Below are 209,326 nucleotides of genomic sequence, written 5' to 3' on the forward strand. Positions count from 1 at the left end.
ATGGTTGAAGATTACTGGAGTTAACGACAGTTACTGTAATGCAATAAAACCTTTGTGAGTAAAAAGCAAATACTTTATCAATATACCTGTTATTTTAATCTGCTCTGTCTCACAGCCTCGATGTTGAAGCACAGCATGCTAGGTCGGCTAATAACAAATTTGTTGAGGATTTAATGTTCTAACTGGAGCCACAATCCACCAGGAAACAAGGCTACAATCACTTGTGCTGATTATTTAACCAGGAAGTTATTTAAAGTTGATTGCTGATGATTGCCACGGTTCTAAACAAAGAAAGAAAGAGATTACAACATCTTGCTCAAATCATAAAGTAGGCCTTTAAATCATGCCACATTAAAGTAACATAAATATGGTCTATGAATATAATTATTACCTTAACTTAACTACTACTTCATCATATATTACAAAACAAATTAGATGAAAGATGATACGTTAATCATCTGAAATACGTATAAACCTAATAAATAAATTGCTGATTACATTGAAAGTAATTCAAAAGACACAAGAGAAACGGCAACAAAAACTCCAGGTGAAGATGTTTGGAGACAAAAAGGAGGAAGTCCTCATCTAGGCCTCTATTTATAAGTTGGGAGGTAGTACCAGTGTCGTAAAACACCACTTAGTGCCTCTAGCGGAAAAGTGTAGGGCAGAAAGCCTTCAGTTTCTAACAAAATTGTTACAAAAAAAAGAAGCTAAACTAAAGCTGTCTGCATGTAGTCAAACTGTTTATCTTAGTTTAACATGTATTTTCAAATTAGGTAAGTTGTTGTCTTTGTTCTACATTTTTTATAAACTGCATTCAGGAATATTATGTTTTTAACAACATTTTAGATTTGTCTTCAGTGAGATATAATTTAATTTATAGTGACTTTGCGGTTGTCAACATTAGGCTTCTGTTGATGCCCTAAAAACATTTAGTTGTATCTAAAATATAGATGAATTCCTGATCTGAATTGATTCATGTTTTAAATAAGTCGAAATAAAAAAAGCAATTATTCAATTATGAAAAAAGATCAGATAAGAGTATCGATAAAGAACCACACAGGAGTATCAATAAGAGCAGTAATGCTAAAAATAAAAAAAAATAAAACATTTCTATTCTACTGTGAATTAAATACATTATGATGTTATTTTGTTATTGCCAATCGTTCCGCACCTCTGATGAATAAAAACCTTTGAGTAATAGGTTTGAGAACCCCTCCTGTAATGCATGAACAGCTCAAAATTAAATTAAAGCTTTGAAATATGATTAAGGTATTCTTTTTTCCTCACTGTTAATTTGAGCCTATATTTCAATATATTTAAAGTACAATAAAAGACTGGTGCCACCACTAGGTCCCCATCTTTCTTCACTCAAGGTACTGAAATACACACTGTACCGGCTGACAGTGAAAGAAGACACTTGCTCCAGTTGATGATTAACAAGTCACATGCAATTAATGTCCGCTGTGATATCTCGTTTAATCCGTTCTGATAGCTGACCAACACTTCAGATGATATGATTATTCTCTAATTGTCTGAGCTTCATGGGTGTTGACCCTTATTGGTGGTGATGAGGGTGCAGGCATTGGTGGTTAAGTTAGGTAAAACCTTATTTATTGGGAGTACCGGTTTGCTCATATTTGTGATTTTGAGTGAAACTCCTCGACAACTATTGTATGGATTGCCGTAAAATGTGATGCACACATTCATGCCCCCGTGATGAATTGTAGTAACTTTGCTGACCCCCTGACTTTTCAACTGGTGCCATCATCAAGTCAAAATTGTAATTTGTCCAAAACTTTGATATTATTTATCTTCAACTACTAGCTAAATGAATGACTTTCCTCTCAGCCTCAGCTGCACTTTGTGTTAATTTTACCATGCTAACATGCTAAAGTGGTGAGCATGGTAAACATACCTGCTAAACATGTTTACCATGTCATCATGAGAGTGTTGGCAAACTCCATTTGGCTGAAAGCTTTCATGAGCTATATGCTTAAGTAGGCTACAGCCTCACAGAGCTGCTAGCATTGCTGCAGACTATTTAGTCTTGTTTATAATTATGTATTCCGATGAAGCCATTTATTAAAGTTAATTGAATTAAATTATTTGTCAAAATAAAATTCCAAATACAGTAGTAAAAATACAAGTGTATCAGAAATTGGCGGGGATAACACAACACAGTCCAAGACTTATTTCCATCGTGGTCTCCTGCAATAGTATCATCGATCAAATTCATTTTTGTGGTACAATATATACAAATTATTCTGTTTTAGGTGTGAATTCATTGATTCAATTAGTAAGATTTATTTTGTTTGTTGAATTCTTGCATCCAGAAATAGCCCAGCAAAACTATAGCAGATGGAGATGAATGCTGTATTCAACAAACAGTGTAAAAAGAAAAAGGCAGAGCTCCGGATCTAAAGAAAAAGTTTTGATAAATCCTGACACACCATGACCTTATGTGCTTGTGCTCCTGACAGGGAGCGGTGGGGTGGAGGGGTCTTTTTTGACTTTGGCTTTACCAGACACTCAACAGACAGCAGGAGGAAAGGTAGAGATGCGGTATCTCAGGAGAGAAAGCCATCACAGCGTGCTATAGTCACTGATGCCAATTACCGCTGTCACCCATCTGCTTTGGGCATGCACTGAAACGTGGGATAAGTGACCTACTTTGTGACAGTAGTGTGACTGCAGTGCTTCTTCTCTCACAAACAAACCAAGTGCTCCTTCCCTGAGGAAAGGCAGAGAGGGATTGTATCCTATATAGGGAAATATACACTGGTCAGTTTTAAAGATTTTTCTATTTGTCCTTTGAGTTTGAGCAGAGTGCACCGTTATTACAAAGCTCATTCACCCAAACCCCAGTTCTTACATCAATACAAAGATCCCCACAATTGGAAAAAGGTACATTTTCTCACTTATTTCTACTGGTAGCCATGCAGGTAGTTTTGATTCTGTCATGCTCAGGTTTTAGTAAAGCCTTCTCTATATTTTCTTCTGCCATCCCAGTACAACGGGGGTGGATGGAGTTTTGATTGTGGTGCCCACAGCATTCAAATTTACTCTAATCCATACAACATACTGTCAATAATTCTCATTGGGACGATTTCCTCAGTTGAAAGTAATTTCAGTGACAGTGAGGTTTGTGGATTATTAAGACATTAACAAGTGGGACATTCAATCAGCAAAGGGATGTTGCTGTTCATTTTTTATGTCAACAAACACAAGTTTACTCACCTAAATTGAGTTGGGATGGGAGCAGAAATTTCTGAATAGGATATCTCAAAACCTGAGCTCATACAACCCAAACTGCATGGCTTACAGTATACTGCTACAGCAGTGGTTTCCAACCTGGGACACGCATCCAAAACGGACACGGAGCACCACTAACATGTATTCAGAGTCGTATTTCTGGCTACAGTTGTGTTCTCATGTTTTAACAATTTCTCGGCTGATAGCTCAATGTTCAATGCACTGCATGTCTAGCTTGGTTCCTGAATTCTGAGCCTAATAACTGATAATAATTACAGAAACATATAGTTTTGTTACAAAACCTGCAAGTTGTATTCTACACAAATGTTCTGCAGATTATGTACTTTCAAGTACAACAAAGTTGCAGAAATAGCCTATTAAGTGTCGTTGAAATATAGCCAGTGATGCATGATGTCTAGTGAATATATGATTAAACGTCATTTTCTCTCAACATAAAATAAATTCTTGAAAATTTTAACAACTGTTTTATTCCTTAGTTGTTAGTTGATGTTACAAGTTGATTGTATGTACCTGCAAGAGTCTCCTACTATAGGACTATAAAATCAAGGACGTCACCAACGACATAAAACATTCACCTTTGATCCCAGCTTGGTTCTCTATGTGACGGAGGTGTGGGAGGTCTCGGTGAAGCTTCAGCATGCTGCAGGCTACAGCTGTGAGCATATCTATCTCAGCTGTGTGCTAACTGATCCAAAGCAGGAGCTCTGCCAATGCTCCCACGATCTATTGAAGGATTTCATGCTTAAGAACAAACAGCATTCATCTTCATGACAAGGAAAGCAGACATACATGATACTTTTATTTGGTCCATAAATACAGATGTTGTGTGCCTCTCCTCTTTCTCTTTGTCCTCTCACTTGCATTTTTAGTTTTTCTAAAATATACACCTGCACGCAGGCACATCAACACACACACAGACAAATCCTAAGAGATACGCAGGGAATTGATCCGGGCTCTTAGCTCTCTGCTTGTTATTGGGTTTTTTCCTCAGCCAGTGTGCCTCATGGAGGAACATAGTGTACGTGTGTGTGTGTGTGTGTGTGTTCAGCAGCGCCATGGTCTGCTCAAGGGGAGAGATGTGGAGAGTGAGTGACTCAGCATAGTGATTCATTTATAATTGGCGGCAGCGTTTCAAGAGCACACACACACACACACACACACACACACACATTTCTTAAGGGTGGGTGCCCCTATCAGAGATGACGGGATTGATTGAGTGAGCCAGAATGCTGTCTGCTAAGGAGGCAGAGATGGAAACAGAGAAAGAAGGGGACAGAGGAGAAGATATCACACCATGTGGACTGAGAAAGATCAATTGAACTAAACAGAGGCAGGCCAAACGAGGAGCCGTCGCACTTAAGGTTCAACATTATGTTCGAGGTGGTGCTTTATTAGGGGAAGGGGTATGAAAGAAAGGGCTTCCAGTTGGTATAACACAATCATGTTTTTCCCTAAATAATGAATATGAATCTGCACCTGGTGCCATATGGGGCAGCAGGTCGCCGACTGATGACATGGTGTGAAATCAGTGCATGAATCAACTGCTCTGCTTGTGACAGCTGGAGGCTGCAGTTTATTGGGCAGGAGGAGCTTTGTGAGTCAAACCCCTGGGGAATTACATTTAGATAGATTGGCAGATTTATGAGCTCTGATGCACTATATAGCCTTATACATCGATTGTGGATCCATGAGGGAAAAAAACTGAATAGGATGAATATAATTAGTTCTGTGACTGCTTTTTGTAATGCCTGAAAATAGACGTTTTGGGTTGAACTTGTCTCCAAACATAACATGCAGCCAATGTTTTCTAAACTGGTGGTTAACATAAATGCTCTCTGCACTCATATCAGTGACACAGGGGGTTATATTGGCCATGTTTCTGTGGGAGGCAAGCCAGCAGGCTTTGCTTTGACTCTGTAGTCGCCACACATCTTATCCCCCGTAGGAGATCCAAGAGCCTTTCCAACAACACTGATCTCAAAGAGTGTCAGCTGGTCACTTTCACCGGTCCGCGATGCAGACTGGCTGCTAAAACAGAGGAACACGCTGCTTCGATGGAAAGGTTATAACATGTTTATAGATGGGTCAGCTGGCCCGAGTTGTTAAACAGGTTTGCTCCAGAAATAGGCGTTCTGTCAGCTCATTATTTTAGTTTGTATGAGACACCATATGCTACAAGGACGGATGTTGTAACACAGACTGCAACAAAAAGAAGGCAAGGAAGAATGACGTAATTTCAAATGCAGCTACTGTATAAATCACACTGGCTCTGTCCATGGTGCTGAATAGAGCTGTTCACATATTGGCTGCTGACACCCAGGATCATATTATATAATTCTGTCTTTCTTTTTAAATTTTTGATTGTGTCCATTTATAGTAGAAAGTCTATAATGTATAAAATGTCATGTTTATTTGTCATGCTTCTTTTTATATACAACAGATCATAATGTATAGATCTATCTTATGTTAGAGTCTGTTGTTTGTACTTTATTTTGCTGCTCTGGCCCTTAAAGGGGCACACCAGTGATTTAGTATTTCAATGGGTGAAGCTCCAAAAACCTTGGATTTCCATGAATGAAACAATTTGTATAAAATATTTTTTGTAAGAATCATTCTGCCTGGTAAATGCCTATAAGGCTCCATGCTTCATTTTACAGTCTTGTATCCCAAAGATGACATCATCTGGGTTATTTTACTCCAGAACGCTCATCCAGACACTAACTGTATACTCAACACGAGTAAACTGGCTTTTACAGTATGTGCATAATCAGAGTGCCCTTTGCATGTCTTTGTCCCAGTCTCTGTTATAGCTCACCAGCATGCTGCACTATTAACAATGGTGGAAGAAACACAAAGTCCCACATTAAACATTTTACTTAATGCTGTGAAAACACAAGTATCGAGGAATACAAACACTTCTCAAAGCATTATATTGTTTACAGTATTTTCAATATTTAGTATAAATCTACAGCTGTCAGATAAGTGGGTAAAAAGTGAAATATTCAGAAATGTAGAAGTATAAAGTGACATAAAATAAAGAAATGCTGAGGTAAGTACTTGATAATTGTTATAACTCATGCTCTAAGAAGCACAGAGAAGGAAGTAATCATCCATTATTAAGTTCCCTTTAAACCTTAATACACTTTTATTATATTGTGGAGTGAAATATACCCTTTAATGGGGCTATTATATGCTACATATAATGCTAATGTGTCTATTCATTTGAACAGACACACAATACGTGTCTATGTGATGATGAATCTTCCTCAGATATCCTAAAGTGAGGGTCCTTCACTTGTGTAATTGCATCTCTCGCCTGCTGATGTCCCTCTTGCTCCTCCACCGCTCGGGGTCCCCTGGCGTACACACGCGCGCACCAGCGCGCACAATAATGCACACACACAACACGCGCGCGCTTCAAACCCGGATGGATGACTTCACCGTTCTGCCTGGGTTTCCTTTATGATCCCGGGATCTCCCACTTCCCTCACCAGACATCAGCCAGCAACACAGCGGAACACAGCTCTCCCTCTCTCACTCGCGCGCCGTCTCTCCCTGCAGCTGCAACACATCCAGAGACCACAAAGAGACCACAACAACAACCGAACCTCAAACCGTCCAAACCGAGTTACACTCAGAAAGGATCCGAGCAGGAGAAAAAAACAACAGCTGCAGCTTGCACGAAAGAGGGGAATCTACGGCTTTATTGATAACGTCGCTGAGGAAAGACTTTTGTCTACTTCTGTATTTACGCTGGTGATCCTTCTCCGTCGTGCCACAATGTCCGAGGTGCTGCCATACAACGAGGGGAAAATGAACGGCTATGGGGCAGATAGCGAGGTCAGCCAGATGTCCTACAGCTGCGGACTGCAGGACACAAGCGCCTTTTTCTCTGCGTCGCAGGCGAAAAGACCCCCAAAGCTTGGACAGATCGGCAGAGCCAAGCGAGGTAAAGGATGGTTAAATAAAGGATTGAGGCATGTTGTCTTTAACTGATACATGGACATAATTATTTATGTGATAGAAAAATTGGCACGGTATTTTGGGACTTACCGTGAGTTATTTGTGATATTGCAATTAACATACTCTATTTAAATTCATAATGTTGTATAATAAACACAGTGTCGATGTTTGAAAATTCACTACAGGATAAATAATTACGCATGTTTATGGTTGTCGACCGCATTCAAACTGTTTACATATGCACGAGACGTGATCGTCAAGTAAGGACACACCCCATATGTGCTCAAAACAATAGGGTTAAACCGTAAGGATAAAACGCCTGGCTCGTCGCCGTTATCGGGAATGACTTGTTTTGACCAAAAACGCGTACTCGCGCGTACTCGAGGTCGGGGATTTGCAATGGTGCTTTAGTTAATGAATTAATTTATTCACCTGCAATCACGTTCTCTCTACTTGCTTTGGTTATTTAGTGCGCCATGTCCCCTCCACTATAGGCCCTACATAAGAATCCACCGACCTTACAATGAACACACAATGAACTCACGATTGAATGGAATATTATAGAAATGTAAATATGTATATTTCCCTCCATGCTCTCAATAACCGTCCTCTCCTCTTTTCTCTCAACAGTGGTCATCGAGGACGACCGAATAGACGAGGTCCTGCAGGGGATGACAGACAAGTCTTCACCCGGCGTTTAAACGTGAGCGATGCCTTGCAGACTTTTTAATTTTGATCACCGATTTGAAGCACTTGTCGGCTGTGCATGTTCGAGGATTGCAGGAGAAAAAACGACGGCACGAAGCAAGGATGGTGTGACTGACGAAAGGCAATGGAGAGAGAGAGAAAAAGGCAAAGACGGGGGGCAGATGGAGAAGGCTTGAGGAAGAGAAATGTTGAAGAAAGCTGTGAAGAAAGAGAAAGCGATAGGGAGAGAGACTCTGGAAAAGACCAAGATGTATCATGGGATTGCTGGCAATTCTCCAAGCGAATCCCGAATTGAACTACTGCTGCGCAGCAAGATGTTGAGATGGCGGACACCGCTCAACCTCTGCTGACTTTAATGATGGATGAACTTGTCATTACTTCACGACCATCTCTTTTTCCTTTTCAACAGCGCTGTAAGCAACAACATACTGCAACTGGAGGCTGATGCTAAATCCCAGCCCTATTTCAATAAGTTGTACAGTACAGTAGGTAGGCTAAGCTCTCAGACGCCCCCCCCCCCCTCCTTTAGGCTTTGCTTTGTTGATTCGGTCAGCGGCGGTGCATTCAAGGGAGCTGTCCTTTCAGCACTGGTCCAATGCATTCCTGTTGCTGCTATCGCTTTTCAAAAGCAGAACTCTCAGCCTGCTAAATAGAGGAGACCCATTGTATGTAAAAACATATATTCGAGGATGGTGCAATGTTAATATTTTCTGTAGTAGAAGCCCTGTTTGCTCTTGGCCTTTAAAAGAGCATTAGGCCACAGAATAAACCTGAACCACAGGCAACATTCTTCTTCTTCTTCTTCTTCTTGCATTACCCATCGGTGGTTAAAGGTGCGGCTTGGCACCTTCATGTAGCTGATTTACACCTGCACATATCTTTTTTTCCTCTATTTCTTTTTTTTTTTTGTATTTTCAACTGCTCCGATATCTACAGAGGCCAGCACAGATGTGGAGAATATAGTAAATGTTTGAAACAAAAGTCATGAAATTGATGGGAAAAAAAATTACGCTTTCCATAATTTGGGTATTTTAAGTTTGCAAATATTCGTCTTTCGTCTTCTATACGTATTTTCTCCATCTATTTGCATGCACTTTCACTCCGGTGCCAATGTAGGTGCCACTACTCTTACCCTGGCACGCTTCTTTTTAACAAAAGTCATATTTGTATTTTTATATCTAAATATTTGTTATTTAAATTATATGCTAGTCTATCGTCTTACAATTCATCAACAAAAATATTTCTACTTCAGAGAGGATATACAGAATGAGACGAAGCGAAGATGTTGGTGGACTGGTCTCATTCTATATCACAGGTCGGGCGTTTTTTAAAGACTAACTGAATGTGTCTGGGGTTTTTGCACACATCAATGTTAAACTATTATTAAGAAATCGTATACTGTGACTTGAGCTTCGTTGATGAATTTGTTAGAAAATGGCAGTTGTAGAGTATATTGCACTGTTTACGAGTATCCTCAAATAACGTTGTTATTTGACAGATTTTGGACATTACAGTTTTTGTTTTTTAATTTTGATTATTTTGTACCATTATTTTAAAGAAACTGGATATGGTTTGTCGTGCATGAAACCTTAATATTTTCAATAATGAAACATTGTTTTATGAAGCAAAAAAGCAACACAAATGTCATGACATTCTAAGAATGAGTCATTGTATATTATGATGCCATTTTCACTGTATTTGGTGAACTAATAAATGGTGAAAGAATATGTAAATGTGATTCTTTGGTTTGGCTTTTGTCCCAAAACATTTTACTATGCCATTCAACGGAAGCTGATACCCAAATAGGGCCAACATCAGAGTGGTCTGGGCTTGTTCTGTGAATAAAAGTCAAGGGGAGAAAACAACGCAGAACATATCCCCTCAGCACAGCACACTGACAATTAAAAAAATAAAGATAAATAAACTCTTGTTAACAAACATACATGTAGTTTCAGCTTCAAAAAGCATCATCTCTTTTTTCTGTAGCCTTTGGGGTCAGTAGCCATGACTTCAGTAGCATAAAATACTGGTGCTTATTTAAAGAGCAGGGAAGGAACAGTGATCCATCTGTTAAGCTGTTAAACAGCTCTGTGCCGGCCTACACTAGTGAATTCATTAAACCACAGACCCCTGGGGGTCCACAACTGCCCACATGATCATCTTTTAAAGTCGAGATGTGCAGTGTCCTCATCCAGGAGCTCTCACACAGAGGCTATAACAGGGCTGTAAACACTGGCTTTGGTTGGTACACCAAGAACAAACAAGCACGCACACGTTCTGTGGTTTATTACAGTGTTAACATCTATTGTCAACCGACCCACACACAATGGCAGAAACTGGAAATTTCAAACATTTATTGCTTTTTGGTTTCTTAGTTTCCACATACTGTCAATTGCAAAACAAATGGTATGAAGGTATAAACTGATTCAGGTCGGTGGAAAACCCACTAACTATGCAGCACATACTGTACTTATTGGTCTCTGTGACAATATATAAAGATCAACATCACAGTCATTTGTTATCCTATTTTCTCTGAAACACACATGTGGATGTATCTTTTTATGTTTTTGTTTTGTCAAATCTCAATTTTTTCTTTCACATATTAGCTGAGTGACTTCACAATCTTTCCAAGAACCCCCTGGAATCTGCAAAAAGCAGCCCCTGAGGTACAAGTACCACGGGCAGGGAATAACTAATTCATTACACCAACAGATCTCAGGTGGAAGAAAAGGTGTACTCTCGAATACCGTACGACACTGTTTGGCAACAGTGTCAGCCAGGAAATTGTGTCCGTTGATATTCCCCCTTTTCCACCTGCAGTACACAAACCTGCACAGCACCGATAAGTCAATAGAAATTATTTTCCTGGTAATCTCACAATTTAATTTACCTGAAAATCATGCTGCAGATATGAAAGAATTTCAGTCTCTGAAGCAAAATGTATAGTATCAGGACGGATCTATAAAAAGCTACATGTTCTGACAACAATGCTTCAATACTAATCCTTCAGGACACTGAATTGCACTTCACTCTAACAACAGAACATCAACAAAGCGTCACCAATGTAGCAAACCAAATTCCCATCAGAGAGATTATTGACTGTCCTGATGACACGAGCGCTGCACTGAATGAACACATAGTGCTATTGATCAGGTTGTTGTTGTGGATGTCGTGTTTGTGTGAGTGTATGTGTGTGTGTGTGTGTGTCTGTCTACGGTCATGGACAATTACACTTTTCACAGTAATGGGCGGCCCTGGAAGGCCGGAACCGGACTGACACATTTGGGCAGATATTGAATTGTATCAGCTCTGCTCCATGCCTCTCTCCTATCATGAGTGTGACTGTGAACATGTGACTTTAAAAGTCAATCAATTAAGTCCTTCTATCAATATGCTGCAGCATTGCTCTCCCTTCAGTGTTATGCGTTATTCTTAATGTAAAATATGTCCAGACAATAGGCTTAAAGGATAACACTGGTGTTGTTTTATCTTCTAAGTATACAACCATCCCACGGTTGTATGCCTCCACTAACCAGTCAAGTTGCAAAATTTCATCACTTCAGAATTTTATCCTATTAGTCATTTGAGTGAAACTGTCATAATTAGCATATACATTCTTATTATTATGAGTTGTGGCCAAAAACATGTTTTGTGAGGTCACAGACACCTTGACCATTGCCCACCAAAATCGAATCAAATCATTCAAGTTTGTGCCAAATTTCAACAAATTCCCTCCAAGCATTCCTGAAATATTGTGTTCACGAGAATGGAACGGACGGACAACATGAAAATGTATCTGGCCACGACTTTGAGAGGCATAACAATGCCCGAAAGAGATCAAAACCAGCAATTAATTAATCTTACAAACAAGTATTGTGTGCCATCAAGCTCCATCGTTGTCCCAAGAATGCTCAAGAATGCAGTTTTGCGTTCACACTGCTATGCTAGTTTACTGTAATTAAGAGCAAGGAAACCTATTCAGCTTTGGTTACAGACCTTTTATTCAAACCAATTTGTTGACAATAATTCAAAGACAAAATGCTCCAGAATTATCCTTTAAATTAATTTGTAGGATGTCTGACTTGAACATCCCAGGCAACAACTAATGAGCTACTGCCCTCTGTTGACACGTAAATGAAGTCATTATTTTGCAACTCTCAGGGTCAGAGGTCAGTTGACTGTGAGCTGGAGCTATAGATGTAACCCGAGGTCTTTGAGACCTGTGTCCTGACCTGGCAGACGGGGCTGGGAGTGCAGGCCATACTGGGGTCAACACAGATATGCTGTAGATGCCTCCCCAGTGGACAGTCACTGTGTAGCCACATATACACTGGATAGAAATACAAGCATGACGGAGGTTTGTGTGCAAAACGCAGAAAAAGCTATGGCAGACAGCAGTAAATGTTAAGTGCCGTCGCACTGTTATCTCTGACATACATGAACACACACAGCTCAAAGCAACTCTCAGCTCTGGGGTCAAGCTGAGCGTGTGCAGTGAGAACAAAGAGCTTTGATCCGATTCCACTTCCGCCCCATCCTGAGCGGACTTCCATTAATATTCCTCCTCCAGTTACATAAGCCTGCCATACAATATATTATGCTATTATGCTGCCCCAAGAGAGATGGGCAGATATACAGTGCTGTTTAAAGCAGTGGCAGTTCTTTCTCCAAGTCCACAACGCAGACTGGTTTCCACTGACAAGGATAGCTGGTGATTCTCTCCATCTTATCTATGCTGGTCTGTAGCAGCCTGCTTCATAGGCAGTAAGTTACAGCGTGGTCTTATTTTCATGGATTTAAACTGCAATAAAGGAATTACAAAATATTTTTTGATGGAAAAGATCCCTAAAAGGTGCTAAGATTGGGAGCATTTGTATTGCCTCTGAAGGGTGCCGGCATGCAGTGTTTACCTGAGGGCCAACAGGAGGGTGGGTGCTGCGCTTCGAGACGCTGTTATTGTCTGTAACTGCTGGAAGAGCTGTGGCCTTGAGCTCGTCATTGGGGCACTCACATGCACTCACATGCACTCAGAGAATAAGTTTGACTAACTTTGGGTTTGTTTTAAACCTGTACGTGCCCCATTAGACATGTTTTTTTTAATATTGCCGCATTCCCAGATATCAATAAATAACTTTGTTAGTACAATCGAACTAAACCACACAATTAGGACCATGGTTGTAGGAAACAAGAATTTCCCTTCAAGAATCACAGAGGATGCTTTGAGTGTAGCTGCAGTAAGCACGGACGTGAATGGGGTAAAAAAAAAAGGCAGTAGTGCTGTGTCGTGATACAGTTTAACACCGTCACATACCGTGGGGCAGATAAAACCCACAGATGTTTGGTTAAAGCATGCAGTAGACCTGTCGAGTTGCATGAGACCTCACATAACACCCACACGCACCAAAGCACTCAGGGCCAATCGATGCAGACTGAGAGGGCAGGCTGGTGGTGGTGGTCGTGGTGAGATAAGTGACTGAGAGTAAGAGAGAGACAGAAAGACGGAGAGAGAAAGGCATTGAGCATGCAGTAGATTAGTGTTGTTGTTGCCCTTGGGCAACAGAGCATGGAGGACAATCAGCAGCAGGAGAGAAAATTCTGGCTCTACGATCTCTCACACGTAAATACGCCGTGCTCTAATAAATCACAGCCTAAGACACCTGGGTGACTCAGGTGATCAGCTACAGAAACAAAATAATCTGCAAATAAGACGAAAAGCTTTGTGCTAAACAGAAAATGATGACTAAGCCTCTCCTGCGCGAGGCCTGCCCCATGCTCTGTGGTTATATAACTTAAGTCCAGTCAAGTTAAATCTCAATGTCTGTGCCATTGCAGATCAGTCAGTCTGACTTCGGGAGCCAAAAAACTAATTTGCAACAAAAAACTATTTTCTACATACAGGATTATACCACTATATTCATATATTGGCGGAACTGAAATTGAAGTGAGACTAAACTAAGTCCAACGGAGGAAAAAGTGTGGAGAACTCGTACTTTAAGGGAAAATCCAGCAGAACTCTCTACATTTGCAGGGACATAGCCAACCTCCATCCAACCACACGGAGAGTTGAATCCATCATTATGTGTTTTATGTGCCAGTGCTGCAGTGGAGCTGAGCTGCACCCCTACGTCTCTATTGTCATTACGTATAAAACCTGCTGGCACTTACAGGAACTCTCCTGTTCAGGTAGTCAGGGCATTGGACCCAAATGTCACCATGGAAAACAGATAACAAATCATGCGAGGGTCGATACAGAGCGGGGGACATTGAGACCACCACTGTCTGACAGAGATGCATTACAATGTGTGAAACAGTGCGTGTACAGCGAGTGTGGATAACAAGAGAATATTTACGATCGCAATAGTCAGCTAAGCTACAGCAACAGTCAAAGGAAATGAGAATGCAGTAATGTCACATCATTGTTTACTTCGTTTGAAATCTTATAATATAAAAGACACAAAGATGAAAACATTTGAAAAACATTAATATTCATGTTATTGCAGAGCACAACAGATTGAGATTAAAATTCATTCTTGACTTTGAAAACAGTACTTCATAAAACAATCTCACCATAAAACTTCATAAGTGCCATGTGAGAACACACACCGTACAAGCGTAGCAACGGTAAATAAGGGGGGGGGGGGGGGGGGTTAGCCAACAGTTACTTACATGGTAACTGATTAAACTCTGTCTGCTGAGGAAGATCATGGGATATGATCAAAAGCTCCAGAACAGCTTACCTTACCGTACCTTTTCAACAGCAAAGTTGAAACTACAGTTACACCATCAGAAAGTCATGGAACGAAAGAAGAGCCATCTGAAAAATCATGCACCTTTTTTTTTTTTCTTCCCCCAAGTCTTAAAAATAGGCAGTAATTAGATCTCAGTGGTGAATTAAAAATAAATGATTTCTACTTTATCAATGTGTTCCCCCCCCCATCCAGTCACCAGCCTTCCTGCCTGTCTGCATGCCTTGCTCTCTCTTTCAGGTCTAAATTTAAGCAGCAGAGAGCACAGGACCCGAGACTCATCTCATGTTTCCTCAACAGATAACACGCAGAGTGGGCTGTTACTTGTTTGCGCTGGCTGGTTTCAAACTCTGCATGTCTCCATCAGCAGCTTTTGTTTGGAGTCTAAAGCAGATGCAGACAACCCAGAAGGGGAGAAATCGACTGACATATAAACGGACTTTAACAGTGACTGAACATGCAGGTCAGCGCTGCTGTTGTGTACCGTGTCTCGACGTGCCAGTTTGTCTTGCACATTTTGCAACATGGGCAGACTCGTGTTGCACCATAGAAGCAGAGACAGAACAATTAAGAACACCGGGATGTAAAATTGTTTTTTCAAAGATAAAATGTTCTATTATGAACTGCACGACAAAAGACGCTGATGGTAGCAGCTTCTGAGAATCATGACAGACAGAAACACGATGAGTCATCGTTAAACATGAGTACAAATGACTCCACAGTGATCACAAACTGAATGAATTACCAATACACTTGTGTAAGTGTTGTAAATAGTCAAAATAAATACCACACGGTTTCTTTTGATTTGTCTCAAACATGATTATTATGCTGCTGTTTCCCATTCTTCTTTGGAAATATAACTACTGCAAATGATGGTGAATTCACCGCATTGATTTGAATGTATATTTGGTCACTATTCGCTGTCGTATTTTTTATTTGTATCGAGTGTGGCTGGTGGTGCATAGTCTAATCCTGTATAAAACAATCCATCCTCACAGATGTGAACATCTGTGCTCAACCTAAACCGCAACTAAAAATACACAACAGTTCATTCTTATAAAATGACACAACTGAAAGGCATTTGTGGTCACGAAGGCCGTTTCTGTTGTATTTGTGACCGTGGAGAAGTTTGAGTTTCTTTGGTCATTGTCACATTATAGAGCTTACTTATGAATCTCAGAGTTAATCTATTCCTAGAAGTCAATATTAAACAGGAAGTCTTCCTCGTCGTCAGTTTGCATTGTGACAATCGTGGTAGGCGGGGATTTGGTGTCCTCCAGTAGCTTTTTCTCCAGAGCTGCATCTTCTGGGCTTAGCTCCTCTCCTTTGGTCATGACGTACACAAAATATTCAAAGCCTTCTCCATAACTGTGCGTCTTAATCGACCAGTTGTACTCTGTGCGAGCATAGAGGCGTTTCCTGAAGAGGGGCGATGCGAAGGTTATAGAGACGAATCGTCCTCCAGGCTTCAAGCAGCGTCTAACCTGGAAGAACAATGAAGAAAGAGGAGAGGAAGAGTATTAGAAGCCCTACTAACAAGACCCACACACTCATTTGAGGTATTTTATCTGAAATTGGTATCCCTCCAATCAGGCACATGGCACTGCGTCACTGTAAGCCAAAGCAAATGTTGAGCATGGAGATTTTCAGTCCGCAGTGCTGGCTGTTTAGCCATGCGATCTGATAACACGGCGTGACAGTAGGGACACTGTGAGGGTCCCTCTATATGAATAATTCTTGTTCTGGGTCCATCAACACAGCAGTGAGTTGATCCTTCGTCTGAGATACACGTGTGCATCAGGACACGGTTAGCTTGAGAGAACTGCAGAGCTCAGGCAAATACCAGTACACACACACACACACACACACACAGAATGTGGGAATTGACACAAACGCATTTGGTTTGGTTCAGGCAGGGAGTTTCTCCAGAGACAAAAGGTGTGAGCGGGAGAGAGGGGAACAGAGTCTGCAGAGCAGTGAGCAGCAAACCTTTTGTGTTTCATTCATCAGACATGTAGACTGGGTCAACACATGGTCACATATTCTCTCCATGCATTGCTGGAGAATGACTGAACATTAGCAGACAGACAAAAGGCGACACCTTGGATTGTTGAAGTCGGATAAAATGACCACGCGGTGGTCGACAAAAAAACGACAAAAAAAACAAAACATGTGACAACATTCAAAACATGCGGCCGGAGAGATGCAATGACTTTCAACATTTAAAGAGAGGCGAAGAAGGCCAACAATGTTCTCTGACCAGTTATGGATTAAGCTTCTATTCGCTAGCATTGAGCGGCACCATTTGAAATTGTGAAATAAATGAGCCGATTAGCATGGCAATACAATTGTTGTATTCAAGATTTGGTCGCCTAAAAGGTTTATCTTTTAAAATCAACAATCAGCTGTTTCTAATGTTAGCTCCCTAACGTTGGAAGCCAGCAGTAAAGTAGACTTAGACTTCACATGGGACTAGGTGGTCTTGGGACTTGAGAATTGCAAGACTTTCTTTAGGGCGTCTCTGTTGTTAATTTGAAATATTATATAAGGAATCACCACTACATGGACATTTATTGTTCCAAGGGATTAAATATAAACATGTTGTCTAGAGACACCGTTTATGAGCTAATTCATGAGGCCCTAATGCCATAGACTGTAGATGAAGTATGTGTGACTTCAATGAATGCTGGGACGGTAATGTCCTGTAGGACGGGGTAGTTGTGGTCTATAAAGCTGTGGAGGAGCACAGTGCCCCCCCCCATGCTGTCCTGGGGTCCTTGGAGAGAGGACGAGCACGTGTGTTCCTGCTCTTCTCACATGATTCATCTCCACCAGCAAGCAGCCCGAACATGAATTATTCACTCTCCACTGTGTGAAACGGAGGAAAACCTAGAGGAAGGGTGGAGGGGTCGTTAAATATGGGATGAAGTGAGTAATGCAATGCACAGCAATGGGAGGGTAAAGCGTAGAGCGATCTACATTAAGAAGTGCCTGATAAAAACATGGCAGAGAGTTGACAGAATTCAGAATTGAAGCCATGACAATCACAATAAAAAAATAAAAAATTGTATTGCTTTTGACAGGGCTAGGCTAACTGTTAACCCACCTCAAATGTTTGGGCTGAAGTCGCCTCAACGAGTCCTCGTACAGTACAGTACATATGTGTGCCATAAAACAAAAGCTATTGAGCTAAAAGAGGTACAAACGCTCAGTAGAACTGATCTTTTTTTACCCTTTTGATGAGCACATCTTTTCCCTTAAAAATACACCATGAGAGTTTCCTCGGAAGGCCATGTCAGATTCGTGGAACAACACAAAAGTCAAAGTGCAGTACAGGTGGAGCCCTCCGGAGGCTTTGGCGAGTGACGAGACCGAAGTGGGAGTTAAAGTGCATCATCCTGACCTCACCCTTCAGCCATTATGCATGACACTGAGATGTATGGGTGCACACTTTGTACCTGTGCAGTGTAACTCCACACCCTTGTGTCACCGCTGATTAGAGGACTGACGTGACTGCAACCCAAGACGAGTCACTGAACTATAGAAAACACCTCGGCCATAACCGTCACGGCTCGTAAGCCAGGCTGGCAAGCTGGAGGACGGCTTGAACACTAAACTCCGTTATTTCAGGACATTTTAAACAAGCTGACACAGACATTACCCCCCCCCCCCAACCCCACATCATGGGTTTCTCAGGATACATTACTGACCGAGATTCTCACGCTCAAGTGTGTGGTGAGTCATATACATACATATTCTGGATGTATATCAGCACGCGTACTACGACAACAGCTCTGGCACTATGCAAATCATCCACCCACAGATCAGAGTGGTGGCATTACTACGATAAAGGATCGACAGTGGCAGGTTTGTTCGGATGTAATGTTGTGCTTTGAATGCTGCAGACAAACAAGTGTTGATCTTAAATGTGCCTCATGTAGAGTCTCTAACAGAGTCAACAGGTGGAGGAAGGCTCACTGGCTGCTACGCCCAAGTGAAGAAGTCGGTTTTCAAAATCCCCTCTCAGTCCGACATCTGTAAGCGGATCCTAAGTGGGCCACAGGGCTTCTCCAAGAGCACAGAGGAAACCACTCCGTTAGCGCCATCTTCACACACTCACACTCCACTGAAACCATTCCTCAAAATACACACTCCACACACACACGACATGATTTACTCAAACACACACACACACATTGCATCATGGCCTCTCCTGAATTATTCAGTGTGGTGGAAGGAGCTTGTGTCTGCGTGACCTGACCCGCCTTGAGTGCACTGCAACAAAGAGGAAACATGAGATCCGGGGTTCAGATCCCCCATGAGGAATTCCAGGTAATCCCACTGCCATTCTGAGATGATCAACAATATTGGAATATCAATCATTCTACTATATTTCTTCATGTGGCGAACAACTGTTTAGCGTTATATTATCAGAACATTGTCTCGTCTTTCTGTGATCACCCCATTAAGAATTAAGAAGGGACAGTCTTTGTACTGGGAGAAACAAATGAACTTGTCTAAAACTTTGAAATATGAACTTTGTATCGGTCAGTAAGAATGACATTTCTCTGTGTCCTCAAGTCCTCCTGTTCATCACTTTGTCTTCCTGCTCACACTGGACTACAACAATAATATTCATCCTATTTATCTCCTCTTTGAGCCTAAAGATACTTTACATGAGATAACTGGTACGATGGTCAGACGAGGAGATACTTACTCTGTCTTACTCTTTCAAATTCTCCTGCATCAACATAACTCAATGTCCATTTACCGGCTGTAAACCACGGCCTGCATCTCTTTTCTTCAACTCGATTTGCTTTTAAAGACCATGAGATGAGGTTAAAAACCACCAAACTAGAAGGTGGACCATGAGTTAAGACTTTTCTGGTCAAATTATCAGAGGATACCTATTTTTGGTGTTTCGCCACTTTGTTTGAAATGAGTTCAACCTGTCTGAGATGACTCTAGAACAGTCTTATGAGCACAAATGCACACATGGCAAAGTGAAAGAGGAATGATGTTATTGGTGGTGGTTAAAGTGTGTCAGTCATTTTGGTCCATTTCACTTCCTTGCCGATCGCCAAGTCATGAAGGACGGCAAGCTAGAACCGGTCAGGGTCCAATGTGTAGTCTGCTCTGCTTCTCGATCAACGCACAATAACAGTTTATAACTCTATGATCCCTTAAATGACACAATGACCATCTCAAAAGACAAAAAAACATCTTTCAGTCCTTCCTTGCATTGAATGGGTTTCATCCAAAAATGTGGAAGAATCAGAAAACATTGTGGTTTGCCCACTAATAAGTTATTATTGTTTTGTTATTTAGTTTGCCCATTCTGGACCAGTGATGGAGGCTTTAGTGTGGGGGATGATTATTGAGAGGCAAGCAGAGGTACATTTGTGTGTGTGCGCACTCACCTCCCTGTGGGTGAGGCAGAGCTGATCAGTGGGTAGAGACAACAACAGAGTGCTATCGCCGGTCAGCAGACTCGTATGGGCCCCTATGCTGTCTCCTTTAGAGACACTGTACACACACACACACACACACGGCTATGCAGCCTGTGCATTCCTTAAACATGCACGTAAGAACAAATACTTGAACTTGGGCAGAGAGCACAGGGATGAGGAGGTGCACTTTTTATTTAGGTCATATTTTCATCGTTCATAGAATCCCTCCCATCTTCTCTGTGGTTGTTCGCTGGTCTCGTGTAGCTCCGCAGACCCCTCACTGCAGCCCCTCCCTGAAGTAATGTCCATGTGAAATCAACCGCTTCTCTTCCTTTCAATTTCACCTTACACAGACACCGCAGTCAGACATGTGGATGGAAAAAACGTGTAAATGTCTTGAGGAAACAGAGGAACAACGAGGGAGTGGGTGAGAGAAAGGAGGAGGAAAAGAAGGAAGGTGGTAAGAGAGTAAAGACGGGAGGGAGGAGGGGTGCGAGAATGAGGTCTCAATGACGGTCTACCAACAAAGCAGATCTGCTCTTCTGCTCTTCCCTCCAGGGGTGCAACAGCCTACTTTGCTTCCTTCATCCTTCCATCCCTATTTTATCCCTCATTGTCTCTTCTTCCTCCTCCAAGCTCCTGCCTTCAAGAGCCAAAATGTGCAAACGCTATAAAGCACCATCTGCACTGGAGAAGCGAGTATAAATTTGCCTGAGCGAGTGGGCTGTTGCTGCACAAAGCGGCTTCCTCTGCAACATGTTTTAAAAATAAAAATAAATGAGAAAATAACACCTTTTAAAAAGGCAGTTTTTGTAAGTCTAGGCGCTCCATATGCACAAGAGCAAACCAGAATAATAAACATGCATACTTGTGATCACACGTATTCTTTAATGCACACATTATCCCACTGGAAGACTTACAGTACTTGGCACAGTATATATTCTGCCCTCCCACCTTTTCCCCCCTAAATTTCCTCTCTGCTACCCTCCTGTCCTCCCCTCTCCTCACCCACCTCACACCCCAGCACCTCCGCCCACCCACTGCATAGATAAATTATACATCAAAGACCTTTTCTCTTCTCTCCCTCAACATCTATCCACCCTAAAAAAAATGGCTTGCCTGTGCGCGAGTTAACATTACAGGAAAAAAGCTGACGCCGATTCAAAATGCAGATTTCTCGGCTTGATACCTTCTTGGATATTTGCTCTGGTATAAATCAGTTTGTGTGGGCGTGCGGCGGCTCGGGCTATCGTAGGAAGACGACAACATCCCGGCTTTCAAGTAGGCGCGTCCCTCCCTCTCACGCCTCACGTTGTCATGGAGACAAAAGTTTAGCGCCGGTCACGGTAACGTATGTAGGTCAGAACGAGACACCTCTCACAACAAAAACACCAGGCAGCAGAACAGAGGAACCTCACGCCTGCGTTAGACGAGGAGATTGCCAGGAAGTTTGGATAACGAGCGGCGCTGATGTGAGAACACAAGCTCGAACAACACAAAACTACACGGAATGTTTACGGTGGAGATGAACATCAACATTTCACTGGTTTGAGGCTCTCTCGGTCTGCAGACAAGCACGGAAAAGTCTTTCTCAGTAGCCGAATTAGCGGGTTGACTTTAGGTGAATGCCGGAGTTCAATAAAAACAAGGAACTATTTTTTTTTTTACAATAAATGTAGCTGTGAGCTGGTTCACTGCTGATCTGTTCACGAAGCGCTTCTTCAACGTGAATAAAACTGAAAGCTGTGCGTTGGTCATTTCCTTTCAAATGAGGGGAAACTCTCGTCTTCGGGCACATTTTCAACCACGAGACGCAACGTTAGTGTCAGTGTGTGTGCGTTGTGTCCGTGCCCGTGCGTGGACCCCTGTCTAACCGATCAGCATCTTTGCATTCAGCCGCCACGTTCTCCCCTCATGGCAATCTGGCATGCCAAGCTAAAAACCTCCCTTTCTTCCCTTTTCATCAAAAATAACTGTCTCTGGCTTTTATCTCTCCTTTCTTCTTTATCTCTCCCACTCCCTCTCACAGCCTCCTCACCCTTTCTGCCTTCCCTTCCCATCGGGGACCAGAGAGAGGTTGGCTTTAATTACTGAACTACTTTTCACACCGGCGGAGAAAGACAGAGACACACTTCAGACACCCACATCCGCCCACTGTCATGCTCGCAGCATCCTCGCACTGCTTTTAAATGCCTGTGCTCACAAACCTGTGTGTGTTTGAGCAGTTGCGTTTGAGTAAAAACTTTCCTCATCCACGGACACTACTTGATGGCAGCCACAGATAGAAAAGCAGCATTTCACTGCAAATAAATATTCAATTCAATTAAGCGATGTTTGCTGTTCGTGGTGCAGTATGACGATAAAATGACGCAGACTGTGTTCGCAAATGTGTAATCAATAAATTCATCTGCCTTTTGGAACAGTTTTTTCAAGAATCGTGAAAGCGCAGAGAAACTGGAGCAAAAGGTGAGCAGCTGGTACAGTGACACGTTTGGCTGCGACGCAGGGAGAGGGAAAGGAGAGAGGGTGTTCCCTCTCTTTGGCTGGCTCCCTTTCGCTCCCTCTGCACCGCCGTTTCCTCCGTCTCTAAATCAAACGCTACCTTTTAAAGCCCAGGACACTTATTACACTTATCAAGCCCTTGCTTGCACTTATATGTAATTATCCATTAAGTTCTTGTGGGTAGACTAGCATCAGCAGCGGTTGGGTAATTAGTTTATTGCAGCCATTCCCTATTTAACAACACTTGCCGCCAACAACTTACACCGCAGCTAATGTTGTGCTACTTTATATGATTTGTTTTTAGCCATAAACTGACAATGCATATTGAACAGCTTGGACAGAAATGAAAAAGTCAATCATAGACACTATGGATAAATACAAGAACCAAAACATAAACAACTGCTTCAATAAAGTCTAAGCTTGGCAGCAGCCGGAGACGCAGGGCGAGACACAAGAAGGCTTGACTAATCAATAACAACAACAATCTAGCACCCTATCATCAGCAGAGAAGCAGAGAAGCAAGGAGGCAGAAAGGGAAGGGAACTGGGCCAGTGTGTCTGGCTGCTGAAGGGGTCTCCTGTGGGATGGGGCAGCTGGGTGGAAGTTCCAGAAGCACACTAACACAGTTCTGTCCGTTCAATGGGCCAGCAGCCACTAAGACTGAAACCAACTAAATGTTACACGACACAAAATTGACACCTGAAGGACTTTGATACTTCCGAGGTAGCTCTGAGGAAGATAACTGAGATGTTGTCTCTGTTACTCTCACTTTATTTCCCTCTGTTTAAAGTAGGGTACAGAACTTGTCAATACAAATTACGAGAAACATCTGAGCTTCATCTCAGCACTGACTACAATGGCACCCAGCATTGCCTATTGGGCCGTCACAAATTCAAACTGTTACCCAAAAGTGGGGTAATATACAGGTTGAAAACTGTTCTTTCTAAACCCTTTACTGTCATTACCTTCCATTTTCTTCTGGCACTCACTGCCTCTGTGACTCTTCCCCCACTGGAGACCTCTCAGTGACTCATGCTAGGACAAAGCAAAAGTTCTACTTTGCTTTTCCTCGCTGGCTTGACTAATCAATAACAACAACAATCTAGCACCCTATCATCATGGAGAGGCACATTCACTCCTGAGTACAGCAAGTAAGTTGTCTTTACTTTATTCAGTCTCCCCCTGAAGAGGTGAGAGAGGGGGAGCAAAGCTTCACTCTGGCCCGCTGAGGGAAACCGATTCATTTGAAATGGTGCTTGTCGGACAGAATAAGAGTAACAGGTCAATGTATCGTGATTGGATTAGAGGACACTGGTACATTTACTGTGTCCTTCACTGGTTCACATACAGTACCGGCTACACACAGTGGTGCCACCCTGACAGTGGCGGCTGGTCAATAGAGGGCCATGGGGCATGGCCCCACCATGAGCCACACGAAAAAAAAAGAAGAAAAAAAGAAAAAAAATATATAATTATCATAAATTATATAAATTGTCAATATTTGTGTTTTTGAACGATGGAATGTACCCAGTAGAGTGTGTAAAGTATGATATCTGCGCAAAATATATGCTTTTCCTGCTCGTGCTCTCTGTCTGTGTGCACGACACTCTGAGAACGCGCAGCTTGGGGGGCCTGATCGTTTTGGCCCAAAAGAGACTGAGACTATAAAGCAGTTTAGCCAATTGCTGATTCAAGATATAAATGAGTGACATACAATTGAGCCAATCAGCGCCCTCAAATAGATTCAGCTTGGGGCCAGAACGATCAGGCCCACAGCTGCACGTTCTCGTCAGAAGTCTCTACAGAAGTCCAGCGCGAGCACTCCTCCTCCAAGACCCGTTTGAGAGGAGAACTTTGAGGAGATTCTGCAGCCAAAGAGCTGATATCAGATCAGCCTGACCTCATAATCAGACAGCAGACTCGCGGGAAAGGGAAGCAGTACATGCGAAGCTTCACTACTAGCTATACACCAGACAGGTTTGGCTAGCTGGATGACGTCATGTTAATAACGTATTTAGCTTTTTAAAACAACGGGGACGGATCCAGCACGGACAGTTACGGGAGTGAGGGATGAGGAGGTAAGGAAACATGAGAACACCAGGGTAGGGAGTGAGGGATGAGGAGGTAAGGAAACATGGGAACACTAGGACACACATGGAGAACTCTGTCAAGCTACATATTCGGCAAAGTGAACATCTTTTCTTCTACATAGCTGTCCTCAGTCTCATCTGCTTAACTTGGTCATGGAGGCATCAACATGTAATAGAGATGTTAAATTAACAGTGAAAACTCATGATAGCTTAATTTAACATCAGTATTCATAATTACACTTCATGTTTACTTCTCCTGATCTTTACCTCCTATAACAAGGTCCATAGGGGCATCTCAATAAATAAACATGTTATATTATGTTATATAAGTGTTATTTACTGATTGTTTTCGTGTTGGAATACATGTTAAATATTTAACTGCCAAGTAATAATGCGTGTTTGATACTTACATTTTTTAATGCATTAAATCATACTGGGATGTTTGCTGAAATTGATAGGATGGCCCTACCTAGAACATGTTCCACCAGCCGCCACTGCACCCTGATACAACCGCTTTGTTCTTGGTGTGCAACCAAGATTTGCAGTGGCCCCATCAGACGACTCCTATGACGAACCTCCGGAGGCTCCAAAGAGCACAACATGGATCGCCAAGATGGTTTTCTAGTGTCGGTTTGTTTGCCGTGTGCAAGTTGTGCTGAATAATAACGGTAAAACTATTTACTGAGTGACTGTGGAGAGAATTAAGAGGTAGAAAACACTTTTGTACAGCACAGCACTGCTGCAGACGTGGGCGGGCCAGTTTCCATAACAACCTGGCAAAAAAAAAAAAAAAAGAAAGATATAAAAAAATAAACAACTTCGGCAAATTTATTCTTGAAGTTTGGGTGCAAAAAAAAGCAAGGCGGCTCATCTATTTGTGATTTTGATATACATAACGTATAACTGCAGCCTCGGTTGATTGTTCCTCAACTACATTTGTTACATTTTAAAGCCATGTTAGGAACTCTATTTGTCAAGGCGGGCAGCTGTGTGCGAAGGCGCCACAACACAGAACGAGCCAATTAGTGTCAAAAGCTGCACGCTTTCCATTGGCCAGCATGGAGTCCCTTCTGGACTTACTGAAGGCAGAATCAATTCACGGAAAGATTGACGACAGTTTGTATTTTGTTCTCGGTCAAACATTAATATTTCAACAGTGTTTGATGACAGACTGTATATCCTCAACTACACCGGCGTCGATCGTGTTTGCAAGATGACTGTTTTTGTTTGAAAGCTTCTGCTGGGTCACGGGAACGATGATAAATAGTTTTTTCACAAACACTGCAGACTTGATGGATGGTTTTCACAAGTCAAGCAAGTTTCAAGAGCGTGAATTGATTTTAACGCTGCACGCAAATGAAAGGAAAGCACTGATTGTCTGGAGGGGGGGGGGAGGAAATAGACTCAAAACCTTAACGCACAACAGTGGCAGCAATGTGAAGTACACATGGGTTGAATCAATTGGGCTCAGACAACCAGTCACAGGTTTGATCCGTTAAAAGGTGAGCACATGACAGAATATGTCCCGATATCTCCCGGCCTGTACAAGAGCCGATATAACGGGGCGTTCAAATCTTAGAATTGCCTCCTTATCCGGGCAACACTTCAATTAACTCCCAACTCTGTGCCGATGCGCAGTAAGACAGCACTCTTGTCCTTTCCAGTTATACTGCCAAAAATGATAAAGCAGCTCTTGCTCGTCACACAAAACCAGGCCGAGACTCATTAAACACTAGATCATCAAACTGCTCTTTAACTGTGCTTCTACTGTCTCATTATACAGCAAGTGTTAGAGCCTTCGCAGTCAGAGCTGCAGACTCAGGGGAACAAGTGATGGGCTCGAGCCCAGTGTAGTGTGACTGTGAGGGAGGGAGGGGGAGGAGGAACTGGATCCACACTAAAGCAGTGGGGACGACTACAGAGCACGAGAGGGGCAGAGAATGCTCGTTGGAAGTGCAGACTACAAGCTATAAAAAGAGATGTATTCTTTACTGGGCTTACTGGACACCTCAATTGCCTGTTAGGGCAGGACAACTTATTTCATTATCATTTATATTGGCGCATAGAGTGACGTGGTAATTCTCAACAGAGCTCCTCCCACTCTGAGTCGTCAAAGACATCTGTGTGGGTGTGCAGGTGCATATTAGTTTTACTCACGCTAAACTGATTAATATCTAAATCTGCCCAATGTCAGACCACAACACACTTACCTACAGGCCATAGAAAGTAGCAGCAAATGAACACTCCCAATGCAACAGCCAGCAACTCTATTTCATGAATGAAACAATAAAAAGGTACTCTCTGTCAACAAAGCTGTTGAAGCTAAATGTACTTTCCTGGCATCTGGTCAATGAGGGAGTCTGAACAGAGTCTGCCCCGAGGTACGCAACATTTACTGGACGTTGGAAGGCTCCAAAAGAGACTTGGCTCCACTCTGACGCCTCTGATGACTCTCCTGGAAACACGAAACCAACAGTACAGTAGTCTGGACGGCTGCCGCTCAACCACACCTTGTTGGGGTCATTAAATACATCAGCAATGATATTGATCTCATGTGATCAAGATGGATGAAATCGAGCTGAGAGGCATTGAGCAGGGCAGGCTGGGATGCCCCACGCTGACTTGACGGTGTTTTTCTACTTGCACCTGGTTGGACGGGGCTCCCGCAGTGAGCGTAAAGCAGCAGTGACCGTACGAGTTGATGTTGAAGTGACTGGAGTGGGACTGAGTCACCGCCAATGAGGCTTTTATACATATTTAACAACCAGAGGAATTCCCTGAGTCTGTTGTACTGCAGCATCAGCACCTATAGTACACAACCAAAAGTAACTGATAATGACCGAACACAGAGCACAATGCTTAAATGGCTTCCACAGTACTCTGCAAAGTATACGGAGCTGCTGCTGAATGCAGTCTCATGTCCTCACATGCTAAAACAACAACAACCGACACTTAAACAGAATGTGGGCTGTGCAGATTAATACGCAGCTGGTTTGGTTCGCCTTCAAGCCTCCGCAGCAGATCCCTATGCAGTTAGCTACAATAGCTGATCCATGGGGCTAATTTCTATGATTGTTTTGGTCAGGAAATATGGCTCACGCCGCTTTCTCCAATACATATTGTTTTCCCAATGGATGTGTGGCCCATATGTTTTGTTTCTTGAATTTCTGCGACACAAGTGGCGAAGTTAGAATGACCCATTAGTCAAAACGGACACGCTTAAACACACTGAAAACTCTCATCAAGGGCAACAACCACTGAATGTATGGATGTGTGTATGTATGATGAGTGTCAAAACCACTGAATCAATAACGAGAAAACATTTTAATGAACTGCTGGGTGCTCTGTGTTACTAATCCCAAAGGGGACTGAACAAATCCCTTTGCATCTTGCCACCGGCATCAAAGCTGGAGAGTAACACTGCACATCAAAGCTCGAAACAACTCAACCAAAAAAAATTAAAATAAATCACCAACAGCCTACAAACTGAGCACCTGAAAATGCCTCGAAAAATTGAATCCACCTCATTCCTTGTGACTGTTTCTGGCCCATCCAGCGAGTAACCACAACAAAGAATCCAACGCTCACTGAGCTGCTTTGTCCAACCTTAAAATGTCACATTCAATTCAACAGCGCCCTCAATAGTGCCGAGTACTGCTGAACTGTTGCTATTATTTTTGGAGCTATTTTTGTGGCAGCAGTGGATCCTGTAGGCAGAACGTGCAGTTTGTAGACTGCTACAGCAGCGTCTCTCCACGTGCCTCAAACGGCTGTCGAGCAGTAGAGGGGCGGGCTGAAGCTCGCCCACTCAGGTCCCTCACACCCACCACCCTCTGATATAAAGCACTGCTTCGACTGGGGAACAGATTATTAAACTTCCCGTGCTTTAATTTGCAGTTGTGCTGCAGCCAACTCGTTTACGCACATCGGTGCAGCTCATTTTTGCGTGATTGCGCAAGAAAAGAGTTTGGTAGTAGCAGGAGCTGATGCCACCTCAGCAGCAGGCGTAACACGGCCTCTCCATCACACTGTCGCACCTTCTGTTTGTTTGTGCTCTGCTTATCCGTCACTCTTTTTTTCTTTCTGTCCAGCCCCTCTGTCTGTCTCTTCATCGCTCTCCGTCTGATCGAGGACTGGATGAAGCAACTTGGATTCAAGAGGCTGTGAAAGGCTGTGTGTTTTGTGAAAATCCAACGCGCCCCCAGGCTGTTGTTTTTCATAATTAAATATTGGAGCAATAATCTGGCTACAAACAAAACCCACAGCAGACAGGGACGCTCACACGGCCGGGCTGTAATTCTAATATCCATACTGTACATGTCAGAGCAAAATGACCACATACAGTGGTTCCAAAGTGGAGGCACTGTGGAGCATTAGAACGGTTCTGAACATGTAAGACAGGAAAACAAACCCCCCTGCCCCCCCCCCCCCCTTTACACGTGAGTAGCTTTGTCTACCAAAACGCCCTGCTGTTATCTCTTTCCTCCCGTCTATTTCTAAATCTAAAGCGACATAAAAGCCAAGTCCAATTTTTAGCTTTTTCTGTATAATTGCATCGTTTGGCAAGTGGTACAGTTATTTCAAGCCCTTGGATGTCGCTCTGTACGTTACGCAGAGGCTCAGAGAGACATGCAGTTGAAGATTTTATAGGATAGAAGAGAGAAAGAGAGTCGAGAAAAGGGAAATATCACAGATGATGGATGGACACACATTGTAATTCTGCAAGTGGGTCAGCATTTGATTTGATGTATTGGACAAATGTCAGGTGAACTCAACGGACATGGATTTAATTGTTTCAAACACTGTATTAATGGAGATTCAGGAATCTTCAAAGTACCCTGATTGACTGATAAAAACCTCCACATCTCAAGATTTACTCTTCCTTTGAATATCGGTTGGATGATAAGATTTGGATGTTTAAAAATTTCTCAAATATTCTATCAAAGTTTATTCAAATTGCACGAATGTAAACATCACTTATCAACATAATAACACTTTCTCTGGAGGTTTAATTAAAATGCACGTTAAAAGTGTAACATCAAACCCCGCAGTTTCATCTCGATGTTCGGGAAACAGAAGGCGGACAAACTTTCCCTTTTCCGAAACACCTCTCGCTCGGCGATGGCACGATGGAAAGCACTGCACTGTCACCTAGTTTCCATGGTAACCTGTTGCTATGGAAACAGGCCCCGGAACAGACTCGGGAGTCGGGCGGCGGAGATTTTGTTGCCGGAGAGGCAGAGGGAGGTGAGGGGAGAGAGGCAGAGGGAGGTGAGGGGAGAGGCAGAGGGAGGTGAGGAGAGAGGCAGAGGGAGGTGAGGGGAGAGAGGCAGAGGGAGGTGAGGGGAGAGGCAGAGGGAGGTGAGGGGAGAGAGGCAGAGGGAGGTGAGGGAGGTGAGGGGAGCGAGGCAGAGGGAGGTGAGGGGAGAGGCAGAGGGAGGTGAGGGGAGAGGCAGAGGGAGGTGAGGAGAGAGGCAGAGGGAGGTGAGAGTGGCAGAGGGAGGTGAGGAGAGAGGCAGAGGGAGGTGAGGGGAGAGAGGCAGAGGGAGGTGAGGGGAGAGAGGCAGAGGGAGGTGAGGGGAGAGAGGCAGAGGGAGGTGAGGGAGGTGAGGGGAGAGAGGCAGAGGGAGGTGAGGGGAGAGAGGCAGAGGGAGGTGAGGGGAGAGAGGCAGAGGGAGGTGAGGGAGGTGAGGGGAGAGAGGCAGAGGGAGGTGAGGAGAGAGAGGCAGAGGGAGGTGAGGGGAGAGAGGCAGAGGGAGGTGAGGGGAGAGAGGCAGAGGGAGGTGAGGGAGGTGAGGGGAGAGAGGCAGAGGGAGGTGAGGAGAGAGAGGCAGAGGGAGGTGAGGGGAGAGAGGCAGAGGGAGGTGAGGGGAGAGAGGCAGAGGGAGGTGAGGGAGGTGAGGGGAGAGAGGCAGAGGGAGGTGAGGGGAGAGAGGCAGAGGGAGGTGAGGGGAGAGAGGCAGAGGGAGGTGAGGGGAGAGAGGCAGAGGGAGGTGAGGGGAGAGGCAGAGGGAGGTGAGGGGAGAGGCAGAGGGAGGTGAGGAGAGAGGCAGAGGGAGGTGAGGGGAGAGGCAGAGGGAGGTGAGGGGAGAGAGGCAGAGGGAGGTGAGGGGAGCGAGGCAGAGGGAGGTGAGGGGAGAGGCAGAGGGAGGTGAGGGGAGAGGCAGAGGGAGGTGAGGAGAGAGGCAGAGGGAGGTGAGAGTGGCAGAGGGAGGTGAGGAGAGAGGCAGAGGGAGGTGAGGGGAGAGAGGCAGAGGGAGGTGAGGGAGGTGAGGGAAGAGAGGCAGAGGGAGGTGAGGGGAGAGAGGCAGAGGGAGGTGAGGGGAGAGAGGCAGAGGGAGGTGAGGGAGGTGAGGGGAGAGAGGCAGAGGGAGGTGAGGGGAGAGAGGCAGAGGGAGGTGAGGGGAGAGAGGCAGAGGGAGGTGAGGGAGGTGAGGGGAGAGAGGCAGAGGGAGGTGAGGGGAGAGAGGCAGAGGGAGGTGAGGGGAGAGAGGCAGAGGGAAACATTACATAACCACTGTGATGGCTGATGGCTGCGACTACAGCCAAGCACAGAGTTACGCTCTCTCTCTCTCTCTGTTCTACTCCTCATCTTTTGAGGAACAATCTTCATCTTTGAGATTCAGAACAAGGATATTTTGAACCCTCCTCATTGTTTACATAAGATATACCAGTGTAGGTGAGACGCTAAGCGTTCCTGTCATGCATGTAGTGCTGATGATGATTTATGGTTAACAGAGGGAATAAAAAAAGAAAGAAGAGTGTGTGACTGCATGTGTGTCAATTCACTGTAGGTTATATGAATCACCTTCTCAAGATAACAGCAATTGACCATGTAGCAAACACACAAACAGACTTCATCACAAATAATATGTGTAAAGAGAGGGAAGTGGCAAACAGCTTAATTTGTTTGTTACGAAGAAAATAACAAGTAGGCAGCGCTCGCTGGCGGCAAGCCGAACACAAACATTTGCAGATGTCCGGATAAAAGGCAGTTTCCCAGAAATGACAGACCGACCAACCTTTGGACTACATTTGATTTCCCGTAACGTCTTCCTGCGCACGCACCCCCCCCCCCCCCCCCCATCTCCATCTCGCTCTCTAATCTCTCCCTGGCTGAAGGTGGACTGCAGCCCGCTGAGTTAGTCTCTTTAACTGCTGTCACATAGAGAGCCTTGGAGCATGTTGTGTACCACAGCCAGTGACAGACAATAAGGGCAGCAACTGGCAGGGAGGACAGATGGACACACTCACACACGCACACACACACACACACACACGCACACACACACACACACACTCTTACAAACTGCAGCGGGGAGTTCAGTCGGACCTTTTACATTATGGCTGTGACACAAACACAAAGTGTGTGGAATGTAAATAAAGCTGAAAGCAAACATGTGTACACAGGAAGTGATTGATTAACTTCATATGCAAAGAGAATTTTAATAAGTGTTCTTAGTACATACGTGTGTGTTTTCCCAATGAGCGTTGGTCCACATGCAGGGTTGGGGTTTAATGGCATTTTAGCAAATCTGAATCCAGTATTGAATCTGAATTCATTTCAATATCTTGTCGAAGACCACAGTATTTAGTGGTAGCCTAATTAATGTTACAACCTGGAGATACAACTTTAAAAAATAGACGACATTTTGATATTTATTTACAGGGGGTTTTGTGCAGGACTATATCTTGTTTGGGATCAGTCAATTTAACTGGCAAAAGCAGTGATTTGAAATGAGAAGCCTGCTAGCTGAACGTTTTCTATACCGCTCTCTGCTAATCACAAAGAACAATCAAATAAACGAAGGATCGACGAAGGATGTTTAGTATCAGAAATTAGCAAATCAGAGTATTTTACCGACTGGGGATCAGATCTATAGCTTTAGAACAAAAGTACAAAAATATCCCACAGACAAAACATTTACAGTTTGGTTCTGTTCATCTGTTTTTATACTTTACGATGACATGTTTCAGTCCCACCTTACAATTAAGATGCACATTTCACTATACTGGAAATATACACGTTTTACATCACAACATCCCTTCAGAACACTGACGGGGGGAAAGGAACAGAGTTAAGCAGGTAGCAATGAGGAGAGATGAGCAAAACATCTGATGGTCAAACCAAGAGAGGAAGAGCGATGAGGCAAACTGTGCTCTGCTGTTGCCTCCGGCGTCACGGTTTCTTTGGACGACTGGATAAAAGGTTTGCAATGACTTCAGTCTGACGAAACTGAAGGAGGCGATTTAATTAACTCCAATGAGACATAAAACTACCCCCCTAAAAAAAACAGCACGCAAAAGCTTGATTGACACTGAAAGTCTCTGTTTGTAGCAAACTGACATCTTTCCACCTGCCTGTTTGGTCATATGTGAGCTAATGTTGACGATCTAGGTTTGTGATGTGATGGCAGTGTGATTTCAAATTTGTATCTGTGGCAAATCATTTTGAAGAAAAAGTGTTTTCTTCATGAACTTGTGACGAGGCCGTGAAGCCGATGTTATTGTACGAGGTTCAAACGTAAGTCAGCCATCTGCAAAAGGAGACAAATAACTTTGAGAGTTAATGAGACCTTGCAATACAATGAAGTCATTTAAAATGTGCAATTTAACGCTTAATATACAAATACATTAAATGGCAAATACATGTTTTGTTCCTTCGATTTTCTACAGCTTTTTACACCAGAGTAATGGCCGACATTAGGACATTTCTTGGACTTGATTTACAAATGTAAATACACAATATTGCGTCTGCCAAAAAGCCTGAAGACAGCTGCTGGCAGCCACTGTGTTGCGGATGCATAAGTCACTGTCAGCTTCTTCCAGCATGGGAGGTGCCGGATAAATAAATGTATAATTATCTGGAGAGGTTGTCAAAAAGCAGTTTAGTGTGACACCGCGCAGCCCAACGCAAAGACATTTATATCTATATCTATAATAAATCTATTTACAAATCTGGATCTGTGACACTGGAGGCCACAGAGTTACATCTGTGTCTGTATGCCGAAACATGCATGATGTTTCTATGCGCGTCCAACATGCATGTAGGTGTGTGCATGTCTGTGCGTGTCTTTAGCACTACCGGCCAGCTGGTTAGCAGTGGGAGCCCTGCACATCTGGCAGCACACACTGGCCTGAAGTGGAGAGGGTGTCTAGCACACAGCAATGATGAGAGGGATGGGGAAAAAGAGAGGGAAGAGGAGGAGATTGGAAGATTTGATTTGTGAATAAATAATTCTAAAAGTGTTTACAGGAACTCAGCCATCAGGTCCTGGTGATGTTGAGCCTGAGTGCATTGTGGAATGCTGTTACTGTAAATGGATTCTCAAGTGCATTGGCTTGGTCTCCATTAAGTTGAGGTAAATCAACATTGCTTAGAAATGTGTCGATGTCTTCTTGGATTGGTTTATGTTTTGATGAGTATAAATTGGTGTCAAAATCTTGGAAGGTCTTATTTATTTCATCAGGTTTCTGCACGATCTTCCCTGCCGAGTTCACGATCGTTGAAATTGTTGGTTTTGCTTTGTTTCACTTGATTTGGTTGGCCAGGTATTTACCAGATGTATTACTGTATTCAAAATGTTCGTGTCTTAGTCTGTGTATCAGGAATTGAGTTTTTTTGTTTGTGTGTTCATTCAGTTGTAATTTGTATTTCCGTAATTCATTTGGACTTTGTGTTGTGGGATTATTTGCGTTGATGTTCTGTAGTTCTTTACTCTTTTGTTCTTAGTATGTTTCCTGTTCGTTGTCCTTTTTCTTGTATGTGGAATATGACAGCGCTAACTATGGCAAAAATGCTGACTGAGCTGACTGTGTTGACTGTGTTTACTTAAAGGGGTACCGGGGGGGTGGGTGCTAAGCTTCCACGGCGCCGCCATCGGTTGGGACGACGTTATCGGCTGTAACCGCCATATGAGAGCAGTGCAGTTGCCTGCCAGTGGGGGGGGGATGCTCACATGCATGAACACGCACTAAAAGCATGCACGGCCATGTCAACAAAGCAAGGAGAAGCTCTGATAAGACACACAGAGCGACTTCATTCTCGGCTCAGTTAGACATGACTCCACTGTATCTTCACAAAGCAAATTGTTGTTTGCTGCTATATTAATGCTCTGAATCCAGTATCTTGCACCTTTAATATAGCACCCACCCTCCGGATCCCCCTCAGATAAACAGTGTTAGCTCTGTCAACTTTGTCAGCACCGATAGCCGGCTCAGCCGTCGCCATGCTGAGAGCCATATGGACGCAGTAGGTGCGCTCTGAATTTGAAATTTAGCACCTTTAACCAAGTTGAGAAAAACAACACACCTGTTATAACTGGATATATGTAATACTAGGAACACTACAACCTAATTTCTAATTTTTACAAAGTGATCAGAGCTTGCAGAAGCTTTCTCCAAAGCGGTGCCTAAAAGGACTCCAGAGCTGACAATTGGTGAGTTACATGATCTGTTTGTACCTGCAGGAAACAAGTCTATTTCTGGCTAGAGGGTAAAACCTCAGGAGTCCAAATAAACGATCTTTCCCCCGCTTCAACGACTCCTTTAAGCAGCAAATAGCTGTTACATTTAGTTGTCTGCTCTGTTCAATTAGTTAAAAAATGAGGAGGTCGTTTTGGTCACTTGAGATGGAACCAGCATCATCTTGTGTGGATCTCTGCCAGCAAAGAATAAATCTGTTTCTTACAAGTCTTCTGTGTGTGTCCGCCGTGGGACTGGAGGACGGGCAGATAGAAGATCACGAGGATGAGCCATCGACCCGAGCGTTCAGTGGACATTGAAAGGTTCGGGGAGAGGAGAGAGAAGAAAAACAGAAGGCAGCAGAGGAAAGAAAATGACCCAACTGCAGACTTGATTGACTTGCTGTGTGGAGAAAGGCTGTTTTCACAGTTGGCTGGGTCCTGTCTATGAAATGCACATGTCAGTACAGTTTCTTTCTGATACATGCACAATGATGCCTCTCGTATATCGGATTCCCCAGATATCCAAACACACGTGCAATGTAAAGAAAAAGCAGGTCTGTTGGTCGACCCCGTTACGTTAGACTGATGTTTTCCTCCCCATTGCCGACACCAGCAACTCTGGAGAAATAGCTCTCTCGTGAACATAAGCCTGTATGTTTGCATGATTCCTTCATCTTTTCATGTGCAACAGAAAGACAGAATCCGTTCTCCATAATGTGAAACTGGAGACAAACACGATCATGACGGCGAATTGAATCAATGCAAAACAAACCCAGCCTCCTAAACTCTCCTCAATCGGAATATTAACTTTCGACAGGAGGACGAAACAGCGAACACAAAGCATTGCAGTCGAGCCTCCTCTTCCTCCCTCCCTCCTCTCTGCCTATGAAAGGCCTTAATGAGAGAAAAGTGTCCGTATCGATTCCCCTGCATTCTAACACTCTGTGATCGAAGAACAAAAGAGGAAAGATACGGACGGAGGCAGAGAGGGAGAGGAAGAGTGCATCCTATCGGAGAAGATCCAGACACTGCAGCCAACTGAGGAATGAAACACTCTGTATACAAAATACAAAGGTTGTGTTTGGCTGCCTTAGCTGTAAAATAGAAACAGAGATGTAAGTGGAAATGCGTATGGCTCTCTGTGATTGCACACAGTTGTGCATGTCTACAGCATGTGTGCCACTCTTGTGAATACTTCTTAAACTCAGGAATAATAATAAAGGAATACTATAGAAGGCCGGGTCACGCAAACAACAGAGATGCACGACTGTCCTGCAGGGAACAGCTTAAGATGTAGAACAACAGCGCTACAATAGTTAGCACCTTTAGGAAGCATATACTGTTAACTGTCACATTTGCCAGCAGCCAGTTTGCTCAGCTTTGCACAAAGACTGGAAACATGAGGATACAGATAGCCTGGCTAGAGTATCAGCACCTCTAATAAACACATTCTCCTGTTCATTTTATCAGTACAAAAACATGAAGTGTAAAAAACAACAGGATGCCAGTAAAGACACCAGGAAGATGCTGGTCACTGCCTCGTATTTTGATCAGAGAAATGGAAAAAGATAGCTGATGGATGAATATAGCAGATGTAAGAATGCAAACTTAAACAAAAAGAGATTCAGCTTCAACAACATTGACTGTGTCTCGTATGACAAAATAGGTTGTAACAATATCCACATTTACATAATTAATAGTATCAAAAAATATTCAGCTTACAATCAGTTCAAAAGAACACACTCAGGAAATAGCGTGTGGTGTTGATGAAGGGGTACTTGAACTCATGCGACAGGAACACAGAGGTACGGACTTCACTATACGGACTGGCTAACAATGATATGGTATAATAAGCTCAGGAATATAAAAACATCCCAGCATGTGCAGTCACACACACACACACGCACACACACACGCACACACACTCTCTCTCTCTCTCTCTCTCCTGGGAGATTTGCTTGATCTACTAACCTTCTTTAAGGAGTGTACTCCACTTCACTACACGGTGAAACACAAGGATTTTCCACACATTTACTAAGATGTGGATTCCCCCTCTCTACCAGGTTGTGCTTACCGTGTGTCACCTGGATGAACAAACGAATGCACAGTAAATCATCAGAAAGATGACGTGAAAAGGATGAACTGACAGTAGAATCACTATATTACTCTCTGGTAAGGATGAACTGACAGTAGAATCACTATATTACTCTCTGGTAAGGATGAACTGACAGTAGAATCACTATATTACTCTCTGGTAAGGATGAACTGACAGTAGAATCACTATATTACTCTCTGGTAAGGATGAACTGACAGTAGAATCACTATACTACTCTCTGGTAATAATCTATTTTCAGGTGTTAAGTGTCCACAGCTCTGCTGAGCGACACCTTCTCCCTCATTATCCTCCCTCTACCTCTGTTCCTGTCCCTTGTCTCCAGTCTCTGATCTCCATCATCCCTCTCTCCTATATTCTCTTATTCCAATTAACGATCTTCCTCCTTTAGGCATCTATTGTTTCCATAGGAACAGTGCTCTGTAGTCTGTACCAGTCGTCTAGGCAACGGTGAGCTGGGAAGGACATTCTGTGTGTGTGTGTGTGAATGTGTGTGTGCGTGCACATGTCACATGTTTACTCTGACTGGCTCCTTGCAGTGGTGAGGTATGTTCTGTCTTATGCATTTCTTTACTTGTGTGTTAAAAATGTAGTTAATTTCTTATTGTAGCAAAATAATACCTTTATTTTCAAGTAAATATATATTCAACCAGCCTGCTCTGCCTCATTCCTCAGTTTTTTTCTCCAATTCTACTACGTTGTGTTCTCTTTAAACATTCTCCCGTAGTATTGTGCACATACGTACCACCATTTTCTAAAGGGCAGTTCTTATCGATTATAATCTCTGAGCACAGATTATATTGTACAGTATGTTTTGTGAAAAGAGGGAAAATAATCTGGCCACACCATGTTTCCCAAAGCAATACTGCAATCAGCAACATAATAGATTACAACCAATACTGTGTGTGTGGGTGTCTCAATGCATCAAGTAAGTATTAATGCATGAGATCTGTGCGTTCAAGCATGCAGTCACATTTATGAGATTTAGTAATGACTCATGTACAGTTGCATCTGCCAACCCATGTCAGCACATTACAGGAGACGTTATATCCGAGCAGACAGTACACTTGAAACTGTCTTTGTGTGCGAGTTTGAGAGAGTGAGGGGGGGGGGGGGGGGGGGGGGGGTTGTGTGTGTGTAAAAGGGAACAGAGGGATTGCGTCTAGCTCCGGGGGGCTTCCCTAGTCACAGCTGGGACGAACCGTAACGCTGGATTAACAAAAGTATCCACAGATATAAAGAGCGAGCGCGAGGTGAAAAGTACAAAGGAGGCATTGGATTAAACTGGGACAGAAGAGAGGGAATATGTAGAAAATCTGTACAAAGGGAGGGCAGTAAATCATTGAATGTGACGAATATACACATATATCAAATACCACAAGCGCATCTGTGTTTGTCTCTCAAATCCATTTCACACAGTGAAATATCATAATGGCGAATAAAAAAATGGCTGAACACTTAAATTTTCAGGTTCTACTTGAACAACTGTGATATTAATATACACTTACTATAGCATATTCTAAATCTGTATATCATATAGCGACTGTATGTGTTGTTTTGATGGTTGTGTCGGTGTGTATTTGTACGTGTGGGGCAGACCATCTGCCAATGTGAGTGGCGAGCCTCACCACCATGATTGGTAGGTGGGTACACAGAGTTTTCCAATACATGACATTACATTAGACCATTGGAGGTGGGGAGGTGGGGATAACAGCTGTGGCCCGTGCTCAAGTAGGAGCGGTATTGGAAGCCCTGGACAATGTAGACACTTGGGCGAGGACGACCTCATGGCCAGGCCTTTCTGAACCGAAAGACCGAAGCCCAATCTGTTGCAAACTGCCAGGTCCTGGGAGATGGGGGTCTACGTGGGAAGGAGGCTGCAGTTTCTACAGGTTCGTGTACAGAACCCTCCATTGCATCGTGGTCAACCAAAGAGCAGTGGGTCATTCTGGTTGAGCTGACGGTGCCGTGGGAGGAGGGATGCGAAGAGGCCAACGACAGATTTTGATTTCAAGAAATCCTGACTTGAGTCTGAATTAATCTAACAGAGCTATGATTTGTAATGTGGTGGATTCAAATTTCTTGCCACCAAACTAACACTTTTGGGCTTAACAAAACAACTCTCTTCACAACATTTTTAATTTCTCAGTTTTAAAGTTTTTCCCTCATCTGTGGCACACGACGACGACTTGGCTGTAATTCAAAATCTCTCACTAATATACTGACACTATGCAGAATTACCAAACTTGTAAATGTAGCTAAAAATTCTAGACCTTGCATTATCAGCAATATTCACTTCAGTGCCCTGAAGCAAAAAAAGAATCAACAGACACCAGGGACACTCACTGCTCTACAGCTGACACTGGACCTTGATTGAAGGTGGAAAAAAAGAGATAATCTTCACGTACATCAAAAAACGTATCGCGTTAAACCTCCGATTCATATGTACTTCTTAAAACAGAACTAAGATAACTAGCCCCTACCTCTTTGAACAAGGCGCAGGGCTCATCTTTACCCCTTTGAACGAGGCTAAAGGTTAGCAATTAAAAGTGTTATTCTGAAATGATATCCAATAAAAGAGTCTCCATAGCAACAGTAAAAGTGATTCACAGAGCATGTCAGGCTGTGAAATAAATTTCGCACCTGAGTGCACCTCGGCCTCTACTGTGAGATATTGTGTGTGTGTGTGTGTGTGTGTGTGCAACAAAAATAAAACTGCATTTGTTGCTACACCTTTTGTTCCATGTTTCTATATACAGTAGCCAGCGATGACTGCGTGAGGACATCTTTGTAGTTCTGCATATTCTGGTGCATTTGATGTTTCTTCTGTGACTTTGTCCCGTGTGTTATCTACATATATTTATTTCTTTTAATGCTGATGTAAAATAAGATTTTTTCATTTTAAGTGGTTTAGATTGTTGATTGTCACTTGTATATTTCCTTGCTTTTTACTTCATCACCATTTATTTCGTTAGGAATCACTCACAGGGCATATTTTAGACTATAGTGGGCTCCACTCTTTACCCTCCCCTCCCTATTCCTCTTTTCTACCTCTCCTTTGCTTCCTTCTTCCCATCGGTCTCACAGCTCTCATTAGCTTTCTGTCAGTCTCTTTTTGCCGCCCTTTCTTTTTCTCTTTCTCCTGTGCTGTCATGCAGATTCACCCTTTCCTCAATCTCCTCCTTTCAATCCCTCATTTCTTGTGTGTGAATTCAGCAAAAGATTCTCCAGAGGAGATTTTCCTGCTTCCTCGGTTTCTTTCATTCCTTCTCACCTTTCTCCCTCTTCCTCGTCTCCCTTCATCTGTCCCCTTTCTTTTTTTCATGAAGTAAGAATGTTGTTTATTTTGCAAGAAATGAAAGTCGGCTTTGAAGCCGCCTCCTACATTTCTGCATAACGCACAGATATGGTCGTGACTGCTGTGACTATATATGCTATAGTGAGAGAGCGAAAATACACCAGCGGAGAAATCTATCGACTTCTCTGTGATTACACACTCGCAGTGCAGCAGAAACAGAACATGGCACAAGCACACATTACCATCTCCACACAGCCCTGAGCTCAGAGCAGGTGAGAGAAACACAAGTGGGAATGAGGGGAAAACAGAGTGAGAGTCATACGTGAGAAGAAGAGATGGTGTGAGGGGGAAGCAGGTGATGATGACTGAGAAGGAACTCGACTCTGTAATGGCTTTCAAACAGGGCTGCTTCTTTTTAAGGGATGTCAAATCCTCCCATCTGTGCCCCAAACACACTCACGATCCTTCTTTAATACTTCCTTCTGTTAGAGGAAAACACCCAGGACACTGTGTGTGTGTGTGTGTGTGTCTGTCAGACTTGATCCTTCAAATCTTGGCCCATATACAGCACAGTGTATGCCTTTGTTTACTCCTTGAGAGTCAGGCCTGTCCCTGGTTAAGCTCACTACATTACGTCCTGAGTTGAATTGAGGTGATTAAAACTCAGACCGTTTTCCGTTCATTCCCGGGGCCTCTGCTGCCTCACTGGAACGCCAAGCTAGCTTTATACTTGTGTCTTACATGGTCAGTAAAGAGACGTCCATTGCATTTAAGGAGTTGGCATCCACTGCAGCACAAGGATCAGCCTCTTGTACCTATACGCGTGAATTTAAACAGATTTTTCTCACACCTTCAAATATGTCCGGAATTAAAACAAACAATCAATTACATTACACTACAAAGCTGCAACTAACTAACTTCACATTACTTAATAATCTGTGAATTACGTTTCGATTAAAGGAGCCCCTCTGAGTTACGTTTAGATTCAGTGTTTGTTGTGGAATATTTCTTAAACTATTCGGGAGAAAAGTGTAAAGTGTTTTCAAATCAATGTCAAATGAAACAGAGTCTTGATGAAGGATCAAAGTTGTAATAGTCAATTTATTTGCTTGCAAGCAAATGAGAGAGCAGTTCTCAACAGACACGTATCGCAGAGTCTTGTGAGGAGTACCCCAAAATCATCTTCATGCATGCTACCTTTATACCCACAGACAAGAGAAACCAGCTGAAACAGGCAATGTCTGGTGTATTCCCTGCCACAATAAAAGTAGGCCTGGTTCTATGTCGAGGTTATATATGGCCTGCAATTGTCTTCTCCTGTGCTCTTTGATCTATGTGGATGTTTAGGTTCAGCTAGAGGTTTATGATACAGCAGACACTGTCAGTCTAAGGAGAACTAAGCAGAGAGCAGAATATAAACATTTGTTCCAATTACATGTTTCTCCCTAAAACTCACTGTATCCTTGAGGCCAGGCTATGTACATGAACTGTATGCTGGCAGCCTAATGACTGCAACAATTTCAGTGGAATATTCGACTGAAAAGCACCTTAATATTTTCATTTATGTATATTTTAAAAATACCAGGTAATAAGGCCTGTATTTTGTCTTTCGTTTACATGTGCATTAACACTGGTTGCACTTTGTCCTCTCTCCCTGCCTCCATTAAAATGATTCACACACTCTGACCTTTCCCACTGATGCATTTACTGTAATTATATATTCGGTCTGTGTACGGAGCCTATAGTACACCTGCAATTACAAACTAAACTTTGAATTACATCTCATTAAACAGTGCTCCAAACGTGGCAGTGAGTACATCATGAGTAATCCTTCCACAGTCAGAGCTCGGGAGTCACCTACTTCAGTTGATAGCAGTGCTCTCTTGTCTTAGTGTGTCACGGTCAAGCATGGCTAATGGCCAAAACATTGTCACACTGAACAGTGGTGGTTAGTGCTGCAGCCAGCAGCTGAAAGGCCTCGGACGTCATGTGAGTCAACTGATGGGCTGTGGAGATGGAGTGGAAATGTAAAGTGCCACTATTACCGATTTCACTGTCAGGGAGAAGTCATTTACAGATAAACTCCTCCTGCAGCGGAGCGTTTCAATCATCATCGGCATGTAAAGACGCTGGTAGTTTGTACAATACTAATTGGTAGAGGACAATCAAATATACAGAATATATTCCAAGTAGGCGCTTTCCTCAAGAAAATAAAAGCCTTTCAAAAGAAAAACATCCTCCAACTCTTGTAGCATTAAACAGACTATGGGAGTTGCTGGACCTGACTTGATAGGAGCCAAGCATTTGGTTTTTAACCAGATTATCCTGTTTAGAAGAACTACTGTATGTCTATACCGTCCCATCCATCCCAACCCAATCACAGGCCTGAATATGGGAGAGGCATGACGGCCTATATGTTCAATATGTTTTGTTGGTTTCTTCTAATTGATTAAGAATAAAACAAATGTATAAAACTGTAGGATTTTATCAAAGTGCGGCTCAATTCTCCAACACAGCTGAACTGTAAGGTGCAACTTGTAGCATTGATGCTATTTGAAGTTTGGTATCTTTGCTTCACAATGACATAGAACCCAACAGAAACATTGAGAGCGCTTTTGCTAAATTAACTAAATATTGGCAAGGAGTTCCAATAAACCTTGCGAACTCAATATTCAACCCTTTCATTCACAGATTTTTAACAATACCTCTGTGAGTGCTTGGTGAATGAAAACGGCAGCTTGAGGGGACACCTCCCAAGGCGTCTTCTCTCCCACCATGATGGCATCCAGCGTGGCCTTCTCTACGACGACGTCAAAGGACGCATCGGGAAAGGAGAGCTGGCGCACGTCCATCTGATGCCAGGTCATACCCAGGCAGCCGCTGTACCTGGCACTCATCGTACTCACGCACACAGAGGAGTAGTCTATGTTGGTGACGGAGTGGTAGCCGGCACTGTACATGTCACCGCTCATGCTGCTGTTTCCGCAACCTGGAGGAAAAGAAATAGAGATGTTGGGAGAGGAAAGAGACGAGGAAACAGCAGAGGAAGGACAGAGAGAGGGAGGCTGGCTGACACGTCTCTGATGACTCAAATCCACAATATGTTTTCAGTAAATGATGGTGAGATCAATATTGCAACAACATATGATTAAACAGCAAGTTCCCATCACGGCGGCAAAGACTGTTGTGACTGGGACCACCTCCTGTGATTGATGACACACAAGCGCTGATCAAGCTGCCGTTCAATCGTGAGCAGCAAGCAGAGATGGAAACTTTCCACTCCAGAGGAACATATGGGCGCTCAAATAAAGTGCATTCAGGGGGGGGGGGGGCCCTCAGACTGCACGAAATCTCCCACAAGCAACAAGGTTTCAACTTGTAGCTCGTCACCGGGTGACGGTTGGAGGGAGTGGGTGGAGAAGACAGACAAAAAGGGGACGGACTAAGTAGGAGGAGGACATGAAGAAGACATTCACTCGATCTTGATCATGTTTGTTGGCCTTGGAAACGCTCATGTTATCTTGTACTTATGAAAGTCTGTGTGCGTGTACGTCTGTGTTTAGCGGTATCCACCTGGGAAGAGTGCAGAGTGTGATGGGGGGGGGGCACCGGCACCTCTGTTGGAAAACGTGTGGCTGGCGCTTGTTATCACCTAACTGCTTCGACTAATTACCAGCCTTTAAAAAGCTGTGCGTGAGTGTGTGTACGTGTTTGTGTGTGTGTGAGACCGATACCGTTAGTAGCCTCACACACTCTAAACGACACATTTAAGTCCGTGTGTGCAGTATGCAGAAACCTTACATGCATGTTGTACTCTCGTAACAATAACTGAAAGGCAGCAGATAGGAACTATGAAAACAGAACTAATAAAGATAAATCAAAACATTGTACAGCAAGACGAGCCTGTGCCAAATACACTCGACAAGTGATAGAGTGTGTTAGCTGCTCATGCAGGCACATTTGTATGTGTATGTGTGTGTTCCAGACATCAGAGTGCTGAAGGTCCCGTGACGGCTATCCCTGGACGTTGGCTTCAAAACAAGGCAGAAAATATTTCAGCGCTGCTTGCCACACTCAAATCCGGCTTTCTTTATGGATGGCTGGAAGATGAGAGAATGCCTCCGGGTTGAATTACACGGACTCAAGAGGTTATTTCAGGTAACCTTAATCTTACTTTACACATGCCAAAAGCAAGCAACAGCTTTGGAAAACACGTTTTGCGTCGAGGAGAGGCAGGCTGACAAACAGGACGTGATTTATAGGCACACGGAAGATTATTTTCCTCTCACAAAGGGTCAGAAACACCATAAAAAGTGGTGACATCATCCTCATTAGAAACAAGGACAATCAGTTCATAAATTCAGAGGAGTGAGGTGATGAGGGTCTGTGGCCCTGTTTCAGGCCCGGGGTTGTTGCTCTCCAGAATGGGTTAAATCCCTCCTGCACTCCTCTCTCAAATCCCCAAGCATGCCAGACATTGTTTCAGAAGGGTCCCCCCCCCCCCCCCCCCCCCCCCGTGTGTGTGTGTGAGTGTGTGTTTTCTTTTTCCATTGCCCTCGGTTCTGAGGAAGAAGTGACACATGAAAGCTCATTCCTCGGGGTTGTCACGACAAGTATAGTTGCCAGGCTGTCATCAAGGACACTCCTCGCATTTTGGGTCAGTGACATCAGCTGGTGCCCCCCCCCCCCCCCCCCCCGCAACCTCGGACCTTCCCACACACAAACACAAACACACACTCAACAACTAACCTACAAACACAAACATACCAATAATGAGGTTTGACAGGATGTGCTGCATTCATGTCTATGGCTGTGTATGGGGAGATCCTACAGCGCAAGTATAACGCGCACTTATCTGACGAAGGTTTATTCTGGATAATAGGCCGGTCCAGGCCAGACTGGAGCCAGGAGTCTGTTTTTCTGGAAGCAAGGCAGCTCAAACCTCCTGATAGTGCATCCTAACTGGATTAGAGCGGCACAGAAGGAGACTAAAGTTAGACGTGTCATATCATCTCGTTCTGCTGGCTGTGTGAGTGTGCATGTGTGATGGAAAATCTGAGTCCTGGTCTCATAAAGTATCATACCGCTCATAACAAATTGGCAAAAACAAATTGTGGTGAACATCCATCACCTGCTGTGACGTGTAAACTGTTTGCTAGTTGATGTGTTTGTACGTGAAGTCTCTGTGTCCATTCATACAGGAAATTCTGCACACACAAGGTTTCTTTTAAAATAGGAGAAGACGAAAACCAGCTGCTAGTGCAGAGAGGAATGTTGGCCAAACATGGACGTGGCTCCTTCCCACAGACTCCCGAGATGCTCGGTCCAACAATGGTATCGGGTTTGCAAGACTGACCTGACAAACCTTTGATCGTCAAGAGAAAGGCTTGACACCAGTCGCTCACAGGAAAGGAAGCCTCAGAGGTGAGCCACTGGAATAGCGCAGCATTCCTCTGCTGCTCGTAAACAGTTGGCTTACCAAGCACCAGGAAAAAGGGCCACGTAACAGGAGAAAGTATTTTCCTAAATTGTACTGGTAAAATGTATTTCTCCAACATAGGGGAGGGTTAATCTAGTGCATCATTCAATCTATAAAGTCCATGTCATAGGAATTGAAAATGGACATGATTTTAAAGCAAACACCTGAACTCCTACGATAAAAACGTTTTAAAATTGGAACCGACACCTGCTGATATTTCCGAAATTTTCCAAGTGGAATAACCCCATTCAACACCACAGTCAATCATCAAGCTGGTTGTCTCTGTGGGTGCTCACCTCATTTATAGCACAAGCGTATCGGATAGTGTTACAGCAGACTATCCACTCGTAAATATGTACTTTAAGAAGTGTACTTTACTGACTAAATAGAATGCTTTACGTCTATAAAGTGCTGCTCCAGCATACTATCAACTTTTACATTGATACTTTGTTCAAAAATGGGGCCAAAATTGCGCTATCACATCCTTATTTGGAATATAGCAGCAGCCCGTCCCTGACACCGAAAATGTCAGCTAAGATTTAAGGTTCGTGTAAAGTAATTTCATGAGTTAGACAGTCGCGCTCCTTGGCTTCTACACAACATGAACTGTTGGAGGTATGACCTTTGGGCTGTCAGATGACCCCTGTGCACATAAACAGCGACTCTCCAGAGTCCATCTACGGTCAGGAGGGGTGGTGGGTGGGGGAACCCCTGCGAGTGAGCATGCGGTGTGAAATATCAAAGCTGCTATCTCTGATATGAGTTGAGTGCAGCAGTGGAAACTCCATGATGTCAGAGGCACGCAGGGCACTCAGTCACATCCCAGCTAGGTTTAGACACATTAGGGACCGGGACTGTGGCCATTGCTGGTGAAAGGTGATGTTCCCCACCACCACCCCCGCACACCATGCAGGCCCTGGGCTAGCCCGAGGTAAACCGATGCCACGGTGACGCTATGACAAGCACTTGTTGACAATCACAGACAAACAAACGCATGCGTCTTTCATTTATTTGATCTATATGGACTCTTGAGGCTGAGGTATTCTTATTTAAGTTGGTCGAACGACATGTCAACCGACCACCAGGCCAAAGTATATAAAGTTAAAAAATAATAAAAAGTATATAGGTGCTCCGAACGGCCACACTCGAGGGCAGGGTTTTTAAGGGGGAGTGACATATGATGAATGGCAGAAATAGAGACCTTCTGACAGTCTCACCTTGTGCTGTAGCACTTCAGCTGACTTCCCGATTAAAAATGGACAATTTCCCAAAAGTTGTGCTGACTGAAACAGCCTCACAGCTTGTTCGGCCTCACACTGAGACAGAGCAGTGCGAGTGGACAGGGTTTTGGAAGGAAGGAGGGAAGGAGGGGAGGTAAAGGTGGAAAAGAATGAAGGGAAGATTAAGACACCAGAGGAGAGAGGGGACACAAAGAGCTATACAAACCAAGGAACAGTGGGTGTGAGAGAGAAGTCGTCATAGAAGGGCAGAGGGAAAGCAGAGGGTCGAAATGAATTGAAGAGAAAAAGGAGGCGAGTGAAAAGAGATGCGTACATCACCAGCTAGCATTCATTCACAGTGATGAAGGGATATTTAAATAGAGACAGACGTGGCTGTGTTTTGGTATCTACAAGTGGATCTGAACTGAGCCTCAGCTAAAACTAGATGTAGATATTCTGTATTTCCATTTCTTTCCAGCAGTTTCAGACGCTCCGGAGAAGTTGCATCAGCAGATGAAATCCTCTCAACAGCTCGGCTCTTCCGGCAAGTTCTCCTTACAAGTCTCCTCTTCCCTCCGCTCACAAAAGCAACCTCGGTTACGTAACCGGGTACACGAGATAATTAGTGACTGAATAATTAAATGCGTGCCCGTGACAGAGGGACGGTTTGATGGAGTGTGAGCCTGCGTGTGTGAGTACCGGTATACGAGTGATGGAGGACTTTTGGAAGGACTCGATTGTATGAATATGCCTCTCGGCTGTGGCACGAAGCCGAAAGCGTCTCTCAGATCCAAAAACACCAACGGGCACACATGGAACGGGGGCTTGGTAAATGGCAACGAGAGGAGAGGAGAGGCATCTTTTCTCTTGTTTTCGCCAGAACTAACAGTTGTTGAAAGCTAACCACCTCCTTCTGTATATTACTCCCTCAGCCTCGTTACAGTCCCTGCAACAATTCATACAACGCCACGAGTCAAGGACTTGCTGCACGTAACACACACACTTTTGAACGTCGGCAGCCGCAGTGCTTTAAACTTCACCGTCTCCTCAAGGAAAAACACTCAACACGGAAGCTGCAACACTACTGTCTGCATTTTAAACACTCTCTGTCGTCAGCAGTGGTCAAACAACAGACTGCGCTGCGGTGAACGTCGGACCGATGGATAGAGCACGAACATGGCGGCTGGGCAGCGGTCAGACACAGTGGGAGAGATGAGAGCAACAGGGGTGACTAAGAAAGACAGAGAGACAGATGGACAGAGAGAGTGTGTGGTAGAGAGCCCTAATGATGCAATTCGATCTTGCTGTGTAACTGAAGAACTAGTGGGGGCACACACACACACAAACACACACACACACACACACACAGCAAGAGTCAGTTGCGTCACGTCAGGTCCTTGTAAAAGAATGATGTTGTGACCTGTTCTACTTACAGAAACAACAACAAATGATCCCCCCCCCCCTTCTCATAACAAATAAAGCTTATAATAGCTATTGAGTCCATCTGTCTCTCGCTCAGTTTCCATCACACTGCAGTGGCTCCACGATACTCTCATGCGATCCTATTAACGCCCACAAAGTAACTGTATCGAAGCACAATCCCCATCACATCGCGACATCCTTTGTCACAAATACAGATGGATGACAAATTAGAGATGATAAGGCTTAAGGATGAACACCATTCTTCCAAGAGATATTCTCTCATTTGCTGTTTAGATGGTGGGGGTGGGTGATGGTCGCTCCGAAATATATATATTCAATACAGTTGTGGTCGGGGGACGGCATTCGCCACATCATATGATTCAGATACTTTTCAAAGTCATCATACATCACAGTCACCACTGTAGGTTTAAAGGAGCTGCATGCATTATATTTTGCACAGACAGTTGTGGTCGCCTTAGGATGAATTAGAATAACATGGCTGTAGACTTTTAGCCGTGGTCTTTAAATACCTTCAATGTTCCTCATCATGGAGACACGAGGCTTACATCATGGTCCTTAGTTTGGATTATTTTGGTTCCGTTTCTGAGAAATTGTGTTTTGCAGATTAGTTTGGCTCGGAAGATGGCAAACGGCACCCAGGTGTAATTCAAAATGCTTTCAGTCTGGAACAAAACCAGTTGCCAAATTGCTTCCAAAATGGACAGAGGAAGTGATGATATAATCAGTCTTTTAAAAAGTGTTATCTTTAGGCTTGTGACTTCGGCTTTTCATTGAAGAACCAGCTATTTTTGTACTGATGATTCAACCAGGAGCCTTGAAAGTGCTCCAGCTACCAGTCACCTATCATTGTCGTTACGGAAATTGAATGGTACACTTTGTACAAGACTCTGCATTCAATATCCTTTTCTATGTATTTATTCATGTTTTTCCTGTTTGTCAGAATCAGAATCAGCTTTTTTGGCCATGTATGCTGCTTACGCATACATCTTTTGTGCAGTATAATCAATTAAAAATAAATAAACGCGAGTTGAGTTTTTTTGATTTATTTTACAAAAATTGAAAAACAATGGAATCTATTGACTGAACCCTCATGTACGTATTAATGGGACAGCATAAAACAGTTATGTACAACTCTGGAGTTTTATTTTATGTTTCTATACCCTCGATTTGAACATCTTCCAGGCTCTCGCCTTACAAGACGAGAGGTAATTGTCCAATTATCTATGATCTTTGTTTACCATTTTTTAGGCTTCAGGGCTTCCCCTGGTAAAACCAGCTGAGCTCCAGATCCCATACTTTTTCCTTTTTACCTTCAGTACAAAGTACGTACTGTTGCATGCAGTACGTATTCAATCGGGACAAACTACTTTGTCATAACATTGCACAACAATTTTGACCCTCTTGCTTATACATCGGCTGCACAGAGGATTGTGGATGAGAATAGCCAGAAAAGAATGCTGGCTTGAACACTGCAAAACGCTACCGGATGCTGTGGGACATCCTGGTATTTTTGGCATACTGCATTTGACATACTATCTATGGAGACATACCAACTCTTTTTCTCACATACTAAATAGTATTGTGGTATGGGTATTGGAATGCTCAGCCCGCGGTTGAAGTCACGCTATGAACAGTGGGCAATTCCCTCAGGCAAAGTCGGCAGAAATGCGGACTTACGGTGCATAAAAGGGCTCAAAAAGGTCTGCAAGAGAGACCTCAGGCCCTGACGGACTTTGCGGGAACGAGCCTCAAAGACTGTTAGTCTGTGAGTGTGGACACTGGGATTGGGCCAATACCAATTCTCTCAATGTGTTTTAATATCCAGAGTGTGCAATGTTATCACTGTAGTGGAAATAATCCTATCGTCACAGCCTTTGTCAGGTCATGCTACCCACATGAGTTGCACAGTTGTGTTTAGCAGCTGTGTCTGGCAACAGCTTTCACCTCTCGCTCCCCTTGATATTCATTATAGCCCCGCTGAGTCCGTTGCAGAGGTACCAATATTTATTTTTCCGTCGGGCTATTCAAGCAAGGAAGTATGTGCTTGTGTGCGTGTCTTTCTGTAACCACAAACTGTACCGTTTGTTCTCTTTGACTGGCAGTGTTTTAATCTAATGTCGGTCAGTGGTGTTGCAGCAGAGAGGGAGGTCATGATTCAGCAAGACAATGTGTGTAAGAGTGTGTGTGTGCGCAATCAGGTTCACAGGAATCATTTCTCTGCTCCCTTTAATCTGCCATGAATCCACTTCACCTGCACTGTGACCTGAACACACAATCGGACAGAAACAAGTACAGCAGAGACAGACTCACAAACAGTATGCAGAGTAAGTTAGAAAAAGCAGCTCTAGTTGTTTCTCCAAACGTCCCCCGCTAGCATACTGTATGAAACTAATATATGCAAGAGGCACAGAGACATCACTGTCAGGTACTTCCTGGTAACTACATGCAAAGAGGATTCAGTGCAGACTCTTTCAGCAGGAAAACACAGCACAGTATAACAGTACAGATTAGGCAAAGTCAGGGAGATACACACACACACATTATTGTGTGGAGGGGGAGAGAGGGTAACAGCAGTACAGGCATTTTCAATTAGCCACCTACCAAGACCACGTCTGTGATAAAATAAAATGGCCGAAAAAGCACAGGTATTCTCAAGTTTTTAAACACACACACTCACTGTGAGCACTCCTCTCCCTGCCTGCCTGCCTGCACACACACACACACACACACACACAGAGTTAATTTTCTGCCTGGTTGGCAGGCGAGTTTGTCAGTTCAAGGTGCCTGCGTCTATATGTAAATGGCTCTGTGGCCTGACCTTGGAGTGATTATGCATATGGCTCAGGTTTTGCAGATGAGAGCCAGCCCAGAGTGGGAGTTTTATGGCTGACCAAGCATATTGATCCCTGCAGGAGGAAATAGCACGTCTCTCTGCAGTGTCATTGTGTCACAGTCTAATCTAAATCGGAAGTCAGAATTTAGGCTTGCTCAGAGAAATCCAGCGCTCCAAAGACAGCTGCTCACTCTGGGTCCTGAAACACTTTGTGCTCCCTAAATCTACGAAAAATGAGCCATTAGTCCAAATCCAAACTTCAAAATGTCCTTTCAGACATGGCTCACACAGCGTTCATGCATTGGCACGTTATGAAGGTGTTTGCCCTTTTGTTCATATAGCAGTACTTTTCAAATATAAGAGACAATACACTTTTGAATTAATTATTGAACTTTGCGCATAACAATGCGATTAATCGCAATTAAAAATGTTAATCGTTGCCCAGCACTTGTTAAAATGTACACTGATGACTCCATGAAACGGCATCTTTCTTTTTTTCATTTTATATATTTTGCGACAGCGCATAAACCAAATGACATTCATTGACAGCCCATTTACACCTGTTCACGCAAGCTAAATGGCCAAACCTGCCATTTGCCTCCGTATTAAAACGGTGCAGGTGTTGACAATTTAATGATTCACATCATGCACCTAATATCTACCAGGCGGAACACTTCAAAACACAATGGTAGCTGTGGGCAAACTCTGCATTGTCCTACATTTGATCTAAAACAATGTACAGAGTGGTCCTTTCATGATCGTAGACGTTCTGGCCGTGCTTCCAACAGGTGCTCCAAAGTAGTTACTGCAGTTTGTACCGACATGATAGTGCAATTTGCAGTCTGCTTTTGGGCCACCAGTGAGCAACTGACAGCAGTGAAGTCGCTAATGAAGAGTGAGTCAGCCTCTGAGACAGGCTGGTGGATGGAGATGGTGATTAATGCTGCATGCTTCGTCCCCTCCTCTGGTGTGCTGATACATGCAATATGCCAATGCTTCATCTCCATCGCTCTCTGACAGACACTTTGATGTTCCAGCTGCTTGTCTAATACTTATTAGCTCCGTCTTCATTCATGTCAGTCATCTGCATCAGCGTACAAGAGCGCAGGTAAAGGAAGGTCACGCTGCAGCCATCTGCTGCCCGAGTGACTGAGAACTGGACCGGACCGAACAACATGAGACACACGACGGAATGCCATGGTCTGTTCTCACCGAGTCACAGCCACTTCCTGTTTGGCAGGAACTGGGTGTACTCCTGTCATGAGAAAAGCAAGAAACAAGTACTGGAAGAGGTGAGAAGAAGGACGTGAGGAGACTGTGAGAGAGAGTGTGTGTGTGTGTGTGTGTGTGTGTGTGTGTGTGTGAGTGAGAGAGAGAGTGATACAGAAGTTATGTGGTCAGTATCTCCCAACAGGCTCCCTTTAAACACCATCCAATTCCACCTGTCTGTGACCTTTTACTTGCGCTTCCTGCAACTGCTCAAGTCAGACCAACACCGTGATGTCGCTCACTCAGCCAAGAGGAAGTGCTTATATGGTCATGGGAACAGGAACCTCAAGAGGAGCCGTGACGTGTCACTGTAGTGATATCTGCGGTGCTGTGAGGCTACCTGCGGTGTGAAGAGGGCTGCTGAAACTCTCAACAGCTCTTTCTAGGCTGCAAGGGATTGAGAGAGAGCGAGAGAAGAGTATGAATGACACTCAATTTGGTGGAAACGGGAGGGCGAGGGATGTGAATGGCCGGGGCTATGAATGAGGATAAGAGAGGAATCTAGTGGGTGGGGTAGGGAGTGAAAGGGAAGAGATGCGGAAGAAGAGCAGGCTGAGATAGAAGAGTGTGAAAAGGAGTAATTGGCAAGTGCGACGATAAAGAGGAGAGAGGAGAGGCTGGAAATGAGCGGGTGGCATGACGTATTCAGAGTCTTTCTCTGACTCTCTCTTCTCTCTCCGGCTCTCTCGATGAGGCATCTCTGCTGCAGCGTCGACTCCAACTGCATACTTGATGAGAGAGCCAGTACAGCTCCAAAATCTCAACACGCACTCCCATTGCCACCACTGCCTGCCGCTCACTCTCACACAAACTCTTCTCACACAAACACACACACACACACACACACACACACACACGGGTTCCAGTTTTCAACATTTTTTTCCAGAAATGAAATATGTTTCCTGAAGGTGCATTGAAACGTACCACACCAACCTCTCTTGTGTGAGCATATATAATCAGTTGCAAAGCCAGAGTGCCGGCAGTTTCAGACCTGCAGTAGCAGGTGTGGCATCCTATAAGTCACAGTAGAAGCAGTTTTATAGTTCTCAGATGTCTATATAGACTATATAGCTATTTATATCGCTATAGCTGCTCATTAATCATCTCATTTCAAACAAATTCACACACAGTGTTGAAATTGTTTAAATTTTTTACGCTGATGGAGGCTACGTCATAGTTTGGAGAAGATCTCTGCTTCTGCATTCTAACATTTTCAATTATTGGCAGAGTTGCATGAAGAAAATGCTCTGGGCTTTAACGTCTGGGCTTTAACAACTTCTCTCTCACACGCGGCTCATGTGTCAGTTATATTTGCTGGCTCACAATAATTTTTACTTTGGCACTGAGTGATTGATAAATGTAGTAGCAAGTAATAACAGTTATTTATATTACATTACACAACCTCACCTTACATTGTTTAAACAGTGGCTTAGAGTGGTTAATGTAACATTTTTTGTGATATTTGTTGAAATGATCAAATAAATCAAATGCTCAAACAAAAAATTAAATAAAATCTGGTATCTGTGGCAGGACTATAATAAACCCTTTAATTCAGGCTGATTGAAATGAACTGCCGCCTACCTGCCTGTCTACCTACCTGCTGCTGCTACCAGCGGAACAGCTGTGAATAGACTAACAATAGCCATGTTCGTTGGTTACGTTCATAATTCAGATTTACCGGAACAGTGTTGGTCCGTAATTTCATTGTCTTCAGTCTCGATCACAAGTAGATGAGCTGCTTCACTTTTACAATGTGATCTGCAGGCTTTAACTCTAATCTGAACCTGTTTTTGCTGCTGAATCAGTTTGACATCCTGGATATATCTTACAAATGCATATTGTGGACCCTTCTGCTTCTCTCTGAAATCCATTTTTCGTTTTCCTAAAAATTTGGGACACACAACGCTCAAGTAGGATTTCTCTGTAGATTAAACAGCTTTACTTTATGAAAACCAGTCCGCTTCAAAACAGAGCACAGCAGAAGCCCCTGCCCTCCTGACCCACCCTGCCCTCAACAAACATACTTACATGTGCATAAGAACACACACACACACACACACACACAATACTAGAAGCAGATTAAAGTCGGTATTAATAGATGAACAGCTGAAATGACATACAATTTCCCCTCGGCATGAATAGGAGTGCAAAGATTATGACATGCAGACAAGGCCTGTCCAGCAGTTAATGAAAACCAGATCCAAATGGTAAACTGCATGTGTGATCAGACAATGATGTCATGCTGCTGCTGTTATCAATGACAGGGAACGTATACCGTCTCTGATGCGACGTAATCTACCAATCGATGTTCTTCACTGTCTGTCAATAGCACTGGACTAAAAACTAAACTCAAAATATTTCCAACCAAATACACATAAATGATCATCTAATATTTGGTGGACGACTGCTTACACTTCAGAGGATATTTAGACACAAAAGGGTTTTGAGAAAGTCACTATTGTAGATATATTTACTGCATCACTTTATTATAGGACAGCCAATGAAACGCATTGAAGAAAACACAGAACTGAAACACTTGAAAAGTAGTTGGCATACATTGTAGCCTCATAGTTTAGCTATAGTTTCTCCAGCAGATAGCAAGTGATCCATCGGCCCTGCCAACTTTCAATCTCAACAGAAGCTGCATTAGCAGTTAAGATTTGTCACATTGATCACAGAATAATGATGATATTTAGTCAAAAACTGTACAGCTGTGTTGATCTCATCCACGCTAGTCTTTGTTTTTCTGTCATTTATGAATGCAGCTAGTTAGCGGTCTAGTATCTAGGAAAATGATGTCCCCGTTATTAATCCCGCTTACTGAGCCCCGATTGGTCAGTTGCTTCTCTCACAGGGATTAACAATCACCGCAGCGCAATTTGAAATAGTGAGCCAATGCAGCCAGCAGACTGAAAAGTGCTCCTAAATATAATTTAGAAGATGACGCCTGGAGAAAAGACAATGTTTGACGCTCAAAGTGGCCAAAGCTAGAGGCTGCCAAGTGCCATTAACCGTCATCCTTTACTCATTACTTAAGAGAAGAAACATCCATACAGAACATCTCCCAATCTCGCTTTTGTCCTTACAACCGGAGCATCAAATCATCTGACATTCCCAAATGGTCTCTCCTCAGCAATCTCATTCACCCCACCCATCACCCTCATTGAGCTATTGCAGGGAAATGCATTATGAACAAGATGAAGACCTTGTAAAAATGGGAAGAGTGTGAGGCAGAGACCGAGAGGGGGTGGTTATCAGAAAGATGGGCGGATATAGTGCTTGGCGGGGGTTAAGTCTGCTGCCAAAAACTAGTTACATCATCGCAGGTCAGCGAGGCAAAAAGTGTAATCATGATAGAGATGAGATGAGCGAGGGGATGAGCGAGGGAGGAGGAAAGAGGAGGAGAGGACGGGCAGACCAGATGTCAGCTCCTGAAGATGAAAATGAGCTAGACCGGCTGCAGAGGGTACATGCTTACAAAAACAAGCCCTATGGGGGCAGGGGGGAGGAAGTAATTTGAACACATATGAAAGCAAATGAAACAAATTAAGCAAATGCAGTGCACATACCCAAAAAATATGTAATAACACAAAAACAACATCATGTTGTGCCAATAAAGACTCTGCCGTGTCAAGCATCAATTGCTCAGTGTGTTAGCATGATAGCATGTATGTAGCTTTGACATATTTAGGACCCCCTCTACAAGATTTAAAATGTGTCAGCTGGAAACATAAAAAGGGCAGATGGACACAAGAGTCTTCAAGCAACTCATAAAGCTAACGCTTTATTAATTAGCTAGCTAGCTATAGCGGATAAAATCCACCAGCAGCTGTTGTCATTTCAGCCTGCAAAATGTAGGTCGCCGGCTAGAAGTCTGCTTTTGTCGACCTCAAAAAGAAACGTATTTTCTCAAATATTACCACTAATTGTGAGTGGTTAATCTGCCCCTCGTATCTTTGTAAAGTGCATACGTGTCATGCCAAAAGGAAAAAGTTTGACGGTAGCAGACGGTAACTAAGGCGGGCAGGGCTCAGTCGATGCTTTTTATAAAGTCCTTCATCTCCCAGTGGTACCAGCACAATGCAGCATATGACACACAGCATATGATACAGCCAGAGTCCATGAAGGCTCTCCCACTCATTAAGCTCACACACAGGAACAACACCACCACCTTCTTATTGTTATTGTTACAGAACAACAGTAATTAATGCATTACAATGCGTTTTTAATTACATATTGTCTTGGGGAGTAGGTAGCCATGGCAACAGGAAGAAGACCTGATTCTGCAATGGTGGTTTGGGTTTCTTCTCAGTCCTCTCACAAACTCCAACATGACTTCATACTGTCGGGATGGGAGGGATTGTTTTCGAATACTGCGGTGCATTAAAGAAAAACTGTCTCACGCTCTTCCTTTCGTTCTCTTTCTTTCGCGCGTGTGTGTGTGTGCTTTGGGATGGCATGAGGTATGTGAGGCCCCTTGTTCTCAGGTTAAGCGAACATAACATTACAAACCATGGCAGACCATCTGCTCCCCGATCCCCTGTATACAGGCTAATATAGGCCATGCGAACACACAGTTTGTTATGCTCTAACGGCGCTCGCTAATCCTAGCACCGCTGGACGAGATAATCCTCCATCCAAACGCGAGACTTCTGCTCTAAAATACCTTTTCACTCACCCCTGCATCACTGTCCGTTAGTATTATCCTGCTTAAATTCAGCCAGAGTAAACCATGTAACTTTAAGAGATCGACATGTAGCAAAAGGTATTCAGAAAGGTATTCAGTTAACAATCTAAGAAGACAACCAGCAAATATTTGCATTAAAAAGGCTGGAACTAGTGAGTCTAATTTTCTATTTCATCGTCAAAAATGTTGCAGCTTTATTTCTGTGTACTATTGGACTATTTATTTAAATTCGAATCTCTCAATTAGCATATTATGGTATAGAACCTTTTCTGGAAAATTAACTGAGAGATAAATAAACTTACCAAATAGGAATTAGCAATGGGTGATATTGTCCAGTTCATATATTGTGATATTCTAAAACAAATACGTCAATATCACGTTGAAAAAAAAAAGACAATATTTTTGGTTTTGTTCTTAAAAATAATGGCATGGTAACGGCACCCTGCAAGCCCAGCAGCACGGAGAGCAGAGGCGGTTGAGGCCAGTCGAAGCCAGTGATGTGCAGTGATGGAGCCGAGGGGACAGGTGGCTTTCTGCGAGCTGCAGGGTCAGTTTCCACCATTAATCAATTCAATCTCGCTCGCACACGTACAGTACCTCGTCTCGCCCTCGCTGTACTCCTTAACTTGTCTCACTTGAACACCCTCATTTGCTTTCTGGTCAGTTCATCCAAGCACCAATACCCACAGTAATACATACAGACAATGCGGAGAGCAAGTGTCCTGAAGAGAGGAATCTATATTAGTTTAATCACGACTTGTTCATGCATTCTTATCCAGCATGGTGCGGGTCACAGGTCAGTGCATAGCTGCATTTACATGCATTATTATTCAGCTAATAATAACAGCTCCATCTTTACAAAATTACTAATGGGAAATCATGAACTGGGTCATTCTGAAGGGAATGTATTCATTTATATTAGGTAAAAATCATTTCAATCATTTCCACTAAACGCTACTTACCTTGATTTTTGTTCTATCTCAACTTTTTTTGTGCATGCTGACCAATAAGTTATGGGTCCAACCTCTGTTTTTAAACAACTACAGGAGACATTTTCATCATTAAAGATCACAGCAGGATACCAATAAAAATGCCAAGCAGCTGAAGCAGCATAAACTTGGTGATAAACTGACAGTGGAAAATGCAATAGGACACTATCATCATCATCATCATCAGTCAGGTTTCAGACAAACAAAACAAAAACCTGCTTATGTAACCACAACCAGGCCTGGTGCATGATGTCCGTTTGACCTTTGTCATGTCGGACACTTGTTTGTGAAACTGAATATGTTCATTCGATTATGTCCACCCATTAGACGCTGCCAGGCATGCGTCACCACCGACGCAATACACACAACACTGCACACAACACGGCCTCGTCATACTGAATTTGATCAAAGCTTGGATGTGTTTGATTCAGCAGGTCTGGCGTTTCTCGGGCACTCCTTACATCACTAAGGTGATTCATAGGATGAACGTTGAGATGACTCTCTGCTGTATTTACATTTTGATACGAGTTATCATGCAGCCAGGCAATCATATGATTGCCACTTTAATGTCATCCTGCCATATCTCAATCAGCAGGGACATCTGTTCAAAGTGGTGTAACCACCCCGAGTTCCATCAACAAATTACAACACCGTGTGACACGGTGTGATGAACTGTGCACGGGCAGAGGCGGCAGAAATGAAAACTAATAAAACAGGAGAGTAACCCGGTGAGGAAAGCCTCAGAGGATCAACAGAATCAGGAGCACGATGACAGCCCTGCCATTGATGGTGAGAAATTGTTGCTGCACTGCACAGCAACACCACCGTTTCTTTCTTTTTTTCCAACCACCTGAGAGACGCCACAAAACAACATGCAGAGCTGTGAAGCCAACGTAGAAAATAGCGAGAAAATCTCAGCTGCCAATTCACACTAACAGAACAGAGAAAGAGGAACCTTAAACTGTGCATCAAAATATCTGACAAGACAAGCTCTCCTAGACACACAGAGATTACAGAATCTTTGTGTGTGTGTGTGTGTGTGTGTGTGTGTGTGTGTGTGTGTGTGTGTGTGTGTGTGTGTGTGTGTGTGTGTGAGAGAGAGAGAGAGAGAGAGAGAGAGACAGGGGAGAGGGCAAAGGCAAATTGAGTGTTACATAAGAATATCACGACCGAGCCGAACTAACTCTGTTATGTATGCCATATAAGAAGTGAGAGATGGAGAGAAAAGATGTACAAGCAGCCAGAAAATAAAGCAAAGATTGAAGACCGGCACTGAGTTATGCACACACACACACACACACACACACACACACACACACACACACACACAGAGAGAGAATTAGCAACAGACAAACAGTGGCTCAGGGAGTAAATCTGTCAGCTTAGAAGGCACAACGAGAGAAGGGCCAAAACGTTCGTAGTTAGCGTAGCTACGTTGATGGATGGCTGTGCTCTTCACACAGTCCAGGAGGTAGAGTGACAAACGGGCAGACAGATCCACGTACACAGACTGGGGGGGGGGGGGGGGAAGAGGCGGACATGAAGACGCAGAGGTGCGAGCCTGTTAGCCTGCAGCGTTACAAGCAGTATTATGTAAGAGTGCTGGGGACTGTGTCGCACAAAGCCAGAGCTCTCCTGAAAGTGTGATTGGACAAACACGCACAGAAAAAGAAAAAGGTGTATTTAATGACTCAGCTGCAGGATGACGGGGGGATTTGGAGACATATGTGGAAGATACTGCAATTCAAGGTTCTGGTGTAAATACAGCGCTAATTGTGAGGGGGTTGGAGTATGCAATGGGCTTCACGCTGTTATTAACTATAAATGTCATTGACGACATCCTCGGCTTTCCTGCTTTGTGGTGTAAAAATGCTGGGAACGCCATTAACATTAACATACTGTTAATTCAGAGACATAAGTAACGCCAGCTTGCTGCTGTAGATCCTTCCTCTCATGAAGAGGTGGCAAAATGTACACGGCAACGCACCTCTTCACAAGTGACTAAAGTGTATAACTCTACATTACCTCAGCAAGGGTGGCAGCAACAGTGCGTCACTGCAGAGGTTGAAATGCACTGGTACATCAATGACGCACACCCACTGCTGCTATTAGGTCGTTGACGGGGCTTTCCCTGCTCAGAGCCATGTGCTGATCGGGTAATGACGCCATTGAGACTCAGAACACAGCGCCTAGCTGTCTCCCTGATGAGCGCCTATGTCAAGCGCTCTGAAACGATGTTTCTTTCACAAGCAGGCACCGAAAGCCTGGAGGTAACGGTGCTGTATCTGTAGAGTGTTACAACCTTTTAGCAAACAGTGAAATAATAATGCGTGTGAGAGTCCAGCTCCACACGGTCCAGCTACCTGCACCATAGGAAGATATGCTGACACTGCAGAGGCTGTTAGGTGCCCCGCCTGGAGTACACACTTCAAAGCCTTGTCAGAGTTGTTAGATATTCAGCTGCAGAGCACTGTCTTGCCGCGTGCACATGCTTCCAAGCACCACTCATTTTGTCATCCGTAAAGCCCAATATGAGCACAATCAGTATCTCAAAGCTTCATCTGTTTTTAAGCAGAGTACTAGCCGTTGTCTTAATGCCTCGTGTGTGGATTTTGTGGGACAGAGCTTGTAATCACAGATGTAAGTGTACAAGGCCACAAGGAAGTGACTTTTTGTCACTCGTCTCTTTCATCGTGACAGAAGAGAAGGGCGCCTCTGAATACACTCAGATGACCCTTCTTTTGAGGTCGACATAATGCCTTTGTGAGAAATGCACAACGAGCTCCAGGACAACACTTCAGCTCTTGAGGCGGCTCTTGTGGCTCCAGATGCACCTCTCGGCAGCCACTCTTCCTTCCTCCCCCCCCTCCTCTCTGCAACGAGGGGACAGGGAGGAAGGGAAGAGGAAGTCAGCAAGGGTAATGTGCTGCAGCAGTGAGCGGCGCAGACGGAGGAGGCAGTTTGAATGCCAATCACCAATATATTCCCAGCCTCAACAGACAGGTTTTGTTAGAACATTGTGCTTGTAACATAAAACCCTTGGGTTTCTAAGAGACTGCTTCCTTACAGTTTCATGAACGCTTTAATTGAGATAATGCATTCACAAATACTGTACAGATGCAATTTAATAATGGGCCAGTTTTAGAAGTGTGTTATATGTAGCTGCTGATGTGAGAGGGTGGATTGCGTCTTTCAGGTCACACACAAACACGCACACACTCTGAAACTTTAACAAAGACATGTGCAGGCACGCTAGCTGGGCTGCAATTAAAATGCAACCATTGTATGTGGACTCCGATTGGGCAGAAAGGATGTCAAACTGTAACCAATTACAAAAAGGTTCAGTTCCACGTAATTCCAACATAAAAAAAACATATCTTTTAACTCAGCTCTCGTGGTACGTACCATGACGACATCCATCTCAGAGACATCTACCTCCAAAACCAATACAAAGGAGGTAACTGGAGTTTTGTTGCCCTCAGTATTGAACATTACATTTTAAAAACTGGAATTACTGTCCACCGCTTAAAAAGGTCCCTATGAAGATGGGTTTGGTGGATATTCCAGCTTATTGGGGACATTGTTTTTTGGGAGAGATGTTGCCGTTTTGAAATGTGATGATTCAATGCTGCATGCACCACAATCTAAATTCCACTCACCACCGTAAAAACCAAAACCGTTTCAATACCCTCACACCTTTTACATCTCTGTTCTCTACGCTCACCAAAAACCCAATTTGATTGTTTCCAACACGCTAGCTTACCCTCACAACAGCACAAAACGTAATTGCATGCAGCACGCATTTAATCAAATCAAGTAGCCAGTCCAGAGCATTGGCTAGCTATATCATTTGCACTCAGTGGGGGATTGGGGGAGTAAAAGGCCTCTCCCCTTCCAAAGGCCACACTATTACCGTAAGTGTCAGCAGAGTGTGGTCACCCATACAGTCCGCCTGCACAAGCCCTCTCACCAAGGGCGTTCAGTGTTACTGAGAACAGAGTCGTTCACTGACAAAAATAAACCTCCACGTCGACACACAAACCTCTACAAAAAGCCTCTACTGCCGCTAACGAATACACACAGCCTGTGTCCCTGTGTGCAGATAATAAGATATCTTATAATCATCCCAGAACAAAGAAACTCCCACTGCGACATCAGAAACTCTGTGTGTGACACACACACACACTCTGTGCTCTGTTTATCAGGGCCAGGCCCATCGATCATCCTAGCCTGGTTGCCCGGGTAACCCCGTTATTATTCAAAGCACGGTGCACCAGCTTGCAGAGAAAGCTGTTCATACGTGTGTATGCAAGTGTGCATGTGCGCGTGCGTGCATGCTTGTTAGGTAGTGGAGGTTACTATTGGCTCATAGGCAAAGCAGCCACCGGTCCAAGCATCCTACCTGATCTGCATACCAGTTAGAGAGGACATATACCGCACGCACACGCACACACACAGGATAATAGCTTGAAAAGGACTCCCATTTTCCTAATATCACCCACCACACCACCTCCCCCGCTACACCCCCTCCCACCCTTGTGATTTTCATTCAGCATCTTTCCTCCAATTTTTCTTCCCTGCTTTGCTGCATTTCATTCAGCCTGCACCCCAATCTGCTCACTCCCTCTCTTATTTTTCATTCACATTCTGCGGCTCTGAGGCTCATTCATAAACAGTACCACTCCTTACAGCGGCAAAAAGTAGGGAGGTGGGGAGGGGAGAGGAGAGGAGGCGCGAGCGGGATAGAGGGAGGGTTGCCCTCACTGACTTACTGCTGCATCGTGAGGGCTCCCTGAAAACTGAAAACAGCCAATCCGGAAGCTGAGAGGAGAGAGAGAGAGAGCGCGAGAGAGAGAGAGGATGGGGTAAGAATCCCTCCGTTTCAAACTACACCCTCCTCCACCTCCTCTGTTCCTCTTTCTGTCATTCATTCAACAACCCACCCTCCATTCACACACACCTCACACACCTCCTCTGCTGCAGTTTGGTATCTGCTCTGCTGCAGATATTTCAGCACCTCCAGGTAAAAACTGACGGGGTGGCGATGCAGAGAATTTTGTGTCCATGGACAGCAAGTGTGTGTGTGTGTGTGTGTGTGTGTGTGTGTGTGTGTGTGTGTGTGTGTGTGTGTGTGTGTGTGTGTGTGTGTGTGTGTGTGTGTGTGTGTGTGTCTTTCCTACTGGTTGGGGCCAGAGGACACTGCAGACTAAACAACCTCGACTGCCTTTGTACGTGAGCAGCTCCATTTATCTCTGCATTACCTTGTTCCTGACCAACTGCTCATTATTAATTCACCCAACAAGACATGCAAATCCTTCCGTACCATCGATGCAAGACCACGACATAAGCCCGATTAACATATTCACTCATCAGCGACTGCCTGTGCCCCTGAGACCACAATTGCCTCAGAATTAGGCCACTGTTAAACACATAAAAGCAATATATTCCTTGAACGCCACCGTGTATCAGCTGGATGGCAACTGCCATCTGAAACTGGGGCGGTGACGGGGGAGGACGGCGCTGATACAAGTCTATCTGATCCGACGTGGGCACCGCCTCCAGCCGCCACAGGAAGGAAGGGCTGCAATCAATAAAAGGAAGGACGAGCGTGGAAACGGCCGAGGCCCGTCTCCTGGTTCTATTATTCCTCTGAAAGCTGCCCGTTCCTCACGGCCTCGCTGCTGTTGTTATTCCAAGTGCGAGGAGGTGGTGTGTGCATGCATGTGCTTGCCTGTGGCGAGAGTGAGAGACATGAGAGAATGGAAGAGACAATAGGAGAAAATAAGAGTAGAGGAGAAATAAAAAATGGATGGAGGAGTAAGAGAAGAGGGAGGATAGGGGTGAGGGAAATAAAATACTAATGTGCAGCATAAAATATGTACATTACACACACAAACACACACACACACACACAAAAGGCTACCAAAGCAGCAAAACAAATCCAGCAGGCTAACATAGGCAGCCAACCCTACAGATGAGGCCATCAGGTGTACAAATATAAAAATACACAGACTGCACAGAGTAGTGTGTGTGTGTGTGTGTGTGTGTGTGTGTGTGTGTGTGTGTGCGTCTTGTTCTGCGAAAGCTTGAGCAGTTCTTCCCCTGAATAACCTATTATATGCATTTCAGACAAAGATATTGTGACGCTAAAACACACTTCTGTTGAGTAGCCCTGTGGTCATGAAAGGAAGGTGTTCTTGGTCTGACTGGAGACTCGGCGTCAGGCCCTCTGGACCAGATGCCATGAACATGGTAGGCAGACAAGACACTCCCAGGGTAACAACTCGCACACATCTCAGCCCCATTCGCTGCTGGAGAACAGAGCCATTACATCACCACCCCTCTCCTCGGAGAACGAGGCATGAGCGGTCATTACATCACTGGCAGCAGCCAGGGGCAAAGCCGTAAAAGAAGGAGCAGTGGCTGTGCGGCAGGCGGGAACTGGACCGTGTGTGAGCCGATCATCGCTAACGCTCGTTAACGTGGCTAAAAGACACGCAGGTCAGGTGGAGGTTCGGGAACTGCTTGACGCAATGCTGTGACACACACCACCCGAGGCCTTCAGCCGGCCCAGTAATAAACACTGTTATGTCACATTACGAGGCCGTATGAGACACACACATAAGAACATCCCATTAATATCAATGTTGGCGTTCACACTGATTCTCTGCATCATTATTCCAAGATATGATACAGCACTCTAAATAAGCAACTTTCTGCATCTTTTTGAAGCAGAAACAACACTGATCTAATGTCTTTGTGGTTAAAGTGGGTGTCTGAGGGGGCAGTGGAGCTTCTAAACAGGATATGCTGTTATAGATGGTTTTACCACCTTTTTAATCACAAAGGACTCGAAGATCAATACTAAGAAAAGCACTGTTAGCAAGTATATATATATATATATATATATATACACATATATTTAAAAAATGGAAACATACCTCAAACAGAACATTTATTAGTGAGTAAGCGGAAGTATGATGTATGTGGGATTGGCTAAAAAATAACTAAAATGCAGAAGTTCATCAACATAGTACCACGTGCAACTGCATGGCAGTGTTTTTGGACAAGCAGGAATACACTATATCAGGCCCTGGATACACAAACAAATCTTGGTTTTGGACTTTTCATGGGATCTGTTGATAATAAGAAAAACATAGAAAGTCACGAAGAAGAAAAGGGGGCAATGTCCTGGATATAGAATATCCTCAGACTTATCTTGTTGAATGTCACCATCAAAATAGATTCAGTAGAATCACCCATCTCTGTTGATCAAAACATAACATAGAAGAGATTACACTCGTGTTTGAGCATGCAGGCTTCCATCATGTAGTTTCAATTCAGATTATTGCAAACATGTTGACATGCAGAGACGGGATGGAACGTGGTTATAGTCTAGACCCCAGGACTGCTGAGAAGGAGCTCACGACAAAGAAAGAAGAATAGAGAAAGGCAGACCTGGGTTACTGCTGCTAATAAGAGCAGCGTGATGGTGAAGCCAGTATCTCCAGAGGTCAAGGTAGTCAGGCTGAGACAGTGCCAGCTACATAAATGTATGAAACTGAGGAAGACATTAAAACGGTCATCAACCTGTCAGATACACAGAGGACAAAAAATGAAATATACACAGTATATTTTAAATACATGAGTAAACTCAGGAAGAGAATAAAACTGCCAAAGTGCTCAAGCTCTCCTCATCTACGCACCGCTCCCTCACTTGTATCTTTCTCTCTGCGATGTACAGATTATCTGAATGGAAATGACCTCCATCTGACACAGTGGAGTGGCTCAGACCTGATTAGTTATTGACCTACCTTCCATCTCTCTCCTCCCTTTATCCACTCATCACACACACAAACAAGTGTGTGTGATGCCTGCCAAGTTATGCCCAGGGTCCCCCTATAGCGATGATCATTTATTGTGCCGTTTTATACGAGACAATCGTCCCTCTGGATTTACAGGCTCGACGTGAGCGGATGAGCAGGGAGATGTGCGCAACCGCGGCAGGCCAAGCGTTGTGGTACCCAAGTGCTATTAAAGAGCTCTTCATGTCAGTACAACACATGAGGGTTCAAACGTCTTTTCAGGAGGCTTCCCTATAGAGCTGCTTATCTGTGCAGCAAAGGCGCTGAAGACGTCTGGTGACAGACATGTGTGATTCCATGATTTGGTGAGGAGAGAGAGAGAGAGAGAGAGAGAGAGAGAGAGAGAGATGCCCTTCAAGACGAGAGTGCTCAAGCAATATAATGGCTCATCTTTGGGTTTAAATCAGCGTGCAGAAAGTGCTCTGACCTGGTGTTGGCTGCTGCAATGTAATGCAGGAGAGAGGCAAGAGAAGATATATATATATATATATATATATATATATATATATATATATATATCCCTGAGCCCTTTGCTGTAGGTGTGCTTACTATGACGCACATTGAAAAAGTGAGGCTGCATACTATTTGTGTCTGTCAGTCAATGTTTTCAACTAGAAATGTGTTTCACAATGAAGATTTTAAACAAACAGATCTCCAGGTATGATAAACCTGTGTACTGGCACTGTAGTCTTGCAGGAATTAGACAGCAGCGAAACACAGGGAGGGTTTTTGTCGAGCAAAGAACATCTGACAATCTCGTCAGTCCCACTCCTCTTTGCACACACACACACACACACACACACACACACACACACACACACACACACACACACACACACACACACACACACACACACACACACACACACACACACACACACACACACACACACACACACACACAGGAAAAAGCTAGACCACCATAGCCCTCTATGCTTCTGTGGAGGTATAACAGTTACAACAAAAGACTTCAAATCTGGCATTTCAGCATACACACATCTGTGTAGAAGTCATCGTATGATAAACCAACAAAAACGCATTATTAATGTGAAACACTTTGCCTGCCATCAGAAGTGACTACATCGAAGTGTAAAACTTGTGTTGATTACGATTAAGTAGAGAAAACAACCAAATGAAGAACCTCTGTAATACACAGGTCCACACCAGCTGTGCACTCTTGAACAGCATTCGTAGGCAAATAGCAATTTAACATGCAAATGATGAACAGATGAAGTCTTTCTCTGGCTTGAACGAAATATCAAAATCAAGAGGCAGAATGTGTACTAATAGTGAGAATGTTTCCACTAGATTTTGTCTCGAAAGCTAATTGCTCCATATTTTGCACATCTCCAATTCACATGCAGGTCTGCTCCATGTTCAGCAGCGACAACAACACTGTTCATGTTGTTGCATGTTTCACAGAGCAGCAGGGCCATTGAAAACCAGGTACTGCATAGAGCTGGATGCAAGAGAAAAGGACATATCTTTAAGGGAACAGTGACATCTTGTGGACAAATTTGGACATGTCTCTCCAAAGCCCAGGGGATTCAACTTTTTTTTGTCTCTCAAAAGTGATGTCAAACGCAATTGCTCCATGTCCTTCTCAGAGAATACAGTGTGCTATGTATGAAATAAAATCATTTTTCTTCAAGGCATCTTCTACTTCAGTAAAGCCACCAGAATCCAGTCTAAAATGTCTTAAGAGATAAAACGTTACCATACGTATTTGTGACGCTAATGACAGCATTGACAACCATGATGACCATCATGACCAGATGAGTGTCAGATACCAGATCTGACACTTGTGACCAATGGTGACAGGCATAGAGGGTTGACTTGCAACAAGACTCTTCGGTTTGAGTCGACCTGGGGGACCTCTACTTTACCAGGAAGCCCCCCCAAATGGTGACAATACGCTCAGAGAGAACCTTTGTGTCTCGTACAATCAGAATAAGATTAAACTGCTCACCGAGTATCAGAATAGAGTCTTCTTTGCGGATGTGTTTTTCCAGAAGATGCTGGAATTTGGAGAAGCTGCCCAGCCAGTCAAAACACTGCTCCGTCTTGTACCTTTCATCCCAATAGTCAACGTCTTTGTATCGGGAGTTGTCATCCGGCAGGTAGTCCATGTTCTCTGTGACGTGAAAATGTAACAAAAAACATCAATCTTTTGTCCATTTCACAAAGGACAGTGCAGTGCTTATGTTTTGGCTGTAGATATATTGTAATAGCTTTGATGCAGGAACATATGTATTCATAATAAGATCTAGTGCTGCAGCCAAAACCCATTCCAGATGTTCTGAGCTCATTAAGTTTGTCACAATACAAACTCATCAGTGAGAAGTAATAGTTTTAGTGTCAATGTCAGGTAAAAACAATATACTGCAATGGAGTATTAAAGGGTTAAAGATGGAAAAAAAACCACATGAAATGAGAAGATATAAATTAATTTATTCATCAAATATTTAATTTTGAAGAGAAAACAAACTGTTTACTGTAAGTTTTATGTGCTTTATCGTGTTTCTTGTATCTTGTGTTTAAGTCTGTGTGTTTTCTCCCGTTTTTAACCATGGATGTATAAATCAACTGGCTTCTACACAAATTAATTTTCTTTCTTTCCCAAAAAGTGTTATGATGTCCTCTGGATTGTATCCGTCGCTCATTGACTGCACAGCTTTCAGTGCTGCCACTAACTGTCAGAAGCTTTAATGCCACAACTGTAACCGTCTATTCCTCCGACCACCCTTAACTTTACACCATCGGCTTAGCATTAAACAATATTTGTGTTTATTTCCAACAGCCTGACGCTTGTTTTCGTCTGAAGTATCACCTCTCTCCGGTGACTTAGTATTGCTTTACATCCTCCTGTTAGAGAACCAACTGGTTACTAAACAACTGGTTAACCTTCAGTTAGCCAAATGTCTAAAACGGGGGCCTTGGGTCCTCGTGCCATGGAGGAAGCTGCCACTCTTGATCTTCAGCGATATAGTTTGTGTGTGTGGTTTATTTTCTCTGCCTGCCACGAGCAAATCAAAACCCACTGATAATCTACAATATACAATTATATATTAAGCATGATATAAATTATCTGATCAGAGACGTATGGTGGATTTTACAGTCAAATTAGGCATTTAGGATATTGTATTGGGGCTGGTTCTCGCCATGCCCCCCCCCCCCACCACCACCACCACCACACGGGCCCCAGTCCAACCGCACTATTTACGCCCCTGGATCTGAACCGAACAGCCTCGTGTCGCTGCTGCTTATCACTGTGTTATTATCACTGTGTTATTATCACTGTGTTATTACATGTCCCTACTTGTTCCACATAGACCTACGTGGCAGCTGTGTCTAAACCGAGAGTGGTTCGCGACAAACAAGACGGTCGAGCTTAAGTAAAGGGCAGAGGAGCAGGCGGACCGGAGAAATGCGCCTCTGGCGTGAACCACAGACTGTGGCGTGGACGTAGAGGTGAATATATCTAACGCGCACATCTACGTTAACTCTTACTTACGATTTCCTGGCCGCGTTTAGCGCCGACGGCGGTGTGCAGATGGGGCTGGCTCCGTCCTGCAACCAGTAAAAACGCCGGTTCGCAAACAGTGAGCAGACCCACGTGTTGTAGTTTTACAGCGCTGCCGCTGTGGTGCCCCAGCCACGTGGGTACGCTTCAGTACTGCACGCGCAGCGTTTACAACAAAACAAATCTTGATGAGAAACTACAGTGAGTCAGAGTCCTTTTAGTTATTTTCAGTTCGAAGAGAGACTTGTTTCCTTGTTGTTCGTGAATGATTCAGAGGAGGCGGGGCGTTCTGAAGTAACACTTTAGTGCCCGGGTTTAAATTCATCAGGGATAAAAACATCTCCGTTCTGCTAAAGCATACTTTTCTTCTTGGCTGATGTGCCCAAGTAGCCTCATCACTCCAAGTGTTACTCCCTCACCAAACATGACTCTAGCAGATTACATGGTGAACCATTATCTCACACACCTTTGAGTTAATGCTATGACATAAAAAGAATACATCATGTTTCTACAATTTCACTTTTAAAATCATGCTTTTAAATATATTTACAAAAGAAAAGAAAGAGAGCCTAAACAAAGGCTGGCCTCAGGTGTGTCTGAGTTCAGGAGGGAAGGCTCAGGTGAACCTCCCACCCCTTTTATAGACTCTGCCCCCTGTAGCCTGGGTCCTAGGCTGCCTGTTACCTGCCTGCACATACATTTGATGTATTAAAATGGACAAACATGCGCGACAGGATTTATGTGAGACAGAAATACAGTCCAGAGTCAGATGAATTCACTTGTTTGAGTTTGAGGAAAACAATAGAGATGTTTTGATCTCATTTCAAATTTTCCATTTCTAAATCCATAAGAGAAAATAACAGGCTGTCACATTTCCTTCAAATAAACTCTGAAATAAGTGAATAGTTTCAATCCTGGTGGGTTAAATTCACCAACACATATACACTTATAAATTCTCCACTCATCATCTAACTCTCACTATAAACCCTCCGTCATCATTGACCTCATGGCTCCTCCTCCATCAACCATCAATCAAGACAAACTTTAACAGAAAGAGAAAATGTGTTGTAATCATCGAGCATTTTGCCAATTTTGCATGAATAGACAATATTTATGATCTGCTGGCAGTATAAATAACAAGTGTTTACGCTGTGTGACTAAATACAAGGGGAGCAAAATTATAATCACAACATTGTATGATAACAGTCTATTTCATTTTCCACCAAGTTTGTCTCTCTGTGTTCAATAGACCTGTCCTACTATAAAACACATGGACCCATGTGAGAAGTGCATGCTCGTTTATGTCATATGTTTTGCAAAGTTGCAAAAAATATGTTTACAACTCAGCTGAATGCAACAAAAAAAATCACTGAAAAATAACACAGATAATACTAGAATGAATTTAAATATATATATTCGATAAATACGAAAAAATAATTAACATTTCCCTCTTTCTGTCTTGCTCACTCACACTCACGAAAGGCCATGGAAACTATCGTGGACAATGGAAGAGCCTGCTGAGGGGAGTGGGCTGTGGATTGGACGATAACCGTGCAGGTAAGACAACTTTCACATTTATTTTAGCATTTTTCTGTTTGAAAAGTGTTTGTTTGTGACTGTTCACCTCTCATTTAAGTTGATTGAATGTCCTAAAGAACGCCCCGTTAGTTTGCTGTATCTGTGGCGCTGCACTGACTGCTGTGATTGATGCTCAATGCTCCTCTCCTCCAGGTGGAGGCGCTGTAGGACAAACAAACACACCTGGTTTCTGAATGTTTGCATGGGAACTAGAATATATAGAAGCAGTGAAAGATGTAAAGACATTGTTGTCCCAGCTGTTTGTTGAATAGTAGAAAAAGAGTGTGTCCAGCTGTGTTACTCAGGCTGCACTACAGCGTCTATTCACAGACGCGATCCCACTACTGAGCGGCACAGGGGCTTTGACCTGCTCCGTCCTGGGCCGGTGCAGGTGCACCTTAGACCTGGTGGTCCCGGGCTCCCCCAGGAGCACCATATCGATACCGAACGGAGTGCGGACACCCTTCATAGTCCGCTGCAGCTCAGATCTCCTGAGCTCAAACGATCCTCCAGCCTCAGCCTCCCGGTAACCTGGATTACAGGCGCGCGCCACCGCACCCGGCGAGAGCTATTCATTCAGAAAGGTTTGGGCTTTTACAAACATGACGTCATCATCAGGGTGATCAAGCGGAATCTCGTGACGGAAACAAAACCTGCAGCTGCAACAATGAAGGCCGATCAGCATTTGTACAATTTACCTAAAACCTTATTTCAATAAAGATCAACACTGTATGTCGCATCTTTAAACATGTGTGTGCTCAGTATGAATTTACTATCATCCACAGTCATGCACAGTTGATGCTTTTCATGTCAGCAGATTGCATGATACAATAACTTATATTCACAATCTGTGATTCAAATAAAAAGAAGTTAGGCTTGTTCTGACACTGAATAACAAAACAGGATATTGAGCTGAGTAGCTATTTAAACCACATATTTACTTATATTTACTTTAACTATCTAGGCAATTGATACAGAACTGTATTGAATGCTGATTATTTCATCTGGTATTTGATGTTCATGGTTAATTTGCTACATGCATCATGTATTTATTTGTTATGTTTATGGGTTAACCCTAACACTATCCCTGCACTACATGAAAAGAAAATGTGCATTAGGCAAGATAAGTTAGTGCTGGAGCAATACGCCTATTAATTGAGTTGATGGAGAACATTTTTTATTGACAATAGTTTTTGAGAATTTATTTGATGTATTTAAGTTTTTTTTTTTTAAGTAAAAATTCAACATCTTCTCGGTTACCAGCTCCTTTATCTATAGCTTGCATGACATGGAAACCAAAACATACCATACATGTAGCATATGCTGTTCCATTCATTACAAATCATAAAGACAATATAGACTTAACAAATCAAACTCAAACCACATGTCATTTCAATCAATACGATGGAGATTATATATATATATATACACTTAATTTACTGCAGTTACTTTTTAAGTTGTAATTATGGAAACATGTAATTTATTTAACTGTTAATTGTGACTGTAGAGGGTAGAATAAAACAGCGAGTATGTGTACAAGGTAACTTGCACTGGTGGTTTTGCAGATTTGGGTGTAATTACTCCAAATTGTTCTTACTTTACAAAACTGGCTGCAAACCACTTACAAAGTATAACTCGCTGAGAGTACGCCTCATGACAAGAAAACTAAAATCAATGGAGTTTTGCTTTGAGAAATTTAGTTTAGATGCACTTGAAACTTCTCAGTGATGTATCCTACTCCTACTAAATTTGAGTCGAAAAAATTCTAATTACATTCCATTTCTGGCTTTTTGGACATAATATGTAAGAAAAATAAATACATGTACTCACAGTTCATCTACATCAAAATACAAAATGCCATCAGAGTAATGCCATATATTCCCCTGCAGATGGAAGTACAACACTGCTATTTTTCTTTTTTTACTGTTTACTAGATAATATTCATAAGCGCTATAAAAAATGAACTCATAACCTAACCATCCTATTTTATTATCTTCACTGTCCAATATTTTGGCTCACTTTGGCAATCACTCTACAAAACCGATCTTTGTTGATTCCATCTTCAGTGGTGTGAAGATGGAGTTCCCGTTCATCTCCATCAACAAGTGGCGAGAGGCTCATCTCGTTCCTTCTAACGGCTCACAGAGGGAAGTTATCAGGCCTTCAGTGCATCAAGAGCCATTCTGTCAACTTAATGCATATCCATCCATTTCACACTCACTGAGCTGTAATGGAATAATTCTCGACATAAACTTGGCCAGTGAGCGCTTTCTCGTCTGCAGTCTTTTTAGGGCTTCTGTCTTTTATTGCCAAACCTCCACTATGGGGAAATGATCAGTTATCTCACAAGAATCAGAGCACTTCTGAGCCTCTTCATCAATTTCTAATACTATGTGAAAGGCAGACTACACTTGCTTTTTTTAAAGAAAGGCATATTGTTGAGTTTTTTTCTTCTTTTTTTTAATACTTTTCTAAAAATCCCTGATACCTAAACATCCAAAGAGGTAATTTCTTCATTTCGTCTCTGTAAACAATCCTTGTGAGCGAGTATGACCTGCCACCCCGTGGTTACAGTATATTTACTTCCAGGCAACTCTCTGGTGCCAAAGACGACACACACGAAGGTTAAAGTATTCATCCTTCAATACTAATAGTAAACATGGCTTCAGTCCTTTTCAACAAAGGACCAACAAAGCCTTTTTTCTAGAGAGGACAGAATTAAAAACAAAAAAGAAAACAAGTCTGTTGGCCTATAAAGTATAATCCGTCCTAAAATGAGCAGCAACCCGCATGAGGAAACTGTGAGCCCCAGCATCCAGCATGGGGGCTGGTGTAATAATGCTCTGAGCCCCACATGAGCTAACCTGCAATGGCTAATGGGGGAATGTCACGCTGGGCCCTTAACCCACCCAGAGCCCCACATGGGATGAATGTAAGCTTGTTACAGACATTTTGACTTGTAAGAAAAGCTTACAACCAACGTCAACAATGTATTTTTGTTCAATTCAAGTGTTCCAGTAAGCCGTGACGGTGCGAGAGTGTTTTCTGCGACATGTCAAAATGTCTTCTTTTGGGTCTATTGTTGTTCTCCTTCATAACTTACGGTTCATTCTAATAAGTGAACATTGCACCGCTGTTTGACTCACATCGAGTCCCATTTTTTTAAGCAAGCAATTACATGGGCTACTTTGTTGGATGAAAATAAAATAAATATATACTAGAAGCATTGAAGCTGTTTTTATTTATTTATTGAACCTCATGACCTCAATGGAGATGAAGCAGGTTGATCATGAAAGACATGACAAAGAGTGACCTGAGGAATACAAATATTCCCCACACACTCTCCACAATGGGGTCATCAGGTTTGATGAGTCAGTTGAATCTTACCCGCTCTACCTCAACAATAGGTCTGATGCTGCATCATAATTATGTAACTCTCAAGCCATAAGAAGATGTATATTGCACAAGTGTAAATTTAATAAATATTAAGGTTTCTTTGATGTTGAATCGGATGCAGACCCCCTGGGTCCGCCTGGAGATGCGGAGAATAATTTGCTACAGATTCCTCTGCATAGTGGAGGCACTACAGACCACGTGATAGGAATATTCAACGACGGTCCCCGACAGACCGGCTCATCTCTGCTGGCACTCCTCTGCTGCTGACATGGACTCTTGGGCTCTGTATTTCCTCAGCTTACCACAAACGGACGCGGCGGGAGGGCGACACTGTCTGAATGTAACCTTTTGATCTGTTGACGTTTTCTCTTCTTTTTGTTCTGTTAGATTTTTTCTTCTTCCCTTCTCCACAAGTTAAACCAGTTACGAGGCTATGGCTTGGCCGTGCATCAGCAGAGTGTGCTGCCTGGCTCGGTTCTGGAACCAGTTCGACAAATCGGACCTCTCCGTCCCGCTCACCATCCAGAACTACTCGGACATCGCCGAGCATGAGGTGCGATCCGTCACCAAACAGGTCTCCGCCTCGGAGCGCGCACCCGGGAATAACTACTCGACCCCGGACCAGCGTGCCGCCGGCACCCCTAGCGCACCCAAAGACGGCCCGGGGACCCGAGGATCTTTCAGGGCGCGAAAGGAGTCCAGCTACAAGCCCCGGGAGGACTACCAGCCGCCCGGAGTGCCTTTCCCCAGTGTCACCCAGTACAAACAGGATTTCAAACCCTGGCCCATTCCCAGGAAGGATAACTTCCCTTGGATTAGTAACAGTGTTTCGGACAGCCCGGTGAACAGTTACCACAACCAGGCACAAGCGGGGGACAGAGAGGAGCGGGGCAGGGGGCAGAGGTCGGGGGATCAGCAAGTGACGGGGGAGAGCGAGACCTCATACAGGTAGGGCATGTCATCCTAATGCTTGTTTCAGCACCTGTCGCTGTCCTCCGCGGGCTGGTGATAGAATGCTGATTCATGCTTTGATGCTTAATTTGATGTGTTTTAATTATGCATCGACTTCCAGGGTCGGCTCAGCAAGCCGGCATGGAAATGGGGATCATCAATAATTCACTTACAGATTTGATATTCATAAAAGGCTGGGCTAAAGTAAAGCATATTTTAGGTTGCAGGAAGTTTTCAAGCAGTGACTGCCAACCGATTTTGGCATGACCCCTTAGAAATAAGCAAATGCGAGTCTTCTTGCAATCCTCTGTCATACTGTTAATACTGTTGCGAGCCCTAAGATTTGTCTTATGATTCCTTGGTTGGTCCAGACCCCCCACATTTCAGAGACAAGATAAGACAACTGTTTTCACAAGCTAAGCACACCCCATGACAAGTAAATTGATCTTCTCGTGTGAAATCAGTAGAATGCCCTTATAAGTCCCACTTAAAGGCTCAGTATGGGCAAACGTTTGTCTGTCAGCCACCTGATGCATTGCTCTTCCTCCAGGCAAGAGTACCGACCATGGACGGGGGTGAGACCAGCCAAAAGTGCGAAGAAAAATCCTACAGCTCAATATTCCAGCCCAGGGACCGAGGCCACCCACGTCCCGCGCGAGACCAGCTATCAGGCTGCCTACAGCGGGGAGGGCCACAGGTCCATTGGTCTGCATCAGGGGGAGAACGATATCGCATCAGCCGGCTCCAACACACAACACGCTGCTGTCCCCCAGCCCATCCCCACTGCCATGCAAGCTGGCAGGTCACCCATCCCCTCCAGCCTCCAGCAGAGCGTCCCGCCTGAGAGGGCCGAGTTCAGTAGAACAATCAAGGGAGAGGTAGGCAAAGACAGAAGTGTTGTTCAGATTGTGTATTTTCTGCGATTAGAGCAAAAGCCGATGTCAATCCTTCTGCTGGAGCGGCGTAAAGTGCATTACTAAAACAACTGTATAGGTTCAAAGAGCTCATTTCAGGAGCTACAGGTTTAAATTGCAGCATGCTCCTCCAGAAAGTCATCTTGCTGTTGAGGCGTTTCCGAAAAGTGATACAGCATTCTGTCCCTAAGCAGCTCAAAGTGACCCAGCTGTTTAAAACAGGCCATACTGTGTTAGGTAACACTCTGCTGGTGCTACACTCTTTACTTTGACCTGAATAGAGCCGGCTTGATGAGAACCAAAACGTAAACGGGTAATTCTTCCAACTGTGGTCCAATGGTCAGAAAACAAAACAAACCTGCTGACACATGTATTGATATCTGTCTGAAAAATAAACCATCCTTGGTACTTTATTCTAACAGACATAAATCTAATTAATAACATATTTCATTAATTATACAATCTTAATCCGTATTTGGAGTCTACATTTTGAAGGATCTGTTTTTTTTTCAGCCTAGAGACAATAACATAACACAATGCAATGCAAAGTCACCTAAAATCGAATTAAAAATACATTATTTTAAAGAAGATGATACAGGGGGAAAATGAAAACATTTGAAAAATCACCCAAATATTCACCCAATTGTACATTATGTCCCAGATTTGTGCTCTCAGATATAATGAGACAGAGAGATGGACATACAAAGAACCAGATGTCGGATTGAAGCATAACTCCAACAAAACAAGAGGATTTGCTCAGGAAGCTGAAAACGCATCAGTTCAGTCAGGTTGTTCCAGATTATCGTAGGATTAACTGGGTGAAGGGAAACATGCCCCTTTCTTCCTCCCATTGGTGCTGTTTGTTGCGCAGGTCAGCTGTTTTGCGTGGCAGTTAGTGAGACAGATTTCGGGAATCTCCAGAGGTTTAGTGGCAACCCTCTTTCCCCGCCCACACTCCTCAGTGCCATCTGCCAGTGGATAGCCGGGGCTGGTCTGGGTCAGACCCGTTCGTCTGTTTGCACACTGTGTAGCAATAAATCTCACACTGAAAGCTACATGGAAAGGTTAAAAAAAAAAATTGTTTTTGTGGGAAAAAGTACACTGAGGTCCTCAATATTTGTGCTCTGTAATCTGGGAGACTTTACACTCTACTTTAGAGGATATTTAACAGGCAGTTTCCAGTATTTTGTAGACTCCGTATTTTTTAAATTTGACTACTTTAAGTTATAATAAATGAATAAATGTTTCATTATTTTCCCACCAGAATTACAACAAGTTGACTTTTTAAGACTGGTTTTCATAGGATAGAGACAATCATGCTGACAACACTTGACAGACATTATCACTGAATAAGTGAAATTAAAATAAATAAATAAAATGTGAAAATTCAAACAATAAAAAAAAGGAGTTTAATTTTGGTGTGTCAAGTTTTTCTTTGGGAAGGGAGACTTCGACTCATTACCTCAGCATCACTAAAATCCTCCTTGTGTTTGTCTACGGTCCTGCACCTTCAGAAGTTTACTTGATTTATGCTCGAGAGAAACATATTCAATTTGATTAACTCTTAGAAACATTACTGCTCAATTAAGCCGCTATGTCAACAGCCTCAATATCCTGTGCGGTGGTGATGGAGGTCGAAGTGAGAGATGTCAACGGCGGGACACAGGCTATTAATAACCCATGGCCCAGTTGGAGTGAGAGTTCACGGCACATTAAGAAGGGACGTGCCACTGGCAGTATGTTTGGCTGTGGTATCTCTCTCTCTCGCTCACTCACACACACACACACACATTTCATCAGCTCCACCACAATCTGCCAGTGCGACACAAACCGACCTGGCAGCAGTTTAACTTGATCTTAGATAATCCACCCCGGTCACCGACAGCCCACTCACTGCCGACTCATTATTGACTCAGCAGCCCCCAGCAGAGGTGTCTGACCGAGCATAACACATCCCACTCCAGTATGCATTGCACCGGGTCATGGCGCTCTGGTATTCGTCTTCTAGGGCACTCTCGGTTTGTGAGGCCATCCTGTAATATACAGCGAGCGAGGCTTCCTCGTTTAGCATCGAACACAACATGCCGACTGTTTCCATTCATTGAAATCCATTCATATAAATCCTGAATACGCTGCTGAAATCAGAATTAATCTGCTCTCGACGATAAAGGAATTGAGCCGCCATTAAAGTCTCATTATTGCTCAAATCAATCTTTCAAATTGAGTGCTCCCCCACAGCTTTTAATCAACGGATAAAAGCTGCCTCTAATTCCGTGACACGCGGCAGACAAGTGAACGATTCGGACACGCTGACGCTTTTAATGGTGAGGGACGTGTTTTCTTGAACTCGCTGAACTTGCAAACCTAAATTTTAAAACATGTCAGCGAGAGGTTGTTGTGAGCTGTCAGACGAGAGAATGAAGAGAGTGATGCACCCACATGCATGTGTTAAGAATCAAGCCTGGCAACTGCACACACATGCAAACAGATTTGCAAGGACGGACTGTATAATCAGGTGTTTGTGTGTCAGGGATGAGCAACACAAAACACATTCAGCATGCAGAGCGGAAACTTCAGCAGGAAACTCTTGTTATGACAAACTCTTGGTTTTTGTATCGTCAGCTAAAGAGCCAGCAGCCCCCCCCCCCCCCCCCGAGATGTAAGATTGTACTCTCAGAGCACACAGGCAACCCTGCTTAACTTCTTAATATAATGTATAACAGTGCTGTGTTTTCATATGGCAGCAACATAGGTGCACAATAAAGGGTGGAAATGCTGCTCACAGTGGCCTTAAACTGCATACAGAGAATAGAAAGCCTGCAGGGACAATGCAGCCCACAATTCACATTCCTGTTACCTCCCTTTACTCTCTTCTCTCTTTCTCCATTTAACCAGGGGCGATAGGTAGTTTGGCTGGCAGGAATCATGGATGGATTACTGAACAGGCCTACCTTCCTTCATCTATTTATACTTTCTCTTTCCTTCCCCCTTTTTCTACATCCCCCCCAAGCTAGGCTTTCTCCTTGTTTTTCTCTCCGCCCATCTTTCACTTGGACCTCTTCCCTTTTCCCACGCTGCCCAAGACTACAGAGGATGAGCCCTGCATGTGCCAAGTTGGCAGAAGTCTGGGCCGGGAGGAGAGGATTGTATGAAGAGGGGAAAAGCAAAAGAAGGTTGAGGGAAAAGTGACAAAGCTCGGGGAAAAAGATGAGGAGAGAGGAAGCTTGTGATCGATAGGTGTGTGTGTGTGTGTGTGTGTGTGTGAGTGAGTGAGTGAGTGAGTGAGTGAGTGAGTGAGTGAGTGAGTGAGTGAGTGAGAGAGGGATTGATTAGTGGGGGAGGTGTTAGTGAGCACTATTTGATGGATTTTCTGTTTCAAGTGCGATGTTGCACCGGGTAGCAGTCTTCTTTGACACCAATCTAATTTAGGAGCGAGGCAGACCTGGCTGCTACACAGAGCAGAAAAGCCAGAGTGAGTCAGTGGTTTTTTTGTGTGTGTTGGGGGGGGGGAGGTGGATTCACTCACAGACTAACATGAACTGCCATCCCTGCCCACCCACTGCCCTGCATAGTCCCAATCAAAGTGTTGCTGGGACAGCAAGTGGTCAATCTGTCCAAAGTCCAGCGCTCCAGCAGTCTGAGGAAAGCCGCCCCGCTCCACAGCCATGTGGGTAAATTGAAGGAGCCTGGCCTGTTGTGCATTAGCCGATCCAATAAACTGCTAGAATGAATAGAATCTGGGCGACTTAAAAAAAAAAAAAATCTGCCACAGCCACAGATTCTGGTCAGGCTTTGGGAACAGCAGCCATCAGCAGAACCGAGCAGCGCTAAGCAGGAAAACAGCAACACAGTCCAGGCTGCTGGCTCTCTGACAGCAGAACTGATGCTTGTTGACGGCACAGCCAAAACAGTCTCCTCTCATTTAATGGGTCCAGTGTGAGCGCCACAGCTGCTGCCCTCTCTGGTTTAATCTCTCTGATCACCTTGAAAGCTGCTGACCTCTCTCTCTCTCTCTCTCTCTCTCAGGAACATCTGGTGCAGACCAAATTCCCTCCGAACTCTTCTGCCGTCTTTCAAAGCGGGCCGAGGGTCTTCAACATCTGACATCTGACAGCTGCTCCGACTTCCAACCATTCCACTTTGATCGGTCATAAGGAACTAACAGGGGAATGATTTGAGTCCATTCCACAACACAATAATCTATGCAAGGGAATGTACATTGTTGTGGGGCCTGTGGAGCTGCAGCATCACTATCCCCAGTGGAGACAGATAGATAGACGCCCCCCTCCCCTTTAACACTGTCCTGCCCCCGTTGCTATGAAAATGAATATGCATGTCACTAAAAACAAGCTACTTTCTGTTTTTGCAGTTATAGATGCACAAAAAACGGGCTGCTTTTTGAGTCTATATGTGTGTGTGTGTGTCTGCTGATTTGTCCTTTATTGTACAAAATGTTGAGTATGCTCGAATAATGAACGACATGGTTGGTCAACTGTGTAAACTTAAGACTGCTATTTTGCCCTTTGGTGTTCTGCTTGATATCTGCTAGAAAATAAGTTATTTATTTCCTCGGTATTCAACTAGTTTTTGAGAAAGTATTGTTCAGTCTGTTATTTTGTAAATCTATCGTTAAAGACAATACATCAAATATATAATGCAAACAAAAATGACAATAAAAGAATATGATGTTAACTCTTTCTACGAGAAGTCACTTTCATGGTATCTCACTGTTCTGGGTGTCAGTCATTAGAGGATTGTATTAATAGAGTTCTGATTGCAATTAACCGGTATTTTGCCAAAGGTGAGATAATGTGGACGTAGATGTTACATTTGAAGTAAAAAAGTAACAAATAATTGTTTTAGTTAAAAGTAAAGTAATAGGGAGAATAACATGGTACTTAGATTCTCTTTATATTCAGTGCTCAGCACATTCAAACGTGCCTTCACCAACCAATCACGTTGCAGTTTGCATCCTATTAGTCATTTGTGTTGAACTGTCATAATAAGCATGGGAATTATTTTGCAAAAAAACATGGTTTGTGAGATCATAGTGACTTTTAAACCACCAAAAATCGAGTCAGTTCCTCCTCGAGTCCAAGTGGGTATTTGTTCCAGATGTAATGAGATTCCCACGAGGCGTTCCTGAGATACAAAGGGCTACGAACAGACAACCTACCAGAAACAAAAAGCACGTCGTCACTTCCTGCTAGTGGTAGTGGCGTCTCGCTACGCGGATGGTTTTGGTTTAAGATTTCTGCCTGAAGTGAATGGAATATTATTCAGCTTTGCAATTTGATTTAGAGAAGTAGTTTAAGTTATTCTATGTTAGATATGCTTATTTGTATTCTGTGATAGAATTAGATGAGAAGATACACCAGCGTCAGAGAGTCGCCTCAATTGTTTCTGAGTGGCTGCAGAAATATTCAGAAACAGATAGTGGTGTCACGGATCACGGATCGACCCTCACGGTTCGGACCACTTGTGAACCGCGGATCAATGGAGTATTTTTTTTTTCTTTTTTTACAGCTTAATCATCATAGTGTGTAATAAAGTTCTACTGCTGCTGTTCCTTTTCAAGTAACAAGTCCCCGAATATCAATGCAGAGTGTCAGTGAACAGATATAAAGCAGTAGTGTGTTCACGTGACCGGAGCAGCTTAGAAGCATTTAACGGTGAAGTCATGGCGAGCGGAGGAACGTCAGATGCCGCGGCGTCATTTCAGTCGCAAGTTTGGGAACATTTTGTCTTCCCTGTAACGTATAATGACGGATGAGGGTGGTGGACAAACCGTTACGGTATGTAGGCGTTATTTAAAGAGAAAGACACGACAACGGCAAAACATCGGCATGTCCACACATATGAAGAGACACCATCCCGTCTGTCAGCGACGGGGACACTCCGGTGTAGAAAACAAAGGATTTCTAAATCTGGTTAAAATGCTTCAGCCACGCTACGAAATCCACTCACGCACCCACTTCAGTGTGAAGCTGTTCCAGACGTCTATGAGAAGGAAAATAATGCAGAGACTGCTTTCACCACGGCGGAGTGATTCTTAGTCCGGCGCTGTAGACACGCCCCCTCTGTGAGAGTCACGCGCACACACACACACACCTGGTTCAGGTGCTGACAGAAGCATCAGAGTGAAGCTAGACAGGCCCAATAATATTCCAGTCACCACAGAAAGGTCGACCCTCTCCCCAGACAATGGAGATATTCTCATCTTTTTGAAAATAATGTCACAGTAATGGTAAACATTGTTGTGTATTTGAATGACCTGACAGGAAGTAAACATAAACCCAAGTTGTTGCTGAGCAGTTCAGTTCAGTGTAAACAGTGGAAGCTAGCTGACTGGCTGTTTCTTTCTTTCAATGATGAAAGGACGAGGATATCAGAATTGAGTATTCTTGAATGTTTTATTTTTATTTATTTATTTCATTTTGTTTCAAATTGGACATATTCAATATTTTTGCTTTCATGCAAGACTATAGGCCAAAGTTCTTTGCTTTAAGTGTTCTTGAAGTTCTTTAATTAATAAATGGAAAGCAAAGTTATATTTGTCTCCTCCCATTCTTTGTTGATCCGAACCGTGAGGTTTCTCTTTGTTTATTACAAGAATATTGATTATATTTTTGGTTTGCACTGAAACATGAAAATACAATGCTTGGGTAACCGTCTACACTAATTTGGTTGAACAGGCATCACAACCACTCGGGCCAAAACACTTCCACTCGTCCAATCATCCACACATTCCCACAATGCAAAGCGCCACATGAAACAGGATTACACTACATACGCCGACGAAACACAAACACACACACGCACACACAAGCACTCACTTACCATCAAATTAATTCACTTCTGTGACGACTACATCCACTATCCACAGTTCCACACACACACACACTCACTACTGTTAGGGCATCACTGTTCGCAGTTATTGTTATTAGATAAAAAAAATACAACAGGATTGGAAAACACCATCTATTTCATATTGGTCATATACACTGTGCACGTCACATGATTGATACGTCATGGTTGTTAACCAGAACACTTAAAAGCACTTTCAACTGGCTATCAGACCGGATTCACGAAGGAGAGGAGATAAATATTGAGAGACGTCTTGAATTCATGGAGACAGTACGATGTGTTCATCAGACGATCGGCTGTTAAGAGTCAAACACGGGATGTTTCATCACCTTCAGAATCTGTCTGCGACTTAGAAAATAACAGACATGAATCAGTCGCCTCTTCTGAAGAGCCTTTAAAAAAAACAAACAGCGGTATTGTAAGAACCATAATTACCTCTGCCAGGTAACACATCAAAGGATACATTGGTTGCCATAGCAATGGCACTTTTGGAAGAATCTCTCTTTCCTTTGCCCAAAGCGCCAGCCTGACGCTGCTGTCAATGTGACTGATAGAGAACTCCAACACTCAGATGTTCATTCGCGGTTCAGACTTGTTGTAAATCTGCGGTTCACCTCTGTTGGTAAACTGAATCTGCGACCGCGGGGGTGAAGCATGAAGGAGCGAACAGCTGTCCTGTTGGCCCCGTGAGTCACTCGGGCTTCATTTCCCCGGTGACTCGCAGGCTGTCGAGCAGGAAACCCTTCATCATTAAAATAATCCTGTTATGAGGTAAGCGAGAGCGCAACAGCCTCTCAAAATCAAATGTCCCGCGATGCCGCTTCTCGATACGCTGGGACTAAAATGTCACAATATACCATGGGTATTAGAAACAGTTTGTACGGCTGCTGTGAGAAGCAAGCTGAGCCCTTCTACGATTAAGTTAATGAATACAGTACATTAGTTATAACTGCGCAACCTGAGGCAACAGGACTACATCCAGGACTACATCCAGGACTACATCCAGGACTACATCCAGGACTATATCCAGGACTACATCCAGGTGTGAGTAGTCACACAGTCAGCTCACAGAGTCTCTTCATGGTATTCAGGAGTGTAACCAGTGCGGTCCTCACATCTTGTTATGCGTCGGTTACCAGTCAATGTCATTCGTGTTATGCCTCAATTGTCCTTCGACAGGTAGCCCATGTGTGTGTTGGTGATGAAGTCACAGGTGGGGACGCTGCTGACAGCCTGGTGGATGTTCATAGCTGTGATCTCTCTTGGAGCTCTGCAAAAACCCAACCGTACAAAGTTAGGACTTTGAGCGCGGCACAACACACAGGAAATAGGTTTCAGTCGGCTGGCTTCTGAATGTTTATGTATTTTAATATAGATAGAGCAAAACTGAAAAGGTGCAACTCCCTGGTTCCAGCAGGTGAGGTATTTAAGGTCATTAAGCAGATGTTACCAGTATTAACAGATTCATGGCAGAGCACCAAACACACTGCTGTGTTTGAAAAAGCTTTGAGCAGCACCACTGATAAGAAATATAGAAATCATAATTGAATTAAAAAACAAAATAATCACAATTACTGCAGCCACCAGATCTCTGTACATTACATGTACATAATTGAATTTAAGATGCTGTAACTTCTTCATTTCGATATTGTTCTGAAACAATTATGATTATTTATCGACCTTTCTTGTTGTGAACGAGTTAAGAATAATCCGAGTAGCAACCTGCCGGCTCGGATATAATGAATGAAGTGAAAACTGGAGCATTCAGCAGGTTGCATGTTGAAGAGAGCGACAGAGTGAGAAGAGAGGCTGACCTGTTCTGAGGGGATTTGGCGTAGGCCCCGGCCAGAGCTTCTCTCAGGACATCGCTGGCAAACTGTTCAGTAGCCTGCAGAGCGCGCACACACACATGCACACGTACACACACACACCCCATTAGTCACAAAGAAACCTATCTTGTACAGCACAAGCTGAAACACGCGATACGACGTGCAGGTGCAGACATGCTGTATATTCATCGTTCGAGTCGAGGGTATTGTATATATGCTGAGGTACTGATGAGCCTGCAGAGTGACCGACCTTCAGAATCATGGCTTCCACTACTGGAGCGAAGACATTTTTCTCCACCTCGACTGGCTGGAAGGTTACCCCGATCTGAAAGAGAACATAAAATATGATTTAAAAGCGGAGAACGTGGTAAAACTTCTAGTTCAACATTCAGTTACTAGAAGCAACACAATACCATGATGTTATTGGTTAAATTCATAAACTCCCCCTGCACTTTCACTTTGAAAACCCGAGAGAGAGTTCCTTACTTGCTGCGCTGTGTCACTGACAAACTGAGCGGACACGCAGGGGCCCAGGAAGAACTTGGGATCCGAATCGGCCTCTGGCTCCTCTTCTTTGACCTTTAGCTTGTGGCAGGGAGGGGTGACGGTGACGATGTCGACGATTTTGTCGTCGGCCTCCTCCGGTTCAGTCTTCAGCAGAGCTTGCATCTGCTCCAGCCGCAGCACCAGCTCCTCGCAGCTATTCAGGGTCGTCGGGCACTCTGCGGACCGACGCACACGCACATTTAACACACCGCTTCACCAGCAGCAACAGCAGCTGCTTCACTCAGCGGCGCGTTGTGTGGCTGTGTGTGTTTAACAGAAGAATGATCGGGGAGCTTTTTGGAGAATATTGGCTCATTTTACCGGTTTAACAATTAAAATGTTATTTGTGCAAGAAGGAAGGGACGAGGACAACACAAACGCAGAACATCATAATGTCCGGCTCAGGCAAGTGTGTGACTCAGTGAGCGACTCAGTGAGCTGAGCAGCCTCGTCTCTCACCCTTTACAGACGAAAGACAGAATTAATGAGAACTCTCTGTGAATACAACGCAGCTGAACAACAACAACACCGACGCTGCAAACACATTACTGGTAACCGCAGAAGCACTACACACACACACGCAACACTGAAGGGAGAATATTGATCCACTTTGAGCAGAGTGGACAAAGGAAAGCACATAATCCCTGTGAAGAAGCTACGCACCAGCAACACACACACACACACACACACACACCGGGCTCGTTATCTATCTGAGTGAGGATGTCCTCGATGGACTCGTCGTCATTCTTGCGTTGGGGTTCGAGGTCAGGTGGTGTGTAGCCCCTCTGCCGGCACCACTGCGCCACCTCTCTGGTCTTTGGGGGGGTGAGGGCCTGCAGGCGGGGCGAGCGGTCCAACACATCCTGGACGACCCGCTTTACTGCCACCGCTCGCTGAAGCTACACAGAGACACATGTATTATGTAAAACAGCACATCAAGCCTGAAACCCCTTAAATCCACAGCTTTGCACAGTTTGACATCTTGTGTCTGCAAAGACTTGAGGCGCTCACAACCGCTCCGGTCCGGTGCCGGCTTCCTTGCAGCCGATCCTTTAGTGACCTGTAGATATAAATATCCACGCCCGAGAGCCTTTTTATAGTCGTAGAGAAAGAGGACCGACATGAGCTGGTCTGTATGAGCTATTGGTGAAGCCATTAGGAAGAGATGAGAGGAGACAACCAGGCTGATAACACATCCGACCAGATAAATAGGACGACATGAGGTAAGCAGAAAGCTCGCTGAGTCAGAGGGCCCAGCACAAAGCACCGAGACAGATTACACAGACAACAAAACTGCGAAGATAGACGCCCTCACCCGGGAACCTGGAAAGCAACTGCTAGTAAGCGGCCGCTGGAGCTCTGAGATATGAATGAGTCGATAAAATGAGAGAAAATAAATATAAAATCACAAAAAAAGCCAAACATGACAACTATTGCAGCTGTAACTTGTGTGATTTGATGAAGTATGGCAAGATATTTCTTTACATTGACTCCACTGAGGCTTTATGATCACTCAAAGGCACCTACAATGTACAGCCTTCATTTTGGTCATATCACACACACACACACACACACACACACACACACACACACACACACACACACACAAAACATCAAAGAGTCACCTCTGATGCTCTGCGCTTGCCAATAGTCCAGGAATAGTACTGCTCTGTTGAAGAGGCACAGAATGGATGCGAGTCCTCAGCTAAACAAACAAACAGAAGAATTAATCAGCTTGTCGTAAACACAGCGCGGTCGCTTTCAACGGTTTTAATATACGGAGTTGGTTTTTGAAGCATACCAAGTGGAAGGCAATCACTTACTCTTATCTGGAACAATAAGAGGGAACTTCTTTATCACCGCTGTCAGCAGCTGCATCATGGTCTCTATGTGTTCAGTGCTGAGAAGGAATCACAGGTGTACCATCGTAAAACCTTACATTCATATGCTGGTTGCCATTTGATAGCTTTAAATCACAGACGACACATGATCTCTCCTTTTAAGAATAAGTTAATGTGCATCCTGATTTGTTTGTGCACTTACTTGACGAGGTCGTGGGCGGTGTTATCGGCCCCTTGCTCCTGCTTGACTGTGGTAGCGGCGGAGGCGACGTTGACAGAAGTGGCGACGGGAGCAGTCACCGGGGGAGACGGACCAGCTGTGACAGCTGTGCTGGCGCCGGGCTCCGTCTTCACTGTGGCAGCAAGAGAGCGACGGCAGAACAGCGAGAGTGAGGGATTCATTTCAACAATCCCACACAATTAGTTTGAGGCTGAAATTGATCTTTTTGCTTATATTAAACATTTGAGAAGAGTTTTTTTGGAGAAAAATGTGTTCAGTACCAAAACTCAGTAATGTATTGCTACTAGTATCAAAAAAAGTATGACAAGAATGGAAGAAAATTGAGGGAGAATGGAGGTTGGGAGTAAAAGAGTGAGAAGAATGAGAGAGGAGTGGGTGGAGCGGGTGGAGCGGGGTGTGGACCCCTCTCACCTTGAGCCAGAGGCAGGGCAAGGGAGGGGGACGCCTGTCTGGCAGGACTTGGGGAGGCTCCAGCTCCAGCTGCTCCAGGAGTGGTGGGAGAGGAGGAGGAAGGAGTACTGGAGAGCGGGCCTTTAGACACCACTACACACAGAAGAAAACACACACACAGGCTGGATCAATGGCCCATTAGGTAAACAGGATGAAGATGATGTACTGCAGAGAGGAGAATCTACAGTTGATGTTTCAGAGTCTGTCTCCAATAAATCACACCCTGTAGTCAAATGTATTGACAAAATGAACTCAGTCGTGCACTACAAAATGTTACATTTCAACATTTGCTCTTCAGAAACTTGTAAAAGATGTGGCACACCAACAAAGCAATCAATATCAATGCTGCGCTTCATGTTTTATTCAAATGGCAGCTGCCTTTAATCTACTTTGAGAAGTGATTCAGAGAGTACACAGGTCTGGAATGCACTCTTTGACTCGATGTAAACTAGTGATAAGGCAGACTGCTGACTCACCTTTCCCAACAGGTATGAGTATGGTCTGCACTCCCCCAGACCCGGGGCCTACCCCCAGCTGCTTGAGCTGGTTGGCAGGGATGGTTAAGACCGTTTGTTGTTGGGAGCTGGAACCTCCAGAATGGATCTTCAGCATACCTGCACCGAACAACACATTCAAGTTGTTCGTGGCTGGGCCTGTACCATGTTTGTTCAAGCAATTGAACTTGCACATACTGCATACCTGAGAGAGTGGCGGCCGTCTTCCCTCCTCCCGCAGCCATTCCGCTGACTAACGAGGCCGCGGTGACCAATGACGTGCCGCTGCTTTTGGGCACGCCCACCACCGTCCCCACCCCTGCCCCCTTGGACATGCTGACGACGGGCATGTTGGCGATGCCTTTGGCTGCCGTTACCACAGCTCCCGTCGAACCTGCGGCACTCTTCGTCATCGTGGCGGAGTTTCCAGCACCCTTGACCAAGGCGGCCACCGCCGTCTTCGACAGGCTGCCTCCAGCAGCGGCACTGGCGCTCTTCGCCGCGCTGATTACCGCCGCTTGGTTGGCCGCCACCAGGAGCGAGTGGTGCGGAGAGGCAGACTTCCCGCCATCGGCAGCCTGCGGAGAACACACAGGAGACACTGCTGTCAGCCAGGAAGTAAACAGAAACACTGTTTTGTTTCATTCACAAAACATACTTCATAAGACAAAGAGGAGACAACAATCTGTTCTGCAGCTACATGACAGATAATGTGCACATGATGTGACAATTATTGGTGTGACTAACCATTTTAAAAATACACATTGGTGTTTAAAAAGGGAGGGAGTGCTGGGAAATTGAATTCACTGTGGCTTCAAAGGTCGTGTTAATGGTCGTTTCTTTGCTCTGGTCACATCTTGTTTTCCAGTGCTGTGCGACTCCCAGAGTGAGACGTGCCGATCGGGTCACTGGTTTTATGGAATCCTCAAAGACAAAAGAGTCAATTCCTCTCCCGGAGAGTCCTCATGATTAAATTAACGGTCCTGAAAGGGCAGTTTTTTCCAAAACAGGAACAGCAGTGATGTATTCCTCCTTTGTTTCTGTGTCAACATCTCATTTCTCTGTTACATGCCGTTTACATATTTGTTTTTGCCTGATGGAGCCTCTAGGAAGTCTTTTAGTGTGTTTCCATGTCTCAAGTTCATGAGGCCTGGCCACTGACTTTGAAGCTGTAATCACCCAAACACAGACCACGGCTGATGGACTGCTTAGGGCTCCTCGCACACCATCCAAACTCTCTGCTCTCTCTGACGAACACAGCGCTGTCCGTGCTGCTGCACTCACTGGGTCACTCCTGCTTTCTGTGTCTGTGGGGAATCACGAGAACATTGGTCTCTCACTTGCACAAAAGTTGAAACTAGAATTACCGCCTCACGGTTGTATGCCTCTGCCCACCAGTCAAGTTGCAGTTTATATTCATGTCGGTCCAAAATCTCATCACTTCATCATTTTATCCTTTTGGACAATTGTGAGAAATTGTCATTATTAGCCGATGAAATCTTGAGTTATGGCCATAAACGTGTTTTATGAGGTCACAGTGAAATTTGACCACCAAATAAAATCAGTTTATCCTTGAGTGCAAATGGACATTTGTACTAAATATGAACAAATTGCCTACAGGCGCTCCTCAGATATTGTGTGGACGAGAATGGACGGACAGACAACCAAAATATAAAAACAGCAAAAACGTATCAATTTGGATTATTCCTTCTGTAAAAGCATCCAACTTCACCGTGAAAATAATCCTTAAATCACAAAAAAAACATTCAAACTAATTATTTTTGTAATGTAGAAAACATGAAATTAAATATTTCATATCAAATCCATTGTTAATGTAATGGCTGTATGGTTGGAAAGTACTTTTAAAAATGAACAGCTGTCAGGCAGAATAAAACAGAAGAATGTGAGGACTGTGAAACTAGCCTGTTGTTGACCGGCTGCCGCTGCCGCTGCACTGACGGAGCCGGGGGTGGAACTAGCGGCAGTGATGACTCCGCCTGTCATCCTCAATGTGGTCGTCCCCGGCTTGGACAAGTGGCCTGCTGCAGACGCCGTGACCGTCTTAACGGAGCCGTCAGACAACTTCATCTGTGCGCCCTGGGAGCCGCCCACCAACTGTCAATCGTAAAAAAAACACAATGAATCTGAAACTAAGAGACACACGTCATGCAAATCAAAACTTTTCTGTAATTGATGACGTTGATGAGTCGTCCCAGTCTATATCAACATACTTATGTAAAGGGAGCAAGTGATAACATTGGTATGTAAAGTCAAACAGTAAAATGCTCAAACATACATAAGTTACAGGTCATACATGTCTGTGAAAGAGTTTAAAGGTAATCCTTTAAAAGGCCATGGACTTGGGACAGTACAAAGGACAGCCAGGGGGGCTCAGGGAGAGCTAAAGTGCTGACAAATACCAAAGGAGGTCTTCAAGAGGGATGCACCGATCACTTTTTCAGTACCGATACCTGGGCTTTGGGTATCGATATCGGACTAAGTGCATCCCTAGTCTGTACTGGTCATTGTCCGTGGAGAACCCAAGTGATGAATACCCGAAAGACCAGCCAGTTAATCTGGGACAGTGCTTGTAGCTCTTCACTGTAAAAAACGGGGCTTTTTGGAGATCGTGAAGCAGAAAAGGGGCACGAACACAACAGTAGTATTCAAAGCAGCTTCCATCGGTATCAGACATTGCAGAGGATCGGTCCTGCTCTCAGTCTCGTTACCTGAGCCAGGATAGCCGCCTTCTGTCCAGCTGTCACCCGGATGGCCTGCTGGGTAACAGCTGCTGGAGACGATGCTGCGTGACCTGCCGAACTCGAACCTCCCTGCTTCCCCGAACCCTGCGCTGGCTGGCCCACCAGAAACGTGCCCTGAGGACAAGAAGGGTTCGGGATAGGGCAGAGATCCAACAACATGTCACTCTGACTGAACCCAAAGTCAAGGGAATGGTCTCACTTCAGCTTTGTAAACCACGCAGCATGCTGTGCAGTGTATTTGGAGGTACAAAATGCATCTATTACATCATGTGCTTCATCTTTTATATAATAGAATAGCTTACAGAAAATAAAATTAGCCTTCTACAAAAACGACGCATTATCCTGTAAGCTCGGAACTGGTGTGTGTGCGTGTGTGTGTGCGCACTAGCTCTTTAGCTGTTTATGGGGATTTGGACATTTGTAGAGAACACCTTGAAGACTGATCATTATTAGGATACACAGCCCAGATTCCTCACTTTAAATGTAGGTGGAAGCCTCTGCAGACCACTTCATTAAATGGCGTTGGCTAAATGCACGGAAAGCATTGTTCTAAAGCCGACTGCATGATCAATGCTGCTGTAATGAACGTGTCTAATTAAGAACGCACCGGAGCTCAACCGCTGCACTAGAATGGAGGGAAAAGAAGCCTCGTTTGCAGACCGTGCATGAGAGTCCTGTCACGCCATAAGGGAATAAACCTTCCGTTTCCAGTTTCCATACTTTGATGAAGCACATGAGAGTCCACAACAACACAAAAGACATCAATAAGAGTTTCTTTATGAGTATGCATGTCATGTATAATAGTCTAAATGCATTTCTACCCACCTGTGGGGTCTGTTTGAGGATGTATGACGTGTAGGAGAGGTTAGAAGGCAGACTGCTGGATGAGGAAGAGGAGGAGGAGGAGGTCTGAGAAGCACCAGCACCTGCCGATGAGCTGCTCTGGGACTGCTGACCTGAATTACAGACAGTCACATCATCACATCAGTCTCACATCTGATAAACAATCCTGTTATTCCTTATCCCAAATTACAGCTCATCTTCTATTTGCGTAATTTTGATGTGAAATTTGTATTTTAGATAAAATAGAGGATACTGCTTCATCTCTTTAATCTCATTGTGATTTCACAGGAGAGTGTGAGGGATTATAGCTCGCGGTACACATTAAATAAAATGCAGAAAGAAATCGATGACTACGACTGACTCACTGTCCAGACGGTAGCGGAGCAGCCAAAATCTGTATCTGCCACCAGCATGCCTCAAATTGCAGAGTCACTTCAGAAGTGGGTTTCTTCCTTTTGCCAAACTTTATAACGAGCCGCGAGCAACAACATTGTTAACACAGCTGGCTACAGTTTGAGGAGACACTGACCCCGACCTACAGATCCATGAATTAGTTTCAGTTATTGCCCAAACAGTCATGTAAGAGACACACAGCGGGCACAGTTGTGCAGAGCGAGATGCTGAAATATTCTCAAGCTTTCTGCACACACTTAAATAATCATCACGGCCCAAATCAAAGACAACTGTTTTTTTTCCTGCAGGAAACACTTTTTTAAACGGGATGTTGTTTTACATTAGAGGGCTTGATATTGTGTCAGTGTGTCTGCTGGAGTATCTGTGAAATCACTTGAAATGTCAAGAAAATTCAACTCAAAAGTTCAGTGTAGCAGAGTCTGATGTAAGAAGGTGGCAAGTCTAACAAGATATTGTTAAAATGGTTAAGAGTCAAAGACCACCAAGAGCTTGACAGGAGTATATTAAGTATGTGACTTACAACCAGTATGAAGAAGGGAACAACTATTAACCGAAAACGATGCCAATGCCTGTATTCAAAAGGATTGATGTCGGATGCAGCATGTCTCACTTGCACTGGAGGCTCGGAGGATGGCTCCCTGTGGGATGAGAAGCAGCTTGCCCTTCCCCGAGGGGTTCTTGCTGTTGGTGGTCAGGTAGAGCTTGGTGCCTGGAGGTAAATTGGCCAGATTGGCCAAGTTGTTGGCTGGCAGCTGAAGAGTGGCCATCACTGAGGACATACGCAGAAGAAACTAAAATATTATTTACTCACCTCTGTTTTTGCACTGCAAATACATGAAGCTTCGCGGAAGTTTCTGCCGGGAAGACATCTTTACACTCATCGTTCACAAATCTCAGACGTAAACTCGAAGTTAAAACAACCAGATTTCTAAGTCAATCATATCATTGCTGTCAGCACTACCCGCTTTAATAATCTACGTCATGATGGGGTCTAATCACCAATATTCACCTTATTGTGCACCATGTCATCAATCATTGTTTACTCTAAATGAAGTCTCCTGATTGAAGTAACAATATGAACACATTTTCCTGGGCTAAAGCTGAATAAAACTGCTGGCTCTCTGACTTAATATACAAAAACATAAAATGTGCATCTCCAATTTAAAATGTTTGGTGGGATTCAAAATTGTTGTTCTAATAATGCTTGTGCTGCCTTAGTGTCACATCGTGTGTGTGTGTGAGAACTCTGACCTCCACTCTTGCCACTTGAACCACCAGCCGCCTTGGCAGCGGCCTGCTGACCAGAGATGCCACTGGCTCCACTGACGATGGCTTTAGCGACTCCCTGAGCCAAAACCTGCTTCCCCCCCATCACCTTGGACACAGAAGGGCTGCCCTTCGCCACCAGAATCTGTCCACTGCTGATAGCCACCTGTTTGACCGCAGACTGCAGCGTCGAGCTCACAGGAATGCCTAACATCTAGAAATGAAAGAGTTTTTGAATGACAGCATACACACATCACTGTTAACATGTAAATAATTGAAGTGCTTCTGTGTGGGTGGATGCAAGAGGCATGCCAGACTGACCTTGCTGGTGGTGGCCCCCGTGGCCCCTCCTGCCTGTTTCTGGGCCGACATGGAGATCATGTGACCTCCCTTCACTGCGACAAACTGGTGTGCTGCTGTAGCGGCAGGTTGCTGCTGCTGGCTGGTTACTGTGGAAACCATCTGCTGCTGATGTGTCGAAACTTCCCCCGGCTCCTGCTTGATGATAACCTGCAAAAACAAGTGAGTGCACATGGAGAGAAGGACTGTAACAGGAAGGCCACCGTACCTCGACAACAACAACAGTGTAGCTGTTATCATGGTGTACATTTAATGACACATTTTCGCTGCTAAATTAAGACTGCAGAGCTTAGAGAGGAGTTTTGAAAATCAGCGTCATCATTAATTCATCAAAGAGATGTTTCTACATTCCCCATCGGCCCTGGCCTTTGGTACCACTGTAGGTGCTGCTGAGCGACCTACAACAGAAACAACTGTAGAATCGGAGCCAACGAGAGTACCGCTGTGATGAGACAGAAGTTAGAAAGTGAAATGGTATTTCAGTCTTTGTCGATGGCGACAGGCTGATTAGCATATGGTAGTGGGAGGATTTTGCAGCGGGGTATTGACACTGAGTGAAACAGAACCATGCAATTGTGCTTTTGGAAAGCTCACAGCAGCCCCCCCTCCTATCTTTAGAGGGATGTGCCATTTAAATAGCTTGCCAAGGCATTCACATCTGCTGAAGATAGCACCCTGGCCTGCTATTAATACCGCCTTGGTTTGTTAAAGATACAGATGCTATAAGGACAGACAAAGACAAAGTGGTGGGAAGATAGATAGATAGATAGACTTTATTTCAGACTCGGGATCCATACAGACAGATACGTAAAAAGACAGACACAAATAATAAAGGAAGAGATCAGTAAAAAGAGAGGTTTCAGTTTATAACAACTCTGGTAAAGACTCTACCAACTCACCTTCATCCCTGATGAGAGGAAGGTGCCAGTGTGAACTTTGGGGGCTGGAGAGCGAGCGCCTTGAGCAACAGACTGTTTGGCTGAGGGGCTTCCTGTGGAGTAATTTGCACACAGAAAACACACACAGAATAAATAATGGAGGAGATGACTGTGTGACTTGGTGAGGGTTCACTGCAGCTCTTGCCTTCCTTTCAAAGGACATCACGGCCATTGTGTTGCGAGGTGACAGCTCCCCCGCCAGGGTTACTCAGCGCGGGCGTTGAAGCCGAGCAACAAAGTTCCGTGCCTTACCTACAGAATTTAACATTTGTTTTATCCCAGGATTGGTGAATCAGCCACTACGCCCACATCACCCAGCTTGATAAAAACATCCCTTACTGACACTCGAGCCCTGCTGCCAGATCTGGTTGAGCTGCGGAGGAAGAGTGGGAGCGGCTGAGTGGGCGAGAAAGAGCGAGCGATCTCAGGGAAAGAGCTTCTAAGTGGAATATGAACCTGCTGATGTGAGGAAGTAAATGCTCCCTGGTGATGTTAGATGACTCTGCTCCACGATAGGGTGACGCATACATAAAGCACACAATCGCTTCATCTTTGGAGATAATTGCACAGCTTGTTCATATACACACACAAACCCATACTCAATTGTGAGCGTGGGGGGGGGGTCTCCTAATCTGGCCATAAAACGGAGCGGCTCAGTCACCATAGTAACCTGCTGGCTCACCACACTTCATACTTTATAATCGCAAAACAGGAACAAAAGAGAAACGCAGGAACAGATAGAGACATAGGAAAACAACAGCAGGGAAGAAGTACAACGAGCTGGATGAGAAAGTACAAAGTAAAAAAATAAATGCCTATATTCTATGTGGGCGGCTCAGACTCCGCTTTGATACGGAGTGGGAGATGCGTACCTGTGGCGGCAGCGGATGAGGAAGCCATGCCGATCACCTGGCCAGGCTTGTCAACAATGATGTAAGGGTTATTGAGGACCGATGAGGAGCTCTGCTTGCTGTGGACCGGGGTCGAGGTGGTCGGTGTGCGAGGCAGCGGCGAGTGGCTCGGGGTGGAGATGGGAGACCCTGTGGGGAAGAAAGTATGCAGGCTCTTAGAGGAATAACTGGGATGTTAATAAGGAATAGATGTCTATGATGTCTTTTCCTTTGTGCAACCTGCTCGTCAAGCAATTTGGCCCAACTTAAACTGTCCATGATGCAGATTTAAAGAAGTCAGATGAGGCAGAAACATGTTTTTTTCTGCAGAGATCATTTCTATAATTTTTGCCTAGAACAGCAAAAGGAGGACATGAGGATTCTTGTTCCTACCCTTGTTCTTGTGATGGCTGCATTTTAAATAATTAGACCAAGTGAAGAATGAAGACCAATGCCGGGGAACAGAATGTGCAAAATACATGGAAACAGAACAATAGTGGAACTCTGACAGGGTTTAATACAGACAGAAAAGTGTATGTGGTCAGCGTTTCTTAGTGGTGTTCATATTTGATATCAGTGTAAAATCTGAAATAAACGAGTCTTCTAAAAACATTTGACAGTAGGCCGTTAGGCGACACGCCACGAATGGCAAGCGGCCACTGGGTGGAGACATTTACCTGAAACTATTTTACAGCTCATGGTGATCGGTTGGAAGGATTTACTGGGAGACTCCGCGGGGCTGGGCGGCTGGTGTCCGAGGGGGACAATCTTACAGCTCGCTGTGATAGGCTGGAAGGCAGAGTTGCCATGGGAACCCAGAGTGATCCTGTCGGCGACTTTGGGTCGGGTCGGAGTGCGTTCACCGGCGGCGAGGCCGGCGCCGTGGCCGCCTGCAGACCTCCCCGGCTCCACTTTGATGAAACCTCGAACAGGGAAATGAAAGAGTAGATTTCTTTTAACCTCCCTTTCAACCTCATCTGGAGTTAAGTTTCGCATCTCGTGACAGCTTTACAGATGTAAAGAAATCTTGCATTGTTTACATCCAGGTTTACTAGCCAGCAGTTGTCTTCTTCACTGCTTTTATTGGTGCCATGTTATGTTACAACAAAGCAGCATGAAACCATTTCATCTGCATGCTTGCGTGTGCAATGTGGATCTTCAACCACTACGCGTTTGTACAATACTAAACAACAACGGGGAACTAGTGGTCAAAAACCTGAATTACTACAGGTGTAAATATACTTTTTCACAATCAATGTTTCTGTGTGCATACCTTTGTCTACACTGGCATCGTGTGAGATGGGAGAACTGGAGCGTCCATAACTCTGGGCCAGGGAGGTGGCCGACGTGGGGCTGGCTGCTCTGTGAGTCACCTTGGAGGAAGAGGGCTGAGGGATGTAGTCCTCCCCAAGAGAGTTCCTATAGAGCTCCACATCAACCACCTGCAACAGATATAGCTCACTGTCAGAGGGAAGCTCTGAGGGGGGGGGGAAGTCAACAGAGGGAACATTAATAACTTACAGTTTCTGCCCCGAGCGTCTGCAGCCCAGTGTATGTTCTGTCCAGCTGCAGGAGAAGAACAGATCGATACAAATGAAGACTTTAATTCATGGTAATGTGCCCAAATCAATTAAGTAGGTCCAAGTATACTTTAGGGAACAATAAATGATCATCAGTACCTAATTTGTAATTTACCAGTGGCAGTACAGAAGTCATCACAAACACAAAGGACTTCTTAGACACACCAACAAGAGGCTCAGTTAACAACTGCATGTGGAAAAACACCGTGTCTCAGTCTGAAGAGGACAACAAGCCGACTGGCGGTGTGGTCTGACCTTTAACTGGTGGATGATGTCAATGCGTTTGTTGCGGGGGTCTTTGAAGTGGATCTGGATCCTCACAGGAAACTCCCCCCAACCGCGACGTGTTAAATGAAAGGGTGGCTCACTGAGGACAAACACATTCAAAAAGCCTGATGTCAAAAAAAATGAAGGACGCAGCACAAAAACAAACAACAGGAAGCTACAAAACAAGCCAATGAATCCATCGGTACCAACCATGTCATGCTTGTCGGGAAGAGGGCTGAATAAAGCTAAACATGTAGGCAACATGTAGGCGAGGGAAAAGTGACATTGAATCTTTGGAGGAGTCCCTTGACCTCTCACCCTAAAATATGTGAATGGAAATGGGTTCTATGGGTACCCACAAGTCACTCTACAATTACAAACTACAGACCTGGGCATGCACAGTGTATGACTTTAATAGGTCTGTTCAATAATTCATGATTTATGAGCAGTTTCCAGAGCAGAAGTGTTTCGCCATCCAATCGTGGTTTTAGGTAATACAATCACAGCATGGATCTTCTGCGGTGTTCCTTAAGCTCCAGGTGTCTCAATGTGGTATTTTGGAAGGATTTTTGATCTTGTATTGAAATAAATGACTTTGATGGTCTCTCATCTTCTCCCCCTTTGAAGCTTGAGGTTTTCACCCCCTCACAACAGAAACTGTTCCAACTGCCAGCACTTACAAGGACATGTCGATGTGCATGCATATCCTGTATGTCTATTCAAGAGTAGACTATGAGTGATGCATTATTGTTTTTTTATCTTACTTATGTTCATCCCCTCAGCTACATGCCGGCTGTGTCGAGACGGAGCACAGAGCAGCGAGGCCGTGCGGGGTTCACTTGGCATGAAGACTCGAGTCAGTCAGAGGGAGCTTATGAGAGGCTGTTCCTGCAACGTGAGTGCCGTGTCAGCGGAAAGAGCCAGGAGGCTACAGCTCAGGATAGCTGGCTGATTAAAGATATAATTTATTCAAAAGCCATGGGAAAACATTTTTTTTATCCATTGCCACTTTTTAGAAGATAAAAACTAAAATGAGACATCTTAACCACAGAGCCTGAGGCAATAAGCTCTCTTCCTTCTAGACACCTAAATTAAGTGTGCGACACAAATCGACACACCTTTGGGCTCAGCCACACACCTAAACACGCATGTTTTTCTGAGTGACTCCACTGTGAAGGTGTGACCACTATTAGTCATGTTCATGTTGACGTCTAGTCTGACTCATCGTGTGCTAAACGACGTCACCGGTGCCAGTATTCAAATAGTTTCCTTGCTTCCTTCAAAATGGTGCGTGGAAAGAGGCGGGACCAACTACTGACCTAGAATAATTGTGTCAGTTTGGAAGTAAACATTGTGTCTACGGGCAACACACCACGTGACGGAAAATGTTATTGGAGTTGTCATTTGTCCCGATCTCTCTGACTTCTGTTAAATCAGCACCCAAGTGCTAAGTTGTGCAACAAGAGGGGGGAGCTCTGCCTGTGTGCATGGCTGAAGAGTGCAAACACACTCAAACAAACTCAAACAGACACACACAAACCTGACTTCCACCAGGTCGTTGGGTTTGTAGCTGGGATGCAAGAAGAACCAGACTTTCTTCACAAAGTGGTCGATACTGGGCTCCCTCCTGGAGCCCCTGACGTACACCATCCACTTGTGGGTGGACTGGTCGTTTTCTTCACGCTTATCCGGGGGAATGTACCTGAGGGCGAGAGATAAAGAGCAAAGACAACCAGAGGGCCTTCTTAATACGCACACCTATGATGTAGCGCGCGAAAAATGACATTCCAGCTTCGCCCTTCAGGACATTTAGAGTGCACAACAAATATGGGCCTCGTCATTCATGTGCTTCCTAGAAATAGCATGTGCTTCGTATTACACTGAAACAAGCGGTCTTGAGGAACCGCAACGTATCTGGATCAACCCGTGCCCAGGGGAAAATAAATGAAATTAAGTAAAAAGAGGCATTTTTCTTGATGCAACTGCATCAAGACCGGGCTTGTAACGAAACCAAATTGTGTCTCAGCTCTTCAGTCCACAGTCACGCAATAACTGTTGAGGGAGAGACATACCTGAAGAGTCGCACTAACTTACATCAAAACAACAACCACTCAAGTGCACAGTTCATCAACATTCTGCACTGAACACATTTTATGAAAAATAACGTTTTATCATATTTGCTCAAACTATCACTATACCCTGACTGTATCGCATGAGAAAGATACGTTCTACCACGCTCAAAGGAAAACAACATATCAGAGCCGACGAGTCTCTAACACAGCTGACAATCACCGCTTGTGAACTCTGATCAAACTGTCTATTTCTCAATTTTCAGAAACATATCTTAATGTTTCAATTAGCTGTAAAATGACAAAGTCCATGACCTGGCTGCAATGTTGAAAACAGTCGAGCCAAAACCGAGCATGGCCCACCGGCCGGAGCAAACTTAAAGTTTTAAGGCTAAACAGTAGAGGTGATGAATAGGCAATGCAGTAACAGAATCTCGTTTCATTTGATCAGCGCTGCCTCGTTTTTTACATTTGGATCGGAATTCACCAGCAGTAATTGACAGCTGCGTTCATTGGCTCTTGTTGGTTGTTTTCCTTTGGGAGCGGTGGAAACTTGCAAATGCCTTTAGGAGCAATAAGAGGAGACAGAGGAACCTGATGTTCTCACATATTATATCTGTCTCACGCACTACTGTGAGGATATAGGTACAGGTTGAGCAAATATGATAGAAAATGATTTTCAAAAAAGGTTTCCAACAGAACCGTTCATTGATATTTGTATCTTTGACGAACAGCGCCTCGTTGTTATGACATGTCATCGTTTTTAACAAGAGAAATTAGAAACATCGACATATTTGTCTAAGGTTTTCAAAGAGATTGATGAAAATCCAAACTTTGATGTCGTGGTTTTTACAACATTCTGACTTATTGTGACCCATCAAAATAAAGGAGGAGAGGCCTTTTTGTGATCCGAAATATATTTAACAGTTCATATAAAAGAAGCAAAAAAAATAGACAAATGTGATTATTTCCCTCCATCATGTTAACAGTCTCATGACTTCCTAAGATAGTCCTAAGCTACAAAGGCCTGCTCTACTAAGTCAGAATGATGACAAAGTGAATACAACTTTTGCTTCGTTTGGTTAAATACCTGGACACGTTCCCCACTACAATGGTCTTCTTTGCATAGAGTCTAGAGGCTTCATTTCCAGCAGTGTGATAAGTCACCCTCTGCTCTGCTCCTAAGGACAACGGCACTCCAAACGTGTCCTACGACAAATAATGGAGAACATGACAAGCTCGATGAAAGAAAAGAAAAAAAACCTGCAGGATTAATGCGGGTACCACTTTGCATTCATCGAATAAACCCTGTCATCTTTGTCACTTGAACTCACTTTGCCTGTATTGCGCCCCGGTCTGCGCTCCTGCCTGCTGCCGTCCTCTCTCCAGGCCCCCTCTCCGTCCCTCTCAGCTCCCTCTCCTTGCTGCGAGAGGGACTCGGACTCTGAGTGGGCCAGAGAAGGAGTCTCGGAGCCCTGGTTGAGAGGGGAAGAGGACCGGGATGGGGACTCCAGGAACCGTCGGATGGCCGGATGGTTCAGCACGGCAGGGTCACTCTTAGAAACATGCTAGGACACAGAAGAAATGAGGGCTGCTGCTTCTGTACTATTCCACCACTGTAGAGCAGCTGACAATATGAATATACGGGAATCTACCTCTGGGAGCTTTGTTATTCCAGCGTTGGCATAATAATTAGCTACTATGCATGCCCTGAGCTTGTCCATCATCCTCCTGGCTTCATTGAGTCTCTGCAAAATAATGGAAACAAAACAATTAACCAAAATGTTCTGATTTATACTGTAAACACACAAAAAGTATGTAAGTCACTTTTTGTATCTCTGCATTACTGATACAAGTGAACGAGTGAAATATCGTATAATGAAATGAAGGAAAGACCGGAGATAACGTTACCTGACTTATCACATCTATCTCATGCTCTTTGTTCTTCATCTCCAAAGAAAACTGCTCTCTGATGATGGTTTCAATCTTCTGCACCGCTGCTTCTCGTGCTGAAGAGGCAGGAGGTACACATATTAAAAGAAACCACCTGTCATGTGTCACAACATGCAACTAAAGCACATACACTGTCTCAGGGTTTGGGTCATACACGTACCATTATGTTCAACCGCTTTGTTTCTCTTACTGTTTTGAAACAGCGAAATGTCATCATAGTCGGGGTCGTTGCCTTCTATTTTCCTTTTAACTCCTGACATGACCGCCTGCGAAGAAGAACATGTTAAGAAAAATGCATCTGAAAACAGCTAAAGTTAGCTAACGTTACTCACATCCATGCTCCCATGGCCAGTTGTTATGGTAGCACACTTAGCATCGAATTAGCCGGCTAGCAGAGGATCTGATTCCCACAGCTAACTTTAGCACGGACTGGATAGCCAGTGATGCTAATATAGGAGAAACCAGAGCCTCCAATGAAGCCAATTGTAAACAAAATGATTCAACGTTACGCTCCCAGATAGCGTCTAACGTTCGTGTAGCCGGCAGTGGTACCGTTAGCCAACTGCTAGCCTTGTTTGTTAATTTAGCTAACGTTAGCACACAGTTGTATACACCGATTCAATCCGTTTGAAATGTAAACTTACTGGAGTGCCCTGTGCTGGGGAGCAACGTTTCTTTGTGAGGCGTGTGTTTTAATTCAGTGATAGCATATCCTTTGCGTTATGCTATATTCATCTCACACACTTGTGTGTTGTAAATTGCTAAATCTCGAGGTGGACAAGTAAGCTAAGAGGTGGATAGTTAGCCTTGCAACTCACCAGAATAGCCACCAGGCACCACTGTTTTACAAAGACAACAATACACAAGAACTCAGGAATTTCACTCTCTCATCATTTCTTTATGACTGATTCAATGGGAATCCTTAATGTCATCATATGAGTGTGGCAGGATTGACTACAATCAGGCAATGATTGCTTAGAACAGCAATGCACATATGCTTGCTTTTAAGCCAGGCCAGTAGCTATAGCTGTAGACCTTTAGGTATTGCTGCTATTAATCTTACATGTTTAATGTTCACATGCCATGAACTAGAAGATGTGACAGGAAGTGAAACACGTTTCGAATGAGCACATGAAGTCCACAATATAGATTAAAAAAAATCCTCTCCTCCAGCAGTGTGGAGTTTGGCCAAATTTATTTAAAAAAGCTAATTTTCCAAGAGATACTTAACACGCACCACATAGTTTCCTCGTCTGATGACTGTGAATGTACATCACTATACATGGTAGCACTAAGAACTTCTACACTATTCAAAAGTAGGTCAGTTTGTCATGTTTAGTTGAATCTACCCTTTTTATTGAGACCAGAACAATGCCGTCCTCTACTGTACCCCACTTATTAGTTTGTGCATGTTTGTGGCCTTCACCAGGATGTGTGTGGGTGTGAGTATGCAGCCAATGCCAATTATCTTATCAACAAGATTAATTCGCTGACACAAACTTAGAGACGCTGTGCCCATAAGAATCTGTGAGAAGAATGTTTGTGGGTTTTCATAAACTAATCCATAAGATGGAGTATATAATCACCACATTCGACAAAACAAAAAGGCCTCATGAATGTTTATTGCAGAACGAGTTGCTCAATACCAGCTTGAAAGAGTGTGGCTGCTCTTACAGTATATGCTGTTTTCTTGTTCAACACAATGGCTCATTCAAACATCACCAACAACAGTGATTCGTCCCCTGATCAGATAAAAGATTCACCAGCCATACGGAGCAGATAGCAGACATTTTGAGAAGACTTCCTATTGTATTTATTGTAGTTGGTTCACAAGAAATCTGCGATGTCTTCATCAAAATCTTTAGCGTGGTTGGTGGTGCTACGGGTTCAATCATTTAGTATAATCACTTATTTTCTATCTCCCACATTTGTATGGTGTGAAGATCAATGTGCTGATACTGATTTAAAGGAGAACACCCAATAATGGTTGGGTCAGCTTCATCCAGTACAAGAGCTGCTTTTCTTGTCATAGTTTAAAAAATACATATATTATCAGGAAATCTCTTAGTTTAACTTAAAGGCTGGCATGTATATATACATATAGTGTGTAGAACTTGTGTCAAAATAAAGAATGTATGTGCAATGTTCAAATTCTAAACTATGTTTAACCCAATACCCTGTAATATTTTTCATATTGCTTTGTTCTTTAACTGACAGGTTACACGTGTAAGGATGGAAAGAAAACTTTATTGATGTTTCGCTTACAAAAGTCAATCACATTTCCACATCCTGCAGTTTACAAAAATCCGAAGCTTTATCGCAGTTAGACAAAGAGCGTCCGAGAAAGTAGTGTTAAAATATCACATCATACATACGATAAGAAAGGTTTATATAAAAATGGTACGATTTAATTCCCCACTCGTCATTCTAATTATTAAGGCACATCGGGCAGCATTCTGCAACTAACACATGAGCTAATGTCATGGGGTATTTTGCATGCAAGTGCACAATACCCAATGACATTTAACAAAGTCCCCTTTGGGATTGAATCAAATCCACTTTGGCTTTTATCTGCATTCACATCGAAATCCATCAATCAACTTTTAATGCTCAGCTCTTCAGGGTTTAATTCAGATCATGTCAGGTGAAATTGCAAAGGCTCCCACAACTCACCACACCAGTCAAAAGCAAAGAAAACAAATCAACAGCAAAAACAATAATCTTATCAAAGCAAACAATGTATGAATGCTTCTACATCACGACTAATGAAAATCTTAACATCAACATAAGGTGTTATGTGTAAATACTCAGTGAAATCACAGACGCACACACACACTCAAATTCTCTCTCTCACTATATATCTAACTCCCTCTAACTCTTCTGCTTTACCACATCTTGCCCCTCAGTCTCCTCTTTTTGGCCTCCTGAGTTCACTCTGCGTGGGCCTTAGGATGTTTTCTTTACAGCCTGTAGTCCTGTTGAAGTCCTGACCAAGAACTCATCCTTCAGAGAAAACGCTTGGGGGATGATGTAAGCCGAAATACCCCCGCCTGCTTTTGTCATTGTGACAGACAGACGGAAGGAAGCACGACATCTGATGTTCTTAAACTGTGTGTTATGAAGGTACCCATTGTTAGACAGTAACAAATGTACAAATGCACCGATCCCCAGCTTCTTCTTTTTTTAAACGGAAAGCCAAAACTCTCTTACTCACTTTTGACATTGTTCTCTTCCTGCAGTTTTAGTTGTTTTTGTTAGAATATCAAAGCCATAGCAGGTAATGGCCAAAAGGAGGAGCTGACAGGCCCTTTTACTGTCTCTTCCATATGTCACATGAAAGCAAAGAACATTTACTGATACAGTAAAAAAAAAAAAAAGCAACAACAAAAAAAAAAAGTTCTCGTAATATAATTTAAAATTTAACAGGATTCTTTCAAAGTGCACAATTGGGGCTCTCTGTTCCAGAAAAACTCAATATGCAACCAATAAAGAGATACATTTAAATAGAAGTTAAACAAAGAAAACATATTGAAAGTTATATTCACAGCAATGTCTCGAGTCTATCAGCGCCTACTGTAGTAAAATGTGACTTTTACTGACCATGAGCCACATCATCCAAAATCCTTGTCATTCAGAACTCTTTACTCTCTTTGTCAGAGGTGTAGAAGTGCTACACACACCACCTGAGCTGACCAGTAAACACACACACGCACATCTGGAGGTATCTATGGTTACCCCGAGATACATCTTGTAAGTGCACAGGTGAGCGGTGCCACCATCAGAGTGAAAACTTGGGAAAACAAAAGTTATCAGTCATGCAATGCTCACCCTAGCACTCCTTGATAAACCTCCTTGGCGCTGACACATCCAGACCGAGTCGTGAAAGTCACACACACACACACACACATACCATAACATGCACACCACTTATTCAGAGCAGTCTTTGAGTTTGACCTACAAAGGCTTCTCACGTCTGCAAAACCGCCCACAAGCCCAGTACACCAATGATCCAACATCGAAATGAAAGACACACTAAAGCTACTTATAATACAATAAACATCTAATTGTAAAAAAAGGACAAACAAGTATAACTTAAAAACAAAATGACAGTAATGAAAAATGAGCGTAATAATAATAATAATAATAATAATAATTAAGTGGAGCCAAAATAAAGCTTAAAAGGAGATATGGAAATGTGAGGTGATGACACAGCTGGAGGATGGAAAAGGGAAACAAATACAGGAAGTGGAACTAGGTGATGTGAGGAGGAAACGAGGGCAAAGCAAAAAGTGGCTATATTCCAATATTTTGGTACGGCCTCCGCTCTTAATCTCTTCTCGTAACCCTGCTCAACGTCGACGGGTGAGAGCAACGTAGAACCACTGACACTGTGGGAGAACAGCTGGCTGACTGTTTACCACATTTTCATCAGGTCATTTTTAGTGTTCAGGAAAAGAGTTAAAAAAACGGAGGACAGTACTTTTTCAATGTTCTCTACAAGTGCTGTATGTAAATATTGGCATGGAGTGCGTTGGGTTTAAGGTTAGATATCTCACCTGGCCACTCATCTGTCAGTGAAAAATAGAGTCATACCATTTTTCTTCTGTTGGCAGTTCATTCTTGGCTCATGTGTTTTGTGTTTACATTTTTTTTGTCTTATGGCATTGTTCTTGTTCATATTTCAGCTCATCAGCAGCCTAGATCTCAGGGTGAGGTCACTTTGCACAGTAATAAAAGCACAAGTACACTTAAACCAATGACCTGCTTGTAATCACTATCATAATAAAATTAATTATTACAACTCAATAATGTTATTAAGAGTTTTAGCCCTGCCAGGTAGTATTACATCCATCTAATATGCAGTTAGGGAAACAAACAATTAACTGTCGTTTAGAAACTTTTGTGTTTTTTCATTCGTTAACGAAATTAGCTTTTCATAAACCATTTACCATGGTTTCTTTCAGTAAGCTTAATGGGATGGGTTGAAAGCTCTGTGAAAAGCTAAGGAAGTGAACCATGAGTTCAATGTTAATCCAATCTCCCATAACAAGTAAATATTTATTATATTTCTATCATTCATTTATTTTCCCATTATCATAATCAGTTTCTTTACTTCTGTCATATATGATCCATAATTTCCCAACCTTGTGCAGTTACTGCTAATGCAAAGCCACATCTGCCACTTCGATCCGACTTCACCTGAGCTCAGGTTACAGACAAGCCATTAGCGTCATCAACCACATTTCCACGGAGGGGCAATAACTACGGGACACAACAGCAAATGATTCACAGCACCACAATGAGTATTGCTCCACGATGCTGTGAGAAAATAAATCAGCTCAGCTACTGTGGACTGAGCAACATTATGTGCCTGTTATAGAGACGTGTGTAGTCGTGTTTGTGTTGTGCATGGGTGAAGAGCTTAAGTTTCAAAGAAAGTTAAAGTTCTTCAGTGTGTGTGTGTGCGTGTGTGTGTGTGTGTGTTTGTTTATGGTCAGGTCTTGTGGTATTTGTCATTGTAGCGGTGGATGGTTACACAGCCATGGTAGGAGATCGGCCGCGGCATGGCCGCCACTCCGGTGATGATGCCTGATGACGGGTCGTAGCACAGGATGGTGTCTGTTGCGTCGCCAGTTTCCCCTCTGCCGCCAAGAATGAAGATCTTGCCGTTGCACACCGACATGCCACAGCTCTCCTGCAGGGAGAGGGACAGAAATCAGAGATTGCGGCTGCAGAGGATTCTTGCAGGCGTATTCAAACAGCCTAATCCTCAATTGATTCTGCATTTAATCTATTACCTGTTTGCTAAAGGTGTGAACCACATGTATCCAGTAGTCCTCTGCGGGGTCGTAGCAGAATATGGACTTGGTGAGACCACCGCACACATAGACCAGGTTGTTGAGGGACACTGCTGTGATACAGCGCTTGGCGATGGGGATGTTGGCCCGCAGCAACCAAGTGTTCGTCTCCGGGTCATAGCACTGAACCTGACATAGAGTTACATGGAGTTAGTTCGTTGTGTTATTGTGGTAGAAGAAAGAAGACAATAGACTCCATGTGGTGGGAAAATAGTTGTTGAATAGAAATAAATATGTAGCTCTTTTTACTGGCTGTTCTGTGGGCTGACTTAAGCTTCACTGTGTGGCTTTGCATACAATCCAAGCATTCTCTCACCCACATCTATTTAAAATAGCCTCCTTCCAAACAGTGTCGTCTCTTGACTGCAGCTGACATGAACAACACACTTCAACAGACAAGGACCTTTAGAATCAATGCGGATGCTTTCTTTAGGAGACTCCAGAGATAATAGCGCAGGTATAAATAGTCAGCCATGCTGGGTTAACTCTTATCAGAATGCCTCTCTTCCTGTAGTACGTGTTTTCTAGCCTGCATGGATATTAACAAAGCATGCCAGCTATTCCATGGCGGAAAAAAGCTTCTACTGAAGTTTGTTTGGTTTCCAGCGAATGACAATGTCTTTGTTGACTATGGCTGTCAGTCAAAACATGATTTACAGGGTAGCCTGTCGAGTCCTGATCTAACATGTTTACTCCTCTATTCTTGGTGAATCAGGAAGCACTTTACTATTTTATAAAGGACAATTGCTTCTTTCAAGCATAGGCCATAACAGTAGGTTTTACTTTGTTTCTTCTGTTGGCAGTAGAAAGGAGCATAAGTATGCTCTATTAATGTCCATTTATCATTCATCTAAAATATATAATCATGCAAAGACTGTGAACTAGCACATACTATACACGCACAATAAATGTTTCCAATATATTTTGCTGAGAAGGTTTGACCAGAAACATATCCTACATTTTACGCAGCGCTTTTTCTTTTCTATGCTTTTTTATTATTAATGCAAACAAGCAATTTATGAGCCTATCTAAGGACAGACTAATTTAAATGAATACCTCTGTTGAAACCGACAAGTCGAGTTATTGTTCAGACAACCCACTGAAAAGTCTGCTTCGAAAAAAATGTTTAGCACGTCCCTTGCATTTTCAAAGGCATCATCACTGAAATCTAGTTATCTGAGACAACGCTTTCATCACCATGTGCTAAGTGTGTGGTTCGGGGTGCACCCATCTGTTTCCCACCTTGTCTGAACAGGTGTCGTCATCAGGCCCTCCTCCTATGACAAAGAGCTTGCCAGCACAGCTGGCCACGGCCGGAGAGCTGACCGCCTCTTTCATGGGAGCCACCTCTTTCCAGCGGTTGGAGAAGGAGTCATAGCACTCCACACTGCTCAGGCGGCTCTGCCCATCATAGCCACCAACCACGTAGACCTTAGGGAAAGACACACACACACGTATTTGGATTGGAGGAGGAGTTGAGATGAGCACCTTGGAACAACTGTGATGTGCGCCACACACGTCTTACACAGAGCATGTACACAGAAACACATACACATAAGATGTTTGTATTCAAGCTGACTCGTTCACGAGTATGAACACTACGTCAGTACTTAGAGAACCAGTCTATCAGCAGCAGGTGAAAGATGACGAACTGATATGAACAAGCAACATTATCTCTGTCAACTGGTGTCATAATACACTTGGCAGGAGGTTAAACTGGAAAAATAACCCTGTTTTTGTATTCAAGAAAGCTCAGTCAAGACTATTTGCCTTGAGGAAGCTTGGATCCTTTGATATCAGCAACAAGCTTCTTCATGATTTTTTTTAAATCAGGGAATCTTAAGTGGTGTCCTCTATTATGCTGTGCTCTGCTGGGGGGCAGCATCACTTCACAGGCTTAAAAACAGGATCAATGAGATGATCAGAGAGGCTGGCTCAGTGATTGGCCTTACCCCAGACTCACTTAAGGTCGCTGTAGGAAAGAGAACAAGCGCCAAATTAAAATCAGTCCTCAGTGTCCCACTGAAAGTCTCAGAGGGTCTTTTGTTCCAGCAGCGGTCATATTTTTTAATGAACACTTTTAGATTTGGTCTTTAGATGTCGCATCTTTCAGCTGCTAATCATGCCTTAAGTGGCTCTTCATGGAGTTATTTCATTGTTATGTACTGTGAATGTATCCGTTAATTCCCATTATAATTTACAATTGAAAATACGATCATCAGGCAACAGATTTTATGTCCAACATTAAATTCTGTCCCACGCCATTTTCTTGATAATTAAATGACTCACTAACAACAACAACAAACACATAAACCTGACTGGAAGCGAAAGCATTACTGACTGGAGAATTTTGTTGACATAAGATATGCACTCTGGTTACACATACTACCCTGATGGAGCGCAATGATTGGCAAAATAAGAACAAATAATTGGGAACATGAGGAGTGTTGGTGGAAGGTACAGATTTATGATAAATTTCTATTTCCTCAATAACTGAAAGGAGATCATGTGTCAAGAACACATAACCGGTTATAGGAACAGATTCATGGTAAATTTCTATTTCCTCAATGACTGGAAGGATATCGTGTGTCAAGAACACATTGCTGGTTATAGGAACACAGCATTACCGGTACTCATCAAAAGAAAACCCTCGGGCTGTTCCTGCAAAATCTGAAGCGTAAACAAGGAACAGAGGAGAGAGGGAGGGGGGGAGAGAGAGACATAGAGAGAGAGAGGTAGAGAGAAATGAGAGAAACAAAGACAAAGAAAGATGGAGCTAAAATAGGGAACATAAAGATGGAAGTGGATGCAAGTATTTGCATGAAACACCTGGGCTAATTGATAGTACTACCACCTTGTTAACTGACAAGTTGAAACAGAGAAAAATAACTTGCTCACTCTTGCTCGAACAACTCAGGTGGTGGTTTCAAAATATTGTTGTCTCTGTGTTTTTCATGACAACAACAGGTAAATGTCGCCTATTTTGGTGGGGGCAGTTTATTCTGCGAGTTCAAACTCACAGAATAAAACTATGGGCACGTAGACCAACTGAAATTTGTATATTTTCATACTATAATGTTGAAGCAGCTGATAATCGTCACTACACACCTCTAAAGTTTCGGGACTGCATCCTGCACAGTTGTGACACTATCACGGTGACAGACAGACACAGTCGGTGTCTCCAGGAGAACATTTTGTCGTGATGCAGCCCTCTTTTCTTTTCGCCCTCACCACTCTGCAGACTCTCAATAAAACCCCCGCGTGGTTTGGATACACCGTGAAGGTGCGGTCCGTGATGGTAGCACATACATTATACTGACTCAGGGTATGTGGCAGTCACATAAACACCAAGTCAAACATGACTCATGACTATCTGAGGACACGCTCGCTAACAACCGAACAAGCACATTCGCGACTTATTTTACGACCGCTGGCAACAAACACTGGCGACGGCTGCACGAATAACTGTCTTTAACATGCAGATTGGTGAGGAGTAGTGACCATGACAGAAACAGAGGACTTCAAGGGGGAAATATAATTTATAAGCACAGAACAATAGAGACAAAGAAAGAGAGAAACGGACCGTGAGAGAGACAAAGAGAGAGATAGAGGGCAAAACATTAGGATAGATGAGAACAGCCGTCACCAAGTGCAGCCACAACAGGGACAGGAAAACAAATGGTGACCTATTTTTGCTTCTAGTCTTAAGGAAACACAACCAGTCCAACAGGACATCACACAATATAGCGTGCTCTTGTATTTCTATCCGTGCATGATCCACTTGTGTGTGTGTGTGTGTGTGTGTGTGTAGTAAATGGAAGGTCTGCACAAGTACAGGTATTACTGGGCGCGCGTATACGCATGCCAGTGAAAAGATATCTGGTTTGTCAACTGAACATGCAAATTGTTTGAGTAGTGAGTTAGTGCAAGTCATGTGTTGGGATATTTGCATGGGCGTGCATACATGCTCATTACACAGGCTTGCTTACTAAACTCAGTCTTGCTGCTCATCAAAGGGGGGAAATTACCGGCAGAACTAGGACATGACTGAGGAGGGGGAACTGAATTCTGAGGAAAATTGAAAAAAAACCAACAACAACACGGATATCGATCTTAAAAGAGACAGAAGATATAAAAAGATATGAGGAAATGAGACGTGATAAAGACCTGAAGTTCTGAAGGAAAATGATAAGACAAAGAAGATAAGGCACAAAATAAAGATAAGCCACAGCAAAACGAAATTCTCTGTAAAACAGACAACGACAGAGAGAAGAGAAGGGGAAGACAAACCCACATGTGTGGGACAGAAAGGGGAAGTGGTTGCAGACAATAGCCTCTTCTGGGATTTAATATCTCAGAGGAATGCGTTTTTAAAGAAAGGACGAACCCTGTGTTTGTGCTCATACCATGAAGCACTACATGTGTATTACTGCTCATATGTTGTGTGGGATGCCTGACCAGTTCAAGCTCTAAGATAGCGGGCCTTGGACGCAAGTATAGTCTTATTGTTCGATAACTTTTAGAGTCAAGTTGAATGACCTATTTCGGTCCATCTTGTTCTCACTATAACTGGATACATGACTCACTTTGGATTCAATTACTGACCGTTACAGCCAGAGTGAGAGCCTGCAGCTGATTACATCACTGTTGTGGAGGACCCCTGCGTAGTTTCAATGCATGCATGCATGTGTGTTTGTTTGTTTCTGTGGCAAGACAACTAAGCATTTTGATTGTTGTTTGAAAGTCATAGAAAATCCAATACAGATTTGCCACAAGCAGAGCTTTAAAACCATGTAATGTTTTTCAGAAATGCTGCAGATGAGTCAGGCCCTTGAGTTTGTGAGTGGTGTGTTAGGGGAGTCCTCTCTGTTTATGCTTCAACCAAGACAATCCACGGACGTTCTTCTTTCCACAACTCTCATAACAGACAACAGATAATTACAGTTGAAACCAGTTACAACCACAAATGCGGGAAAAAAAGTAAGTTGCTGTGCAATGAAGACAGACGAGACTATCTAGTTTAAGAACATTTCCAAACAAACCATGTGGGAAAAAAACATTTCACAAATTAGACTATAGCTATTCAATGTAAGGATAGTTTATCTTTACGTACTGTATATATTTACAGCGCTAAATTTGCAACGTATGCGAACCAAGTGTGTGTTTACACGCCTATTAGGGATTCTCACAGCTATGTATGGCCATTCCAGGCTAATGTGAGACATGATATTGGCAGGTGGACTAAGCAGGTGGACTAAGCTGGTACTTAACTTGGTAAGTGTGAGGTGCTGGCACATGTCCATTTAACTCCTACCGCCCTCGAACAAGAAGGTGCACCTGGCCTTCCCAGTTCAAGAGTAGAGGCAGTGATCGAGGAGTGAAACATTTTCCATGTGTTGGGTATTTAATGAGTCAATCAGCTGCACTGTTCCAGTAGCTGATGGAACTTGTTTATCTGCCACTTTTAAATAAAGGCAAACTTCCTTCTCTCTGTTGAATCTGCGCGTATGTTTCCAGGATGTGTGAGACGAGCTGGCACCAGTCGTCTACAAACGCTGGGGCAACAAAAGGATGTCACACACACACATTAAATGATATTGCTCCTTGTCCCAGGGTGGCCTCATAGACCAACATGGAGGATCACCGATAAGCAGATTTTCCTGGGGCAACGAACTGGTGCTTCGTTGAAAGTGTATGTGCTGGATTTGTACTTGTGGAGTAGCAGCAGAGCCACGCGTGTAGCCTCAGTAGCTGAACTGTAGGAAATTGATCTTGGAAAACCGAATTTACTGCTCGTAGCGATTATAGCTCCATAGTCGCTCTCTCATAGAGTAATGGAAAAACGTTTACATGGTTACTTTGGGGTGAGAGGGCTCGATAACGTACGACACAGATCGTGAGTTGTCATCAATGAAGGGTGCCATCTGGCCATCTGGCACTGAACATAAATCAACTCCTACATCAGATGCATCTACGGTGCATGCATCCCAATGCTGATAATGCATAAATCTGGCTTGATGCTCCCTCCTTACCTTGCCCAGAAGGACGCCCATCTTGTGTCTCCAGCGGCCTTTGTTAAGAGAAGCCACTCTGATCCACAGGTTGAGCTGGGAGTTATACATCCACACGTCCCTGCTGTTGATACGGCCACCTAAAAGCACCAAGGGACAAACATGCCGGACAACAGTTCATATTCAAAACAATAGTTAAGACAATTTTGGGCAGAATATATTTGGCGCCGGACAACTCATTTAGTTATTGCTGTTGTTTGTCATTGAGCTGATCTGTTGTAAATGAAAAGATTAAAAATAAACCAGAGCTGCTCTCAGTGTCCAGCCACACACACACACACACACACACACACACACACACACACACACACACACACACACACACACACACACACACACGCACACACACACGCGCGCGCACACACACACACACACACACACACACACACACACACACACACACACACACACACACAGTATCATGTTTCATTGTGAGTGAACAGGTGTTGACCATCCTTTATTTGAATTATTTATACAGCAAACACACCATGATCGAGTATCTTTTGCAGCTGATCGAGGTACAGCATGACTAATCCTGGTGTCTAATCTGTCGTCTCTGAGCAAACATGGAATTTTAAAAAGTTGTAGGGAATAATAACAGGTTACAGTGTGATCCTGGCATATTTTAACAAGCCCCAACATATGCCCTCCCTCTCTCTCTCTCTCTCTCTCTCTCAATAACCCCCCAACCAATAAACACACACAAAAAATCCAAAGTAATCTTTTAAGAATACAATGGCTGGCATACGCTAACTTTTTAGCATGGAGGCTAGAAAAAGATCTGATGAAATGTAGGTCAACCAATCAATACTCATGACAAATGATTTTGGTTAAAAAGGGAAAATGTAACATTATCTAAAAGATAGTAGCCACTGCATCATTAGATTCGGTGGCAGTTATCTGCTGGCTTTTATCCATCAATGGGTTCAGAAGAAGTACTGGCTATCAGGCTCATGTTTCATCCTCATAAAAAAAGTACTCCCCTCCTTGAAAAGGCCATATATTTTAATACACCGGTTATACATGGGTAATATAATGTAATTAATGTTCAGACGTCTGTGTTTAGGAAGTTAGTCATAGTATGTGTCTGCTCGCTAATCAGCTGGATAGTGAACGAGCCAGAGAGTCTGCTGCCCCTGAGGCATGTAGGAAACACGTTGATGGAGGACGAACCACTGGAAAGAGAGCCTTGCAAACCTAAAAAAAGATATCTAGGAGGTGTTCTTTTCTCACCAAAACAGCCCGACTGTCTCAGATGGGGAGGACCACTGCTGCAAATAATTGCTCTTAAAGAACGAAAGGAGGAGACTTTGGGATGTCCAGATATGACAGCTTTATGAGAGTTATGCATTGCTTAAAGTAATATGCAAATTGGTTGAGTGTGTTATAACATTCCTGTTGTCTGAAAAGGCAAATGAGAGAAGTCAGGCTACTTGTGACTATGACGTTGCACCCCTCCCTAATGTGTGAGGCAAGCTCATGTGTTTTCTGCTCATTAGGTGACAAGATATTGTCCAAATGTGTAACAAATCGTGTTGTCAAAAACAACATCCTATTCAAGACCACAGCTAACTGCAACTGTGCTGTGAGACTGGAGGACCTCCAAGGTATCTGCACCAGTCCCCAGTGTGAGGCGAGGGGCCGACAGACGGACAGAATGAGGTATGTGTGGGAATGTAATTGAGAGAGTAGCCGATTAAAAAACGGGGATTAAATGTATCAAGTCAGAAGACCAAGTGAGGCAATGAAGACCACAACATGCTATGAAGCGGTAGTGTGTGTGAATGTGGGTGAGACAGAAAGACGAGGGGGAGGGGCATGTTCACATTTTCGGGCAGCGCTTGAGGGGAGAATGATAGCCAACACGTGAGGACTTGGCACAGTGAGAGCGTTTAAAAAAAGAAGAAGCAAAACACTGCAACACTCTTTGCTGAAGCGGGGGAACGTTTCCCTAAATCTCCTTCTTCCTTTTTTTCTCTCTTTTCTATATCTTGTTTTGAACTGCCGCGTTGTCCGGTAATGTTTTGCAGCTCATCAACATGTTTGAGCATTCACAGTCCCCACAGGCACATTTGGACTTCTGACAATTCATATTCTTGGAAACAATTCCCCCCCCCCAAAAAGCATGAAAACTCTCCAGCTCCATGCCCTCCACCTAACAACCATATAAGAACTGTAGCACACATGTTGATATCAATGTTTGGCTTTACCCTGACCTCATCAGTTCAGATGAAAGATGTATTACTGATGTTTTGTTTTATCCAGATCTGTTTTTACACTAAACAAGGCTTACGCCACACTTGGCCCAAGAGTCAAAAATACAACAGCATTGCCAAGAGGCAAGGAGAGTAATGATATCTCAGATTTAGTTTGATTACAAGCTAATCGCATCACAACATGTTGGTGGAGTCTAAAATCTAAAAGGGATGTCAGATTGTTGCATACACAATATCCTAGAAGGCTGCTGAACCGTTGCAAAAGGTGGTGACCCCGATGGCGAGAGAGAGAGAGAGAGAGAGAGAGAGAGAGAGAGAGAGAGAGAGAGAGAGAAGAGAGAGAGAGAGAGAGAGAGAGAGAGAGAGAGAGCGAGAGAGAGAGAGCGAGAGAGAGAGAGAGGGGCTGAGCCGGCCAATGAAGGCCTTTCTCAGCACTGAGCGTGCGTCCAGATGTTGCTCTCATATTTTCCTTCAACTCAAACAGGCTGTCGCTGTAAAAATAACAGTGGGCGAGTAGCCATCGTGGCCTTTTCCTGCCATTCCACTCGGGGATTAGACGGCAAGCCGAGCCAAGAAAGACACTGACCATGTCCCTGAGTGGACTTGTGAATGTATATTTTGGGGGTATGGGGTTGCTGTTATTCAGAGAAACGGAATGTCGTGATCACATTGCGTATAACTACATAAAAAGTTGTTGTAATAGAATTTGATAAAAGACAACATGTGAGGAAAATAATATTTTGCGGGGGTCTTACCTGACACCAGAATGTCATTGCGGAGGGCGCAGACAGCATACTCTGACTTGGTGAACTCGGGTAGTTTGGCCAGTGACTTCCACTCTCCTGTGACGGGTTCATAGCATTCAGTGTAGGGCAGGTTGAAGCCCCCCACCCTCTCGCAACCCCCCACCACCACGATCACCTCAGAGTAGCCAGTCGAACTGTAGAAAAAGGGGGGAGCAGACAAGATAAGGCAGAGGGAGGGAAACATTTAGAGATGGAGTGGAAATAACAACAACAAGCTGAGGCTATTGTGAAAACACAAAACACAACGCCAGCATGTGAGGATTAAAAGGCTCCGTACAAGAATGTGGAAATTACAGGCATGGTATCTAATTAAAACACATCACGTCTGTAGGCCCATACAAAAGGATATGAAGACATGCAAACATACACATGTCAGCACTTTGAGGGATTTCTAATCACACACGGCAGAAATTTGTGCCAGGGCAGGAACAGAGACGCGGTTCCCACAGGAATGGCTTCACTTATCTCGAAGGCAAAGTTCAGTTTACAATGAAAGTATCAATCAATACAAGAAAAACACACTTGGGGATAGACCGAGGCTGAATTTCCATGATCACAACGCTTTCCTATTTGGCTGTTCAATGCATGATCACATTTCGTGGGGGGAGCTCATCAACTACAGCTTCTCTTCTTATTGTGCCATTCTAAAATACTGATGCAGGACAAACACTAAGAGTGGTTGATCTATAATAAAATAAAATCCAGTACATTCTGGATACCAATGTCAACATGTCTCTGTCTGTTTACTCAGCATGTGATATAGGTCCGATGCAGGTGGGACATTCAAGCTGTTTCATGTGCTTGTATACACGAGACAGTCAAGCCCAGAAGCATTATAGCTTTATACGTGTGTGTGTGTGTGCGTGTGTGTGCGTGTGTGTGTGCAATTAATTATATATATATATATATATATATAGAGGCTTATCAAGAGACAAAAGGGGCAGGTGTAGACACAAGAAGGGGAGAACCAGGCATCTGTCTCGAGCATTCGGCCCTCAGGGCACAACAAAGCTGACTGCGCAGACACTAACTGTCTGATTGGCTTGCCGATCTGGACAGACCTGCCTGGATACTGACACAATACACCTGAAATACACGCCACACAGCCTTAATAACCGACAACTGGCACCGTTGAAAGTTGTTCCGACACACAAAGGCAGCTGCACTGCTGTTTGTTGTGCGGCAGGCTGCCATATGGGCCCGTTTTGTATCTCATTTATACGCTTTCAGCCAGTGCCAGCTTTTGTCCTTAGTCAAACACCACATTGTCCCATCCAAGTTGGCACTCTTCAAACTAAAACACGGAAATAAAGGAACATTTGGAAGACAGGTTTAAAAAAAAAAGTGAACAGGTGCTCATACTGATAACAAGACTCAATATTTCATGATTGCCATTTCTTGCATCACATCATTTCCAGCCAACCGGTCTGTGTAGGAACATGCCCTGCCTCCCTCATTATCATTTCCATTTCCAAATAAGTCATTACACCGCTCACTCAATGACACACACTTGTCAGTTCGGTACAATAACACTCCCTATCTCTCTCACGCACACGCACAGACACAACAACAACACTGCAGGGGTCACAAAGGTCATGCGTGAGTTGTAACCTTTAGCGACACAAAGTGGGGTTCAAGATCAATGAACTGCTTTAAAAAGACATGTGTTGCTGTTTTTTTGTTATCTCACCCTCATCTATGTCATCACAGTGTAAGAGGTGTTTTTAAGCCAACAAGACAAATCGACTGTCAGAAAAAAAAGAAGAAAAATCTGACTAATAAGTCGTACTTCCCACAAAAATATGTTGTCTAATAATCAGTGTCTGTGTTCCTTTTGCAGATAATATATATTATTTCCTGCCGCCGTCCCTCATAACGAGTCGGTCAACATTTCAGTTACCTGCGTGGACGAGTTCTGGGTGACATCATTTCATTTCCGAGCACGTGGTAGCGCCTCGCCTCGTGGAGCAGCTGGTAGCACTCTGGAGCATTCTGGATGAGCTGGTCCCCCTCCACCGTCTGGACAAAGTAGTTGGGGTGCAAAAGCGGCAGGCGCACATTGTGCAGCAGGGCCTTCAGCATGGGCTTCCTTTGCTCCACACTGTGGTACACCCATCTCATCACCGCCTCGAACACCACCTCCTCCTTGCCGATGGACAGCTCATCGCTGCCGGTGTACTCTTCCAGCTCCTCTTTGCGTAGAGCGAGGAACTCTTCGTGCTGAGCCACCTCGGAGAAGTTGGCCAGGGCGTAAGTGCGGCAGCGGCTGGCCAGTTGCTTCAGGGTGTGGGCGTCTGCGAAGTGCTGGATGCCCAGGCAGTTGCAAGGGTCCAGCTGGTCCTCCAGGAACTTGGCGCAGGCATCGCGCAGCGTGTAGATCTGGAAGAGGCTGGAGGTCTCGAAGAGGAACTGGACGTTGTCTGTGGTGATCTTGGCGCGGCCGGTGTAGACGTAGGAGAGGAAGGACTCCATCGCCTCGGCCAGGATGCCGTTGATCTCGACGAGCATCTCGCGGCTCTCGCGGTGATCGTTGCAGAACATGGCTCTGAAGTAGGAGGAGCAGGCCGAAAGCACGGCGCGATGGCAGGGGAACTCACGGCCCTGCACACTGATGACCACATCGGTGAACAGGCGGCAGTCGCGGAACTCGTTGAAGACCTGCAGGATGCCGTCTGAGTGGGATGAGCCGGAACAGAAGTCCAAGATGTCCTGGCTGGCTAACGTTTTGGAGTCAACCTCAAACACCTGAGGAGACAACAGACATGTATTAAGGTTGTTGTTTTTGACAATTTGGAACTCAAGTCAGTTGAGACAAAAGCTGCAAGATGGAAAGCGTTTGCGAGCACCTTGCGTTTGACAGCCGGCGAGTCTCTGGTCCCAGACTCCTCCCTGATCATCCTTCTGCCCAGAATCAACACCATGGCTGCCACCGTCAATGTAGACCTCTAAACTTCAAGAGGACCTGAGGGTGGAGAGCAGGCAGTTCAGAATCATTACAAAAAAAAAACATTTCCATTGATATTATTATTATCATGGCGTCCTATCAGATAGCCAGCAACCTAATTGGATCACTGTAAGCACAAATTGAGAACATTCACCACGGACCAACAATACACTCGCAGAGCAAAGCCACACAGCATGTGTGCAGAAGTGGGAGAAAGCGCGCGAGTTCTCGCAAATAGTTTTCTCACACACGGGGTAGTGGTAAGATGTCTTGTATCACTGATTCATTAAAGTAGCTTGAAGGAATGAAACCTGCTCATCATCACTGCTGCCAAACGGTTGTGCCCTGCAGCACATTGAAATGCGAGATGGAAGACGATAAAGAGACACAGGCGGGAGAGATGTTGACGCCAACCGTACACATCTGTAGTCAGGTTGTTTTGAAACAGAGCGAGGAAAGGAATTCTATCAGACAGCAGATAATCTGTGTTTGAACAACGAGTGCAAAGTCAGTGACCTTGAGTCATATTCTTTGTTTTATTTAAAGCCGCAGTCTGACTACATTTGTGTATTTAAGGCAAACAAGTTCCCCGTGAGGTATACTTTGTTCAACAAAGACTGTGTGTGTATTAAGACACATTAAAACATGACGATATCATATTAAACATAGAACTGCTTTATCTATGGTCATACTGTCTGTGTTAAAAATGTCAGGTCTGGCCTTTCCTCCTGTGAGGTCATTTATCTCAGACTCAAACCTATTCACGTGCGTTATTTGCCTGCAGCAGCGCCTCCTTGAAGTCATGTAAGGTTAGACCAGAGGACAGGTTTAGCCAGAGGTGTCTGACGCAGAGGGATTTCCATTGTGACTAATACCCACTGAGGAGGAGTGCAATTAAATATAAAAACAATAACAATAACACAAAAAAAGCAGATTTGATTGTGTTGTGTTTTAATTGTCTTACTTTTTACTGTTGTGTGAAAATAAGGGAAGTTAAAATTGCCAGAGGTTTATTTTTGTTGTTATTTAACGTTAGTTAAAATGGAAAAAAAAAATATGAAATGGCATAACATCCCAGTATTTAAGTATTAATTACAGACAATCATGTAAGATATATGTGTGCTATGTGGTGCCAGGTCACTAAAAGGAGAAAAAACACTGTAGTTTCAGTTCATTAGACAAAGGAGACTTCCTCGTGCCGACGGTTAGCCCTTGACAACATACCAACATAAACACCAGCTTAGCAGTTGCTTAACTCAACATATTGTGACAAAATTCAACAGGAAAGCAATAAATAATGACAAACTCAGATCTCATAAACTCACTAACAACATCCTTTGTTTTCGACAGAACGTGTTACTTACGCAGACGTTTCCAGACAAAGCTTCCTCTTCTCTTGACAGTGGACACAAAAACAAGTATGGACGAAAATAGATCGAATCCTGAAATAGTTATATCGATATATTTTACGATGTCTGCCCTCGTATAGTTATGGAAAGCAAAGAAGGCTGTTACGTAGCCGGGACATTTTGACTTTTAGGAGATGGCAAAAACAGAGAACTCCAACTAGCGAACAGTAAACACAGAACCCATATATACTTGTCAGCCGAAAAAAACAAAAACATCCCACTGCCCCCACCCAGCTGGTGCTGCTAGTGCATCATGGGAAATTGAGTTCAAGTGGTTGTTGTCGCATACGTTTTGCCCCAATGAGAAACAACACTTCCCGAGCGCCACTGGTGCTCCACGTGGCCGTCCTTTGTTTGCAAACAAACTTTCGGTGGAGAAAAAAAGTTCACAACAAGAAGTAACAGCGGTTGAGCAACACACGCGAAGCAGTCAGCGTTATGGCGTAACTCATATTAACACGTAGCGGACAGTTAGTGCGATGGTATTAACCATACATTGTATGGACACACGTCATTAAATACACATTATTACTATTATATGTAACGTTACAAATATGTATACACCTAAATGTTACATCGATACAACGGTAAAAACAAAACGCAAAGTTCTTTTCAGGTGAGCGGGGGAGGGAGGGAGGGAGGGAATTTGGTTGGAACAAAGGATGTCACAACTTCTTTACCCTGTTGCAAAATATTTCTGAGAGCTCCCATCTGGGTTTCCTGGAAGTGTCCACGATGTTGTGAGCGTGTAAGTAGTACTGGGGGGGGGGGATTGAACCACACATCATACGTCAGTTAAAGTTACTGTCTGTGCATACTTTGAAATGTACACACAGTTGTTTTACTCACTTGGCGACCACCATTGTACAGGCATACCACCATTAACGTGGAGCAGTGACCTCTGAGGTCATACAAGTAGGCTACACCATCAGCAAATCACACTCACTGGAACATCCAGAAGTTGAGACACCAGCTACTCAGCGACCATCTTCAGGAAACAGATGGACACAGCAGAGCTTAGGAGAGAATACTGCAAAAGGCAGGTTGTTGACTCTTTTTTTGATGGCTAGTCAAATTAAAAATAAATGCAAATATATTTTGACTCCTCCCTTGCAGTTACATATTTGTCTTTTTAGAGGGCAACTGAGAAAACTGAAAATATGTACATCACAATCAATTCCATGAAAGAAATTTGAATAACGGACAGTTTGCAGGTGTCTTCATCAAACTGTGGTCTGGCTGAGTCTCCTGTGCTGGTGCAGCCACTGCATCAGAGTGTCAGAGATCTCCCTGTACCTCAGCCCATACAGGTATGGAGCGAACGCCCTGGGCAGCAACATGAAGACACACATATTGACTGTGCTGACCCACACGCGTAGATCCTGACTTATGCTTTTCCTCTGGAACAGGTAGAGCTCCATGATGAAAACAAAGCCGGGGGCAAAGTAGAGCAGGAGAAGGACCCCGTGAGCCAGCAGTGTGACCCGGGCCCTGGAGAAGCGGCTCTGCCAGATGCCCTGGGTCCTTGTTACCATGTAGAGCCGAATGTAGCAGACACAAATGAGTACGGCACAGATGACCATGACTAGGGAGAAGTAGACGTAGAACCACCCCTTCTTGTCCTTAATAAAGCCAAGGGAGAAGAGGACCAGACACACAGGCACCCTTTCGTGCGAGCTTTCCCTCTCCACCTCCATCATGATAAACAGGCTGAGAGGGTACAGGGCCGCCAGCACCCACACCCCCAGCAGTATGCGGTGGGTGCGGGCAGGTGGAAGGAGGTCATGGTAACGGAGGGGCCAGCGAACCGCAGCGTAGGTGTCGACCACCATGAGGGTGATGGTGAGGATGGCACAGCTGTTGGTGGTGACGGTGACGGCTGTGATCAACTGACAGACCAGCCAGGACATCTGAGCTCTCGTGGCGTTACAGATCACCATGGCCAGGTTGAGGACGAGGAAGAGCATGTCCGCCGTCAGGGTGTTGGCCATCAGCAGGTAACGCGTCTCCTGACGCAGGGCACGGGACAGGAAAATGCATGTCAGGAGAACGGGGTCGGCCAGCAAGGTGGCCAGAGTGATGACTGTGGCTGGGATGGAAAACAAATCCAGGTGCCACCTCAGCACGCTCTCCACCCATTCCTGTGTGAGGTTTGAAATGAGCGCCGATGATGGCATTTTGTGTTTTCAGCTATGGAGTCACAAATGCTCCGACTGAGGTGTGTTTTACGATGTGTTGACTACTTCCTCCAGCAACTTCCTGTTAATGAAAATATCATGAATTTAAGTCAACAGAGTGGACCACCTTCAAAATGCAAACATGTAAATGCATCCAAATAAGCAGTAAGGTGTATAGAGACTATTTCATACACATATTTTAGATTCAGGATCTCAGGATTGCAGGCTGGGCAAACCTGTAATGTATACATTTGTTAACTCATTTGTCACTTTGTTGACTCAGACGTTGATCAAACTTTTGTAGTGCTCCTCTTGGTTATTTCTAGTCAAAAGGACTAGGGAAATGAGAGGCCAAAAATTCAAATATATATACAGTGATGGTCTGTACCCTTCGAGAGTTATGTTCCAAATGAAGAAAAATGCAAATGAAGATGAAGAAGAAGTTGTAAATAATGAACTCAATGTAACATGAAACATTACAAGATGCACATTTAACTTTTGTTTAGAATTCCAATTGACTTCAGTTGGACTGCAGTTTGGATGAAACAATCTTTTAGGGAATTTTATTAGACATCATTTCCTTACACTTTCAGAAGGGGCATCAGAATTAAATATCGTTTTTTTTGTATACAAACCTGATAGTTATGCTCCTTTCCACCCCACTAAATGCTTTCAAATATTATTCACACTCGAGACAAAAACAGAAAATCAGTTGGTTCTGTTCAAACTTTGCGTAGACGCACTTATTGACAAATTATTGATTGGCCAAAGGTCAGTTTTCTTACCTTGTGTCCAGAACAGAAAAAAACTGTGTTACACGTCCATTAGGCTTTGCGCTTCTAAAAATCAATGAATGTCTTGTTTGACCTGTCTCACCCGCTGACCTTATCTGATGTCCTCTTTGTTGACTCATACAGATAATATAGGGATGGAGAAAGCTCCAGCCACTTGGCAGTCACATAGTAACAGGGAGGGGCTATCATCCTACCAGCTATTCCTCATGTTGTCACTTTATCAGTGTTTCCTACCCACTAGTTGTATTTTTTGTTTTAACTCATTGAAAGCCATCAAGATTAAATTGATAACATTCACATTTTCTGTGAAATTGCTTTAACTTGTGGGGTCACTTAAGCAAAGCCACAAACTTATTTTGACCGTGGAAAGATTATATGGGAGACAATGTTCACGCCTCACAGGCACTGATGGCCAACACCGCCACTGAGAGACGTCAGTCAGCAGCAGTCCACGAGCAGGCGTTTGCTGCGTTAGCCGCTCAGGTCCAACAGCTAACAGCAGGCAGTTTCAGCTCCTCCTCCTGCCCCTCTGACGCCTGCTCCAGCACATGAGCCCCGTGTGGGCACCCCAGAGTGCTACGCTAGAGAACCTGAGGGCTGCAACCCATTCATCACAAACTGCTCCATCCTGTTTTCCCTGCAGCCCTACACGTTTGCCTCAGAGGAGGCTAAGGTAGCCTTTACTATCAACCACCTGACAGGCAGGGCACGACTGTGGAGCAATGCCGAATGGGAGAGGCAAACACTAGCCTGCTCTTCCTTCCTGGCTTTTTCTGCTGAGCTACGCAAAGTGTTCGGGGCAGCCTCCAAGGGCCCTGATTCTACCGAGGGACTTATGGATCTGCGCCAGGGAGACCGGACAGTTGCTGATTATGCCATTGAGTTTCGCACTAGAGCACGCTTTAGTGACTGGAACTCTGCAGCTCAGTGTGACGCCTTTCTGGCTGGACTAGCAGAATATATTAAAGATGAACTGGTCTCTTTTGATTTGTCTTCCGTCCTGGATGGCTTCGTTGAACTGACTTCCCAAGTGGATAGATGCATCCAGGCAAGGCGACAGGAGCGACGCAAGGAGGAGACAGATCGCTGCTCTTCCACCCAGTCTCGAGATCCTCCAGCAGCTACCAGCATCACCCCAGGGTCTCAACCTGGGGGCGCTGAACCCATGCAGGTTGGGCCCACCAGCCTCACTCCAGAGGAGCGTGAACGCTGCCGCCGAGGGAATCTCTGCCTGTACTGTGGCCAGGCTGGTGACTTTATATCCCGGTGCCCAGCAAAGGGCACGTCTCATCAGTGGTGGGGGATGTACTGGTGAGCCGAACCAAAAGACTCTCCTCCAACCAAAGACCCCTGTGCCACGTTCAGCTCCTGCTCAATAATGGATCCCACACCCTCGCTACTTTCATTGACTCTGGTGCTGACAACAGCATCATTGATGAGGATCTGGCCCTTCAGCTGGGTATCGACCGGGTACCTCTGCCATGCCCTGTTCCTGCCAGCGCCCTGGATGGTCACCTACTGGGGACAGTGACTCACCAGACCATGCCAGTCTGTATGCTCCTGTCTGGTAACCACCATGAGACATACAGGTTCTTATACTGCGGGCACCCCAGCATCCACTAATCCTGGGGTACCCCTGGCTCCGCTGCCATAACCCCCAGACTGGGCAACAGGAGTTATCCTGGGGTGGAGCTCATCCTGTCACCCGATTTGCCTGAAACAAGCTGCTGCACCCCAGCAATCAGACTGTTCCAGCTCTGCTTCAGACTTGTCAGGGGGGCCTACTGAACACCATGACTATCAGAAGGTATTCAATAAGGCCAAGGCCTCATCTCTGCCTCCACATTGCCCCTACGATTATGCCATTGACCTGCAACCAGGCACCACTCCACCCAGGGGTCGCCTGTATTCCTTGTCTGCACCTGAAAGAGAGGCCATGGAGGCGTACATAAATTCCTCTCTAGCTGCTGGGATCATCCGCCCCTCTTCTTTACCTGCTGGTGCTGGGTTTTTCTTCGTGGGGAAGAAGGACAAGTCACTGAGGCCTTGCATTGACTACAGGGGACTCAACAACATCACCATTAAAAAACGCGACCCACTCCCACTCATCTCCTCTACCTTTGAGTTGCTACGGGGAGCCACCATCTTCACCAAGCTAGACTTGCGCAACGCCGACCACTTGCTCCGGATCCGGGAGGGTGACGAGTGGAAGACAGCTTTCAACACTGCCACTGGACATTACGAGTACCTGGTGATGCCCTTCGGTCTCACCAATGCCCCAGCCGTCTTCCAGGCCCTAGTTAATGACGTGCTGAGAGACATGTTAAACAGGCATGTGTTCGTCTACCCGGACGACATTCAGATTTTCTCCAGGTCCCGGGAGGAGCACATTCACCATGTCCAAGCAGTCCTTCAATGCCTCCTTGAGAATTCTCTGTTCGTTAAGGTGGAGAAGTGGGAATTCCACTCTTCATCTGTCTCCTTCCTAGGGTACAACTCTCAGGTATCAACTCACCTTCGACGAAACCTAATTTCCGCATGTTGCCCATGCGCTGCTGGAGCTGTGATTCATTGACTGTGTAAAGTTCAGGACATTTCTCCAGCAGTTTCAGCACACTGGAAGGATTGAGGCCCAAGACAAACAGAGCCGTGAGGGTTGACAGAGCATGTTGGGCAGCACTTCCTCCTCTGAGTTTGGATGTGGCTTCGTGTATCTGCTCTGCCTGGGAGTCTGTGAATCCCATATCAACCAGAGAGCGGAGGGACAGCTCTGGGACTGGCTCCCTGGGTTGAGGACCGAGTTCGTGGTTGTGTTGCGTTGACCGCAGAGCGTTGTGGCTGCTGGAGGAACAGAACAATCTGCACCCGGTGCATAGACGCTGGAGGAGACATCTTCCAAACTGAAGTGGACTGAATACAGAGGAGGTGGCATGTATCATACATAAAATCATTCAGCCATTTGTTAATGGACAACCAGTTTTAGACAAACACGGCTTTGAGGGCAAATGGAGTTGAGTGCTTTGTTACCACAGTATGGTCATAAAATTGAGGCTGAGTGGCTTTTATATGATATAATAATGCTGATGATGAAATACATATTTTGGTTGTACTATTTACTTCAACAATAAAAAAAGGTGATTCAAATTGTCTCAACACAGACATACACTTGGAAAGCAAGGAAGTTCAGCATATTCTCATTTGGATCCACACAGTAGTAAAATAGTTCTTCTTCTTCTTCTTCTTCTTCTCCTACTTCTTCTTATTCTTCTTCTTCTCCTTCGTATTATTATTATTATCACAAGACTACAGTTGGCAGGGATGTTGAATAACCAATTTACATTTTACTGGGCAGCGACCAGGGCTGTAGCTGCCATTGAGAACACAGAGGACATTGGAATTTGAGTTGAGGAGGAGTTTTGTTCTAAATTTAGACACAAATTACGCATGGTGTTTTACAATCAGTGTTGTTAAATATGATAGCTGTAGGCCAAATTTGGAATTTGGGGAGAGTTTTGAAACAGCATTTAGACAATATACACCAACAAACATTATATTGTAAAAATAGACTCTTTTTTTGATGGCTAGTCAAATTAAAAATAAATGCACAGGAGGGCATTTTGATTCTTGCAGTTACATATTTGTCTTTTTGGAGGGCAACTGAGAAAACTGAAAATATGTACATCACAATCAATTCCATGAAAGAAATTTGAATAACGGACAGTTTGCAGGTGTCTTCATCAAACTGTGGTCTGGCTGAGTCTCCTGTGCTGGTGCAGCCACTGCATCAGAGTGTCAGAGATCTCCCTGTACCTCAGCCCATACAGGTATGGAGCGAACGCCCTGGGCAGCAACATGAAGACACACATATTGACTGTGCTGACCCACACGCGTAGATCCTGACTTATGCCTTTCCTCTGGAACAGGTAGAGCTCCATGATGAAAGCAAAGCCGGGGGCAAAGTAGAGCAGGAGAAGGACCCCGTGAGCCAGCAGTGTGACCCGGGCCCTGGAGAAGCGGCTCTGCCAGATGCCCTGGGTCCTTGTTACCATGTAGAGCCGAATGTAGCAGACACAAATGAGTACGGCACAGATGACCGCAGTTACGAGGAAGTAGACGTGGATCCCCCCTATGTTCTTGTCCTGAATAAAGCCAAGGGAGATGAGGACCAGACACACAGGCACCCTTTCGTGCGAGCTTTCCCTCTCCACCTCCATCATGATCACCAGGCTGAGAGGGTACAGGGCCGCCAGCACCCACACCCCCAGCAGTATGCGGTGGGTGCGGGCAGGTGGAAGGAGGTCATGGTAACGGAGGGGCCAGCGAACCGCAGCGTAGGTGTCGACCACCATGAGGGTGATGGTGAGGATGGCACAGCTGTAGGTGGTGACGGTGACGGCTGTGATCAACTGACAGACCAGCCAGGACATCTGAGCTCTCGTGGCGTTACAGATCACCATGGCCAGGTTGAGGACGAGGAATAGCATGTCCGCCGTCAGGGTGTTGGCCATCAGCAGGTAACGCGTCTCCTGACGCAGGGTACGGGACAGGAAAATGCATGTCAGGAGAACGGGGTCGGCCAGCAAGGTGGCCAGAGTGATGACTGTGGCTGGGATGGAAAACAAATCCAGGTGCCACCTCAGCACGCTCTCCACCCATTTCTGTGTGAGGTTTGAAATGAGCGTCGATGACGTCATTTTGTCTTTTCAGCTACGGAGTCACAAATGCTCCCACTGAGGTGTGTTTTACGATGTGTTGACTACTTCCTCCAGCAACTTCCTGTTAATGAAAATATCATGAATTTAAGTCAACAGAGTGGACCACCTTCAAAATGCAAGCATGTAAATGCATCCAAATAAGCAGTAAGGTGTATAGAGACTATTTCATATACATATTTTGGTAACACTTTATAATAACTACACACCATGAAGCATTAGTTAAATATGAGTAAACACTTAATTCATCATTTATAAAGCGTTGTTCCTACAATAATAATTAATTCGTATGCAGTTCATAACAACAGTTATAAATGTTTTATTCTTGATTCATAAGCTCGTCTATTATCTGTTTCATTATTGTGTTTTCATACTTTATAAATGATGGATTCCCCATTTGTAAATGAAGTATTATATATTTTACGAACCAATTATTCAGGAGTAGATGATTAATAAGATTATTGCAAACAATGAGCAGATTCGGCCGGCTGCCATCGGGACATGCAGCTGAAGAAAAGTACGGACAGTGGAGATCGATATGCTTGGCATGAAATGAATATGAATAATTAAATCAATAAATATAAACTAATATGCAAAGCTCCTGGTTAGCGCTAATCGTATATTTACAAATGTTTTGTGTCCAGCCATGTTCTCCTGAAGGAGAATGTCTTTCTCTGTGTGTTTCTTACATGAATTAATGGCTGAGAGGTTTGTATTTAACAGTGGTATATTGTTTGCATCTTGCAATGAATATTAATATGTTCTTGATCACTTTGTGTTGTGTCTATGTGTTTTGAGGCACTGCTGGCCTTTCAATGTCATTTATAAATGCTTTGTAAGGCATAAATAGTCCTCACTTTAGATGAGGTCACACAAAATACTTTACTAACGAGTAGTAACTACCTTAATAAATCATGAATTAATCATGAATTGCAGTATTAATATGCGTTTATAAAGCATATATTAACATAGTCCCTAACCATTAGTGCATATCTAAATCATTATATATATATATATATAAATGCATGAATAATGTACATCTAAATAAGTTATTCATCATTTATTAACACTTTACAAATTATTAATCATCTACAACTCCTGAATAATTGGTTTGTAAAATATATAATACTTCATTTACAAATGGGGAATCCATCATTTATAAAGTATGAAAACACAATAATGAAACACATAATAGACAGGCTTATTAATCAAGAATAAAACATTTACAACTGTTTTGAGCTGCATACTAATGACTTATTATTGTAGGAACAATGCTTTATGAATGATGAATTAAGTGTTTACTCATAATTAACTAATGCTTCATGGTGTGTAGTTGTTATAAAGTGTTACCCATATTTTAGATTCAGGATCTCAGGATTGCAGGCTGGGCAAACCTGTAATGTATACATTTGTTAACTCATTTGTCACTTGGCTGACTCAGACGTTGATACATCTTTTGTGGTGCACCTCTTGGTTATTTATCGTCCGAAGGACTAGGGAAATGAGGCCAAAAATTCAAATATATATAGTGATGGTCTGTACCCCTCAAACGGTATGTTGCAAATGAAAGAAAATGCAAATTAAGTTGTAAATAATTAACTCAATGTAACATGAAACATTACAAGATGTACATTTCACATTTATTTTAAAGTTACAATTGACTTCAGTTGGACTGCAGTTTGGATGAAACAATATTTTAGGGAATTGTATTACATACATTTCCTTACACTTTCAGACGGGCATCAGAATTAAATCGTTTTTTTTTGTATACAAACCTGATAGTTATGCTCCTGCCACCCCACTAAATGCTTACAAATACTCTTAACACTCGAGACAAAAACAGAAAATCAGTTGGTTCTGTTCAAACTTTGCATAGATGCACTTATTGACAAATTATTGACTGGCCAAAGGTCAGTTTTCTTACCTTATGTCCAGAACATTAAAGACCTCTGTGTTACACGTCCATTAGGCTTTGCGCTTCTAAAAATCAATGGAGGTCTTGTTCGACCCATCTCACCCGCTGACCTTATCTGATGTCCTCTTTGTTGACTCATACAGATAATATAGGGATGGAGAAAGCTCCAGCCACTTGCCAGTCACATAGTAACAGGGAGGGGCTATCATCCTACCAGCTATTCCTCATGTTGCCACCTTATCAGTGTTTCCTACCCACTAGTTATATTTTCAGTTTTTTGACTCATTGAAAGCTATCGAGATTAAATTGATAAGATTCACATTTTCTGTGAAATTGCTTTAACTTCTGGGGTAACTTAAGCAAAGCCACAAACTTATTTTGACCGTGGAAAGATTATATGGGAGACAATGTCCACGCCTCACAGCTGTAACTCATCCATACAAAGTCGTCATCCATCAACCTCACACCGACATCATTACATCTTGATCAACTTCAAACCGGAGGGTTCTCACAGTCCAATCTGTCAGTAGTACGGTACAAAAAAGAACAAGCGCTGGGTAACAGTGACAGAGACATTGTTTCCATGTGTGTTTTAGATAAGCATTTTCTACAGCACTGACAAACTTGAGTTCAACAAACAGATAAAAGGAAACATTTTATTGGTTAATTTATCACCATCGGGTATGCAATTTTCTCTTATCGTGCAACTTCCTCTTTAAACAAGTTCTCTCAGTCCTCCCACAGGGCTCTGTCATTTTTTTCTCCTTTTACTGTATCCACCTTTCCCTCCAGTCTCCTCATCCTCCTCCTCATCATCATCATCATCATCACCACCACTATCAGCTTCAATGCTGCCATAATGCCGCTCTTCTTCCTGCCATTCTCTTGCCAGCAGTCTCCGAAATACTTCATACTCCTCTGCTGGCGCATTGGCAACATGTGCGAGGAAGGCGTCCTGGTCAACGCTGAGGATGCCGTCCAGTTTGGGGTTGAGGATGACCGTCTGGCCTTTCTTGTCTGGGGTTTGATACAGGCCCCTGCGCTCCAGAAAACAGTGTCGACAGCGCACCTCGTCCAGAGTGAAACGAAACAGCCTGGACTTCACTATCTCCGCCTGTTTGACACCCATCCGGAAGTAGACGTACTGTGGCGAGAAGAGTCAGCGCATGCTGTCACAAACAACAATCGCTTTGGAACGACAAAAAAAAGCAACAAAAGATAACCTCAAATAATAATTTATAATACTAGTCGTACAGATACGATGTATTTAGTAAGTAGAATAGCAAGTAACCCAACAGACATATGGCTACATGGCATATGTCAGATTACTAGTGGCTTAATGTTCTGTTCCCACTTCATGTATGGCCACCAGAGGGAGTACTATACCAGCATCCAAATTCCAATCTACTAAGCAGGTTTAGAGAATGAAGTGTTCACTGACTAAAAAAAGTCAGTATGGATACTAAAGATGCTTGGTTTCGAGTGTGCTGTTGATTGACACCATCGTCTCACATTGAAAGGAAATGGATGTGCTGCTCACATCTGAGGGAAAAAAGGGTAATCAAATTGTGGCTGGCAATGAAACAGGAACAGGTCTTGTATCATTGCCTGTTAGAGCGAAACAATAAAGTATGTTGATTTCTTGTACGCCAAGTGGAAAAGTAAATAGTGCGTATTGCATTGTACTGTAGAAACAAAGGCTATGTGTAGAGCAAGAGGGTTGTCTTTTACTACTGTGACCCCTGATGTGATGTTTGGTTAAGCTTTGAGGAAGTCAATAAATACGCCATCTACCATAAGAACAGCACAATTGTTAGGCCTACAACTCATGACTGTTTCGGATTTTGATTCAGCATAGCATCATTTATTCAATAAAATGTCGGAATAAAAAAAATAAAATCAGGCCCATCTGTCGATGCAAAGTCTTAAAATTTCCTGGTGTATCCAGTACAAAACCCAATGATCTAGAACAGAGGAGCTGGAATCTGTGAATGACCAAAAATGCCAACCTGAAACTTGTACTCCAGCTGACCCACGTTTTCCAAGACTACGGCCGGACAATCTCTGAGGATGTCTGTGACCTGCTGGACGGTAAACTGGCACTTCTCTCTGAGGAGCACCACCACACTTTTGACTGTCTTCACAGGCACGGTCAGGATCTGGGGGTAATGGGACACCACTCTCTGGAGACTGCCTAACAGGGGAGGGGGATAGAAGGAAAAATACTGGTTTGATAATCATACAAAGCACCCATTAATATCAAGCATGAAGTAAATACACCAAAGATCATCAACTCACCTTCGACTAAACCTAATTTCCGCATGTTGCCCATGCGCTGCTGGAGCTGTGATTCTTTGACTGTGTAAAGTTCAGGACATTTCTCCAGCAGTTTCAGCACACTGGAAGGATTGAGGCCCAAGACAAACAGAGCCGTGAGGGTTGACAGAGCATGTTGGGCAGCACTTCCTCCTCTGAGTTTGGATGTGGCTTCGTGTATCTGCTCTGCCTGGGAGTCTGTGAATCCCATATCAACCAGAGAGCGGAGGGACAGCTCTGGGACTGGCTCCCTGGGTTGAGGACCGAGTTCGTGGTTGTGTTGCGTTGACCGCAGAGCGTTGTGGCTGCTGGAGGAACAGAACAATCTGCACCCGGTGCATAGACGCTGGAGGAGACATCTTCCAAACTGAAGTGGACTGAATACAGAGGTGGTGGCATTTAACCTGGTCCACCGAAGAACCTGTGGAAAATCAATAAATAAATATATATATAGCTCAAACGTTATTTGTTCCCTGCATTATGGTTTAACAGTCAGGACAGGACAACGGTCGCTGTTATGGCCGTGGGGCAATCACACAAGTGGCGTTTAGTAACGTTAACGTTAGATGAGCGAAGATGTTGTTAGCATAAGTTAGCATACATGAAGGTTACAGCGGAAGTATGAGGGCTGTCAGTAGTTTCTTCGACATGTTTTAAGAATGCGAGTCATGCGTTTTACGATGTAATAACGTTTTAAGTTGGCGAAATATTAATAGTGTAATGTTTTCAAGAATTTAGATTCACCTGACGTGCAGCAAATCGGGTAACCATGCTTGTCCGTCGGACATATACTTCCGTCGTTCAGCCTCGTCAGAGGATAAAGGTTCCGCTATGTTCCGCTTGAATGATGAGAAGAGCACACACTGCGATGGTGCACAGCAAAAATCTGACTTTTGAATGATTTTTCTTTAGACGGACACGAACAATTACTGATGGGTTTTACGAAAGAGACGAGATTTATACACAAGCAAGGTGGACTATTACTGATTAAGTATTTTAACCTCAACTCAAGTTGACTTACAATATTTGCAATACTAGGTTTTTCAGCAGATTTCTGAAAAATTTAATCCAATTTAGAGCTTTTCTTTTGGATATCTGCAGTTGGCATCAGTCACACCAAGCAGCTGCGGCCAAAAGTATCCGATACGTCACCATGTTAGAATCTGCAATTTGAATTTTTTTATTGAGCTTACATTCAATGATTTACTGTGTGAATATAAAATTCAAATACATTTACAATGTTTGCGTGACAAACTTTCTACAGTTCTGATCAACATGCAATTCCTCAACAAAGAAACAAACACGTGTCGTCAAATATGTATTTATGTATAAAAATAAATTGATAAAATATTGTAAATATACTTACAATTTTTAATTAAAAACACTCTAGATTAAAATCATGAACCCAAAATAGAAAAGCCAGATTGATAAAACTGTTCCCTTCAACTTCAATAAAACTAAATTCTCTGAGGTAAACACAAACCTGTAAGGTAAAGGTTGTAGTCACTTCTGGGTTTTGGTGGCAAAGTTGGATCCCTGTTACAATTACAATGAGTAAGTCCAAAGAATAAATAAAATACATAATCTAAAAAGGAAATCATGATGAAGCTTTTGCTTTGTGTTGCACTTGGCAATTACAAATATGTCAAAAAATGCTATCCATCTCTATTGGTGGCAAGCCGCGTAAACTCCATGAAGGCAAAAGTCCATTTGTCTGTGAGACTACTGGTTAGACGGTAGTGTTTGATTATGGCCTTGGGCTAAGACGAGCTCCCCTTTCCTTACTTTGCACTTCATGTCCCTTTTGTTCTGCTGCACACTAAATGTTGGACGGGTGGCTGGGCCCAAATTCACTCTTTAATCCTCATGGAGGTACTTCTGAAGCTCTGTTTCCAGGGCCACCATTGACAACCTGTCATCTTCATCCTCCTCATCATCATCAGGAAGAGTCTCGTCATGTTCATCTGGGAACAAGCCATGCGTGATGAACACTTTAGGAATGGGCTCCAGGTGCTGTGGTGAGTCTGTGGAAAGAAGAGAGAGCCCTATAATACCTGAAGTGAACAACATGGCTGGCCATTGTCAGTCTAGCTCTGGTGTGAAACAGTACTCACAGTAGCTCTGAGTGGCAGGCACCACCTCTGTCCAGCTGTACTCTGCCAGTGAAATGGGCTGGCTGATCCAGGGCTGCAGCAGCAGCTGGTCCAGAGTCATCCTCTGAGCGGGATCAGGGTGCAGCAGCTCACGTAACACACCGTGCAGGTCTGAGAGGGTGCATGGGGACATTACAGCACAGAAGAAAAATGTTTGTAGAAACTGAAAGGCGCATTTATGATGACGTATTCGGGCCATCGTAGTTGTGCAAAACACTGCTAACATAGTTTTGTTTTTTTCTTTTAAGGAACCATATTGTTTAACTTTGCGAGGTCCTATCGACCTCATCACACCACAGATGCCTCCGTTAAACACTGCGGTGAGGTGAGCCACCGAGCGCAAAATATATTATATTGTAGCAGACTCTTTATTCTCAGCCACTCATCTTATTCTAGACGTTCCTCTGCCCAGCAAACTCTAAGGACAGAATTCACCATAATCTGTGGTTCAACACAAGCAGTGTGTATTTTCTGTGTTGTTTTCCCTTCACACCGACAGTGTGACAGTTACACACGGCCCTTTAAAAGGGTCCTTGTGTAAGTGTATTTGTAGTATAAAAGACCCCTTTGTGTAGTGAAATATAGAAGTTGTTCTCTACTTTCCTGTGACTTCTACAATATCTCATAAATTGCTGTTTTTTTCCTTTAAATTTGTTTAGTACTTTTTTATTCACGGCTCCGTAATTATTGTAATTTTTTTACAGTGGCCCTAATACGCTGTTGTAAAGTTTTGTATGTGACCGTCAAAGAACAGCAGTATACCCGGAGAGAGGGGGAACGGGGGCTTCAGGTTGGCATTCAGGATCTCCTCGACGCCACAGAAAGGGTTCTCACTGAACAGCAGCGTGTAGAGCAACACACCAAGAGACCACATCTCCAGCTCTGGACCCTCATAGCTACAACCAAACAAACAAGGACACAAAAAAAACAAGCTTGTAATTGGCAATATGTAAAACATGGCAGCATTGTATTCCCCAGTAAATGTAGTGTGTGTGTAAGGCTTTGTTACTTTACAATTGATATATCCTTAAAGCATGTAGTTTAATTGTACATCGTAAAGGTTAATGAGCCATTAAAGTCATACAGGACTAGAAAACAGTGCTCTGACCTAGATTCTGTTTTAATGCGTTCAGAGAACTGTGTAATCAAAAGGACACTTCCCCTTTTAAACTAAACCATCTGCAAAAAAAAAAAAAAAGAAGAAAAAAAAGAAGGAGGAACCGATATGAAATTTCCCATTTGTTGGAACAAATATCACTTGTCGATCTCAGGCATTGTGTACATACGGATTTCCCTGAAGCACCTCCGGGGAGCAGAACTCCAGTGTGCCACAGAAAGTGTAAAAGAGCTTCCTGGGAGCCATCATGGCAGCAGAGCCAAAGTCTATCAGTCGCATGTGGAAACATTTGTCAATGATGATGTTCTCATCTTTTATGTCCCTGTGAAGGATGTTTTTAGTCCTCAAATAGAAGACAGCGGCCACCAGCTGGGGAAGGGACAGAACCTGCAGTTTAGACCAATGAATGTTTCACATTTCAGAGCCGATGCTCCTGTCTTACGTACTTTCTTGCCCATGGACGTACCTGTCTAAAGATGTAGCTGGCCAGGGGCTCATCCAGCCTCGGCTCCATGTTTATGAACTCAAAAAGGTCTAAGCCATCTCCATGTTTCTCCATCACCATCTGGAAGTAACTGCCATTCTCAAACACCTCCAGCACCTAGTCTCACACACACACACACACACACACACACACACACACACACACACACACACACACACACACACACACACACACACACACACACACACACACACACACACACACACACACACACACACACACACACACACACACACACACACACACAATAATTTAGCATAGCAAATAAAGGTTTGCTTTACAACCTTGTGTGTTAAAGGCTTAAAGCTCAGTTACCTTGACTATGTTGTGGTGCTGTACTCGTGTCAGTATGGCAATCTCCTGGCTGACTGGTCCCAGCATGGGATCATCTACCCAGCAGTCGCTTATAATCCTGGCCTTGCTAATGAACTTCACTATCACCTGCGAATTAGAAAAACCAAAATATTTTGCTCTATCTTGGTTTACTATAAAATCGATATCAATATTTCTACACACTGCTGCATGTTGTATAAAGATGAAAATAGGATATGTTCAGTCATCAACGGAAATATTTTCTTACATCTGTTCCATCAGAGCGCCTTACTGCTTTCCAGACAAAACCAAAGGCTCCTTTACCGACAGCTTTAAGAGGCTGGTACTCCTCTTCAAACTGCCCGTCACAGGCTCGAGACTGCTCCAGATCCATGGTGGAGCGCAACACCTCCCCATGACTGGCCTCAGCAATCCTCTGAAAGGACGCGCAGAGGACAGAACCACGGCTTGAAAGCAAAACACATTTCGCATTTTGATAGACGAGATAGTTTGTGTACTAACTCGGCATGAAAGACATTTACTGACCTCTCCTAGACTGGCTCCTGACTGGTCGTGCAGCGGTCGATCTGTATGCAATAGTGCCCCCTGCTGGCCAGGCCTACTTATCCACACACAGAACATGGAGCTTCCATCAGGGAGGTTAGTCCTGCACACATCACACTGCACATCTGGAGAGAAAACAAGGTACTGGACTGGTTAAAGCCTTTTTTTGTAACACCAGGTGTAGAATGTTTGAGGGAAGAATAACGGTAGCAGTGGTACCAACCGACTCTCGTGCCGTCTCTGTGGTACGCGATTCCTTCGTATCGCCCCTCCTGCATCTGTGTAGCGTCTGAGGACGAGGTGTGTCCTTTCACCTTCTGTTTCTTAGGAGTAGATGTTGCAGGAATGTCCGCCATTGACTGAATCCCGCCGTTCACCGGCGTGCCGAACTCTCGACTCTTTTCTTTGTGAATTGTAGAAAGTGCCGCCCACTGATCCTGCTCGCCGTGGCTGTTTTCTACTCGCTCTTCACTTCTGGCCTCGACACCAGCGTTCCCCGTCTCAGCTTCCTGGTCGGACCCGACCACGCACGGGGAGGGGGTACGCAGCAGCTCGTCTGTATCGCAGGACGCCATGGAGCGTTGGTTATCATCAATGTACCCTCCGCCACTGAGAAGCTCCATACTACTGCTCAGATCGAGGTCGGCTAGGGCCCGGGTCACCAGCTCACCATCGCTGTTGACGTCGAGGTAACAGCTGGCCGAGTCTACTATGTGTGCTGAACGAGAATCCTCCGCCGGGCCTGGATCAGAACCACCATGGCCAGCGAACTTTTCACAGAAGCCAGAGGACGACCTGGGAAATTGAGTTTGACTAAACTGATGACGAAGAACAACAACTGATGGCAATAGAACAACAAATCCTGATGCTATTATTTTATCAAAAGAACATTCTGAAGAATGTTGACAGTTTTCTTTCACATCTCAAGCCGGCATGTCAGTGACAAGAAGGGCTGCACCACATTTGCATCACTGAAAACTCTGACCTATTTCAGTGGCTACTAGCTACTCATCTGTAAAAGAAAAGTTATTCAGTGAAAAAGATATTTAAATTCTCCAGTGATGTCTGTAAATCACTGTTAATTTATCCATGTCAATGAGCCCCGGTAACGTACATAACTATTGGGCTATCTAACAATTACATGTGAGGTTTTGTGATTACATGTAAATAAACTTTATTTAATAAAGTTAAAGCCAATTACATATTTTGGTGCTCACATTTTGATGAATAGTCTCTTGAGACACAGAACTGCCACTTGTAACTACCCCCACCTGCTCTCCAGTGAGATGACCTCAAAGCTGGTGTGTTGGAGGACCGAGCCACATGTGCGGTGGGCTTTGTCTCCGTCAGGAGAGGTGCCGACAACAGCTGGTCCATTCCGACTGGGAGTGTCTGAAGAAGTGAAAAACAAAACAACAAAAAAACCCACTGAAAAATGCTCAAAGACGGACTATTTTAATGCCTCTGCACACTGTAAATATGAAATCACTCTAAATGACATCCTGGCATCCTACCTGAGATAATCCTGATGGCAGGTTGATTATTTCTATGAACTCCATCACCGAGCTGCTGCTGGTCTCGGTTCTGGTGTGGTGGTCCAGAGGGGACCAGGCAGTAGGTCTCGTTTTCTGGAGGTTCCACCAAGGCGAACGTCTTGAGGAGTGCCTCAGTGGAATCAGCGCAGTCTAGCCGGCTGGTGCAGAGCGCGAGCCGGGCTGCTGCCTCCCCCATCAGCTCCGCAGTGTCATCAGCCCTGAGGAAAGAAAGAGGAAGTATTGGAATGCCAATCAGGATCAAATACCAACGTAATGATCATACTATAAAAAGGCATCTAGTACTAGATTTATTTTGAAAGTAATTTAGTGATCAGACGTGCACACAGAACGATTTAAACCTCGACTGGATGTTGCTTAGAATCAGTGCATTCAGAGATTTCTGACTCATGTGACGTTTAATGATCACTTCTTCTTCACAAGGAATTCAATCTCATTGAATATTTGACTTCGGGAATCATAACTGTAAACAAGCTATTATGGAGGAGTATTTTCTCCAGGCACTCAGGTTGATGCACCTTCTTGTCTGGAAGCTGTCGATTTGACATGTTTAGCTGTAATTAAAGCTCAAGACTATTACAACTTTGTAGTGTAGTCAATCGTATGATAAAGAAGGTTGTCAAGCAATACCGTAATTAATGTATGTACGACTGTTTGAGGCCTTAATTGTGTATCATTCAAATACAAGGGCGGCTTTATCCACACCATGGGACATTAAAATATATATTATAACACTACAATACCATAGTAATATGGCTGTCACAGGTCTGGTACGTTTCTTTCAGACTTTGGCAGTATGAAGGAGTTTTGGACTAAACACATTCAGGTAGTTTATGACAGGGACATGGGGATTAATACTTACATAACCACTCTTGTGGAGGTGACAGCCGGAGGAGAAAGAGTCGACAAACCGCTGCACGGTTTCTCTAGCCGGGCAGCGGTTCCAGTGAAGATTTTGCCTCTCCCTGTGGAGGTTATTCCCAGAACAGCCTGTTGCACCATGGCCATATCACCCGCCACCAGTGAGGACGGGTCTGAGGATTGAGAGAAAATATTATACAACACACTGTATGATCAGAGTAGCAGCACTGACACTGAGGGACACATGTGTGAGGTGCATATGGGAAAAATGCCTGTTTAGACAGATATGACACATGTTTTTACACCACAGAAGCCCGTGCATGTTGTTTGACCCAAACAAACGCTCACCATATTTCCCTGACATTTTGGAGAAGGCTGTACTTTTATTAACCTCCGCTTGAGACTCAGAGAAGGGGCTGCTGGCCTTTCCGTCCGTGTCAGACATCCATCCATAGAAACCGGGCATCAGAAAAGTGACACTCTGTTGAGGACCAAGCAGCAGAGACAGAAGTGAGAGATGGCAGAGCAGTCAATCCAGACAACCTGGCTCAGCCGGTCGCGTCGGCTGACCTTGCTCAGCAGCTCGTCCTCGTCGTAGCCGAACAGGCTGAGAGCCAGGTGGTTGTGGATGTGGCAGATTGAGCCATCAGGGTGGAGCAGGAGGAGACCGCTCAGAGGCGCAAACACCCAAACTGTTCCGGAGTACTCCAGCGCAGGGCTGGGGGAGAGGACAACGCTGTCTGCTTTCACGTCTGTAAGAGTCCAGACACATTGAAAAGGCACAACTCGTTACTACATTACAGTACGAGATGAGTAACATATATTGGGGGGCACAGCTTTATCCTATGGTGACTATTTTGCATATTTGATTGGTTAAACATTGTCGCTAATATCTGATCCAGCTAATTTAGTCAGTATCAGCCCGATATCAGTGCATCCCTAGTGAAAACCTCCAAAAATCGCACAACTGTCAATGTTTCATGAGCTAAAGAACAGCCCGAACTTTTGCTTTGTGGCATAAAGTTAAAAATTATTTATTTAGCTTGAGAAGTAGAGGAACGATCTCAACCCCTTAAAGGAACTGTGTGTAGGATTATGGGGGATTTATTTGCAGAATTATAATATGATATTTAGAACTAGATTTTCATTAGTGTCTAATTAACTGAACTTCAGAATCGTTGGGATTTCATTACCTTAAAACGAACCGTTTCTATCTACAAAGGAAACGGCGTTTTCATTACTTTTCCATCAGGGGTTGTGTAGCTTGTGTGTATTTGTCTTACTATAAAAGGCTGAGGAGTATTAACTGCAGGATGTTCAGTGCTTGGGCAGCATAACAGACTGTGGATAAGGCACCAATTTCTCCAAAATAATATTGAGTGTTGTTAATCCCTCTTCGATCTAGCATCCCTAAAAAACACCTTACCAGAGGACGGCTCTTCAGGGTTTAAGCCGTTTGACTTGCACACAGAGGAGGTGAGCGGACGGCTTTCCTGTGCATCGGATCTTTCACCACTCTCTGTTGGACCGGTGGGACCGGTCCCCTTGTTGTGATGTCGGGGCCTCCCACACACCACTGCCCCCTGAAGCGTGACACACAGTGGGACGGATGCACCCGCTTTGCTTTTACCACAAACTCTCTGAATCCTCAGCGTCTGAAAGAAATGCAAAGTCAAAGATGGCAGACTTACAGAATTACCTGAGCGTAAAACATTGTGGGATAATATTTATTCTCTCTGTGTTCCTGGAACCGTCTAAAAAAAGCATATTGGTAAAGAGAAACTTGAAGCGAAGCTTAAGAAAGGGAGCTTTCCTCAGCTGAGTGGCGCCGTTTCGGCTGTAAAGTGTGCTTACTTTGGGCAACGCATTACTGTGCAGGGGGATTTGTAAAGAGGGGATTAGCTCCTTCACAGACGCCCCTTTTAACTCGTCGGGATGTTGGTATCCATGAAGAAGGGCAAACGCCAAGTCACAGGTTCGGATACTACCCTAGAAAGAAAGATGAAGAAAGCAGGAATTCTCATGAAAAATGCAAAAAGAAAAATCACACTTCCATGGCTGCTAAATAATGACTTACATCTTGTGTAAAGGAGAGAAAGGCGGAGACTCTTTCCACACTTTCCATCATGACAAGCAGGTGCTCTTCATTTTGTGACCACCTGTGGGTACACACTGACACTGGCATCTCTCCAGATAATGTCACAACATCCACCTACAGAAAGAGCGGCACGTTAAACACACAAAACACACTCTTTGATTTTAAAGTTTGGTCCAAGATCAGCCAGCATTTTTCACACCACTTTTCCAGACACAGCCGCAACAGTTCCATCCATGAGGGGAAAATCTTCTTCCAATGCTTCTTCCAGGACCTGACTGGTTTTCTTCAAGATGGAGAGCAGCTTTTTTCCAATCAGCTCACCGGTGGTGCACTCGAGCAGTTTGCAGGCCTGTTCATTTGCTGACAAAATCTGAAAAATGAAGACAAGAAACACATTTACAGCACACGCTCTAGTTGCAATATTGTTTGACCAATTCCACTCAGTCACCACTGCTCTCATTAAAAGGGAAACTTTGGTATTTTTCAACATGGATATTAAACCCATTTTCCATGTTTTTGTGTCGAACTGACTAATACGGACAACAATTTCTGAAATTGGTCCAGCAATGAGCGAGAGCGCTGCAGACGGCAGCTGCTCACAGGCTGCAATATAATCATATCCGGGCAATTTGGCACCGGCAATTCACGTCCAGTGAAAGTCCTTGTTTTTGCCACTGAGAGTGTCTGACATTACGTCTGACATAAAAGAGTTTCGCTCCAGGAGTGCTGGGGGGACCCAGCTGCTGCAAGGCCGCAAAGCTCGGGAGACTGGTGGTGTTCCTGTGGGTGCTGTGACCCAAAACCCACAAAGGAAGAAAGCTGTAAAAAGTGGGAGCTCTTGCTGCCCGATATTAAGATTTTAGAACTAGACTTCTCCTTGAGCAGGTCTCTGACACCATGACAAAGGGACCAGATCTGTAGGGTCCTTTCCATAATGTTGTAAGACACATGTAAAAGAATCAGAGCCTGTCAGTAGCAAAACAACCACTTTTAGTGCCCTTTCATCTCGTTTTGCAGCTGCCGGTTACAACGTTATGCCTCAATACTGGACCAGTTACAAAAGTTGTTGTCTTCATTTGTCACTTAAGACTCAAAACCACAGAAAACCCTGAAGTGGACACACGGTACCTCTTTGGTTTTATGGTCGACCGCAAGAACAGCTTTATTTGGGTTGAGGGTAGACGGAGATCCAGACAGGCCAGAGTCTTCAGAGATGAGCTGACTGAACAAGCGTTCCTCTCTCTCTGACATAGTGGGCAGGTGAGGCAGGGGAACAGCTGAGACTTTGGAGCCACGATGTAAGCTTGAGATCTGAAGGTTTCTTGTTGCGACAGAAGTGCAAATACCCAAACTTTCACCTGTAAGAAAAAAAAGGGGGAAAAAAGTATAACAAACTCGGTGTGTTGACTGTTTAGTAGTGTCAGCTCTACTCTCAATTACGACCAAAGTAGTTACTCACCGCTCGAGGAACCAGGATAATAACGACGCTGCTGAGTCCTCTTCTTGTACAGCGGCCTCTGAGTACACGGGTAGGACTTATTCAGGGCGAAGTCATCCTCACAGGTGAGGCCGGGCACCACACAAATAGTGTCTCCTTTAACTCTATCGTAGCTTTGGCTCCCCCCAAAACGAGCCTCGGTCGACAGCGACATTGCTGTTGTTTATCCAGCTGGTATTGACAATGATTGACCCAAACAGAGATAATTAATGGATTGCAGCATTGTAACAATATTGTATGTTTAGTTGCTCGGTTGTCTGCGTCTGATGTGGAGATTAAGAGCGAAACAACACTCACCCCGTAGAAAGAAACGGTGCGGCCTGTTTCCTACAAGGGAGCAGCAGCTTCAGTTGACGCTTTGTTGACAAGGTAACGTTACCGTCACCGCGCTATGTGGCTAACTAGCCATCAGCTAACGTAAACGTTACTGCCGCTACAAACAAAACCAAAGTCGAGCGGTGTTTGGTTCGTAAATTGCAGTGTTTCCGGTGCAATTTCAACGACTTTAGTCCGAGGGTACGTTACCGTGGCGTTATCACAACTTTGACACCACTCCAGCAGGTTGGCGAAGGTTAAAAAAGAAGATTTTATGTGTAAACTGTTTCACTTCGTCCAGCAGTAGCTTTTGTAAACCGCGGGCTTCTAGCGGCAGCCGGATTAGATTCACGGAAGTCCCCTAGAGCCAATCAGATATCACGTCTCTGAACAACGGCACCTCATTGGAGGATTCACCGGAAACGCCCACCCTTGTTTCCATGGGAACCAAAAAAGCAACCAATAAAAAATAATAATAATAAAAAAATATATATATATATATATATATATATATATATATATATATATATTTACTTATTTATTGGTTGCTTTTTGGTTATAAAAGAGGAAAATGTCTCAAAGGCGTAAATATTTTTCACAAGTCAAATAAATAATTCACATATTATTTATTATAAAACAGGTGGACACAGAAAAACCCTCACAGCAAACAGCAGTAACTACAACAGGTTGTTGTTTTTTATTTACTGCGGTTTAGCAAACAACACGTCTATACGCAAAAAATAGAAGGCATCCATAACATTAATAGAAAATGACTATAGATTCTAAAACATATTCTAAAACATACATGATAATTATAAGCTCTTTATTTGTATGTACAAATCTGATGGACACCAAAGTACATGTTTGAACAGACATAACAAAGATGATCCTATCATGTAGGCTTAAACTGGCATCTGAGAGAAGTTGGGTAAGAGTTCCAGGTGCAATGACTGCAGGGGTGCATATGGTTTCCTTTTTCTGAATTAGCTACATGGCTTTGCTTCTTAAATTCACAAGCTCTCCCTCAGGAGGTCCTCACCAACTTCAAACTAGACAAACGTTTTTGCCACAACACAGACTGGAATTAAATGAATCAGACATTATCCTTACTGACAGAAATTCTGCCACAGTCCAAATAAAAAACCGGTTTAAGGGGAACAATAGGGAAGTACACTGTGCTGTACTTTTGCATCAGTGAAAAAGAAAAATATTACAACATGAGATGAAAAGCTCACTCTGACATAGCTGCTTGATAAGGAAAATATACATAACTGACCTTTCCACATTCAAATCAGAAATCAAAACTCACCTGTTCAAAACTGCTTTTAATGTGTGACTATTCTTGTGTACTCTGTTTTTAGTGTATTGTTTTTATATATGATGATTTTAATGTAAAGTGTCTTTGAGTGTCATGAAAAGTGCTATATAAATAAAATGTATTATTATTATTATAACAGTTAGAACAGATGCATTGAAACATATTTTAGTTTGACTTATAGCTCTCTTGGTATTAGCGACATTGTGAGCAGAATTTCAGTTAATCCGGTCCTGAACTAATTCATCACGTTGACAGGCCAGCTCCAGCTGCCATGGGAAATGTAAGCATGTCATCCAGTCTGCTGAGATCCAATTACACATTCCATCATCGATTCTTTTCTTCACATCACAAACATCTAGATTTCTGTAACATTGGGTACATTTTGATACACCATCTCTTTTTTTCATGTACTGCACTACCATGAGCTTATGTGATGCTCTGTGGACAATATGTGCCTTTTACATTTTCTTTTCTTGATAACTGGCACATGAATCAGCTTGAGCCTGGTCATGCAGTAATCTATTTCACCATTAATCTAATTTTATGATTCTTTTAATTTGCGGTTCAGCAGCTCGTTTGAGCTTGAAGAGAGGTTCACTGCTGAAATAATCTCCCTGGGTCTTGTAGGCTGCTATAGCTGTAGTATGCATGTTTTGTCAAGTAGCTCACTTTACAATAATGAGTACCGGTAGATCTTCATACAGACAAGGAGCCAAGCAGAACACTTTACACAGTCACACATACAGTCATACGCGTACATGAGCAAAGTTGGGCACATGGTGCCATGGCTGTGAGAAGGGAGCTTTGACAAGCTTTTGGAGCATAGTTCACTGAAACAGGGCCCATCCTAATGGTGGAAGTCCTTTTTCGTGTGCGGACGATTTTCCAGTATATGGTCCACTTCTGAGGCAATGCCTGCCGTCATCTTTGGAATTACCTGCACGGAGCACAACACGGAGCACACGGTTAATGCTGCTGGACTGGACCACATAATGACATATTTACTCAGTATTATTCAGGCTCAGGAAACATCTTTATACCTGGATGGCTCCCAGGTTCTCTGTCAGCTGCCTTGGATTGGAGGATCCCAGCAGCACTGAGCTCACTCCCTCGTTCCTCAGGCACCAAGCTAAAGACCGGGGATAGGAGGAGTTTATACAGCTGTTAATATAGTATCGAGGTCTCAGACAGTACGAAGAGAAACACAGGGTTTGGCTGTGAACAATATTTTGTTTGAGGGTCTGAGGATGTCCTTACCTATGGCTAGCTGCGGCAAAGTACATCCGAGCTTCTCCGCGATATGAGTCAGTTCCTTTAGCTTGGCTTGTTGTTTCCTCCCATCCTCACTCATTATTTTGTCCCTCAACCACTGGTATGGCTGCAGGAGCAGAACCAGAGTAAGAATTATAATTATTTCTCAAAATCCGGCATAATAACGTGAACCACATTATGTTTAATTGCTGGCTTTGTACTTCTTGCATAAGAGTCAAAAGATATATTATATAACATATGGACACTAGGCAGGCGGTCCAAATAAATTGAAGCCGTACCTTCATTGAGGCCCTGGAGGATTCTGGGAGGCCATTCTCGTACTTCCCAGTGATGATTCCACAGGCCAAAGGTGACCAAGATACCACACCCACACCTGAGGTAGAACAAGAGCCACTGAGCAACAGGGTACGGAATCTATTGCAGCACTAAATCTATTAACAAAAGCTTACTATAGACCTACCTATCTTATGGTAGAGCTCTGGCAGCTGAGTTTCCACTTTCTCCCTCTGGAAGAAGTGATACTCTGCCTGCTCACACACTGGTGGAATTAGATTAAACTGCCTGGCCACAGAATATGCTTCCTAATTGAATATGAAGAGGGAATAAAAAGGAACAGGGAAATATTAATGAGATAAATCTTTATCTTTAATTCCATTTTCTGAAACCAGTCTGGAAGATAACTGACTTTGTGATTGCTTTGTAGTGGTAATTTAGACTGAACATTTCTCAGTGTGTTCATGGTATTAAAAATGTATGATTACAGGGATAAACAAAAAACAATGATGTCAATATATTGCCAGCCTTAAATAGAACCGGGACTGTTTGTCTTTTACGGGCTTTTTTATTTCTTAATCTCGTGTTGCTTGCCAGGAGATACACAAAGACCTTTTCCATCACTCACCATGATCTCCATTGCAGACCACCGGGATGTCCCCCAGTACATGGACATCCCCTGATTGATCACATGCGTCATCGATCTCACTATCTCTGTAAAAAGAGCCCATATGTACATTGTCATTAATCAAACAGTGGAATGGCGCCACAATCGCAAGTTTTTTTTAAACTTACACTATTTTTTACATTATATACACCAAAAACAGGAGAATTAGATGAAGTTGGTATTTTTAATTCTCATAAAAGACCAGGTTTAAAGAAGACAACAAGAAATCCAGAAAAGCCTTTATGTGAAACTGGCACCTTCAGTAAAAACAAAGATGCTGCTTGAAAGGCATTCAGCCTCTTTGTGAGAAAGGCTCTGGTCCTTTTAAACTCACGTATAAGCAGATAGTCTTTGCTGGGATCATACGGCTTCATATGGCTAAACGCTGCAGGGGTTAAAGGAAAAGACTGGCAGAACGTTGCTTGTGCAGTTGAACAAATCATAGCTACAGCTGTAGGGGCTGCAATCAGCCACGGTGGCCTTTAGTGGTATCCGCAGGCTATTTGTGCCTGGGTACGTAATGGTCAATAATCATATTTAATAAAAACCTGCTGTGATATTCTCTCTCAAGGGAGCCTTTAACCAAGGCCATCTCACATCTCAGGACGAAATACTGCAATTATTTTGCATGTGTGTCTGGTGTATGCCGTGCACAAACTCTCCAATTACTGAAGGAAACAACAACAAGGCGATAAAGTAATTGATGTGATTACTTAAGTCTATAATTGCGTGCTTTGGTCTGCAGTTGTACTTAAACATCTGCTATACATTAAAGCAATGTCAACTGTGAATGCGAAATAGGAAGCGGGAAGAGTGAGAATGAGGACGAAGAGATGAGACCAGTGTGTGTGATTAAAAAAAGAGTGATTCCTTTTCATCAGTAGTTATTCTGAACGCAGATTTTCTTTTGGCGAGGCCGCAGTGAGTCATCGGCTCCAACACCAGATGCTCACACACTGAGCAAAGCGCTCAGGTGAGATATCCAGCGTACACCTTCAACACCCCCCTCACATGAACCCGCCGAGCGCGTGTTCAAGGAGGACGATGTGGGTCTGAAAAACATGTACTGTATCAACATGCTCCTGAACGTATGAGATTGGTGGACAATTAAGATGAGAAGATCCCGACCACTCTCACATCTGTACTGCAAACGCGTACACAGCCTGCAGCCAGTTATCTTAGTTTCGCACAAATGCAGCAAGCCTGGCTCTGTCTCAAGACATCAAAATTTGCCTGGCAGCAAAAAGCTCACAAATTAAAATGTCGGACAGGATTCCGGTAAATTACTGCCCTGACTAAGAAATAGTCAGTGATTTGCATACGGATTAAACAAACAATACATGACATGTTAATTTGTGAGATTTGTAGGTAATATAAGGCAGATTTTGTGACCTCAGCTGTTTCCAGTCTTTATACTAAACTAAGTTAAGGTAAGCTAACCATAGTTTCACAACAGACACAAGAGTGATATCCAAATTATCATCTAACGCTTGGCAAGAATGTGAAAAAGCATATTTCTCAAAATGTGAATCTATTCTTTTAATTCATTATTTATTGGCACAAAAGTCTTGCGTTGTTTGGTAAACATAATGAAACATAACCATGTTGTTTAGTAATTTAGTCACTGTGTAGAGAATAATGTTTGGGACTAATCACTTCATATTTGATATTGTTATAATTAACTCAATAAGCTATGCGTTCTATTTAGCACATGCATGAAATACATTCTGTTTGTGTGTTAAATGCAAATGTACAATCTGCCAACATCCGCCCGTCCTTGAGACTTCTCACACAAGCAACACTGTCAGGAACATTTGGAACATCTGTCAGGAACATCTCAGTGCCCTTCTGCAGAGTGAAGCGAGGAGTGTGGAATAAATCATTCAGCAGCACACTCAGATGTCCATATTTGTCTGGGCAGGTGTCTTAGTGGATGTTCAGCAGATGCTATGAGATGCTTTACTTGGAGGTGGTACGCATTTTGAAGCGAATGTTTATGGGGCGGTGATCAATATGTCACACCACAGGGGATTTTCAATGGCTGATGGAGCCCAGCTTAGTTCTATAATGGTGGGAAAAAAGGTTTTGAATGTGGAGCCAAAGGGGAGATAAGTATTGAGGTATACTGAGTGGGTGAAAGGATTCTGCATGCTGCTTGTTATTGCTGAACATTTGAGGAGAGAGGCGATATCCGGCCACTTGAAGGAAACCCAAAGCCATGCAGTCAGGATGATTGGATGGCTTTGGGTTTGTGTTCAGTATGCTGTGGCAGTAGCATTTCATTTGCACTTGGCTGGAGGGCTTGTTACACAGTCAACGCACTGATGCCATGTCTGATCATTTCCCCCGCCTGTGTCTTCCATTCTTTACTCACTCTGTCCGCAGGATTCTCATATCAAGTTGATTGAATGGATGCAATTTGCTGCATAATGCTGTGTCAAATAAAAAAAACGAGGCTGAGTGACTGGAAAGCAACACTGTGCTGAGATTTGGACAGTTCACTCCGCAGGCTATGATACGCCGATTAAAACAATGAGCTGACAATGGCACAGATGCTTCTCCTTCAGGCCCATTCTGTCCATATGTGCTATAATGTGAGAGCTTTGCGAACTACACCATAAGGCCACATGTGAGATGAAATTCCAGCTTGGCCTTTAACCCCTCGGGGAACAACTTCCACATAGTCTCTCACCATTACTGACAGCTACAACAGTAAAGAGCAGTAGAGCAAATGAGAGGGGGGGGGGGGGGTGGCTCAATCCAGGAAAGGAAAGTGGACGTTGGATATCTCTGGCACAGGTTGGGCCTGTTAGACTGGATGTAAACCAAAAGAGAAAGTCAAGAACAAGTAGGGGGAAGAGAAGGAGAAACACAAAGAGGAGGAGTAGACGGTACAAGGAATGATGGTAACAAAGCGAGACTCTGCGGCCATGACATCACGTTTTTTGTAAACCGCGGTTTTTTGACACACGATGTATGACACAAAGTCGGGAGCAGTTAAAGTCACGAGAACAACATACAAACACAACTTCCACACCAATGCGTGCACACACACACACACACACACACACACAAGTAATCTTAACATGCCTATCTTAATACAACATTTGTGGGGCCCTTCAATGCTATTAACCCTGTTTTAAGTTTCAGGAACATGTTAGTGTGTGAATCAACATCTAAATCAGGTACATAACAAGTGAACTGCAAATGTCCCATGCTTTTGCATGCTAGCAATAACTTCAAGTAGTCTCCAAGAGAAGCTAGTGAGAAAATATTTTTTTTGTGCGTCTGTACATGCATCTATCTCTCTCTCTCTCACTCTCTCTCTTTCTCTCTCTCGTTAAAAGTGGCTGACCCGCTACACAGAGATTTATGACAGTGGCCTTGCTCCACTGTAATGAAGGATGAAGAAAAGGTGCACAATGTTTTAAATTGATTAAAGGAGCGCCTGTGGGGCACAGCTGCTGAAAGCAAAACAGGCTATCTGTCTTTGTTTGTTGGTGTTTGTGCATTTTTAATCCGTCATCTCTCTCTGTGCAGTTTTGATCATCCTGGCAGACTCTCGATCAATCAGGTTGGACTTCTCTACATCAGCTGTCGATGGTGAATTGACTTCATCTGCAGAGACAGGCGACTAGAAGGTTTGATGGAGCACGCTGTCGGGTCTGCCTGCCAGTCCAGTACTACCAGTGACAGCAAGGCTCCGGGAACGATAAGTATGACAGATTGACCGCCCACTGTCAGCTGGCTCACAGGGGAGGACGCATGGGTGGCAAAGTGGAAAGACTGGGAAGTATTTTTGTAAAACAGTGGGACTCCGTCCTTCCAGCCAAATTCAACTTGTGGACGCGGGTTAGGAGTGGATAGAAGAGGGGCTCGAGTATCTGTGATGGCCACAGCACAAAGGAGAAGTGATCGAGGAAGAAACTGGAAGTGTGTAAAAGGAATAAATGGCCACATAAGGTGGATGTGTGGAAAAGGCAGCACAGAGAGGGGGGGGGGGTAATCCTCTTCTGAAGAACAGGGAGGGCTGGGAGCGGGTGTAGCTCAGAGACCCTGTGGAAACTAGTGATCCCCCAGAGACTGAAAGAGAAAGAGAGGGAGAGTGCCAGACCAAAATAGAGGGATGAGAGCTGAGGCAAGATTGCCAGATTACTTAAAATGTGTGTGTGTGTCAGTGGTGGACACACACTCGACCACAAGGACAAACCCCTTTGGTCAAAGGCAAAGGTCACCAGTCCGGTGAGGCCAGCGGCCTCGTCTGTATTTCTCACCATCTCATGTTTCAGAACAACATGCATTGTCCCTACCGGCCCCCGGGGTGTGGATGGCCATCACTCACCCTCCATGGGAGTGTTGCTGTCTGGCCGGTTGGCAAAAACCACATCCACATACTCGAGTTGCATCCTCTGGAGGGAACCCTTTAAACCTGAAATGAGAGGAGAGAAGATGTTGAGAAAGATGTAAGCAAGTCCAAGAAAGACAAAAACAGTCCAAAGGAGTCATGCGCATTGAGCCTATTTGTTGTACCGCTGGAATAGATGTGTTGCCAACCATAGCGTTAACACGTCAATAAATAGTTCTAATTTCCAAAAGGGTGAACTGACACCTTTATAAATAAGGATGCAACATAGCACAAATAAGCCCTGAGCATCACCCTCTAATAAATACTCCTCCTAATACCCGAGGAGACTTATTACTGAATCATTTGTCCTTTGACACCTTTGGACATGGACACGTTGGCCTGGACCTGCAGAGGTAGAGTGTTAATCACTGTGTGCAACGATCACGCTCCAACTCTCCTTGCTATTAATTCAACACTGTTATGTAGAAGAAATAGGAATGAAGTTACACTAAAATTACATCGTTTGAAGCATACTTAAACCGGCAATAGGTTTTCTGCCAACACGTATTGTTAATATAACAATAGCTATATAAAGGACAAATAGGGTGAGTAAGACCCTGGGGGAAGTCAACATGTTCATTAACGTGGAGGTGACAGTTAACCACATGTGACTCAAGGCCTCAAGCTGCATCTGGCCTCGTGCATCTTTTTATCCAGCTCGCACGTGCATCTTAGACGTCATAGTCTGTTTTAACCTAGCTGGAGTCATGGCTATGGGACTACAAGTCTACATCGCAATGACAATTGTATAAAGTATATCAGTGTAAAGCTGAGTTCACGCCACTATCTCCTGGCAAGAAGACCTCCGTGGAAAAAGTCCCGCATCTATGCACCCTTTGATCCTCGTTACGTAAATGAATGCTGTGAGGACGATAAGGAAGACGAGGGCTCAGAGAAAACGTTGCGCTCGTTTCTTTCCCTCTCGCTCTGCATTTGCTGGAAGTGAAATACTGTGCGTTGAGGAGAGGATAAGAGATGGCAACTAAGTATTGTCTGAGCAGATCAGTCCTCCATTCACGCACAGAGAAGGCCAGATGAAAGATGAAAAGTGAACACAGGAGACTGTCACAAAGGAGGACAGCAGAGTAGTAGAGAGACAAGGCAAAAGACACTCTTGCGTTCTGCTGTCTCGTGGATTATCTGGAATTTACTGGCTGTGAAGGAAAGTCTATTTTTGGAGCTGAGAAAAAAAATGTTAAGATGTTGAACCACAAAGCTATTCTACCGGCGTCTGTGATGAATAACGCATTCAATTATGTGTTCTGTGAAAGTCTCTTTGAACTGATCAAGGAATTTCTTTGTCCTGTGAGTAAAATGGTGAACGCGCAGGCCGGTTGCAAAAGAGAGACTTTGACTTTTCCTTGCACCCCAGAGTTCATCAGCGCTGGTCTCTCCCATTGATCATTAAGTTTGACACCCCATCATTCCTGGTAGATGTCACTGACTGGCATGTGGTGGGACGCATGGCCAGTAGTGAGGATGATGGCATCAGCAGATGTTTAACCCAGCCAATTTATTACCCCGTGGTGACATGTGCCACACCAGTAGTGGCAGGAGGGACACTGCACCTTTCTCTAACGGATGGCACCTATCATCCAGGCTGGCTTTAGCGAATTCGCGGTACCGCCTTTCCTTCTGCTTTATCAGTCTGTGCCCTTCCGAAGTGTGTTTCTCCTTCTCCTGAGGTTTTTGGGGGGGGGGGGGGGGGGGGGGGAGGAGTTGCAGAGGCTGTGGTGAATGTTAATAACGTGGGAGTGAGCTGAGTCACTGCAGGAGGTGCACTGCACTGTGGACCGGAAGGCGAGGTGTTAGTGAGGTAGAGCGGCCCAATGGGATGAGAGCGGTATGTCATTATAAGCTTAAGCAAGGCCATAACTCTTCTAGAAGAGAAGATGAGCGCTGGAGGACACGAGATAAGTTGCAGCATATTAGCTTCTTAATAAGAAACCTGTAAAGGTATTACAACTGAAAAGACAAAAGTCAGGGTTTGATGTGCCTAATACAACATTCAAATTCAGCCGTGTGCGCATGCTGATACAAATCAAAGGGAGACACAGACAGGAAGACTGAGGGGGGGGGGGGCAGAGATAAAAGAGGGAGATTAAAGGACAAAGCAGCGGAGAGGAAATCGACTTGTTACCTTCGATGATGTGTTTTCTGTTGAGGCCTCTCTCTGTCTCTGCTCTGCAACAGGAGGGAAAGACGTGCATGTCAGCACACACGCATTGCATTCGGTATGGACCCCGAGTCTGAAATAAAGTCTATCTATCTGTCTGTCATTCACAGAGCCTGCATAACAAACAAATCACTGATGAGAAATACACCCACTCGACGCTCAGCAGCTACAGAACAAACTGTGCAGCGTGTCCGTGCACACAGGGCCCGTCGTCGCCGTCGTGTGCTGATCACCAGTGGCCTGCCAGTTGGCAGGGCTTCGGTGATACGCAGGTGAAAATATTTTGGGGCAAAAAACTGGACAATCACTCGGTTGAAAATATAGCTTTTTGAATGCAGGAACATAACAAAGTACATTTACTCAAGTACGGTATTTATTACAGGTCAACTTTATACTTCTATTCCTAGAATTATTACGTTTCATTACATCTATAGATTAGTAGTAACTTATTTTGATTTATTTAGATTTTCATATATACATAAGACCAACATTAGTATCTGTTTGGATGCTAAATATAAGTCCAATATTCACTCTCCTTATAGATCTGTATAGGTGTCCACCAATTCCTGAGGGAAGTATCTGGGTCAGTAGCTGCTAATTGCTCCACGATGTTCATTAGCTTGTCGCTAACGTTGTGGGTCTGACATGTAGCGCTGAGCATGTGTACAGTGGGTTAATAAAAGGTGTTTTGTCAACATTGTGAAGCTATAAAACCGGAACACCTGCAAATCTCCAAAACTGCGCTTCAGTGATTTGTCAGAAGTCATTTTCACATGTTCCCCATGCCTGCATTTTCCTTTCCCATTTGATTTCTTTCTTTCATTTCTGTTCCAGTGTTTCGCTCTGTTCTCAGTTGCCTGTCTTTTGTCTTGTCCTTGCTTCATTTCACACTTTTCCTCTTTTCTGCCTTCCTGTGGTGTTGCAGCCTGCTTAGGGCTATAATAATAATGTACTACAAAGACAAAGCCCCCACTCCATTTTATCATGTTTTTTAAAACTTTCTGTGCAAAAGGGTAGGGAAGTTGAAGAATAAAGTCCGCAAATATCTACTGTATGTTTTGGGTGATGAGCGGCTTGACAGGCCTCGCTCAGTGGGGGGGGGGGGGGGGGGGGGGGGTAAGTAGTTGTAATGTAAATCCATCCGGCGTGGGGACTGATTTGGTACCTTGACAATAGTCTGAAAGGATCAGCTTAAATTACATTTTCACAATTGCACCTCGGCCCTACGCTACTCAGCTACATCAGATATTGAAAAGAGAACCAGAGGAAGGATGTGGATGGACTCATGGAGTTTCTACTTCCCCGAGTATGAGCCTGAAGACTTTTAGAAACGGAGAGAATGTTACGAACGAAGCAGAAGCAGATATGACTCTTGGCAGTTTGGCAAAATTCTGAGGAAAAGTATGAAGGGAATCAAGAGGGGGTGGGAACTTGGCCATGTTGAAATTTGCGTGTGTGTCACTCGTTTTTCGAGTGTGTCCCCCGTGTCCCCCGTGCCGCACGCACACACACACACACACACACGCACACACACACACACACACGCACACACACACACTTACTTTCCTCCCCAGTAAAGCTTTGTGGTGATCACCAAGCTGGATCTCCTGAGGGAAGACAGACAGACAGATGCATCAAAAGGTCATGAAAAGGACTTGACAGCTGTTGTCAAAAAGATGCGTGTGTCAGCATGTCCAATGCTGTATGTGTGCATGGACATTCTAGTGTTCTCCAGTGACCTTTTATCCTGCAGATCAAACATGTAACTTATTTAGTCGGAAAAAATCACAGAAGGACCCCTTTTTTCTCTGAACTCCACCAAGATAGCTGCCATACTATAAAATCCCCCATGCTTGAATGATCAATAATTGAAACGGATCCAGAGTTGAGGTTAGGCAGAGAGTTGCCATGAGTTGTTGAGAAGGGTGCTAACCGAATCTTATCACTGCAGCGTGGCAGTGCATGTATAGATGTATGAAACTGATATGTTCTGTGGTGCAGATACAAGCTCATGCTCACCAGCATTCTGCACCTTCCACCGCTTCAATTTACCATGTACAATGCTTGAAAGCAGAGGTATATTAAGCACAAGCACACAAACACCATGTGGCCAAAGTTGTTGGGCTGTTTTCATGGTTTGGGCTTGTGTCCTTCATTTCAATAAAGGAAAACTTAAATAATAGCAAAAAGTGGTTCCCAACCTGGGTTCAGCACCCCCCCAAAGGGGATTCTAATATAAATCTAAATTGATGGTGATGTGGGTCTGTGGGTTGGTCCACCACTTTGGCTCAGACTGAAGTATCTCAACTATTGGCACAACAATCAGTTCATTCAAGGTCCCGAGAGGGTAAATCCTAACTACTTTGGTGATTCCCTTATTTTTACTCCAGCGCTACCAGCAGGTTGACATTTTTGATTTTCATTAAAATATCTTGACAAATATTGGACGGACGAACATTATTTGCTACCAGAGGATGACTTTGATCTCCTGACCTTCATTAATGGCCATTATCAGTTCAGAATTCCAGTTTGTTCAATACTTTATGACCAAAATACCCGCAAAAATGATGACATTCCTATCACTTGCTGTATATGTCAGCATGCTTACAAGGATAAACATTATACCTGCTAAACATCAACATGTTAGCATCGTCTTAAGCACAGCTTCACAGAGATCGCTTCATTTGAAATTCCTCGCCCGAAAGGATTGGGACAACCGTTTCAGACAAAAGCATGTTTCAACCTTTGTGAAGGAACTTCGCTCACATGACATGACAATGCCACCATGCACAGTCAGCCATAAATACATGGTTTTTTGTGTTTCTTTGGGATACATTGGAACACCTCCCAACATCAGTGCCTGACTTCACGAATGCTCTTGTAGCTGAATAGGAGCGCATCCTTGCAGCCTCAGAGGAGTGCTTGCAATTTTGTAATAAGATGCAAACATAGGTACAGATTGAGTTGGTTTGTCCACACACTTTTGGCCATGTAGTGCATACGCACGTACACAATCTAAAGACCTATTCATGGAACAAATTTAGAATCTTAAGAGACTGTACTTCACCTCCAGCACTTTTTCCTGATGATGTTTCCCAGGATTATCTCTGCTCTGCAAAGAAAAGAATACACAAGAAGATGATGAGATTATATCTCAGGCTGCCATTTCTCAAAGAGCATGTGAGCGTGACCATTATCTGCCACACATCTACAGCACGAATACCCGATCAGAAATCAGCAGGAGTACAAGATGAAGGATAAACGCCTGTATTGTTTGCCTGGATTTCACCCGCAACCTTGAAATTAATATTCATCCCCATACACCCACAGCCTGCTCTGCAGCATTCAGCGAGACAATGTCCAGACCTATGACGTTAGATTGAGCTGGGAACATAATGGGGAGCCTCCAGCGATGAATACGATTATGTAGATCACTTTAGAGTCAAGCTGCCTTTCGTTTTTCTTATTTCTCAGGTGAATAATTCCTTAACCTTGTTAACGTATCCTATATGGGGGGGGGGGGTGTGGCAAGGCCATAACAAATCTGAGACAACTCACTTTCCGCCAGAGTAGACTTCAGCCGTGTCGAACAGGTTGACACCGCTCTCATAGGCAATAGTCATCAGCTGCTCTGCCACCTGATACAGACACAAATAATGTGGTGTAATGTGCTATAAATATGACCCAAAAAATACACTTCAAAAAGGACGGGCTGGGAAAATTCCCTGAAGAAGCTCAAGGAGAGTAAACCTCTTCTTCTACTGAGATACACAGAACCAGGACAACTGCCCGGATGCTTGTTGATTAAAGTTGTTTACTGCTCAATATATTTCCCAGACTATTCTGACCTAGTTTTCGTGCCTGCAGTTTATTCAGAGCCATACATGGGAAGGCCAATTTTGTCATGGTGACTTTATCTGTTTGTGTTTTGGTTTTTGTGAGTTTGTTTGTGTCTCTGTGTGTGTCAGTTGCTCCCAGTGGTCATCAGGCAGTGATGAGCTGTCTCCAATTCAACGTCTTCCTCCCTTCAAGGCCCGATTAAAGCACTGGAAGCGGTCTTCTGCTTAATAACTTATGGAGAGCATGGGATCAATAAGACCAGATCACTTGGACTTGGTATAGAGCCAACAGGGCCTTAACAGCCTGCTTTGATACAGTATGGTAATGGAATGGAATGATTACTGACTAAATTGCTCCCATGGAGACTACAGACTGGGTGTTGGAGACTGTCACGAGTGGTCACTAGTTGTATTTGCAATGTCTAAAATAATGAAAGCCAACATCTGTTCATGAGCTGTGACAACTGAACGATGGATCCGACGTAACGTCTTACCTCATCGGAGATTTGACCTCCAAATGTTACCCATGTGCCTGTTGAGGGAAACATCGAAGTCAAAGATTTGTAAGAGACTAAAAACATGCGAGACCTAATGCATGTAAAACCACGCTCGCAATCATTTTAGTCATGCATTGATTATCATTTTGACAAAACGGCCTTGCCCTAAAACCATCACAGCCAAATGAGAGAAAACAAATGTTCGCTGTCATATGAGTTTCTTGTGAGTCAGCTTCTGCGTGCATATTTTTGATGACAGCGAATTCTTGCATGTGCATACATTATGTTTGTGTTTCAGTAAATCTCCTCATTCTTTCCTTCTATAAACGCCGGGTTGGTGCAGAACAACTGACAGTCTATGTCTTTTGTCAAAAGCAAAAATATATTTGAAAGGACTAATTTGACATTTTGGGAATTGATTGATCGATACCTCCATCAATATAAAGATAGAAACAGCAGCCGGTTAGCTGATTAGCATAAAGACTGGAAACAGGCAGACAAGAAATAACCCATTAGCCCCCATAACACGACAGCATGTTCTTTTACAGTTTATTTTTTATTTTTTTACAAATTAAACGAATGAGACTGTTTCCAGTCTTTGTGCTAAGATAAGCTAAGCTTACTGCCAGCTGTAGCTCCTTACTTAGCATACAGATGAGGGTAGTATCAATCTTTAATCTACGGGTCAAGAAAGCAAAAAGCGTCAAACTATTCCTTTCAAATCTGCTCATGCAGTTGAGAAGATAAACGCACACACACACACACACACACACACAAACACCTACACACACACACACACACACACACACACACACACACACACACACACACACACACACACACACACACACACACACACACGAGAATTACTCAATGAATCAGTCATATCAAGATGAATGTGTTTACCCTCTGGTGTACATTGAATGTGTGTGATAATTGAACTTGTTTGCTGAAACCAGTGCTATTGATTACATATTAACGGGGTAAATATTCTCACTCAGCAAACAGCTTTGTGTTGTCTCTCACGACTCTCCATGCACATAAAAGGTGCATGAGGTTTAGAACAGGGTGAAATAATCGAATGAGATTTAAACACTACCCCCTTCTGCTCGGTTCTATATTATCTCCACACACACACACACACACACACACACACACACACACACACACACACACACACACACACACACACACACACACACACACACACACACAGACAAGTTGAGTTTGCACTTGGATGCTTCTGCTCATGCTAATTAGATGTACTCACCGAGCCCCAGACAGGAGACACGCAACCCAGATTTCCCGAGGTTCCTATGAAGAAACACATGATCGGAAAAAAGTTAGTCGGAAAAAGCAGTGTTGTTTAGGCTCAAGTTGTCATCATACAAATGACTGCAATTACTGTGCTGCTGTATTTTGCTCTGGGTGCACACATTGGCTTAAACAAAGCCAAAATATATCTTGTTTCCACATCATAACTCAAGAGACTGAAATGAGATGAGATGACAGAAATGTTGTTATTGTGGAGCTTAGAATACAAGCAAACAAAAATCACTTTTACCTGCAATATGTAGAGCAATAATAACAACGATCTAGCTTATCATGTTGGATAGAGAGGAGAATCCCTGAATGTGAGGGTCACATTTATCACACCTGCAATCATGAATCAGAATTGGGAGATTACAGGAGGAAAGTTGATTTATTCCATCAATATGAATCCCACCTTCTCTGGAAGAAGATTGTGGCCCTCTAAAGACCCTGAAAACTATACTCATAACTATAACTATACTCATAAAACTATACCCAAAAACAGTTTGTGCTGCTGCACTGGGGAGTTTACACTACTTCTCCCCCCTAATCCCTCTGTCCGGACTGTAGGTGAAAGAAAACCGCGTCAAGGTGATTCACAGCCCTGAAAGAGGAAGGGATTTGAAGAAAACACTGCTGTGAAATTGAGACACAATCGTCTGACAGAATCGTCGGGGGCCACGTGCACACGCAGAACGACAAGTTTCATCTTGAGAGGAGAACTCGTCCAAATACTCAATTCTTGACAGAGAATGTTTACGGCTGTATTTATCACAGGTTCGCTCTGGGTAAAGCATCTGTAATGCCTGGAACAGTTTGTAAATTGTACCTAGATTTGCCTCGGGTCTTCAATGATACTGTTTACATGCTTACAGTGACAAGTTGATGGGACATTATCTCCACAGCTTGCGAGAATGTTCCGTTCTCCAGATAGGGCTGGTTGTCCTCGGAAAATTGCTAACTTTGTTTTTGGAGATCCCCCCCCATAAGCTGTGTTTACAGTGTTTGTGGCATGTTCTGAATGCATTCGAGATGTCTTAATGATAGCAGGAGAGCAGAGCTGACGTTCAGCTGGCGGAGAAGCGCCTCTGCGCTGTATTATTGTCCCCGGTGGATCAACAGCATCGTCCATAACTGGTTATTAACCGCACAGCCGGCTGTAGCACATTAATAGATCTGTCCAGGTCTGGTAATTGGGTGCCAGCAGACGCCCGCTGCGAAAGAAGCTAATGATCCCGGGGATTACAGCATGTCATCAGCAACAAAGGAAGGAGAAGGAATGACTTTTGTGTTGAAGAGACAATGGGCGCTCGTGTGCACGTGGGAGAGAGAAATAGGGCTGCAGAGGCACAAGTCCTTTATATATTATATATTGTAAATGGTAAGATAAACAAACTAAGGAAAGGAAAACATGTCTGTACAAAACTGCACATAATCAACTTTGCAAGCCAGTGAGTGTGGCTCGGTCCCTCATGCATGGATGGTGCCCAAAAGAAGCCTTGGAGGAATCTTTGGAGGTGTGAGCTTTTATTGTGGGAGGTTTTGTTTTTGTTTCTTCCCAGGAAAGCACTTATATCGTTCTCAAGTCACACCCCGGGATGATTTATTACCTGATATTGGATTTCTCAGAATCAATACTTGTCAGCGAAGACTTCAGTCAAGGTTGTGAGTGAACAGATAAAACTCCTCACTCGCTGGGGATTAATGCAGACTAAGAACACCCACACAAGTCAACCTCGAGGGGCGGAGGGATTAGACAACGCCCACCTTCTCGGTTCCCACCGCTCTGCTGATGGCAACCATGATGTTGTTATCAAAAAGAATTCAGCGCAGGGTAGAAAGGCGGGTCATATTCTAAATATATCAAAGCCAGGGCCTGTGTGGGCGGGAAGAAAGAAGGGAAGTGAAATCAAGCACTTTAAGGGGGGAAAAATGAATAGGTTAAGTAGGAGAGAAAAGCTCCAGCAGAGTTGCTGGAGGAAAGACGAAGCCTACAGGCCTCCTAGTGGAAGCCTCACCAATGACAGAAGACAGGAAATGGATGGAGAAGAGAAGGAGAGAGAGAGAGAGAGAGAGAGAAAAGAGACACTGGCAACAGACTGAGGCTTACATAGTTGCAAGTCTAAGCAGATCAAACGCCCTCTACAGATAAAGCATTCTATATGACACAGAATGGGAAATAGGAAATGACAGCCAGCTCCCTAGGGCCCTGCACGATGTGCATGTTTGTAGTGTGTGTGTGTGTGTGTCTGTGCAATAAAGAGCCAGAGTCTGGACATGACTTTCTGCTGTTTTTCCACAGGGCCAAAATCAACATTGCTTAAACTTTTTTCCTTCTCATGCAGCATACACATATGCATGCACACACACACTGGTCTTGTTACCGTGCTGTGGAAGGCTAATTCAAAACGCTCTGACTTTTGTTTTGTTTTTTTCAAACCAATTGTGAAAGAATCTCTCACAGAATAGCAGTATGTTCGTCAGAGACGCATGATTGCGGCTCGTGGCGTGTGGGTTGATTCTGTTTTGAAAAACGTGGGCAGATCTGAAGTGGTTGATTCAGAACGCTGTGGAGAGCTGAGCAATGTGGGAAAAATAAATAAAATCATCTCATGATATCTGGAAAACCTTCTTACAGTACTGATAGAAAGTATGTGACGGTATCTTTTTAGGTTTCGGTTCTGCTCACCTGCATGCATCGAAATAAAGAAGAGAAACTGAAACATGTTGAACTGCATTGTCAAGGATCTTAGAAATGTAAAAAAATGGAGATGAAATAGTTGCTTTGTAGTGTTATCGTAGCAACTATTATGATATTGTGAAATAAATGCTGAGTATCGATACAGTATCTTCTCATCTCTTCTGATGCGAACTGGCTTTCTGTTCACCTCGGGCAGCGTTTATCGGATCAGAACTCCTTTTATACTCATGCAGCAGTGCTTTCTTGATGATCTCTGTGATAACAGTCTGTTTACAGAGGCCACTTAAGGAGAAAGAGCAGGAATCTGATTTGCTGTTATAAAACCATTACGCTCACAGAAAACCATTTTAAGTTGTGACCTTTAATTAAAACGCAAAATCCATGCAAAACGTCCTGGCTGAGGGTTTGGATCTTATCCTCGGGGGCTTGTTTGGTCTTTAGGAGCTCCACTCTACAGAGCTCCTGTTGTGCAACATATCATTAGAACTACACACCACAGAAGAACGGCCGTGACATGAACTGAAGGGAATGATGTTGGAACCTGAAACACATGTATTTTATTAAAGTGTTTTGATGTATGATGAAAAACATGGGCCAAAAAACAAAAGAAGCTGTGTACACTCTCACGCCAAACAGTGTGTCCCTGAGCAAAAGCAGCGTGATGGGCTCCATGAGCACAGGCGCGCATGAAGTCATGCAAACACACACGCATGTATGCACACAGGCACCATGCACACACACACACACATGCCCAAAGTTCACTTCAAAAAACACAAACATAAACACATGGAGAGCAACAACGAAGCCAATTATGATCTGTGGCGCATCCCGACGAGAGCCACAGCTGCAGAATATCTGTTATCTTTCTGCAGACGGACAGATGGAGGTTGCATCAGCCCTCAAAATACATCTGTTAAAAGCTGCAGCCCTCTGTGTGATCTTCAATCACACTAGCCCCAGCTCGTCTAAACCCACTCTGTGACACAGACAAACGCTGACATCTTGCTGACTTCATGCTAAATATGTGAAAATAATCTGCAGTGTGTTCCTCCGCCAAACTATTGAATGGAAGCCCTTGACTGAGCTGGTTAAAAGGCCTCGACAGTCACTGACAGCAGTTTTTTTTGCTTTAAGGTTTGATAGCCGGTTGGTTTATTGCATGGAGATGTTTATTCTAAAGGATGAAGCTAAAAGGCACAGCAGATTCATCCATGAAAGCAAGAACGACACCCACGCTACATCAGACAGGGGAAACGCTCGTGCTTTTTTCTCCCAAAACTTTCATTCAGCTCGAGTGTGCAACAAGACAACAACAGTGGAATACCTTGAAAATACCAGTAGAGCCCACTTATGGCACTGGTTAGATGTTACGGTATCTTTTTAGGTGTAGTTCGTGTTCACTGGTCTGTGAGTCGAACTGAAATATGCTCAAGCTCAATGTCAAGGATTTTGAATGATTCTGGAGGAAATCGTATTGTGACATTATGAAATCCAATGGTTTGATGACAACAATGAAACATAAATGCAGAATACCGACACAGTATCTTGCCATGCCTTCATTTCTAACGCAAACAGGCAATTCTGTGTGCACAACAAAACACTTCCTGTGTTACTCACACTGTCAACACACAGATGTACACACAGCAGATAGAGAGCCCATCTCTCTGCAGGCCACTGATAAGCCTGCATCCGAAGCAACTGACAGAAGGGATTTGTGCATGCCCATCTGCAGCGCAGCTCCCAACCAACCAAGGGGAATCTCCCCTAAACCTCCTGGACTGTCAGAAGGCCTTCTGCTGCCGAATGACCGTTGTGAACTTCAATCCGGGCCACCGAGGGCTCCCTGCCGGGAACCAGAAATAATCTGCACAATTTGAGAAGCCCAGTAACGTTACATCACATGTTTTTGGGCCGATTTGCATCCCTGTTTGTGGGTTTTGTACCTTATTTCAAGATCAACAAAGAGGTCCAACAGCATCGACAGCTTTCCCCTAAAGAACAATTAGAACCACACTGTACATATATATATATATCGCCATGACAACTGGAATGCTGCGGATGGTGGTATTATTAGTTTATGCTCGCTCGCTCTGCACACTGCGTCTCCTGCTTCGACTCGCTACTGTACGCCTCCAGATGTTCCCGTTGCGGAGCCTCAGCGCCGCACACGTCTACCGCACATGCATGCACATGCATGCACTCATGCGTGCGTAACGCAATGTGCCAAATGCATACGCCCGCAAACGCACACACACTTCGTTGTCACGCAGAGAAAAACTCCAAAGAGTTTGTGCAACACAGATTTAGTTGCAGACTCAGGCTTCACCTCGAGAGAAAGAGATGGCGACCGAAACAATAGAAGCATCTACTTCACCCAGCTATGAGTCAGTGGGTTTGGAAGAGACAGAGATACAGTAGCTACTGGAGGAGCGAGGCTGAGACATTATCAGACAAACCAGGGAGGAAGAAGAGAGGGAATGTGACACATAAGATATTGCATCCAATATTTGCTTCTCTGTGGTGAAAATAGGGAATTTGCTGAGGGCTTAAAGGAAGCTTTACAGCTCACATCCTCCACCTGTTTTTAGAGGGAGCTACAAGAACGAGCAAATCCTCATGCTGCAAACCCAAACAAACACATTTTAGAGGCCATGCGCTTTAGTCCTGCACCGGTACATTTTTAAGGTAAATAGAAGTAACAGTGAAACAAGCATGGAGAAGATGTGCTTTCTTTGTTGGTTGCTTTTGTGACTTTAAATAAATAAATAAAAAAGGTTTAAATGATTGAGTTAAAATAAAAAAACAATTCAATTTCAAAATGAATCTTCTTGGTTAACAGCAAAAAAAAAACAACAGTTAGCACAATAGAGTCACCCAGCTTGTTAGGTGCTGGGGAACAGATTGAAGTTGGCCATTTCAATGTTGTTATGGAAACGAGATGAAAGCTACACATTTAGCTGCTCTGCATCCAATCTGCCGCAATTCTGCTAATTGCCTCTTTTCTCTTTTACTGACCCGCGTGCCCCAATTTTTCTCTTTCATTCACTCTCTAATTCTGTCTTTTTTTTTGTTCTGCCTCTCCTCCATCTCTTCTTTCTCCATCTCAATCCCTTCCCATCAGCCCCTCTTTCCTCCCCTCTCAGTATCTCTCTGCGCGTCTCTCTTGACACCGTTAAGCGAGGATGTCACCTTTTCCAGTGGGAGCCGAAAGCTACCATTTCGCTCCTATAGGGTTCTGGGTTAAGAGCACCCTCACTGAGATAAGAGAGCATTGTTTACTTGTGTTACTACTCGCACACGCACAGACACACACATGGAGAGCTGTACGAATGTACTGTATGGTGACGACCGGTCAAAGAGAGCTACATGAGTCTTCTACTGATGCTGGCGATTTTGAATTAGCTCGTGAGAAACCTTCCAAGATCAAACTCAGTGAGCTGAGGTGCTGTAGATGCAACGAATGCACTTCATCATAATGCCAGTTGCATATTTCATTGTTTGTTTTCTTATAATCAGATGGTTCATATCTGGTTTTGATAATATCAGTATGGTAATACCCCTGTGACAGGTCTTTTCTTCATTTTCATTGCTCCTTTCCTGTGATGGAATAATATGTTTCCTGGTTATTATCTATATGCAGTACGAGGTGTAATTTGTGGAATATGCCCTTCTAAAAAAAAAGAAGCTTTTAAGACAACTTTTTTGCATGCTTGAACAAATCTGTCATTACCACACCAACATATGTCATCTCTCTTCAAAATACACTTAAAAGCAATTCAATAAAATTCCAAACAACCTTTACGGTCTCAAATATAGTTTAGTGGAGCACTGTTAATTGTGGTTTAATCATAAAGAGTTGCCAATAAATCTGCATCTCGGAAAAATGTATTTTATCCTGTCACACACACACACACACACACACACACACACACACACACACACACACACACACACACACACACACACGCACGCATCACCTGTCACTGCTAGTATATCTTCATTGTCTCCATTAGGGCTCTTTTAATGTATCTAGTTTCTCCTCTCATTTTGGGCGTCTTGTTTTTCTAGCATAATATTATTGTGTTGTCATTCATATTCATATTTCTTCCTCTCGCGCTGGGCAGGCGCGAGAGGAACCCAACTAACTAGGTACACACATCCTCACTCTTCTTTGTCACACAATCTCCACCATCAGTCTACGTACCGATACTTCATGCCGGTGAGCTTGGCGGTGGACTCCTTGAGGTTGTGGTGGTACCGGTGGGTGAAGGAGCTCAGGGTGCGAGCTATCAGGGCCACGGTACGGAAGCGGGCGCGGGCCTGGCTGCCCGTGTTGGGGCTGGTGGCGTTCTGCTTGCTGTGCTCGCCGTTGCGCGGGGCCTTCAGCCCGTGGTCCGTACATGCAAAGGACACCTGCATGGCTGTTGGCAAAGGCCCCTAGAGCTGCTCCAAGACAAACAAGGCTTTGTATGTGTCCCTAAAGTACCAAACAGTCTTCTTTTGTCTGTCCGTGGAACTTGGATTTTGTCCTTGTTGTTCTTATGTGAAGTTGAAAGTCAGTGGTCCAGGCCAGTTCTGCCTGGTGCTGCTGAATCTCATATGGAAATCACAGGCAGGAGTGATGGGTGCATGAGATTGTTCAGTTTCCTTTAGGAGAAGAACCTGAAGCGGATGTTTGGTCAAAATTGGACATTGCGGCAGTGCAGTCCTGGTCAGTGTGTGAGGGATCCTGTGCCGGTCCGACTCCACCTGAATATATGAGAGAGGATGGAGATGGAGGGAGAGGGATGAAGGAGAAGAGGCACTGAATGAGTCGCTGAAAGAGTCACCCGATAGAGAAGGGCACTTGAGAGCAAAGGGTTAGAGGGGTGAGGAGACGAGGAAAGGGTTCTGCCAAACCATGAAAGAAGAGGAAAAACCCGTGAAACCTCTCTGTATTCTCTTGTCCCGTGCTGTTTTCTCCTCTTTAGTGTCTTCTGCTCACACCACTAATCTGCTTTGACGTGGCAATATGAAGGATGAGAGCAATTCTGCCCTAGTTTCTTCTTGCCTTTCTATCTCATTTTTCCTCTTTCTGTGTCTGTCCTCGTTTTATCTTCCTTACCTCCTCCAAGCTAAACTGCACTTTTCCGTTCCGCAACTCAAATTTGGTTTCTGGCTTATTTCTGATGAGTCCATTTCTGTTCACAAAGTCTGCCTCTCCTTCCTCTTTTAACGCACTTCTCTTTTAGGCTGTCTGGGAGGATTTGTCGGGCGGCCAGGAGTTGTGGGTGTCTGGGGAGTGTTTCTCGCCCTCCAACCACGACTAAGCTTTTCGGTCAAACACCTAAAGTCAGGAGAGTAACGCCGGACCGCCACACTGCGCTCTCGACACTGTACACATGCATGATCACAGACACCCTTCTAACTCCTGTCACACATCTTAAAAACAAGGTCATGCTTTCACAGAAACAAAGCAAACGCCTGCAAATCTTCTGCATTTGCTTCCACTTACGACACACACACACAATATAATTATTTCTGATTCAAGTGTTCTTACGCACAGTGAGTTGTCTCTGAGAAACAGAGAAGAGATGCTTGATTGACGCGTGCCCTCCCGCAACTTTGAGAGGAATCAAGCGTCGTTAGACAGCGAACAGAGAGACCCCGCAGAGATCCGCATCCCAACAGAAAGCGCCAGTAGCTGTCCTCAGATCCGGCAAACAGCCTTGTCCTGTCTCCAAAGTCCCTGAGCGAGTAACACAGGTCTTTATGGTCCCCGGCTTTGCAGCAAGAACGCTCTGTTTGATGAAGGGACCCTGGAATGGTAACAGACAAGCGGAGAGGAGGAGGAGGAGGAGGAGAAAGCAGGATGCATGGTACCTCACTTCAGGGAGAAGAGGACAGATGCAGTGAGGAGGCGAGTTGCAGCGCATGCTGAGTGTGGAGAGAGAGCGAGCCATGTGCTGAATGAGGGAGAGACACTGTGTAGAGGGCTACTGACTGACTGACTGAAAGAAAGAACTGCGGTGTGTTTTTTGACTATGGCGCCACACACTCACAGAGAGAGAGAGAGAGAGAGAGAGAGAGAGAGAGAGAGAGAGAGAGAGGTATATTCTGAATGGAAATCACAGGAGCAGAGTTGACGTGAGTTTGTGTGCGAGTTCCTTTACTTCAGGCCAAATGTTGAAGTGGCGTATGGTGGGTTGATTGCAGAAACCTACACGTGAATGTCACAGCTACGCTTCACTTCGCTGGTGACGACTTAAGAGGCATTTTGACCTGCGACACCCTCTTTTTGTTGCCTGCCATTTCGGTGCATGCCCTCTCTACACATGGAGTAACATTTACAATCATGTGTTAAGTGCTAACTGCCAATCTAAGACCCTCTGTACAAAAGGCACAACAAGCAATTCATGTTCATTACAGGGAGAGATTACGGGCTTTTAGTTCATTACAAAGACGAACCCAGGGAGAGCGACACGGACATCTCAGAGCAGATGCTAAGTGGCACACTGAAATAACACACAAACCAGTGTTCAGGCAGCGCAGCGTCTTACTTTCCTCCCCCACTGAGCAGTAATGTGACAATGCAGGATGTCATGGTGCATTGGACATCCACCCACCTCGAGGCCAGCTCAGTTATATTTATATCCTTGCTGATTGCATTTGATAACAGCGAAAATCAGTTGGGCAGGGACAGCAAGGGGAGATTTATATATACTGTATGTATATTGAGAAGCTATATGTTGATTGATGAAATGTAATGTATCTGAGTTGAGGTATGTGTATTTTCAAGTGCTTGTACTGTTGAATGCTATAGACTTCAATGCAGTGTCATGTTTGTAAACCAGGGACCTCCAGGGATCAAACAATGCACCACATCTGACACGATATCATGACTTGTCTTTTCAAGCTCTAATAATTAACAGCTCATTCTAAATGGACAAAGGAGATTATTGATGTAACACTTTATGAAATACATCAGGGGAATCACAGTTTGACAAGAAGACAAATATTCCTTAAAGGGATATTCCAGTGATTTGCACTTCCACAAAAAGAAGGTTGAGATATCCTGACTTTTAGTGCCCCTAATGGGTCAAGATCATAGACTGTTTGTGGACGTAGTCATCGTGACATCACCCATTGGTTTGTCGACTGCGGTTTTGAAGCCTCGAGTTCGGCTTGAATTACGGCCGTCGCCATGTTTTTTTCCGCAACCAATGAATGGAGGTTACCATATATGGAATGCGGAGGAAAGACGTCGAGATGGTGTATATGGCTCTGGTAGTAAGCCCCGCCCTGAAGCATATTTCGCTTTATGGTCTAATTGGGGCATCATTTGCTAAACGAACACCATGCTGTAGTGAAGAAGACTTGAAACTAGCGATTGAGAAAATAAACTCATGTTTACAATGTTTACTGCGGGATTCAAGTGAGAAGTAGAGTCATATTCTCATAGACTTCTATACAACCAGACTTCTTTTTGCAACCAGAGGAGTCGCCCCCTGCTGGTGAGTAGAGAGAATGCAAGTTTTGAGACACTTCGGAAGTGGCTTCAGTAGGCAGAACCTGTCACGGGCTGTGGTGGTGGACCCAAACGCAGACATGACCAGGGATTGCCGAGTGAAACAACAAGGTTTAATGCAAGGTGGACACAAAGGGAAACTTGACAGGGAACAACGGGGAGATACAAGGTCGAGAAGACGAGGGTGAAAACCAGGCAGACTCGGGAACCGGGAGAACCCAATTGCAGGCAGAGGAAGACAAGGTGAGCAAAAATGTAAACAGAACTCAAAATGCAACACACTGGCCAGCCGAGAACAAACAGGATACCGAGCGGGGTGAAACGACAATGATCTGGCAGCGCGTGGATGAGGAACCGGGGTAGATATACTGCTGGGTGATGAGTAGATTGAAGGCAGCTGGGTGGACTGGGCAGGTGAGTTGAATGAGAGCAATCAGGAGGGAGCCGGGAGGAGACCAGGGCGGAACCACACACAGGAGGCAAAGCCTAATCGTGACAGAACCTGAGGTTGCCGCCCGGTCAAGATCCCAAAATCCTGGATCTTCCCATAACGCAAATTGATGAGTCATTTGACTGTTAAATGCTTATGTTACCAGCATCTCCAAGGCTACATCTCCCTCCCTGTCGATCCCATTTAAAAGTGTGTCAGTCAAAAGCGTCAACTAGAATTGTTATATTCTCGGCTGGAATCCCCAACGGGCGATAACGCTGTTACCCCGAGGTAAACCACTCTGCTTTAATAACTCCACCAAGAACCCATATTCAAGTTCTGAAACTCTGTAGCTAAGACACAAACCTCCACCGAGTACACACATGTTGAAATGGATGAGCCGTGCACGGAAGAGACTTATAAATACCTCCAACCCATCCCTGGGTTTTCTACAGTGTGGAACATCTGTCAACTTGATAGCACTCCAAAACGCTGCATCCATCTATGCAGGGAATCAGTGATTTTCTTTACAATAGCCACTCTCTGCAACATCAAACTCTACGTCACACAATTACATCTCTCTCAACAGTCTGCTGGTTGACAGATGAAATATTCCTGTGTTGCACATTTTACCCTCATGTTGAAAAGGCTATTTAATGTCTAATAGATTTTCCTTATCTGCACGAGCCTCCTGTTGGGGAGAACCTTTCCATGCTGTCCGTGACGTCACTGCTGCAGCTGTCCCAATCTCTCGCTGCTTCATCACTTCTTTCTCTGTCTATTTTCCTCTGCATCCCCCCTTTTTACTCACACCTTCTGTCCGTCTGTTACCTCCTTCCTCTCGTGCCCCTTCTTCCATCTCTCCCTCTCTAAATCACGATTTAACGCAGCCTGTTCCCTCACTCCAAGTCCACAGTCTTTGCCCTGCGCTGCTGATTGTGATTCACTGCGCGTACGACACCACAGAAGAAGAACTGCTTAATCTGTCTTCATAGGAGGGTACCGACTCTGCGAGGACATCATGGTCACCGTTATTAAGCACTACCAAATTTCACTCCGGGGCCGGGAAAACACGCTTGAAATATAAATGATGTGGCTTGACTCTAAATCTGAGAATGGAAAGTACGTGAAGGATTAGACTAAATATGCAAGGTTATCATCACCTTCAGCATCATCATCATCATCATCATCATCACCGTCCCTCACCAACAGCACCAAAAGCATTCTGTTATCTACTTATATTATCATGTCATCCTCATCATCATCACCCATTATCATCATCATTTCCACCACGATGACATTTCCCATTATCACCATCGGCATCATTATCAACTCATGCCACCATCTCATCTCAGTTTGAGGCCGCTGCATTTTGGTGACACCGACGAACGCTGACATCTTTGTTGTAACAGCCCCGACAGAAGCCCAGTGACCTTATGCGTCTGCCCAGCAGGCAGAGGGCCTCGCAGCGGGGACGTATTGAATGACAGAGGGAAGTGGATGCCGAGGTATTTATTGTCTAGAGGTGAGGCACTCAGTGGTTCATAGATTCAGTATTGATGAAATGCTGCACAGGCTCACTTTGGAGGTTCAGCTTTTATGTGTCGGGTGTTATTGAGACAAAATGTTCCCGAGCGCAGACGTTTCGGTTCCAGGTGGAGTCCTAACTGGTTCAGGGGAGGCTCAGTAAATGGAAGTGAAAAAATATTACGTTAAGTTATCGAAAGATCACACAGTATAGCCTTAATGTGTGTGACTTAATTAAAGAGCTACAGTAGTATCGGGGAGTATTACTTTTCCCACTTTCCCAAGATCAGAAACTCCTTTTTAATGTATTTGCTGTAGTCTCTCTGGCCAAGGGTATGAACTTCATGAAATACATCAGGGGAATCATAGTTTCAAGGGGAAACCTATTTTTTGTAAAAGTTCCTCAGTGTGTGCTATATTGACCGAGAAAGCCGAGTTCTCCTGCCATGCCGGCAGTGCTTATATGTACCAGGATGCATTGCTGCAGAGCTTCTAGCGCCCCCACAGGCCCTATCCTCTTGCACGGCTAATGCAACTGTGGCCTCAGCCTCTCTCCGCTGCATTTCTTCGGCTGTAAACTGTGGCCCAAATAAATTAGGCTGAATATCAGCCGAAACCCTGTATAATGTATCCTCACTTATATTTTATACTTATTCATATTATATTGTTCCTGATGGAAACATAGTTAGTTTGCGATACAAGCAAAGTGTTTTTGAGCTCATATTCGGCTATTATTCTGAATATGACAACATTCTGAATTTGATATGGCTCATGTAAACATCATATTCCGTTTGGATATTCTCAATTAGGCAATATTCTGAATGGGGCATTTTCCAACTGAGACGTTTATGCTCATACCATTCGGGTTTTAGGAGCATTCCTTGGACATGTATACAGCACATTCGAAAAAATATGCCCCCCAATAGGGTTTTTTGTAGGGTTCCTTCTGGTCGGAAGGAGAAACACACAGACACACACACACACACACACACACACACACACACACACACACACACACACACACACACACACACACACACACACACACACACACACAGACAGACAGACACACACACATTATTAAGCATGAAGGACTTGGATATCAACAGTTTTTTGGATGTGTGCAAATATCGCAACGCCGACCTTTTCAAGAAGTTGGTTGAAGGAATGAGAGAGCGAGGCTGTGTTCACGTGGACTTCTTTGACACAAAGAAGTAAAATGGCACAAGCGGCGTTTCACGTTTATTTTGACGTGATAAGCGACATGTAAGGGCATCGACCCCTGTCAAACACAGCCAAGAATGGCGTTGACGTGCGATTCACTGGCCCCCGGGGATTAAGATGCAGCACGGGGTTGTTTTACGTTCATCGGAATATGCACGGCTGCATGTAAACAGGAATATTCGTGGAGTATGAATTTGTCCTTGGCCACGTAAACAGCTGATAAGGAATCTTGTCGTTTTCGGAATATGAATATGGCCCTTCCTGCCTTTTAGCGCATGTTATTGCACGTGCCCCACTGGCTAGCTCGAGGCCGCTTTACTGCACTGACCTAATACAGTGATTACAGCTCGTAAGGCAGACAGTACTAAGTCGCCCCACCTTCGGTCCCTATTTAGGTAAACACTGTGAACTCTGTCAGCACTCTCGCTATTATTTGCACCGTTAGCTGCATGAAGGCAAATGTGCTCTAAATGTAGCTCTCTTGTTAAGAGTTAAATCATAAATTTGATTCCACCGTATGAAGCTACAGCCGGCAGCTGGCTTATTTGGCTTTAGCTCAAAGACTAGGACAGGAGGAAACAGCTGGTCCATGCGATTCTTCTGAAAAATGTCCAATTGGAATGGAAACACACAGCCATTGTTTCAAAGGCCGATTCCTCTGAAAATACAAACTCTCTATGCAAGGGAAAGGAACACGTGGCTTATTATTATGCTCTGCGTTTTTACCCTAAAGTCAACTAATCTCACTCCTAAACAAAAATCAGGAAGGTCCAGCAAGAAAGTACCCAACCAAGATACTTTATGGTCACAGCTTGTGGTTTAAAAACTTTGTTTTTTAAATGAAACAAAAGAAGTATGAAAAGCAAAAGAAATAGGCGCGCTGGCAGCACATTTATTTGAGTAAATTTGGACAGAGGTTACAGGCCCATGGCTTCTATTCTTTACACTAAACTAACAGTCTATTCATGGACACTTCATATTTAGCCTACCAGCATGAAAATGGATCCGCTCATCTCATTTTTGGCAATAAAACAAATAAGTTTATTTTCTGAAATGTCAATATGTTCTTTAGACAAGTCACTCTCTGTTAATTTCATGTTTGATGTACAACCAAGGCTACGGTACACTCGGTTCTAACTGCTTGTCACAGTCTGACATTTCAGTTCTTTATTCATTACACTCTCGAAATCATATTTGCTATGAAGTAGAATTGAAGTAGATTTGGTATCATACACAACACTGTGAGTGTAAACCCAGGAAGAGGAAAAAATAATTGGACTTGGTCTAATTGAATACACCAGCCACACATCCGTTAATTATACATTGGATTATCGCTGCTGAAAGCTCACTTTCTTTCTGCTTTGCTATGACAATCAACTCAAACCTAAGCCATATTCTACACTTCATTACTTATTCAAATCCTCAGTCTTTCCACAGAAACCTGCCGTGACCACTGAAGACACAGCAGCATGTCTGACGGTGGCCTCGTGTGCCTTAAACGTCAAGTCTAATTGCGGATGGGAATTAGTGCCGGCGTCTCGCTGTGCTAGGAAGGACTCTTCCTTATCAGCAGATGATGAAAGCATGAGGTATTTCACAGAACAGGGACCCCGCTGAGAACAGTTCAACTTGAATCCATACTTCCAGTGGTTTATTAATCACACAAATCAGAGTGAATTGACGAACAGGCTGCTGTTTCCCCCTTATTGGTCTTAAACTAACTTTACATTTACCTTTGAAAATAAGCAGAAATGATGTAAAATCAAAATGTAAGCAATGTAAAACATGCATGTTGTAAATCTCCTACTACAAGCTCTCTAACACTGTATCAGATAAAGCAGCATGGTCTGCATTCATTTCATTTGTCTGAATGTGCTAATGCGTGCACCCTTCTTCAGAGCATGGATCTCCTACCTGTACACCATGCCGGCTCTAGGTTGGACGGCTGCTTGGACAAAGTGCACGTGGAATAGCTCTTTCAAACGCTGCTGCTCTCGAGGTCTGCTGGCTTCCAAGCTTTCTGTATGGCAGCTGATGGGGCTTGAGGGGTGCACCCTGGTTCCTGCCCCCTGCCTCTGCTGGATGGAACTGGGGCGGCGGTCCAGCCTCGGCCCCCCTCTCTGCCTGGGCACGGGGATCTCACTGCAGGCTGCCCTGAGATACATGTTTGGATCAACCCTGCCTCCCACACAGGGCTGATGGGACACTTTCTTTGGTTAGCAAATCCTTTTCAATGTATTTACTCACCCTGTGGAGAGAATGTTGGCCTAAAAACATCTCCATATGCAAGTACAACGCAATGCTGGTCACGTGGGACAACAAAGGAGTGATACCCCGCCACAATTTCCACATATAACAAAGTACACACAGATCAAAGGCAAACAGATTCACACAAATACAATTAATATACTAATAGCGTCTAATAACATAGCAGAGAGGGCAGAAACATCTCTGTGTGCCATACCTGTGATGTCAACTTTATTCTTAGATGATTGACGGATTAAAAGACAAAGGCAGCTTTTGTTTTTGCCCCTGGTGGCTCCGGCGAGAGAAGCCTGCTTGTCTGTTAGGCAAGCCGGACAAAGCCAGGGGGCTATTTCTGTCAACTCGTACTCGTCAGAAGTGTGTTCTTGATATATCTGTTGTATGTGGCCGACAGCCAATTCATGTTGCAGCTGAGAGCAACTCCGGTCCATCTAGTCTACTTCTCCTTAAAGAAAATAATTACATGATGACATGAAGAGAAAGGCAACCATGTACGTGAACAAGATGTTCCTTGTGATGATACCAGGATCCTTCATGGAAATCATGTTTCACCACCTGTATAGCTGTCTTGTTGGGAGTTGTATATATCCCCAGTATTCAATTACTTGTATGTACTTTTCAATGTATGATTGAAATGAGACTGTGTCACTTTTGAATGAAGAAATGACACATTCCTTCCTTATCAATGCTCAGTAGTTCAAATACAAGTTGTCAAAAGTTCAATACGCTCAAGGGTTTTGCTGCTACAGGTTTATTTGGTCTGGTATGACCAGTAACTCATTGTGACTAACTTTGGATATAGATATTGCTGAGTAATGACATTACTTGATTAGTTGACAAAATTGTTGTTATACCATGTCTTCTTATGTCACAGGGAACATTTATGTTTCTTTTATTTTTAAAGTCCAAAAAAGGCCTCATAGATCTGCAGGTTTGGGCCTTTTAGTGGGACGACACCACGGCTTTCTCTACTTTACCTGCTGAGCAGACCCGTTATTGATAGATCATGTGACTCATTGATGTCACGTTATGCTGGTGTTTTCATGTAACCATATGTATTAATATTCTCTGAGGTCTTTGTGCTCCTTGCTGAAAGTTATATCTTTATTATAAAAAATAACATATTTTAAATAGCTTTGCAAACAGTTTTTAAGACCAGGTTTTATTGCAGTCATTTTAAACAGTAAAACCTCAACAGCACGCACTTATTTTATTAACTCAACATTACTTAATGTTTGAGAACTTTTATTTGTGCTGTGAATACATGTCCGGTTTTTATCATTTGCATGATTTAAGGGTGAGGGAGTGGTAGAGGTAATTTATAGTGAAATGTAAATATATTAATATAAAGAGCATGTACATGTAGTACATTTTACATATACGGTTACATACGAGTGCCCTCTTCGCCAGTTGTACCTGCCTGCCCCCTTGTGAACAGAGAGGATACAGCAGCCGGATCCAAGGAAATATCCATCACACGCTCAGAGAGTATCAAGTCTGAAGAGTGAGTTACATTTGTACATTTTGTACTTGGCTCATCCAGAAACAGAATAAACGGCGGTGCAGAAACAATCATATGGAAGTGGATGCCTGTGTGAACACACACACACACACACACACACACATACACACACACACGCACACACTCATTCACAGGGCTAAGCGTACGAGTATGTAGGCTGCAAATGAAGGTAAGCTGTTGCTGAATGTTGCTGAATGCGGGGGAGCTGAGAGCACCTCTGTGTGTCTGCTGCGTCCTCCCACTCAGTGTGAGAGGCAGACAAAGAGCATTACGTCTATTTCAGTGCCTGGATATGTGAGGTCTTTTCTTCACTGTTCCCTCAAAGACCACAGAGTCATGAGTCACTCACACGTTCACAATATGACTCCTGCAGGCAGCGAGGCAACGCTGCTCGAAAAAAAGGACCCTGAAGGTGGAAGCCACTGTGGTCAATCACGTGCAAATGCCTTCACTTACTCTCAAAGACGCCGATTGTAACTGTTCAACCTTTGGTTGACATCTTTGCTTTCATAAGATACCACGAGTAAATGGGTTCAAATCATATCCTCTTCACATTGTTTTTGTAAGGGATCATAAAATAACATAGTTGTCACAAAAAAAACTAAAAACACGGTCAACAAGACGTGGAGAAACAAGTTTTAATTTTCGGGTAATTGCAAGGCCATTTGGGGATGAAGAGCTCAGTGGCTGCGTTGGCTTCATGCCTCATCTACCTGCCTGTGATCGATGCTGTCAGTGCTGTTCAACCGTTGCCCTGTGACCAGAGAGAGAGAGAGAGAGAGAGAGAGACCCACAGGCCAGAATGACAAACACAGAAAAACAGTTGGAGCATCTGAAGCAAGAGATCGCAGTTCAACCCCCTTTATTTCAGGTTTATTTCAGGTTTACACACAGTGTTGTCAACAACTGGTAATTCATATCATGCAATACTTAAGTGTTGTGTCAAACCTTTTTTCTAAACCATTCCTAATCAGACAGCCACACATCCAGCTTACAAAACCAACACAAGGCCACTCTTTCCATACAGAAAGCCCAGTTTGAGTTTACATTTTTGAGCATGAAGTTAAGTTTGAATCTTGAATGATGGACTTGCTATCGAGCCAAATTCCGAAGTATGGCTCAGCAAGAGTGATATGGCAGGAAACACTAGAGGAGGATACCATGTACTTTGTCTTGTCAGCATTTCAAACAACTGATTAAGAAGTGATAATTGGAAAGCCTCACAGGCAGACTGAAGCTGAGTCAGATCCTTGGTTGGGCCTGACAGGTATAAAATGTTATCATTTGCTTATCGTTAAAATACTGAGTCGGAGGAATCGTGTTATGTGTGTGTTTAACCGCATTGATGATGGTAAGAAGTTATTTTATTCTTTTATTTAAATATTAGTAATAAATGCATCCTGATGAATGCTACAAATAGGTCAACCTGTTTTCATCACAGTCATATAATTCAACACTCAAAAATACACATTGAGCTTACACTTTAACTCAAAAAATGTATGATTTTAAATTGAGGAGGTTAATTTATTGTGGTGTGCATGTCATCACTTTAGATCTACTATTTAAAACAATCCTGAAGTGATTGTTAAATCATCAATATGTTTGCATGTTGGTACAGATTCCATCCCGTCTTTTCTCGTTCTCATTTGTACCTGCCTGCCCTCTTGTGGATCGACGATACAGCAGCAGTGTATGCAAGCAAACATTCAGTTTCCCATCTGCATTTTAGGCCTGAAAAAAGAGAAAGAAACACACAGCCGTTTTAGAAGAAATGACAAGAATGTAAGTGGATGCCTATACGCACCGGCCCACATCACTCATTCACAGGCCTAAGTGTACAGGTAAATGGGCTGAAAATGAGCATGAGGCGTTGGATGAATGTGAGAGGACCTCTGTGTGTCTGCTGCGTCCTCCCACTCAGTGTGAGAGGCACACGCAGAGCATTTCGTCTATTTCAGTGCCTGGATATGTGAGCTCTTTTCTTCACTGTTCCCTCCAAGACCATATGACTCACTCACACGTTCACAATCTGATTCCTGCAGGCAGCGAGGCAGCGCTGCTGGAAGAATCAGGCCCTCAAAGTGGAAGCCACTGTGGTCAATCACATGCAAACGCCTTCACTTAGCCTCAAAGATCATCACAAGTCCATTTTACTGTTTGTTTGAAGCACATATCTCCCTGAATCATTTACTGTTGTATCGTTCTTTTATCCTCTTATGTTGTTATATATCTTCTTTTTAACTGTTCTACCTCATCTTACGGCTGCCATAAAGTGCCACCTTTGAAGTTATAAAAGATAAATGCCAAAGTTCAGTGGAAACATGTTTTTCTGGTACACGAAGCATAGCCAGGAGAGCGGATCAAGACAACCAGTTATTGATTAATAACACGTGACCTCTCAAGGTAACCAGGTGGCGTTTGGAGCATCTATCTGCAATGTTGGAAATATTGGACCTTTTAACGTTGAGATCACACTGACCTGCAAGAACGTGTACTCAAACACAGGCGCATACAACCCTGAAACAGGTCATATTACCATAATAATGTGTATTATGGGTTCATTTGGTGAATAAATACTATCGTTGACTCTGGATGAATTGGAAAGCACAACAGGTGTGACCCTCTGTTGATCACCCCCTGGTATTGTCACCGCTCCACCTCAAAGGAGTCTATTACTTCAGCTTCTCTGGCCGTAGTACAATTTTCTTTCATTATTTAATTTAATTTATTTCTTAGTTTATTTTTAACGTAACTGTCTCACTGAGCTTCCTGTTGTTGTTTTTATTGCCTTGCTTTGCCGCTTTGACTGTCAAAGCACTTAGTTACACTGTCATATTCTTGATTAGAGTTTGTTTGGTCTGGTCGCTCAGCAGGAGAAAACTGACTTTGGTGTTCTGGTAAATTCAAGGGTATTTCCTTCTTCGTGTGGTATATAAAGCATGGTGGTTAGAGCTGATCAAGACAAGCAGAAGCAAGGGAAAGATGAAGACCTCCGTGGCTGTGTTGACGTTATCCCTCTTCTACCTTAGTGGAGCTGAGGTGCAGCGGCTGGATCACCGAGCAGGAGAGAGCAACAGCACAGAGAGTCCAAACATCGAGCCATCTGGTATTTGTTCATGTGACCTGACTGGGAGCCAGAAAAACTGCTGCCAACTTGTTGTCATCTTAAGGGAACTAGAGTCCAAACTGAAAAACACTGAGAAACAAGTCGAGGATCTGAGGAGAGAGGTCCAAGGTAAGAACATTTATCCTGACTTTGTTTCGTCTATGTATCATTTGTTGTTTACAGGTTGTTTCCGGTTTAGTTGTCTTCAAACAAAATAAACATCATAATGACTTCATCTACCCTCTCAAGGTAAACGGGTGGCGTTTGGAGCAACTCTCGGCGATTCTGTAACTATCGGACCTTTTAACGTTGAGTTCACACTGACCTACAAGAGCGTCTTCTTTAACACAGGCGCATACAACCCTGCAACAGGTAAACGTGCCATAACAACGTGTATTCATAGATACACATGTTCATTTGGTGAATAAATGCTGCCGTTGAAATGGAAACAACAACAGGTGTAACCCTCTGTTGATCATCCCCAGGTATTTTCACTGCTCCAGTCAAAGGAGTCTATTACTTCAGCTTCTCTGGCTGTAATCATTCATCCAGACCATTGGAGCTGGCTCTGATGAAGAACGGAGAGCGGATGGTTGTTGCTTTCAACCATGCAAGAGATGGACAACGCTTCGAGACAGCCACCAATGGCATGACTCTACAGCTTGAAGTGGGAGAACATGTGTACATAAGTCTCTGGCGAAACACCTGGATCTATGGCAATATGTACAACACCTTCATTGGTCATTTGTTATTCCCTCTGTAAGTTAAAAGGGAGTTTAGTGGTTGCTTCTGATGAAAGTAAGCTGAACTTTCCCTTTCATTTGAACTCTTACAATCCCAGAAAGGTGTTGACGATAAAGCAAACCCTGTGATAAGTGTGTACATTGAGAACTGTACATGTATTGATATTATGTTTGCCTTTATAAGGTGTTTTTATTAATAAAGTGACTCAAGTCTAAAAATAAAAATGCACACTGCCATTTCCTTCCTGTTTCCAGTCTTTGTGCTAAGCTAAGCTAACCTAGTGCTGGCTATATCTTTATATGTAGCGGACAGACGCATTGGGTGGAATTGATCCCTCCAACTAACGCTCAGCAAACAGGCAAATAAGCGTACTATTGAGCTGTTGCTTTGAGGGACAGACAGGAGATGGGTATAAGTCTTTGGATTGAACCTCTATGGAAAGTGCACAAGACAAAGAGTGGAGGGGTACGAGTGAACACATGACTTCACTTGACCTTCCACGTGGTTACCAGCAAAAGTCCGTCTGCGTCACTGTGAGTATAAACTACGAGAAGCTAACCAAGGAAATGGCAACATGCCATCTCAGCTTTTAGTCTCCGTACGACGTCTTACCGTAGACTCTCCTCTGCAGTTGCGCAGCTTCTATTGCAAAACCCAAGTCAAGCTTTGCACACAGGACATATGATGAAGGAAGAGTTTCCTACTTCCCCTTTTTCTCACACGGTGAACCCATTCCTGCTGCTGGGGTCAGGCTGAGCGTGTATGCTGTCAGCTGCCACGTTGGTTTGAGTTCATGTGGTTTAACAATGTTAAAGGCGTGACAGCTTTTCAACACTCAAAAGTCAGAAGGCTCTTTAGGGTGAGACGTCTGCAGCAGTTGGAAGGTGCCAGTGTTTTTACTGCTATGTTACCATTTCTTTCTCAGGCCGTGAGTCCAAAAAGCTCAAAGTGAACCAGCCGTGGCAACGACTGTAAATTAGTGTCACATGATCCTGCTGGCTTTTAGCTCAACTCTCATCGCATGGAGCCATTGCACGCCATGCACCACAACCTACACAAGTGAAATCTCTTCATCCTTTCCCCCGTCGTGTCCCTCTCCTTCATTTTCTATCAGAGATTTCAGATCAAAGGACGTATAGTTCTCGGAGCATGAAGGACCGGGGGTCACGGGCACCCGAGGGAGGACAGGCTGTGACGACGCAGAACATTTATTTCTCAATGGTTAAAAAGGAACTGCGTGTCCGTTTCAACATTTCATAGATCTGAGGTGAGGTTGCCGCAACACAGGAAGCATTCTATCATCCACCCACACTAAAAGAGTAAGAACGTATCAGTAAAGCTGCGGTCGACAGGTTTGCATGTAATGAAATGCTAACGCAGCACAGCTTGTAGACATGTAGCTTTAGACAAAACGGGTTAATGTATGCTAAAGGAAGATTGCTTTTATCTCACATGTATTACACATCTACTAAGCCGAACAGGCAGATCTTGATCTTGAAATTCAGGAGGAAGGTTTGTGTAATATTGCAGTAAGCACAAGATGGTGTCAGATTTTAGGCAAACCTCCAGCTCCGAAGGCGTAGGAGCAGCTTGAAAACTGTATTTGTAACATACATGTATATATTTCTATATCGCTTCTATAGTTATAGAAGTCATGCCAAAATACGATTCACTACTTTATTTCAACAACCGTAAGATGAGCAGCACTTTGCATAATGTATTGAACTGTTAGTTAAGCTAGTTAACGTGGAGTTAGTTCTAACCACTCTATTTGTAGTTCAGTTAACAAAAATCTAAATCTGTGCAAATTTGGATTCATGTTGTACACATTTGCACTGAACATCTGATATATAAATATACACGTATATATATACGTGTATATTTATATTTGTTTTCTTTTTTTACAATTTTGAGCCTTTAAAAGTAAGTTTAAATATAGCAATCTGTGAAACTTACAGGGAAAATCTCTCTTCGATTGTAAACAACTCATAAACAACCCGAAAAGTAATCTCTAAAAGTAAATTATATGTTTTCTTTATGTCAAGTCTTGATCTAGTTACTGAAGCTGTCAAATGAATGAAATTAGAGTAAAAAGTACAATATGTCCTTCTGAAATGGAGTGGAGTAGAACTACAAACAACAAAAAACTCAAGTTACGTGAACCTCAAAACTGTACTAAACTAGTTGATAAAAAGTTCTTTCCACTGACAGGCAGTGACAGTAGTCCTGTTGGCTCATCGAGTTACGTATTATTTTACATCTGTGAAGCAAAGTGAACACATTCGACCACTTGCTCGGATCAAAAATGTGTAGCTAAGCAACTAAATCAGGTTGCGCATTTATCTGGCAGCTTCTTTTGTGCCGTCTGTTCCCTTTGTGTCCTAAAATATAAAAGCGATCTTGCAGGGTTGTTGCTTTTTTTTGACGACACGTCTGAGTACGAGCTGTAGGTGCAATTCCCATCTGCATGCTACTTAATATCTCCGGAAGTTCATCTCCTGCTGTGTGTCTACGCACTTCTGCTGAAGAGTCTTATTCATTTAAAATGGGAGATATTTTCCCAATCAAATAGAAAGAAAATAGATAGCATGTGTTGGGTAAAACCAGAGTAATCTGCAGTAATAGACAGCTCTTTAATGAAAGGACTACGGGATGACAACAAGGCAGGCATAGCTGGGCTCATTGAAGCGAACCCTTTCTTCACACAGGACCTGAACATGTGAGCATGTCACGAGATCGAATTTGGTAATCTGACCTTGAATCTCTGCGGTTAGAGGGACACTCGAGGCAGCAGCTCATTGGCCGGTCTGAGGAACGTTTTAGTTTTTTTTACAACATACCAGTCGACGGTATGTGTGGCTGATAGAAAAGCCCCCTCTGTCCTCCGATGCACAGCCTAGAAAACATGCGGCGGGAAGAGGGGAAAGGGTCCCCCCCCCCGAGCATAACACTCTTACTGGAAACCCAACCCACTACCCAAACAACTGGAAAGAGACGTTTTTTTTCTTATTCACGTGCCGGGGCCACGATCACTTAGTCAATAGCACGACCGAGGTGTTGAAGGCTATTCAGTAAGCATTTAAAACCCGCAACTCTGTTTTTCATTTTCAGAAAGAAGTGTCAAATATGGCTTCTAGTGCCGCGCCTTCCATCACATGAGATCTAAATACCAAGAAAAGGCAACTAATTATGGTGATTAACCTTTGTTTTTAAATTAAATCACAATATTTTGTATGACGTTCAAACGTATTGGATAATATGAGCTCACGGTGACGAACAGAGAAAAGCCGCAAATCTTGACATTGGTGAAGCTGGAAGTAGAAACTGTTTTTTTTTATCTTCAAATATTACTTTAACTGTGAATCAGTTGTCAGTTAATACATTTGTTGGCTGATCAATTCATGGGCCACTCAGAGGGACAATCACATTCAAAGCGCCCCAAAAAGAACTCTTTATGTCATCAGCAGGGACAAGCACGGTACACAGCGTTACGTAAAATGCTTTTTGTATTACAAGTCTTTCAAACCGACAGGTGGATGGCAGAAGATTTTGTCCAAATGGAGAATTAACAATGACCGTAAGTCACAAATGTCACTTTTAAGAAAAGACAAAGAACCTAGATAAGAACGGACAAACATGGCTTGCCTTTCACCGAACCGTAATGCTAGTAGGTTAAAGTTGCTCTGTTGTTCTTGTTGGACTAGTACCTCGAGAAACGGCCTGAACCGGACCCTGAAACAGCAGGTCTGGTACAAGCTCAGCCTCTTTTCACTTTGACACCAAACAAAAGTAGATTGTTCACTGGAAACTGCTAAAAAGTTCTGATTGCCATCAAGACGCGCTGCAGAAGAAGAAGTATAGGGCTCATCGGTTGGCACAGTCACAGGAGTTTTCTTGGGGAAGGCACTTGACATGGGTTTGTTCCCCATGCAGCGACAGCAATGCACTAAAGGTCCTCGTTTGTGCACACTGAGGAGGGGCACCGTCAGCTAAGTGCAAGTTCCGTGATAAATCCACTTCAGGGGGGTACAAACTAGAATATAAAGTCCTAACTCAAGTCCACAGCTTAAAATACAGTATCTTGAGTGGGTGGCGATCTGCGGCCTCTTGGATCACATCTGACCTTTTTGGGGGGAAATAAATTGAGATCTTATTTGAGTAACCTGCGCAAGGCTTGAGTGGTGATTGATGCGCTTGAGAGCGTGTTCAGGTCTGCTGCTCTCAGGCAAAAAAAGAAGAAGTAGACAAATCCAAAGAAGCATACCCCCTTAAAAGTGACCCCCCTCCTCCCCCCCCAGACAGATGGACCCCGGGCCTAGAAGATGCAACAGTACAACTTAAGAAATAAAACCACACAAAAACAACAAGTGTCTCTTAGGTTTCACAATAAGACATTCCCATCGAGGCACATTTCCAGAGAAGTGTCATATACAAAGCTATATAAAAAAAATCCCAAAACATTCAAGTACTTTGTCATGTAAACACTTTTCCAGACTATAATACATCATCGATTGTTGTCGTCGATTTGTGTTTGTGTGCAACAATAAGACAACAGTGTGAGGAGAGAGAATAGATATGCAAAACGCAAGTTAAGAAGCTCAAATTCAGCACGGATGCACTTGTGTCTGTATGTTGTTGTTGTTGTTGTTCTTTCTTTTAGAGCAGGACACATGAACAGCACTGGTTGCCACCACTGGGAACAGTGGAATAGTTCATCTGTCGGACTATTTCTGCAAACAGTTCGTCGACCGAGCCTTTATTTTTGGCAGAAGTTTCCATAAACGGGCAGGTCCACTCCTGGGCCAGCGCCTTGCCTTCCCCGGAAGACACCTCTCTCTCCCCCTCCAGGTCCACCTTGTTGCCCACCAGGATCATGAGCACCCGCTCGTACCGCTTCACCCGGATGATCTGGTCTCTCATGGGCTTGATGTCCTGGAAGCTCTGCTGGTTCACCAGGCTGTAGACCAGGATGAAGCCCTGGCCGTTCTTGATGTACAGGTCTCGCATCGAGGCGAACTGCTCGGTCCCCGCCGTGTCCAGGATCTCCAGCACCGACGGGGACGAGTCCACCTCGATCTCCTTCCTGTAGAAATCCTCTATCGTGGGATCGTACTTCTCGATGAAGGAGCCCGTCACGAACTGGACCGTCAGCGCGGATTTGCCGACTCCACCCGACCCCAACACAACCACTTTGTACTCCCTCATGGCTCGTGGGGGGGTAAGATAGACAAGACACCTCCTTTTTTTTTCCAGCTACGAAGCCTGTTCTGTCTCCCACCCGCTGACCAGCCCCGATGTTTTCAAATGGAGCAGGCAGGGAAGGCTGCCCTCTCGCTCGGTTAGGAGTCAAACCCCACGCCGTGGAATCCTCCCAGTCCGCTCTGTGACGGCCCGCGGAGCGCAGATCCGAGGAGAACGACCGCGCCTGGACATTAGCGGGGAAGATTATAGCACATTTTGGTCCGACCGTATTGTGCAACGACGGGGCTGGGAAGCGTGATCGCTTCTCTCCTCTCGCGCGGCGTTTCCTGCCCACATCCTCGAGCGCGTCAAAAGCCGAGACTCAGTTCCGTTTTCTTAAAGGAGCCGTCACCCCGAAAGAAAACAACAACCACTCAGTCGGCGACATCGGGTGACCGACGGATACTGCAGGCGCGTGCGCGTGTCTGCGGCCCGGTCTGCGTGACCTCTGCCCCTCGCGTGCATGCTCACAGTCATTGCTCTCAACAAGAGGCTCTCGAGCTGCCCGTTGTCCCTGTAATTATGATTATGTATGATAATGCATCCTAATGAGGTCATTAATTAGGACATTTACATATATCAGCTTACTTACCTTCACCACATGGGCCAGTGGTGGAGGAAGAACTCACATCTTTAATTACTGCGTGAAAATACTACAAATAAAAAATACGACAAAATAAAAGTAAAAACTAAATATTTCTCAAGTAAAAGTACCAAAGTGTTAGCGTGACTATATATCCTGAAAAGTGGGCTACCAAATGTAAAAGTATTATGCAGAATGTCCCAATCATATATTTATCATATTAATATATATATTTTTGTGTAAACACTGCTATAATATTGCAGCAAATTTTTTTAATTACTTTACTTTCTGCTGGGTAGTTTAACCTATTGTACTGTATAATAACTTATTTGTTGATTTATATGTTGTATTCATAATTTAAATGTGCAAAGTAACTAGAAATTACAACAGTAATTACAATACAATATTGGCTTTCAAAATGTGGTGGAGTAGAGGTATAAAGAAGCATATGGAAATACTCAAATGAGGCCCTTAAGTACCTTAAAATTGTACTCAAGCACAATACTTGGCTATGTGTACTTAACTATCACCACTTCCTGCAATATTGCAACATAAAAAGTACTCTATTACGAAACCAGCATTGAAAATGTCTGTAAGTAAAAGTATCAAAAGTAGTACACAATATATATTTTCATGTCAAATCTCAGTCAGTAAAGTACAAATAATTATCAAGTAGTAAAAAGTACAACATTTCGCGCTGAAATGTTGTGAAAAATAATTGAAATAGAAATACTCAAGTACCTCAAACACTTGAATAAATGTATTTCGCTGCATTCCACTACTGACATGGAGTTGCTTTTATTTTTCATGTTAGAATAATATATTTTGATTCTTAATGTTTATTTATTTATTCTTAAAATGTTTTCACATTTTGTCTGTGTTTTCATGAGATTGTATAGCAGTATTTGACAATGAATAAATACAATGCTGTGTGAATGAAGTAAAGCATTGTCACAGAATATTATGAAAAAGCATATCAAATCTAATCAGATTACTCAATTCTATAGCAGTTTTTTTTAATCGTTTATTGTGCTTCATCCGTTGTGATAATCCGTTATCATCAGATCTGATAGACGACACATGGCAACATAATATCCTGCTAACATGCTCCATGACAACATAATGAGGATAAGAAGCCCGACCGATGCTACGTTAATGTAACAGAGAGGTTGAGTTATAGATTGAAGAGATTATGAAGTTAAAGCAGAGAAAGATTTAGTTTTTCTTGTCACTGCTTGTATTAGAAAACCTGTCATTAGATTTGGGAGTGAATGCAGGTTCCTGTGTTTTGAATTTTGGAGGTGCGACTTCCTTTGTTCACATCTGGCAAACACGCCTCACTGTAAGAATAACAAACCTATTCTGTCTGAACCCTACAGGCTACACTCTCTCCGAAAGATAGAAATAAGACCCCTGATGGAATAGGACCCACTTCTGACCCAGATACACCACATTGTCATGAAGATTGCCCTGCAGCAAGATCAATTTAATTAATAATAATAATATCGGTCTCTGTGGAGCTGCTCCAGTCTCGCTGACATTGAACCCTCAAGGTTGAAGTTCAGAAACAATGACGAATACGCTCTCCTACATTCTCCCCCTCACATAGTATGAGCTGCCAAAATCTAGTGGGAAATAAACACATATTGATATGTTATTAAATATCAAGTTGGATGCAAACATCTGAAACACCCAGCACACACAGAGGCAGTGACCACACACCTGTTGCATGAGCAAATCAAATATTGTTTTATTCAGATTTCAGATTTTCGAGTCAATTATGGCAACAATAAAATGTGCATCAACAAATCTGAAGACAGAATAGTACATTATTGTGTGGCAACTGTTAGCAAATACATAAATCGATGGTTGCACTTACAAGTAAAAAGCAGTCAAAGCATACATGTGCCCCCAGCAGGGAAGAGAAACCATGGCTCCAGCCAGCAGACTGGAGAAAATGGTGCTTTGGTTCTGTAGCAACTAAACACAGCAGCCTCCGGCCAGAAACACGGCGACCGGTCGGCTGGTACATTCATTTCAAAGACTAATTTTCCAAATACGCATTTGGTGCGGCGAGCCTTCGCCTGCTGAGTGCACAGCTGTGATAGCAGGAAGAGCTTCCCGTGAGTCAGTGTCGACTGTCATTATATGGCTATGAGAAAGTATCTGGGGGTGGATGAGTGCTAATATCTTTGATCATTCTTTAAATAACACGTTTGCATGGAAAATATTGTTATCACACAAGAGCAAGATGACTTGTTTTTGAAGTATTATTTCTCTGCGCTGTGGATGTTATCTACTGTACGTGTACCCCCCCCCCACAGCATATTGCTATGTATTCTGTAATCTGAATGAGTTCTTTCTTTACATAACTACGCATTTGTATTTGCGTTTACATGTTTTTACCTTTACATGCAGTCAAATCAAATTAGAATAGAATACACATTTTGAAAGTTTAATGTATCAGCTGTGCCATGGGAGCAGCAATACTGCATAACCAAGTCTAACAACTGATATATGGATATTATTGGATATGTCATCCCACAGGAGGGGTGGAGTAAGCATGACGCGGGGGTATCTATTCCCCTTTGAAATTCCCTGGCAATACTACTGATAAAATAAGACAAAAAGCGCATAGCTTTCTCTGAAGGCATTGGCGAAGAAACTAGTGCCCTTCTTTGCAAGCAATTGCTTTTTTTTTTTTAAGCTGGTCTTCTAATTCAAGAATTTAAATTAATCTAACAAAATTCCTTATAATTATAGATCTTTTTTTTATTCAAAATAATATCTCAATATGATACACATTTGTTTTCTCTGTTCATTTGACTATATACAGAAGTGCAAAAAGTCAACCTTCATCCCTTAGGTTAGAACTCATCATCTGCAGCATTTCAGACCTCTCCGGTCTGGGAAAGTCTTTGCTTTCTCGCTGCCAATTTCACTACCCAACACACATCCAAAGACCCGTCAACCTCGCTGCTCGTTTTGGCCTGACATTCAGGGCAAACTTAAGAAATATTCAAACAAAAGTACATATCTTTTTTTTTTTTTTTTTAAATGGATACAGTAGAAAATAAGTTTTACTCTAAAACATGGACAATCTATATTTCAAGACAATATATTTTCAAACATGATCTTGACATGTTACAAGGAAAATTTTAAGTTGGTTAAAACATTAGTTGTTTTTTTTCGTCTGCAGTGGCAGCAAATCAACTGATCTCATTCCTTGTATCAAAAAAGTCTTTCATCCACAAAATGAACTGACAATGTAACATCATCTGAAAAAGAAAAAGACATCCAGCTCTATGAATGAAGTGAATATTTAAAACTGACTCAACACATTATCCATTATATGGTTTGAAAAAGTTATGAATGTCATACTACCTCAAAATCTACTACGGCTATATCAATGTTGTCAAGTAATATATAGTAAGGCAAAAAAAAAAAAAAAAAAAGAGAAGAAGAAAACTCTACAACTACAGACCTCAAATAGATTCAAATCCTTAAGTAGTACATAACACAGAAGTTCAATGAAATTTAAGAGTAATTGTTACTGTTACACAGAGAGAAAGAATGAAAAAGAAGAGATCATAAGCGCCATGTGACAGAACTATAAAACATCATTGGTGTTCTTTACCTGCACGGTGATTGAAAGTACATTTGATTGGGCCGGGACCCATTAACTGTAATCTAAGGCTTCGTTAGGTACACTACAATCAGTAAAGACACACTACACACCTCTGTGAAAACACAAACGAGATGTGATCATAGAATCCACGATGAATGAAGGATGATAAAACATTTTTTCCCTTAATTAAGCCTCTTGAGAGATGCTTCTGTAACCATTTGTAAATATGATTGAGAGAAAAAAGTGTGCTTTGGTTTGTGTAGTCAGATCTACAAGTGAAAGAGAACCTTCGCGTTTTGCTTGGAAATACAAACACACAATATGCTGCTTTTCCTCAAAAGCGAAAGTTCACATTGGATGAGATGTGAAATTAAAAACAGGGTGACCGGACAGATAATCATTCAAGTGCACATGCGGTTTAAATGACCGAATAGACCTCCAGGTCTGTTGTTTTGAATCCCCATCAATGGCTCAACAGTGCTTCTTGGAGGCACAGTTTTTAGAGTAGCTCCTCTTTAAAACGAGGGAGAACAAGGTTACACGGTGTCAACTGAAGCCACACCCCCTACTTCAACACGCTTTATCGTCAAAGGACTCGAGCAACAACTTAATCCCAACAAAAGAAACACTCGTCTATGAAAAGAGGTACGACAAACTTTAGAAAAACCCTCCAATTTCATTTTAAAAGAAAAAAATACATCAAAATTAAAACCAAATATTTTGGCGAGAACCCCACTTCTAAAACGGATTAATTAGAGAAATGAAAAGTAGAAAAGAAAAAAGAAAAACACCCACAATGGAGATTCTGAAAACAAAACAATACAAAAAGAGCCATACAAAACTTTTACCTTCAGTAAACAAATAACACTGCTGAGATAACACTCTGGTTTTAGCTGTATGGCCTTGATGGCACATGACGAGGTGAGAAAAGCTATAGCCTGGCTGTGCTTTCAAGGTGCACAGGTCTGTTGGTTTACCCAGAACATTCATACGTCCAAGACCCTCATTTCAGCACACACTAGTTTCACTAGTGGCCGTAAAAACACAACACTGTACATGCCCAATTCTTTTGGCCAATAAAAATTCCTGTTAAAATCATTGTTCAGATTTCCAATTAAATTCAAGCTGCGTGTTTGCATCATGTTTGAAATATGGCTGTCAATCAAAACATAATCATAGAGCAGAACAAATTCAAAAAAGAAAAAAAAAAAAAAAAAGGAAGGAAAAATCTTGGCCGACTGACGTACCAGCACTGGATGTTGCTGTTCTGCAACCGGGCTCTTGACCTTCCGTGCATGCGGTAATGATGATAATTAGAAGAAATTGAGTGATATGATTTCGTCAGACACGGAGGTGTGATGTGAACTGTTCCCACAGAGGGAGAGAGACACACACTGACCCCGGCACCAAGATGTTCTCTCAGCTGGACTTTTTGGAATTTGACAACACATTCTTCTTGGCGTTGCTATGTGGGAGGATGGCACAGACCACGCGTCGCACCTTTGATGTTTACACATGTGATGAGACCATCGTCGTGGAGCGGCTAAGAGATGGCAGACCCTCCTCGTCCCCGTTGCTTGACATTCTGAAGGTTATGTACATAAAGGCTGAACTCTTTTGGCTTGGACGGTGCCAGCACACATTCATTTGATCTGGAAGACACGACGGATTGTACTTGAATCAAACAGTTTTTTTGCGGGTTTTGCTCCCGAAAGAGGCAGAAGGTTGAAGACTACTTGCAGCCAAAACTAGCACACTTTGTGATGAATAGAGAGAATAGGAAATAGGAACTCACTGTTCTTGAGAGGAACTACATTTGAGTCAGGTACTTGTGACTACTCAGATGATCTGCAGATATTATTGGAATCTGGGGATAAAAAAACCCAGAGAAAACGGATCAAATGGAGCATCCCAAACGTTGGCTGGCAACACAAACACACATCAACATATTTTAACCACATCCTCTTAAGACGAGGTCATTACTGAAAATGGATAGAGATCACAAAATAGAAAAAAAATTGGCAAGAGTTTTGGTTATGACATCAAGAATCAACAGACACTTGTGGACAGCAGGGAGGGGGGGGGGGGGATTCTGTCATTGAGGTGGCTTCCTCATGCAAATCTAAGTCCTCCATGTTGTTGACCGGCACACCCCAGGTAAGTGCAGTGAAATGGTCCTGGATCAAGACTGGTAACATGATGGCTCATCCTACATTTTCTCTTACAGACTGGTTTTAGGACTTTTCTGACTTTGCTTCGTTTAGTTTAGTGTATTTGATATTGGCGTCACAGTAGCTTTACTGTAGGACCAGATGCACTGTGTTCATAACTTTAATCATGAATATTTCCAGCTTTTAATGAACACGAGGAACATGGTAAAGCTTTGCTTTACAAGCTGGAAGCAGCAGCGAAAAAAGCAACAAAAAAAAGAAAAGAAACAAGCACCAAAGGGCACAGATAGAGACTTTTGCACAGGCTGTGTGCAAATGGCTCTAATACATTTCATAAAACTACCTCATACATACCAATTGCATGTATTCGTTGGTAGTCAACTTTGATAAGGAAGAGTCCTCAAAATGGGAAAGGACAAAAATCGAGGTTACAACAAGGACAAACGTTAAATACAATACAGTATGTTTTTCCAGAAAGACAGATAGTTTAAAGAAACGTGTAGATATTGTGGTTAGTTCAAAGTATCACAGTATGATGTGTAGGCCAACAAGAGGGAGTACCGCCTTTTACCCAACCCACCCCCGGCTGTAAGACACAAGCATCCCCAGGTCGTGAGAGTGAGAGAGAGACAGAGAGAGAAGGAGAGACAGAGAGAGAGAGAGAGCGAGAGAGCGAGAGAGAGAGAGAGAGAGAGAGAGAGAGAGAGAGAGAGAGAGGCAGTAGAGGTGCAAACCTGATTGGCGGCAGTTGCGAAGGGGCTTGTGGCAGATGTGTTGGCTGCAGACAAACTGGCTGGATTACCACCGTGCATCATGGGAACTTTTTGGGGAGGGAAAATCATGTAAGCAAAAATACACAGAGGAGCAGTGTGGCCACATACATACCAGGCAAATGAGGGAAGGAGAAGGAGAGCGGGGGAGTCAGAGAGGGATTGGGTTTAACCGGTTCCCTTTCTTCCCTCTGCCGACACTGATAAGACGTCTTGTGATTTGAGAACTTGCCGTGACGCAGTGTGGCTGCAGTCACTCACTTCCACATTTGTGTGTATTGTTAGTGATCAAATGACCAATACGTTACTCTCCTGGTAAACACCAACATTAATAAAGTCACATGAGTCTTTAAGGCAGAGGAGATAAGGGAGAAGGTCATAATTAAACTCCATCCAGTTTTCTAAATCTGTTTTTTTTTTTTAAGTTTCAATAGGTGTCAGGTTAGACAAGCCAAAAGCCAAGTTTAGAGCGAGCATGAGGACCACAGTGGTCAAGCAAGATATAGTAGGTGCACAGAGAATTATAACAAAATAAAGTTCAGTTAAAATGATTGTGAACAACAACTGTCTTACAGGTAATAAATAACATTTAAATGCCACAAAAAGTTAGTCTTTCCTTAAGTGGAGGACTCTTGCTTATGCTTCAAATCACGCAACCAAAACAGTGACCCTCAGGTCACCAAAATCTCCTTTTAAAAATCCCAAAGTCGTTATAATACAGTCAATTTCAGAGCATGGCTCAATTTTTGATGACGTGCGAGTCACAGACACGAGGTTACAGACAACTGAAGAAGGAAAGCTGGAACCTACCAATGCTGGCTGAAGGTGTCATGCACAATATTGAGCCTGCCCATCATGCAGTGCAACAGGAAGTGGATTGGATAGGGAAGAGAAATCAAAACAGCCCATCACATGGTTCGTTAGAGTGAGGGGAGAGATAAGGTGGGGGAGAAAAGGTTAATATCCCTTGGACACAGTCATCACTGATTGGGAAAAAGGCGAAGTGCTGAACTCATATCTGCTCATCAAAATGCAATCGTACGTCTTAACTTTTGTCTGAAGTGCACTGCATATGAATGTGTAATACAACAAGAGTGATAGTGCGGTTATGATTGGTGACTATCGAGTATTAAACATCACATACACGCTCGAGACAGAAGTGAGGAGGACTGCGGCTGTGTACAGAAGCCGGACTTTTGTTGCCATTAACCGACCCGCACCGCTGATCAGAGCCCAAGCCCAAGCCCCCAGCAATGGTTCCCCATCAACATGTGGGTAATCACACCATGGACACTTCTCTCAACTAGTAACAACGTTCTGTCCTTGTTCTTACGAACATCCATGCCTTGCTCATGCAGCCTGCGAGTACTACTCTATGTGCTGTTTTATTAAAGCGATTAGGAGGCAGAGAGGCATTCTAACCAACTCTTAACAACTAGTGGCCATGCAACACCATACAAAGCATAATGCACAAATCTGTCGAAGCATTCTTAGACTTTCAACTCAAACGTTTGACCCTCACAAGCCTGGAATGAAATCTGGAGCTTTTAAAGTTATGTGTCTGATAATCTTTGGAAGTTCCCTCTGTCTGAGGACAAAAGCAAGTTGTCCCCAAACAAGCTGCTCTGTCCTGCAATCTACCACTTTGCCCATCCCCCAGACAAGCAGCGAGCCGGGTTAGACTGATCCAGGCATCCTCTGGGCGGTCAGAGCACTGGTGGTGGTGGTTGCTTTGGAAGCCATACCTGATGGGAGGAAAGCAGCCTGCTGCTGAAACTGCATGCTGGCCAGGGCCTGTTGGTACTGGAGCATGCTGGTGTTAAACATGGCAGAGGCCCCGTTGGCCTTCTCCAGGGCTACCCGCTTGGGCATGGGAGCCATGATACTAGGGGCGATGCCCTGCCCAGCCAGAAGGAGGGTGGCCAGTGAGAAAGAAAAAAAAGAGAGAGAGAGAGAGAGAAGGTGTGTTGGAAAGAGGCAAAAACGGGAAAGAAAACAAAAAAGGTACATACGTTAGAGGACATCATATAAACAGCATCAGAACATCCTTGTGTGTACAACAACAGGATCATCATATCATCAGTAGCAAGCAAGCAGCAGTCTGACACAAGTACTAGACAAGCAGGAGCATGGTGCCTACTGGAGCTACTGGCTAACAAGCATTCATATATTCAGTGTATTTCATCTGGAAGCTTTACTTCGTATTTCCTAAATGCAATGTGAGCAAGCATTAGCTATTCAAACAATAAGGCTGCTAACAGGAGAGGGAACAGGTAGGAAGCACAGAGAGAGGGAGGCTGCACTGCTAGCTCCATGATAAACTGTGGAAGCCATGTTTAAGTGATGGTTCACTCTCAGACAAACGTCAAAAACGGTCTCAGGCCGAGGGACATGAGTCAGATGTTTAAAAACTGGTTTTCTTCTGGTGGGATTTACACCATGAAACGCTGTGTATGTGGATTTTGGCCTCGGCGTGAGGCCCTCCTTGAGGTGGGTGATGGAGTGAACTATCATTTGAACTGTAATCATCTGTTATGGTTTTAAAAAGACTGTTCCTCTTAGCCCCACCCTTATCCTTCTGACATGCACTAGTAACACAGACATGCACACGTTGGATTGAGCTGCTCCACAACACTGACCACTGACTTGGACGTAAGAACTGAAGCCATGCCGCCATTATAGAAGCTCTACTTCCCTAGCACCTCGCTGACTTTTGTTAAATAGGCTACAGGTGATGAATTGATTGTGGCTCCGTATCGCAAAATCCCACATTAGAATTAGTGTTTGAAGGTGATTTTTAATGCGTGAAGATAAGTCGTTTTGGTGAACCCGGAAAGCCACAATCATTTTATCACGGGCAATAATGACAGATCAACAGGAGGAAAGAACAGACATTGCACTGAGACGACGACAACAAAAATAGCTAGGTATCTTTGGTTAAAACACTGCTCTACAACAAAGCCACATGCCAAGCTAAAAGGTGAAAGGTCATAGTACCAGGTCAAAGGTTGCGTCGAGGGGTCGCTTCAGTGATTTGACAGCCGACTGAGTCTTAATTAGCAGGCAGCGAGCACATGATGGCAATGGGCCAATGGGGTTCAAGCGCATTAACATAAACCAGCAAGCAGAGGTGCATCATGGGGGCAGCAGTGCAGTTTGGGTATAGGTGAGAAAAAACAAAAACAAATAAAAAAACAAATCATTGGAATGCAATATACAAGGGGATCACAGGACTAAGGCATGCACAGTGTGGACACTATAGCTCTACTGCTCGACAGTTACATGATCATCAATAATCAATGATAGCTACCAATCTACATTAGTTATTGTCACACACAGATGGATGAATATAGCGGTGAGAATAGTATTAAAACATTTCTTTAAGTGGGTCTCGGGACAGAACATTACACAGAAGCACGATCCACAGCTTTCTGTTTCACTGTGACGTGACGAGGGTCGGCCCAAAGCTCTCAGCCTCGCTACGTCAACGAGAGCGCGTAGCAAACACACACTGTGTTCAACGGGACAATAGCGGCTGCACTATTGCTCACAGGTGCCGTTACTGTGACACAGCACAATGAATCGCCACTTTTAATAATGTCAAGAGGAAGAGAAGTAGGAGATAGGAAGTACAGAAACAATAGTGTCATGAATAAGAACAAGCCATGAGAGAAAGAGAGAGAGGAACTGACTCTCTGCTTGTAGTCTGGGGTGAGGTGAACAAGGAACAAGACAAGTCGTGTTTTTTTTCAGATTAGCGTGGAAATAATGCAACATTGTCTGATCCTTCTTCATGTCATCCTGTCCTGAGCAGAGTCTACCCAACCCGAGTTGCAGACCGTGATAACCTGGCAAAAGCAGAACTGAGAAAGCTACATCATACCAACCGGGAGAGGTGAGACACAGAGCATACTTCCTACTGGGTGAACTTTTAGCAGATCGCACTGATTGCTCCTCTAAGCCTGCCGTGTGGGTGTAAATGAGTGTGAGCACGCTTGTACAGACTGCTCACCATGGCGGCGGCGGCTGTGGCCTGGTTCACCTGGTGCTGGGCAGCCTTAATTTTGGCCTGCAGATGGGCCGGCGGGTGGAAGTACTTGCACTTTTCCCGAGAGCATCGACCCTTGATGTAGTCCATGCACACGGTGACGGTGTTGTCGTTGGTGTCGATCATGGTGCTGTCCGAGGGGTGGGCGAAGCGACAGTCGGTCTCCCCCCGGGAGCAGCTGCCCCTCTGATATTCCCGACACACCTGGAAGCAAAGTGAGGGGACAGAAATCAGGAAAAGACGCGGAGGTTAGCACTCTAACCCTATAACAATAGAATTTCTTTCGAAATATCTCTGATGTGTTTATTGGAGCGCGAGTCTCAGATATTTTTAAAAGTCTATATGTGAGACACCAGAGGGCAGCACCTTCTTTTAAATTAGACACCATGAAGCATGGGTATGACTCATCTGCTATCTACCCTGCTTTTCTGCTACAAGTGTATGTTTGCACTCCATAAAGACAATAACCGTCACAGTTTGAGCATTTATTACTCACTTTTACATTTTACTGATGTGTTTTAAAAGAGGAGACATTTTCTAACACGGCATTTCTGAGTCTTATGGTTTAGTGATTCTTTTTTTTTACAACCATAAAAAAAAAAGAAAAAATATTGAGATACTTCCAGTGCAGCAACAAAAAAGTTTTACATTTTGGTGGAGATGTCTCAGAATCAGAGAGCAAAGGCTTCTTTCCAGACTCAAACGATCGCACCACCAGCTACGGTAGAGGAGGAAGACACAGGAGACTCGATAGACCAGAATGCAATGCTGCCACAACAAGCGTTAAGTTTTACTTGACTAGAAAGTTAAGTTTTACTTGACTAGAAAGAACGTGTTGCTTTGCTGCTGCTACTGGTGCTGTGGAAGTCGTTACTGCTCGTTCCACTCAAGTACATATTCCTCACGTTCAGCCTCACATCTGGCGCTTGTCTGAGGGTTTGTGAAACGCTCAAACTGTACAAGAACTAGGTGAGACAGTTCACGTAAGAGTGAGGAAACAAGTCTTAAACACAAAGCAACTATGACAATGCACTCGGCAGCATAATCTGATGAAATATTACACTTTATGAACTTCTGAGGGTTTTATTTTCATTTTATTTCAATTAGCTTCTCTTTTGAATAAATGCATCTGCTACCAAATTAGAATTCAGTTTCTGAAACGAAGTTTATTTCAGTCCAGTAAATGGTGCTGTTGTACTTTTGCTTGTTAAACCACTTGTTAATAACACTGGTCTTGTTTACAGGCTCATTATAATACTGGGTCGCTGCCCTACCACTAAGAAACACATCATGAAGTAGATTTTATTAGTTTTTCGTGAGGAGTGGCTTGACACCGTGCTTCATAACAATGTTGAGAAGACCAGGTTCAATGCATCGGCCCGTTACCTCGAGTCTATCTGTTCTCAGCAGTTTCTGGGCTGCGGCAGCGGCAGAGTTGGGGACTTGGCCGACGTTGGGGCTGGAGGCCATGAGGACGGGGGTACTGGGCATTATCTCTTGGGGCATCAGGCCTGGTGACATGGGACTCAGGTAGGGATTAAAGGCTGCGGCTGCAGCTGCTGCTGCTGCACTGGCGTTGGTGGCCATGCCTGGCACCATCGAGAACATGGGCTGGAAGGGACGGAAAATAAAAGCAGGGGAATGAAATAATTATATGTCGACGGGAACCACAAACCGGGTGCTTTTTTGTATGGGAAGAGAGAGGGACTGACGGAAAGAAGACAAATCAAAAGACTGAAAGAGCCACGCAGACAGTGAAGGTGCTGTACGTGTGTCAGCTGTTACATGTATGTGGTCTCACCGTGTGCAGCAGCTGTGCTGTGTTCATACGTGTGTGTCCTCTCACCATAGGTGGTAGCTGCGTGCCAGGCATCATGGCGTTGGCGAGATGCATCTGTTGGGCGAGCATGACCATGTTCTTCTGCTGGATCAAGTTGTTCCTGCCGTTGATCTCCAGCTGGGTCTTTAGGTGGGGGGGAGGGTGCAGGTACTTGCAGTTCTCCCTGGAACAACGGCCCTGAAGGCGGAACGCAGAGGGGACCGTCAGAATGACATGTTGCTATATGCTGAGGTTAGCATTTAGCTCAAATCAACGTTGTGCCTGAGTACAGTATCTTATGCGGCCTCGTGGTCCTCCGGCAGCCTGTCATAATGCAGACTAAATAAAACAGTACATTGAGAATCAACGAATCACAAGGTGAATGTGGCAGAAAACAAGCAGCTTTGTTTTTTGTTGCATGAAATAAGTGAAAAATACCATAAATGGTGTAAATGCTTGATGTCAAACACTCAAATTCACTTCAGGTCTGGGCTGAGTCGAGCACTAATTGTTAATGGCTTGCTATTTCTGTCAGTCCCAGCAGGGACATGTGTATGTGTGTGTGTGTGTGTGTGTGTGTGTGTGTTTGCTAGTCATGACGGACACCATAATGCTGCTCCCCAGACATCCAACTTAGCTACATTTCTAAACCAATGCTATAAATACTGTCCCCTAAAATCATCTGTATTGTATCAGCAGTCCCCCTGAGGTCACACTTCAAAGTCTTTGAATATTTATCTGAGACAGGGGTCCCATTTTGCTGCCTGCCGTGAGTATCCAATTCAGTTTGGAGAGGAGGAGCCTGGGGAGAACCCTGACACACATGCGCACATTCTTTCTTGCAAGCAAGAATGCCTACACATTAATGCACGCCCGTCGGGGTTATGTTCGGGTAACAGGTGGCAGAGACGCGTCTCTCACACACACACACACACACACACACACACACACACACACACACACACACACACACACACACACACACACACACACACACACACACACACACACACACACACACACACACACACACACGGTCCCGGTTTAAGAAAGAAAGAAAGATGTGCGTTTACTCTCAGCTGATTACCCCTCTGGGATTCATGTCCATATACCCGTCATGACTTCAGTCCCCTTTCCCATCTCCTTCACTTTCACTGACACTGGAGCACCAGACAGGTGCGAAGGAGAGGGGGGGGGGGGGGGGGGGGGGCAAAGGTGGCCTCTTTAAGATTTTTTGTTTCGTCCGCTTGTCTGAAGTTGCTTTCTCAAGTTCTTAGTTGATCTCCCGATTATGTTTCCTAACGCCTCGATAACAGAAGGGAGCACATGGATGAAGAGTTCTGCTTGCAATAGAGTAAACTCTATGTGAACTACACATCCATTTAAAAGGGACATTTAGGGGCAATGAAAAGAAAATCCAACCGAAGCATAACTGTCCATGCCGAGATGAAGGTCTCCTGTTGACACCAAAGACTGACCAGGTTGTGCACCAACCATGTGCACAGAAGCTGAGCTGGCATTCAGAAGACACTCAGAGGGGTGTGTGTGTGCGTGTGTGTGTGTGTGTGTGGAAAGTGTGCGAGCGTGTCGTACATGTGTGAGAGATGAGAGGAGCTGAAAGCAGGTTCTAATAGCACTCATCCAGAGAGTGACAATGGCATGCAGCTAGGGGGGGATGTGTGCAGAGATGGTGTGTGTGTGTGTGTGTGTGTGCAGAGGGGGTTGCAAAAGGCATGGAGGATCATGTTGCGTTCACCCCATATGAACCAGTCCGTCGACCGCTGGATTCACAACTGCAGCAGTTTAAATGCGGGTTGAGGTGGGAGGAGAGAGAAACATGTGGCTCTGACTTTAGCCGACTACATTTGCCATTCTGCCGAATCACGCAAAAACAAACAAAAAAACGCCATTAACCACGAAGGCAGCCATTTTAAATAAAGAGTCAGGTCCCAGAAGAGGAAACGCCGCGCTGCATAAGTGGACGAGAGAGAGCGAGAGAGAGAGAGCGAGACATAGTGACTGAGAGCTGCGTCAGGGAAATTGTAGAAGTTGCAGAGAGAGAGAGAAATGGAGACGCAGTCAGAGACGTTGCTCCTCTCGCATCATGTTTGTGGCTGTTATTGTGACATCAGCGGCCTTGAGGAGCAGCTAGAGACGGTGTCCACGGCAACAGAGCAGCCAACAACAGCCCCTGAATTGGGACACAGCTACAGATTCACCATCGCTGGCAGACACGGTAATGCAGCAAATGCTGCAGATACAACCAAACCCGGTAACCAAAACTATAAAGTAGAGGGCATCCAATCACAGCCTCTCTTTTGTTTGTGTCTGTTCTGCTAATACAGCTGTCATGGAAAAAAAGCTGATTCTCACATTTTCTCCTCACTACCACTCTTTTGTCTCCATCAAGGGATTCAACACCGGAACAGACAATGACACTATCTCATTATACCGACTCTATTTAAAGGTATTTATGAAAAAGTAAGAATGGATGTGTTATGGAGAGCCGTGGAAGGCTTCAAGTCTTACTTTTCGTGGCACAGTGAGAACACACCAGATGAGAATGTGATCAGTAAACAGACTGGTTTTGATGCTTAATGCCAGAAAATTATGAAAACAATGAAGCGAGGGATTCTTCAGAGGGATTCATCCACATCATCAGTCCATTCCCTTAGCGTCAGTGCACGTTGATGAGCATTGAGTAGGAACACATTGTCTCCGTCATCCAAAGTGTGTTTCAGGAATGTGTCGGCTGATGAGTTTCAGAGCTGCATGTTATGACAACAGGACCATGTTGTTTGATCAAAGGCCGCAATTCAAAAAACGACAAAACAAAGTTACTACGACATTAAATTAGACTAGAAAATGCATTTCCTGCTGAAAGCTGAAATGAATTGTGAAAAAATTGCTGAAAATTAAGAAATGGAAAAACGTTGAAGCCCGAAAGCATTTAAACGGCACTGCTGAAAAACCTTCTCGTTGAAATGTCTAACTATGGTGTCTGTAGCTGAAAGTATGAGGAAGAAGAAGGCTTTGAAAGTTGAAGAAGTATAACAGGATTTGAAGATTTTCTCCATAGAGATCCCATTCAAAAGAAAATTGCAAAAAGCTTAATAATTCAAAAAGTTTAAAGATTACAAATATGAAAAGTCAAAGCACCCCTCTCCTGAAAGAGCTGAACATTTCGATATTTTAACAATTTCTGTAGCTTAAAAATTTTTCAGAAGTAGTGATATTTGAAGTAATAGTAGTAGAAGTTGTAGTTGTAGTAGAAGTATTATTATTAGTAGAAGTATTAGTCGCATTAGAATAAGTAGTAGTAGTAGCAGTAGTGATATTTGTAATAGTAGTCGTAGAAGTATCATTCGTAGTTGAAGTATTAGTATTTAGAAGAAGTATTAGTATTTAGAAGAAGTAGTAGTATCAGTAGTAGTAGTAATAGCTGTAGTAGTGGTCGTAGTATTTAATATAACAGTAGTAGTAGTAGTAGTAAAAGTAATGGCAGTATTTGAAGTAGCAGTAGTAGTAGTATTAGTAGCAGTCATACTAATAGCTGTAGTAGTATTAGTACTGGTAGTAGCATGAATAGTAGCAGTTGTAGTATAAGTAATAGTGGTAGTGGTAGTAATAATATTGATGGTAGCAGTAGCACTAGTAATAGTAGCAACAGCAAAAGTTGTCGTCAAAGTAATACTAGAAATATTAGCAGCAGTAGTAGTTGTCGTAGTATTTGTAAGAGCATTCATTATTTCAACAAAAATGCCAAATGTTGAGCTTAATGTTTACATACAGTTAATCCATGGGGCTTTTATTTTGAAAGGGTGGGGCTGGGTGGGGGAGGGAGGGGGAGAGGAGACATAATCATCATGTTTGACACATAAACAGAGGTTATTAAATGACAGGCTTCATCACAAGCAGTTCAGTTAGGATTCATTCTGTGGGGCTTTTATTTTAAAATGGCGTGTGTGTGTCTGGGGGGGGGGGTGATCCTCTAAAGATCTCTAAGAACCTGAATGACTGTATGAGAGAGAGAGAGAGAGAGAGACAGAGAGAAGCATTCCAACAAATATGTCAAAGAAATAGTTTGTCTATAAAATGACTAAATAACTGGTTTTAACTGCAGAGCTTATTTTGTAAAAAAACATGTACGTAGTATGAGCTTGTCATCATTACTTCTGACAACAATAATAACTTGATAACATGTGAACTTCCCCTGCCTGCTATAAGTTCAGTCCAGACTGAGTTTTGTATTTATAGTGGGGGGGGGGACCTGTGTTCTCCTGGTGAGATCAGAGTTGCCAAACTCCAAGCCAAAAAAGGGAACAACAATCCCGCTGGCTACTGTGCAGTCTGATTGATGATAAGTTGTAATAACACGTCCCACCCAGATCGCTCGCTCTCTCTTCTAACTCTGCCTCTCACACACACACACACACACACAGCTTTTGTGACTATGGGGGATTTAAACAAACAATGACCCAACGTGTAAAGAATGCTGGGTGGGGGCCGCATCCCATCCTTTTGAGGTGAGGAGATGAAGCATGCGGCAAGATGTATTAATGCGCATGTGTGCGAGAGAGGAACAGTGGAACAGTGGGAGGTGACGGGCTTCTGCTTCTACTCTTTTGACTCGCAACCACGCGGTGCTGTTGGTTTATGAGAGCGCTGAGCGGTACATGTCTGATCTGCTGCTATGATGAACCATGCAGACCTCTCAGCTCATCTGGGACAAGATGGTTAGAAATCAAACATGGTGACAAAATCTCAGATTGTTTCATTTGAATAATTTATTGAAGCCGTAAGATGTAAAACCGTCTCGTAATTCATTAAGAAAAGGACAACAATTATAAAAAATCTGGATCAAAGGATTTTTTTACTGCAACAAACTTGGTAAACTTGGTATGTCTGTTTTTAATGATACATTTGAAGCATCGCTTATGAATATAATATATATATCCTGCATGTCATAACATTTACATATCTCTTTTAAAAATGCAGTCAAATCCAGTGTTTCCTGCTCCCGTGTTGTGGTACGATGTCCTGGTGTGAAGCCTCACTGTTCTCCACCCTGCGTTCCAGTAGCTACTGTCCAAACAGACGCAGAGATGAAAGCCCTTTCTCCTCACACACACACACACACACTGTGAGTGACGCTTTGTTTTGCTAGTGAGCAACACAGACTCAAAGAGCCAGGCCCATGTGGTTGGTCTCTATTTTCTGAAATATGAAGCATATCAATTTGCTCTGACTTTGTGCAGATCGTCTTACATGGATTTTCCTTACATCCAGTGAAGCAGCGTGCTAATTACTGGAACCGCCGCAGGTCAATAATATCCAGACGTGGCCTCGTCGTTGGGCATACTTGCAAGTGTTAAATAGGTAATAAAGCCATGAACAATTCTCAATCGATACTACCCTTTTACAGTAAAGTACAATTGATTTTCTTTTTGTTTCTAGCCACTTAATTCTGAATTTAATTAGCAGCAAAGATTTCTAAGCGAGCGAAGAAGACATCAGAGATCTGTGCAGTCTTGCTTGATGCGGGGATTGTTTCTCGCTGTTGCATTTCTATATCAGATCACAAAAGCCTACTCATGCACTTGTGATTACGTCTGTGTCTCCCTGCTGGGACTCGGCCGCACAGCTTCGTGGTCAGGGAGGCGATGTGACTGGTGGGGAGTTTACTGAGATATGGCGTGTTAATCTATGATTATAGTTACAGTGCGCCCCCGGTGACACATTACCACCCTCACCAAACAATGACGAAGAGCAAAGGATTATGGGCTGCGACACAGACCACACAGGGAGCGATAAGGTGAGATCAGAGGCGATTATCGTCACGATCGATTATTATTGTTAGTAGTAGTAGAAAATAATCAGAAGAAACACTGTGCAGACTGGAAATGACGGCGGCCTCGGTTGATGTTCAAACACAAACACACATATGCGTTTGACACAGTGGCAGCCACACAGACCTCACTGTTTATATAGACACACACACTCAGCGAGGAGTTATTCACACTTGACAGGGTGTTGGTTCTCAGAAATGCCTCAGGTCAGATGTCGCGTACACTGGAGCCTTCTCTCCAAACTTAGACCTCTCTGTTTCTCTCCCCCTGTCCTCTCTCTCTCTCTCTCTCTCTCTCTCTCTCTCTCTCTCGATATCTGTCTCTATCTCTTTTCACACGTTCATTTGACTTCAGCTACGCCAGTTTTTCTGTTCACTGCAACGTCGCTTCCTCTCCTGTAAGGGGGTAACGAGGTTGGCTTCTGAACTTTTCATTATCAGTAATAACAGAGCAATCTCCCAGGTTATCGATTTGAGCTGCAGTACTTTATGAAAGCACAACCAGCGCTCGCAGTGTTACGTGAGGAGGCATGGGAGCGTTCATTTAATCATCTCTCGGCTCCACAGCAGCGAGGCGTCAACAACAGCGCTTTTGTTCCTGAAATGACTGAGGTGTGCTCTCCTGACGATCAAAGTCGGTCATACATCTAAATCAGCCGTTTGTTAATACGTAAACATGAAAGATGAGTGATACTAAAGGTTAGACTTCACTTCTACTGCCTTAGCAGAGCATCTATACCTAAAGCAAATGTACTGTTATGATTCCGCACCATGTGTATGTATATAATATGTATTAACAGTTATTAAAATCATTACAGATATGCTTGAAGGTGAGGACGAGACTACCATATCAGTCCTGGGTAGCAGTAAGAATCACCTGAACTTTGTCACAGACAAGGAATAAAGGAAACACGAGGGAAAGTGATGATGTAAAGCAGAGGTAACAGAGATAAGAGAAGTGTTCTGTATGCCTTCCCCGTCTGTCTCATCTCATTCTACATCCTCGTTTCTACCGCTTCGGAGTGGTAGCTTTGCGATGCATCTAAAAAAAACGAAAAAGCTTAAAGAATGTTTAGAGGCCTTTTTTTTTTTAACCCGCACCCCTACCCTCATTATCTGCACTGGGTTCATCTCCTCCTCAGGTTTGGGACACCTGGACTGCAGAAACACACAGAAACAGCCTCTTCCATCCATGGCAATAACCAGCAGGCAGATGATTAATTGGGTTAGCAGCACTAACAGATTTAACCGGGCATGTTTTCTACTAATCTGATCTCACAGACTGTAATCCTATCCGGAGACCTAATCCCACTGTCAACTGGCATAATCCTGTTTGAGCGTGAGATTATCTCCTCCCAATTTGGCACAAGCAGGGTCTCTCTCTCTCTCTCTCTCTCTCTCTCTCTCTCTCTCTCTCTCTCTCTCTCTCTCTCTCTCTCTCTCTCTCTCTCTCTCTCTCTCTCTCTCTCTCTCTCTCTCTCTCTCTCTCTCTCTCTCTCTCTCTCTCTCGTTGTAAATGCAAGGGACACTGATGCAAAGTGCTCGTAAAAAAAGGAGAAAGTAATGGAGCAGACACTGAGATGCATTAGATGGACAGCTATATCAGCTCTGCTGTTTTCCTTGTTTCCTTACATTCCCGTGCCTTTCACCACCAGCGGGCATCTCACCGTGTAGCTTCTGTTTTTTACGTTGAGGGGAAGGTTGACTGTTAGACCTAACAGCTGGAGAGAGGGAGGAGCAGCAGGAAAAGGTGTTGAGAGAGTTGAGACAAAGTGAGTGGCTGTGCCCTCGAGCTCCTCTCCTCCTCTCTCGCCTGTCGAATGGGAGGATAATGGCGGAGCTGACTGATCGGCTGTGTGACTGTTCGCATGTGAGGTAATGAAAAAGCTGTCGAGAAAGAGAGAGCGTTGGAGACAGAGGCGGATAGAGGTTATCAGGAAAAGGCCCGATCGGTTACGCGGCTGACGGTACATTGAGATTAAAACTATTCCACCGCTTCTCATCTCGTTTCCACTTTCCACTTAAGTAGCTTTAAAGCTACTCAGATTCCCTTGAAATCAAATCAAATCCATTCATGATACCATGTATGTGTGCTATTTGTTTCCAGTGAAATAAATTAAATGTATTCAGATTGAGAGTTTGGCTACACTGTAAACGGATACACCATTTGCTCTTCTGTTGACTGACTGACAAAGTACCTGATCAGCGTTTGTTGTACTATTAAACTGCTTTAATCCACATTGTCTGACACTGTTTCTTTCTCTGGTGGCGTGTTACCGCTCTTCGTTGAAGCTGTATGATGTTTAAACACAGAGTCAAGTATTCAAACCCAAGACTCATGAGTTTGAACAATGTTTGGCTGCATTTTGGGGTTTAAAGTGCTGTTTTCATGCTTAATCTCTGCAGGATAGAGACAGCACTAATGTCTATTGATACCTAGACCTATGCAAAAGTGGTTTGTATGCAGCTTTCTATAAGAATAAAGCATGATGAGGGTCCAAACCTTTCTACAGTATGTGTGGACATAAATAGATTGGCCTTCATGGCCTAAATGCTTGGATATCTGGACATAATTCCACGTATACGAGCCACGTGACATCACCAATACCGGTTAGAAATGTATGTGACATGGTGTATGAGTTTTAGATTACGTTATACTGCAGTCTCGGCTTGGATCTGTCAAAATTTGTTCATGGGTGAAGCAAAACATCCCTCAGGCTATGTCAGGTTGTACAGAGAGAGAGAGCGAGAGAGAGAGAATTAATCATTGTATCAGTTGCGTTATAAAGGGGCCCAGTGTGATGGGAGGGACAGGGACGGCTGACACTGAGAAGAAAAGACTGTTGTTGCTGATCTTCCGTCACAGAGAAGACGCACAGCTAAACTGATCTGACAAGGATGCACACACCATGGCATGAGCAGACCAAAGAATGTCTCTGTGTTAAGTGTGTGTGTGTGTGTGTGCAGGCCCCGATTAGACTGGTCCCAACACAAATCTCTCTAGCACGAAAGTGAGAAAGACGTAAGAACAAACCACTCGACACCAGGAGACAGAGACGTTACAGATCCAATGCAATGTGACTCAGCGCTTATCGAGTGAAACCTGCTCATTTTAAATCAGAGAGCGCCGAGCAAACAGCCACACAGACGCCGCTGTGATGCGAGTAGCTCTCTTTAGCTGAATGCTGTGGATGACTGACTCCTAGCCTTTGTTCATTTAAAGGAGTGTAAGAAATTTGAGCATAGAACTGTGTTTAGTAGCTGTAATAAAAGTGTTCAATGATTCATATTTAAGAATTCATAATTAGTCATAATCATAAGTGTTTTGGAAATGCATAATTAAGATAAGCATAAAGTGTTTTAGGATAAGCAGCTAGAAGTAGAATTTGAGACATGAAGCTTTTGCCAAAGTTGCAGAAGTTTAACATTTATACTGAAGGATTATTATAGAGGGATTAAACAATAACTGACAGTCTTTGAATGTGTTAGGAGCTCAGGGAAAGCGAGTCATGAAGACAGGCATTTACAGAAGTGCACAGGGAAGTTAGCTAATAGGAATTGGGATAAACGGAAGGGGAGGAGGTGCGAACGGATGTGAGGGCGGGAGATAGAAAGTGTTTTTCTGCGTCTGGTTGCCTGGGACGGCTCTGGGACGGCTGTGTCCTGGGACCAGAGGAATTTTTTTCCAAAGTGGGTTAATATTGTAATATTTCTTAGGAGTAATTTACTCCATTGTGTAACTGTAATCGGACTTGCATCAGTGGGATTAAATTCCTTTTAATTGTAAACCAGTTTTGGTAGATTTATTGTTGCAGTGTGTCGACTGTACAAAGCAGCCGGACACGTGCTCTGGCCTCCTCGCTGTGGAACA

At 43.7% G+C, this 209,326-nt stretch overlaps 13 protein-coding genes across 29 annotated transcripts in view; 3 read left to right on the plus strand and 10 right to left on the minus strand.

Annotated features, from left to right (window-relative positions):
• Nucleotides 1-6,790: 6,790 nt before the first annotated feature.
• camk2n2a (calcium/calmodulin-dependent protein kinase II inhibitor 2a) lies at nt 6,791-9,672 on the plus strand. Its single transcript, XM_079284568.1, has 2 exons — nt 6,791-7,225; nt 7,870-9,672. Exons 1-2 carry the CDS (start codon nt 7,057-7,059, stop codon nt 7,938-7,940), a joined length of 240 nt encoding a protein of 79 aa, XP_079140694.1. The 5' UTR covers nt 6,791-7,056; the 3' UTR covers nt 7,941-9,672.
• A 5,706-nt stretch (nt 9,673-15,378) lies between these two features.
• Nucleotides 15,379-69,994, minus strand: ece2a (endothelin converting enzyme 2a). The gene is made up of 4 exons (XM_079284473.1): nt 69,912-69,994; nt 68,367-68,531; nt 43,318-43,601; nt 15,379-16,177 (listed from the first exon to the last, which is right to left on the minus strand). Exons 2-4 carry the CDS (start codon nt 68,524-68,526, stop codon nt 15,887-15,889), a joined length of 735 nt encoding a protein of 244 aa, XP_079140599.1. The 5' UTR covers nt 68,527-68,531; nt 69,912-69,994; the 3' UTR covers nt 15,379-15,886.
• On the plus strand, nt 69,738-81,062 carry map6d1 (MAP6 domain containing 1). Its single transcript, XM_079284472.1, has 5 exons — nt 69,738-69,868; nt 71,403-71,477; nt 75,282-75,842; nt 76,396-76,723; nt 80,786-81,062. Exons 3-5 carry the CDS (start codon nt 75,328-75,330, stop codon nt 80,861-80,863), a joined length of 921 nt encoding a protein of 306 aa, XP_079140598.1. The 5' UTR covers nt 69,738-69,868; nt 71,403-71,477; nt 75,282-75,327; the 3' UTR covers nt 80,864-81,062.
• Nucleotides 81,063-83,168: 2,106 nt separating this feature from the next.
• yeats2 (YEATS domain containing 2) lies at nt 83,169-103,143 on the minus strand. 2 transcript variants are annotated; one of them, XM_079284409.1, is made up of 30 exons: nt 103,014-103,143; nt 102,530-102,635; nt 102,328-102,425; nt 102,072-102,164; nt 101,751-101,984; nt 101,507-101,625; nt 99,888-100,049; nt 98,336-98,447; nt 98,022-98,066; nt 97,774-97,942; nt 97,178-97,423; nt 96,483-96,650; nt 95,572-95,663; nt 94,634-94,822; nt 94,298-94,526; nt 93,657-93,815; nt 92,615-92,745; nt 91,757-91,903; nt 90,951-91,142; nt 89,233-89,605; nt 89,010-89,147; nt 88,495-88,626; nt 88,045-88,195; nt 87,825-87,901; nt 87,627-87,706; nt 86,696-86,900; nt 85,942-86,177; nt 85,706-85,780; nt 85,441-85,514; nt 83,169-84,896 (listed from the first exon to the last, which is right to left on the minus strand). In XM_079284409.1, the coding sequence occupies exons 2-30, from the start codon at nt 102,627-102,629 to the stop codon at nt 84,788-84,790; spliced, it is 4,335 nt and encodes a 1,444-aa protein (XP_079140535.1). In that variant the 5' UTR covers nt 102,630-102,635; nt 103,014-103,143; the 3' UTR covers nt 83,169-84,787. The 2 variants fall into 2 exon arrangements, with proteins under 2 accessions (XP_079140535.1, XP_079140536.1); XM_079284410.1 differs by lacking the exons at nt 83,169-84,896; nt 85,441-85,514; nt 85,706-85,780; nt 86,696-86,900 and having other exon boundaries at nt 86,020-86,177.
• Nucleotides 103,144-104,596: 1,453 nt separating this feature from the next.
• Nucleotides 104,597-121,799, minus strand: klhl24a (kelch-like family member 24a). The gene is made up of 8 exons (XM_079285422.1): nt 121,629-121,799; nt 120,167-120,282; nt 119,221-120,065; nt 117,270-117,454; nt 114,260-114,378; nt 109,470-109,658; nt 108,168-108,356; nt 104,597-108,064 (listed from the first exon to the last, which is right to left on the minus strand). Exons 2-8 carry the CDS (start codon nt 120,239-120,241, stop codon nt 107,864-107,866), a joined length of 1,803 nt encoding a protein of 600 aa, XP_079141548.1. The 5' UTR covers nt 120,242-120,282; nt 121,629-121,799; the 3' UTR covers nt 104,597-107,863.
• Nucleotides 121,800-122,896: 1,097 nt separating this feature from the next.
• On the minus strand, nt 122,897-123,850 carry LOC306788880 (putative G-protein coupled receptor 148; the record flags this gene model as incomplete). Its single annotated transcript, XM_079284559.1, has 1 exon — nt 122,897-123,850. One exon carries the CDS (start codon nt 123,848-123,850, stop codon nt 122,897-122,899), a length of 954 nt encoding a protein of 317 aa, XP_079140685.1.
• Nucleotides 123,851-128,381: 4,531 nt separating this feature from the next.
• On the minus strand, nt 128,382-129,338 carry LOC306788704 (putative G-protein coupled receptor 148; the record flags this gene model as incomplete). The annotated part of the gene is made up of 1 exon (XM_079284308.1): nt 128,382-129,338. The coding sequence occupies one exon, from the start codon at nt 129,336-129,338 to the stop codon at nt 128,382-128,384; it is 957 nt and encodes a 318-aa protein (XP_079140434.1).
• A 2,506-nt stretch (nt 129,339-131,844) lies between these two features.
• mterf4 (mitochondrial transcription termination factor 4) lies at nt 131,845-134,371 on the minus strand. The gene is made up of 4 exons (XM_079284363.1): nt 134,332-134,371; nt 133,570-134,008; nt 133,281-133,465; nt 131,845-132,415 (listed from the first exon to the last, which is right to left on the minus strand). Exons 1-4 carry the CDS (start codon nt 134,356-134,358, stop codon nt 132,023-132,025), a joined length of 1,044 nt encoding a protein of 347 aa, XP_079140489.1. The 5' UTR covers nt 134,359-134,371; the 3' UTR covers nt 131,845-132,022.
• A 380-nt stretch (nt 134,372-134,751) lies between these two features.
• Nucleotides 134,752-144,805, minus strand: pask (PAS domain containing serine/threonine kinase). Of its 2 annotated transcripts, XM_079284459.1 has the most exons (21): nt 144,546-144,805; nt 144,210-144,419; nt 143,879-144,108; nt 142,950-143,120; nt 142,730-142,864; nt 142,507-142,641; nt 142,079-142,307; nt 141,223-141,404; nt 141,001-141,133; nt 140,654-140,825; nt 139,753-139,991; nt 139,510-139,630; nt 138,462-139,033; nt 138,221-138,363; nt 137,943-138,110; nt 137,678-137,803; nt 137,324-137,458; nt 137,027-137,226; nt 136,503-136,636; nt 135,702-135,851; nt 134,752-135,611 (listed from the first exon to the last, which is right to left on the minus strand). In XM_079284459.1, the coding sequence occupies exons 2-21, from the start codon at nt 144,400-144,402 to the stop codon at nt 135,445-135,447; spliced, it is 3,735 nt and encodes a 1,244-aa protein (XP_079140585.1). In that variant the 5' UTR covers nt 144,403-144,419; nt 144,546-144,805; the 3' UTR covers nt 134,752-135,444. The 2 variants fall into 2 exon arrangements, with proteins under 2 accessions (XP_079140585.1, XP_079140586.1); XM_079284460.1 differs by lacking the exons at nt 134,752-135,611; nt 135,702-135,851; nt 137,027-137,226 and having other exon boundaries at nt 136,512-136,636.
• Nucleotides 144,806-145,172: 367 nt separating this feature from the next.
• On the minus strand, nt 145,173-175,723 carry kcnab1b (potassium voltage-gated channel subfamily A regulatory beta subunit 1b). Of its 2 annotated transcripts, XM_079284594.1 has the most exons (16): nt 175,625-175,723; nt 168,566-168,820; nt 167,227-167,771; nt 160,281-160,324; nt 159,008-159,045; nt 158,233-158,312; nt 157,742-157,786; nt 156,237-156,281; nt 154,639-154,682; nt 152,436-152,522; nt 148,055-148,140; nt 147,614-147,734; nt 147,432-147,526; nt 147,139-147,259; nt 146,922-147,010; nt 145,173-146,818 (listed from the first exon to the last, which is right to left on the minus strand). In XM_079284594.1, exons 3-16 carry the CDS (start codon nt 167,439-167,441, stop codon nt 146,729-146,731), a joined length of 1,200 nt encoding a protein of 399 aa, XP_079140720.1. In that variant the 5' UTR covers nt 167,442-167,771; nt 168,566-168,820; nt 175,625-175,723; the 3' UTR covers nt 145,173-146,728. The 2 variants fall into 2 exon arrangements, with proteins under 2 accessions (XP_079140720.1, XP_079140721.1); XM_079284595.1 differs by lacking the exon at nt 168,566-168,820 and having other exon boundaries at nt 175,625-175,722.
• Nucleotides 175,724-180,479: 4,756 nt separating this feature from the next.
• On the plus strand, nt 180,480-181,366 carry LOC306789837 (cerebellin-1-like; the record flags this gene model as incomplete). The annotated part of the gene is made up of 3 exons (XM_079285904.1): nt 180,480-180,732; nt 180,853-180,975; nt 181,089-181,366. 3 exons carry the CDS (start codon nt 180,480-180,482, stop codon nt 181,364-181,366), a joined length of 654 nt encoding a protein of 217 aa, XP_079142030.1.
• Nucleotides 181,367-184,741: 3,375 nt separating this feature from the next.
• LOC306788899 (ras-related protein Rap-2a-like) lies at nt 184,742-186,846 on the minus strand. The gene has a single exon (XM_079284598.1). It carries the CDS (start codon nt 186,550-186,552, stop codon nt 186,004-186,006), a length of 549 nt encoding a protein of 182 aa, XP_079140724.1. The 5' UTR covers nt 186,553-186,846; the 3' UTR covers nt 184,742-186,003.
• A 2,050-nt stretch (nt 186,847-188,896) lies between these two features.
• mbnl1 (muscleblind-like splicing regulator 1) overlaps nt 188,897-209,326 on the minus strand; it is a 39,948-nt gene continuing 19,518 nt past the window's right edge. For 6 of the 14 annotated variants that reach the window (XM_079284588.1, XM_079284587.1, XM_079284579.1 and 3 more), the window contains exons 3-12: nt 199,590-199,805; nt 199,175-199,399; nt 197,753-197,992; nt 196,738-196,791; nt 195,486-195,639; nt 194,551-194,586; nt 193,705-193,790; nt 193,325-193,351; nt 192,595-192,666; nt 188,897-192,451 (exon numbers count right to left, since the gene is read on the minus strand). In XM_079284588.1, the coding sequence (XP_079140714.1) occupies nt 192,610-192,666; nt 193,325-193,351; nt 193,705-193,790; nt 194,551-194,586; nt 195,486-195,639; nt 196,738-196,791; nt 197,753-197,992; nt 199,175-199,399; nt 199,590-199,805 (1,095 nt within the window). In that variant the 3' untranslated portion in view covers nt 188,897-192,451; nt 192,595-192,609. The remainder of the gene's footprint in view (nt 192,452-192,594; nt 192,667-193,324; nt 193,352-193,704; nt 193,791-194,550; nt 194,587-195,485; nt 195,640-196,737; nt 196,792-197,752; nt 197,993-199,174; nt 199,400-199,589; nt 199,806-209,326) is intronic. The other 8 variants (XM_079284591.1, XM_079284583.1, XM_079284580.1 and 5 more) reach the window with 8 other exon arrangements.

This window comes from Melanostigma gelatinosum (genome assembly GCF_949748355.1).
Source record: "Melanostigma gelatinosum genome assembly, chromosome: 15".
Classification (NCBI taxonomy): domain Eukaryota; kingdom Metazoa; phylum Chordata; class Actinopteri; order Perciformes; family Zoarcidae; genus Melanostigma; species Melanostigma gelatinosum.

Excerpts from the sequence above, each read along its gene's own strand:
- camk2n2a (XM_079284568.1), top strand. The coding sequence starts at position 7,057 with ATGTCCGAGGTGCTGCCATACAACGAGGGGAAAATGAACGGCTATGGG. Across the intron at positions 7,226-7,869 it reads GATCGGCAGAGCCAAGCGAG|TGGTCATCGAGGACGACCGA; the intron begins GTAAAGGATGGT and ends TTCTCTCAACAG.
- ece2a (XM_079284473.1), bottom strand. The coding sequence starts at position 68,526 with ATGGACTACCTGCCGGATGACAACTCCCGATACAAAGACGTTGACTAT. Across the intron at positions 43,602-68,366 it reads AGACTCTATTCTGATACTCG|GTTGCGGAAACAGCAGCATG; the intron begins GTGAGCAGTTTA and ends CTTTTCCTCCAG. Across the intron at positions 16,178-43,317 it reads TTCACCAAGCACTCACAGAG|GTTAGACGCTGCTTGAAGCC; the intron begins GTATTGTTAAAA and ends TTGTTCTTCCAG.
- map6d1 (XM_079284472.1), top strand. The coding sequence starts at position 75,328 with ATGGCTTGGCCGTGCATCAGCAGAGTGTGCTGCCTGGCTCGGTTCTGG. Across the intron at positions 75,843-76,395 it reads GAGAGCGAGACCTCATACAG|GCAAGAGTACCGACCATGGA; the intron begins GTAGGGCATGTC and ends CTCTTCCTCCAG. Across the intron at positions 76,724-80,785 it reads GTAGAACAATCAAGGGAGAG|GAACATCTGGTGCAGACCAA; the intron begins GTAGGCAAAGAC and ends TCTCTCTCTCAG.
- yeats2 (XM_079284409.1), bottom strand. The coding sequence starts at position 102,629 with ATGTCAGGAGTTAAAAGGAAAATAGAAGGCAACGACCCCGACTATGAT. Across the intron at positions 96,651-97,177 it reads GAGCTGTAAAATAGTTTCAG|GGTCTCCCATCTCCACCCCG; the intron begins GTAAATGTCTCC and ends TCTTCCCCACAG. Across the intron at positions 87,902-88,044 it reads ACCGCCCACGACCTCGTCAA|CACTGAACACATAGAGACCA; the intron begins GTAAGTGCACAA and ends ATTCCTTCTCAG.
- klhl24a (XM_079285422.1), bottom strand. The coding sequence starts at position 120,241 with ATGGTGTTGATTCTGGGCAGAAGGATGATCAGGGAGGAGTCTGGGACC. Across the intron at positions 108,357-109,469 it reads ACGACACCTGTTCAGACAAG|GTTCAGTGCTATGACCCGGA; the intron begins GTGGGAAACAGA and ends ACTCTATGTCAG. Across the intron at positions 108,065-108,167 it reads TTCACACCTTTAGCAAACAG|GAGAGCTGTGGCATGTCGGT; the intron begins GTAATAGATTAA and ends CTCTCCCTGCAG.
- mterf4 (XM_079284363.1), bottom strand. The coding sequence starts at position 134,358 with ATGGTTACCCGATTTGCTGCACGTCAG. Across the intron at positions 133,466-133,569 it reads GAAATTAGGTTTAGTCGAAG|GCAGTCTCCAGAGAGTGGTG; the intron begins GTGAGTTGATGA and ends CTCCCCTGTTAG. Across the intron at positions 132,416-133,280 it reads AGCTGGAGTACAAGTTTCAG|TACGTCTACTTCCGGATGGG; the intron begins GTTGGCATTTTT and ends TTCTCGCCACAG.
- pask (XM_079284459.1), bottom strand. The coding sequence starts at position 144,402 with ATGTCGCTGTCGACCGAGGCTCGTTTTGGGGGGAGCCAAAGCTACGAT. Across the intron at positions 142,865-142,949 it reads CGGCTGTGTCTGGAAAAGTG|GTGGATGTTGTGACATTATC; the intron begins GTGTGAAAAATG and ends CTCTTTCTGTAG. Across the intron at positions 138,364-138,461 it reads CAGAGACGGCACGAGAGTCG|ATGTGCAGTGTGATGTGTGC; the intron begins GTTGGTACCACT and ends TTTTCTCTCCAG.
- kcnab1b (XM_079284594.1), bottom strand. The coding sequence starts at position 167,441 with ATGCAGGTGTCCTTTGCATGTACGGACCACGGGCTGAAGGCCCCGCGC. Across the intron at positions 157,787-158,232 it reads GAAGTCTACTCTGGCGGAAA|AGCAGAGATAATCCTGGGAA; the intron begins GTGAGTTGTCTC and ends TTTTCTTTGCAG. Across the intron at positions 154,683-156,236 it reads AAGCTTTACTGGGGAGGAAA|AGCAGAGACAGAGAGAGGCC; the intron begins GTAAGTGTGTGT and ends CTCCTGTTGCAG.
- LOC306788899 (XM_079284598.1), bottom strand. The coding sequence starts at position 186,552 with ATGAGGGAGTACAAAGTGGTTGTGTTGGGGTCGGGTGGAGTCGGCAAA.